This window comes from Miniopterus schreibersii (assembly GCF_964146895.1).
Source record: "Miniopterus schreibersii genome assembly, chromosome: 2".
In the NCBI taxonomy this organism is placed as follows: Eukaryota; Metazoa; Chordata; class Mammalia; order Chiroptera; family Miniopteridae; genus Miniopterus; species Miniopterus schreibersii.
This window is the reverse complement of record NC_138102.1, coordinates 154,166,492-154,454,849: the sequence shown is the minus strand read 5'-3', so window position 1 is coordinate 154,454,849 and position 288,358 is coordinate 154,166,492. Positions and strand designations below refer to the sequence as shown.

At 35.1% G+C, this 288,358-nt stretch overlaps 1 protein-coding gene across 3 annotated transcripts; it reads left to right on the top strand.

Moving 5' to 3' along the window:
• The first annotated feature begins 46,074 nt into the window (after positions 1–46,074).
• On the top strand, positions 46,075–278,808 carry CCDC91 (coiled-coil domain containing 91). Of its 3 annotated transcripts, none has more exons than XM_081127169.1 (13): positions 46,075–46,281; positions 95,509–95,551; positions 97,680–97,758; positions 121,402–121,562; positions 122,485–122,688; positions 123,425–123,529; positions 163,284–163,361; positions 182,778–182,885; positions 212,359–212,451; positions 212,539–212,607; positions 216,419–216,595; positions 231,094–231,207; positions 277,746–278,808. In XM_081127169.1, exons 2-13 carry the CDS (start codon positions 95,522–95,524, stop codon positions 277,854–277,856), a joined length of 1,329 nt encoding a protein of 442 aa, XP_080983295.1. In that variant the 5' UTR covers positions 46,075–46,281; positions 95,509–95,521; the 3' UTR covers positions 277,857–278,808. The 3 variants fall into 3 exon arrangements, with proteins under 3 accessions (XP_080983295.1, XP_080983297.1, XP_080983296.1); XM_081127170.1 differs by lacking the exon at positions 46,075–46,281 and adding an exon at positions 46,603–46,822; XM_081127171.1 differs by lacking the exon at positions 163,284–163,361 and having other exon boundaries at positions 46,192–46,281.
• The last annotated feature ends 9,550 nt before the right edge of the window (positions 278,809–288,358 follow it).

Here is a 288,358-nt window from a genome sequence, read left to right as displayed (position 1 = left end):
TATTTTTTAAATTTTATTTACAGTTTACATTCAATATTATTTTGTATTAGTTTTCAACCTTCTTATTTTTAATGTCTCTCTCTGTAAAAATAGAATTTCACACCTCTCAGGGATAGAAAACTTTTTTAGTTTATTTCTTGGATAATTTCTTCTCCTCTCTCTATCTATTTTAATTCTTCAAAGACTAAATTTCTACTCTTTCTCCAAACTTGAAGAGAGCTAACCGCCTGGTTTTATGAAGTTAGAGAGGATACTAGGGATCTAATTTCTCCTATGGGAATTTCAACTGATCCTCACCATTTCATTTTTCAAATCTACCGTCTACCCGCTTCTTCTGAGGTATCTGGTGGCTCCAGTTTCTGAGACATTTAGATTCTGCAATACGACTTGTTTGACATTCTACTTGCAGATCCTTAGGTTACAGCTTTCTGTTCACTATGAAGTCAGTTACCTCTCATGTACGTGTTTTCCATTTCTTGAAAAAAAATTACTGACATTTCTTGATCTATTGATTGACAGTTGACTGACAGTTAATTGACAGCATCTTGCCCCTCCCTTTTAAATCATATGTTCTAGGGGAGGAGACAGATAAACAAAAATATGAAATATGTCTAATGGCAATAAATGCCATGAAGAAAAATATACTAAGGTGAGAAAGATAAGAGTGACAGGAGTGCTATTTTACATGGCATGTCCAGAGAAAGTCTGTTCCATAAGGTAGCATTTGAACTGAAGCCTGAAGAAAGTTAGGGAAGGAGGTATGCAGACTTTCTAGGGAGAGTGTGCTCCAAGCACATTCAAATGCAAAGAACCTGAAGTAGGAGCACTAGTTTGGTTTGCATAAGAAACAGCAAAAAGGCTGGAAAGGAGGTGTTATCAGAGAATGGAGGTGGGGACTATTTGTGCAGAGTTCTGTAGCCTTGGCAAGCACCTTAGACTTGGCTCTAAGTGAGGAAGGAAGACATTAATGGGTTTTGTATAGGTAGTGATAGGATGAGGCTTACACTTTACATCCAATGTTGTCTCCTCTCCTGTTTTCTTGGTCCTCGTGAGCTTTTAATCCTCTTATTGTGATTTTTGTGAGGTCTGGTTATGGTGTGTAAGAGTTCAATCTACAGTTGAAATTGTCTTAAAAGTGAAATGGCCTGCCTTGAAAGCCAGAAGCATGGGGAATCACAACCACTCTTCACCAAATGGAATTTTGCTTTATGTGACTCCCTTGGATCTTCACAGCTAAAATGAGCTGAATCAAAGTACATTCATGGAATATCCCACAGTCCAGTGGTTCTAACCTGGGGAAGGACCACCCACAAGGGAGCATTTGGAAATGTATTCACTCGGCCCAAAGGGGCCAAGGGAAAAGTGCGGGGACTCTACAGTTTTCATACTAACTGAGGGTTCCCTCCTCACTCTGCCACTGTTGTGTTGCAAATAATTATACTACCCCAAGACACATTAGCACATCTATTAAAAATAGCTTTAAACCTTCCCTCAAGAGGGAATCCAGGATGCCCAAGCTCCTCCATCATTTGAGGATGTGAGTGAGTCCAGGTGCCTAATTTTGGTTTTAAGCAACTGGTTCCTTATGTGCATTGATTTACACACGGAGGTAGCTACAACCCTGAGGTTTCCTGGCCCATTAAATTATATCTATTCTGAATTTCTTCACCCTCTCTAAGTCAGACTGTGAGCTCACGGAAACACAAGAAGCTCTTGCATTCATTCACCACAGTTATAGATGCATAGTCGTTTCTAAATAAATACATGTGGATAAACCCGAGTTCTGATACTGATTTTGTCATTGAGGCAGTACTCATGAGCACATACACTTAACTTTGCCAAGTCATATTTCTGAAAATTAACTTTCCTAATGACGAATTAATATGGCACATATTACCATAAGTCACATATAGTAATGAGCTTCATGTTCTTCCCCCAGACACTGTAAGGAATAATTGCCATGTGAGTACCAAGCACCAGGGGAGTGTGAAATATTATGTAAGAAGGTGAGGTAGGTCATTATTACATAATGCAGTGCTTCCTATCATGGCTTGGCTGTAATGTGGAGCCTTGGAGACGAGCTGCAGAGTGCAGGCTGTGTCATCAACACACATCAGCTCTGAAAAATGAGTACTCACCGTGTATAATCACAGGCACAGCCGAGCCCACAGGAAATGCCTGTCCTGCAGTCGCTCTCCTCCTCCCTGTGGTCTGGCAGGGCAGGTGATACCTGTCTTCATGAATTTTTGTGTGGGAAATTCATTTTTACTTCTGAATCAAAATCACAAGGCTTCATTGACCAGTTGGAAACATGTCGATGGTCGGTCTATCACGCTTTTATTTGTTTTTATAACAGCAACAGACCATCCACGGCCACTGCTACTTGTTTATATGACAGTGTTTTTCATGTAAAAAGTGATTTCCTTTCAAAGTACTTTCAGAACTTGTATCTTGTTCATTGTTGAACAGCCTTGTGAAGAGGCTAGTAAAAATAACTAGACACCTATGACGAATGGAGGTTGCAAAGCCTGGGATGTTAAATCACGTGCTTTCCAATATTGTGGGAAAGTGAATAAATGGATGGTTAACAAACCTGGGCTGAAACATCAGTAAAAAATCACATTATGTATGAGATTATAGTGCCGCTTCTTTGCTATACTATAAATACTTCATTTGGCCTGTCAGTCTAGCCATTGCAAAAATCTTTATCAAGGGCCTGCAATGTGTCAGGCACTATGGAAATCCAGGATGTGGAATTTAAATTACTCTTGAAATAACCAGACAATCCCTACAGTGATATATATATAAAAACAGAATAAGTTAATACTGCCATATTTTTAAAAAATATATATATCATATTTATAATTAATAGAACTTGCTCATGACTGAAACAAAAAGGAAAGAGTGTGAGAAGGAATGAGGTTTTAAAAAACTGTATTTTAATAGCATTGAACAAATAAAAATAATAAATGCAAAATGCTTATTTTAGTATTAATGTAATAACCATTTGGACTTTGATGAATATTCAGAAACTAAGGCCAGAATAATGTTTGCTTAAAATGGAAACAAGAATACCTAAATAAATTCCACATGGTTTAAAGATTTAAATGCATATAAGAAACAATACTATTTTTTGTGGGTTTTTTTATTTGTTTTTAAAAAATATATCTTTACTGATTTCAGAGAGAGAGGAAAGGAGAGGGAGAGAGAGAGAGAAAAACATCAATAATGAGAGAGTCACTGATCATCTGCCTCCTGCACGGCCTCGACTGGGGATGCAGCCTGCAACCCGGGCATGTGCCCTGACCAGGAACCGAACCAGGATCTCCTGGATCCTAGGTCGATGCTCAACTGCTGAGCCATGCTGGGCAGGGCAAAACAATACTATTAACAGAGGTAATTTATTTTATAATTTTGAGTTATTTTAGTTTTCAATTATAATTTTAGTTTAATTTTTGAGTTATAATTTTGAGGGAAGCCAACAATCATAAGGAAACGACAAACAGATAAGCATCATAAATCTCTATAATCAAAAGAAAACCTATACAAACTAACGGCAAACTGCACACAGTATTAAGTAGCCATTAGAATGATTTTCTATATCTATATTCATTTTTTCCAAAATATAATCTTTTTCGTTGCAAAAAATTCTGTGTTCTCTAACAATACAAAAGTGAAAATGCCCTCAACATTCCAGTCCTCAAAAGATCTAGAGATGTTATTTTAATAGATAGACATATGTCCTTTCAAAAGGTTTTATGTATATATAAGTAACTATGAACTTAAATGACAATGTATTGAACACACTGTTCTGTAATTTTTTTCACTTAAAATATGATGTAGTCATGTTTACTTGGTTGAATAGTTGATACATGCCATTGGCACAGAAAAATGTTTAAAACGTAAAGTGAATGAAAAAAGGGAAAAAAAGCAGATTACAAAATGGCCTTATAGCAGGGATTCTCAAATGGAGGGGTTGGGAAGAGTGAGAGAAGTGAGTACACCATTCACTGTTCTCTCTCCCCCTTGAAAATGTGAATTGTCTTTGTAGGAATCATGTTTGAGTAAAGCAGGGAACCATGTGTACTTTGAGAAAGATCCCCAGTGGTTTGAATCACCAACCACACCCCTCTTTTCCTCCCAGACTTTTCCCAGGTTGAGAATCATGGCCATGTTTTATTTTCCTTTTAGGGACATAATCTGTGTGAATATAGGCACAGAAAAAATGTCCACAAATATGTGGACTAGAGTTATCTTTGAAGGAAGATATCCAGGTGATTTTTATTTTCTTTTTATGTGTTTTGGATTTTTTTATTTGTTGAATTTTTTAATTAATAAAAGACTTATTGTTATTTTAAAAAACAAAATAAACAAGAAACTTGAAGTCCTTGGAAAAATGCTGCTGGAGAAATCAAGTGACAGCAGCCCAATACACAGCCACAGTCAAAACAAGCTAAAAAGGTTCATAACAATGAATATCTTTGGTACTGAAACATAATTACATGTTTCACCCAAGAAGCTAGATAAAGTGCATGGCATAAATGATCTAGAGGAGCTGAAAAAGTTTAAGAATCAACAGCTGGGAAGTGACGGTGAAGTGTCAAAAATTTAAGTTTCTAAAATCTTGATGTACACTAATAATCCTATTGAAATAGGACATTCCCATAAAAAATTTTAAACAGAAATTTAGAAGAAAAACATATTTCATACGATGGAAAGAAAACTTGAAATTCATTACCTCCCGAAGAGAAGGGAGACTATACATACGAATGGGTTGAAGAAAGAATTGTTGCATAAAATAAAATTAACACTAGATTCTTTTTTTAAAAATGGAGAATTTGAGAGTATAATTCTAAACACTTGAGTTTGACATTAGTAAACTCAACTACACATTTCCCCATAAACACTCCTTATTACTCCTGCCAGGGGCAGCTAGCTGAGTTGTATGAATCTGGGTCTGACCAAAGGCTTTTTTTCCCATTATAAATTCAAAGGAAGGGAAAACAAATTAATGATAGCTTACCATTTATTATTTGCATTCAAAACTGGTACTTTAAGGATTTAAGTGGAAACATTGACGAAACAGATTTCTATAGCTTTGCTCAGAAGATTCAGAAGTAACACAAAGGTCATACTACTCTTTTTGTTTTCTACGCACTTGTTTGTTCAAGCCTGACTTGTGGTTCAGTGGAATTGGGCTATGCTTGTGCCTGGTGCTTCTGGCTTCTGCAATTGTTAGAGTTACCCCTCCCCCCAAATAAAGAGAGAGAAATGATTAGGGAAGATAGGAACACCTTCTACAGATAGAAAGTGGAAAGACATGGGATTAAAAGTGAGGAACGAGGGGTGGGGAGGAGGGAACAGTTTAAAGAGTCTTTAAGAGGGAAAGATTCTGGCCAGGCCTGTGCTCATGGAAGTGCCTTTGTTTCTGTTTTCTGTTCGGAGAAATATTCTTCCAGCTTATCACTGTTTTTTTAACCTGACACCACATATTGTCCAAAGAATGAATTTTCTAAATTTAAATGGAAATCTCTTTTGCAAACTGATCTTAATCTGCACTTTCGACTGTTAGTCTTCACCCGGTTCTCATCCAAGAATTAGCAGAAAGCTTCTTCCTGAAAAGCTATATCCGTCATTACAAGTATCCAGGTATTGGATTAAGTTCATATTTCTCTGTTCCAATAGTTCCCAGAAGTATGACAAGTCATTCTTTTGTTAACATACTTCTTTCCTTGTTCCCTTTTCGCGTGAAAACACACATGCCTTTTCTATTTAGAAGTTCACCCGATCTAGGCTCTGTTCCCCCACAATCTCCACCCCTGTTGAAGTCATAAGTTTCTGAATATGACCTCGTAGTCTAGACACACTGTTGATGTGTTTATTGTCACGTACAGGATCTTATAAAATCAGAGACGTGCATGTAGATGCAAGCCTGCTAGAGAATTTTGCAAGGTAGATGGTGACGCACACGTCCGTGCTTTGTTCGCTGGGCAGAATTGACCCCACAGGCTGTAAGACTGGATACTGTTTTCCAAATATTTCTAGGGGAAGAATTAACAGTGAGAAAGCCAGACCTAATTGCTCTTGTATCATCACTTGGTAACAGCAGGCAAAACTTTTGTCCTCTAACTTAGTTCAGATACATGTCTTAAGTTCAGATACCACTTCTTTTGTTAATAAAGAAGCTTGGTTTTCAAACTTTTGCTTTACTATGCAGTTCTCTGTAACTTAGCTTTAAAGAAATTTAAGAAAATTGTTGCATAGTGTTATGTATAGTCCAATGGCCCAGGAAACTATTACCACTTTCAACCAGCTCCCCTCTCTCTCTCATCATTTTAATTAATTAATTAATTAATTTTTTAAAGTATATGTATTGATTTCAGAGAGAGAAGGGAGAGGGAGAGAGAGACAGAAACATCAATGATGAGTCATTGATCGGCTGCCTCCTGCACGCCCCCTGCTGGGGATCAATCCCACATCCCGGTTATGTGCCCTGACCGGGAATTGAACAGCAATCTCCTGGATCCTAGGCTGATGCTCAACCACTGAGCCATGCCAGCTGGGCTAGTCCCTTTTTTTTTTTTTTTAATTTATCTTGTTCAAAGTATTACAGATGTCCTTCTTTTTCCCCCTTGACCTCCTCTACCCCACTTTCGTCATTTTTTGTATGTATTTATTTGTCACTCATTCAATCAAGATTCATTGAGCCCATATCATATGAGAAGCATAGTTTAAAACACTGAAATAAATATTAATAAGACATCATTTCTTAGGGTCCTTAAGGGCTTATGGAGGCCCCCTTATGGTATAAACTACCACACGGGAAGAAAAATGCTAATGGAGACATATACCTCTGTGCTCATGGGTGAGAATGGTCATAGAAAGATGCATATGGGGATGTTTATGAAATTTTTAAATACTGAGCAGTAATTTTCTAGGTGCATAGGAGGGAAAAATGTGCAAGGTGCACATTCCAGGCAAAGGCATCAGCCTGTCCCAGGCCTTGGAGTGTGAAACAGATTAGCATATTTGGGAAACTGCCCGGAGACAGTTAAAGCAGAACCACAGGGAGTATGCAAAGGAAAGCGAGGAGACAAAATCAACAGGGGAGGAAGGAGACAGGTCATGGAGACTTTTTATGTTCATCAAAGAGAGGGGCTGATTTTTGTTCTTGTTAGATGATGAAAGGTCATTAAAAGGTGTTAAGCTGAGAAGTGCCCTTACTAGTTTTGTATTTTAGATGTCAGAGGCAACAATGTAGAATACAGATTCAAGAGGAAGGAAAGGTGGGGCAGCCCGAATACAGGGAGATCTGGTCAGAGGCTACTGCAATAGAAATATCAAGAAATGATGAGAGCCTGAAGTAAGACACAAATGATGGTCACGGAGTGGATTCCAGAGATCTCCGTAGGCTCCACCAGATTAAATGATTAGACAAGCGAGTAACAAAGAGGAAGTGACTCTGAAGTTTCTGACTTGGATACTAGATCTAATGAAATGAAGCGGAGCAGAATTGGAAGGAAGATAAAAGAAAATTTAATTTGGGATATATTAAGTTTAAGGTGTTTGGGATATATCTACTAGAGTCTAGAAATGCAAATCTGAAGTTCAAGAAAAAGGTCTGTTCTACAGATAAAAAGTCAAGAGTCCTAAGTGCATGGTACCTGATATTCTAGGCGTGGCTAAGACTGCCGTGGAAGAGCAGGGAGAGAGGGTAAGCGGGTGCAAGGAGGGCGTGTTGGAGGAAAACAGAGTGCACGAGGCCCAGTGCAGGAAAAGGAAGCCAGAGAAGGCGAAGGAGATAGAGCACACGGAGGCAGAAGACGAAGCGATTGCCACAGAAAGGAAGTAAAGGCAAGCATTTCAAGTAGAATTCAGTAAATATTTTGAATTCTGTTAAAAATCTGTTGCAATAATCATTGTTAAGCGCTCATCAACTTTTGCAGCTGCAGGGTCTTTGGAGACTGTCAGGAGAACAATTTTCTGGGAGTGAAGGAGGGAGGTGCCAAATTGTAATGGATTCAAAAGAGAAAAGGGCCCGGCCGGGCGTGGCTCAGCGGTTGAGCATTGACCTAGGATCCAGGCGACCAGGGTTGGATTCCCGGTCAGGGCACATGTCCCAGCTGCGGCTCAATCAGTGACTCTCTCATCATTGATGTTTCTATCTCTCTTGGTCTCCTTTCCTGTCTCTGAAATCAATAAAGACATAGTTAAAAAGAAAAAAAAAAGACAGAAAAGGAAGGGAGGGAGTGAGAACACCAGGGTAGAGTACTCTTTCAAAAAGTTTGAATATGAATAGGGGTAGACATAAACAAGCTTTCTTCCTCCCTTTTCTCCTCCCTTCCTCCCTCTCTCTCTCAGAAACAAAAAAAATTTAGGATAAATTAAAGGACAGAGGCGCTATCCCAAAGAGATGCTCTGATTTGGGAGGCTACTACAAACATCTGCTTTTGGAGACAGTACTTTCATATTAGGTTTTTATCTACAGTTACGTTTCCAGGAGCACAATCTGATGTGTAGTAGACCAGCCTCTATGTTAATAGCCCTTTGTCCTGCAGGAAGATTCTACTGCACTCACACAGAAGAGTATGCGAAGCCACAGCTAGAAATTCCAAGAACACAGAAACTGAAAAGCAGTAAAATCCAGTCGCCTGAGCTGTGTTGTTTCAGGGTGTTACACCTACCATAGTATTTTGAATAAGTTTCTCTTTCTAAAGTTCATTCGATAGATAAAACATCAATTTAAAAAGCTACCCAGAAAGCATTTATTCTGTACAAAGTTGAAAGTGTTATGGGTAATTTTATGACAATTAAGCACTAACATGCTTGAGTCTCTCTCCTCAGGTTCCTTACATATGTAAAAAGAAATGAAATGCATAAAATGCTTTGAATCCATATGGTTCTTATATTTGGGAAACGTAAAACCTCTTTCAGATATTACCTTAGTAATCCTCACAGCTTCTTAGGTTTTTTAATTTTTTTTTTATTTTCTGAACTCTATATCATCACCTCAGGTGGAAAGTAAGATATGTGTCATTATGACAAATTCTGCCTTCTATCCCAGGAAATATAACTTTTCAGACAGTTTTGGCTCACTACGTGGTTTTGGGAGCCCCACTAAAATGCACTGCTCTGTTAACTGCTTTTCCACTCACAGCCTCTTTTTCACAGAGAACAAAACTTAAATGTATATCTTCATAGAATTTTAGGACAGAGGGAATCTTGGCTATTAGGACCGATTGTTGCTAATAACTGAAAGCAGAATGACTGGAACCGGTAGCAGGAAGTGCATTTTGAGCTCAGATTAGATTCTATCACTTGTCTCTTGTCCCCGCTTCATTCTCTGTGTTTTTTCAATGCTGCTTCCTCTGTATCCTGGGCAGTAAGGTAGACTATAGCCCAGATTTATATGCTACGACATTAAATATGCCCAACAACATTAAATCCTGAATCTCTTTCTCTCCACCATCGTTCAAAAGCCCCGAGAGGGAGAGAAAGAGAGAGACATTGATTGATGCCCACTAATCCTCCAATTAACTTTGGTCCAGAAATGAGGATCACATTGTCTGAACATGGATTCCCAAAATATATCCTTGTAGTTTGGGATGTAGTGGGGGATAGTTAATGGGATCATTGTGGACTAAGCAGATATTCCTAAATATGTCTATGAGAAAAGCTACTTACACCTTGCCCACACCCCATGCACCAAGCATGCTATTTTATATGTAGGAAAACACTGCCAAAAATATTAAATTATTTGGCTAAGCTCTAAAATGAGAACTCTCAGTCCAATGTTCTACTGGTATGTGATTGAACTTTCTTGACAATACACTGAGTGACATTAAGTAAGCTATATCAAAACACCACTTTGCTTCCTTTTATATCACTCTGAACCCCATAAGTCCCCTTCCCTGTGTTTTCCTATTTATTGGTCTCTAAGAATTAGAGAAAGTGCTAGGTGTAAGTTAAAGAGACAATTTTGCATATCTTACCCTGGCAATATATTGACTTCAATACATTTTATGCTACATAAGCATATTTTTATATGTACAAGGAGAGGGGCGTTATAACACGAGGAGAAAGGAATCAAAACACATGACCTCTGCTTTCTCCAAATAAGTAGAGAAAAGAATGTATCAACCGATGGGTGAAATAGACGGCAAAAGCAAATATATAGCAATGGAAGGGAAACTACAAAGAAATTACTGAAGGCATAGAAAGTGAGGACAAAGGAGATAAATCTTCAGGGAGATTTTCTGAAGGCACATTTTTAACAGATTTTAAAGAAGCTAATGGTGTTTAAACTTTAGCAGTTGCAAATTGATGGCTCACAGGCCAAAGCAGTTCTACGTATGTTTTGTTGGGCCAGCGTGCTCGATGCTCTAGAAAAACAACTTACATTTGAGTGCCTTCACATGGGACCTGCTCTTTCAGTTTAGCCACACTCTGTACTGCTTCTCAGCATTTTATTCCATCGTTTACTCTACTTTGAGGATATCACCTGCCTTACCCCTGAAGGCATTTGAGCTTGCGGCACCTGGATATAGATTGTCATGGTGAAAGCGTGGACACCCACCCATTCGTGGGAGACCAGTATGTACGAAGGCGAATAGACGTGAGCTGTGAAAGTCTGTATGAAACTAGGATAGAACAGAAACTGGCCTGTATGAAGCTAAGAGACTATTGGTGAAATGATAAAAATGGATCGTTTCAGTAGGACCTGTAAGTACTGGGTCAAAGAATTTAGATTCTTTTTAAGGCAGTTGTCTGTCATTCTAAGTACTTGCTTTTGAGAGTTATTTGAGAAAGGGTACTTGACTACTCTATAGTCACATGCCACATATGGACCACATACATGATGGTGGTAGAGCATATAGTCTAGGTGTGTAGTACACTACGCTATCCGGTTGGTGTAAGTGCACACACGCAGAACAAAATTGCCTAACCACACATTTCTCAGAACTACCCTCGTCGTTAAATGGCTCATGGCTGTATACTGGTTACACTTTGAGTAAAGAGAAAGATAGAAGCACAAAGCCTTTTCAGTAATCTAGGTACAAAATACCAGTTTGGATAAAAGTGGTAGTTCTGACATTGAAAGAGAACTGGCGGGTAAGAGAAAATGGGATTATACAATAACGATAAAGGAAAAAGAAGTTATGAGACTGCTGTTTCTACTGAGAGTAAAAAAAAAAAAAATTGGAGAGACATGGCAGAATCTTACATTGTTACAAAGGTGATGAAATAAATAAAAGCTGGTTTTCATATTAGCACACGGCAGCTCTCAATCCTGTCCATGGGTTTATTTCCTGCCAGCACAGCTACTCAAGGCTCGAGCCACTTCACCACGCTGCTTGTCAAGAAAATAACAGGCAGCTGCATGGGGTCTTCTGTATTTTATTCATTACAGCTTCTTTTATTTGTTGTTTTAATGTATTTAATTTACTAAATTATTACAGATGTTTTATATTACAATGCTAATAAGAAAAATATGAAAAGATGCCCAACTTCTTTTAAGTCTGGTAGAAGTGGAAACATTTTTCCTTCTGCCTGTTCAAGTTTCAGTTGATCTTTTTTGAAAATGCTGACTTAAAATGGATGGTCCACACTCATTTCAAGTAGAGGGAAAGGGGAACAAATCTTAAGTGACATCTAGAAGAAATCATTATATATTCTGCTGTGGGAAGGTTGGAGACATTGAGAGTTTGGAAGCCTCACGAAGATTATTGCAGAGTGCATTACTGCTATTCTTGTCTAGTATCTTTATTACTACTCGAGAACATTAACTGTAAAGGAAATGCGTAGAGCATGCCAGCATTATTTAGTGTTAGCATTTATTGGAGTGTGTGAAAATCTCAGACCAGCTTTTGTGGATGGCTTTTGTCGGAAGTACACTTCATGTTGAACAAAGGGAAAATAGTCTCCTAAGAACTGTATTTATGTGTGATTCATATATGTGGATTAGAACACTTAGGAAAAAACTCAACAAAGAAAAGAAACTTCCCCTCCAGGCTTCATGATTTATATGAATTAAATTTGTCATTGTTAAGACAGATACAGAAGGCTCACTTAAGATTGTCCAAACCCTGCACTGCATTAAAGCTTATGATATAGCCACAGGTAACTATGTTAGAGTTTCTTTGAACTCATTCTCTAATTGGAGCCCTGTCACTGCACAAAGCAGTTGAAATTTAATTAAGGGGCAGGAAACTCCCAAGTCTAATTTTGTCCCTGAGCTGCTTGCTCTGTGGGTTGTCTCTCAGGACTTCACCGGCTGTTGAGTGAAGGTTTTGGCGCAGATGCTAAAGCCTACCCTGGCGAGGCACCTCACAATCCCGATACAGCATAATGGCTTCTTTCTAAGTAGACCAACCCTCCATCTACATAGACACATTGTGTTACACTGTTAGACTTCTTGCTTTGATGTCCTATTTAAGGGCACCTTCAAATGAGGGCCACATTTAATCATGATAAAAGTAAGTGCTTTAACAAAGAATTCAATTTTTCTATCTTCTATTCCAGTTGTAAATTTCCTAGTTGTTTTTGGTACTGAACACTTCTAAAATAATCAGCTCATCTTAACCTAGTAGGGAAAACTGAAATGCAATTAAGTGAGAAAATGTATGTAAAAAAAATTCTGTGCAAAGAGTTAGGAAAATGAAAGATATTATCAAAATACTGTTTCAACAAAAACAAACTTCTCAAAGACACATTTATAAATTTCTGTGAGATTCATGCCAAGAGGATAGCAGAACTCTACATTTTCCATGAGCTCCTTGGAGTAGACCCAATGTGCTATTGTAGACAAGAGCCTGTCTTCCCACTGTAGCTGATTTCTTCAACCACTCTCCCATGCATGAGGAGGATCCTTAACTATCTGATTGGCTTACATTATGTAGAACCTACCTGATTTTTTTTTTTTTTGCAATCCCATATACTAAACTGCAGAGTAATGCACTGTATAAATACCATACCTACTGTGCAATGCCTCCAGGTAACAATAAAAATGTTTGTTCATCTTTTTATAATGTCAAAAATTAATTGCTGATGAGTAATTTCTACTTTTTCATATGATCTAATTTGTATATGACTACTTGCAAGTTGAACTGGACTGCACTTTTGGAATGGCTAAAGTCCTGAAGTTCAATTTGAGATGATGGAGTCATGCAGTGGGCAAAGCCTGGGTCTCAGGCTGAGCAACATCAGGATTACCCTTCAGGTAGAAAGCCAAGATCCAGAGCGCTGCTCTTGTTTGCTTGCCTTCATGTATATGTGCTTATGCTCAGCAGATGGAGCAGGGGATAAATGTGACATATTACCTGGAATGTAATAATAAGTCAGACCACTGAAAGGCATTTTGAGTGCCAGTGTGGAACTCCTTTAATTGCTCCATTCTTTGGGAAATATAAGGCTGGGGGGAGCTGGAATAGGAATTATTTTGACCAGATTGCCTGTGGGAGCTAGAACTTCACAGCATGCTCGCATGGCTGACTTGCAATGCCAATGAATACTCAGCTTTCCTTCAGTGGAAATTATATTTGCATGTGGAGTAGATATAATTAGTAGAAATCCCCAAATCACCAATTCTGACCTTCCCAACAGTACAGATGCTTCTACGAAACTGGAAAATGAATCAACATTGGGATAAGTCAGTGGACCTTTCACTCTTCTTCCAAATATGTAGCTTTGAGTAAGTGCAGCTTAAGAATCTGCCTGACGTATTGTTGCCATATTTCCGTGCGCAGTAAATGCAGTGGGTGGGTGAAAGACAAAGTCCTAACCACAATCATGTACTTCCTTTGTTTTATATATTTAGGTCAGACTCTAAACATGGTTTTAACATATTTTCTTTGTGGTTTAATTTCCTTTGTGATTATTTCTTTTATTTAATGGGAGTGTAAAAATGTCCCAAGGACTAAAAACCAACTGCCACTCATTTTCAACATAGGCATTAAGAGGTACTCTGTTAGTTTGCCTTTGGGTCAAGATTAAACTTTCAGGATCATTTCAGGTTCAAAATGCAACAGTGAGACATTTACAGGTTCTTAACAAAACATAGGGGACTATATTAACGTGACATTCTTTCCTACCCCTTTGGGCCCAAGTCTTATAACAAACAAGGAATGAGAAAATGTAGGCTCCACAGTGACTCTCAGTGTGTCTCTGGTCCTGCGCCTCCCTAGAGTGCCCATGAGGCGCCTGCACGCGGCCCTACCCCGCGGCTCATAATGACTCCCTGGAGATGTGGAGCGATTCCTGGACATATAAGAAGGAAAGGCAAACTAAGTCATCAGGGCAGCACCCCAGGACCACCATGAACTTCACAGCAGTGCAAAGAGTGATGTGTATCCATCTTCTAAGCATTAAAACTGCAAAGAGGTTTTTCATTTTAAATTTACTAGCCAGACTATTAATGTGCATTTACTTCTAGCACTTCATTCAGTTTATACCCTGATAGCGCACAAGTGTGTTTTAATGGGATATGTAATCATCATTTCTCAGAATAGGTGTTGAAATGTTTGCTTCTTAAAGAAGACAGGAGTTCTTTTGTTTATTTGTTTTTTAGTTTTGTTGTTGTTTTGTTATGTTTTAGCACTCACATACCTGTTCATTTAGTGAGTAGCAGAAATACATTTTTTTATACTCTGGCCTTTATGAACATAATGTATTCATCAAATTCTAAAATGTATCCCTAATAGAATTTCCTTTGATTTTATCCAGGACTTAATATACTTAACACCTGGATAAATTCAGACTCCTTTTGAACTAAATGAAATCACTGAGAATCTAAGAGTTACCAGACAGCTGTTAATAGTTATAACAACTTCTTGCAGTTGCCCAGAGGGAGACAAATGTGGTCCATTATATAAAATACAGTGAATTACAATGGAAACAATAGTTTAATAAAGGAGAGCCTTGTTTATTTTAATAGGACTAGCATTTCAGTTAGCTAAAATATTAAGACATTACTTTCCTTGAACTAAAAACAAAAATGCCCTAAGAAATAGACCCATCAAAAATAAATTAGTAGTGGTTTTCTTCCTAGTCATATTCTCATTATGGATGAAGACTATATTTTGCAATGACATAGAAAAGAGTTTTTCTAAAAATATTGTTTAATTACAAAGTATAGTTTTTCTAAAATGTACTGAAAGTCAATATTATATTAAATTAATGGCAAAAATAAACACAGGCAATTTTAAATAGTCTCTATCTTTTTCTAGGAAGACATAGGATATTTAAGAAAAGGCAGACAAAATTATTAAACAAAATCAGACACTTAAGTAGCTGATTTTTAATTTTAACATTAATAAAATTTTTATAAGTGCTTATTTGCTTCACCCAGGAAAGGCATAATCACTGTACCACTTAGTTGTAAAGATGTGTTTTATTATATAAACAAATAATTGCCTATAAACATGAGTATGCAAATTCAAGTCACAATGTTTAAGACTAACCATGCTAATTTTTATAAAAATGTTTCCCTAATGTATTCTTATTAGCTTTTCTTTCATAAAACATGTGTTTCTACTACTTCCAAAGATCTAGCAATCGTTCATGCAAATGAAAAAAAAAAAAATGTATGTTTTCCATATATGTGTAAGTTGTTCCACAAACATCTGGTAATGAAACTTTGAAAGCTGCTAGATTTCAAGCCAGCCCAGGTGTTCACTACAACATCTCTAGAACTCAGCAATTGCCTGCAGTAATTTGTTGCAACTCGTATTGGCATTTTTACGGTATGATGAAGCAAAGGGTGATGACATCATGTACTAATGTTACGAAGGTGCTGTGAATTCAGTGTGAAAATTCCATCAATGAGTGATTGTTGCTGAAACTGACTACATTGGTGGCCATCACGTTTTGCCAACTGAAACATCTGGGCACAAGTTAGTAGTGGCACACCTTGTAAATAACTTAATTGAAATTAATTGCCAGAAGTTTGCAGCACCGTAGGTAGTTTATAAGTACCTTTTTTTTTTTTTTATTCTACTGCAATGTTTTGGTCTTAAGAATTCTGTATTCTCAGATTCTCTTGTAGCAGCTTGTGAGGAAAGTGAAAAGTATAGAAAATATATGATGATACAGTAAGACACAAGGAAATAAAAAAATCATTATATAAGGAAGAAAATATTGCTGTTTCCTATACTCACATTCACGGATAAAATATTTTTTTCACAGAAATAATTTTAAAGTTAATGTATAAAGTAGTTTAGAAAAAAGAGGACAGTTGAGTAATTAGACATAGGTCTCTATTTTTCCAGAAAAATATATCTAGTATTTTGTTGTAAATATCAAATGCTTATTGTGTTGATTGAAAACATTTGAAATTATTGTATACTGAAAACCCACGTGTTTGAAGAGACCAAGGAAGAACTGGGAGACTGATTAGAAAATATAGGTCCTATTATTTCTATATAGGTTCTAAAGCACTTAGAATAATTTTCTAAATTATTCATACCTTCATGCCTCATAAGTTTAGGGAAAGGGTAACCAAAAAATTACTACAAGGATGCGGTAGTCAGCAAAGAGAAATGTCTTCCAGTGTCCATTCCTTGCTTCTTCCTTTCCTAAATCCTATTTCCTTTGAATTTGTGCATTTTAAGAACATTTTTGCAGCTGTAAAGATGTCTAAAGCTATAAAATTTTGATATTTTATAATTCATATGAAAACCCAATTAATAAAGTTTATATCTGCCTTGAAAGTACCACAGTTATTTTTAATACTGCAATCTAAACTACCAGAATGCCCTGGATATTTCAGGAACTTTTGTATAATCTCTATTTTTAAAAATAGCTATTATTTTGTTCTGTATCTGAATTTGAAAATCCATATCACTAACATTTTTAGAGTTTAATGCTGGGAAGAATTTTTTATAATTAGTATGATTCTTTTTATTATATAAAGAAAACACACACACACACACACATATATATATGTATATATATGTATATATATATATATAGTTTTTTGGTTTTTTTTTTTGCTAGTAACAAGTAGATTAAAGCTATCTTTTAAAAAAAAATCAGTAGTTATCATGAGCCTAGGCTTTCTGGTACAAGCAAATTAGTCCTTTTTCTGCCTCTCCTCCCTTTATTTCTTGGATTTTGTGCTTTTATACATGTTTTAATAGTGACTTACATCTGTTTCCTATGTAAATTAAAGTTGATAGGGTTTAAAAGAAAAATACTCTAGGCCCTAGCCAGGGAGCTCAGTTGGTTGGAGCATCATCAAGGTATGCTAAGGTTGTGGGTTTGACCTCTGACCTCTGGTCAGGGCACATGCAAGAAGCAACCAATGAATGCATAAATAAGTGGAACAACAAATCAGTGTTTCTCTCTCTCAAAAATCAATATATAAAATTTAAAAATAAATAAATACTCTAGGATATCTAGGACTACCAGTTTGTATACCTTCCTATAAAATATTTACAGCTCAAAAAGTCTATTCTTCCTCAAGTTATAGGATATTTCATATCTGAACTCTTTCCTCCTTGTAGCTCACCATAGCAAAAATAGCACTTTATAACAATGTTTTGCTTTGTTTTTGATAACAGAGACCCTTATGTTCGCAAATGAGCCTTTGATATAACAATACAACCTAGCTGCTACAAAAAAGGATTTGAATTCTTTTCCTGAACAGGGAAAAAATATTGTATCTCTATACTTATTCATAAGAGTGATCTTGGTGCTTTCTCATAATGGACATATTGTTCAGGAAAAGTCTGTTAAATGAGCTATCCAAATGTAAGAAAGGATTCTATTTAATCTTTGCTTTTGTTAGAAACAACCATGGAGAGTATGGGCAAAGAAGCAGCTTTAACTTGTGGTTTTAATCTTCAACATTTGAATCCCTGTACGTTTCCTTGAGGTTAATATTTTAATAGTATCAGATCAAATTAAATAGAGAATATGGGGAAGGAATGGCAGGCAATTAACAGAGCCAGATGAAATCAATGACAGTTGCTTTTTAATCAAATTTCCACTCAGCTGTTTTTCACTACAAATGAATGCATTTTACAATAAAAATGTAGAAATATTTGGAGTTGTAGAGAGAGCTGCATGATTTTAGGGTACATATTTATGATTTAAAGAATAAAAGAAGTCTTAATTTTTAAGGATCTTGCTATTAATAACAGCAGCTACATTTATCAAAGCTATAAAAGAGCCTGACGTAGAAAATGAGTCAGGGAATTTGCTCGTGAGTTGCAGGACTGACTGATTTGGAGAAGGCTGTTAGGAGGCAGTGTTGAACAGTGCTGAGAGCAGCGAACGGGATGTGACACAAACACTGAAGGAGGAGGCAAGCTAAAAGACAGCTCTCAACTATGAATAACTGACTAGTTTTAGTTCTTTAATCATTTTTCTTGTCATATTCCTCCATTGGGTTACCATCCCCCCCCCACGCCCCACCCCCGGTCCATACATTGTAGTGAGAGAAATGATTTCAATCCAAAGCAGTTGTAATGGCTTTGAGAAGGTCATAGGAGTTAGGGGAGTAAGAAGTTCAGTAGCATGGCAACTGATTATGAAGATCTATTCTTTCACTCAATTTATCAGCACCTGCGATGCTGCAGGCCCTCCACCAGGCTCTAGGGATATGGAGGCCAATAATGCTGCTGCTACCTTATCCTGTAATTTATTCTTATAATTAACTATCCTGAGTTACTGGAAAAAAAAAATTAAAATAGATTAATTACAATTTTTTTTAAAAGACAGAGAAGTTCAGAGACAACAAAGCTGATCTATGGTGTTAGATGTCAAGATAACGGTCAAGCTTGGAGGGTATGGGGGATGGGTAGAGAAAAGAAGGGAACACAAAACAGGCTTTTGACATTCTGGTCGTTTGTTCCTTGATCTGTGTGTTGGTTACATGAGTATATTAACTTTGTGAAAATTCAATGCGCTGCACACTTATGATTTGTGCATGTCCCTGAATTTATATTTTAGTAAACATTTCATAAAATTGAAGAGAAAAAAAAGACAGGGAACTATTTAGTACATATACAAAAGATATGTCTTGCTTTCCTTTTCAACCAAGGTCCCTCAGCTTTTTGTTATTACTCTTTTAACTACAGCCTTCTAGTAAACTCCATGCAACAGCCCAGTGATCCAGCTCTCTGTAAGACTGCTAATGACAGATTCACCACCTCTCATGGCCACTCTTTGGTCTTAACCTCTTGGGATGGCTCTTCTCTTTGACTCTTTGACCATTTTTTTTCCTTTTAAATTTTTCCCCAAATTAGGATAGTTCAAAAAATTTATTTTCTCCTAATTTGGCTTTTGTGATACCATACTTTCTTGATTCTAATTTTAATTATTAAATTATTCCCTCTCAGCCCCCTTCACAAGATTTTCTTCTAACCATTTCTTAAATATTGATGTTCTTCTGTTTTCTATTCTCAACCTTTCCTTCTTGCTATAACTTCTTCCTGGGAATTTGATTCAGAGGTGTGTTTTTTGTTTTATTTTGTTTTCCAACCATAGTCCACTGATAAAGCTCAAATCCTCATATCGCCACCTCCAAAAACTTGAGATTCAGTTCCATATTTAACTTGTCTAGTTGGCATTTCCACCTGTTTTTCATATAAATATCCAAACTCAGTAAATTCCAAACTGAAATTATTGTCTAAACTCCAGAAGTCTGATTTTTCTCCTTTATTTCCCGTCTCAATAAACAATCCATCCTTAACCTAGTCATCCAAGCTAGGTATTCTGAATAATTCTCTATTCCGGCCTTCCTTTCAACTCCCACATGAATAAACCACCATGTTTGTTATTACTACCAATTAAATATCTCTCAAATTGGCCCTCTCTCCTCAATTCCATTGAAATTAGTATAGTTTAGGCCCTTATCTCCCCCCATAATATATTTATATCCTCATTTATATCCTGCTTAAGACATGAACATCCTTCTCACTTGTTTTTTTGTATTGCTGCTGGAGTCATCATTGGTATCGCTGCTTTGTAAAGCACCATTCAAAAAGTACTTTATGCTGGCCTGGCAACATGGCCACAGCTATCTAACTCCCCTGTTAACATCTTCTTCTTTTTTTTTTTTTTAAATTTTATTTTTGTTTAAAATATTACAGATGTCCCTTTTTCTCCCCAATGACCTGTTCCACCCCATCCCTCCCCCATCCCCAGTCCCTCTCCCCACAGATATCACATGATCTCGCTTATACGTGGAATCTAAAGAACTTAATAAACACCTTCTTTTTGAGATGCAAATATGGTTATTCCTAGCAGGGTACCATTCACCTGTCATAATGTTCAAAGGATTTTTATCAAGTGGAGCCATATTGAAGAAAAATGTCAACTCATATGTATTCTAATTAAAATTCAAAGACCTATATATCTGTATAAAATAGCAGAGAAAAGATCAGAGAGCAAGTCTATATATTAAGACAAAGGGAAGAAATCTAAAAGAAAAAAAAAGAGAACAGTATTTCAAAGTAGCTGAATTAGAAATGAGATTTAATAAATTGAAAAATGCAATGGGATTTTTTAAAGTCTCAATAAGAAAAGAAGCAACATTGCAAAAAATAAAATTAGTATTTAGATAAAAAGGAGAGACAAAGGGCGTGGGAGAGGAGATGATAGACCTATATGTTTTGCTATTATAAACAAGAGTGTAAAGACCATTTTCATATATAAACCTTTGCATGTTATCTGCGGATTTCTTAGAACAAATTTCTAATTGTGGAAATAAATAATGACTCATAAGGTAGACATTTAGAAAATTTTCAGAATATGTTATCAATTACCTTATACAATTATTATATAGATTTACTCTTTTACCAACAGTGACTTAAAAAAAGATGTTCTCATTTTCAATCTCATGACTGTTATAAATATTTTTAAACTTTTTGTTGCAATATTGTTTTAAATTCTATTAACGCTTACCTTTACTTTAAAAATATTTTATATTAGACATCCCTTTAGAGTGTTTTGACACTTGAATTAATTTTGCATCAGTAATTACAACAAATATTTAAATTTAATTTGGTGTTGAACTGACCTTGATGCTTATCTCAATTCTTTTTACTATCAATTTCTCCTCTCTCCTATTATTTCCTTTATCTCTTTTATTGTTTATTTTGAGGCATTTTACATTGGACAGGGACATATACTTGAAATTTTTTCATTAAGGATATTCGGGGACTTACTCTATAAGTCCCTGCATATATGAGAATATCTTTATGTTGACTTAATATGTAAAGAATAACTTAGTTAAGTTTAAAACTTTTGGGTAACAAACTTTCTCTCAAAAGGATACATAATTTTCTTTCTTTTAATGTTATTGTTATGTCAAGGCCAATCTGATTTTTACTTCTTTATAGACAATCTGTGTTAATTGGCTGCCATGCTGTAGAATATTTTCTTTTGTCTTTGATATTTAAGATTTTTATTGTAATTTATCTAGGTATTAGTATTTTTGCTTTAATTTATCCTGATTCAGTTATTTAACTATTTTCATTATGAATAAACATGTTTCTTTAACTTTGGAAAGTTTTTTTCCCTATTATAATATTGGTTAAATTGAGAAGAGCACAGATCAATATTTACTTATCAAATAGAGAAGTGTAAAAAATGTATTAAATCCAGAAGCTTTTGTAAGTTATTTCTAACTATTAAGCAATAGGTCATTCCTATGTGATAAATTTAAATTTTTCTCCGGTACCGAAAAAGATGGAAAGTTTCCCAATTCATCTTATAAAGCAAGTATAAATCTTGGTAGCAAAATCAGACAGATAACACAATACAAATGCAGAACTATCTCATAAATATAATACTAAAAACCAACTATATAAAATAGTTTTTGTTTGTTTTTTATCCTCACCTCAGGATATTTTTTCCATTGCTTTTCAGAGACAGGGGGAGAGAGAGAGAAACATCGATGTGAGAGAGACACCAATTGGTTGCCTCCCACATGCACCCCGGCCTAGGCTGGGGATCAAGCCTGCAACCAGGGTATGTGCCCTTGGCTGGAATCAAACCCAGGACCCTTCAGTCCTCTGGCCGATACTCTAACCACTGAGCAAAAGTGGCTAGGGCTAAAAAAGTAGTTTTAAATTAAATCTGATAGTATATTTTAAAAAATACACCAAGATAAGATAAGGTTATTTCAAATATGGCTTGATATTAGGAAACCCAGTAATATAATTCATCACATTAAAAATAATCTATATGCTCATTGCAATAATACTCATCTTCAGAAACTGGGCTGGATAATTGTTCACTTGGCATAAATTCTGTTCTGCTTTATTGCAGAGGAGAAGCCACAGGCTATTACTCCTGGTCAGAACTTGCCGGTAAGATGCACTGACATGAAATTTATAGAGCGCAAGAAGAGAGGCCATTATTATCTGGAGGCATTGCAAACTGACAAATGAGCAAACATGAGATTCACAGTGGCATTCGAAAGAGTTCCTGAGAACTACCTAATGTGGTGTTTCAGGCTGACATGTTCAAGTTTTGATTTCCCTGACCTTTGTTTCTCTAATTCTTCCAAGAGTTGTATAAACCCCAAATTCCTATTAAATTCTTTGTACCTGAATTACATGGAGTGCCCTTTGTTTTCCTAGTTAATCCCTGATTGATACAATACAGAAATTATATTTGATAAAATTCGAAGTCTAATCCTTAAAAAATAACAACCTGATACTTTTAAAACATGATACTATCTCATTCCACTGGCTTTGATTGTGTTTATTAGTGAAACATTAGAGCCATTCCAGCAAAAGTTAGAAACAGTACACGAAGACTGCTATTTACTGACGTATTTCTGTAATCTTTAGTCTTTAGTCTATGAACAACAAGGTGTAATAACAGATTTTTTTTTTTTTTACTCTGTAAAATTCAAATGAATTACAGTTAAAATCAGTAGAATTTGTGGATTTTTTTTCATGTCAGCAATAACAATCAACATGCAGTTAGAAAAGATGGTAGAAAAATTTACTATATAAATAAAACTTAGCAAAAATATGGAGGAAGTACATAAATAAATCAATAAAACATTTCTTAGAGGGAAAGGTCTTGAATAAATGAAGAGGCATACATCATTCTTGGATGTTGAAGATTGAATATTATGAAGATAGCAAGTCCCTTCAAATTATACATTTAATATGGTTTAATGAAAATTCAATGAGCATGTTTTTAAACTTAAAATTATCCTAACACTCTCTTTAAAACATCATGACCAAGATTAGTTAAATTATTTCTGAAAAAAAGAACAATGTATATAGATAATTCATTTACCAAATGTTAAAGCAAATTATAAAATTACAATAATTAAAAATATGATATGGTGCCATATCACCATAAATATAGATCAATGAGAATAAAATATTAAAATGCATAAACAAAACATAATATAAATAGAAATTTAATAAAAACAAAGCTATTTTTTAAAATTTATTTTTATTTTTTCTGTCTCCACCACACTAGTCAATTCCACTGGCTATATTTCATTTTTTTTAGAATAGACAAACAACTTCATACCTCACTCCCTCATCAATTGCTTGGAATTTAACACCATAATTGCCTAGAATAAAATGTTCACAGTACCTTTCATCTAATAAATGGGCTTTAAAGAAATGGCCCTTGTTTTAGCCTTAAAGATATACAGTATTGGAGATTAGAAGATTTAATATTGTTAAGATGCCAATACTACTAAAAGTGACACATAGGTCTGATTCAATCAAAATTCTATCAAAATCCAAATGATTTTTTTTATTAGAATAATCCATCATAAAATTTATATGGAATCTCAAAGGACCCTGAGCAGCCAAAGCAATCTTGAAAAGGGAGAGGAATGTTGGATGTCTTATACTTTCTGATTTAAAAACTTACTAAAAAGCTACAGCAATTAAAACAGTGTGGTCCTGGTATAAAGACACATATATACACCAATGGAATAGACAAAAGAGCCTAGAAATAAACCCTCACACATACGGTCAAATGATTTTCCACAAGTGTGCCAAGACCATTCAATGGAAAAGAACACTCTTTTCAACAAATGGTATTGAGCTAACTGGAAAGACACATACAAAAAGAGTTGAGTTGGACCCTTATCTTACATCATAAACAAAAATGAACTAAAAATGTATCAAAAACCAAAATGTTAAGAGTTAAAACTATAAAACTGTTAGAAGAAATCAAAGGAGGAAGTCTTCATGACGTTGGATGTAGCAATGACTTTGTGGATATGAACTAAAAGCACAGGCAATAAAAGAAAATAATACATAAATTGGACTACATAAAAATTAAAAACTGTGCACTGAGGGACATGACCAACAGAGTGAAAAGGTAATTCACAGATGGGAGAAATATTTTCAAATCATATATCTCATAAGGGGTTAATTTTTTAGAATGTATAAAGAACTACAACTCAACAACAAAAAACAAGCAACCCAACTAAAATATGGGCAAAATCTTGAATAGATACTTCTCTAAAGAAGATATACAAATAAGCATCGCTAGTCGTTAGGGAAATACCAATCCAAACCACATGAGATACCACCTCACACCCATTAGGGTAGCTACTATAAAAAACAAACAAGGGAACAGGAAGAACAAGAACAAATGTTAGTAAAGAAAGACATTGAGAATTTGGAACCCTTGTGCATTTGTAAGAATGTAAAGTGGTGCAGTCAGCATGGAAAACAGTGTAGCACTTCCTCAAAAAATTAAAAAATTAAATAACCATATGATATGATCAAGCATTTATACTTCTGGGTTTATACCCCCCCAAATAGAAAGCAGCATCTTGAAGAGATATTTGTACACTCATGTTCATAGCAGCATTATTCACAGTAGCCAAACAGTGGAAGCAGCTCTAGTGTCCACTGTCAGATGAATGGATAAACAAGATTTAGTACATAACATGCAACAGAGTGTTATCCAGCCTTAAAAACAAGGGAAGGTAATTCTCACATGTGCTAAAACAGGGATAAACCTTGAGGACATTCTGCTAAGTGAATAAGCCGGTCACAAAGAAACAGATACTTTGATTCCACTTAATATGAGTTGCTTATAACAGTCAAATTCACGTAGAAAGTAGAATGGGGGGTCTACATGCTGAGGTGGGTGGAGATACTTACTGTTCAACGGGTACAGGATTTCAGTTCTGGCAGCTGGAAAGATTTCTGGAGATGAGTGACAGTGATAGTTGCACAACAATGTGAATGTATTAATGTCATTGAACTGTATACTTAAAAATGGTTAAGACGGTAAATTTTATGTGTATTTTTCCACAATTAATTAGTTATATACATACAAAATAAAGCTATAGTGGAGCGATATCTATGAAAAGGAAGACTGTAAATTTCTAATTCTCTATGCTTTCTGATTCTCGGATAGTAACTGTAGTCTCATTTCATGGGAACCTCCCTTTTCTCCCTGTAGCAGAATACCAGCCAATATTGTGACCTTTCCCACTGCCAGAAATCTTGGCACTAGCTGACACTTTCATTCCTTGCTTGTTTTCTAAGAAGTTGGTGCTCTCAGAGCGCTTCTTAAACAAGACACCATCCTTCCTCTTAGGTGGCTTACTTTCCAGTAAGGGCATATAAACAAGAGAAGGGGCAATCACAATACAATGTGGTGGTGTCAATTTCTGGAAAATTCACTTGAAGTCCTGATGGTGTTGAATTAAAGAGGGCTTCCTAGTGTGTCTTAGCACATCTAAACGACTAGGAAAGTGGTGTTAAAAGCTGCATCAAGTTTTAATTTGACAAGATATACACTAAGAAATACCATGTACAGTAGTCCATTAAGATGAAAGGCTTATTTTTATTCTAAATAATTATATAGGTATGTGGTCAGGATGGAGAGGACATGATTAACATGTCCTTTGTGGTTTATGCAGAAAAAAATGTCAAGCTATAGGGTCCACAAGTATGGATAAGAGCTATCTGATTAGCAGGTGTTCTAAGGGTCAAGAGTAAAAGATAGTATAATAGAACTCAATGTAGTTGGAAAATTTACTACTAGATTTTTTTTTTTTTTTTTTTTTTTTAGTGGCCAAGAAATAATTCCATGCCACTTATGAAGTCATTATTTAACTTGAGCTGAAAAATTAACAGATGAACTCAAGGCAACTCCAAAACTTCCCATATGATTGATTGAAATATTTGCCACAAAAGCAGACGTTTCAACTGGAAAAGTTTCTTTCACAGCTTGGTCTCTGGGTTTTATAACTGTCAACCAATTTGAGGAAAAATATTACAATGTGTTTGAGCAAATGAGACTCCATTACAGTTGTTTTCAGTTAATTCCTAAAAGATGTTTAAAAATATTAAAGAAAGTTATATGTGTTTCTTCACCAAGATTATTATGGATTCCTTTAAATGTTCTATCATATTTTTCTATTAGAAAGAAAAAATACATAGAACACAGTTGTATCAGCGAAAAGTTTCAAATTCTTTCTTTTTTACTAATCAGAAATTCACCATTTGTGAAATTAGGATATTCTTAAATTTTTAACATCAATAAACTTGCAGTTCCATTTAACATGCTGATGTAATTCAAGTCTGTTAACTTTGAGTACATAATAAACTCCTCTTAGATTTTTCACCTTTAAAGATTTCAAAACATTTTAATAAACAAAAATTTGTTGTTTTAGTAGACTTTTGGGAGTATCAAGACTAATGAGTCTCCTAAATACATCTGAACCAATTTGGAAAAAAAGAGGAGGGTCTAACTTCATAAAGATTTTCACTAGGTTTTTCTATTTGTTTTTTGGTAAACATATCCATTTCTTTCCCAAACCTGCTTCTCCTGGGTCTTATATTTCAATGAGTGAACTTGACATCCTGCCAATTCAGCTAAAAACCTCAAACTATGTTTTGACTTCTTTCTCTCTTTACCCCACCCACATTTAGTTTTTACTCATACCAATTCTGCTTTTACAGAACTTCTTGCTTGCCTTTCCCCCCCCCCCCTCAGTCTGAAAGCCTACAGAATTATTGAAATAGCCTTTTAACTCAGCTCCCTACCTTCGGATTCTTATTTATACAGTGTTGCCAGATTAATTTTCCGCCAGTGCACAATGCTAATGCTGATCTTTAGCTCCTACAACTTCCTATTGTCAGTTCAGTTTTTGAAGCATGTAATAATCTCAAGGACCTATTCACGATATAGCTCTCTAGAATATTTTCCGCTACTACCTTTTATACCCTCCAAGCTCCTAGGTCCTTTAACTTTCTATATCCATTATGTTTTCCTAATCTAGGATTTACTTATATCATTCTCAATATGTCTAAATGAATTTGCCTCACCTATAAGACTCAGCTTAGATTCTGAACACTTCCCCAAAGCCTTCATTGCTTCCATCCTCTTAATTCTCACAGTACCGTACTGTGCACGTATCTCCCACTTTGTATAATTTTCATCATGTATTTAATTTTTCATTTACACTTTAATCCCTTGATAGATTTCAAGCTACTTTTGAACAGGACTTATAGGTGCTTTATCTTGTTATATCCCACACTTCAAATGTTCAATAAATATTCACTGAATTATTTAATCTGGTTGTAAGAGTGAAAACCTTGAGAATTGAGGTGTGAGGTATGTGAAGGAAGGCAGTTTACCCACCTTTGGATAATATTATGACTCTTGTAAATCTGAAGAGGAGAATTGAATTCAGTAACCCCAAAAATACCGTCATAAAGTTGAAAGTGTAACCGAATTTACTAAAAACTCATTACATCTTATGTAGTAATTGTTTAATTTCTCAATATTATGAGTTCCATGTAGGGGGTACCTTGCCTGTTGTCTGCCTCTGATGATTTGACCTTGGCTTTTCCATAGGAAACATCCAATGCAGAAAGCACTAGAGACGATTACTGCACACTGCCCTCTGGTGAGCCACAAAGGTAATCTAGAGGGGAAAATTCAGGGTTGAGAGTATAACTCACTCTCCATGCCCAGGATGCCAGCTGGTGCCAAAGAATGATGTCATATTTTGAGATGTGATCACTTCTCTCAATTGTGCTCTCCTAAGTGTTCCAGTTCTTTCCATGCAGGTCATCAAACGGCCATCAGCTGGTAAAACTTTCCTCTTCGTTTAGCCAAAAATGGATACAGAATAGTTGTAATGAGTCTTACTAACCCAACCTTTAAAAAAATATATTACTATTACTTCCACTATGACATTTGCCTGCATCTTCAAATATCCCCCAAGCTTGCATGAAAACAATGGTAAAAAATATTCTCTTCAGTTTACAACTCTTAGTAATTGACATGCTAAACTCTCCTACATCCTCATTAACAAGTCCTATTTCATATATAAAATTATAGACCTTTCTCATTCTTAAAGAGAATGCCAAAAACAAAATAACCAACCTAATGACATTAGAAGTACTGTTTGACTTGGAAGAGCCACAAGTATATCTGGCTTTTGACAATATTAAAAGTGCCATATTGCTGGGTGATATTATTCATTTACTCATTGGCATATGACCAAATACCATCCATTACTAAATCAGTAATTAAAAGTTTCAGAATAGACATGGAACTGCTCAAAACTAATATTCTAAGAGGAATACAAATAACTCAGTGTCCAATGAGGTGTTTCATTGGCTTCTGTAATCAATTCTATTTAATCTTTGTACACAGAACATTTGTTATTTTCCTATTCGATTCCTAACTTTAGGAAACTCATTTTGTAGGAGTGATACCAGTAATAAATGATCTTCAAATAAATATAAATTTTACTTCTGAAGAAAAAAATGACTCGTAAAAACATGGAATAAGTGGCTTGTTGTTGTTTAGTGGAGTACTAATGTAAAAGAAAAGATGTCTGCTTTAATCAAAATTGTGACTATCTTAAAACTCCAAGCATCTGATCTTGCTTTAGAAGGGTCTAATCTTCTAAAATAGAAATGTAATTTTTCTTTGTTATTTATTATGTATTGAAAGTTTAAATTATACTAGAACTAAAATCCTTCCTTTATTCTCAATCTTTTCTTTGTCTGAGGCTGTTTACATGCAAACTCAGTAAACTGTCACTTATTGTTAATTTATTTTACTTTTAAATAAGAAAACCTGCCCAGCTGGGCGTGGCTCAGTGGTTGAGCATTGACCTAGGATCCAGGAGATTGCAGTTCAATTCCTGGTCAGGGCCCATGCCCGAGTTGCTCGCTTGATCCCCAGTTGGGGGTGTGCAAGAGGCAGCCAATCAATGACTCTCTCATCATTGATGTTTCTATCTCTCTCTCTCCCTTCTTCTGTCTGAAATCAATAAAGACATATTAAAAAAAGAAGGAAGGAAGGAAGGAAGGAAGGAAGGAAGGAAGGAAGGAAGGAAGGAAGGAAGGAAGGAAGGGAGAAAGGGAGAAAGGGAGAAAGGGAGAAAGGGAGAAAGGGAGAAAGGGAGAAAGGGAGAAAGGGAGAAAGGGAGAAAGGGAGAAAGGGAGAAAGGGAGAAGAAAGAAAAGAAAGAAAAGAAAGAAAGAAAGAAAATCTTATTGGGAAGTTTAACATTGGTTTCTGCTGAGTTGCTGCTTAAATGTGGGTACATAGATCCTGAATTCAGAGAGCTTATGTAAGATAACATCTAAAGTCCTTTAACCTCCAAAATTCTGTTTCCAATTATATTTTAATTTGTAATTTCCTAATGGCATAGAATGTTGAATATCTTTTCATTAGCTTACTTATTAACTATTTGCACATTTTCTTTGGTGAGGTGTAGGTTAGGTTTTTGGCCCACTTTTCCAGTTGTTCATTTTATTATTGTTGGGTTTTAAGAGATTTTGTGTATTTTGGCTAAAAGTCATTTATCAGAAGTGTCTTTTGCAAATATTTTGTCCCAGACTGTGGCATGTCTTCTCATTTTCTTGACATTATCTTTTGCAGAGCAGAAGTTTTTAATTTTTATAAAGTCCAGCTTCTCAATTATTTTTCATGAATTGTGCCTTTGCTATTTTATCTAAAAAGTCAGCAAACCGGAGGTCACTTATATTATCTTCTAGAAGTTTTACAGTTTTGCATTTTATATTTAGATCTGTAATCCATTTTGAGGTGTGTGTGTGTGTGTGTGTGTGTGTGTGTGTGTGTGAGAGAGAGAGAGAGAGAGAGAGAGAGAGAGAGAGAGAGAGAGAGAGAGAGAGAGAATGGTGTAAGGTCTGTGTCTTGATTCATTTTTGGCATGCAGATATCCAATTGTTCCAGCACCATTTGTTGTAAAGACTATCTTCGCTCCATTGTATTGCCTTTCCTCCTGTCAAAGATGAGTTGACTATGTTGATATGAATCTATTTTTGGGCTCTCTTATTCTGTTATATTGGCCTATTTGTCTCTTCTTTCACCAATACTACACTGTCTTTATTATGGCTTTATAGTGAGTCTTGAAATTAGGAAATAGGTTAGTCCTCTGACTTTGTTCTCCTTCAGTACTGAGCAGGTTATTCTGGGTCCTTTGCCTCTCCATATAAATTTTAGAATTATTTTGTCTATATCCACAAAATAACTATCTGTCATTTTATTGGAATTGCATTGAATCTATAGATCAAGTTGGGAAGAACTGACATCTTGACAATATTGAGACTTTCCACCCATGAATATGTAATATTGCTTCATTTATTTAGTTTTTATTTGATATCTTTTGTAAGAGTTTCATAGTTTTCTGGAAACATATTTTTTTACATATTTTGTACAAGATCTTGTACATATTTTTATTAGATTTATACCCGGGTATTTCATATTTGAGGGTGCTAATGTAAATGGAAATGTACTTTTTAATCTCAAATTCCATTTTTCATTGCTGGTATATAGGAAAGCAATTAGCTTTTGTATATTGACCTATCTTGTAACCTTGCTGTAATCACTTATGATTCCAGGAATTTTTTGATTGATTCATTCAGATTTTCATAGACAATCATTTCATTTGCAAAGAAAGACAGTTTTATTTCTTTCTTCCAAATCTGCATACCTTTCTTTCTTTTTCTTGTCTTATTACATTAGCCAAAACTTCCAATGTGATTTTATAACGCAGTGGTGAGAGGAGACATCCTTACCTTATTTCTGATCTTAGCAAGAAAACTTTGAGTCTCTCACCATTTAGTATAATGTTATTTGGGGAAATGTTGAAGCATGGATTTTAAGGAATTAAAACTGAAGATAGGGAAATCACTTAAGAATTCATCCAGAAAATTGGAGAAGTGCCTGAATTGGCCATAAATATTAGGAGAAAAAGAAGACATAGCTAAAATTATTTGCAAAGTTAAGTGATCAGGATTTGGTAAACATGGACAATGAAGGAAAAAGTTTAGGAAGGTTCTCAGGTTTCTAGTTGGGTGATTAGGTAGCACTGTCAAGGAGACAGGGAATATAGAAGAAAGAACAAGCTTGAGGATAGAAAATCATGTGTGTCCTTTGAAATATGTTCATATGTTGAGCCTGAGATATCTTTGGACAGTCAGAAGAAAATGTCCAGCAGGCAATAAATATATAAATGCAAGGATGGGAAAGTAGTCTGAACTGAGTATATAGATTCTAATGTTACTATTTCATCTGTCATTAATTTAAAATTATATATAAATACAATGAGAGAAATAAAAGAGTAATTTAGAAATCTTTTGGGGGTCTAGTTTTTATACAGGGATAGGGTAAGAAGAAACATCTCATTTATTTAGGAAATACTTATTTAATGTTTCTTATATTAAAGACATTGTTTTAGATGTTGTGGATACAAAAATGAAACAAATAATCCATGTCTTCAAAAAGTTTACAATATATTGGGCAAAAAGAGCAAGTAAATTATTGCAATATAGTTTAAGAGCGACTATAATAATGACATAAATAGTTTGTAATTAGGCTTCAGAGAATGGACAGCTATATAGCTTGGAAATTTCAGAGTTTTCCCAGTGGGAAGAATATGCCTCGAAGAGGAGACAGCATGTTCAAATGTGCAAAGATGAGAATGTTTCAGCCATTGGGAAAAGTTGCCAGTGGTTTAAGGTGCTAAATATAGAGTTGTACCATCAGATTCTCCTTCAAGGAGGACTTCAGACCCAGCCGCAGGAAGTGTAGTCATCAATCTACAGCTGTCTGCTCTTTTAAAATCTGCACAGGTACAAAAAGCTGCCTATCCAAAGGCTGTGTCCTTTGCAGGGTAATCTGCTTCTGGTGACTGAGAGAAGTGGTAATACAAAGGTCTGGTCATTTTGACCCGGTGCAGGACTCTGAAAGTTATATTTGTTCCAGAGCTGTCTTCTGGGTTGGCTGAAACTCTGTTCTGCCTACATTACTGTTTAACCTATCCCTGTGCCCAATCCTTTTTCCCTTTTCCTTCCTCTCAAAGGTTTGATCTTTAATAAGCATCCTGCATGCCAATTCTGTCTCAGCTTCTGCTTCCTGGAGTAGGTGATAAGATAGGATTTTGGCCTGAGTCACTCATGGCCTGCTGGCAAGAAAAACCTTATCACTGGTGATACATGGGGCACAGACATCCCCTGGTCACAGGTAGTAGTTTAATTGTTAAAATGTTTATTGTTGATGAGCTGGCCAAATGGATCAGACATTTGACATGTATGGAGATACGGTAGCTATAAAGTTGATGAGATTAAATGGCTATTGCTAAGCAGCATTGATGCTCTACAGAAGGATAATGAAAAATTAAGAGTGAACAACAAGCCATGAAAAGCCCACTGGAAAGTCAAGGGGACACCTTTGATACAAACAACAAAACCTTTATTTTCTGTCAGAGGAGACTGGAGAAAGCTGAGGACCATGACCAAGACTTTGTAGTTAGAGTGGTTGAATTTCAAAGATGATAAAAAGACAGCCATGACAGATAGACCATGCTAAGTGAAGTTGAAATGCTAGGACTGCCATGACAGAAGGATGGAGAAGGGAGCAGCTCAGGAAAATAGGCATGCTGGAATGGATACACACATATGGCTGGAAGATGGTGAGATGAACATGTTCCATGGGAAGGCCCAGAGGACAAACAATTTCTTAAGGCCATGAGGGACCAGCTGGTAAGAGAGACACCACTATCACTAAACAATAGAGTGGTGGTGCTCTGTAGGCCAGAGATGACAGTAAAAGACTTGACTCAGTGACAGCAAAGGAGATGATAGAACCCTGAAACAGTAGAGGCCAGGTGGTGGCACTTAACTGCCAGAAGTCAGGGGTTTCAATGACTGCAATCACCAATAAGGTGAGAATGGTAGTCAAGACTCACAAAATTATGGAAGAAGTTAATAGAATGTGGCCAAATAGATGGGCAGTGAAAATGAAATCATTCAGCATGTACCAGCAGAAGAAATCAAGGATGGATAACTAGGAGGTTGAGTGGCCACAATAAAAGTGTCATAATTCCTTGCCCAGTTTATGGAGCCAGTTTTCAGGGCCAGAATCCATTGATTAAAGGGTCTACGTCTCCATGGGGATGAACCCTGTGATGCCATGGCAAGGGTACCTACTTATGATTCCTACTGCCCTTCCCAAAAGACCAGAGGACATTTACTCAAGTAATATGCACCCAAACATTTCAAAAATAGTTGGGACACTGAGCCATGGTTGATACTGTTACCAGGAAACCTAGCGCATCATCAGGATCCCTAGTTGAAGTGGGAGCATAGAAAAGGCAGCTAGAAAATGGAGTTCTGTTCAAGGGTTAGCTAAAAGTGGATCCACTGGTTGCAGCAGACACAACGTAGACTGCAGGACCTAAAATATTAACCGTCTGGTCCCTAACAGAAAACGTTTGCTGACACCAGATCGAAAGGATGCAGGGTTGGTGTCCCCATCATATCTCCACTGGATTAACTTGCTGGCCTCTGCAGACACTGCATGGATTCTGCACGATGACTATAAACTATCCCAAGCTCAGCCAAATCGTATTCCTCATCACAGCTATTAATGATGCCAGATGTGGTATTTTTGTTAGAGGTAAACCATTATATTAGAATAAATTAATACATTAGATACATGGTATGTAGCCATTGGTTTGGTGAATATATTCTTTTCCATTCCACTCGGATTATGGATCAGAAATCACCCAGGGTTCATTTACATGGAAAGAATCAATCTACCTTAGCAAAGCAGTAGCAGTAGCGAAGTAGAGGAAAGAGGGGCAAGGAGTTGCTTGTGGAACGAGTATGAGAGGGATCTCTGGTGGTTCCCCAGAATATGCTAACCTCTTGCTCTTCCATGAGAGTTTCTGAGTGTTACTAGGCCACACAGTTGCCCAGCTGAAGAGGACATTTCCCAGCTTCCCTGGGCACCGCTATGTGGCAAAGTTCTGAGCATTGGGATATGAATTCAAGTGAAATGTGTGTCTTCTGCATTGTGTACTTAAAAAGAAGAGGTGTCACTGTCACTTACCCCTTTGTCTTTTTCTCTCACTTAGAATGCAGATGGCATGAGCCAGAGCGTGTATATTAGACTGTGCAAAGGAAGCCACGTGTTAACAATGGAGAGCAACAAGATGTAAGGATGGGTTGGGGATCCATGGAGCCCCATGTCAGCCCTGGACTGTCCATGCAAGACAGAAATCAAGACTTACCTTGTTTAAGCTGCCATTATATTTGAGCCTTTATTAAAAGAGGTGAATCTGGCGTCCTAACTAATGCAGATGCTCACAAAAGCAACTTAAGTGAGGTTGCATAGGTAGGTTTTGTGGAGGCCGGATACGAGTTTGTTCTGGAATATGTAAGTTGCCTGTGGACATCTAGGTGTATATCTAGTAGGCAGCTGTAAAATCTATTCTGAGCTCAAGAGAGAATTTGGGGCTGGAGAGTTAAAAACAAAAACTTCCATGGGATAAAGTCTGTGGTGAGGAAAAAAATTTACCCAGAGCAAATAGCTAACTCCGAGTGAGAACAGAACAAAGGATGGAAAGTTGCAGAACAGCTACACTGAATTGGATAAAAAATAGTCTGAAAAGCCAGAGAATCATTTTACTTAGTTTGATGGGGGCTAAATTTCTATAAAGAGACAGCGACTGACTGATAGTCTCAATTATGTGTATCTTGGTGAATATATGTAATTGGGTGATATATCTACTGTGTGTGTAGTGATTGTAAAGCACATTCATGTCACTACAGATTGTTAACAATAAATCTTTATGCTGCTATTATAAACTTGGGGGAAATATTGCCTGTGAAAGGGGTAATCACATAGTGATCAAGGATTCATATCATTTTACTATAAAGCAAAATCAGCATTTTTCATTCTCCTTGTAACAGGACTCATATAATCCGTATTTTATTCAGGAGCCTGATTATAAATAGTTCCATAAAAACCCAAGAGTGGGGTATCTCATAAACCTAATTTTACTTAAAAAATAACTTCATTAATGTAAAAGCTAATTTTATTGTCACAGTCTCTAGGCATTGTAATTTAAATGCGTTATTAATATTTGTTGCATTATAAATTTTGGTAGAAAAATTAGACAAATTATTTTATGATACTGGGGTTTAAGATACACATCTTGAGCAAAGAGTCTTGTAAAGTATTCAGTATTACAAAACCTTATTATATGAATTACAGGCAAAACAATGCCTTCGCCGTTAGGGAATCCCCTACCCCCAAAAGCAGCAGGTTTGTGGCTTATTGCCAGAAACAGATTTAGACCCTAAAGGTTTGATAAACTGTGCCTTCTTTATAAGCTTATAACTATGCTTTCATACTTAGAAAATTGTTATAAAAATTGACTATTCTTTTATGTATTTATGATTCAAATTGTAAACCAGTTTCTCCTGAATTGACAATATAACACATATGCCGGCAGAGTTGGCCTCCAATTGGGATAACTTTCAGATATTTGGATGATTTTTTTTCTATGTTAGGTTAAAGTTAGCCATAAAGATACAAAATTTTCTTTATCATTGGAGTCATTTAATATCCAAAACTTAAAGAAAGAGAAATAAATAGAAGGGGCTCTCACTGTTCATATGTAATTCTTTGTTTTTTCTGGTCAACTTAAAACAGTGATTGGACTTTCAGGAGAATGTTGCTTGGGGTTTGACTATATTTTTTCAAACTCCATTTTTCAATTTCAGAGTTTTCTCATGATGTGTTAATTTTGTGGTGCACCAAAAATTTTGAGAAAGTTTAATTCAAACTCAATTTATCTTAATTGTAGAAGCTCTTGCATGGCTTTCTGCCCAGAGTACTGTTTGTTCCATCTGCAAAAGTGGTAGAGTAAGTTTTAAGAAAGCAATATCATAATTTAATATAGATGCTGTATTGCTAAAATCTAGCTCACTTTTAAATTTTTCAATATGCACTATAAAAAGTGGTGCTTAGCAGCCACAGATATGATATTCAATTAAGCATTGAGAATTATGTGAGTAATGTAGGTGTTAGAATTAACCCAGAATATAAAAAAAATCAGCATTAATTTTTAATGTTTTTAGAAAGCATAATTCCACAGATACAAGTTAATTTTTTTAGAGTATAACAAAGGGTAAAGGAAATAGAGTAGACACGTGCTTTCTATGTATAGCCACCACATTTCTGAGTTATTATTTGGAGATCATAGTTAAAGGCAGCTAATCATGGAAATTTATTTTATGAATTTATTGTAATGATTAAGTAGATGACATGATGGCTTGTCTTGTTTCTCTTTCTGGCTTAGGCCCTCTTTTGTGTATTAGCTCCTTAGGTAAGAATAGAAGCAGTTCATATTTTCAAACATTAAAGGAGGATTCTTGACCAGCTATGAATCAAGCTAAACTAGGCAAACCAAACAGTGGTCAATGACAATTTACCAAAGAGTGAGGAGTTAGGGATTGTGTATCTTCTAATGGAGATTTTATAAATAAATGGGTACATGTTGCACATAACTCAAAGGAGACCTAACTGGAAGAGTGGCTAGAAGGTATTTATTTATAACTTTTACAGTTTACTATTTACATACTTTATATATAATGTTATCAATATTTGAAATAGTTTTCTGTTGGTTTAATGTGAAGGCTAAGTTTCATATGAACCTGAAAGAATTGCTCTCAGGGACAGCAGCTTATTTTCAGTCTCTCTCTATCATGAGCATGGACCAAAGGAAGAAGGTAGATAAGGCTCTTTTCCATTTTAAGAAATAACAATTCACTTTCTGACATTTAATATGAAGCTAGAGATAAAGAATTCTTCTAATAGTTAAAGATTTGGGGATTAAAAGTAACAGAAAACTGAATTCAGACTGGATTAAGTAATAAATGGAAACTGTTTAAATAATGCAAAGTCCCACAATGGTGAAGAAAGATTTAAAACTAATTTGACCAAAACTTCATTTCCATTTCTCTGAATTATGTCAGCTTGGTTGTCCTAGCAGTGTCTGCTTTGTCTCAGGCAGGTTTCTTTCATGGTCATGAGGTGATTCTTAAAAGCAGTAGCAATTACATGCTTATCACTTTATCCTCAGGAAGGGAGAAAGTTCCTTCCAACAATCATTGAACAATTGTCCTGAGCACTGTGCTTGTTGGATAATCCCTGAGACAATTCATAAAGAGTTGTAGTCAATATTAGTCAATATACTTGAATGCTATACAAAGGGAGAAATGTCTGCTTTGATAATAACTAATTAGAAAATATCTTCTATCTCCAAAATGGGGTTAGCTTCATCTAGAGTTCCTTATGGTCTGGCAACCAATGACAAATTATCTACTCCCAACAAATGCAAAATGCAATAAAAGAGAAAAGACAAAGTAATTGTGATAAAAACTGCCAATTAAAAATAGAATATTTGGGAACATTACACAGTGGTCTATGATCCTTGTCATATTCTGTAGACAGGAATAGTGAAGACTTCTGGCTGGCAGTGGTGTGTGTTCTTTGGGCAGCTACTGTTTTGCTCTGTGTGTCCTTTAGGGTCCCATCTGATATGGCCATTGGGGAAGATGCTCTTTTCAGAAGGTTACACTATTTTGGTAACTTACTTCTTATTGAGTATAGAAATCTAAGGATTGTCCTAAGATTAAAAAGTCACAGGGTATTATCAATCAGGCTTGGAGTTTATATACCAATCTATTTCCTCTCTAATAATAGGTTTCTAAACCATTTGCTTCTTGTTATTCCTGTAGGCAAGTAACCATGGCTAGAGACCATGGATAGTCCAAGGTTTTACCTCTTGGAATGTCTATTTCCTTCATGCCCTTCCAGTATGAATTTAGTTAAGAATTCAGTTAATTCTTACTGAATCCAGTAAGAATTCAGCCCATCCTGAAATCTCTCTCTTTTTAAAAAAATATATCTTTATTGATTTCAGAGAGAGGAAAGGAGAGGGAGAGAAAGAGATAGAAACATCAATGATGAGGGAGTCATTAATCGAGCCTGCAACCCGGGCATGTGCCCTGACCGGGCATCGAACCCCGATCGCCTAGATCCCAGGTCGACGCTCAACAGCTGAGCCACGCCTGGTCGGGCCTGAAATCTCATTTTAACAGCAAGTACAGTGGGGATATTCCAAAAATAAACATAGAGGGAGGAAAGGTACTGGTGATATATTCTTTGTCTTCATAATAAACATGATGTCTGCAGTCATCTCCATAATAAGCATGATTTTTCTTTTAGTTAAGCAACCATTAAACTGATCCACCTTTGACTTGTTTAGGATTATTAGGATTTTAGACATTTAGGTTTCAGAATTGAAAGGGGGATGTTCCTAGAAGTGTAGACTACAGAGCTTGTTAGGTTCTTATAACCTTGGTCATGCAAGGTAGGGACTGTCTCTGAAGTATTTTATCCAATCTGTGTATCATGAACATCACTGTTTCATCAATGAGAGTCAGTGTATAACATCTATTATTCTAATCAACAATTCCCTAATTTTACCTATAAAACCTTATCTATAATATTAATTTTATTGATTAGCAAAGTCTCAGGTGTTAACGAAAGATGATGATAGCTGAAGTACTTTTGATGATGATGGCTATGTTTGGAATGCAGACTTTCTGAGGAAGTAAGAGGTGAATTCTAGATTATAGCAACTGAGGATCTTTAGAGAATGAAGCAAATTAAATAACATGCCTCTGCACATTTATGTCACAGTAAGTACACTGAAGTATTTTGAGGTAAAGTATAATAATAACACATTCAAACTGACTTTAAAAATATTCAATACCAGTGAGGTTCAGTAGCAGAAAAATCAGACTCTATGTTGACCTGGTTTGAAGGCTCCCATAACTGAACCATCCAGTATAGGAAAAGGGTCTAGGAAGGTGCTTATTCAAAACTTTCAGTTTGTTCTTTACATCCTTTTGCCTGTATACACTGTTATTAATCTTTGTTTATTGAGCAGGGTTCCAGCTCCATGTCTCTTTCATTTGCTCACAAAGTGGTGCCTTCAGCAACAAGGACAATGTGTTTTCTCATTCACAACCAGGGGTAGGAAGGGAGCTAATTTTGGTGCAAAAGCCCTATAACTGGTGCCATTTCTTGTGATCAGGGGAACAACATAAATTAAGGATTCAATTTTCTTGATAGGATTAATTTTGGGATAAGTGTGAGTTAATGCCACCCAGACTTTTCAGGTGTGTGTTGTACAATGTGGGAAGAGTGCAATAAATTTGGAAAAGGCAAGTGTCCACTGTAGTTATTTCAAAGCATATAAATATACAACAGCTATATTGTTTTGCTTGTTGGAGTTGTGTAAAACACAACTAACTTCTAGCATATATAATAAGGACCCTGACTCCATTTTTCTACTTTAATTTTTTTACATTCAACATTATATTAGTTTCAGGTGTTCCACACAGTGGTCAGACAATTAAATAATTTACAAAGTGATTCCTTGATAATTATAGTACCCATCTGGCACCATATAGTTATTACACTATTATTGACTATATTCCCTATGGTGTATTTTACATGCCCATGACTACTTTGTAGCTACCAATTTGTACTTCTTAATCCCTTCACCTTTTTCACCCAGCTCCCAACACCCCTCCCATGTGGTCACCCTGTTTTTTTTCTGTATCTACAAGTCTATGTTCTGTTTTGTTTGTTACTTTATTTTGTTCTTCAGATTCCACAGAGAAGTGAAATCAAATGGTATTTGTCTTTCTCTCACTGACTTATTCAACTCAGCATAATATCCTCTAGATCCATCCATACTGTCACAAATGGTAAGATTCTGTAATATCCCATTGTATACATGTCCATCTTCTTTATCCACTCATCTACTCATGGGCACACTTGGGTTGCTTCCATATGTTGTCTATTGTAAACAATAGGGGTGCTTATATATTTTTTGAATTCATGTTTTGGATATGTTTGAATATATACCCAGAAGTGGCATTGCTGGATCATAAGATAGTTCTATTTTTAATTTTTTGAGGTAACTTCATACTGTTTTCCACCAATGTGCATTCCCACCACCAGTGCAGGAGGGTTCCCATTTCTCCACATCCTCACCAACACTTGTTTCTTGATCTATTGATGACAACCATTCTGACAGGTGTGAGGTGATACCTCACTGTGGTTTTATTTGCCTTTCTCTGATGATTAGTGACATTGAGCATGTTTTCAGATGTCTATCGGCCATCTGTATGTCTGACTCCATTTTTGATGTTCAGCTGTTGACAACTTTCAAGCCCTAACCTTCTCTCATTCTCTCTTGTTCCACATCTGGGCTGGACAATAAGAAAGCCTGGGTGCTCTTTTCTTTGGTGCTGGTGGAAAACTCAACCACACAAGCCCTGGCCACTGTGTAAAAATTTTCACTCCTAGCTCCATAGGCGTAACTACCATAAAACCCAAAGGCCAGTGTCTCCCTCCCACCATACCCCCATTCCACACTTCTCAAGCCATTTTAGATCTGTTTAAAAAGTCTGCCCTGCTCTACCTGGAAAACTTAATCATGTGAGCAATGAATCTTATACCCTCTTGGTGCATGTGTGACATCAGGAGTCTTGATCTGAATCACAATTTGGATGGGTCTACCTCATTTCTGTGGGTGATGGCAACAGCAAATAAACTACACAGTAAGTCTAGTTAACATCCATTACCACACACAGTTTCTTTCCTTGTGATGAGAACTCTTTCCCTCAATTTTGAGAAATATTTGACATATATTACTCTGTAAGTTTAAGGCATACAGCATGATGGTTTGACATATATATTGTAAAATCGCAATAGGTTCAGCTAATATCCATCTTCTTATATAGGTACATAAAGAAAAGAAAAAAAAATTCTCCTTATGATAAAAACTGTTAAGAGTTTACTCTTACCAACTTTCATATATATCATACAGCAGTGTTAGCTATAGTCATCATGTTGTATATTGTACCCCTAGTACTTATTTATCCTAAAACTGAAATTTGTACCTTTTGACTGCCTTTCTCTAATTCCCACTCCCCTCAGACTCTACCTCCAGTCTGGTAACCACAAGTCTGATCTCTTTTTTCTTTAAAATTTTTTTGATTCCACCTATAGGTAAGATCATACAATATTTGTCTTTCTCCGTCTGGCTTATTTCACTTAGCATAATGCCGTCAAGGTCCATCCATGCACTTAAAATGGTATGATACCCTCTTTTTTATGGCTGAATAATATTCCATTGTATGTATATACACAGCTGCCTTATCCATTCATCAGAGGGACACTTAGTTTGTTTCCATGTCTTGTCTATTGTACATAATGTTGTTACGAACATGGGGGTGCAAATATCTTTTCAAGTTATGGTTTTGTCTCCTTTGGATATATCCCCAGATGTGGAATTGCTGGATCACATGGTAGTTCTATTTTTAATTTTTTAAGGATGCTTTATACTGTTTTTCATAGTACCTATATCAATTTCCAATCCCACCCACAGTGCACAAGGGTTCCCTTTTCCCCATATCCATGCAAGCATTTGTATCTTGTCTTTTTGATGATGGTCATTGTAACAGGTTTGTGATGACATCTCATTTTAGTTTTAATTTGCATTTCCCTAATGACTATTGATGTTGAACATCTTTTCATGTACCCGTTGACATTTTATATATCTTCTTTGGAGAAATGTCTATTCGGGTCCTGTTTCCATTTATAAATTGGGTTTTTTTTTTTCTTTTTTCTATTGAGTTGTGTGAGTTCTTTATATATTTTGGACATTAACCCCTTATCAGATACATGGTTTGCAAATATTTCTTTCCCATTGTGTGGGTTCCTTTTCCACTTTGTTGATGGTTTCTTTTGCTGTGCAGCTTTTCAGTTTGATGTAGTCTTATTCTTTTTTGTTGCTTGTGCTACAGTGTTACATTAAAAAAATCATTACTAAAACCCATGTCAAGACCCTTTATTCTTATGTTTTCACCATAAAGTATAATGTTAGTTGTGGTTTTGTCATATACAGCCTTTATTATCTTGAGATATGTTCCTTTGATGCTTGATTTAAGAGTTTTTGTTGTAAAAGGAAGTTGGTATTTGTCAAAAGCTTTTTTGTGTGTCTATTGAGGTGATCATATAATTCTTTTCTTTCATTCTATTAATGTTGCATGTAACACTGACTGATTTTCAAGTGTTGAACCATCCTTGGATCTCAAGAATAATTTTGTTGATTTGGGTCCTTTCTCTTTTTTTCTTGGTTAGTCTAGGTAAGAATTAACTTTAGTTTGGTTAATCTTTTCTATTGTTTTTCTGTTCTTTTTTATTTATTTCTGTTGTAATCTTTATTATTTCCTTTTTTTCTGCTTACTTTGGGTTCAGTTTGTTCTAACTTTTGAGATCTACTCTCTTAGAAACTTTCAAATATGCAATAGAGTATTATTAACTATAGCCACCATACTGTACATTACACCCCCACTTTTTCATCCCCAGGAATTTTATAACTGAAAGTTTATTACATCTTTTTAGTGTTTCATTATTCTTATCAGCGAATGAGCCGTCTTCCTTCTAAATCCCCTACCTCTTTGAAGAGTACCAGAAATCTGGGATACAGCTTCAGTTCTTTCTGATAGCATTGCTGCTTGCATGCCTTTCAAGTCCTCTTTTCCAGCTTCACAGCTACCACCTCAACTGAGGCCTTTGTAGTTCCTCATTTTGTTATTTATTAGTCTTCTAACTGGTTTCTCTGTGTTATCAGTGTTGGCTACCTCTCCCCACCTAATAATTCATCTTCCATACTGCTGCTGAAGTAATTCTTCCCCAGCCTTGCTTAAATAACCCATTAGTTTTCCATTACTTTCAGGATATTCAAACTTGTAAGCAGTTTACAAAACTCTCCATCATCTTGCCCCATATACATTTCGTGTTTCTCCCACCACATTCCCACACACCATCACCTTGCTTCCAGCACACTACCTACACACTATACTTACCTCTACATGTACATGCAAGGCAATACATACAAAGGTACGTTTCTTTTTCTGGAAGATACTTTTGTTTCTTCTTAGCCTGGCCAATTCCTACTGATTCTTCAAGACTCATCTTGAGCTTTACATTTTATGAGAAATATTTCCTGTTTAACGTGGTTGAATGAGGACGTTTTCCTCCACATTTTAAGAATAATCTTGATTTTGCTGCTTATTACCATTCTAATATCTCATTTGATTGTCTGTATCTTTCTCAAAACTTGATCCTCTTGAGGGGAGGAAACATGTTTTTCATCTTAGACGGTGAAAACCTATTAGCGTAATAGACCTGCAGATACAAACACAAAAAAGGTAAATAATAAAACAAGATGACTTATGGAAAAATACCATGAAAAGTAATAGAGCCATAAGTTTTAGAGGAGATAAGAAGAGCCACTGTGGAGAAATTAGGACCCTTATTCATTGTTGGTGAGAATGTAAAATTGTATAGTCACTTTGGAAATAGTCTGGCAGTTTCTCAAAAAGTTAAACATAGAGTAACCATATGACCCTGCAATTCCATTCCCAAGTGTATACCCAAGGGAAATGAAAACATATGTTGACGCAAAACTTGTATATTAATGTCCATGGAAGCGTTATTCATAATAGCCCAAAGGGCAAAAAACTAAAAGGCCCATCAACTGATGAATATATAAATGAACTTTAAAAACATGATGCAAAGTGAAAGAAGCTGTTTATAAAAGAATACAGATTGCATAATTCCCTTCACATGAAATGTCCAGAACAGGCAAATCTACCTTGACATAAAGTGGATTAGTGGTTGCCTAGGAATGAAGTGGAGGATGGGAGGAATGGGGGTGACTGACAAAGTATACAAGGTTTCTTTTTGGGGTGAGGAAAAATGCTCTAAAATTGATCGCTGTGATGGTTGCACAACTCTATGACTGTTAAAACCACTGAAATGTACATTTAATAAAAAAGAAAAGGCACAGATTATTGTGTGGAGTGGAGAAAGATTTCATGGAGATGGCAGGATTTGAATTCACTGATAAGCAACACGTGATGTGAAAGCAGAGGCCGTGTGTTATAGGGAATAAACATGTCTGTCAGGCAGAACTGGCTTTGATCCTGCTTGCTGTCTGGTCAAGTTCCTCTCCGTTTGGTCAAGTTGCACCCTCATCTAAAAAGTGAACATATTAATATACTTACTTAGAGGATTATGGTGCTGACAAATTAGATAATGGATTTATGTGCTAATGCCAGGCACATAGCAAGTGCTCAGTAAATATTAGCTTCTATTATTATTATTAATTTAATAATATTTAATGTTGGATTAGGTGGGACAAAGTAAGCATGTAGATATATTAGGTAAAAATACCCAGAAACTCATCTGCAGTTTCCAGCAGAAAGAGTTAGGAGACACAGAATGATATAAAGGTAACTGTATTCAGTTTAAGAAACATTTATTGTCTACCTTTTTTCTAATCACAAGACACTGTGCTAAATTGCTGGATATACAAAGACAAATGAGAGGTAGATTGCTGTATATACAAGTGAGAAGCGGTCTTTAACTTGGTAGTCTAGTAGATGGGGAAACATATACGTATGTGTAAGAAAGTGTATTTCCTGTAATAGAAATCTGTTTGCTGTGTACACAAAGTAGGAGGTGGGAAGGAAACGGGGTGTAGAAGAGGTGACATTTGTGCTCAACACTGAAGCTGTGCGCTAACCACTTGAGCCTTCATTTACCGGAGGGTTGCAGGATTCTTTTTTGACATTTGCCATCTCTAGTACAGAACAGAGGCTATTACAGGTTTGAGCCAGTTTTGTTCTACGTAAAGATGAGAAAATAATGTTCCCCCAAATGTTAAAGAATACCCGTTATACAATGAATGTGAATATTCCGGAGACTTATGTTCAGAGTTCCCAGGTTACTTGTCTTTCTTTCTCAATAGACTTTAAACTACAGAAGGCAGAGATCTTGAGTGGATCCTGTTCCCTCAGGGACTGCCCCAGCTTGGCCCGGTACCGGCATATGGTATGGACGCAATAAAAAAAGTGGCTCAATTAATCTTCTCCAGGTTCTTCCCATGTCAAAATGGAAGACTCTTTCACACGTGGCTTGCTAGTTGACTGTTTCTAACAGCTATTGACAATGGACCAAAAAAAATCCATATATCCGTGCTTTCTTTCAAATAAAACGCTTATCAGTTATGCCATTCTCTTTCTCCTGGAGACACTATTTGCCTGGAGGTTTAGAAAAAAGCGGGTAGCTTGGCAGCTGAAGATGTACTGTTTCTGAAACAGAGGTGGCATGTATACATTGCTGTGCTCTGGGGCGGAGGCCAAGAAGTAACTGCAGGACAGACTTCTCTGAAGTCCTATAGCTTTGGTCCGGAGAGGCTCTTGGCTCGGGTGCATCCCCTAGGCTGAGAGTTCAGATATGCAAAGATGAGATGGAGCAGCTGTGTAGTCAATTGTGTCTTGAGCACTTGACACATCGCGCACTTACCCCAGCTCCAGTTCTTGTTGAACTCTGCTTTGGGTTGGTGCAGAGATGAGGCTCAACTCTTCTCCAGCACGATCCTAGAGTCCCAGATGGACGGGTCGTTTTGGGGATGATCTGACTTGCGTGGATCAGGCATGGAAACAGGGCGGCCCCTGAGGCTGCGGCGGGAGGTAGCTCGGGAACCACCCCGCGGTTAAGAGCAACCCCCCGCGGACCACTCCAGCCAGGGCCGTGCGCCCTCGGAGCGTCGCGCCCTCGGCCGCGGCCTCAGCGGGGGCCCCGTGACTCTCTCGTTGGCGTTGAGTGACGCGCGGCGTTGGGCGGGCCTTGGAGGAAATCAACTTCCGGGGGCAGAGGTGTTCGACGCCGGGCGGCGTGCGCGGAGCGGTGGTCCCACCTGCGGGGCTGGGGTCGCGCCCGTGTGCGCGCGCGGGCCTGTGGGCCGGGGGTGGCTCCCCTCACGGCGTGGCGGGCGGCGCGGCGGGCGGCGCGGCGGCGGCGGCGAGCGGGAGCAGGGAGCCGGGAGCAGGTAAACGGACGCTCGCCTTCTGGGCCTGGGTCTGGGTCCCCGGGCCGCGCGCGGCGGGCGGTGCGCCCGGAGGCAGCCAGGGCGCGAACCCGCAGCGCCCCTCGCGGGCTGGGAGCTCGGCTGGGCTTCCCCAGCCCGCCTGCTGCGGCCTCGCTGCCCGGAGGTCTCGGTGACGGGAGTCGGGGGCGTGACCCGCCCGGGGCCGGAGCTCGGCGTCGCTCGGCGGCCGGGAGCGCCCCCCTGCACTTGCTGCCGCCGGCAGGTTCCGGCCGCTGCACCTTCCAGAATCCAGTGTTTTCCAAAGTCTACGCTCAAGTACACGTGATCATTGTGTCACGGAAACTCCCACCGAACCGGGACGGATCCTGGTCGAGTTTTCACCCGTCGCTCCCGGTTTAGGTTTCCCTTTCTGCTTTGCCAAGTCCGCGGGGGCAGAAGGTCTGCTCTGTCCGTCCCCGACACGTTGCAGTAAAAGTGGCATTTCGGCGCTGAGGCAGGAGGCAGCAGGTTTCCAAGTGGTGAGGCAGCCTTCATTCCATAGGTGCGCCCCCTTCCCCACAAGAAAGATGTGTCTTCCATCCGCCCCTGTTGTGTACTGCGGGGGAAACCTTTGGCCATGAAACCTATTCTGGGCTTCGCTTTAAGGAGTGGCAACTCTATTAAAAGCTCACTGAGTGTTTTTTTGGTAGGATGATGTTGCTGCTGCTGCTGCTCTCACTCGCTCCCCTGACGAGAGTTGGGGCAGAGCCCGATTTCCTGGAGGGTGAAGTTATGGCTACGGCGCCAGGTGACTCAGCGGTCCCTTAAGAATTCCGACTCTTTTACTTTCCTCCCCCTCTGGACTGCGCAGATACTGATGCCACCTTCCTCTTTAAATTATCAAGTTGGATGATGGCTTTTGGCAATAGTCTGCATGTTCCGTGGTGGAGTGATTGGGGTGGGCTGACATTTCATCTTGTCACCTCATTTCATCTTGGCACTAGGATGAGCTAACATTTCACCCAACAATTTAAGGCAAAATACTCAGAATATTTAGTTCCGCGGGGGTTGACCATAAATTATCTTTGTTCTGTGCCATAGGAGAGCTCTACACTAATAATCATCCCATTTGCCCTCTGCTACAATTTATGTTGCATTAAGGGTTAGGGTTAGGGCTTTCCTGTACCTGTTCGATAAAAAGAGGAGTTATGGGGGATTGTGTGTGTGGGGAGGGGGGTGGGGGGGTGATGCCAGGGAGAGTGCACCTGTGTGGTGCTGGCTAGCCAGTAATTTGTGTGGTAGAGAATTGCCCTGGTTACAGTGTTCGGTATCCTGATTCAGGCAGGCTAGGAAGCAGTTCTGTGGGCAGGGTAATCATTATGAACTGGTTTCTTAGCAGCAGTATAAGCCAAATGGAATAAACATAAAGAAAACAAAAGTGATGAGAGTTATAACTTACCTCTTAACTAACTTTTATTAAATGGAAAAATGTATCTTCCTGGCATGATGAGCTCAAAACTTGAGAGCTTCTTGTTTATGTTAATCATTTTAATATACTTAATACCCGATAAAAAGAGTGCAGAAAGTCATCACAAAGGGGACAACACCTTATTGCGGGGACAGTAAAAGAAGAAGAAAGATGGTTACAGTTTAGCTGGTTGACCGTTAAATGTACAAGTAGGAATTTGCCTGATAGACATTTTATCTTGTACCTTTAGCTGTAGGTGTAAGATTTGTAATGTATATAGGATAGTTATAAATAAAGAAAGCTATTTGAAGTTTTACCGTCTTTCTCTTGATAGCAGAAGTTTGGGGTGGGAATGCATTGGGGTGGATGAGACCTTTCCCATTAGTACTTTGGAAGGATAGTGTTTAGGTAAGTTGTTTCTAAATTCTTACTCATAATCACAGTGCTCCTTTATCAACATATTCTTTGTGACTTTTGGCCATTCTTGAAAGTTCATCAGATTTTGTTATTTTTCTGTCCAAATAATGAGAACTTAAATAAGGCATCTCTCTTTAGATTAACTCTTTGTATCAATATTTTTTTTCTTATTTACTAATGGTAAATCACTTTTTTTTATTTGCCTTATTTCTAAGGATTTTCGGTTTCCTCACTGTCTCTCCCCCAGACCCAGACCCAGACCCAGACCCAGACCCAGACCCAGACCCACACCCACACCCACACCCACACCCACACCCAGTAAATTGATTTAGCTCATTTAACTTGATGAGTATTTTTCAAAAGCATATGCCCTGCTTCTTTCAAATTTTAGGTTTACTGAGGTATAATTTATAAATTAAAAATCACTTTTAGTATCTCATTCTATAAACTCTTATAAATGCATATAGTCATGTAATCACCACCACAATCCAGACGAAGAACTTTTCCATTATTCCAAAAAGTTCCCTCAGGCCCCTTTTTGGTCTTTTCCCGCCCCTTACCCAGAGCTCCTGGCAACCTCTTATCTGTTCCCTTTCTCTATAGCTCTGTCTTTTCTGGAATGCCATATAAATGGAATCCTGCATGAGAATTTTTAAAAAAAATATATCTTTATTGATTTCAGAGAGAGGAAAGGAGAGAGAGAGAGAGAGGAGAGAGAAACAATGATGAGAGAGAGAGAGAGAGATGGAAACATCAATGAGGAGAGAGTCATTGATCAGCTGCCTTCTGCACGCCCCCGACTGGGGCTCAAGCCCGCAACCCGGGCATGTGCCCTGACTGGGAATCGTACCCCGATCACCTGGATCCTAGGTCACCGCTCAACCGCTGAGCCATGCCCGGTTGGGCTGTTTCGGTTTTCTTACTGCTTTTTTGATTCATCCATGTTGATGCATGTATCAGTGCTTCTTTCTCTTTTTTATTGCTGTGCACTATTTCACTGTATGAATATATCACAGCTTGTTTTATCTATTCAACATTTGATGGACATTTAGGTTGTTTCCAGTTTTTGGCATTTAGAAATACAGCTGGTACAGACATTCATGTGCAGTTTTTGTACATTCCTGTGCAGGTCTTTGTGTGGAAAATATGTTTTCACTTCTTTTGGTTAAATGTCTAGAAGTTATAAATGTGGATCATGTGACAAATGTTTGTTTAACTTTATAAGAATTTACCAAACTGTTTTCCAAGATACCTGTTTTATTTTGTATTCCCTACCAGAGATGTTTGATGGTTCCAAATGCTCCACATCCTGGTCAGCATTTGTCATTTAAAATTTTTTAATTTTAGGTATTCTAAAAGGTATTTAGTGCTATTTCATTAATTTTTTTTTTAATGTTTTTTTTTAATCCTCATTGGAGGATATTTTTCCCATTGCTTTTTGGATAGAGTGGAAGGGAGATAGAGAGAAACATCGATGTGAGAGAGACACATTGATTGGTTGCCTTTTGCACACGCCCCGACCAGGGTCAGGGATTGAGCCTGCAACCGAGGTACATGCCCTTGACTGGAATCGAACCTGAGACACTTCAGTCCTGGGGCTGACACTCTAACCATTGAGCCAAACCGGCTAGGGCCTTAAATACACTTTTTTAAAACTCAGATTTAAGAAGTCTTCTTTAGCTTCTAGTTTGCTAAGAGTTTTTTAAAAATCATGTGTGCATATTGTATTGCTTTTTTTTTATTTTGGAAATTACAGTTGATTACAGTAGAAAATTGGGAAATAAAGAATCTTATAAGGAAAATAGTTAATCCATTTCCAATATGTGATAACTCCTCCTAATATTTTGATGGCTTTTCTTTTAATTTTTTTTCTTTTACAAACATTTAAAAAACAAAATGATAAATATTGTTTTATATTTTTCCCTTTTCACTTAGCATCACATTGTGAATGCTTACTATATTATGAATTTTTTGAGAACTTGATTTGCAAGTTCTTGATTTCTAGTTAAGATAGTTAAGTTTTCCCCATTGAAATTAACATTAATCTTTGTGCATAACTGATAATATTTTTAAATTGATTCTTTAAAATGTGGTTATTACTTAGTGTATGAAATGTTCTTCACATTCTTAATAAACACTGCTTCCTTGTTTCATTTGATATCCTTGGAGTCTGTCCTCCAGGCAACGTATCGTGATAGGTTTTGGAGAAAAATGTGATAGTCAGTATCATTGACCTTTTTGGCATCACGTTAAAGTAGAATCCTAGAATTTCAGAAAGTCAGAGTTCCTTAGATTTTATCTAGTTCAAATCATTTATTTTACAGGTTTAGAGTCTGGCATAATTAAATGACTTTTTTCCCATTAAGCAAAATTTTATCATTAAGCAAATTAATAAATCAATATGACACAGTATCAGGTATTTCTAAAATGTTTACTCAGGTTTATGTCCTTATATTTGTAATTTTAAATTAGTGTAGACCTTTCTTGACCTGTACCTTCCCTCTCTGTCAAATCCCTAATAAGTGGTAAAAAGACTCTTGTTGGCTATATCCCATAGAATCCTACTTTAAAGATTTATGGATACATTTACTGTCACTAGCAGAGGATACAACAATTTTTTAAAATTTTGAAAGAGGAATTTTTAAAATTACAGGTTTAATTCACAAAGATCAGAGATAGTATTAGCTGTTTTAAAATGTAACATGTTATAATCCTAGTAAAACTGTTTTCCTTAGACAGGCATGTCTATTTTAGTATTTACATAATCCAATGTAACACATAAGAGTTATATAGACTGACTGTATGAATGAAATAACTGCTCTCATACAAAGCGTGAAATCACTTTTTTCTGCTATTCAGAGAAGATTTACTTTCTTCTCCCTTTGCCAGCCTTGCAAACATTGACCATGCGCATCTCTTACCAAAATAGGCCTAGATAATGGAGAGGCCAACCAAATTGCCTTTTATTTTGTGTCCAACCTTGTGGTAAAAGAGGATCTACATGATCATTTCAGGATGCTTTGCTTTTATGAGAATTCAGAACTTCTGCACTTGTACTAAAGACAGTACTGCAGTACTGTGCAAGATCCATTAATCTATGAATATTCTTCAGTGATAGACGGGCTTACCTGAATATTACTAAAAAACTATATGCTTAGACATTGGTAAAAGATTGTGATTTAAGATGAGATTAAATATCATTTAAATTATGAATTTGATAAAGACAACTTAAAAAGAGGTTATACCTTTTATTCACAGTTTGCCTAAATTGGGTATGAAAAATGGAAAATAAGCCTGTAAAAGCTGAATGGCATTAAATGGGCCACCCTGACTCAGAAGACAAGTTGAAAGGAATACTTGTTTTCTGTTCTGCTGAATGCAAAACTGTTTAATAACTGGGTTTCATGAGGCATTAGATATTTTAAGTCTCTTGTTTGTTTTGATAAGAGATATTTTATTAATTTTTTTTTAGGACTAGCTTTGCTTAAAGTAAATAGTTTTTAAAGATGTCACTTGCACCTGGATGGCGTGTCTCAGTGGTTGAGCATCGACCTAGGATCCAGGAGATCGAGGTTTGATTCCCGGTCAGGGCACATGCCTGGGTTGTGTGCTTGATCCCCCATAGGGAGCATGCACGCGGCAGCCGGTCAATGACTCTCTCATCATTGACGTTTCTCTCTCTCTCTCCCTTTCCCTTCCTCTCTGTGAAATCAATAAAGATATATTTAAATATGTCACTTGCTTATTTAGTATATGTGATTTTTTTCCCCAGTTATTATGTTAAGAGTAGTTGTATAGTACCTTTGGTTGCAAGAACCTTTTGTAGGAGACTTTATCTTCATTGGCATACTGAGTTTGATTTTCTTTGTTTCCAAAGTTGGGTGTTATTGATCTTGCTTCTTTTGTTATCAGATAGGAGAAAAAAAGAAAGCCACAAGATTATTATTCTCAGTGTCACAGTGATAAACATAAAAACTGACACCCATATGATTGATGAGAAGTTGCTCTGACCACTCAAAGTCTGCTCAGACTGCAAAATGTTGTTTTATTGTATAATTCCAGTACACATCAATCTTATGAACATAGTGAAATAACATATACATGAAAATTTTGCATTATTTTTTTCTCGCACATAGAAAGTCCATGGATATTATCATTATAGTTACTTTCACCTGAGTAAAATAATTTAGCACATAGTTCATGGTGGTGAATTGGGAATCATAAGGCTGGATCTGATTCTCCTGTCAGCATATGCTTTTTTTCCCACTTTAAAAAACATATCAGAGTATATTTGTTGATGAAGTTGTGTGTGTGAGTGTGTATGTGTGTGTGCACATACTTTGGGAAGTACACATTGGGAAGTAAACTTTGGAAAGGTTTTGACCAATATTTCTTCAAGTATTCTTTTTGTCCCCTTCCTTCTCTCTTCTGGAATTCCCGTAGTGCACCTGTTGGCATGCTTGATGGTTTCCCACAGTTCTTTGAGGCTCTGTTCAGTTTTCTTAATTCCTTTTTCTTTTTGTGCCTCAGACTGGATAATCTAAAGTGAAGAAGACCAGACATTGGACTGTCTTCTTTCTTCCTTTCCTTCCTTCCCTACCTAACCCCCCCTTCTCTCTCTTTCTCTCCCTCCCTTTCTTTCTCTCTTTTTCTCTTTCTTTCTTTCTCTCTCTCTTTCTTTCTTTCTTTCTTTCTCTTTCTTTCTTTCTTTCTTTCTTTCTTTCTTTCTTTCTTTCTTTCTTTCTTTCTTTCTTTTCTTTCTTCTTTCTCTATCATCTATATCATCTATCATCTCTATCATCTATCTAATCTATGTATATATTGAGTTCATTGAGTGTATTTTTTGAGTGTTTAACACAACATATTAGACATGAAAAAGGAACAGGTATTTAGAAGGGCAACCAACAATCAAAAAAGAAACTAGAGTCATAAAAGCTTTAAGTAACAATATAGTAACAGAAAGTTGTGAGTTAGAAAGGAGGGGTTATTGATAGGCTGTGAGAATAAAGAGGGGTTGGGATACTAGAAATTTCAATAAGAGTGACTAGTTGGTTCAGTGGGAGTGATAGAATAGTGTAAATAGGATACAAAGTGGTAGTAAGAGTGAAATTTCAGAGTTTAAGATCCTCTATTTGAAGTAGTTATGTAGTATAACATAGCACAGTGGTTACTTGTGTTGATGGCCCAATTATTGCAATGATATTGTATATTGCAATTTATGTAACAATATATAATTGTGGCAATATAGTAGCCATTATTTTTAAGTATCTGTAATGTACTAGGGACTGCTCTGGCCACTTTCCAAACATTTAAAAATATGTTTCTTTTTTATAGACCACCAGAATAAAGTGAATATTGTAGTAAAGTGAGTCACACGAGGTTTTTGGTTTCCCAGGGCATATAAAGTTAATGTTTCTACACTATACTGTAGTTTATTAAGCTTGCAATAATAGCATTATGTCTAAAAAAAAATGTATACCTTAATGAAAAATAATTTATTGCTAAAAAATGCTAACCATCATCTGAACCAGTTGGAAAAATGGTACCAATAGACTTGCTCAATGCAGGGTTGCCACAAACCTCTAATTTGTAAAAAATGCAATGTCTGCAAAGTGCAATATGTTGGAAGTACGATAAAATGAGGTATGCCTGTACTGTGTTTTAAACTTACCTATGTAGTTATTCTTACAAGTGCTCTTTATTTCTTTATGTGGATTTAAGTATTGTGTATTGTCATTCTATTTAATAATGAAGGACTCACTTTAGTATCTCCCATAAATCAGATCTGCTGGTGACCAGTTCTCTGTTTCTGTTTATCTGGGGAAGTCTTAATTTCCTCTTCATTTTTCAAGATTAGTTTTGTTGGATATAGAATTCTTAGTTGAAAGTCTTTTTCTTTCAGCACTTTGATGTTTTATTTCACTGCCTTCTGGCCTTTGTGGTTGTTTATGAGAAATCAGATTAAAAATCTCATTGTGGGTGGGTTACTTGGAGGTGATGAGTTGCTTCTCTCTTGCTGTTGCAACATTGTTTCTTTGTCTTTGACATTAGAAAGTTTGGTTGTGACAGGCTGAAGTGTGGAGCTCTTTAAGTTTATCCTACTTGGAATTTGTTGAACTTCTTGGATACATAGATTAATATGTATTAATATGTATTAATATGTTCTAATGTCTTTCATCAAATTTTTATAGCATTATTTCTTCAAATATTCTTTCTGCCCCTTTCCTCTCTTTCTGCTACTCTCATTATTCATAATGTATATATTGGTAAGCCTGATAGTTTTCCATTGTTTTTTGATGCTCTGTTCATTTTTCTTTATTCTTTTTTTTTTCTTTTCTTCAGACTGGATAATCTCAATTGACCTATCTTGAAGTTCACTGATTCTTTCTTCTGTCTGCTCAAATGTGCTGTTGATGCCTTCTGGTGAATTTTTCATTTCAGTTAGTGCACTTTCTACTCCAGAATTTCTATTTGTTTCATTTTTATAATTCCTATCTTTTCATTAATATTCTTTATGTTGTGATACATTGTTTTCATACTTTCCTTTAGTTATTTAGGTATGGTTTCCTTTACTGACTTGAGACTGTATCTCTGACCAACTTAATGTAGTTAATTTTAATGCCTTTGTCTAATAAATCCAATATCTATGTTTCCTCAGGAGCAATTTCTATTGACTGTCTTTTTCCCTCCTCTATGTTTGGGCTATATTTTCTTGTTTATTGTATACCTCATAATTTTAGTTGAAAACTAGACATTTAAAAAATACCTATATTTTCAATTCTGGAAATCAGACTCTCTCTCTTCCTTATGGTTATTGTTGCTGTTTGTTGTTGCTAATGTTGCTGTTTACTTGTTTAATGACTTTGCAAACTCTTTATGTAAACTGTGGATTCTTTGTCTTGTGTAGCCATTGAGTATTATTAGCAGATATGCCATTTCATGTTATCTAATTGGATTAACTTAAATGGAGGAAATCTTCAGGTAGGGCTTGTGAGTTATGATTAAAAAGTTATTATAATTGTTGAAATGATTACCTTGTAAGGGGAAAGCAAAGAAACACTTGTCAAACACTCATGTGTTATGTCTAGATATATCACTTTGGTAAGTTGAATTTTATGGCTAATAGCTTTTTCTAGTAAAGAAGGACAATCAGAAGCCCAGGGTTTTCTTTTTTATTTGATTTGGTGAAAATCTCTAGACTTGTACTTGTGGATTTTAATGCATTAGTAATTGAAAGTAACTGAACTCTGCAGCCTCCCCCCTGCTCCCAGCATTTACCTTGACTCACTTAGCATCTTGTAGTATCTGAGGATAATTCAGAATATTATTTCCAATGCTGTAGGAGAAAATGGGATGATATTTGTCTTCAAACCATCCTGTGGTTATTTTTTTAGTTTTGGAGTGCATAATTAGAACATATATTTTCAGCGGCTGTCAGAGTCTCCATATTGGTTCTCTGACCAGTGGAACAAAGGCTTTGATGGTGATAAAGGGCCAAATGGAAGCCACTAGAACCACCTCTACCTAGTAAAACAGTGACTAAAAGCAATACCTTATCTCTGGAGGGATTGCAGAGACTAGTGCCACCCTCAAGGACTTCAAACACGCATGGATGGTGATTGCCACCACATCCCCATTCATCTGTTTGGCTTTTGCAGAAGACAGATGGATCTTGGGAAATGACAATTAATTATCTTAACCAATAGATTACTACAATTGCAGTTGCTATACCAGATATGGCTTCATTGCTTGATTAAGTTAACGTATCCCCAGGTACGTTATTGCTATTGATCTAGCAAATGTTTTTTTCTCCATTCTTGTGAATAAAGTCCAACAGAAATGTAGTAGTTTCTCAGTGTCTGTGGGGGATTGTTTCAGGCCCTCCATGGATACCAAAATCCATGGATGCTTAAGTTCCTTATATAAAAAGGTATTGGGTTTGAATATAACCTCTTATTGCATATAGGTTGCAACAGGTTATGGCTACACATCACTTAATTCCTGTAACTTCAGTGTAGTGCTCGACACATATCAAATTTAAGTTTTGCGTTTTGGAACTTTATGGGTGTTTTTTCCCCCCAAATAATTTTGATCCATGGTTGGTTGAATCCATGTATGCGAAACCCATGAATATGGAGGTTTCACTGTAGTTTTCTTTCAGCTGGCAAGGTCAGCAGTACACCTTCACTGTCTTACCTCGGTGGGATATCAACTCTCCAGTCCTGTGTCATAATTTAATTTTCATGGATCTATATCGCCTTTCTCTTTCAGAAGATAATACACTAGTTCATTACATTGATGCCTTTTAAAAAATTTGAACTAGTGAGCAAGAAGCAGCAACACTCTTGACTTAGTAAAATATTTGAGTGTTAGAGAGTAGAAAAGAAATATGTCAAAATTTCAGTAGCATTCTAACCTCATGAAATATCTAGTGGTCCAGTGGGGTATGTCAAGATATCCCTTCTAGGGTGAAGGATAAATTGTTGCATCTGGTCCCTCCTACAACCAAAAGAGGGGCACAGTGCCTACCTAGTGTCCCTTCTTGGATTTTGGGCAACCTAGTCTTCATTTGGGTGTGTCACTATGACCCCTTTCCGGGTATCCTGAGAACAGTGGTGAAAGTATATCCTCCCAGTGGGCAAAACTTTAGGCTGTGCGCCTGGTTGTTCACTTTGCTTAGAAGTGGGCAGATGGGTGACTGTATATTGATTCATGGTCTATGACCAGTAGTTTGGCTGGATGATCAGGAACTTGGGAGGAACATAATCGAAAAATTAGTGACAAGGAAATTTGGGTAAGAGATATGTAGATAGCCCTCTCTGAATGGGCAAAAAAGTGAAGACATTGGTGTTCCATGTGGATGCTTACCAAAGGGTAACCTCATCAGAGTAGGATTTTAATAATCAATTAGATAGGATAACCTGTTTTATGGATACCAGACAGACTCTTTGCTCATCCATCCCTGTCAATTGCGCAATGGGCTCATGAACAAGGTGGCCCTGCTGTAAGGGATGGAGGTTACAGAATGGCTCAGGAACATAGACTTCAACACGTCAAGACCTGCTTGGCTATGACCACTGCTGAGTGCCCAATCTGCCAGCAGCAGTGGCTAACACCTAATCCCTGGTAATGGCACCATTCCCTCAGGTGATCAGCCAGCTACCTGGAGGGAGGTTGATTACATTGGACTGCTACCATTATGGAAGTGGCAGCTATTTGTCCTTACTGAAATAGTCACATTGCCTTCCCTACATGCAGTGCTTCTGCCAAAACTACCATCTGTGGGCTTACAGTATGCCTTATCCGCTGCCATGGTATTACACAAAGCATTGCTCCTGATCAAGGAACTCACTTCACAGCAAAAGAAATGAGCAGTGGGGACATACTCATGGAATTCACTAATCTTATCATATTTCCTACCACCCTGAAGCAGCTGGCTTGATAGAATGGTGGGATGGCCTTTCGAAGACTTAAGTTATAGTGCCAGTTAGGTGTTAACACGTTGCAGGACTGGGGCAAGGTTCTTCAGAAGATTGTATATGTTCTTAGTTAGTATTCAGTGCATGGTGCTGTTTCTCTCATAGCCAGGATTCACAGGTTTAGGAATCAAGGGATAGAAATGGAAATGGCATTCACTAGTACCCCTAGTGACTCACTAGCAAAATTTTTGGTTCCTGTTTCCATGATCTTATGCTCCATTGGGCTAGAGATCTTAGTTCCAAAAGGAGTAATGCTTCTACAGGAGACACAACAATGATTCCATTGAGTTGGAAGTTAAGACATCTGCCCAGCCACTTTGGATTTCTCATGCCTCTGAATCAACATGCAAAGAAGGAAGTTACTATGTTGGCTGGAATGATTGATCCTGACTACCAGGGGGAAATTGGACTGCTGTTCCACAATGGAGGTAAGGAAGAATATTTCTGAAATATAGGAGACCCTTAGAGCATCTTGTAGTATTACCATGCCCTTTGATTAAGGTCAATGGAAAACTATAATACTATTCAGGGGGACTAATGGTGACCCAGATCCTTCAAGAATGAAGTTTGGGTCACCTCACCGGGTAAAGAATCATGACCTGCTGAAGTGCTTGCTGAAGACAAAAGGAATACATAATGGGTAGTGGGAGAAGGTAGCTATAAATACCAGCTATAATCATGTTACCAGTTATAGAAATAAGGATTCTGTTGTCATGAGTATTTCCTCATTTTGTTACAAATATATTTGTGTGTTTGTGTGTGTACATACACCACATAACTATATATGTAAAGTAATATTTTTTTCTCTCTTATGTCCTTACCATGAAACATAAGACATACTAAGTGTATATCATACACTCAATTTTAAATATTAGTAATTTTACATCACAGTATTTAAATTTTGGATGTCAGCCTGGCCGGGCGTGACTCAGCGGTTGAGCGTCAACCTGGGATCCAGGCGATCAGGGTTCGATTCCTGGTCAGGGCACATGCCCGGTTGTGGGCTTGATTAATGACTCACTCATCATTGATGTTTCTGTCTCTCTCTCTCCCTCTCCTTTCCTCTCTCTGAAATCAATAAAGATATATTTAAAAAAAAAAAAAATTTTGGATATCAAATAGAAAACATCATTCAAGGACTTCACCTCCTCTTCTGGGGAAGGGTTTAGTGTGTTTTCAGCTGTACACAGGATAGTTGTATCATGTTAGGCAGGATTCTGATCTTGTTGTCCTTATTTGGAGATTAAACCTTCTTATTTGGTTTAAGAAGAGGAGTATGGGTGCCTCGTTGGTGAGGGTTGGACTTGTGGTAATTTTATATGACAATTTGATTGGGCCATGAGGTGCCCAGATATTTGATCAGACTGTTCCGAGTGTGTCTGTGAGGTTGTTTCCTGATGAGATTAAAATTTAAATTAGTAGACTGAGAAAAGCAGATTGCTCTCTTTAATGTGGTCCTCATCCAATCAATTAAATACCTGAATAGAAGAAAAAGGCTGAGTAGGAGGGAACTTCTGCCTGATTGCTTGAGCCTGGACATAGCTCTTCTGCTGAACTTGGACTGGAACTTCAACTGTCAGCTTTCCTGGTTCTCAGGCTTTCAGACACAGCTTGAAACTACACCATTTATTCTCCTGGGTTTCTAGCTTTCTAACTGCAGGTCTTGGGACTTCTCAGCCTTAAAAGAATGTATAGTCATCTTAGCATTGTATCTGTTAAGAAGGGTTGCCTTGTAGCTTGCTTTATAAATTGGTTTAATTCCTGACAGTATGCTAAAGCCAACTTGGTAAAGAAATAACTATACTATATAAAAGAGGGATAAAAAATAAAGTGCTTAAGATTCTGAGTCCTAATATAAGTGGAATTTATAGTAAAAATGCTTAGAAATCAAGGCTAAGGCCTCAGAATTAGCTTAGTCATATATGCATTCAAAAGGCATACCTATATTACCAAGAATCTTGACATTTAGCAGCAGTCTATAATGATTAATGATAAATATAAGCTTTTGGCTTAAATGTATTTGGTAAGACTCAGGTACTGGTATAGATGTTGTTCTTCGACCTTTAATTTTTGCCACAATCTCAGATTATGGAAAATAGTCATGTCCCTCTTCTCCCTGTTGAAAGCTAAGATGTTAATCAGATACACTGGGGAGAGATTTAATGAATCTGAAAAATGAAATCCTATCTGCATAGGTACTGCTTAAATAAGTTACTGCTTAAATAAAAAGAGAGTAGAGAAACCTGTGATAGCACAACTCAGTACTTAGTTTGTTTTAATTTTTTTAAAAGTAAAGTAAACTGAAGGAGTAATCATGAAGACTATAGGATTTCCCCTTTTATAAAAAGTTTCTAGGGAAAAAGAATGATTGGATATTTTCAGCATTTAAAGCCGGTTAATTACCACACATTCTTTCCATTGTGATTGTGTGGCAGTGCTGAGGTCTGGAATCATGCGAATCATTTCTGAGCTTTTTTCCCTCCCTCAACTTTCAGTAGACTTTTTACTTTGTGTCTCTTATGTTGGATTATATAGCATGTTTTTCTTGGTTCTGAGGCCTAGAAAATGTATAGTGATTTTCTAAGCAGAGCAAATCCTCATTCCTCCTGCAATTCAGTTACTTTAACATGGCTTCCGTAATTAAAGGAGAAAATATATTTTTTGCTTCAGAAATAGCACAGAACTAAGTTATTTTAATCAAGGAAGGTGTGCCGTTTTGGGGAAGATTATGTGTAATGAATTGTCGCCAATTTTCAACTTTCTAGGAGAAAGGCAATCATAACAATTGTATAAAACACCGCTAGCTGGTTATATATGTGGAGAAACTGGGGCATGTGTTTGTGTGTGTAGGAACTGTAGCATTCTTTTATGTAGTTAAATATCCATATCCATTCTTAAAATAAGAAAATGAGCAATTGGTCAGAGCAATGCTATTATAATTACTGTTTATGAAACTAATACTGAAATTTATTGATGACTTCTAGTGTGTATTTATATGTTAAGAGAGAAAGTCATTGTAAGGGATGTAAATAGAATGCTACTTTTATTTTAAAAGATTCTTAGTTTTGGCCTTTCAGAATATCATGAAGCTAATATAAGCACCAGGGAATCTGTTGTAATGATGGTGAAGGAAGCAACACTTAGGACAGTTGCACTTTTGTTCATATCACTACCATAGTGCATATGGTTATCCATAGTGCATATACCTTTCTCTCATAAGAAAATTATGGCTGAGATTAAGTTTTTAACATATTACCAAGGAACATGCAGAAATGATCCAGGTGGTAGTATTGTGATACTGACAGCAGAGATCTTAGCACAGAATTGGACACATAAATTGAATATATGTATATATAAACACACAAACTTGTCCATATGTACAGGTGTCCCAGAAACATGTATACACACTTTAACAGCTGATAGCTCAATGGATGTTTCTTTCTTTTCCAGCCAGACTAAGCTTTGAACAAAGGAAATTCATCCTAAAATGCTACTAGAAGTTTGAAAACGCAGTTGAAGTACAAATACTGCCTTTATAATTATTCAAAGTGTGTCTACATTTTTTGGGGGGGCACCCTCTATATGTTTCAGAATAAGTTTCCTGGGAATATTAAAGTCCTCAATTCACTGTATCCTTTTAATATCCTAGTGTAGTAGTAGTTTGCACATCAACCAAGTTTGTGCATATTTGAATTGTATGTAGCTCTTGGAAATTTTTTATGAAATTTTCTGAAATAGCAATTTTGAACTGACTACCTAATCATATTCATAGTTACAGGTATGCTTCCTGTAACTTTTTTTCCATGTATTTGTGAAATTGAAGATAGTAAGTCAGTAAGAAATAAGTGTTTATTAATGAACTATTGTTCTGTGCAAAAAAAGGATGGCAAAATTTTCAGAATGGCTGGAAGAGACAGAATATGAGAGTGGAAATGCAAATTTGAGCCAGATCATTAAGGGACTCTAGGATCTCTAGGGATAGATTACCAATAGCATAGCGAGAAGTTAAGCATGGGCATGATGAAGTCAGCCCTGGGCAGGCTTGGTTAATGCCCTTGTTGATCAAAACAGTATGTAATCATTGTGTTGTGTAACAGTCTGAAAAAATAAGGCTGTTGGGGGGACAAAGGGTGGTGGCAAGACAGAAACTTTAAAAGAAGACAGACATTTACTATGCAGAAAGATTATATTTTGGGTGTGCCTGCCAACTTCCCCAGTTTCTGGCAACCTAGCTTACTGTAGAGAGCTTTAAAACCTGATGTAGTCATATACCCTATTTCACTTTAAAACCTGATGTAGCCATATACCCTATTTCACTTATCATCTAAGGCTATATTTTTGTTTTCCTATCACGTCTATACCCTCCTCCTCCAGTTTCTTTGGTTTTTTAGCTTGGTGACTATGCTCTGTTCTTACTTCTTTGTTCTTAAGTTTGATGTTTTGGACACCCTGTTTTAAGCTTAGCTACATTATACATCCTGAGGCTCTTTACATACTGCACATCTTTTTCCTCTAATTCTTAGACCCTCTTCCCTTTGATTTTGGTAGCAACTGTTGTTCTGCCTAAGAGGTATTCTTTTCTCTGGCCGCACTTTAAAAAAATGTCCATCATCTGGATTGTTTGCCTTAATGTCTCTTTTTATTCCATTCCCTGTTAGAGGAGGAGACTTAGCACTAGCTACAAGTGTTGAGGTTGTGATACAGGTCTCAAACAGACAGTTCCTTTCCATTACTTATTTCTATATACTGTGGTGATTTAAAAAATCAATTTTATTGAGATATATAACATTTTATAATTAAAATGACCAATAATTAATTCAATAATTTTAAAAATAAATTAAAATCAATAAAAAATTGATGACTTTTGACAAATATTTACATATGAGAACCCACTACTACATTTATGATATAGAACATTTCCATCACCTTGTTGTAGTCCCTGTGCCTTTTTACAGTTGATCTCATCTCACCACTCCCAGTTCCTGGCAACCACTGATTTGCTTTTAATCACTGAAGTTTTGTCTTACTAAGAATTTCATATAAAAGGTACATTATAGATGCTGTTTTTTTGTGTTTGGCTTCCTTCACTTGGTGTAATGAAGACTCATTTATGTTGTTGCATATAGAAGTAGGTGGTTCATTTTTATTATTGATGAGTATTCCTTTGTATGGATGTACCATAAGTCATTTATCCATTTACTAGTTGGTAGACATTTGAGTTTTTTCATGTATTTTACTATTATGAATAAGGCTGCAGTAAACATTCTTCGATAGGTTTTTATGTGGACATATATCTTCATTACTCTTGGGTAAATAGCTAGGAGTGGGATTCCTTGATTATGTGTAGCAAGTTGCATGTTTATTTTATATACTACTGCCAAACTGTTTTCCAAAGTGACTGTACCATTTTGCATTCTCACTAGCAGTATATGAAAGTTCCAGATGCTCCATATCTTTGCCAACACTTGACATTTTATATCTTTTTAATATTAGCCATTTTAGGACATAGATGACAGTATGGTGCTTACCAGAGGGAAGGGAGGTGGGAGGGAGATAGAAGAAGATAAAGAGGGGATAAATGGTGTTGGAAGGAGACTTGACCTGGGGGTGGTAAACACACAATACAGTATACAGATGATGTGTTGTAGAATTGTATACCTGAAACCTGTATACTTTTATTAACCAATGTCACCCCAATAAGTTTAATAAAAAATTTAACCATTTTAGTAGATATGTACTGGCATAAAAAATAACTTGTTATATATGCAGATTTCTGAATTTCAGCCCTGTACTTATTCAGGTTCTCTGGAAGTGAGAACAGGAAAACATGTTTTCGAACAGAGGTGTTAATTTTAATGACATCTTTTTTTTTCTTTTATGGTCTGTATATATTTTTTGTTCTATTTAAGAAATCTTTGCTTAACCCATGGTCTCAATGATTTTTCCAGTGTTTCCTTCTAGAAGTTTTATAGTTTTAGGTTTTAGGGTTATTTCAAGTTATGTTTTTTGTATGATGCAATGTAAGTGTCAAGGTTTATAATTTTGCAAGTGCTCATAAAAACTCTTCTTTCCCGATTGTATTATCTTGGGAGCTTTGTGGCATATATGTATGTCTATTTCTGGACTCTGTTCTTACTACATTGTCTTGATCTTTTCTAGCTTTATAGTAACATTCATAATCATGTAGCACGAATCAACTTTGTTCTTGATTTTCAAAATTGTTTGGCTATTAAGGTTTTTTTCTTTTTCATGCATATTTTAGAACTAGTTTGACAATGTCTATAATAAAGCCTGCTGGAATTTTGATTAGGATTATATTAAATCTTTACATCAGTTTGCAGAGAATTAGCAGAATATTTCATTGTGTGACTCATTTACCTTGCACATATTTTGTTAAATTTGTTCCAAAGTATTTCACATTTTTGATGTTACTGTAATTGGTATTGTGTATTTTAATTTTCAGTTATTAGCTTGTAGTATATAAAATGCATTTTATTTTTCAATATTGACCTTATATTCTTCAAGTAATTTTTTAGTAGATTCCTTGGTATTTTTCACATGAACAGTCACATTGCTTGTGACTAAAGTTAGTTTTAATTCTTTTTCAATCTGTATGATTTTTATTTCTATTTCTTGTCTTATTACACTAGTTAGGCCCTTTGTTGAGAGCGCAGATCTTTGACTTCTTCAGGATGTTTGAGTGAAGGGAAGGAATTTAGTCTTTGACCATTAAATATGATGTTAGCTATGAATTTCTCTTTTTTTTTTTCCTTTTCCTTTTCCTTTTCCCTTTCCTTTTCCCTTTCTGTTCCTTTTCTTTCCTTTCCCTTTTCCCTTCCCTTCCCCCTTCCCTCTTCCCTTTCCTTTCCGTCTTCAGCCTTTATTTCTTCTATTCTTTGCTTGCTAAGAATTTTTATTATGAATGGGTTTTGAGTTTTGTCAAATTTTTTTCTGCATTTGTTAAAATGATCATGTGGCTTTTTAAAGGGTGAATTATGTTGATTTATTTTCAGATATTCAACCAAGCTTGCATTTCTGAATAAAACTTACTTTTCATGGTATATTATCCTCCTTATATATTGTATTTGATTTGTTAAAACTTTGTTAAGAGTTTTTGCATCTGTATTAATATGGGATATTATTATTATTATTTTTAATTCTTACCTGAGGATATGTTTTTATTGATTTTAGAAAGAGAGGAAGGGGAGAGAGAGAGAACAATGCACAGAACAATGCTCCAACCAACTGAGCCACCAGGCTGGGGCAGTAATATGGGTTATTATTTTCTATTTTATTTTCTCGTAATGTCTTTGTCTGGTTTTCGTATCAGGATAACCAAATACCAGTCACTTCTCTATTTTCTGAATTTGTGAAAAATTCATATTTCTTTCTTGAATCTCAAAATGCTTCAGTAATGCCTTCTGCACTAAAAGTATTTGTGTGTGTGGGGGGGTGGGTGGGTGGAAGGTTTTTAACTAAGAAATCAAATTCTTTATAGATCTAAGTCTAGTCAGTTTATCTATTTTTCTAGAGTGACTTTTGGAAGTTTTTTATCTTTCAAGGAATTTGTTCATTTCATATAAATATTTAAAATTACTTCCAAAATGTTTTTCATGTTCCCTAATTAGCCTTTTAAAGTTTGTATGATTTCTAGAAATGCACTGATGCTGGAACTCTTCCATTCCTGATATTGATAATTTTTGTCATTTTTCTGTTTTGCTACCATTCAGGGTAGAGGTTTATTAATTTCACTGATATTTGGGAAGAATCACGTTTTATTTTCTTTAATTTTGTCTGTTTTTATATTTCCTACTTTAATGATTTCTGTTTGTTATTTCCTTCCTTCTCTTAGCTTTGGGTTTAATATGCTCTACATTTTCAGGTTCCTTAAGAAGAAAACTTAAGTCACTTATTTGCATCCTTTCTTGTTTTCTAAATATAAGCATATAATGTTTATAAATTTCCCTCAAAGCACAGTTTTAGCTCAATCTCACAAATTTTGATACGCTGTATTTTCTTTTTTATTATTATTATTTTCTTTTATCCCTCTCTGTATGTTCTGCTTTCATTTAGTGGAACATAAAGAGTTACTTTGTATTAAGGGGGAAATGAAAACATTTAAAAAATTATATATATATCTTTATTGATTTCAGAGAAAGGAAGGGAGAGGGAGAGAGAGAGAAACATCAATGATGAGAGTCATCATTGATTGGCTGCCTCCTGCACGCCCCCTACTGGGGATAGAGCCTGCAACCCGGGCATGTGTCCTGATCGGGAATCGAACCATGATCTCCTGGATCCTAGGCTGATGCTCAACCACTGAGCCACACCCAGCTGGGTGAAAAAACAGTTTCTTAAAATTGTTGACAATATTATAGATGTGTTTCTCATTTTCCCCCTCTTTGCCCACCACTACCCAGTCCCGAGCTCCCCCCCCACCTCTCCTGTTCGTCACTACACTGTTGTATGTGTCCATGGACTATGCATATATGTTTTTTGGCTAATCTCTTTACCTTCTTTTATCTAGACCATCACGCTCCTCTCCCCTCTGACATCCATCAATCTTTTCCATGCATCCATGCTTCTGGTTCTATTTTGTTTGTTAGTCTCTTTTGTTCATTGGATTCCACGTATAAGTGAGATCATGTGGTATTTGTCTTTCTTTGACTGGCTTATTTCGTTTAGCACAATAATCACCAGGTCCATCCATGCTGTTTTTCATTTGGGCCTTCTTTGTCTCCCCAGTTTAGCTGTCTCTTTCTGTTTGTTTCTATGTATTAGGTAGAACTTCTATGATTCCCAGTCTTTGTGGGATGGGCTTATATAGTAGGTTTCCTGTGGGACTCAGTGGTATGGTCTCCTTGATCTCCTGAGCTGGATGCTCTAGGAATGTCCCTTATGTGGGTTATGTGGGCCTTCCTGTTGTAATTGGATTTTGATTGCTGTTGGCCTGTTTATGGGTGGGACCGACCCTCACGCTGGCTGTCTTGAGGCTAAACACCAACCACATCGTGCAAGCTGTTGTACAGGTGCTGCAAAAACAAAACTAAACAAAATCCAACAAGAACAACAAAAACAATAACAACGAAAAGAGTAAGCAAATAAAAATGAAAGAATAATAAAAGAAAAAAGAAAAAGAATATGAAAGATAATAAGAAAAAAATACAAAACAGGAAAAGAAAAATGGAAAATAAAGAATAAGAAGAAAAATAAAAAAGAATGAGAAAATGAAAGAGAAAAATAAGGAATATAGAAGAAAATAGAGAAGAAATAAAAACAAAAAGAATAAAGAAGAAAAAAGTGGTGTTTGCCTCAGCAGTGTTTAGTTCCTGCTGCGATCTTCCTTTGGATATGCTGTTTGTGAAGCTTGTTGGATTCTGCTCCGATGTTGTCTGAAGCTGGTCACTTAGTGTTGGTTCTGGGCCTTTTTGGAAGTTCTCTGGTGTAAGCCAACGTCAGACACTTTCTGTCCCTGGCCCTTGGCAATCTGTTTGAAGCTACAAGTGATCCACAGTTTGTGGCTGCCTCTGCTGCGCCTGGCCATACATGGGAGGGACCTGATATGTTGTATTTTCAATGACATTTATTTCAAAATACCCATCAGCTTTCTTTGATTTATAATGAAAGAAAGTGATTTACCCATCAGTGATTTATAATGGTTTTTTTGGAAGTGTGTTGCTTAATTTTTAGGTTTTGAAGAAATTTCCAGATTTCTTTGTTTAATTTATTTAATGTATTTCTTCTGTGCTTTGAGAAGGTAAATGAATTGGAGGCAAACAATTTATCAGATATAAAGTTCAATGTAATGGTTATAAGGATGCTCAAATAAGCTAGTGGGAATTAAAACAGCATGGAAAAGGACATAGAAGCCATGAATAAGAACCAGTTGGAAATGAAGAATGCCATTATCTCACATCAGGAATACACTGGAAGGAATAAACAGTAGGATGGATGAAGCAGAGGGTCGAATCAGCGATTTGGAAGACAAGGTAGGAAAAAACACCCAATCAGAGCAGTAGAAAAGTAAAAAGAATTAGAGGATGAGGATAATTTCAGGGAATTTTGGGAAAACATGAAACGTAACATCATCCACATCATAGGGGTAACAGAAGGAGAAGAGAGTGAGCAGGAATAGAGAACCCCTTTGAAGACAGAGTGACAGAAATGCTCCTAACCTAGTGAAGGAAAAAGTCACACAAGTTCAGGAAACACAGAGTCTCAAGCAAAATGAACCCAAAGAGACCCACACCAGGACATCATAATTAAAATGGCAAAGGTTAAAGACAATGAGAGAATCTTAAGGCAGCAAGAGAAAGACTGTTAGTTACCTACTTATTTTATCCGTTACTTCGAGAGGAGTGCTGATATCTCTAGCTCTGATTATAGATGCATACACATTTAGGATTGTTATGTCTGCTTGATAAATTGGCGTCTTTATCATTATGAAATCTTTCTCTTCATCCCAGTAATATTCTTTGATTTCAAGTCTAATTTTTTTGATACAATATAGCCACTTCATCTTTCTTTTGATTAGTGTTTACATGGTATATCTTTTTTAGCTCTTTATTTTTATCTTCTGTTTTTATAGTCAGAAGGAATATTTTTTATATCTTTGACATCTCTCATCATCATGATTATTTTTCTTCCTACATTCTTATTCAATCAGACTATTTCTGATTTTTAATTCAGTTGTTCGAATAATCTATATTTAATGTTATCAAGATAATTGAGTTTAAATATATCATTTTCTTATTTGTTTTCCATTTTTCCCTCCTGCTGTTTTTTTCTTCTTTTCCTACCTGATGTTGGGTTTGAGGATTTTTGTTTGTTTCCTTTAAATGATTTCATTTTATGCCCATAATGGGCATCTCTGGTGTATATTTTTGCTAATTAATTAATCAGCTAATTGCTCTCAGGTCTACTATATATATCTTTAACTTATAATAGTGTCCTATTTCACATACAGTATAACAATTTTACAGCATTATACTTTTATTTCCTCTCATCATTTATGGTATTAATATTAATTTACTTCTATATATCCTATAGATCAACAATATTTGTTAAGTACTTTTGCTTTATGTAGTCAGTTATCTTTAAAATTTTTATATTTATTCATATATTACATTTCTGGCGCTCCTGATTCCTTTTGTGCAGATCCAAATTTCAGTCTGGTTTTATTTCTCTTCTCCCTGAAGAACTTTCTTTAATATTTCTTTTAGTGCAGGTTTCCTGGCAGAGAATTCTCTCAATTTTTGTTTGTCTGGAAAAATATTTTTATTTCCCATTCAGGTTAAAAGTATTTTCTCTGGGCAAAGAATTGTATGCTGCCATATTTTCTTGACCTTTCAGTACTTTGAAGATATCTCTCCATTGTTTTCTGGCTTACATGGTTTTTGACAAGAATTCTGCTTTTATTGTTATTTTATTTCTTTTGCATGTAATGTTTCCTTTTTTCTGGCTTATTTAAAAACATTTCTATTAGTTTTCCACAATAGCAGATGATATGCATTGGTATAATTTCCTTATGCTTATGTTACTTGGCTGTTTAGATCTTTGGATTTCTGGGCTTACGTTATTCATGAAATTTAGAAAATTTTCAATTATATTTTTTCAAATATTTTTCCACACCCCTCCCTTTTTTTTTCTGGGTCTCCAATTACACCCATTTTAGACTACTTCATCTTATTCCACTTTTTTTTCTTTCAGTATTTTTTATTCCTGTGCTTTATTTTGAATAATTACTAATGCAATTTTTTAACTTTATGATTTTATTTTCTGCAGTGTTTAATCTATTGTTAACCCCATCCTATGTATTTCTTTTTTCTTTTTTAGATGTTTTCTGGAAGTTCCATTTGAGGATTTTTTATACCTTTGGTGTCTCTCATCATTATGGTTATTTTTTCTACCTTGTTAAACATATGAAACATTTTTAAAAGAATTGTAATTATTTGCTGCTTGTTGTCCCATATCTGAAAACCATTGTTTCACATATTTTGTTCAGATTATTATTTGTATTATTTGTTTTAGTTGGGAGGTTAAATCTGATCCATGTATCTCCAATTTGATTGGAAGTGGAATGTTATCTGTATACTGTAGTTTAAAGTTTCCTCCAACCATTACCATACTTTCACTTTGAAGTAACCACAATACAGAAGACTATGTATGCTCCAGGAGTGAGTGGTAGTGAAGATGTCTATGATTAAACTAGTGGTAATATTTAGGAAGTGAGTGCTTCATTTCTTGCTTATTCGGTTTATATCTTATTCTACTTTAAACTTCATAAAGTATTCTTTAAAAGTTTCTCCTCTTGTCATTAAATCTTTGCATAAAATTTGCATACTTGGGATATGTGCTATCTTTTTTGGTATTTGTCTATATCTTGAGACATATAACTTCCTGCTCTTAGTAAACCTTAAGAAACCAAGCATTTCTCATTTCTTTATCCATAATAGATCATTGTACTCAGCAGCTATTTAGAAAACACAGTTAGTTTACCATAATATGAAGAATTTTGCTGTACAAATTTTATGCTGTTTAGTTAATTTGATATTCTCATTATGGTATAGGGTTTCCTTGTTCATTTTCTGAAATGAGTCTAATCTGATATTTCTTCAGATCTGTATTCTTTCTGGCTACGTGACAATCCCAGGGTGCTCCATCCTTGATATTATTATCTTTTTCACTGTATTAAAACTGTATAACTGATTTTCAACCGGTGTGCTGCCAAGAATATTTTAAAACATGCAATACCTGACTATTTAGTCAGGGGCACTGACCTCTTTTCCCTTAGATTGTTAAATAAAATATAGCAACAGCCAACACAATAGCTGTCTGGTGTTAATGAATCAAAATTATACCTATTTTTGTCAGATTATCAAAAAATATAATTTTTTTTGGTGTGCTGCAGAATTTTAGTAATTAGTTTATATGTGCCATGAGATGAAAAAAAGTTGAAAATCACTAGCTTATAAGGTATCTACAGTTGCACTTGGATGCCTCTGATGCTTTGGTCTTTTTTAGGTTCATGCATGTGGTAACAAATACCACCAGTAACATCATCTCTAAAGGACAAGGCCTATAGATATACACAATTTAAAATTGTTTCTCTTGGAAACTCATCTACTTTTCCATTTTTTTCTCTATTTCTTCTGGAAACTATATATGTTCTTAAAGGTTGTGCAAGCTTCACAGGTGGAGCTTTGCCAGCCTATCGAAGGAAAAGTTGCACCTTACATAGAGCCAAAGTGGAGGGGAGAAATCCCCAATTTTTTATGGTATTGTGTCAGGAAATGAAAGCATGGTGAAGAGTATGTGTACAGATACATGTAAATGTGTAGCTCTTGCAGGCTGCTGGGTTTTTATTGTATTGTTTTTATGTGTTGTAGAGATAGTATAACATAGGCCATGGCAAAAAATACATTTTTCCACTCATTTAAAGGAGTGTGTGAGTGTGTGTGTGTGTGAGATGCTGATGGTCAAGATAAGTTTTCTGTTTTCTGTTAATATATGTAGTACCTATCTGATGTTTCTGTACACAAGTGAAATTTTTATGTAGTCTTTGCATTTTTCCCTAGGAAATGCTGTGTGCTAGACTGTGTTTGACTCTGGTTTCATTTGGCTTCCTTTTTCTATGCCTCTCTTTGATTTACCCAGCCCAGTTTCTAGTGTTCCAGTACAGCTATATGCACCCATCTCCTGTCTTCTCCTTTTGCCTGTCTCCTGAATAATAGTCCTTCCTCTGTAATTATTACTTCCTCTTTTGAAGCTTACCTAGTGAAATAATACCATTTCAGTAGGGTATCATTATATAACTTGATAAATTTAGTATCCTTATATATTGATGCTGCTACTGATAGTAGGGAGTTTTGGATTTTAAATTGACAATTCCAGGAAGTTTTAACTTATATGTCATTAATATTATAATTTTAAGTACTTTGAGTGAAATTTATTTTATTTTGAGAGTTTTTAAGCTTTATTTAGAGTCTTATTGTGAGGAAAAGAAACGTCGTCTTAAAACAAATTAGTCTCAAATTCGTAAGCCTCTACTTGGGGAAAATTATTTCTCTTGAAACTCACGCCAGTGGATGTATGTTTGCACTGTTTTTTTTGGTAGCTCCAAGTCAGGTATTTTCATAGATGTTCTGCTTGTCCCAGAAATAGAGCCTAAAGCTGAGTCTTTCACTTGGGGAGCGCTTAAATGCTCCACAGATCAGTGACCAGAATCGTTTCATTTTGTGCCCATGTGGTTTCTGCGGGTGGTTTGTTGTTTTAAAAACGTTTCAAAGAAGTACATTTTTTTCCTGGCAATCATGTGTATCCTGTGTAAGTATTTTTCATTATTAATAATTTTGAGAAGAACCAACTCCAGATCATAATGCAGTTGGCTAAAGTGATGGGGTTTTATCCAGAGTCATCCCATATGATTTGTCTCTGGTTTGCCAAAATCCATTAATTTGAGGTTCCCAAAGGGCATGGTAATGGTTTCCTCTCCTGTTTCTTACTGTCACCAACCTGATTTTGGAAATTATTGCTATCAGTTTTGCATAAATCAACAATCTTTAATGTAAATTCATGAGACATTTAGATTTAATTTCTTTTAGGCCTATCTACTGTTTTTACTTTGGAGGATATTTTCCCCCACCACTATTTTTCACTCTGTTTAGAAATTTCCATGTCTGATTATGACTTGAATTCCAGCTTTTTCATTGGGCTTTGATTTTCATCTTCTTCCTCATTTAGGCTTAGTGGTTAGAAATCTTGTCTTTAATTGCATTTCAAAGTGGTTAGTTTCTGTCATTTTCCGCTTCCCTGTCCAACAGTAAGGGTTTACTTCTGTAGGTACACTGTAACCTTTTAATAATGAATTTGGGTTTAAAAAGAAATTGAATTAAATTCTTGAGTTATTTCAGAAGTCATAACATTATGCTATTTACATTTCTGGCCAAAGTGAAGGTTTTGTAAAGTTAAGTTTTGTAGAAAAACATTTCCTGTCATCAGTTTGTAGCCTTGGAGAAGGTATCTTTAGGATTTGGCTAGTCCAGAATTACAACTTTAAGTAGTCTGCATAAATTTTCTAATTAATAAATGAATACTATTTATAATTAGGAATTAACCAGAAAGAAGACTTGAAGATTACGTCTCCAAACTTTCTAATTTAACAGAAGAGGCAACTGAAACCTAGGTAGGTTAGGTGTCGAGCTACAATTTAGGGGAAGAGTTAGTATCAGAGCCCAGTGACCTGACTCCAAATCCAGTGTTCTTTCTGCCATGTTGGCATCTCTTGTGATCTTATCCCCAACAAAATAACAAGTTGGAGCAGCAATTTTCAACCTTTTTCATCTCATGGCACACATAAACTAATTACTAAAATTCTGTGGCACACCAAAAAATATGTCGTATTTTTTGCTGATCTGACAAAAACTATAGGTATGACTTCAATTCATTCACACCGGACGGCTATTGAGTTGCCTGTTGTCATTTTTTTATTTGACAGTCTAAAGGAAAAGAGGTCAGTGCCCTTGACTAAATGGTCAGATATTGCATGTTTTGAAAATTCTTGTGGCACACCAGTGTGCCTCTTTCAGAGCACTGGTTGAAAATTGGTGTAATAGGGTTCTGGTTTTAAAATTCCAAATACATTTGATTTGTGTGATATAAATTTGAGGGATAACCTTACAAATGCATACCACAGTCCTCTCTCTTGGCCTGTAAAACAACACTGATCATCTCTGAGGTTGTCACTTCGTTATTTGAGGAAGGAAATTGTTTGGCACTTATTTTATGTAAGCCTATTCTTCATTGTATTAAAGTAACTTTAAAAACTTCCCCAGAGCTAGGAAAACATGCAAATAAGGACCTCCTGTGTTGGCTACTATTGGTTGCCTATTAGCATTACTCTTCTCCTGTCTACCTTTCTAACAGCACCTGTTTTGCCCAGGCATCTAATTCTCCTTCAGGTGACTCAGAGGAAGGTGTCCTTATTCCTGGTTTCAGGATTGATTCTGATAGGTCTGAGTGAAACATGGCAGTTTCCTTTCTTTGCTAGTGACAGATTCAGAGATGGGCAGATCACCATAGGCACCTTATCATTCAAGTTACCCCTTATTTGTTATATTTTAGGTCTGCCATATTATTTGCTTTCCATTCCTGTCCCTGCTCACTGGTTCCTTTGCCATAAATGTCCTTATCTTTCTTGCCTAACAGGATAACTGGCTTTTACTTCTCTCTCAATATTCAACTTAAATATATTCTCACCCACACAGAGTTAATCACCACCTCTCTCTGTTGCCACTGTACCACATGTCAGATGCATCCTGTGCACTAACTGTGTATATGTCTGCAAGCCTGTCTTTTTTACCTGTTCAGTGTGGACTGCAAGGGGACAGGGACTAAACTCACCGTTATGTTGCAGTGTTTAGTGTTGCCGTTAGCTTTGTTCCATTCACTGCCTCCAAGTGTGCGATCATTCTGATTATCCGTTCTTAACGTTGGTCATCAGATTTCTACCTGAACTTGTCCAGGAGTGGGAAATTTGTAGTTGGAGAGGTAGTGATTACTTTTGGACAGGTCTAAATTTTAGAAAGTTAGTTTTATATAGATTTGAAATCTCTCTACCTTTAGCTTTCCTTTGGCTGTTCTTGGGAGCCGTAAAATATTAGTCTGCGTTCAGCATTTTATTTGAGCAGCAAATATGTGTTAAATACATTTCAACAGTCTCTTGGTTAGAAATGAAAGAAACCTAAAACACTAGCTTAAGAAAAAGAAATGTGCTTATTAACATTGACAGTCTCCATACTTTTTCAACTGTTCACCTCTATCAGGTGTCAGGTATTCATCCAGTATGTGTAAAGTTATCTGTACATTGTGTATATATATATGACTCTACTATATTATATACATTATAAAACAGACACATATATAGGATTTTGCGAAGGATAATACAAAAGACATGTATTTTATGTGTAGTATTTCTTCTCACATTCTAACGGATCATCTTACATATCCCTCTTCCCCCTTTGGTGGTATGTGCATGCCACTTTAAAGACCTCTGATATGTATATATAATCAAACTGAAGTATGGGCAGGGTTGGAACTGGGCTTTGGGATGACTGAAGACATTTAGTGTCTCTAGGAGTCCTACTATGTTTTTCCTTTTTCTTTTTCCCTAATGGCTTCACTTTTCCAGACCTGCTTGTTCTTGGGCCTATGACCGTGGTTGCTGGCTTTGGGCTCATTTTTCACAGCTTTCACTTATTTATTCAACAAAGTATGAAGTATATAGTCTATGCCAGGCACTATTCTAGGTGTTGAGGATATAGCAGTGAGTATTAAAAAGAAGTATATTAAAGTTATAAGTGCTATGCAGAGAATTAAAATAAGGCTAAGTGACAGTGATTAAAGTGACTGCTTAAGAAAGGCTTTGTCCAGAGGGGACATTAAAGCTGAGATCTGAATCACAAGTAGCCAGCCATGCAAATATCGGGAGGAAGAGCATTCCAGGGAATAGTTCAGGCAAATTCAGTTCGGAAGTCAGACTGAACTTGTGTGCTTAGGAAGTTAAGATAAGGCAGTTGGATTCAGAACTTACTAGATGAGGAAAGTTTTGTGATCAGAGAGAAAAGGGGCTTTTGGATATACATCACAAAGAAAGATTGATTGATACAGTTGTAGTCAGGTTCCTAACCTTAGGTCTAATTATTATGTTATTTAGCTCAGCTTGGATTAATTGCCTACTCTAATGTCTAAAAGAAGCTTGGAAAGAAGGGTATTGGCTGGCACAATGTAGAGATGCCACTCAGTATAGGCCTGTAGGCCAAGAACTTTTCATTTTGTTAGCTAAGAGTTTTGTCTTAACATATTTGAAGATGCTTATAGTTCCTTATCTTTGTTGACTTTTTAATCCAGTCTACATTTTTGTAGTTTTTTCAGGTTCTCTTCATTCTTCTCTGAAATGAATCTTTAACAACATGTGTTACTTTAACATTGCATGGTGAGGGTGAAAGGTAGAAAGAGAAGATGGAAGTCTCAGTGCATCCTATGAATATATCCATTTCATTCTCAGAATAGCCATTGATGTGTAAAGAATTTATGTAATTTGGGGGCTCTCTGAACTTTATTTCCTAAAGCAGGGAAATTGACCAGTGTGTTTTAGAAAGCATTTCTTAAGTTGAAAACAAAAGGGGCTTCCGTATGTCTCTGAATAACTGAGAAAGCTTTGTTAATCCATATCGTTTCATCTTCTAGATATTCCGAGTAAGCATTTTTGCTGTTTTTGCCCATTGGTTTTTGGTAGTATTAAAAACTTTGTTCTTATATACTAGTGAGGTTGCATGTTTGAATTCTGTATAGCAGTGGATGGGCATAATATTTACTCATAGTGGTATTCACTGTTATGGACAAAACTAGGTACTAGATTTTGATGTTTCTGAAATAGTGCATTTGTAGCATATCAGTAATACGTAATGCTGTGTGACAGTCTTAATTCTTGAAGTCACATGGAATAGGTGCCTATAAAGAAGCATGAGGCTAATTTACATAAAGAATTGAATATGAGGTATGCTGTTAATAAACTGCAATAATTGTAGTATTTGATATAGTGTTTCTTTTAAGAAATCGTGCCATTATTTAGTCAGTTACAGTGTTTGAGCTAGGTTAGGTTTGATTCCTAGCCGAGAAAGAACTTTTACATTAGCTTTCCAAGGTGAGCCTTGCATGTTTGAGTACTTAATTTAGATGTTGAAATGTTGTATATTATGAATACTAGAGGCTTTAAAAAATTCCCAAGAAATAGAGGTGAACTACTTTGCTTTACTGTTATTACAGAATTTTAACAACACTTTTCTATGTTGTAATTTAGGTTTTGTGCATGTGGGTTGTGAGAAATAAACTGGAAATCCTGTCTCTGTGGGTTGGATTTTGGTGTGGCTTCAAACGGCAAACAAAATATTTTAGCTTGTGTGTGCCAGGTAAATTTTAAATGGACTTTCCATAGGGTACAATCTTCTGAAGCCAAATAACGTAAAGTGATTTTATAGTTGCAGACAGACTCCTGTTGACTTACATTTGGTTTTGTTAACTTAGTGGGAAATCAGTAGCTGATTAAGCAAACAGCTAAAGAAATATCCTTGTACATCCTTAGTACAGCTTGTTCCTGTTCACTTTGTGACAGTTGTTTGGGGAATAGTTTGAGATGACATGCCAAGACCTGATATCCTAACAGTTCTGTTGATTTTTTTCCTTTATGCTTTTTAAATAACAGGTGTATTTCAAGATCTAGAATATCTTGATTTGTTTAAAGGACTTTTCCCAGAAGAATTCAAATGAGTGATTTTAGATTTTTTAATTATGCTTAAATGAAGATGTGTTTGTTTTCTTCCTTTCTTCTAATTTATTTGAAAATTTTAGGAAAGGAACATTGTAGTGCTATTAGGGTGGCCAAATTTAGAAAGGTCTAGGTGAATTTATTGTCCTTAAGCTTGCATTATTATTTATATGACTGGCTGGAGATGTCACATGTAATTTGAAGTCTACATTTGGTTTTATGTTAAGCAAGTCTGATCCAGACTCAACTATCTTCAATGGTGATTTTCCCAACTGTAAATTCAGAACTTGGCATTGAAAACCATGTGGTTTTGTGTAAGTAGAATTCAGATTGTGATGTTTTCTGTCACTTCATAATTCTAATTTTAGAGTTTCAGATTTTAAAGCGGAATTCAGAAAAGTCCGAAATCTGTGATTTTCCACACTTTGCCAGGAACATTGATGGTCAATGGTTTGAATCATACTGAATATCTTTTATTAGAAATATGGTAAAGCCTTTTATTCACCCACTCATAGAATTGTAAACATGAATTTTCTATCTTTTATTTATGAAACTACAGGAAACCCTTTGTATCTGCATTCTTAAATTTCTTGGAAACACATAGATATTTATGGAATTTTCCTGCACTGGTAATAAAAAGGGAAGAGGGGAATAAGCCTAGAGCATGAGCCACTTACTGCTTTTTTGTCTTACTTAAAAAATTTCACCTTTCAAAATATTGGTCTGAATTGCACAGGGTTTCAATTTGAATATTGCAGTTCCTGCTGAGTCTTGTAGCTACTTGTATAATGCCATCTATCAGATTATAAATGGCTGGAGGGTAGAGGTTACTGTACATTATCTTTGTATTTTGTTATACTTAGTTCCTCATATAATAATGTACAGAGTAAGTATAATGGGTTTGTTGAATTAAATTGACTTGAATTAGAGGGGAGGAGTTAGGTAGATGGAAAAGCAGGGTGAACTGGAGGAAAGCTATGTCTTGTAGTCTTTTTATTTTTTATTTATTCATTTTTTAAATATATCTTTATTGATTTCAGAGAGAAGAGGGGAGAGGGAAAGAGAGAGAGAAACATCAATGATGAGAGTATTTGATCGGCTGCCTCCTGCACGCCCCCTACTGGGTACCGAGCCCACAACCTGGGCATGTGCCCTGACCTGGAATAGAACCTCAATCTCCTGAATCCTAGATCGATGCTCAACCGCTGAGCTACGCCTGGCCGGGCTCTTGTAGTTTTTTTAGATATGTTGTTTTAGTTTAAGTGATCAAAAATGGTGATATTTTATTCACCTTTAAAACCCTTTTGACGGACTAGTGAGAAATTGTAACATGCCCTTGTTCTGTTATCAGCTAGCAATTTACTTTTCAATAAGCTGCTCTGTGAAGTAATTCTGGTTGTTAAAAAATACCACTTTTGTTTTAGGGGATAACACTCATGAATTAATGTCTAGAGCAATTTCTTTAGTCCTTTCCCCTTCACCTCCCCATTATAAATTAATGTGGAATTTATAAATATTGTGAAATGTATAGATTGGAGGTATATAGTTTGTTGAGTTCTGACAAATATATAACTGTAACTATACTCTAATCCAGATATAAAACATTTCAATTTTCCCAGAAAGTTCTTTAATTCCTCTTGCAGTTAATCTCTCTCTGTATCACTCTACCCTGTCCCCTGGCCCACTCTTCTGACTTCTGTTACCTAGATTAGTTTTACCTGTTCTTGAGCTTCATAGAATTGGAATTATACAATAAATATGTACTCTTTGTGACTGACTGACTTTATTCAACGTAATGTTTTTTAGTTTTTTATTATAAAGTATTTATTCAGTCTTTTTGAGACATTACATAAAATTTACCACCTTTGCCATTTTAAAGTGTATACAATTCAGTGACATTAAGTTCACTCACATTGTTGTGCTACCATCACCACCTTCTACCCACAGAACTCTTTTCATCTTGCAAAACTGAAACTTCATTGTTATTCCTTAATTTATAAACCATTTTCAAGAAGAGCTTATAGTATAATCTCTCTTATCCAACTCTATTGGGCCTGGTAATTGTTAAGTTTATAAAACATTTTTGGCTAGGAGGGGGTAGTACATAAAAATGATATGTACGTAACTTAAAACACGGTATTTTAGTCCAGTTTTTTTTTATATTGATTCCACATCTTTTCTGTGAGCATAGGTCTCCTGATTGGTTTCATCATGGTCTTTCTTAAATCACACCTTTAACCATTATCTTCAGTTTCTAGTTGTAATTGCCTTTTAAGAGTACTGAGATAGTTGAACATTGTTACAGTGGTTTTTGCACTAAATTTTTATAATTTTGCCTCTTGATGATATATTTTTTAAAGCAGTTAACCTTTTTCAAGTTGTTCTGAAGTATTCAACCTCTTCATGGAAACAACTGCTACTTCTTACAGATTTTAAATAATATTGAATCATTATATAACTATTTACAGATAAAACTGTTTAGAACAACAATGACTGATTCTTGATAGTGTACAATTCTGTGGATGGAAGTACAAGTGCAGTGTCATATTTTAGTAGCCATGGCACTTTTCTTCACACTGTGAGAATCAAAAATAATGGGAAACATTGGTTTATCTCATGATTTACTCATGGGAGACAATTAAAAGAATTTCTACTATAGATAGTAAATTGATAATTTAAAATTTTTTTAAAGTTTCATTACCTTACAGTTACAAATTGACAGTCTGCTTTTTTTCCTGTTGTCATAGTGAGTTTATTCATGCTATAAAATAAAATTTTATCTGTTGTGCAGCAAACAATCCTAAAACTTAGTAGTTTAACCAACTATTTTATTTTGCTCACAATTTTGTAGGTCAGGAATTTAGGAATGTTTTTACTGGTCTTATGCTGTTGTAGCCAGGTGGTAGCTAAGGGCTGGATTCATCAAAAAGCCTTTTTAATCATATATTTAGCACCAAGGCCATGATTTCTTAAAGAGTGGGAGATTCATTAGGTGTTTTTCTCGTTATGTGGTCTCTTCACATGCTTTTTTCTTTTTTTTTTCTTTTAAGAGAGAGAGGAAGGGAGAGGGATAGAGAGATGGAAACATCGATGAGAAACATCATTGATTTGGCTGCCTCCTTCCTGCATTGAGCCCGAAATCAGGCATGTGCCCTGACTGGGAATCGAACAGAGACGTCTTGGTTCCTGGGTCAATGTTCAACCACTGAGCACACTGGCCGGGCTTCTCGGGCTGTTTTGACTTACATTACATTACAGTACAGTGGTCCCCAATAGTCACGTTTCTTCTATGGAGGGTAGCTTCCTCCAGAACAAGTATTCTAAGTCAGGAAGTGGAAGCCGTCAGTTTCCTAACCTCCAGTCCCAGAAAATGTTACGGTATCATTTCTGCCCCATGCTGCAGGTCAAAGCAATCACAGAGCCCATCCACATTCAAGGGGAGGAGACATAGGCTCTGCTTCTTTATAGGAGGCATGCCAGAGAATTTGTGGCCTTTTCAAATATGTCACAGGTTTAAATGCTGAATATGATTAATAATACTTTTATTTTAAAAAGCTTGAGAATATTTCTGGTAGGTGTCAATATTGAAGTCTGTGGAAGAACACACAAGTCTATATTCAATTGATTTGAATTATAAATAAATATGAAGCATCTGGAGAGAGTGAAACTGATGAAGAATAGAATGCTGGTGGCAACTTCATTATAATAATGGCTACTGTGAAGTTATTATTTATCAGTCCAGTTCCCATTTCATCATTAGGTTTGAGTTATAGTGCTTCATAGTATTAAAAAAAAAGATGAGGAAAACAGAGCTCAGTAATATATATAGATGAATTTGAGTTTTAATATTTTGGCAGCCTGCAAACCCCATTTGGTATCATGGTAACAGACATTTTAGACAACAGTGTGAGTTGGTTTTAGGTGGATTGGGTCTGAGTTTCATGTTTTGAAAGGCAGCATTTTAAAATAAATGTATCATTTATAAGTAACTTTTTTCTTTATTACTTAAACTGGATGTAGATTCATTATATATATAAGTTGGTAAAATGTACTTTTGTTTTTAAATGTAGTGTCTTTTATCATCTATAACAATAAAGGACAATCAGATCTTCTGAGGTACATTATTTTTTTTTCAGTGACACGCTTACTATGATCTTTTTTGATGACCAATAAAGAAACAGTGAAGAACTTCTAAAATGGTCATTAGAAAAAATTTATTTCACCAGGTTTTGCTATTGGAAGTAATATCACTTTTATTATTAGCTAACATTTGCATGTGTGTTCTGTTTTATTATATGTTGAGAATATATAGATGTATATATTCTTAATCTATATCAAATGAATATAATTGAATCACTTTTTGAAAAAAGCAAGAAAGAAAATGTTCTTTTTTTCCTTGTGATTTTTTAGTACTGACGCCTGCTTTCCTGATGGTGCCAAGATGAATTACTTTTAGATGTTAATTTCACTATAATTTTAAGTGATTCTTTAGGCAAAGGCTCGTTATTTCCAGTGACTTGTAAAACATTGTTATTGAAAATGACTCATTAAATTTCTTACGTACTTTTACTGTTACATAATTCGTTGAAATAAATTACTAATTTTCTGTAGTCATTAACTTTGTTCCCTTATTCCATATAAATATTATGTATTAGAAGGCAGAGGTAATTTCCTGTTGAAGAGTGTTTCTGTTTGGTTTTGTGTTATTTTATATATAATATATAAAATAATATATAATATTTTATATATAATATATAATTCTGAATAGGAGTATAATTACATTGTTAAATTTAATACCACTGTTGTATTATAACGTTTGTTCTCTTTCATTCAGTCTTGTTTGGCTTGAATTATTTTATTCCAATAAATTACTTTAATATGTTATTTTTATGTTCAAGTATCATTTCTTCATATGAAGCAAAAAAACTTTATCCAAAACACTAAATATGTCAGTTTATATATTACATTAAAATATGGCTCAGATCATAAAGTGATGTATTACCTTAAAATTACCCACTTTGTTAAGCCCTGGTTCATGTGACTCATTTGGATGGGCATTGTCCCTTGCACTGAAAGGTTGCCAGTTTGATTCCTGATCAGGGCACATGCCTGGAATTTGGGCTCAATCCCTGGTAGAGGGCATGCAGGAGGAAGCTGATTGATGTTTCACTCTCACATCACTGTTTCTTTCTCCCTCTCCCTCTCCCTGTCTCTAAAAACCAATAAAAAAGAATATTTTAAAAATTAAAAAAATACTAGCCACTTGGTGAAATGTGAAAGCCTTTCTTTAGTAATTAGGGTTTCTTTAAAAACTAAAATATAGGTAAGGTACAATTTAGGAACACATAAATTGTGAAAATCTGACTTATGGAAACAGATTAGAACTTATTTTAATTACAGAATTTTTTTCTCAAAGGTTGTTGAAAAAATATGCTTTCATGTATAATATAGGTGCATAAGATGTATAATGTTTGTGCAGTTATGTAATTTTTACTACTTAAGGGTACTTTTTACTTCTCTGTAAATTATAATAATAAATTTTAAATAAAAAAATGTTCACAGTTCCGTCTCTCTTACAAAGCCGAAATCCCTGTTTAGTCTCTTTCATATGAATATAGTAGGTGTAGTTTTTAGAGACTTTGTTTCATAGAAAAGCAATAGGTAGGAGTATATGTAACTATTACATGTTAATAGAAATTGAAGATAGTAAAATTTGGTTAGTATATTTTGTATTGTATCATGATTAAATTATTTTTTTTAATTTACAGTAATGCTAAACACATGTCAGTAAGAGTTATGTGAGACCCTTCCACCCAGTTATGTTAATATATTTTTAAAAATCACAGTGTGGCCTGGCCAGGCGTGGCTCAGAGGTTGAGTGTTGGCCTAGGATCCAGGAGATTGTGGTTCGATTCCCGGTCAGGGCACATGCCCAGGTTGTGGGCTCGATCTCCAGTAAGGGGCTTGCAGGAGGCAGCCAATCAGTGACGACTCTCTCATCATTAATGTTTCTATCTCTCTCTCCCTCTCCCTTCCTCTCTCTCTGAAATCAATAAAGATATATTTTTTAAAAAAATCACAATGTGGTAGGTTTATAATGTTCTTCAGAAAAAAAAAAGGAAAAAATAGGTCCTAATCCCTCGAACCTGTAAATGTTACCTTATTTGGAAAAGGTTTTTACAGACATGATCGAATTAAGGGTCTTACAATGAGATTATCCTAGAGTCTCTAGGTTGGCCCTAAATGCTATCACAAGTGTCCTAGAAGAGAGAAAGCAATATTTCACAGACCACAGACGAGCAGACCACAGACCGCCTTGTTAAGGAGGAGCAGAGAGATTTGAATATGTTGGCCTTGATGATTAGAGTGATGTGGTTGCAAGTCAAGGCATACCAACAGCCACCAGAAGCTGGAGTCAAGGATGGATTCTCCCTTATATCCTGCTGAGGGAAACAACCTTGCCAACTCCTTGATTTCAGCCATTGTTACCAATTTTAGACTTCTGGCATCCTGAATTGTGAGAAAATAAATTTATGTTGTTTTTAAACACCAAAGTTTTGATGATTTGTTATGGCAGCTGCGGGAAACATATGTGAATATATGTTTCTGTAATCACTGAAGGAGTTAGTCATGGAATAGGAAGAGATCTAAAACTTAAACAGCCCTTTTCTTTTCCTGTCACCTGGACATATTCACAAATGAACTTCCTTCCTACTGTTAGCCTCTTCTTACCTTTTGGGTTACAGTTTAAATATCAGCCCATTAGATGAGCTTTCTGCTACCACCCAGTCCTTTATTTTTTCCCCTGTGTCAGTCTCTTTGTTTTCTGTATCATTCATCAAAATTGATCATTAATATGTTTACCTGTACTTTACTAAATATCACATTAGAAAGTAGACTTCCTGCAGGCAGAGAGGATGGTTGTCTTATTTTCTACTCATATTGCAGTTCCTAGTGTTCTCAATAAGTAAAAATTCTTGTAGAAAATTTCTAGTTTTTTAAAAAATTTTCATTCCGGTACCTAACAGTCTCATTGTGCAATATTCTTTTTTTTTTTTTTTTTTTTAATCTCCAGTGTGATGGTATGTTCTGATGTTGCTTTTAACTTTTAATATCATATGTCCAATTCAGGAGACTAATCACAGTGGATCCCATTGATGTCTGCCTAACTCTATCACTGATCTACTACTCACTCTTAGTGTATTTTGCTTTTAGGCGATAAGTGACTCTTGCCTTTATCAGTTCTTACTGTTTCTTGTTATTTATTTTGCTGACTAGATTTCTTCACATTTCTCTGCATCATTATATAGGCTTCAAATATGAGAACTTTTGGAATAAGATAGCCCAAGGTTTATCAACTCATTTATTTTTAAACCCTTAGGTATGTGTAGGTCATTTTACTTTTAAGTATTTCTAGTGTTCAGTACAAAGGACGAGTCATGCAGCGTATTGTCTAGTTCCTGGCTACTGCTTGCAAGCAGTTTATTGGGTTATATGGGAACATATAAGACAAGGTGGAAAGATGTATTCTAGACTAATGGGAGCTGTATAGTTCATTAGGGAAAATTAGATAACTATAATACAAATTTTAAGGCAGGCATTACTGTGTCATTGGGAAACCCTGGTAGCTGTGCTTGTTTTTGACTAAAGGAGAGGGTAAGAAGGAAAACAAATATTATAGGAGGTCACAGACTTAATGATAGCATAGACATGATTATTTGAATATTAAGCTATATTTGGTCACATTTCTTTTGATCAGTTTAGGTTTTTTTAAATTTTAGAGATCTGCCTTATACTGTCTTGCTTATTAAGGTTGATAAAATAAAGAGGGCTTTTTTAGTGGGCAGATAGTTTCAGCTTTTTCCTTTTAGATATGTAGCATGAGACACGTGTGTGACATAAGATATATGTGTGAATAAAGAGGAATGTTTAAGATTTGGTAAAGTATTCAGCCCACCAAATCATTTGGCAAGGCAACCTCAGGCGGGTCTTGAAATTCAGTAAATCTAGGAGCTTTTTTCATAGCTAATTTTTAAGTTGGCCCGCTAGCTAATTTTTAATGATGTTATAAATATCCAAATGGCCCTTGGCAGAGAAAAGGTTCCCCACCCCTGCGATTAAAGTGAAGATTAAAACGTGCATTCTGAATGGATTAAAGAATGAGAATACTATTATCTGAAAATAACAAATTCAGAATAGGAAGTATTTAGAAACTTCTTTGTGAAGAAGAAAGGAATTTGATTTTAGTCCTAGAATAGTATATTGAAAGGATTTTATCATGTAATATCTTAAAAGTCATCTAATCAACTTATTCACTTTATATATGAGGACATTGCGGTTAAGGGAGGTGTGGTGCTTTTGCCAGAATCAGATTATTTAGATACAAATTCTTATATGATTGCCATATATGGATGTACTAGAAATGAGGATGGTAGCAACAGTTATGTCACAAAGGTCTAAAAATTCCTGGTAAGAATTTTGGCTTAATCCATAAGATGACAAGGAGCCATTGAAAGGTTTTAAATAGATGAATATTTACAAAGATCACTTGGGTAGCACAGTGGAGAGTGGAATAGAAGGAGCAGACTGGAAACAACTATTTTGGAGGCTGATGCTGCGAATAAACCAGATGAAAGATAACGGTGGCCTTAACTAGGGTGAAAGTATTGGGTACTGAGTGGAGTAGATGGTATCTAGAAGTATTTAAGACCTAGGGTTTGGTGATTGAATACATGGAGTGAGAGAGAGAAGGAGTAGGCAGAGATGACTCTAGATTTTGTCTTTGCCAAACTGTGTTGTAGATGGTAGTACCAGTGGCTGGGCAGAGGAATCCTGGAGGAAGAGTAAATTTGATGTTCATGGGAGATAATCTTGAGTTAGTTCTGGTTGTATTGAAATTGAGGTGCCTGTTAGATTTAAATAGAAACTATTTAATTCTCTGTTGGGTATATGGATCTGAAGCTCAGAGGTTCCTTAGTATATATTTATAAATGAATCCAAAGGAGTTAATGAGGTAGTTCAGTGAGTGTATTCGAAGTGAGATAGAAAGAAGGGCTAGGTTGAAGTGCTTAGGAATGCCAGTGTTTAAAGAGTAGGTAGAAGAACCTGCAAGAGAGATTGGGAAGAAGCAGTCAGAAAAACTAGGAAGAAAGAGGAAAAAGCATGGTTGCCTTGCAGACCACAGGGTGAGAGTGTTTTGAGAAGGAAAGACTGGTCAGATGCTGTTAGTGTTCAAATAAGACAAGGAATTGAAATTGTCTTTTTGCATTTATTGAAAAGGAGGTAATTGGTTGCAGGCATTGGGTATAAGAATAGAACATTTATGATGTTGAGTTGTGAAAAGGAGAGGGTTGTGGTTGGAGAAGAATGTGTAGTGGAGGATAGTTTTGCTTTTGTTTTTGTTTTGTTTCATTTTTAAAGATGTAGGACCTGGAGCCTGTTTCAGTGTTAATAGGCGGGAACCAAACAAGAGGGGGAAGTTGAATATTTACGAGAGGGAACACTTTAGAGAGCCAAGTCTCTGAGAGTACAGATGGAGGAATTAGCCTTAAGTAGGTGGAAGAATCCCTCTTTCTTTGTGAGTGGAATAAAGTGGAATAGATGGGTACAGATGCTGGTAACTATAGTTTTGTTAGAAATAAGTTAAGGGTCTTCTCTTAAATGCCTTCTATTTTCTTGGTTTAGCAAGATGCTTGGTAATAATATGCTTTGATTATGGAAAGGAATAGAAAGGTTGGCAGTCTGGGGAGAGTTGAGAATCCTTGAAAATTTCTGTAGAATGAGAGAAAGAGACTTAGGTAGAGGAAAAAATGGAATATGGTAGGCGGCACTGTTAATCCAGCTGAAAATGGGAAACATGAATTTTATAGTGAATTCTCTGATGGGTCTCAGCAGAAGACAGGTAATTGGATAAGGTTGGTGATCCTTGTGGGGAGCTATTATCAGTTGCTTTGTTACCACTCCAGATTCTGAATCAGTTGAGAAATAGAACCAACAGTCATAGAAATCAGAGAACTGGACTATTGTTAAAAGTTTAATATAAATGTGGCTTGGATTGAGGCTGAAAAGAGGTCTCCCACAAGTTCTCTTCTGAATTAAATTTACCCATCCAGTCACAGGCTAAAAAACATGTCTCCATACTAAAAAAAATGAAGTTTTTCTTTAGTGAGCTTCTCTTATGGGAGCTTTACTAGCAGAATAATACACTGTTTGTGGGGACAAAGTTTCCTGTGAGGAACCCAAAGAGCTTGTACTATGCATTCATACTGACCTTTATATATTAATCTCACCCAACAGAGAACCTGTGGATGTCTTGCTCTTGCCATTATTCTTATGGTTTTTCTCTTGGGAAAAAGGGAAGTAAAGAAGATAGAGAAAGGGACTGTAGTATTTCTTCAGTCTTACTTCTACCTAGAGAAGGCCTGTGTTCTCTTTTAAAATGTGAGAAAAGGTGATGTATCAACCCCATCTTATTCATTAAGGGTTGAAACTTGGCCAGATAGGTGGAGAATAATTCATATGGTGAGACTTTAGTTGACAGCATGATAAACATAAAATCACTGATTATTTTGTTGAGAATATATGACTGGTCCCAGTGAGGTCATTAATTCTGGAAAATTTGGGTATAGCATTAAGATTATGAGAGTGAGTATAATTCTCTGAAGGAGAGGGTAATGAAATAAGATCAGAGCCACATCAGCGGAGACAAATATTTCTATTAAGGATGTAGAGGTGGTAAAAGAATTAACCACAGTGGTTGGAAGGTAGATAAAGATTTTGGAGAGTCTAAGTGCTTTGTTTTTTTAGTTTACTCATTACCTGCTGGAAAGTGTTAAGTTTTCTGAATGAAGACTGGTAAAGACAAAAACTTAATTGATAACACAGATGAAACTTATATAAGGGAAAATGTTTAGTTATTAGAATCATTGATTGGGATGTTTTCCTATATGATCATTTGTGAATAGAGTATTTTTCTGTTTGTGAATATGTATATCAATTATTGTTTTATTAAATTTATTGGGGTGACATTGGTTAATAAGATTATGTAGGCTTCAAGTGTACATTTCTATGATACACGATCTGCATATTGCATTATGTGCCCACCACCCAAGTCAAATCATCTTCCATAACCATATATTTGATCCCCTTTACCGTGTAACACCCCCTCCCCCCGCTTTCCCTCTGGTAACCACCATACTGTTGTCTGTCTCTGTGAGTTTTTGTTTGTTTTTCTTGTTTGTTCATTTGTTCTTTCAGTTTTATATCCCACATCTGAGTGAAATCATGTGGTTCTTAACTTTTTCTGTTTGTCTGACTTATTTTACTTAGTATATTCTCAAGGTCCATCCATGTTTTCCACAAGTATTTCATCTTTGCCATTGGCAGTAGTATAGCAATAGTTCTTTAATTCAGCTTCATATAGGAAGTTTCAAAATTATCCTTAGCCTCAATAATAATGGGATAGTTAAGAGAATAGAGTGTAGTGCTGTAATTTCTTTTAAGATGTAGGCCTCTCAGCTCATGCCCTAATGTGGACAGAGTTGGTTTAGTGCTAGCAACTTAATCTTCTACTGCTCAAGCTCCATTGTGTTTTTCCTGGACAAATAAGAGGAAAAGGAAGTCATGTGAGAACTATCAGCAACTCATTTGCTTTCATTCAGTCATTTATTCTAAAAGTGTTGATTCAACAATATTATTTGAGCCCCTACTATGTGCTAGGAAGTGCTCAATTTAAGGTGCTAGGGAGCAGGAAAAAAGATTAGGAAGTGGTCCCTACTCTACCTCAGAAGAGCTTATAGAGATTTAGTTAAACAATGACTTGAACAGATAAGGCTGAAATACTGATTTTAAATGAGTAGACTCTTCTAATTAGTTAAGTCTTAGTGGCTGTTCATTTTTAACTTTGACTAAGGGGGTGTGTGTGTGTGTGTGTGTGTGTGTGTGTGTGTGTGTGTGTGTGTGTGATTCTGTATTTCCTTTGTTCTATTTCTTCTTACCAACAGTCAGGAAAAAAATCAGTTGTCTATTGCTTCTTGGAAACATGGCATGAAACATGATCAAATGGAAAGATATTGTGATTATGAAGATGCTGGCTAGCCATTAGTTTTCCAAATGGGCTAGAAATGGAGTCAAATGCTAAGTGGACAGTGTTAACGAGTAGGGCACTTTGGGATGATTGAATAATCTGGATGATTTCTGGAAATTCTGTTTTTTGAAGTCAGTTACCTAAATGTCTTTTTCTGTTAGGCGTTTTGTTTTGAGGAACTTGCATTTTGTATAAATACATGTTATATGGAAAAAGGTTAGAAAGAATACTAACACAAAAATTTTTAATTCATTCACTGGTTAAATGCTAATTTAAAGCACTTAACCCTTTTTTTCTAGTTGGTTTTAAAAAAACAAAACTTTCCTTGAGTTTATTTTCACTCTATCTTGATGGAAATAATAGTTGGCTCATTGTGCCGTGATGCTTTTTTATACAATCATCTAAAAAAAAATCAGTTATGTATGCCCACAGTTTGAAGTTGTAAAAGGCTTGATGTGACACACAGACATCTCCTATGCCCTCCCTTCTTTTCAGCCTCTCTGTTTCTTGCTTTCTAAAGGCAAGATGTTTAGAACATATGGCTGATTCTTTTAGTGTTTACCATTGACTCTCTAAATAACATGTTTACTGTGCTACTTCTTGATGTTTCTCTTTCATACCTGTCAGCTTCCCAATATGGAAGATTAAAATTTAGCTGTCTTTTACCACCTCCTCTACCCCACACCACATACTTCATCTGTCTTTTACCTTTCCAACAGTTGTAATTTTGGTGCAATTAGTTATTCATTATTTACATTATTATGACTAGTTAAATTCTATTCACAGCTGAGAAATATAGTACATAATGTTTACTTTTTCTGTCCATCATAGTATTTTCTCTCTGTTTGCATTTGGTTAATTTTCTAATCACTAATTCAACCCTAAATTGTTTAAATTTACTTTCATGATGGTAAAACACATGAGAGTCTATTATTTTCATGTGCTCGAGTATATCTCCCAGGACCTTCCTGGTATGTTCCAATGCAGTCTGGTTGCTCTCTATTCTTGTTACATAGGTATCTTGGGAATTCACTTCATCATTATTCTGGAAAAATCCCCCCTTTTTTTCCACTTAAGTTGGATCTGTTGTTTTCTAATCCCATGTCTTCCTGTGTCTTACTCCCTTGGGTTACTCCATAGCTTTTTAAGAAAGAGTGTTTGGAAAATAATTTTTTGAGACTTGGAAAATGTGAATATGGCTTTATTTCCCCCTCAAATTAGTTATTTGTTGGTTTAGCTGATTATATAATTCTGTGTTGTAAATCATTTCCCCTTACAATTTTAAAAGCATTTCTCCATTGCTTTTCACCTTCCAGTGGTGCTGTTGTGAAGTCTGTTGTCATTGTATACTTTATCCTTTGAATGAAACCTATTTTATCTCCCTGGAAGCTTGTAGGATCTTTCTTTTGTTCCTAGTGTGCCTTAGTGTGTGTGTGTGTGCGCGTGCGTGTGTTTTCCTTTTGTCTTCTTTGACACTTGGGGACCATTACATCTGAAAATCACATCCTTTGGTGTTAGAACATTTTCTTGAATTATTTTGTTGATGATTTCTTTCCTTTTGTTTTCTCTGTTCTGTCTTTCTAGAATTCCTAATAGATATTGCATATTCTGGACTGGCTCTTTTCATTTTGTTAGGCTTTTACTCTGATTTTCTATTCTCTTTCTTTTATACTTCTTTTTAAAGGAGGTTTTCTCACTTTATTTTTCACCCCACAGTTTTTCATTTCTGTAATTATCTTTATTTTTAAGCCTTTATTCTTGTTGTATATTGCTCCTTCACATCCCCCCTCTCCCCATACACAAATTAGGCCTTCCTATTCTTATTTCAGTGGTAAACTATCTACTGTTAACTCTCTGCAGGTATTAGTTATAGTTTTAATTTTTATTTATTTTAAAAATATTTTCTCTCCTATGTAGTCTTTGTTTCTTCCATTGTTTTATTTATTTATTTTTGTTCTTTTGCTTGGTCTCTATTTTTCATATTTGATACTTTATTCATGTCTTTGATTGTTCTTGGCAATCTGCTCTTATATAGAGTGAAGCATTAATATTAAAGTAGCAAGCACATACACACACACGCATAAGCTTAGAATGTGTCAGACACTTCAGACACTGTTCTGAGTGCTTCATCTGTTTTTACTTATTTAATCCTCACAATGACTTTAGGAGTTAGTTTCCATTGTTATTAATTACTATTATTATTATTAACCCTATTTGACAGATGAGGAACTGAGGTGCAAAATGTTTAGTAACTTGCCCAGTGTAATAAAGTTGGTAGGTGGCAGAGCTGGAGTTTGAATTCAAGCAGCCTGACTCCGTTGTCTCTTCTTTGAACCTTTATACTATTCTGCCTCTTGCTGAAATCAGGAGCACATTGGAAATTCTGTGCGTGTGGGTAGGGCTTGTGAGTGAGCTATTTCTTTGTGGAACCTCTGATGAGGTCCTTTTTCTTTTTCTTTCTTTTTTTTAAATATATCTTTATTGATTTCAGAGAGAGGAAAGGAGAGGGAGAGAGGGAGATAGAAACATCAATGATGAGAGAGTCATTGATCTGCTGCAGCCCACAACAGGAGCATATGCCCTGACCGGGAATCGAACCCCGATCGCCTGGATCCTAGGTCAACGCTCAACCGCTGAGCCACGCCCGGCCGGGCAAGGTCCTTTTTCATGGGTTAATTAGATTCACCAGAGAAGAATCTTCTAGACTGCTGATAGAGGTTGGATTGAAGCCCAGCCACTGGCAGTTTGGTTGCTGAGTGGTGAAAGAGGACCTGGGGAATGGGTCTCAACATTTGATACAACTTGGACTTAGTTCTTTTGTCTCATTGTCTTCCAGTCCAGAGACCCTTTGCTTTACCCTGTCCAGGGAGTAAACCTTTAGTCTTCTGCAGTGATGAGGAACTGTTAGTTCCTCAGTTGTGCAGATTCTGAAAGGGAATCTTGGATATATTTGCGACTCTTACTTTGAGTCTCACCTTTACCTCGCATTCAGTACCCCCCACTTCTGAGCCTTTAGTGGATTCTATGATGTAAACGTGATTCTCATTTTCTCACTGTTTTAAGATACATCTTCCTTGTATATACTTTCAGATTTTGTACAGTTTTCTCATTTCACATTCTCTTTGACCATGTATGAGGAAGCAAACAATCAAAATAGATCTTTGCTATCTTTTAAGAAAAGACTTTTGGGAAAAGACTTGAACAAATTGCATTTATTTATTTATTTATTTATTTATTTATTTATTTATTTATTTATTTATTTATTTATAGGAAGGGAGAGGGAGTGATAGAAACAATGGTAGGCTGCCTCCTGCACACCCCTACTGGGGATCAAGCCACAACCTGGGCATGTGCCCTGACAGGGAATCGAACCGGTGACCTCTTGGTGTATAGATTGACACTCAACCACTGAGCCACTCCTGCCGGCTAAATTGCATGTTCTTAATGTGCCATTTAAAATTTTTTCTTAAAAAAAATAATAAAAAAATTTTTTTCTTAGGTCTGTTGAAATAGATATCAAATGTCTCCTACCTGAAGCATTTCATAATGCCTCAAATAGATATATCACCATATAAAAATCTATCCTTCCACCTTGGACATATTTTCTTCTTTTTTATGGCTCTTGTATAACTCATATTATTTGTATTTGCATGCTTTTCTTACACTCTGCCCTTCTCTCCACACCTGACTGTAACTCCTTGAGTGATCTTCTGCAGAGTTGCTCAATAAAAATTTGTTACAGTAAGTGTTGTATTTATGTTGTTCTTATAAAATATTAGCAATATATTAAATGCTGAGAATAGTAAAATAAGAAATTAATAGAATAGTTTAACAAAAGAGATTAAATTCAGATATAAAGAAGTATGAGAAGTGTTAAACCTGGATATAATGAAATCTTTCATTGTAGATACATAATCATAGCAAAGTATACATCTCTCTTTTTCCAGGACAGAAAAGGAAAAGTACATACTCTATCAATGTTTTGGCCAGGCTCATGATCTATAACTTAGATGACGGATATATTTGGTGTTGCTATATTATATTTGTAGTGTGATGAGATATAATGCTAAGTGCTTAGAAATATTCTAAAAAGTTTATAAATGCACTTTAGATAAAATAATGTTTTAATGTTTTATGGAGAGGCTAAATCCATAAAGAAATCCATACTTGTAATTTACAAAAAATACTGATTTTGTAAAATGGATTTTTACAAATCAGTGCTATAATTTTCTTTCCTCCTGATCTTTCAAATGTTCTGAAGGAAACAAACCGTTTCAGGATTTGAAACTAAATTATTCAGAGAAAGGTTACTGCTTTAAAATAATGTTTATTTTTCTAGTACTATATTTTTAAGAAACTCATGACACATTTGTTTTTTAAAATGTATTAATATTTATTTGAAAATAAAGTAGAGGAATACTGTCATCTGCATTTTAATATGTAGAAGTTGCTGAGGTATGGAAAACATCAGTTATCACTACTATGCTTTTTTGTAGAGCTAAATCAGTACTTAGGAAACTGATGGTATTTGATTCATTACCACAGGCAAACAAAGCTGAAATGATTGTTAGGCACGGGTATTTGTTTTTGTTTTTAAATTTTCTGGCACCTTACAAATAATTTATTGGGATATGAGTTATGAAAACACATAGAAGCATTACTCTAAAAATTTCATCATTTGAAACCATATTATTTGGGTACAGTGTTCATAGATGCTAAAAATATTTTTTAATTGTCTCCTGAGATTTGTGGGATACATGTGGAAAAGACAAACTTGGTGTTTATAGTTTGACTTGGTTAATTCTCTGTATCCATATCACTCCTCTTTCATAATTTCTTCATGAAAAAATGTAATCACATACAGATTTCTATTTGCTTGCAACACAAAATTAATGTGAATTCCATTTCAAACTAACCACCATCAAAAGTTTTTGAAAGTCTGGTTTATATTTTTTAAGTGCAGTATGTGGATGACTTGCTTAGTTTTGATTTTTGGAAAAATATATCTTTAAAAATATTTTCATCAGGTTGTTAAGATGTGAGTAATGGTGACAATACTGGTATCATATTTTGGTTAATTTAATGTCCTTTTTATAATGTATTTTTGTCTACATATATTTCTTTCAGTGCCATTACCTACTGAGTTTCTGTGAAAATAATTTTTTTTTGCTTATTAAAGCAAAACAATCCATGAGATTGTTTTTTACTGTTTATTTTTCTTTGACTATTTTTGTTTTGTTTTGAAGGCATTAGTATTAATTTCAGTGAGAAGGGAAAGCATGGCCATAGATAACCATTTTTATATAGATAACTGCCTCATTACTTAGAGCAAAATGCCTTAGAAAATGCCTTTAAAATTATTGCTTAACATATGGCTTAATTTGTTTTAACTTTTTGTGTTTTGTGAAATTGGAGAGTATTGTTTTCTGTAATCAAGTCAATCTTATATTATTGACTCAAGGAAACTATTATTAATATATGGATATATTCACTTTTGAAATATAGAAAAAGAATCCAGTTATCATTGACTAGAGTACCGCTTGCAGCTACTTATTCACAGTTTATTGTGAATTTATTTTTATGTTAATGTATACCACCTATTACTTGTTTCACCTTTCCAGATCTTTTAATTCTTTCATAGTTTGTTGGATAAAAGCTTCTTTTTCTTCTTTTTTTTTAAAGCCCATGTACTCATGGTTTTCTCCTTTTATTTTTATGATACATATTTAACACAAAATAAAACATGTGTTGTCCTATTGATTGTCTTTCTTACATACTTTAAGGGTAAAGAAGAGAAGAATTCTAGATATTCGTTTGTGTTTTTCTGTCCCCTGGTCTCCCATGAATACATGACTTGATTTATCTCGATCAGCCTAGTAACTTGCTCCACATTTTTCCAAAAGTGCAAAGCAGTTTCAGCTAAAAATACACATATCAAAATGCTCCAGAAGTTGTGGCCACAGCTCAAAAATGCTGATCAATTTTGAAAATCTAAATCAACCTCGGCCATGAAACCAAGGGAAGAACCTTTGTGGTGGGGGACAGATTTCCAAAAATTCACCACAGTCCTGTTCTTAGCTGGAGTTTGTGCTGATGTTGCCAGACAACTGAGGAATAGATGCAAAAAGCAGGAAGCATTATTGAATTGAACTCTAGCGCCAATTTGGGAAAAGCAAATTAAAATGTAAAAGAATATTTTTCCACTCCTGGCATCTCAATGTAAAATGGCAAAATACATGGTTGCTGAAAAAGTCACAGAAATTACTAATTTTGCCAGAAATGCTAATTTTGCCAAAAAAGTCTAGTCTTTTTGAATTAAAAATGCATGAACGCATAGTTAAAAATATATATTTTTTAAAAACCCAAATAAAAGTTTTCATTTACAAATCAAACTGTATATACCTTTAAGTCAGAGAATGTTTTGACATAACTGACTGTGTGTGGGCTTGTTTCAGTGTCTTCTGTTATTTTTCAGGTGCACTTGAAGAATGGATGATGATGATTTTGGTGGTTTTGAGGTATGTACTATTATTTACCTTAAATTTATGTAATTGTTTTAACTTTGTGAGATTATAATGGAGTATATACTATTTTGACAATGTATTATTTATCATTGGCATTCATGGTCTTTTTCTTAATCATTTTGAATGTAACTTTGGAATGAAAAAAATGAAATCAAGGCAAATTAAAATATATCCCCTCTGAAAGTTAAACTGATTTTTTATTATTCAACATTTGGTCATGCCCATAAGAATGGTTTAAATTAAAGTAATTAAATGCTGCTAGTGGAAGCACTAAAGAGGTTTTAAAAATTGTCAGCAGATGATTTTGTTGGGATACGTGTCAATTAGGAAATACTTGTGAGATGAGAGATGAGTATTGAAGATTTGTCCCATATTTTCATGTTTACACCTGTAATGAGTTGATTTAGACTATTAACTACATAGCCCTTTGGTGACTTATACAGCTAATTAGTATGTTTATGTTAGAGATTCTCTCAGGCTTGAGTTGGTATTTTATAAGTGGAAATTGTTAGCTGAAGAAGCACTACCTTTTCCTTAATCCTTTTCAGTGAGTGTTCATTTTATTGAAATATTTTGTAACCCAGTTATTTTTATGGAGCCAGTATAGCCTTGCAGGAAAATCTCTGGATTAGGAGCCAGGATGCCTGAACTCAAGTCCTGGAACTACCATCAAGTGAGCTCTGTGATTTTTTCTTTTTTTAAGTAAGACTTTCACCTAGTTTGGAATTTGGTAAAAGGAGATTGTTAAAAATAGAGAATGTAGTTAATGACATCAAGAGGAAATATAAGATATTAAGTCTATATTCAGTGTCCTGAATATCATGAGAGAATGGTATGAATTCTTTAGATTAGGGTCATTTTCCCTTCTGTAGATCTTTAATAATATGTTAATATGGAGATATTTAGAATGTGAACATTCCTATTTTCTGCATTTCATCTAAAACTGTTTTTTGTTTAGCACATTTATATGTTTTCTATAATATTTGGGGTTTTGTTGGGTGATTGAATCTTATTTATGTTACTGAAATGTAACATTTAAAAATTTGTTAAAATTTCTATTTTGAGGAAAATGTATGTTTCAGATATAATACTAGTTGTTTAGAATTTGAAGGTTAAAACTTAGTATAGTTTTCTTTATTTAAACCATGTTTGATTTATTATATTGGGAAAAAATTGAGTGGGTAGTGCTACTCCTTAGAGTAAAAATTACACTTCAATGTTTATAGTCAGTGGATCTATTACTTTTAATATTATGTAGGTACAATTTTAACCAACAACTCCAATTTAATTGTGGTTATTAGGGTTTTTTCTTACCACATCCTGTTGTAGAAATATGGAAGGTCTCTATCCTTGGTCATATAAACCATGGTCATTTTTTGTAGTTTGTAGAGAGTAGCAGTAGCTACAGTATATTCTACATCATGTATCTCCTATGGCAGATTTCTAGTCAACTTTTCCTTGGCTGACATGTCAATGAAGAATCTGAATTGAAATTATGGTTCTTTTTTCAATAATAATTGTGACCTGGACACTTAGAGACAGAAAAATCTGCACTCTTACCCACATCTCAGCATTTCAGGAATTGTCTCAAAGTTTTAAAACTTTAATAGGAGGGCTTGTTAATTTAAAATATCAGCTTTAGGAATTCTCTGAATGTTGAATAAGTAGATTATTAAAAAATACAGATGAATCCCATTTCTTTAGATTGATCTCTAATTAGGTATTGTGTTAATTAATAAAAAAGATTTGGTCTCTAGACTTTTAAAGAAAAATGATTTATTTTACTTATGTACATGGGTAAATGTGGAGGGTAATTTAAAGTATTTAGATCTGAAGTTCACAAGTGAAAATGTGATTAAGGATATATAAAATAAAAATTTCATTGGCAGGAGATATATTCTGAATAAGTAAGGGAAAAAAGATAATAGAACATAAGTACTGGGGTGGTGTGTATGGTGGGTGTGGTAGCAATGAAGACTGAAAAGTAATTGAGTGTTCAGGGGGAATTTGAAAATATGTGGTACATTGCTGAGAATATGCTTATATAACTGGGAAGCTTGATTGCTTAAGTAGCATTTCTATTTTCTCCATCTTCAAAAATAGTTTTGCCTTTGTTTTCTAGGCTGCAGAGATATTTGATGGTGGAAGTGGTGAAACCCAAACTACGTCTCCTGCTATTCCTTGGGCTGCTTTTCCTACAGGTACTAGTATACAGTAACTAGGAATTTTTTTCTTGCTTAACGTTTTTGCCTTTTCTTTGGAAGCCTCTTTCTGCCTTTGCACTTGGCCTTCTATGATACGAAAAATGGAATGACCCAGATTTAATTTAGGTTATTTCCATAACAAATTATTAATTGCATAACAAATTCCAATTTATATTTCCTAATTTGTCCTAATTTTAGGAAGGCGAGGTACAAATAATTTTTTTAGGTGCTTCAGTTTATTAAGACTCTTTCTTCTTATATTCTAAATATATTCTAAAAATAATTTATCTTCTCCACCAGTTTTTAAAGTTAGAAGTTTTTTTTCAGGAATGTCATTCAAAAGTATTAAAAATTAAAAAATGAGCCATCCAAGAAATTAATAAATACAAAAATAAATTCTATTATTGAGAGATATTTTGTGGAAGACCTGATGTTCAATATTAATATAATTCATGTCTAAATAGTATTTTGAGTTATCTAGACTTTTTGTTCTGACAAGTCACTGTGAGGTTAGGAGAGGATGAAAATGTCATTTTTTAACAGCTCTGGTTAGTCTTAGATTATTAGAGGTACTCATGCTACAAATATTTTTTTAGTGCTTATTATGCATTTGGCACTATGGCGTTATGTCCTTTATTTCAAGGGGCAGGCACATGCATATCTGATTTGGGAAGAATGGTGATTTGGTCATCCATCCAGTTAACAAATGTTATTTATGCCGGGTATGAGCCAATTACTATCTTTGAAGATTGTTGACCTGAGCTTTGAAGGATGTATATGATTTTATTCAGCATAGATAGGAAATTGGGGAAATATTTTGAGGGGAGAAAAGTAAATGGAACAAAAGTGTAAATGTGGGAAAGAGGATGGCATAGTTTGGAGGCTCGTTCTTGTTTGAGGTATTATATATGTGGTTTCCTTTGCCTGGAATTTTCTACCTTTCTACTCTTTCTCACTCCCTTATCATTGCTAATTCCTTTTTGTTTTATGTGGTGTTCCTTGCTTTCACATTTCTTTTTCTGGGAAGCCTTCCCAGAGGACCCTCCCACATCTATGTGCATCTGTTTTCTGGTTCTTGTTAGACTGTCAGTTTTGTGGGATTAGGTACCTTGTCTGTCTTACTGTTAACATCTTAAATGCCAAAAGTAGTGCCTAGCTTCTAGTTGGCCCTTAATAAATATGTGTAGAAAGAATAATTAAAGAAAAAAAATGAATGAATAAATAAGTAATCGAAGGAATTACTAGACTAGGGTGGGAGTGGAAATTGATAGGAAGATGTGGTATAATGATATTTATATAATGATTTAATATTTACAGTAGTGGTTACACACACACACACACGTAGGTCTAGTCCTCAAAGCCTAATGAAATTAGAATTAAAGAACAACACCTCTAGTGTACACACACACACAAACACACAGAGTCTCTCCCTCACCCCCTTAAAAAATTAGACCTGAAGAAAGTACTCTTTCTGAATTTCTGAATTTTCTAAATGACTTATAGGAACAGAGGAAACCAAACCTGGCCAAGAGCTGAAGTTAAAGGCAGGTTACATGATTGCTTAGCCCAGGCAATCTTTGTCCTTTGCTGAAGGTACTTGTCTTCCTCTGGCTGCTGGAGAATTCAGCTTCTTATTCAGGTATCTGGAAGCTGTTTAGACAAATGATGTGCACAATCTAATTAGCATAGCAATTTAATCATTTCCACACTAAAGACCAGAGAAGAAAGGAAGCTTTAAGAGATCTAAAGCAGATTATTTTTAGTTTAAGAAAAGCCTAGTATTCTCCTTTTGTCTATTTTCCTACCTATACCATAGCTGTCTGTAATCTATATGAAAACTGCTTTTTAAAAGAAATAAATATTAACCAAATTTTACCACAGCTAAAAATCTTAAGAAGATTATTCAAAAACATTTGGTTTTAAGTTATTAAAGTACTTGGGAGAGAATAGAAATTTTTATTCTTGGGGTAAGGATAAAAGGTTTAATTAGGTAAAGAGTATAGTGGGCTTAGTGGGCCTAGTGATTATCCTGCTTCATTGCTGACAGTAGGTTGGAGAATAATTTCATAATAGCAACCAGAATAATGAATCTGTCCCTCAAAGTGTCTCTTTATAGTCTGCAATACTGTTAATGGAACGTATTACCTCAGGACATGCATATCACTGTCAAATTAGTATATTTACATAGTGGGACCTTTTAAAATGCTAGCTTATATGCAATACTAATGATGAAATTAATAAATTGCCAATCAGAATAAATGAAATGTGCATGTTGGTTCTTTACACAAACAATTATCTCTAGGCCCATATCTCATTAAGATATGGCATCTAACTTATAAAATGTGTTTCTCCACTTCCATTATCTCAGAGTTGATGACTGTAAATAAGAGGTGAATTATGAAATGGCCAAACTCCTCTTTTGCTTTTAACTTTACTCTAAGTAAAAGTATGGTGATTATTACTTTATTTCAGTGAAAGCTGCTCAGTGAGAATTGCTTTTATTCAGGCATTTTTATCCTATTTCATAGCCTTATCCACTAGCTTGTCTTCCATGGTTAGTGTGTGTGAAGTTTATGAGCCAGTCAGTGTGATCTACGTTGTTATGCTGGATGATGTCTGTTCCTCTCTCTTTGCCATTGATTCTGATTGTAATACCTTCCCTCATCTCCCATCTGCTTACTTTCAAGAAAAGGTATAGAGCAGGGGTGGGGAACCTTTTTTCTGCCAAGGGTCATTTGGATATTTATAACATCATTCACAGGCCACACAAAATTATCAACTTAAAAATTAGCTATGAAAAAAGCTCCTAGATTTATTGAATTTCCAGCCCTGCCTGTGGTTGCCTTGGCAGGGCCAGACCAAATGATATACGAACCATGGGCCGGATGTTTCCCATCCCTCGTATAGAGTTTTCAGTGAATTTGTTCCGTATCTCATAACTGCTTTCTTTTTAACTATATCATTTTTTTTTTTTTCTGCATCACTTACTTTAGCACTTAGTTTATGCCAATTTGTATTTTTTTTATTGTAGTGAAATACATGTCATGTAAAGTTTACTATATTAATTTTTAAGTGTACAGTTCACTATTGTTAACATACATTGTTGGTTAACTTTTTTATCTTGGAAAACTGAAACTGTAGTCACAGAACAATAACTACTTATTTTCTCCTTCCCTCAGCCCCTGGCAGCTACCATTCTACTTTCTATCTCAATGAATATGAGTATTCTAGATATCATATATAAATAGAATCATAAGTATTTATCTTTTTGTGGCTAATTTATGTCACGTAGCATAATGTCCTCAAGGTTCATCAGTATTGTAGCATGTGTCAGAATTCCCTTCCTTTTTAAGCCTAACTAACATTACAGTATATGTATGGACCACATTTTGCTTATCCATTCATCTTGTTGATGGACTCTTGCTTCCTTTGACTATTGTAAATAATGCTGCTATGAACATGGGTGGGCTGCTTGGTGTTTTTAAAATATCATTTTATTGCATCCAAGGCGGTGATGGAGTAATTGAAAATTACACTCACCTCCTCCCAGGATCAAATTGAAATTACAACTAAATTATAGAATAATCAATCTGAATAACCAACTGAAGATTAGCTGAGTCTTATAACTGGTAACATATAGAAGAAACCACATTGAGACTCATAGGAAGGGCGGAGACACAAAAAGGGCTGGTTTTTGATATTCTTTTTTTTCCTATTTTTTTGGTTCTATGTGTACTTTATAAATTACTGGTTAATTAGTTATTTCTTTTTTTAAAAACTATGGCTTTATTGATTTCAGAGAGAGGGAAAGAGAGGGAGAGGAACATCAATGATGAGAGTCATTGATGGGCTGCCTCCTGTACACCCCCACTGGGGATCGAGTCCGCAACCTGGGCATGTGCCCTGACTGGGAATTGAACCTTGATCTCCTGGATCATAAGTTGATGCTCAGCCGCTGAGCTACGCTGGCTGGGCTTTGATATCATTCTTAAACAATTCACTGTCTTTTATAAATTTTATAAGACTGGTAATGCTCTACTTTTTAGGAAACTGACTTTTCAAAATTAATGTCTATCTTCTGATACACACACATGTATATATAAATGCAAAGATATAAGGAATACAGACATATATAGATAGATAACTATTATGATTTCTTCCTTTTTCTCCACTTTTACCTTCCAGTGCAAGTTCTATTTCATACCGTACTCTCCTGAAGGAAGGAGTTTATCTTTACTTGACCTTTTAAGTTCTAAGAACATTACACAGTTAGCTTAGTTTGGATTCAGTATGGTTTTGATTCTTTTCTGGTTGCAGCAGACCCAAAGTTTCTGAATTCATGGGATTTATTTAAATTAATTTTTTAGAGTGTTTGTTCATTTTCTCACAAATTTATTATCTGGTTTTTAAAGTATACTATTTATCACACACTAAATGCCTCATAATGTGGACCTCATTCCGTTTTTAGTGATGCCTTATGAAAATTGTCATCACGAATGACAGAATGGTTCACAAAATGTATTGTTAATATTGGCAAGCCCTTTTATCAATAACTTTAGCTTCAAATCTTTCCATGAAAAAAATATGAGGTCAGAAAGTATTGCCCTGTTACCATTGTGTACGATGTGGGTGGTGCTGTTTTAGAGGCAAATGACTGTTCACTTTTTACTTTTAACAGTATAAATATAAATTGTCTAGAAAGCGAGGTGGGAGGCAAAACCTTGAATACTGTCCTTTCCAATATGTTTCTAAGTTCCTTGTAGCACTACACAGACCACATTAGAATGCATTGACCATCAAAGGGAAAAAGAAGTGGTCCAGATAGATACTTTAATCCAAATTAGCTTCTTCAAAACAGCTTATATAGAAGGCAAACTAAACTGTCTGTCACAAGCCGACCCTTTAGAAGGAATAATGGGAATTAGACCAGCAGATGTTGAACCAAATAACTTAGATGTGGTTCACTTTGCATCTGGAGCTATTTGCATACAAAGCCAACAGGAAAGTTCAAACATTTTTCTCAAGACATTGGCAGAGAGAAACCTGGAAGACAGATGCCTTTTTGATTTCATGGTTCAGTTTTTCCATTCTCCATCCTCCTGGCCAGGAAAACCTAGGACAACAAATCGGTCATTTTATTAATATCCCATTACTCTCCTTGCTAACCCTGTTTTTCCAGTCCAATCTATGTTACACATCTACAAGAGTTCAGAACCTGAGTCCGTATTTTTTGTTTGAGAAAAAATTGTTGTGATTTTTTTTTTTTTTTCAGATTAATCTGAAAAATAAGAGTAGTAAACATTAACTGAATTTTACTTTGATCTATATTTGAGGTAAAATTTTCAGGTGACTTACTATATTTTCAAATACCTGTATTATAATCAGCAGCATGTACCATACTGTTTAAAATTTTTCCATCCCTTCTACTTTGTATCTATATTAGACATTTTTGCCAGGACATAAAGTAGACTTCCATTGTAGTGTAATAATTTTGTATTGTACATGTAAGTATTGGTATTTATGTGGATTTTCAGTAATTTATGTCAGTTCCTGTCTTCATTAATGCATATAATAGTCAGTGATATTTGTTGTGACTTTGAAGATTAAGTTTATAGTGTGTTTCAAAATCAAGTATCTCTGACTGTAGAATGAAGAGGCCTGCCTTTGCCTTGAACTTACTGTATAACTTCATTGAAACTCAGTTATTTAATCTATAATGGTATCTGTGCGTTCTTCCAGATTTTGAGTTCTAAGTTTAATTTTTTTTTCTGGTTGCAGCTCACCTAGTAGGTTCCTAGGTGAATCATGGTACCTGATTTTAACTGCGTGGTCCAACTGTCATTATACTAATCTAATATATTACATTTGCTCTAAAAACATAACTATAAACAAAACACAGATATTAATGTGAAGAACTATAATACTGAAGAGAAACTTGGTCCTTTTAAAAATATTGTAATTATTATCAGTTACTGTTTAAACTGATTTTTCTTACAGCGTTTTATGGTACAGTCTTTTATCTGTTCTATCTGATTCTGAACTTGCTTTTTAAAAAGATAGTGGTTTGATTTTAGGATATTATAGAATACATTAAAAAAAATTTGAAAATAGAGTTGTAGGAATTTTCACATATTACTAAAAAATTGAAGTCTTGGCAGCAAATTATTTTTCTATAAGATGAAGATAGTGCTCTATTATGATAATCCTGAATTAGCCAAAAACCCCCACAAAAACCTTAGGTTCTATTTGGGTCAGTAGCAGTAGGAATCATTCCCTAGTGTTCTTATACCAGTATATAAATTTCTTTATAGCTATCCTTCTGAGTTATGTTTCTTTGGCCTCAGAAAATAAATTTTTTCTTATTTTTGACAGATAGGCAGACACATAACACACATTAGTACAAAAGGCCTGAAAGAGGGAAACACCAGTGGTATCCAGGGAATTGTTTTTCTTCTAGTCCCCCTTCTCTGATATAACTTACTTTGTTTTACATTTCCCGTTTCAACCCTCCAGATATCTTCCAGACACATTAAAATGTGGCTGTACCCTCCTCTTGGCTCTGCCCAGGTGTCTGTACTGTGTATACACACTAGTGCTGCTTCCTTCCCCTGCCTGCGGTAGGGGTTCCTGCAGGAGCGCGTGGAGGCCTTTCAGGTGCATTTCAGCGGCGCACAGCCCGCAGCACTCTTGTGGGCGCTGCGGAGTCTGGATGTGCGCTGCTCCTTTCTGCCCCGACCTTTCCCCCAGCAGCCCCCCATCTTAGTTGCTGGCATTCTCATCCTTGCACTCACTTAGTGAGAACACTGAGTCATCCTTGGTTCTCCCCTTTCCTCTTACACCCTAGGTCCAGTCCACCAGGAAATCCTGTCACCTATCCTTTCAGAATATATACAGTATTTTGTCACTTCATAACCACACCTCTTACCATCCTGGTTTGAGTCACCATCATTTCTTGGCTGGATTACTAAAAAACAATCCTAAGCGTATCTCATATATTCTGCTCTTCCCTAAAGCAATCTATTCTCAGCACAGCTACCACAGTGATGCTTTTAATAGGTAGGTTGTCTCTGTTCATAATTCTAAATTGGCTAACAGATGTTTCTCAAACCTTTTTGTTTTGTAGCAGAAAATTCATTTGTGTAACAGGCATTTCTCTCAAATTTTAGGGTATGTTCTAGGCACATATTTGTTGTAATACCAATAAACTTTGTTTTCTTGATTAAAAAAATTAGTGTACACAGATAGCTTTTGAGGATATTCTGATACAAATTAGGTTTTCTGGACTTTCTAACACTCCCACCTTTTACCTTTTGTGATTATTATACCTTTTGGTATTTAATGTCTATCTGTAGTAATATTAATTGTCAGCCTGTCCTTTTTCATCTCCATAAACATGGCCAGGCTTTACATAGTTTTTGTGAATTGTGTATACTGGGATTAAAGTAGCACTATTTTATTAATGGTCAGCAATAAAGATTAAATAAAGTAGATTATTTACTCTGAAATGATGTGTTGCTTTTTTTTTTTTTTTTGGCCTGGTCTTTGCACTACTCCCTGTGAAAATAGCATATACTATCGCCTCCTATAAATAGCCTTTTAAAAAGGTAAGATTGTTAATCTCTGTTTTCATGAACTTGAAAGTTTATAAAATATTCCCCCAAATGGTATTATATTATAGAGAGTGGGTGGAAAGAACTGCTATTAGGAGTCAGGAAAGGTCCATTTAGTCTTAATCTGTAACTGTTTATCAGGAAAATGCAGGCAACACACTTGAATTTTTTTAGACCTCATTAACTATAAAATGTAAAATTTCTTCTATATGATGCTTTGGGTGCAGACACTGGGCTGTTGTAACCAGGTGAGAAATTTGGCACACTTTCTCCAAAGAGGCCTTAGAGATGGACAGTTATTTTCTTGTTAAATTTGCCTCTGTTCAACTTTGGGAACTGGTGCTTGCAGACTCAATAATCTGTGTCAATATATTGAGAATAGGTTAATCTCTCAGAGACAAACTCAATTTATGAATTATGACACACAATGTTAATTTATTAACTTACAATGAGAAATTTCTCTGCCAGAGAATGGAATGCTCAAGAGGCCATTTCATCCTTATAGGCAGAACAAATGGTAAACCACATTATGAACAAAAGGTGTGTGGTGAACATGGAATTAGAATAAAGAGAGTTAAGTAAATTGAGTTTAACGGCATTACAGTGAGAATGCATGTTGCTTTCACGTTATAGAGTAGGTTTTGCCAAGAGGACTGGAATAATTTAAAATGTTGGCTTAAGTGTCCTTTTCCCTGGATAATACTTAGATGACCTCTGCCAATATTTGTCTAACTTTCCTTTTAAGTTTCTGGGGTCGCTGATTAACCAATCTTCTTTCTGATTGTATTATTTCATTAAGTATGTTAACTAGGTAAATTAATAGTTTACATTTCAGGTTTTCTAGCTTTGGAATAGTTTTCTCTTATGTAAGAGACTGTGTATCTATACGTTTTGATCACTTAATGTTGATGATTCTTCTGATAGTTTTTGTTTTTAAAGCAGTTCCCCCGTCATTATATTATTTGATTACCATAAAAATTTTTTGAGGAAAATAGTGTTATTTTTGTGCATTTTCTAAATGAGGAAATCAAGGCCCACTGACTATACTGGAATATTGAGTTCTACATGTAGAACTGGGATGTGACTCTGGTTATTAGAGTTCAATTTTTCCTTGCTATTCTCTGCTTCCTTGTGAGGAATGGCTTGAGTTCCCTTAAAGGGTGCACTGAGAAAAATAAATATGCATTTAAGGTATTGATGCACCTCTGATCACAAAGGTTTTTCTTTTTCTTTTCTAAATTATACCTTTATAGACAATAAAATAAGCATTAATCAAGGCAAAATTGTAGATGTAGGATCATACTGCAGTTAACTATCACTCTTTTTTGTTGAGTTAAATACTGAATATTTTAAACCTTAGATTGTTATTCCCTTAAGAGAAAAGTTTGTAAAGCTTCACACCTATTCATGAGGCTGTTTTGTTTTTTTAAAGTGTAAGGTTTTTCATCATTGGTATTATTTATTAAAATTTTTGTTATTTTTGTTTTGGTTTTTTATACTTTAAAGAGATGTAAGTTTGGTATTTCACTGCACTCTTTTGTGACAAGCATTCCTTAGATGAAGGCATATCCCCTTGTTTTATTTTTATTTTGAGAACTGCAAGTTGTACACTATTTTCAATTTACTTCAGCCACACGGTTCATTAATTTTAATAAATATTATGGTAATAGAACTTTATTTAAACTGCATCCTTCTTCTGGGTTTTGGCATATAAAATTTCTGGGAGGTAATTCTAAGAGTTTAGTTGTCTAACAGCTGCTGTTAGCTATTAGGTACCTAATAACTCTTTTAAATTGTTGGAAAAGAGGATACAGTGACATCCAGCAGAATTTAGAATTTTATGATATGTAGTTTGTTCAAATTTTGCTTTTGAGTCCCCATTTTGGGTTGTTGGTATATAGTTATAGATATCTAACTTTAAGAATATGATGGTATGCTAAGTTCCCCCCCCCCCCATCATATTGAAAAGAAAGGCTGGTTTGCTGGTGTTGAAAACTGTTATGATTATAAAGTTTATAAAAGCCACATAGATGTATTATATATATAGTCACGTAGATGCTGGTTAACTTTGATAGGAATACTTAAATATAGCACTCTATTTGTATAGTATAGATGCTTCAAACATAAATGTGGGCAAAATACCCCAAAGGTTCTAAAGTGAACAGTACCATTTGTATACAGTGATACTTGTGTAAAGTCTAAAAATTATTATGGGGCCATTTAGTTCATCTTGGGAGGCTGAGTCAGCTTATGGCAAGTGGGACTTACGTTGTAATCTACCAATACCTGTCAATATGTTGCTATAAATCTTTTTTGATATTTCTATTTTATGATTTAGATAACAGAAAAAAAATATATTTTAAGTTCAAGAAACAGTAATTAAGTAAAAAGTTTTAATATAAATTATAAAATTATATAGCAAGAGTGGCATGGACATATATAGAAAGAAAATAATAAGAGTAGAATAAGAGAAGAAAACTGCAATTGAAGAAAGAATAGTACACATAGAAGAGAGACTAGAAAATAACCTCCATAGCTTAAAGAGAATGGAAATTGTGTGGCAAGCTTTATATTGAAGGTTTAAAAAATGAGAGGAAAGAAGTAACTGTGACTTGCACTTTGCTAATATTCATGTATTATAATTAGATTTCCTTTGCTACTTGATTAACTGGAAGGGCGGAAATGGACTTTCAACTAGATTTGTTTTACTTTATTAGTTTTGCTTTTCATGGGCACTGGGATATAGTTAAGTGTATTTGAGGACTGCTGGCTTTACTTTATTCTTTTCGTTGGCATTGTTAAACTACTGTATATATGCTAGCTAGGCATGCTCTTGTTTCTTTTTCAGATTTAGTAACCAGTAATTTTAGTTGTTGGTACCATGCAAGTGTACAGGTGATTGATAAATTTACTTTTATTCTTTCTAAGTTTTTATCCTCCTTTTCCTACTTTGTGCTTCTACAGTTAAATGGTCTATATTTTGTTTCCTTGTTTTGTATTTTTAATGGTTTGTTTACATACTAGAAAACAAACACACACAGGCAAAACCCAAAACCCTACATGATTTTAACTTGCATTCTTAATTACTGTGGAGCAGAGGGTGTGAGCTTTGAAGTCAGACAGACATGAATTCTGATCACGACTTGATGATGTTCTAGCTGTGAAATTATGGACGTCATAGTTAAACCTGAATTATTAGGTTCTTTTTTATAAAATGGTTGTCATTCTAAGCATCAAATCAGTTGGCACACAACATATTTTGCATAATGCCTGATACAAAGTATATACTCAGTCAATGACACTTCTTTCCCCTATTTTATTTAGCTTAATAAATTTGAGTTGCCCAGCCGGCATGGCGCAGCGGTTGAGCATCGACGTAGGATCCAGGAGATCGGGGTTTGATTCCCGGTCAGGGCACATGCCCAGATTGTGGGCTCGATCCCCAGCAGGGGACATACAGGAGGCAGCCGATCAATGACTCTCATCATTGATGTTTTTCTCTCTCTCTGTCTCCCCCCCTTCCTTCCTCTCTCTGAAATCAATAAAGATATTTATATTTTTAAAAATAAATTAAATTAGAGCTGTTCTTAGCTCAAATAGTTTTCTAAGAAAAACTATAAATTGTCTCCATTCAGCACCAGTTTCAGGGGTAGCTGATTCTGGCTCTGTTCATTGTCTCTGAGCTATTTTGTATTTTACAGCTCTTTGTATGTTGTAGGTTACTGGTAGACATATAACTTGTGTGGTGTCTAGTAGAGTTTTGATTAACTTCCTTTCCCCTTTGGAAATTCCATTTACAATTTATTTCAACATTGCTTTACTCCCCATAAATTAGTTCTATTTTCACATTTCCTTTGAACTGGTTATAACTTTTGCCTGGTTCCCTCATTGTATGAATAGAATAAGAAATGTTTCCCATGTATTCATTTTATGTATCTCTATGAGTCAAATTTTACCTTTTTTTGGGGTGGAAAATTATCTTCTTATACTTCAGATATTTAATTTTTAAAATAATTTCCAAGAAATGTTTAAGTAAATCCTCAAGAGTAGGTTGATTTATTAAATGCTTATTACCTACAAATCACTTGTATTTTATTTTAATCATTTGATATTTGGGATGTTCCAACAGTGATATCAACTCTACCAGCAATGACAAATCTTTTCATAATATCTAACTATTAAATACTGTAGATAAGGATTTATTTATTTATTATTTCTTTAAATACCAATATGATATTATTAGGGCAAAATTCCTAATGATAAGGCTTGGGTTGTATCATTCATTGCCTGGTGGCTCGGATATAGTGTTACTCTGCAATTGCATTTTGAATGAATGAACAAAGGAGTCCTGAAAGAGCACAAGCACTTTTTTCCTTTAAGTATTACATTATGTTGTAATGAGTTTTAAAAGAATCCTTTTTCTTTTAAATTGAGGTATAAGGACATGTATGTAACATACTGGTTTTAGGTCTACAACAGAATGGCCCAATATTTGTAAATATTGTACAGTAATCACAACTAGTCTAGTTAATATCCATCACCATATGTAGTTACAGTTGTATATCTTGTGATGAGAACATTAAAGATTTACTCACTTAGCTAGTTTCGGATGTGAAATACAGTATTATTATATCCCCATGATTTATTTATTTTGTAACTGGACATTTGTACCTTTTGACCCCACTTGCCCATTTTATCCACACTCCACTCTACGCCTCTGACTAACAACAATCTGTTTTCTGTATCTATGAGCTAGTTTTTTGTTTGCTTGTTTTTATTTTTGTTTTGTTTTGTTTTGAGTCATATGAGGTCATATGGTATTTGTTTTCTTCTGTCTGACTTACTTCACTTACGATAATGCCCTGAAGACCCATCCATGTTGTCACAGATGGCAAGATTTTCTTTTTGTGTGTGGCTGAATAATATTCCATTGTACGTGTGTGCGTGTGTGTGTGTGTGTGTGTGTGTGTGTGGTGTATAACCAATTTTCTTTATCCATTCATCCACTGATGTACACTTAGGTTGTTTTCATATCTTGGCCATTGTAAATAGTGCTGCAGTGATCATAGGAGTACATATATCTTTTTGAGTTTGTGTTTTTGTTTTTTTGGGTAAATACCCAGAAGTAGAATTGCTGGTTCATAAGACAGTTCTATTTATAATTTTTTGAGGGACCTCAAAACTGTTTTCTATAGTGGCTGCTCCAATTTACCTTCCTACCAACAGTTTATAGGGTTCCTTTTTCTCCGTATCCTAACCAACACTTCATTTTTTGTCTTTTTGATAGTAACCATTCTAAAAGCTTGAGCTATCTCCTTGTGGTTTGGATTTGCATTTCTCTGATTATTAGTGATGATGAGCACCTTTTCATGTACCTTCTGGCCATATGTATGTCTTCTTTGGGGAAAGGTTTATTCAGATTCTCTGAAAATTTTTTAATTGGATTTTTTTCTGTTGAGTTCTATGATGTGTGTGCATGTGTGTATATGTATATATTTATATATAATATATATATATTTTTTGTGCACGAGTGTTGCAGTAACAAACCTAAGATACCAGCTGACTTTTCTGTCCGTCTCTGAATTGAGTAAATTGCCATTTATCTGTGACCTAAATCAAAAGAATATATAAAAATGGGGTATTTCTGACACAATCTACTTTTATAAGAGAACAGCTAATAAGCCAACTGAATGATATTTATTCAATAAACAACATTTAATGTCACTAATCAAATTCTCTCTAGTCCTCTCCTATATCCACATACATAGAAATCCAATTTATATTTATTTTATTAAATTTATTGGGGTGACATTGACTAATAAGATCACATACATTTCCAGTGTACATTTCTATGATACATGATCTCTATATTGCATTGTGTGCTCACCACCAAATCAGATCATCTTCCATCACCATATATTTGGCCCCTTTGCCCTTTACCATCCTCCTACCCCCTTCCCTCTCGTAACCACCATACTGTTGTCTATGTCTTTGAGTTTCAGTTTTATATCCTACATATGAGTGAAATCATATGGTTCTTAGCTTTTTCTGACTGACTTATTTCACTAGACATAATATTCTCAAGGTCCATCTATGTTGTCGCAAATGGCAGTACAGTAGCTTGTTTTTATTTTTCTGTTCAAAAACTTACTTTAATATGATATTTTGTGTTGACCATGCTAGCAGTGGATTATGAGGACTCCACCTCTGCATGTCTCTGTTAGAAATTAAAGACTTTTTAGTCATTTACATAATTCTAAAAATTGCTCATTACAATTTGATATAAGTGGTATTGCCTACACAGTCCTTATGAACACTCTGTTATCCCTCAAAGAAACAAGAAGTCGTGGGGCTTTTATTTATAGAATGCTCTGGAGAATAATTAAAAATAACTAAAATGGTAGAAATTTCATCAATTATATAATCCCTCTTTTATTAAGAAAGTGACTTTTCCTGTTTCTTCCCCTTAGCTTTTTTGAGCTCTGATATATTTCTTAAATCTTTAACGTAGATATATCATAGATATATCTGGAAAATCATTAAATTATATGATCTATTCAATTATTAAAAGGCTTCCATGTCCTCTATGTAACCCTCCTTGGATAGAGGTAATATTTTTTATAAACACTGACTTTTACACTGTTTTCTGTCAATTAAAAACAAGTGTGGCTTGGCCGGTGTGACTAAGCAGTTGAGTATTGACCGGTGATCCAGAAGACCGCAGATTGATTCCCGGTCAGGCACATGCCTGAGTTGTGGGCTTGATCCCCAGTGGGGGGCATGCAGGAGGCAGACAATCAATGGCTCTCTCATCATTGATGTTTCTATCTCTCTCTCCCTCTCCCTTCGTCTCTCTGAAATCAATAAATATATATTTTTAAAAAAAGAAGTCTGTTTATTTATTCTATATTTACTAACAAATCTTCATATTTAAATATGCTGTTTGGCTCTTCCTCAATTCTTGCATATTATTTGTTTTCCATAAATGATTAATTTCAGTAAATAATTGATTTTCAAAAATGTGAATGAGCATTGAACAGTAAAAGTGGGTTCATACATAGACCTGAAAATAAACCAGGGTACCAGGGGGTTTGAGTGAGATGGCAGTTTGTGAAAGATAATCACCACTGTCTAATATACTTATGAAATGAAATAATGGTGAAAAAGAGGGGCCTGGATTGGGTAAGAAAGTGTTTGAATGAAAATTAAAGACCAAAAATATTATTGGTGTTCTCTTGAATTATTGAACTGTTAACAGAGATAAGCAGATTTCTTTGTGTATAGTTGAGTGCATGGGTGTTTACACCTGTTTCTAGTTTAGACTTTATAAAAATTATCCTTATCCTTATGGAAACAAAACAGAGTTGACCCCAGGCAGAATTACTGGAAGAAAATTGAATACTATTTGGAAACTTGGTGTCCTTTGCTTTTCTAGTGTTCTGACATAGTGGGCTTTTTTGTGTTTTAGGAGAGGTCCATCAGTGAAGAATGATATACCCAATGAATTTGAATTACCATTACAGTGTTAAAGATGAAGAACTGCCATTAATTGCACTTTTCATTAGCATTATAGCTGTAAAGGAGCGTATGTGACCTTGTATCCCCTAAGTCTTAGGAAATCAAGGAGTTTTTGTTTGATATGAAGCAAATTGTCTCTGTACTCTTGCTTAAGACTTAAAATCCAGCAAACAAACAAGACATCCAAAGAAACTAATTTTGTAAACTTCTACTTCTTAAAAAATTTGGGCTGAATTTGTTGCTGTTGGGTACATTTGATCTTAATTTAAAGATTTTGGGCATGAAAACTGACACCAGTCATCCTTTAATAGACCAAAGAATATTGTAACAGTTTGAAACTTTAAAAATTGTATCTTCTTGGCTAGATGAGAAGATAATTATATTTTACATATTTGAATTTGTAATCTTCTATTATTAAGCCTAAAATTTCCCATATATTAAGAAAACATATATAAAACATGTATATAATTGCTTGGCTGGAGTGACTCAGTCAGTTGTGCTTCATCCTGGGCACTGAAAGTTTGCTGGTTTGATTTCTGGTCAGTGCAGATACCTGGCCTGTAGGTTCAGTTTCCAGTCTGGACTATCAATGTTTCTCTCTCACATTGATGTTTTTCTGTCTCTCTCTCTCCCTTTCCTCTCTCTAAGCATGTCCTCAGGTAAGGATTTAAAAAGACCACTAACATATATACAATCAAAATTATAAATATTTTGGGTCTACATGTGTGGACAATATTTGCAATGTGGTTTTTTGGAGGGTGGGTAGTTGTTATTGGGTAGTCGTCTAAAATTCAGTGACGATGTGTATATTCCGGCATAGTTTAAAATGTATAGAGTTAACTGAGAAAAATCTTGTTTCCATTTAGGGGGTGATACGTTTTTATGTTCTCTTTTCTTTCATAGCATTACTCATTGTTTTTTCATTTTATTTTTAAAATAGAATGTGGATTATGATATATTTAGTAAATATTTATATTATCAAGTTAAACAAATTTCTGAAAATCCTAATTTCTTATAAGATGAAAGCATATGCAAATTATAGTCATTTTAGGTTCAACTTTCCTTTTGTCTGGAATAAGTATTGGTGTGATTAGCAGGATGTCAGAAAGGCTTGCAACTCCAAATCTTGTTTACTGGCCTAGTGCTGATTCTTTTTTTTTCTTTTCTTTTTTAAAATTTGTCGTTACTGTTGAGAATATTACAGATGTCCCCCTTTTCCCCCCCATTGACCCCCTCTAACCCGCTCCTGCCCCCTCCTGCACTACTGTCTAGACAGACGTCCATGGGTTATGTATATATCTCTTCCCGCCCCTCCAACCTCTCTTCCCTCTGAAATTTGTCAGTCTATCACATGTCTCTGGATCTGTTTTGTTGGTCAGTTTATCTTGTTCATCAGAGATCCTGTGGTACTTGTCTTTCCCTGACTGGCTTATTTCACTTAGCATAATACTCTCCAGGTCACTCCATTGCTGTCTCAAAGGGTAAGAGATCCTCTTTTTTACAGCTGCTGATTCTTGACACCTTTTCTCAAAAGCATCATTTCTTTGAGTAAACTTATTGGTCCCTATTAGTCTTTAGGGTTTTTTCCTAACTTATTTATCCAGAACAAGTTTTGATCTGTGAGACAGCATAGCCCAATGAAGTTGAGTACTATAACCAGTAAGGGCAATGAAACAAGCAGTCTTCAGCATTACATTTTTAAGCATGTGTAATTATTTTTCTTTGTTATGTTTAAAAATTGCACTTGTGAACCTACCATTTAACTTAAGAAATACAACATAATTTCTTTGCTTTTGTAAAAATCAATTTTTTGTACATGTATATTTATCTCTAAAGAGTTTTGCTTGTTTGTCTGCCTTATAAAAATGGGTTAATACTGTGATTTACTTGTTTTTGCTCAAATTTATGTTTCTAAGATTCATTCATATTCCATATACCTGTAGTTCCTGATTAAAAAATATTCTAATGTATGATTATGCCACTGCTCATTTAACTGTTCTACTGTCAGTGCATATTTATGCTGTTGTCACTTATTTGCTATTTGAAGAGTACTTTTAGGAGTATTCTTACACAGGATTTTAGTGATGTCAAGTGTTTCTTTAGCAGTTTGCTTAGGGAAGAATTTTGTTGAGACCAGTTTTTTCCACCTTATGAGTAATTCTTTGAGTCTCTTGTTTCTTGCCTATTATATACTTTCCCTTTTTGCTCTTTCCTGTGATTTTTTAATTTGGACTTAGAGAAAAGCTTCAAGAAGTGGAAATAATTTCCATATACCCTTTATTTATCTTCAAATGTTAACATTTTACCACATTGCTTTATCCTTCTGTTGTTGTTTTGTGTGTGTGTTTTTTTGTTTTTGTTGTTGTTAATTCTCACCAGAGGGCTTTTTAGAGAGATTGGAAGGGAGGGAGGGGGACAGAGAGAGAGAGAAAGAGGGAGGAGAGAGAGAAACATTGATGTGAGAGACTCATCAACTGATTGCCTCCTGCACACATCTCGTGGGGGTAGAGAATGAACTTGCAACCCAGGTACGTGCCCTTGACTGGGAATCAAACCCATGACCCTTCAGTGTGAGGGCTGATGCTCCAACCACTGAGCCATACCAGCCAAGGTGCACATTTGCTTTATCTTTATTCTTTTCCTTCTTCCTTAGTTTCTTCTTTTTTCTTCCTTTTTCTCTTCTCGATATTTATTTAGCATTCTTTTTTTTCTTATGCTGAGGCCATATAGTCAAAATATTGTGTCCCAAAGTAACTTAGGTTAGTTCTTGCCCTGCACACATCCTTCCCCCCAAACCCCAACTTGTAATGGTGATTAGGTTATTCATTTGAAATACGGTTTAATTCATTTGTTGCCTTTTGTATTTTATTTTAGAATTTAACCTTCCTGTTTCACTGCTGGTTTACTTTATTTTTATTTTATTGAGTTTGTGAAGCATTGGCATGGTTATAAAACTAAGAACTATGTTAAAAAAAAGCTACTCAGTGAAAAGTTATTTCTCAGTATTCATTTCTTCTGTCCATTTCATTCCACCAACCTATCTCATTAATTTTATCCTTACTGTGTTTCCTTTATGAAAAATGAGTAGATGCATGTATCTGCATCTTTTTATATGTAAGGCCTATTTGTATATTTTCTTTTCAGTGAATTATCTGTTTACATTTTTTCCCCATTATTCTATAGACTGTTATTTTTCAAAATTTCCCCCCAAAGTTTTAAATGTTCTGTATGTAGTTTAAGAATATAATCCTTTATCTGTAACACATATTACACATATTTTTTTAAATTTGTCAGTTGTTTCTTGATTCTATTTAAGATAATTTTTTACAGAAAAACATTGTTATATATGCCATAGTCAAATTTGTAAATCTCTTATTGTATTTGGAATCAAGTCATAGTTAAAAATCCCTTTTATTTTATTTACACCCAAGGTAAAGAGGAACTTACTCATATTTTCTTTTAGTACTTACCTGTTCTCATTTAGAAATCTTGATCTCTGACTGATTTGGAGTTTATTTTTTTATCTATAGTGTGAGGTATTAGTTTAATTTTATCTTTTTCTAATGGCTAATCAGTTGCTCTGGCACTTTTTATGAACAAGCCCATCTTTGTCTCAGTGATTTGAAATGCCACCTGTATCATATACTTAAGTTTCACACTGACATGGGTCTATTTCTGGAATTTTAGGTCTATTTATTGCTGCACCCCCCAAAAATACACTGTTTAAATTATAAAAGGTGTGTCTTATGTTTTAATGTAATTTAATACAGTATATATTAATAAGGTTGGTAGTATGTTTTATATAGTTGAAATTAGTATATTTTAGTAAGGGGGACTAGTATCCTCCTTATACTTTGTTTTTTTAGTGTTTTCCTATCTCTGCATTTTTACTTCTTCCATGTGATGTTTAATGACAATTTGTCTAGCTCCATTATCAAAAAGCTTATTGATACTTTTATTGGAATTATATTAGTTCTATAAAACAACTAAGGGAGGATTGGCAACTTTATGATATTTAGTTCCTTATATAATTGGCATCTTTATGATATTTAGTTACCTATCTTTGCCTTTGTTCAGGTATACCTTTGAGTCTTTTAGAACTGTCTTAAAGTTTTCCTCATGTTTCTTGCTAAGTTTATTCCTCAGTATCTTATCTTTTTTGTGGCTATGGAAAGTAGTATTTTCTTTAACATTACATCCCCTAAATAGTGAATGTGTTTTTTTACATATGGACTGGTATTCATTTCTATTCGTTAAGTTTATATCTTGCTACTTCACTGAATGTGTTTATTGTTCAACTTAGTAGGAACAAGAGATAGTTTTTCTTCTTTTCCTGTTTTTATACTTTTATTTAATTTCTCTTGTCTAATTGCATTGGCTCATGCCTTTAGTGCAATGTTAAATGGTATGGATATAGCAGACATCCTTTTCTTGTTTCTGACTGTAGAGGTATTAGTCTAATTTGATCTTTTTTTCCCCTCCATTAATTGACATACTGACTTTAGGACTAAGGTCTGTATTTATTGTGCAAAGAAAGTATCCATCAATTCCTATTTTCTTAAGTGTTCATTTTTACTAAAAGCATTCTCAGTCTTGGAGATAAACATATCATTTTCTCTTCAAGTCTATCAGTATGAAGTATTATATTAATAAATTCCTTAATAGTGAACTAGTCTTATATTCCTGGACCAAATCTTACTTGTTCATTGCATAGCATATTCTCAATATGGTATAGGATTCTGCTTACTAATATTTTATTTAGAACTTTTACCTCGTTATTTTTATGCAGTGCTCTAATAATCTCTAATTATTCTGTTTCTGTACTATCTTTATCGGGCTTAGCTCTTAATGTTATGTTATTGTTACGTAAGCTAATGAAGTTTTTCTTTATTTTTAATGCTTTGGACCAATTTGAGAGCATTGGTATTATCCATTTTTAAAATTTTTGGTAGAAATCCTCTTGTGAAATGCTTTATCTGTGGGGTAGTTACCTGAGAACTTTATATTTTCCCCAAGAAAATAGATCTATTTTTAAAAGGTTTGTTTGTTTGTTTGTTTTCAGCTCTAGTGAGAGCAACTTTTATAAACTGTATTTCTGTTGTATATTACCCATTTTTTCTAGATTTTAACATTTATTTACTGAGAATTCTATAGAGGAGTTTTATGATTAAAAAAAGTCTCTTCTGTTTTAATTATTATGTTCCCTTTGTCATTTAATTTGTATATTTGTACTTTTGCTCTTTTGTTGTTAATGTTAACTACTATTTTGTTTACTTTTTTAGAAATACAGAGTTTTAATTAATTAGATCTATTTTTTTAAATTTACTTTGATATCTGTGTTATCTTTATTATTTTTATTGGGCTTTCTTTTCTTTTTTGTTTCTATTTAGTTTATAACCTGGGAATTTAATTCACTTAATTTTTTAATTGAAATTTTCAAGGCTATAGATGTCTTTTAAACACTGCTATAAATGTATTCATAGATAAATAATATTTTAATACAATTTCTTTAAAAATTTTTAATATGTTGATGGGGAAATTAAAATTATATTGCGGTTGGGTGGGGAATGGAGTAGGTGAAAAGAGTCCTTAAAAAGCCTTGTTTTGAATGTTGTCAAATGATAAAAAAATATTCATTGACAGTTTCCTTTTATTGAGTGTTCACCATGTACCTATCTGGTACTGCCAAGCAGTTTATTTACATTATCTAATTTAAGCTGTATAACATCATTTTGAGGTACATATTTCCCCATTTGCAGAAGAGGAATCAGTAGTTTAGATCTTTTTGTGTAGTTTTCCCTAGGCTACATAACAAGTAAGTTGTTTTTATTGAAATTTGAATCCATTTCTGACTCTATAGCTATGGCTTTTACTTAAGCAGTAATATTGTGAGGTCACAGAGGTATTTAATGGTATGGCATAATCAGTAACTGTTAGTAGCACAGTGTGACTGGAATAAAGTTAGCCCTTAGTTGTATAATTTCTGGCTTGGACAAATAGTTCATTGAGATACTGTTAACTAAAATGGAAAACGTGAAGCACAACAGGTTTATATAAGATGATGGGTAAGTTTGATGTACCAACTAGACAGCTAAGTGGGAATGTCTGGTATTTAGGTGAATATAAGGATCTGAAGGTCTACAGAGTAGTTAGTGCTAGATACATGAATTTAGTGTCATTAGCTTCTAGGTGATAATTTAAATAATGGGTTTTGAAAGTGGTAAGAATAATGTGAGTAGTGATATCAGAGCATGATGAAAACAGTGAATCTTAAGATTGAGAAGAAACAAGAAAAAAATATAATAGGAGAACTTCTAGGATAAAGTGGTTTGCAGGTGCCAAGGGAAGTTTCAAGGTAAAGGGAGGGTCATTAGTGTCAGTGCTCTGGAGAACTAAAGAAAGATAAAATAAGTGGTGTTCATTTGATTTAATGGTAACTGAAAGGGAAATTAATATCTTAATTGATGTGTTCAGTGGAATGATGAGGGTTGGGTGAAGAAGAAAATTGAGACAGGAGTCATTTGGAGATAAAACGTTTGGATATGAAGGGAAAGTGTGATAGGTGGTTGTACCTAGTGGAAGTGTGAGGCTGAGAATGCCTCTCTTGCCCTCTTCCTGCTTCCCTCCCTCAACCTCTCCCTTTCCCTTCCCTTTATCTCTTTTCTTTACTTCCTCTCTCTCCCTTCCTTTCTTTCTTTTACCACTTTCCCTCCTCCTTTTCCTCATAAGATGTACTTTTGAATATTTAATGTTACAGATTGGAATTTAACTTGGGTCAGCATGACATCTTGTCTTAGATTTTGGCTATAAATATGAAAACATAAAGAGATGTTAAAATGTTCAGGTGTTAGATCAGAATGATATTTTTTAAGAGTTTCTTGAATCCAGGATCATAGTCTTTTTTTATGCCCAGAATTAACCGTACTTGTCTGACAAATTTTAATCTTTGAAATAATAATGAAAATAATATTAGCACAGTGCTAAAAGCTTTACATATTTTAGTCAATTTATACCTCATCGGCAAATCTGTGCCAATTTTAGATGAGGAAACTGAAGGAAATGAAGTAAACTTGCTTATTGCTCTATAGCTGGTATGGCAGTTAGGTTCCAGAGTTTATGATCTTAATGCCAGGGCTGTATTAACTCTTATTATACTTTAGTACTTATTTCATACCTTTAAAATTAATTAGTAATAGTTTTGTTATAAATTATAATTTAGAATTAGAAGTTAGAATATTTTGACATTTTAGAGAAATCTGTTAGCACATGGAATAGTGAAGATTAGAAAAAAGTAAGTTCTAAAACATATATCAAGTACAAATGTGAGTTGAAATTCTAGTTTTCTGTATTTTAAGTTAAAGTAGTGAAATGCTTATGGAAGAAGCTAGAATGCCTTATTGAGCATGCACATACTATTTAAAAAACATAGTATTGCTATAAAATAAGTGTCTATAAGGTAACTAAATGATCCTGTAGGATAACAATCAGAAATTGATGTATTCTTTAGTTTATTAATACCTAATGACCATATAAATATTTTTCTTCAGGCAAAAATGCAATTTCCATTGTGAGGTGCCTTCCAGAATTTATGGTAAAACTTCGCTGACGTTGCCACTGATGCCAATGTGGAATAAAGGTCTTTAAAATTTAGAAAAACAGACATGTAAATGGATTACTGCCAAAAAGAATTTACTCTTCTTAAACTTTAAAACGCATAATACAAATAAATGTGCTTGAATTTTTAGAAAGAATATTTGAAAATAAAGTAATATAAATGTAATCTATTTAGTTTGCCCTCACCAGTATTTTTGTTTTATTTCATGCTTGGCAATTGGCTTTCCTCTTGTGACCTTTGTATTTGAACCCTAATCACAATCTAATAATGTTTTGTTGCAAAACTAATTACAGAATTGTATTTCAAAATTGTTTTTCTATAAAAACAATTCAGTAAACATTGATTTTAGTATGAAAAATCTTTTGTTGAAAAAGAACACAGAGACAGTTGTATTAATTATTTTAAAGTAATTACTCTTTGCCTTAGATCATTTTACTGTAATAATGGATTTGCCCTGAATATTGGGTCCTAACGCCATTGAGTACATGGGATGCTTAACTTGTCGTGCTCACTGCTGTCTTCTCAGTGCCTGTGCCTGGCACTAGTAGGTGTACTAGTGCTCTTTCTGAACTACCTTGATAGATAGGTAATATGTTTGAGTACTTTCTGAGTTGGAAATGCACTTCTTATGGTAATATGTTATATGTAAACACTAAGATATTATTAAATTTTTTGTTTGCCTGAGTCTCATGTAGAAATGTCATGTTAGATTTAGAAACACTAGTTTTAGATTTCAGGTGATGGTCCCTCAGGAATAGTCATAGAATCCTCAATTTCAGTCATTTTGCTTTTACTTCCTTTACTCTTTTCCTTTTCTCTTCTTTACTCTCTTTCTTCCCTTCAACCTGCTCTTTATTTTCTCTTTAATCATCTTTTTGTTTGTGTGTTTTCCTTCAGTATCTGGAGTCCATCTTTCTCCAGCTTCTCCTGCAATTGTACTGGACCATGACCACTCTTCTCCTTCCATTGGCTGCCTCTCTCCTGAGCCCATCATTTCATCACCAGAGATTACACATGCAGACAGCAGCATCGTCAGTCAGAATGTTCCAAAAACACAGGTAAAGACAAGCATATATTTAGAAGAAATTTGCATGCTTAAAAAATTGCATACTGATTGAACTGAAGGTTTGAAGATTTTCTGATCCTTTTTTTAACTTTCTGAAAAATATTTCTTTAGATACTCTTAACTTTGAGCCTAATATTTAGAATTCAAAAAACTGAAAATATTGTTCTGTGGAACAATTGCAAGGTATTTAAGTAGCCTTAGTTACCAAAAAATGGTTTGAGTGTCTCATTTATTAAAATTGACTTAGTTTTCCATTTCAAATCTTATACTTCAAAAGGGAAAATAATTACCAAAAAAAATTATTTCTCTTTTCAGGTACACTTATGTGTTTTCAGGTGTTAGGGTGTTCTTTTCAATTTTAGAGTGAAATTTAAAAAGATAGCAGCCTAAGGGTTTATTCATGCAAATATTTATCAATCCAGGCAGTGTGCTAGATGCTGAATTTAGTCCAGATTTCCCAAGTGCTATACACAACCTTGAATCACCTGTTTTCTTTACTAGAAAGTGATGATTAATTAGAGGTTATTGATAAATTTCAAATTCTGATTTACAGTTTAAAATGTAAGCAAATTCTGGTGTGTGTGTAAATTCAAGAACTGGTGAGTATCAGATATGTCTATATTTAATTATACACTTCAAGCAGAAGAAAAAGTCTTAAGTTTTTACTGCTTTGTTTGCAAAATAATAAATGCTTTAAACTCTAAAGTTTAGAGGAAATTTTGTGTCTTACTGCAAAGATCAGGTTGTTGTAATAGTTTGAGGTCTCCTGTTGATTTACTTAAAGGGAGAAATAATTTCGGAACCCTTGCTACAACTTAATTTCCAAATGTGGTTTCTGGTGCCCTTTGGATGTTTTCATTATTGGTTCAGTGTAAACTTTTCCCTCTTGTATATTTTTTTTTAATGTGGTTTAGATTCAGCAATCAACACACACTGATCTGGATATCTCACTTTTTCCATTGGGTTTAACTGATGAGAAAAGTAATGGAACAATTGCTCTTGTGGATGATTCTGAGGATCCTGTAGCCAATGTATCAAACATACAGCTTCAGCAGAAAATTTCAAGACTGGAGATTAAACTCAAAGTTTCTGAGGAAGAAAAACAGAGAATTAAAAAGGTATATTTACATTTTCCTAAAAAAAAAAAAAGTTTGAATTGTGCATTCTAGAAGTTTGATAAAACCCCAATCTCTGATTAAAAACTCATCAGTGGAAGAAGATACTGTCTTCTCTTGGCTATAGGTTTAAATCAGTCATTAGAGTTTATCACTTAGAAGTCTTTGACAAGAAATGTGTGGTCTTCAATGTGTACTTTTAAAGATACGAACATCTTTTACTAGATTTTTTTTCCTCTAACACTTTTTTTCTGGTTTATTTTTATTTTCCTTAAAAGCAGGTAGTACTATATTTCTTATATAGTTTAGAAGATTTGTAACATTGTCTTGTTCCTATGTGAAGTCAGGCATCTTGGGATATTTGACAAGAGTATTAGATATGCAGCTATTTTAGTAAATTATTTATGTTCTCATTTCTCTTTCCTACAAATACAGTATATCTATAAAAAGACCTTAGGAAATTTATAGAAAGTATATGTAGAGATAGATTGTATTGATTGCAATTAGCTTAGATACTTTTATTCATTTATTAGCATGAATAATTTTAGTATTTTATCAATGCTTAATATTAGTCTGGAAATAAGAGTGAAGCATACAATCTATAATGTTGTTGAACTTTAGATCATGCTGCTTGTGGCTTTTTTCTTACCAAACACTTTCTGGTATGTTCATTGAAAAAAAAGAAATATATTTCATGCCATTACATATTATATAATTTGTGCTTGGATTTCTTCTTTAGGATGTGGAATCATTGATAGAAAAGCATAGTGTCTTGGAAAAAGATTTCCTTAAAGAAAAAGAGCAAGAGGCCATTTCTTTTCAAGATAGATACAAAGAACTTCAGGTAAGCCAAGTGTGCTTACAATTTAATATGTAAGCCTTTTATGAAGCATGTAATATAATTTCAAAAAGTGCTCAATACTTTATGAATGAATAATCAGTATGTAAAATATTGACCAACATGGATGAAATTAATGATAGATGTGATTTTGAAAAGTATGAATCTGAAAAGCTATGAGGGTTAGTTGTTTGCGACTCAGTTTGGTGAAAAATATTCCGTTTCTGATGGATAAAATTTGGAATTTGGACATTCTAATTTTTCTTCTTTGTGATTATATTTGAAAAGAGTTTAAAATCCTCTATCCCCCCAAATTGAGATATTTAACCTTTTTCATATATTGTAACGTCTCCTCTTCTTTATTTCATCAAGTTTCCTTAATAAACTTGTTTTTTTTCTGTTCTTCCATATCTCAGTAAATGGCAACTCTATCTTTCCATTTGCTAAGACTGAAAACCACATTTATCCTTGTTTGTACTTACTCCATGCCTGTTCCTTCCGGGAAACCTGTTGGCTCGACCTTCAAAATATCCAGGTTTCAACTGTTTATCATTATGGCCATTGCTACCAACCTAGTCCAGGCCATCCTTATTTCTCCCTTGGGATACTCAAGTGTCTTCTATCCAATCTTTATCAAAACTCTGTAATTGCCTCCTTATAGACCATTCTCTACCTTGCAGCCACTGTGATCTGTTTAATACTTAGTTATTTCTCTCCTCTGAAACCTTTAGTGGCTTCTTATCTCACCTAAACTAAGTCAAGTGAGTCCTTAAGATGATTTGTAAGGCCCTATATTTTCCTTTATCCCTTCTCCCTATCCTTTCCCTGCCTCTTTCTCCTCAGTTTGCTTTATCCCTGTATCTGGAATACGCCTCTCAATTTTCAGCATGGTTTCTTTTTTATATCATTCAGGTCTCCATGCAGATAGCACCTTATCAGAGACCTTTCCAGACAACACTGGCATCCACTACCAGCCCTCCCATATGATGCCTTTTTCCCTCCATAGCACTTTTCCATCTGACCAGCTTGTTTATTTGCCTAGATCATTCTAATTGTCTCCTAAGTGGTTTCTAGCTCCTGCTCTTGGTCTTCTCCTAATGAGCCTGTTTTTCAGCAGATAGAGGAGTGTTTTTAAAAATGTAAATCAGATCATTTCCCAGCCTCAATCTCATTCTCCTTCCAGTGTAAATCTTCTGGCTCTCCAACTTTGCCAGTTTACCCTCAGCGATTTACTTACCCCAGACTTTGTAATATGGTCCAGGTGAATGTGTGAGTCTGTCTGGCAGGGCATTCCTCAGCTGTTGGAGTGGTGAGTGGAGGGAAATGGTTTATGATTTAGTCACAGTCTCTCTGCCTGGAATGCCCTACCTCCAGGTATCTACACGACTCTATTAAAAATCATGCAAAACATGAAAATAAGAAAAAGTCCGAGCAGTATGTTCTTTCAGTGTCTATGGGGACATCATTTAATAGACCCGCCCAAGGATTATTTAGGAGAATGTACTTTATTTGACTCATGGTTTATTGATATTACATGCTAATTATGTTTTCCCCCCAAAGGCAATGCAAATAATTTCTGTCTGTTAGAAAAGAAAACCCTAGAGGAGGACAATCACCAGTTTGTCTCTAACCTGGTGCCTTTTCTTGTCTAACAATTCGTTATTTAAATTATATAAATATACATATAAATTATATGTGACCATATATATCTTCAGATGCACTTTGAACCAGTCTTAACTTCTGATTTATTGAGTCTTAACATAAATGGTTTATTACTAAATGAGGACAATACATCTTTGATGTATGTTCAATCTGTATTTATATGAGTCACATTGTAACTGTTTTTTATAATTTATATTTATTGTTGAAAGTATTAAGATATCCCCTCCCCCCCCATTGATCCCCTCCTCCGCACATCCACCCCACCCCCAGGCTTTCCCATACCAATGTCTGTGTCCATAGGTTATGCTTATAAACATATAAGATCTTTGATTAATCTCTCCCCACCCACTCCCCCACCCCTGCCTTCCCTCTGAGGTCCCTCAGTCTGTTTCATGCTTCTATATCTCTGGATCCATTTTGTTCATCAGTTTATTTTGTTCATTACATTCCACATATGAGTGAGATCATATGGTACTTGTCTTTCTCTGACTGTCTTATTTCACTTAGCATAATACTTTCTAGTTCCCTCCATGTTGTCCCAAAGGGTAAGAGATCCTTCTTTTTTATAGGTGCATAGTATTACATGGTGTAAATGTGCCACAGCTTTTTAATCCACTCACCTACTGATGGGCACTTGAGCTGTAAAATTGTATTTTAATAAGTCTCTGAACCTTCAGATACCTTCTCTTGTGCGGGCTTTCTTTAACCATGCTATATAAAATGAGAACTGTGTACATGCTCTGCATTCCCTAGCCCCTTTTCTTTGCTTTTTTGCCCCTCCTCATAGCACTTATCTCCACCTGTTATTTTATTTTGATTTGTTTTTTTTTGTTTTGTTTTCCCCCACCAGAGTAGAGTGTAAGCTCCATGAGATTAGGAACTTTCCTGTGTAGTACCTAAAGCAATATCTGGCATGTAGTGTGGGCTCAATTAATATTCTTGAATGAGTGTGAACTAGTATTATGCGCCCTGTTCACCAAGGGCTAATCACATTTTGTAGAGCCACATTTACCAGCCCCATACAAAAGATAGTACTGATGAGACTATATTAGCTTAGAAGCCTTTCTCGTTAAATAATGTTTGTATCCTTATGTATTTATAAAAATATGTTTATTGTGTAAAGTGTGGACAGTAAAGGAAAACAAAACTTACACCTATTCACCACCATGAAAAATCTGTTTTCATGTGACCTCAAGATATAGGGCTTAAATTTTTAATTTTACAAATTAATCTACCTTTAATTAGGCTAGTGTTGGGTGTGCCTTTGTCAAGATTTAGTCTGACCATTATTAATTAATAAATGGAATTTTGGTAAAACCTTTAAACAAAGTTTTTCTTAAAACAACATTAACTGTTACAAGGAATTCTAACAGTGTTGTTTTATGATATGGTCTAATTAGCAGGATAGGTGGAGGTTTGTCAATGTGCCCATAGCAGAAGGAAATAACGAATATGTGAACTGTGCAGTACAATGGGGGTGTGCACACCTCTCCTTTCCTGTTCTGTCCAGGGTGTGGGGCTAACCCGAGGAAGAAATGTGAGTCATGTGTATTTGTTAGAGGTAGCTATTTAAAGGACTTTTCATAAAGCTTGAATAGAGAACTCATCTTAGTACAACTTGTATCCTAATCTCTTTTGTCTTCTTTGTATCCCATAGCAAGTCTGTCTCACCTGTGATGAGCTCTGAAGAAACTTGGTAGCTTATTAAAATGCACATCTCAAAATATTACCACATTTTAAAAAATTCAGTTAACAAACACAGCTGATTATTAAATTATCTCTGCTAGTTGTCAGTATGGGTACCTGTGGCTAGCTTTGAGAATTTTCTGTATGAATATTTTGAAGACTGGGCCAATTCTTCCAAATGCTATTTCCTATTTAAATGCCTCCTGGTTATAGTTCATTTTCTGTTTGAGAATTTTATTTTTAAAAGTTATGTGAAAATACAATGTTTTAGAGGGTCTTAAATTGACTTCACAAATGGAATTGTGCTGCTTCAGATTACTGCCTGTGTTCTGTTGTTGATTTCACAGGTTACATTCCTTAAATATGAATAGATACTATTCCCAATATTTTTGTATATTATTTCAAAGTGAATGCCAGTTAATCGTTGCACAGTTGTCCCTCAACCAGAGGCTGCTGGTTAGTGAGGAATTAACCAGTTCTGCATGGGTAGCTCCAGATGTAGTTGCAATCTTACTTAGAGGTAGAGAATGCTGAAGGAAATACAGTTAAGCATAGCTTGAAGACATCCTGTTAGTTTATTCAGCTATCTTTAAGAATGATTAACAACATTCTGAAGAGGAGAAAAAAAAGAAAGTAAAATAAAGATCTTATGTTTTGGTTTATCTCATATGCCTTTCATTTAATTATATATTTTAGATTTTGTTAGATAAATTGGGAATGAACTGTTAGGATACCCATCTCTACAACCCCTGTTAGAGGAGAGTCATGATGGAAGGAGTTTGGTGAGATATAAGCAAATACTTTCTTTCTTATTCCAAAATGAATTGAATTATCAAATCCAGTTTAAATACTAATATTTGGAAGACCTCTTTTTTAAACTGTCTTAGAACAATAAACATTGAAACAGCAGTTTTATATATTCTAAAGTTTATTCAAAACAGACTGGTAGAATTCTTCATATAAAAAGCAGTATTTTAAGGGTATTTTACTTAATATGTCAGTTGTACATTTCTTAAATAAGACTTCAGGACAAAGTAATAGATTTTAAAATTTTGTAGTAGTTTTCACTGATTTCTTCATTTTATCTGTTTGCATCAATAATTTGACTTACTTTAAATTTTAAAGCAGTAGTCCTCAGTCTGGCTCACATTAGAATCTCCAGGGAAAGCTTTAAAAATGTGTTTAAAAATGCTCAAGTACTCCCCCACACCAGTTAAGTAGTGTGTTCAAGTGGTTCAGACATCACAAGCACATACTGTAGTGAAAACGGTGTGATGAAAAGCCGACTCCTCATCTTATGCTGTAACCCATCTAGTCCCTGATGATTTATGTTTATCCTTCCAGTCTTTCATAATCCATACAAAAACCAGCTATCACTAAATAACTCACTCACTCACTCCCCTTTCCTCTTTTCTATACAGATGGTAGTGTATTAAATAAATACACTTTTATTATTTATGTTTTAAAAAATTCTCCCTCCTCCTTATTTAAGAATATTTCTTAGAGGCCTTTTCATAGTGGTTCAGTGAAAGATTCCTTATTCTTTTCTCTTTTCTTGGTATCAGAATATATTCATTTTCTTCTTTCATAAAGTATTGCTCTCAAAGAGTAAGTTTAATCTAATTCTTCTAATTGCTTGTTCTTATTATTAATTTTCTTATTCTATATTTTATTTCTTATTTCTTATTCTATAATTTTATTAGAATATGTTCTGGTATTGGTCATTCAGTGTTGATTTCCCTAGATTTACAATGTCGTCCTTAATATATATAGTTTGAATTCCTTTTTTTAAAAATTTCAAGGGGTGTTTATTGAATCATAATCTTAATACTTGTTTTATTTCCTTACTATGATTTTTTTCCCTTCTGTTGTCTCTTAGTTGATGTATGTTAGTCTTTGTATTCTGCATATGCCTTTACTCGTGAATCCTTCTCATCTCTTCATTTCTTTTTTATCTAAAACATGTTTCTCCATTTTATTTTATTTCTCTTAGAGATTTTCTATTTAGTTTATCTGATCTCATGTTCTTTTTAGTTTAGTCATCATTTGTGAAATGATTTATTCTGTTATAATTCTTCTCTGAAACTTCTCACATCTGAGTTTTTCTAATTCTGATTTATATTGTTCTTGAATCTACTTTATCACTTTCCTAATATCTTTTCGCCTACTTTACAATGTAAGTGTAGAGTTTAAAATTTCTTTTTTGTGATGTATATTGAGTGAGTAGTTGGTTCTACTTTTGTAGGTGCTCTGTATGTTTTTGATGAGGGAATTTTGAGAGATCAGAAAACTATTCCACCACCACTGCCGTATCCCTAGTATCCTCTCACTGGTAATTATTATTAAAGGGAATTATCTGTGCCAGTAAGTGTTAAATATATGCTTTCCCTGAGGATATTGCCTCTTTATGAATTAGTACTACATTGTAGGGAGTTGGAGGTCTTAATCTTGATTAATAAATTTGAGGGGGGAAACATATTTATCATTTTTGTATACTGTTGTTTGGTACTTGTAGATAGATGACTATGAGAATTGTCAAAATGAAGAAAGTGTCTGGAGAGTAAAAAAACCACTTGGGACAAATACTGCTTTATTTTTTGTTTTCATCTTCAATTTTATAGAGTGTCAATTATGTTACATTTACCTGAGAGTCACTGAATTTCACATACTTTATTCTATTTTCTTAAGTGAAGATGAAAAAAATTTTTAAAACTAATTTGAGGAGGGAGGGTATTGTAAGCATATCCATAGGGCTACTACTCATTTGATTATTTGTTTTACAACATAAAGCTTTTATTTGTACATTTTTACCTTTATCTGCAGATGTATATCACACCAAGATTGATGTTCCTAATAAGGACCTAGGTCGCCCCACCCCCAAAATTATCTTGAGAAGAAACTTTTCAGTCTTACATTATTTCTTTTTATTCACCATCTTTACTCCCTAAATAATGTTTAGCAACATTTCCCTAACTTAGTGGTTAGGAACATTTTTTTTTAAAGGGGGATTATTTTTAGAAAATAAAAATTTATATATTTTACAAAAGGAAAACAGCTTAACCTGTTGTTTATAAAAATATCAGCTTGTTGGATACAGTTTAAACAATGACAAAATTAGAAACATTTTAAGAAAACACTCCTCCAGTTTTACCATTCAAATAGGCAGTTTTTAAAAGAAACAAGCAATTTCTTCAGTACTTTTTCTAACCAACAGGGAGAATGTATACTTTAAAAATTGGGTAGTTTGTTATTAAATAACATTAGTAATGAGAAAATTGACATTTAGTCTCAAAAAATGCCAAGTATTGGGGATATTTTTGAGAACTGAAAATATAGGTATAGTTTTTTGCATTTCATACTGGTTCATGTTTTAAAGACATTTTGTGATTTTTTAAAATTTCTGTTTTAATAATTGAGAAAAGCAAGTTGTTTCATTTGCTAAAACTAACCAGAACTATTTTGAAGTCATTAGAAGGATACCATTTTCAATTCTATAGGCTAATTAGCCATTGTGAGAATGTTTTTTCACTTATACAGTAATTGAAATTCGAGGTGTTTGCTAGTACCTTCTCAAATCTAAGATGACAGATTTATTTTAAGACACACCATAAATTTAATAATAGATTTTGAGGGGGACAGAAAAGGCAACATTAAATGTATATTTCAAGACATCATTTCAGAAATCTTAATGTGATAAAATATATATCTTGTATTTGATTCAACAAATTTAGAGTTTGTAAGTAGTTTAGTTAGAAACGTGAAATGTTTAAAAACAAACCAAGTGAGCCCTGGCCGGATAGCTTAGTTGGTTAGAGCATTGTCCCCATATGCCAAAGATGCGGGTTTGATCCCCAATCACATACTACAATCACTCAGTGAATGCATAAATAAGTGGAACAGCACTTAGTCTTAAAATTTTTACTTATTTTAAGTTGTGAATGATTCAAGGCTAATTTCATATCCATAATATCTTTAAAAGTTAGATAGTACACGATCACTTGTGTTGATGCTAATGAAAAGGTTTATATGAACACATTTCAGGAATGTTATAGAAATGTCATTATGATACTTTTACTGTGACATTGAGTTTGATCTTGCACTTTACTTATGAATTTAAATAACTTTAAAATTGTTTTTTCAGAAGCATATAATTTGGTAAAATATAATTTAAATTGTATTTACAGTCATTCTGTGTGCTATTAGGATGTTTGTAAGTACATTTATCACTTTAGGGGTGGGCGTTTTATCTTCTTTACAAAATTGTAAATTACCCTAGGAGAATTCTTAGAGTGCACACATATTATTTTGTACCCAGTAAATGTTTTGAGAAGTGCTTATTGATAGATTTGTGTGTGTGCACGTAATGATATTGCCAAAAAATAGGAAAACAGGGACTTACAATGTGGCTAAGCCTCATTCTCATACAGTGGTGAGGAAACCTGTTATTTTTGAATAGTCTAGTTTACAATCTCAAGGGATGTATTTACTGTATTTCCCTACTTATCTGAGGTCAAACTCTGACCTCAACCATTCTAGAACAAAGCCACAGACCTCAGCAGTAAATGAAATGACTGGTTTGAAGCAAATTCTTCTAAAATTCATGTACTTTATTTGGTAGGTAAGTCATGGAACCTCTGTCTCAAGCAGACAGTTGAGCATAAAGTGAAGGAGAAAGGCTGTATTTGTACTCACAGTTGCCAGAAATGAATGTTGAAGGAGAAGACACGCCCAAGGCCTCAAAATATGAGAAATTTCTGGTCAGGGTTTTATGTTTTCTATATATTTGATGGATTTTTATATTGGACTTTTCTCGGGTAGAAACATTTAATGTCGAAAGAGGTGACATAAGGGATACTTACTATGTGTAGATAGATAGTAGTTGCTTTAAAGAGCTCAGTTCTTAGCCTTGTTTTAGTATAGTTATTTTATAATTTGATTTTACAATTAACTTTAGATCCATCTGGAATTCCGGTTGATGAAATGAGGATTTAAGTATTATTTTCCCCAAATGTCTAGCTTGTTGCCCTGATAATATAGAATATTTCCTCTTTCCCCTCTTCATTTGAAATGTACCTTTGCCATATACTTAATTTTCATGTATACTTAAATATATTCTAGACTTCATTTTTATTTCTGTTGATATGTGTCTGTCTATTGCTATAGAAGTAGCAACTACATTGTTATAATTACTGTTATTTTATTGAGCATTTAGATTTATAATAGGACTATACTTCCTTTTTTGGCTAATCTTGCCTGTTAATCTTCCAGTTAAAATTTAAATTCATTAAACAAGTTAAATTTAAAAAGAAAACCCTATTGGGATTTTGATAGAAATTTTGTTAAATTATTAGATTTATATATAGAAAATGGACACTATTCCTCATATTTAATCTTTCTGTTTGGTAGGTGTTTTTCTCCATTTATTCCACATTCTTTCAGTAGTCCTCAGTTGAGTTTTATTGTTTTCCTTTCATAGCTTTTGGACATTTATTGTTAACTTGTTCCTAAACATTTTAAGAGTTTTTGTTTGTTTCAGATATAGTTATATATACCTTATTGAGAATCAGATTTCCTGTAATCATTCCCTGGCTTTTAGCCTAGAGGGTGAAAAACCCTTTAGCACCTAAACTTGCTATCAATTTTGTGCCTAAATTTAGGGCAACAAACTAGAATACATGTACTCTCCTAGAAACTATGTAACACAATGAAGATAGAAACATGTAATTTTATTGGGGGAATGAATGAAAGAATAAATGTAAGCAATTGCCATATAGTCTGATGAAGTTTAGAATGAGGATAGTGTATAAGGTATGGAAGATCACAGAGGAGGAAAAGTCATTAGAATTTAGAATCAGAAGATGAACAGGTTTTTCTGAGGTAGGCAACTAGGGAAAAGAGGTCTTGTAGAGGGATTAATATGTGCAAAATCCTGCCATTATGAAATAGCATGACCTGTTTGGAAAATTGCTAGTACTGGAGTTTCAATAGGGAAGATATCTGGTTTGGTATATTAGCATAGGGTGTGAGGAGGAGGCATTTTAGTAGCTGAATCTTACTGAAAAGGTTATTGGAAGCTGTCAAAAAGTGTTTTGTAATGAAGTAACACTGAACATACTTGCATTTTGGAAAGATATTTCATGCAGTTGATAAGTATGAGTTGGAGGGAGATAAGGGAGTTAGACCCAGATGCATTAATTAGTCCAAGACAAACGTGATAGTGATCTTCATGAAGTTAGAAAATATAAATAAAGATGGAAAGGAATTAGAGATATTGAAAGATATTTAGGCAGAAACGTAGAGAATCTAAGTGTTGCAAGTGAGGGAGAGTAAGGAATCTAAGAGGGCTTGGCTTTCAACTTTGAGAAATTCTTTAGGTTTAATTCATAAATAAAATATTGATTGTTTTATTTACCTTAGAGCAAATTAATAACAGCAATGGGATATGGGGTAAGGGACTGTCAGAGGTGAACACATAATCTCTACTTGCATTTAATCATTAAATCTTTTTTCAGTCTCTCAAATCCGTAGCGCTTTTTTCCTCAGCGTTGCCATTACCCTAGTGAACAGTCATCTTTCACTTGGATCACTCCATGTCATTTTGCTTTGCTCCAATTCAAATATCCATGCTGACCCAGAATAATTCTTCAGATCTGATCATTTCATCTTAAAATCTTCCAGTGGCTGCCTGTTTTCCTTAGGATTAAGGCCAGCCTTTCAAAATGTCTTACAAAGTTTCATTTTCCTTACTTGTAAAACAGGAGTAGTAATTATGATACTTCCTCTTTGGGTTATTGTGAAGATTAAATGAGTTCATGTTCTGAAGTATTTAAGGACAATGTCTGGCACACAACACTATATAAATGTTTGTTCATGTTATTTTTATTACTTGTTTAGTTTAGTCTCTTTTTATCAAACTGTAAGAACCATGAGGTTTGAGATGATGTGTCCTTTTTTGGTATTATGTTCTTTGTTTAGCACAGGATATAGTAATATTAAGTGCATGATTCATAGTCATGTTATATAAGAATGAATGAATGGTCATCTGGAAACATGATAATGGAGCATTCAAAAACTTTAGAGCACACATAGAATTGTACTACTTGGTACAGTGTAATAGAAGAATGAATGTTCATAGTAATCCTGCATTGCTTAGAAAAGAACCAGTTGCACTTAGTTGCTTCAGTTGTAACATAGCAGTTCTGAAATGCTTTTTATTGTTTGAAAAAATATATGAGATAAGTAGGGAGTAAAATAAAGTAATTGATTATGTGCAAACAGAAAAGTAGAACAGAGGCAACATTATTAAAATTAATAGATATCTTAATGTGATTTTTTTAAAAAAAATTGTCTTTATTGATTTCAGAGAGAGGAAGGGAGAGGGAGAAAGAGAGAAACATCAGTGGTGAGAGAGTCATTGATCGGTTGCCTCCTGCATGCCCCCCACTGGGGATCGAGCCTGCAACCCGGACATGTGCCCTGACTGGGAATCGAACCGCGATCCCCTGGATCCTAGGCTGACTCTCAAACACTGAGCCATGCTGGCCGGGCAACATGTGATTTTTTTTTATGTAAGAAAAAGTTGACCTACAATGGGATTTAAATGTACATTTCTTTCCTAAGTTGGCTGAGAAATAAGTTTGTTCATGTGTTTATTCATCCATAAGATATTTATTAGGTACTTTCAGTATGTCAAGTACTATTTTGGATGCTTGAGTGTTTGAGATATATGAATGGAAAAACGACAACAGCAACCAGTTGTCTGCTCACAGAGCTTAGATTTTAGTGTATGGAGACAGTATTTAATAAACATAAAGTAGGTTAATTATTATGGAGATAGTGAGTAGATAGTGATGAAACAATTGAGTAGAGTAAGTGATGAAACAACTGAGTAGAATAAGGGGAATTGAGAGGACTGGGGGTGGGAAAAGAGGTAGATCACAATTTTAAATGCAGTGATCAGGGTTTCATTTAAAAGGTGACCTTTGAGCAGAGACTTGAAGATGGGGAGAGGGAGAAGATTTGGGGCCTAGAGAATAGTCAATGAAAATGCTCTGACGTAGGAACCTACAAGAAGACTAGTGTGGCTGTAGCAGAATGAATGAGGGGGAAATGTAAGAGGAGATGAAGTCACCTAAAATAGAGGTGGGGCAGGGAATTGGGAGGGCTTAATAACTTTGACTTTTATGTAGGAAAGTTGCTTTATAAAAGTATGCTTAATTTTACTTTTGGAAAATGTATAGATACAGTCAAATTGTGTTTAAAGAGTATGCCACAGTAAGAAGTACTGTAAGAAATAACAGACTTTATGTTCTACAAGGCAGGATATGTATTGTCATTTCATAGCATGTATATTCTTCTTTGCAAATAAAACCTGGGCAGCAGTAGTTAGTCTTTTAGGGTGACTCCAACATAACCATACTCTTCCTTTAAGCTCTTTTTATATAAAATATTTTTGTGGTAATCTGTATTTTTCGCTCCTTTGTCTCATGTTTTTTCTCTGTGCCATTACAAGCATGATGCTTACATGTGCTTAGAAGTAAAACTCGGGTCCATCTTTATTCCTTTACAGTTGTGAGGTGTGGTTGTGACTCAAACTAGGATTCATTTTTTAAGCAAGATTAGATTTGATATAGACAATTTCAGATATTTCTAATGTACATGTTTTATAGACCTTTAGCAGATTTAATGTTTTAATGATCTTTAAAGCCATTTTCTAAGACAGTTTTAAATTTCCATGTATTTATAGAAAATTTCACAGCTAGTTCTTTTAAAAAAAATGAAAACTGATAAGTGAAATAGATTTTATTGTGTGTAGAATTCACTGGATGCCCTTGTATCACATCTCTTTGATAACAGAGAAACTCTCCTAATTTGAACACTGTAATTTTCTTTTAAATTTTTATGCCTTTCAAAGACATCACTAATTTAATTGATGTTTCTGTTGCTATGAACCTTTCAAGGAATACAGAAAACAGTGAATCTTAGAGATGTTTCCATCTACCTTACAGTCTGATCTAGAGGAAGACTACATTTCGACTCAGATTTCCATTTCAGCTATTTGTAGTTTTGGTTGTTGTTTGTCTTCTGTGAGCAAAAATTTTTTACTGTAGTTTTTGTGTTTACTTATTTGCAACTCATCTTTTTTTTTTTTTTTTACAAAAGTTTTGAGTGTCTCTTTTCATTTTAAACATATAAAATTATAAGTAGAAAACAATTTGAAAAAAAATCAGAATCAGGGAATATCCAGATGATGAAATATTAGGCCAAGAGAAAAATCAGGATATATGTATTTCTAAACATTTATTAAAATTGAGCTATAGGTTTTTTTCCTCAATTTACTAATGATACTAGACAGAAAGGGCAACACCATAATTTGTAAAGGAAGCGTACTACTTCCTTAGTGAGGTTGCACAGAAGTTGAGTAGAATTTGTACTATGAGGCCTTAGACTTTGGGTGAAGGGCTCATGCTTGAAGGAGCGTGGTTCTAGTGAGAGGGTGAAGTTTCTTCCGCTACCCTTGCTGGGGCTGCGTTGCTCACCTCATGGCAGAGGCATCACAGTGACTGATCACAGTTGTTGTTTTTGTGTGCGGAGGTCTTAAATGTGAAGTAAACAAACATTAAATTGTTGGGGTTTTACTTCCCCTTTTTGTTTGTAAATGAGGTAGTGGAATTCCAGATCTGGGGCTCCATAAGAAGTATACTCTTTATCTTTCTTTTTAGGCCACTCAGCTATAGGATAATTTTACTGAAAATAGATGCTTAAATTAGATAATTCTCTTTCAGCTTGTGGCTTGAAGGTAGAATCAAATGATAAGCTTCAGACAGTGGAAAAGAAATGATAAATGATGGTGTCTGGGAAAAAATTGTATCCATTTACTTTCTACTAACCTCATAAAATTGGTCTTTTTAAAAATAAAAATGCATTTTTCATACCTGGACTCTGCATATGTTATTGAATGGAAAATAAAGAATTCTTCCTGAAATAATACTGAAGAAAGCAAGTTAAATTGTGAATCAGTTCCCTGTTATGCAAATAATGATTCAGTTTAGTGTTGGACTTCAAGGACCAATAATTTTTATGAAAGTATTACTAAAGCAAGGTGTTTGGGTTGGATTTTGTAGTCTCTGTCCTTTGGTTGACTTTCTTTCATTTTATTCGTTTTAGAGTACTTGTTTATAGTATCGCATTTATTTCATTCTCACTGAATTCTTCCTTTGTCATCCCTGGCACAGATGTGGACATGCGGGATCTAAAACCCTAAGATACAGTCCATAAGCGAAACTGTTTTTCTATGTTCTGTAAACCTCATTGCACACACCTAAATGTATTACATTTTATTTTGTATCATTGAATCCACATATGCTTGGTGCACTTTTTTTACTGTTGATACTATTAAAGATGTTCTCCATTCCCCCCCCCCTTTTCCCCCCTCCACCTAGCCCCCGCTTTCCCCGCAAGCCATCACTACATTATTGTCTGTGTCCATGGGCTCTGCATATATGCATAAATATTCTTTGGTTAATCTCTTCTAGTTCTGCTCCCCCCCCCCCCACCGCCCGCCCACTCCCTTCCCCTCTGAGATCTGTCAGTCTTTTCCATGTTTCCATGCCTCTGGTCCTGTTTTGTTCATCAGTTTATTTTGTTTGTTAGATTCCACATATAAGTGAGATGGTGCACTTTTTAATTGCATAGGAGCCGAATCAGTAATTAGTGGTGAAATGACAGTTACAGAAAGTGTATATAGATAATATAAATTGTCAGACATTATTAAGAACATTAGCCTGACACTGAGTCACTTGCTAAAAATGTTTAATAGAGGGCCTTGATGGGCACACTGCTGGCTGTTGCAGCTACACTGGGGAATAAGATGGCCAAGGTTATTGCTTTTGTGGAGCTTATTACATTCTGATGGGCTATAGATATTTAGCTACTACCACTTCCTGTGCTTCAAAGTTTTGCCTTATAAAATAAAAACAAAAACAACTTAGTCATGGGAGTCTTGAAAAGAGAATATTAGTCATCACTACTAAGGATAATAAAATAGATTTTCGTCCATTCTTTTTAATTTTTTTTATTTCAGCACAAAAAGCTTATGTTCCTAGATTAGAATTTATTTTTTGTGCTTTGAATTAGGTATCCAGCTCAAAGTCATCTGTCAAAGCTGTGATCTGATGGTTTTTTAATTTATTTTAAAAGATCAGGAAGTATTCTAAATCAAAGACAGTCATTCATAGATTTCTCCTTATATTTATTTCACCTTGGTCATGTAAAAACTGATGAACTACAGACAAATAATTCTTTCAAAACCCAAAGGCATGCTTAAATACTATCTTAACTCCATGCTTGTGGTTTTTGAATTGTCAGTAATCTCCAGGATGAATATTGTGGACTGTTTATTTGTAGCCAACAGAGTGTCCTCCTGAGAGAGGTTCATGTGAGGGGGAAAAAAGTCAGACTGGGCTAAAATTATAGGACAAAAGAGAAGCAGAAGTGTTGTATTCTACGAAAATGGTGATGGTCTTCTAGTTTTTGTTGTAATCCTTTTTGAAAATCCATTTTTAAAACAGTGCAAATGCAACAGATCTTGAAATATATTTTTACCCTTGTTTTGAAACCTAGAACTTTATGAGGATGATAGTCATAACAAATTAGTCTATTTTTGGAAAGATTACTTTGTGTGCCACAGTTCTTTACCCTGAGCTAGGAAAGAGGTCACTGTTTTTGTGCAATTATATTTGCCCTGATATACTTATTTAGTAAGCATAAGAGAGGTAAAAAATAGAACCAAATGTTTATTCTATTAAATCAAAAGTTAAAAATTTTTATCAGTATAATGCCTTTAAGGATCATTATTATAAACTCTGCCCTTTGAAGTATGTCTCTTTGGGAGCATACTTCTTAGGGCTTGAAAAGAAATGAATTCTTAACAACTGAGTTCCTATTTTGTTCTAGGAATGAGTTGTGAAGGATATAAAAATGTGTAAGAAATGGTACCTATTATTAAAATCTAAAATTGGAGATAAAATAATGTACATAAGATAAGCCAATATGTGATAACTTTTATAAGGTAGCGATAGAGTTTAATAATTATTTTAGGTGGGGGCTATATTTTAAGCCCCAATCTTTCCTTAAAGGAATTGTATATTTCTTTCATAATGAGAAAACACTTAATGTAATTGAATGTTTTATTAAAGTTTGTAAAAATTGTTATATAAACTTATATCCTTTATTCAGGAAAGATTCATTGTGGTTAGTTTATGGTTATTAGGAAGTTACAAATACAAGATGTATAATTAAACTGTACAGATATTGTAAATAAAATATTGACAGAGATATAGTACCAGATGAAACTTATTCCTCCAGGAGTGACAGAAATAATCAGTAAATAAAAATTCCAAATTATAAGATGATAATACATTAGCTTGAGTTAAGATATATTTAACATCTCTAGAGCATTTGAAAAATGACTTTTCTAGTTTTTACAGTTTATATTATAAGAAAGACATTAAAAATGTGGAAGGGGGCCCAGCTGGGCTGTCTCAGTGGTTGAGCATCGACCTATGATCCAGGAAATCGCCGTTTGATTCCCTGTCAGGGCACATGCCCAGGTTGGGGGCTTGATCCTCAGTAGGAGGTGTGCAGGAGGCAGCCCATCAATGACTCTCTCATCATTGATGTTTTTCTCTCTCTCTCTCTCCCTCTCCCTTCCTCTCTCTGAAGTCAATAAAAAATATATATGTAAAAAACAAAACAAAAAAAGTGGAAGGGAATCAGAAGAGAACCTCTTAAATAATTAAAGGGAAAATATCTAAAAGTATGATAAATTTTATCTTGAATTTTTTAGAATACTTCTTTTTAATAATGATTTAAAAATACTACTTTTGTATACATGTATATTTCCTTCTTTAGGAATAAGTTAACAAATGAAGAAAAATATCCTTGTTCAGATTGTTTTGATTTCTCATTCAGAAAATGTGCTCCATAAAATGTGTTCTGTTAACTTGTGAAAGTGAATAAAGATTGGGGGTATTAATGTTTGAAAATATTAGTGAGAATTCTCAGGAATTCCTCAATGGCGTTTAGGTGAATAGTGGTGAGAGCAGTACCATGATACGCTTCTTTGTGTTGCTCCAAAGTTTCTGTTTTCCTAATTCTCTAAATTACTATTTGAAAACAAATCTCATTAGATATTGAGAGAGGAAGATAATATGATACAGTTTATTTGCCTTAACTTGTTATTAATTTTATTTATAGATGTGTAAATTTGGCCTTTCGAATAATGTTACCTCAAAGCTAGTAGGTTAAAACAGTAAACATTTATCTCTGTTCATGAGCATATGGCTCAGCTGGTTCCGCTAATCTAGGCCAGATTTAGCTGATTTCACTGGGCTCTCTCACGCATCTGCAGTCAGTTGATTGGGTAGGCTGGGGGCAGGCATGTCTAGATTGGCCTCATTTACATGTGTGTTGGTTGGCTGGCCGTTGGCTAGGGTGACAGGGTAAGTAGGCCACATGTCTCTCATTATCTAGTAGGCTAGCTTGAATGTGTTCTTGTGGTGGCTGGGAAGGGTTCCAAGAACATCAAAAGGGCAAGCTCTAGTGTGCAAGCACTTCTTGAGCTTCTGCCTGCATCATGTTTGCTCACAACCCATTGACCCAAGTAAATCTCATGACCATGTCCAGAGCCAGCACTAAAAGGCATTACCAAAAGAGCATGGATCCTGGAAGATATGAAAAATTGAGACTATGACTGCAACCGCTCTTAATTTAAAATTTTTGTATTGTCAGACTTGTTTTCCTCTTGTTTCTTTAATGTTGGAACAGGGACCTCCCTTTGGTGGCCCCTTTTAAGCTGAGGTTTTCAGATCAGGAAAGTTCTCAAAGTTCTTCATGTTCTCTCTCTCTCTTTCTCTTTTTGTTCTGGAATTTTTATTCGAATACAGTTGATTTCCATTGTTCACAGTAATTATGTTCTATAAAATTACTGCAAATGCTGAATTAGTGAATACTGAATCATGGCTCTAGGGGAAGTATGGGTTAGGTTCTTGAGAGCCTCTGGTCAATATATAACTGATCAATATATAACCCTGTTTTATGTGTGTTTCTATTATAGTTACCCTATTTAATACATGTCAGTTGATTACGATTGACCTTACAGCCTTCAGCACTGTAACTCATGCTTGAACAAAGCTTATCTAATGCAAGTATTTTCTCCATAATCATTACACAACATTCTGGTACTTAGGAATACTAGACAGCACTTTAGCCCTATGCTTGGGGACCATTTTAAACAATGAAATCACCAACAATAAGAACAAAAATACCAAAAAAAATATGGCTGTTAATTCACACTGGAAAGAAGAGCTGAAACAAGAAGGTATAGAGTATCACCTTGTTTGACCTTACCTGGGAATGTGTGTTGGGGAATTCAAAATTTTTACCACTTTGCATATGTCCACAAATGACAGTGAAAGTGCCTAAAGTATTGATTTGGAGGTTGCAAGTAAATTTTAGTTAGTAGGCAAATTTGCATATGTTGCATCTGCAAATAGTGTGATTAACTGTATTTGGGAACAAATGGCTGTATTGATGTCTCATCATTTGCTTTCCACTTTCAACTCTTTTTTTGTATTTCTGGTGATATTCTTCAAGGAATTTCATATTTCATTTTATTTCTTGCATTTTAAAATCTGTTTCTTATTCTGTCTGTTGCAGCTTTAAATTTAGGAATCACTGGGATCATATTTTGTACAGCTTTTTCTTACCTCAGAGCATACAGACTTTATGACTATCTGGTCTACTTTCTTTTTTTCCCTTTTATCTTTATTGTTGAAAATATTGCAGATGTCCCTTTTTTATCCCCCTTGATCCCCTCCACCCCACATCCACCCACCCCCAGGCCCTCCCCAGACCAATGTCTGTGTCCATGGCTTATGCCTAGAAACATATAAGTTCTGGTCTACTTTCATATGTGTAGTTTCCCTTTTAAGTTTTAATGTGACTTACACATTTTCCAAAATGTTTTCCTGTTTTTTTGTAGTAACATTTCTGTAGAACACCTTTTCTGTAATTACTTAGTTATTATCATTTAACAGATATAACTGATGATTATTTTGGATTGTTTCTGTACTTATTTTTAATATGGACTTCTATGCTTGTCCTTTATTGGACTTGAAATAACTTCTGGCAGAATGTGTGTGTGTGTCTCTCTCTGTGTGCGTGTCTTTGTATTAAAGTCTCAAATGGGCAGAAGTGTTTACTAGTTTTATTTTGTCAAAACTCTAATAGCCTAAGGAATGTGAGGTGCTGAAAGTATCTTGGAAGTTTTCTTCTGTATGGAATACTTGCTTTTCCATGTTCAGTGTGGGTGTCCGTTTATTGATGTATTTCTATTGCTCTTTACCTACTTGATTGCCTCAAACAATTTAAAATAATGCTATTTGAAAAGGAAAACAGGTTTAATTTAAAGCACTTTTTTAAAGCACCTGATATGAGCTCATTATTTCCTTGATTGTGTAAATAGTTTCTTTTCTCTAAAGAAATCAAGTTGGCTTAAAACATCAATTTTTATTTCTTCTCTTCCTGCATATAGTATTCTCTTTCCCTTGCCCCTTCTAATCTGCTTAAGACTTAGAAACAAGACAACTAGTTTTGGTAGACTAGCTTGAAGAAAGGTAATGGCTTTTGTGTTAGGATTTGAGGACTTTTTTTTTTATGTAAAGAACATAAATTCTGGAGTACAAATTTGTGTCACCTGTATTTTCTCCTTAGCATGTATTTATTTTATTTTTCCTTTTGCTTTAAAAAATGTTTTTCTAGTTTGCCTAATAAGGTAAGGAAATCAATGGTGTGGCATCATTTATATTCATCTTATAGGAAATTTAACTCTATGTACTGGCAAAAGCAAAAACATGTCAACCCTAAAGTAAACAAGCAAATATAATAACAGCCCTCTTTCTAAACAGACAGACAAAATTAACGTTAAGTCCTACAATGTGAAATGGCAGGGGTAGCTGTGCTGTGCCCTCAGCCTAGGCTATCCCAAATGTCTCTTTTATACTGGTTAGCATTACACTGTAACATGTGTGCTTCTAATGTTTTCTCCCATAAAGCATGACACCTTAATACAAGTCAATTAGTTCATCTGGTAATTAGCCAGAGATAGAGTGATTTATTTTTAGTGTTAGAGAAGCTAGCAATATTAGGTAAAGAGAGAAGATACAATATGTTGGGCTCTGATATGTAACTTTCCAGTGAATTGTCAGGAGTAACTATGATATGCAGTTTCTCCATGTGTTCTGACTACAACCCAATTTTTATGTAAGGTACCTCTTCACTTCAATATTTGGTTGTCTACCAAACACTAAATACCACACTAATCACGTGACATACTTCCATCTAGTTCCCACTGCAAGACAGTCTGTTGGTATTATTAATCCCATTTTATAGGTGAAGAAAGTGATAGAAATAGTAAATTGTTTCTCCTGGGGCATATAGCTAGTAACTTACAGTCCCCAGACTTAAAATTGGATTGACCTGACCATAAGTGCTCTTTTTACTATATTGGGATTGAAGGTGAATTTTTACTGTAATTATTTACTTAGAGGAGGTCTCAAATATTAGTTACTATTTTGTTTAAAAGTATTTTATTTAAATGGTTTAAGCATTTGAAATAAAACCCTAACATATGGCAAACATCTTCCCATCCCTGTTTTTTCCTTTTTGTTTTTACTTGTTTTTAGAGATTATATTAAATATCTGTCACTGTGTGTTCTTTGGTGGCGGCACAACTACGTGAGCCCCCGTTTTTATCCTGACATATAAACAATATTGCTGTCATGGTCTGTAGAGTAGTTAGGACCATTCTTCCCTACAAGAAAACCAGGAAAAAAATGTGACAGTTTTTTTCTTCATCTCATCTATAGCAAATATATTTGCATATATTTTAATTTTTTCAGAAATGATCATTGGTTTATTATTAGAGTAATGTTTGAGCTACCTTGAATGGTAACTTTGAAAAAGAAACAGCTCCTCTTGCTTTTTTTCTTACCCCAGTCTTCTCAAAGAAATACAAGTAGATCATTTTATCTAATTTCTTAGTAATAAATGGAAAAACTAAACAGGCAACTCCCAGTCACTAGGGCCCTAATTCAGAAGAACGGATACTCCCAGAGTGGAATTGGTTGGAATATTTTATTCTCGTCTAGCCTGGTTAGCTATGAGCAGAATATAATTAGTAATTGATGTCAGGGCAGGAAGAGAATCTGATTCATAGATATACTAATCAGAATAATAATTATTGGAAAATTGGGACATATCCATATTATACTGCTAAATGTGATTTTTGAAAGTGTTTCTTAAGTCCTATTGGAACAAACAGGATTTATACTGTATATTATTACACACATTGGATATTTTACCAGTGGTTACAATGCGGTGATTTTTGTAGTTGTGGTTACATTATCTCTTTAAAAAAACTTGTAAAGGGCTTAATAATTCAACTTTAAAATTTTGTTTTAGGCTAATATTTGGCAGGGTTAGGCTTAGTCCATTGGTGACTAATGTATTTTTCAAAAGTTTGAAGAGTTTTGTTCAAATACCAATAAATTGTTTTTCTAGTATGCATGATATTTTTTATTCTTCGAAAATTGAACAGGCATTTTGGGAATGATTACAAATATAAAGGTAGACAAGACAACAGGAAGGTCTGTCATTGCTTATACTTTTATGACCATAGGTAAGTAATTTGTTGTTTTATCACCTTAAATAATAAGAAAAAAAATAGTTCTTGCCAGAATACCCTGTGGGAAAATTATTTAAGAACAAAAATTTGATAACTATTCTAAATTTTATATTTCTATGGATCATGGCATGTAATTTTCCATTTTTAAAAAGAGTTGCCTCTAACTGAAGAAGAAATTTTCCATTTTCAATGTATTTATTTAAATTCCTTCTGTAAGAAAACTTTTGTTTTAATGGTGCAGTGTTTTATCTGGATGATATGCAAAATACTTTTCCAGAATCATAGTTGGTTCAAGTAACTGAGTGTTTATTAAAGCCTCAGTATCAAGTAGCTTTTCCAGGCCAATTGTCCCCAATTTGAAATGATTAATTTTACTATAGTTCTTTCAATTTATGGCATAATTTTGAAGTTAATCACTGTTTCTTGGAGATAAGTATCTTTTATGCCAAGAATTACAAAATTATCCATAATATTTCCACCAAACAACAACATGCATTTGATATGTTTTTTTAATGAATATTTTGAGTGTGGTCAGATTCATAATATTTGTGTGCTATTATCCATCTAACATAACTTAGACATTTCCCATATTCTAATAAATTATTTACAAATATAACTCCATAATACTCTATTATAGGAATACATCTAGATTAGTTATGTACTATTTTAAAATCATGTTATCTCTAAATATAGATATATTTATGTGGAAAAGACTGTCTTGATTTATGTTTTTCTTCTTAGTGTTAATTATTAGAAGAGGGATTATTGGATCAAAGAATGAAAATATAAACATAAAGTTAAATTGTATTCATGAAAGTTTGGGCCAAGTTACATTGTTAGTGCTTGTCTTATACTTGCCTTCTTGGTCAACATAAGTTAGATTTAAAGAGTCTTATTATTTGAAATTTATAAAATATCACCTTTAAATTTGAATTTTTAAAAATTATACATTGTGTTGGACTTGAACATATTTTCATCAGGTACTTGTTTTGTTGTTTTTACTAATTACCTATTTCCATTCTTTGAATAATTTCCTTTTAAGATTGTAGTATTTTTTATGAACTTCTATAGATAACATTTTATTTTATGGGCATTACTGTTATTTTTATTGTGAATATTTTTTTTTAGATTAATCACTGAATGAGTGATTAATAAATAGTGAGTGCCAACTCACCAGACATTGGTAGGGGAGAAAGCTCTGGACCCAAGAGACAAAGTCCTGAATTTATAGTGTCCATTTTTTAGTGGGGGTATAGACATGGAACAAAAAGATATATTTGTACTTTTTCAGGCCATGATAAGTGCTAAAGTACAATGATTCAGGGTAAGGAGCTGGAAAATGATAGGATATGATAGGGCGATAGTGGGAAGCCTCTCTGACAAGACACCTTTTAGAAAGAAAGGTATAGGCCTAACGGACCTTGTATGTGTTGGGGAGAGAGAGAATAGGCAGAGAAAACAGTGAAAAGAAGTAAGGTTGTATTTGATGTGTTCTTAGAGCAGGAGGAGATAACCATAGCAAATAAATTAGAAAGATACCATGGAGCCAGATTATATAAGGCCTTCTAGGTTAAGGTAAGGATTTTGGATTTTACTCTGATTGACATGGGAAGCTATTTTGAGCAAAAGAGTGGTCCTTGTTTTTTTTAAAAAAATCACTTTCACTGCCATGGTGAAAATATATTATATAGGTAGAGGAAGACCAATAGGAGGCTAGTAATGTATTCCAAAGAGCCTTGTGTTAGGGTAGTAGCAAATGAGGTGGTAAGTGGTTGGATTCTGGTATATTTCTAAGGCATATCTCACTGGGATTCCTGATATACTTATTGTAAAGCATGAAAAAAAGAGGGCCCTGCAGATCTTTGATCTGAGAAACTTGAACAATTCCCATTTACTGACATGGGAAATCTGAGGTGAGAAAATGTTTGAGGAGGAGAAGGAACCAGTTCAGTTTGGGGAAGACTTTTGAGATGAATTTTAGTCATCAGTTAGGTTCATTGAATAGGCAATAGGCATATTAAGAGTCTGGAGTTAGAGGCTTGGGGCTGGAACATTTAAACATGCAACTAGTTGAGATCACCTTCAGAGTAAGTGTCTATTGAGAAGTGTTAACCCTGGAAGACCATGTTCAACCACTGACCGCTGAGGTTTGAATTCTGCCTCAGCTATTTTGTGTGACTTTGGGCATGTTGCTTACTGCTAATGAACTTGAATTTTCTTATGTGTAAAACAAGGATAAACATAGTACTTATCTGTTAGGATTATTGTGAAGATTCACTTACTGTGTTAATATAGATATACTACTTAGAGCTATGTTTGGCACATATGAAGCTCTGTATCAGTAGTTCTTAAACATTTTTGTATTTAGGAACATTTTATACTTGTAATAATTATTGTGGATCTCATATTATATTATATGGTAAGTATGATATTTACCATATTAGAATATAAAACAGAAACTTAAAAAATATTAACTCATTTAAGAAATAATAGGAAACCTATTACATGTTAAATAACATTTTGCCCAACCAGTGTGGCTCAGTGATTGAATGCCAACCCATAAACCAAGAGGCCACTGGTTCAATTCCAAGTCAGGGCATATGCCCAGCTTTCAGGCTTGATTCCCCACCCAGTAGGGGGCCTACAGGAGGCAGCAGATCGATGTTTCTGTCTCTCTCCTTTCCTCTCTCTCAAAAATCAATAAAAACATTTTAAAAAAATAAAACACTTTTAATGAAAACGTAACTATATTTTCCAAAATAGAAACAAACTTAGTGAGAATAGTGTTTTGTATTATTTCAAATCTCTATTCTGGCTTCATGGAAGACAGCTAGATTCTCATGTCTCCTTGTTTATTTAATTTTTGGTGATATCATAGGTCCTGCCACTTCTGAGAAAACCCACTGTATATTCATGAGAGAATGAGAGTGAGAAAAACAAATAACATCTTAGTATTTTTATGAAAATGTTTTTGAGAGTATGAATTTTTGAAAGGGTTGTAGGAACACTCGGTGAATTAGATTTCTATTGCTATTGTAATAGCCCACATTCCTTGACTCGTGGCCCTCTTCCATCTTCAGAGCAAGAAGTGCCTGGTTGTGGCTTTCTCCTATTACATCACTTTAACACAGACTCTTCTGCTTCCCTCTTCCATTTTTTTTTTTTTTTTAATATATCTTTATTGATTTCAGAGAGAGGAAGGGAGAGGGAGAGAGAGAAACATCAATGATGAGAGAGTCATTGATCGACTGTCTCCTGCAAGCCCCACACTGGGGATCGAGTCCACAACCTGGGAATGTGCCCTGACTGGGAATCAAACCAAGATCTCCTGGATCGTAGCTCGATGCTCAACCCCTGAGCCACACCTGGCTGGGCCCTCTTCCATCTTCAAGGACTTTTGTGATGACATTGGACTCACCCAGGATAATCTTCCTATTTTAAAGCCAGATAATTAGCAGTGTCAATTGCATTTGCTATATTAATTCCCCTTTGTCATGTGACTTGGTGCATTTGCAGGTTCCAGGAATTAAGATGTATTTATTTTTGGGAGGCCATTATTCTGCTTATTGCACTTAGGATTCCTTGACCACACTTTGGAAACTGCAGTTCTATGTAGATATTTCTTCTTGTTATTTCATCATCCTTATTATCATTACTTTTGAAATTTGAGGCACTCCAGTATTTAGAGAGAAAATGAAGAGGGACCAGTAAAAGGAAGGTTGAGAATAAATGGCAAGTGGAGTCAGAAGAGAACTGAGAGTTCTCTTTGAAAGTGGAGAACCTTTCCTGGCTGTGGTGTGTGTACACGTGTATGTGTACGTGTATGTGTGGGAGAGACACACAGAAGCATGGGCAGAATTTGATGTTCTGTTACTGATTCTGAGATATAGGAACTGTGTGTAAGGAACTGAATTCTGCGGAAAAGGGTCTCCTCTAGAGCCTCCAGAAAGGAATGTAGTCCTGCCAGCACCTTGATTTTAATGCAGTGAAACCTATGTTGACTTCTGATTTATGGAAGTGTGAGATAAATTTCTGTTTGTTTGTTTTTTCCACCCACAATTTGCACGCAGTACCATTCTGCACCAGTTTTAGATGCACAGCAAAGTGGCCATAAAACCATGTGCTCTACAGAGTGGTACCCCACTGCTCCAAACACCAATGTGACCCCATACCCATTTATCTCAACATTATTGACTAATTCCTATATTTATGACTATTCTGCAACTACCAATTTGTACTGCTTAATCCTGTCACCTTTTTCACCCAGCTCTCTAACACCCGTCCCATCTGACAGCTGTCTGTCCTCTGTATCTGAGTCTGTTCCTGTTATGTTTGTTTATTTTGTTCATTAGATTCCACACATAAGTGAAATCATATGGTATTTGTCTTTCTCTGATTGAGTTATTTCATTTAGTATAATACCCTCTAGGTCCATCCATGCTGCTCTAAAAGGTAAGGTTTCCTTCTTTTTTAAGCTGAGTAGTATTTCATTGTATATATATATATATCACAACTTTTTTAAACCACTCATCTACTGGCACTTGGGTTGCTTTCAAATCTTGGCTATTGTAAATAATGCTGCAATGAACAAAGAGGTGCGTATATTCTTTCAAATTAGTGTTTTTGGGTTTCTTTGGATATATTCCCAGAAGTAGAATCTCTGGGTCATAAGGCAATTCCATTTTTAATTTTTTGAGGAACCTCCACAGTTTTCCATAACTGTTGAACCAGTCTGCATTAATCAATTAAGTTTGTAGTAGTTTGTAGTAATTTGTATAGAAAACCAACATGGTGGGCCATTTGTTATCCTGCTACCTAGTTAGAGCATAGTAGTTGAAATGAAGACCTATTGGAATGGATTTAAGACAATGGAAGGAGAGGAAGTGGAGGCGTAATGAGAAGAGATAATTCTTTAGTGGGTGTAGGGCAAGGAAGGTTTTATTTGATGGAAAATATTAAAGCATGGTTATACCATTATAGAACTGATTCAGTTAAGTGGAGTTGATAATCAAGATCAAGTGAGAGAGGTGCCTGGAAAGATCAAAGTCCCTGAGAAGATGAAGGGGGTTGGGGTGTTGGACCTAGTAGATGGGTAAGAAGTGTTGTCTTCAGATAAAACTGTTATCCTCAGTGCTTTTATAATGACATTAGGGAAGAACATGCATGGATACAGATGCAGATAGATTGGTAGGTGTAATAGTCGGAACATGTGAAAAGTCCTTCTTGTTAGCTTCCACTTTATGAGAATGGAGTAAGGAGGGTTGTGGAGGTCCTGGGGTTTGAGAGTAAAGAGAAGGTGTGAGGTAATAGGCTTAGGTTTGTGGAAAGACAGGATTATTAATATTACATGTCTGAATTTGACAGACTTACTTGTTTTTTTATTTTCTGTGGCTGGACTACCTTAGGTATTCTGCTTAGGAGCCGGGCCCTGCAAGTTGAAGGCATTGAAGAGTAGAAAATGCATGTTTCCTATAGTCAGTTTAGAGAGAGAGAGATTGAGATTGAAATTGAGACTGGCAGAAGGGGAAACACACATACACAGACATACATCATAAATAACGTCATATGTGTGTGTGTGTGTATAAATTTATAAAATACATTTATATCCCCTCCATGAATATCCCTATCAATTTCTCATATATAGTATATAACATATATGACACACATGCATTTGTGGGTGCCTATACCCATATACATAAACATACCATATATGCATACATACAGATATGTCTGTATATGGAAGTGAAAAGGGAAAGATTGAAGGAAAGAGAAGGAGGGAGAGAGTAAGGATGATGAGCCACATATGTTCCACATTTTCTTACCAATGAAAGGATGATGCAAATCCCCTCACTTTCTTTGTGTAAGAAAGGAGGGAGGAAGTGAATGGGTGGGGCAAGAGGCTAAAAGTGTTACTGAGTTTTCTATTACCTAGAACAATGAGCTTACCACCTATTTTCCAACAGTACAATTTCTTTACCTATAGTTTCATCATTTATAAAATAGAGAGTAGGGAAAAGGAGTATGTCTTTTTCATCATTATGGTGTTTTTTAGGTCTTTAATTATGAAACTAAATAATTCACTACTAGGGCACTTTCTATAATTTGTTGAATATTTTTTTCTCATTTTATCAGACAACTTCTCTGAAGTATGTGTTATTTCACGGTTGTGTGAGTTGAGGATTTTATAACCCTGTCAAGGCTGGTGTCTCTATTCCTTGACAAGTAGTATGCATTATTCTAACATTAATATCAGAAAAATTGACATGACTTTTCTCAAAGTGAGGCTGTTGGCGGCTACTTTTGCCAACCATGAATAATTTAGCATCTGAAAAATGTAATTCATATTTTGTAAGTCACAATTTCTTCCAATATTTTAAATTTATATCTAAAATAATTATTGTTCTTAAACTTTAGAAACAATAGCTATTTTGACAAACGGAATATAGTGCAGTGTGAAATTTTAGGAGCATAATGGCAGGAAGAAGTCAACATTATAGTAACACTTATGGAGAAATTAAGTCTAGGAACTTCTGCAAATCTTAAAAAAGGTATCTAATTTGGAGTTAATAAACTCTCACACATTAATCATTATGTGACTATTTTTATTTAAAAAATAGTGAATTTTGATAGTGGTTGTACCAGCAGATGTATTTGCCTATTTCTCTTTGTTTCCTTTAGGCATTATTGAACTCCAATATATGAATTTGTATTAGGAAAGATATCTTTGCAGTCACGTATAGAGAGCAGAAGATTAATCCTTCTAGTATGGGCTTTCTCCTCATTTCTATGAATATTTTCTTCCTTCATTTGAAAAAAGATAGATTTCTTTCATATGTGTAGTATGCTTATTTGTATTTAATGTCAAACCTTATCAATGTATATAGTCTTCACTGTGAGACAGGAACTTTAAAATAAAATCTTTTTGATTTATCTTCCTCCCACTTTTTATCAAAAGTGAAGGGATGATGAGAGGAGGAGGAAAACTGATACTTGCTTACTGGCTCCTCTGTGCAAGTCACTATGCTATGTACTTTACGTGCATATTTATTTAATTCTCACAATAACCCTGTGAGGTTTTCAACTCTTTTTCACATATGAGAAAATGCAAGGTTAGCTCTTGGTATTTGAATGAGGCCTTTCTTCTAGGCTCACTGTTCTCTCCCTCAATAAATATTTAGTAAACATTTGCTTGTGTTTTTGCTTTGCCATGCCAGCCAGATGCCAATAGACAGAGAAGGCACCTGCCTGCATAGAGTTGCAGGGAAGCTAGAATTATTGTTTCCTCCCTCAAAATCTCAACTCTGAATCCTCAGCTTTGGCATCAGACATCATATCATTAGTAATTTATTTGTTGAGTTAGATTTCTAAGATACTTTGCATTTTATCATCTTAAAGGCTTATTTATTTTTTGAAATGGCAATATATATACATAGTTCAACATTTTAAAAAGTACAAAAGGGTATATAGTAAAAAGTGTCCTTTCACAATATCTGCAGCCCAGTTTTCCTCCCTGGTGTCAGCCAATATGAGTAGTTTCTTGTATATTCTAAAGATCTTTTGGGTATATACACAGATATAGTGTGTGTATATTTGTGTATATGTGTGCACATATATATTCACACGTAAAAGTATAAACACACACATGTATACAGACACATATATTTATTTTTTCCTTTTTTTAAAGACAAAACATATTGTGTGCTTTCACTTCAAAACATAACTTAGATTATTCCATATCAATATAGTAAGAGTTTGTTAATAATCTATTAAATTGATGTATTACCATTTATTTAACAAGTATGCCATGATGAAGATTTAAGTCTGTTTTATGGTTATTTATTTATTCACTTACCATCGACAGTTATTGCAGAGTATAAGTTCTAAGCTACAGGCACTGTTTCCATTAAAAATTTTTATTAAAATTATATATAAACATAGTTTAGAGTCATAAAGCTCTAAATGCTAAAAGACTTGTTATGAGAAACAGCATTCACTGATCCTTTCGCTGCTCCTGCCATTTTTTGCCCCACCGAAAGCAATATTTTTCAACTTCTTAAATTAATATCTGTGCCCACATTTTTAAATGACATATTTAAAATATTGCTACTTCTTGATTTTTTAGATTTTTTTAGATTTTTAAAATTCTTACCTCGAGTCCACACTTAGAGTTCCTTTATTCTCCCAGTAGAGTTACATAATAGATTTGATCAGATCAGTATTTAGTGTTTACATTATAATGATTATGTTAAATGCTACTGACACACGAATCGTAATATAATTCATTTTGCCTTCTTGAAAACTTTTCATTTGTCTTGAAGTGAATATTATGCATATTCTTACTCATTGTGATTTTTTTTTCATGCAGGTTTTTTGTTTTGTTAATATTTATTGTGAACTCATATATGTTTGATCTTAATTAATTTAATTTTGGGGCCTTAATTGAGAATTTTGTCTCCCACAGGTGTTTTGTGCTTGCTTTTATTGGGAACTGGGGTATCAACCATCCTTGCACTATAGTGGTACACTTTCAAGATTTCTATTGTATAGTTGTCTTAACTAGCTGTTTTTATTTGGTGCCATCCCAGGACCAAATAATACTTGCTTTTCTGATTGAAAAGCCTATATAATGACCTTTACTCTGATACTTTTATGAGTGCTTCCCATTTAAAAATTAGGTTTAAGTTCAGTTTCTCTTTTTCTTTTTTGGGGGGGAGGGGCTTCAGTAATTGTCCTTACTTCCTGTACTGTAAACATCAAACTATGTGTATGATCTAGTTGTATTTTCACTGGAAGCCCTTTTAAGTGTGCAGTAGTGCTAAAAATAAAGTCCTAGGGTCTACGTTTGACCGATGTGTTGGAACACTAAGCATCCCTTCAGTGTATAATGTTTAGATGTGGAGAATTTCTTGAGTTATTTTTGATGAATTTCTTTCCTATTATTTGGATAATAATACCACTTATTATCTACCATCTGTCACACTGGTTATTTGTGTCCTGGATCCACTGAATTGTCTTATTGTATCTATTTCTTGTTCCTTCATTTTCCCTCCCCTTTCTGGTTGATATTGTTAACTTTGTTTTCCAGCTCTTCTATTGATTGATTGTTTGCATATGTATTTATTGTGTTTTGAATTCCCAAGAGCTTTTATTTCTTTGAGTATGTTCATATTATTATTATTTTTTATCCTTATTTAACCTGCTTATTCCAAAAAGCTTTTTTCCTTTCTACTGTTGTATTCTAGCCTTTGTTTTCTGTTTAGAGGCTCGTTTAAATGGCTGGTGATCCATAGCTATCTTTTTTTTAGGATATCAGAAAAGGTGGATTGGAAACTCTTCTGGTGAATGGGGCAAGGTATGGGGTAGGCTTTATTGTAGGGTTTTCTGACAAGGCTGTTGATTGTCAACCCTTTCTCATTACCTGTGTCTTTAAGCAGACCTGGCTTCAAGAGCACACAACTTGTGCATTTACACAGGACCCTGTGATTATAAGGACTTGATGCTTGGTGTAATGATCTGCTATTGCCATCTTGAAATTGTTAATTTTTGAGCAAGAGCCCCACGTTTTTGTTTCATACTGAGGCCCACAAATTTTGTAGCTGGTCCTATCTTCTTTCCTAGATTTTATTACATTCCCTATAAACAACCCATTTAGGCTTCTGCCTGGTGAGGATAATCCAGACTAAATAGGGAAAGATTTATGGGACTTAAAGATTCCTTCTGTATTGCCCGCTTCAGAGAATAGACCTTCATTCTTCTGTTGTTTAGGGACAGTCTCACAGCTCTGCAGAGATGTAGAAGGGATCTGGAGGTTACTGCTTTATAGGTAGATGTTCTGTCATTCCCTCTGTTTTTAGCATTCCCTTAACCTTCATTTCCAGAGTTCTTGCTGTTGCTGAATGCAGAATATTGGAGTTTCTGAAGTATTATTAACTTCTTAGCTTTTCACACCTCTTCTTTGACATTCAGCTTTCTTGGTTTTGCTGTTTCAGTTAGCACATATTCTGCTTTCCATGTTTTGGTTTCTGAACTCTTCAACTTTTTGCCCTTAGAGCTTTGTGTGATTACAAACAAAACAAAAAACAAAATCAAAGAAAAACCAGAAAACCAAAACTCTTTTTAGGTATTTTAGTTACATTTTGGGTGGCAGCAATAGTAAATATCTGTATGATTTGCCATCTCTTGTAAAGATCTGTTATTGCTACTATGATGATGGAGATCTATATTAAATTACCAATATTCTTTGTAGGAGGGAAAGGCTTCCTTATGATATCATTAGGAAAAATACCTAATTGTTTCAGCATACTGGGTGGCTTGGGATCAAATAAATGTTGAAGGACTCTGTTGGTGTGTAAAGAAAGAAACTCTTTCAAAGACGGACGTTGGAGAAGTACTGTCATAGAATCTTAGGGCTGCTATGAACTACTTAGGCAAACTTGTTGGGTTAAAACAACAGAAATTTATTCTCTCAGTGTTTTGCAGGTCAGAAGACTTGTTCCCTCTGAAGGTTCTAGGGCTTCTTTCCTTGCCTCTTTCACTTTCTGATGCTGCCTGACATTCCTTGCTTCTAGCAGCATAACTCCATTTTCTTCTTCTACCTTCACATGGCCTTTTCTCTTTGTTTTAAAGCTCCTTCTCCCTTCTGTTATAAGGAAACCAGTCAGTACTTAATGGTGAACAGTAAAAGCTTTTTCTCTAAGTTCAGGAACACGGGATGTTCACTCTCATCCTTTTTATTCAATGTAATATTGGATGTTTTAGCCAGAGCAATTAGGCAAGAAAAAGAAACAAAAGGCATACAAATTGGAAAGGAAATAGTAAAATTGTCACTGTTTTCATCTGACTCCACCAAAAAAACTATAGAGCTAATAAATGAATTCAGGCAAGTTTCAGGATACACAATTAATATACAAAAATCTGTTTTATTTCTGTACATTAGTAATGCTTTATAAGAAGGAGAAATTAAGAAAACAGTCTCATTTACAATTGCATCAAAAAGAATAAAATTCCTAAGAATAAATTTATCCAAAGAGGTGAAAGACCTGTATACTGAAAACTATAAGACATTAGTGAAAGAAATTGAAGAAGACACAGATAAATGGAAAGATATTCCGTGCTCATGGATTGGAAGAATTAATATTGTTAAAATGTCCATGTAGTCAACACAATCTACAGATAAAATCAATGTAATCCCTATCAAAATACTAATGGTATTCTTTTCAGAACTAGAACAAATAATCCTAAAATTTATATGGGGACCACAAAAGACCCCAAGTAGCCAAAACAACCTTGAGAAAGAAAAAAAGTTGGAAGTATCATGGTTTCTGATTTCAAACTGTACTACAAAGCTATAATAATCAAAGCAGCATGGTATGGGCACAAAAACAGATACATAGATTAATGGAACAGAATAGAGAGCACAGAGATAAAACCCACGCATATATGGTCAATTAATTTACAACAGAGGAGTTCAGAATATACAATGGAGAAAGGACTTCTTCAATAAATTGTGTTGGGGAAACTGGATAGTCACATTCAGAAGATTAAAACTGGACCAGTCTCTTAAACAATAAGCAAAAGTTAACTTAAAGACTTGAATGTAAGACCTGAAAACATAAAACACTTAAAAGAAAACATAGGCAGTAAGCTTTTTTACATCAGCCTTGGCTATGGTGTTTTGGATTTGACATCCAAAGCACAGGCAACAAAAGTAAGAATAAACAAGTAGGACTACATCAAACTAAAATGTTTTACAGCAAAGGAAACCATCAACAAGATAAAAAAGGTAATCTCCTGAACAGAAGAAGATATTTGCAATTGATATACATCTTAGGGGATATCCAAAATATAGAAATAATTCAAACGACTCAATAACAAAAAAACAAATAGTTCAATTCAAATTCAGGCAGACGACCTGACTAGACATTTATCTAAAGAAGACATATAGATGATGAACAGGCACATGAAAAGATGCTCAACATCACTAATCATCAGGGAAATGCAAATCAAAACCATAATGAAATATTTCACACCTGTCAGAACGGCTATTATCAAAAAGGCAACAAAAAACTGGTATTGGCAAGGATGTGGAGAAAAAGTGAACCCTTTTGCCCTGGTAGGATTATAAATTAGTGCAGCCACTATAGGAAACAGTATGGAGATTTCTCAAAAAATTAAAAATAGAACTACCATACCACCCATCAGTTCCACTTCTGGGTATTTATCCAAAGAAAACAAAAACAATAATTCCCAAAGATATTTGCACTGTAAACAAAAGATCTCCTATCTCCTAATTTCCAATAACATGTTCCTCATTTCTTTCTGAGACCTCTCCAAAAGCACCTGTAGTGTTCATATTTTTACCATTATTTTGTTTATGATGATATATCTGCTCCCTAAAATGATAGTTTTCTCTACCATGCTCTGTACTTCCTTTGACCTCTTACCAGAATCACCTTCAGCATCTGTATTTCTACCAATGATTTCGTCAAAGCAATCTAGGCCTTTTTTGTCTTGCACCTTGAAATTCTTCCAGCTTCTACCCACCATACAATTCCCAAGTTATTTCCAAATTTTTAGGTATTTATTACAGCAGCACTCCTGTTCTAGGCACCAAAATCTATATTAGTTTCCTAAGGCTGCTATAACAGTGTTTTACAAATTTGGTGGTTCATAATAGCAAAAATTTATTCTCATAGTTATGGAAGTCAGAATTCTAAAATTAATATTTTGGTAGTGCCATGCTTTTTCCAAAAACTCTAGTGGAGGAGAATCTTCCCTTGCTTCTTCCTGCTTCTGCTGGCATCTGATGTTCTTGGCCTTGTGCCAGCATATCTTCATTTCTGCCTTCACCTTCACATGGCACCTTCTCGCTGATAGCTCTGTCTCAAGTCTTACGCTCCCTTTTTTATAAGGAAACTAATCTTAGGACATAGGGCCACCCTAAATCCAAGATTACTTTATCTTGCAATACTTAATTACATATGCAAAGATCCTATTTTCAAGTAAGATTACATTTATAACCTTATTATACCAGGGATTAGGATTAGGGATTAGATACCTGGGATTAGGATTTGAACCTATCTTTTTTGGGGGCATCACAATTCAACCCATTACAAGCACCAAAGATGAATTTCAGTATATTTTAAAATATGAAGGTAAATTATAATACTGTGGGCAGAAACTCTCAGAATATAAAGACAAGTAACCAAAACATTAAAAAGTGATTTTTACTATTAAGACATTTTTGGTTTTTCAGTCAAAGTATTAAATATTTTGAGAAGCTGTGCTATTAGAAAGTCCCTTTCTGTTATCAGAGTTAAAATACAATCAAACTTTGGAGAGTAGGTTTAAATTAGGAAAAGTCATAGAAATTGGAATAATTTTTGAGAGGTATAAATCTTTATTGATTGAGATAGGTTTGTACATTTATTGGATTTATAGGGCATCATTCTGTTCTTTAACATTAGCAGGCTGGAAATTGTTCCTTGATACTCTCAAAGTAGGGAACCTGAAAGTAGGGATGGTTTTTGTAATTATCCTGATACAAGTAGCTACAGGCCCTTTTTATGATTGCAAACTCTCTGCTCCTCCCTGATCCCCAGTTCTCCTTTCCTCCTCCTTCCGTGTTTTCCTTTTTTTTTTTTTTTCCTTTCCTCCTTTCCATTTCCTTTTATTTCCCCCCTGCTTGGCTTGAGTTAGTTTTGAGCATCTACCTCTCAAGGCACTTGGCCTTTGAAGACTTCAACAAGGCTGAAGATAAATAGTAATTTCTTTTAAATCTAGCATAGAGTGAAGTTTCTGCCTTTTCTTTTGGAGCAAATAATAAGGTGACATTGAAGTGGCAGTTGGAACAGATCCATGAAAATCAAATTAGCCAGGAATTTAGCCTGGGTTACACAAGAGGACATATTCTCAGGCTGTGTAGGATTCGGCTTTTATTCTTTAACAGACTGTAGTTGGTAGAGGAGATATTGTGCTGATAGGAACAATAATTACAGCAAAAATGGCACTGTTCTAAACGTATCCTCTTCTCTTGTGAATTTTACTTGAATAGTTTTCAGAGTGATGAATTACCTGTGACCTGCTTCCTCATTTCTCATTTGTTAACTAATTCCTTTCCTTAAGGTTTTAGCTTAGACGTAGCTGTGACATTGTCATATCTGAGTTTCGTTAGTTCATGTATAGAATAATCAGTTACTGTACTTCTTTGCCAGTGTGAACAAATTATGGGGTTCTCTCCATGTCTTCATCATTGTATCTGTTAGGAAATGTCCAGAAGGAGTTTGTTTTGTTATATTGTTTTTGATTAAGAAGATTCAGTAAAGCTGATGGTTTTGGAGTCTGTGTGCTGATGAAATTCATGCAGTGTATTAAGGCAGCCATTTAATGGGTTAGGGCCAGAGATGAAAATTAATTCTTTGAAAGATTGCGGAATTACTAAGCTGAAAGGGCAGACTTATTTAGGGTATCTGTTTCGGTATTGGGCACAGTTTACTATGGCAGTATTACTCTTGAAATATGCCATATGAAATATACATTTAGACTGATTCTCACATGCTTATGTCATTTTTCTCTCTCATTTTATATTTGGCTAACTATTGAATTTGCCTGAAACTGACTTGAAGATTATGAAGGATTCTGTCATGTGTTGTTACTTGTTACTGATTGTATGGAGAGACTAAGAAATGACATAGCATGAGGAGACAGAGATTAAACATTTACTCAGTGGGAAAGACTTGTTGCGTAATTGTCATGACAGTGAAAGTTACTTTCTTTTATAAACCAGCTAGGTTTGTAGCAGCTGTCAAATGTGGGGTCAGTAAGTGATGGAGAGGCCGTGTTCTGTTTTGTTCTGTTTTGCAAAGTGGGTACATACAGGATAATCTAATCTTCTTTCTGCTTCTCTAACATTTACAATTAGGCCATTTTGGTGCATTGGATTCTTCAGATTTTGGTGGGAGGATATGACACCATTTCTCAGTTAGAACCTTTCAGTGTATTGGTTGGATGTTATCCCACTATCTTTATTTTGATTTCTTGCCCTGCAAATTTCCTTTTGGAGTATCTGGAGGTGTTTATGGCTGTCTTATCCAATATAGTTGATTAGTTGTTGTGAAAGGGATATAATCTTGTGTCTTCGGAGAGCGGTGGTGAAGCCTGTATTGGAAAACTTTCTTAATCAGACAGTAGTAACTAATTATGTTCTGCTTATTATGTTCAGTCTAATTATAGACTTTTCTTGGCCAAAGAATGTAGAAAATGAGAAGCAACTGCTTTCTAATAGGTAGAATATAATGGTTGATTGGTGTTTGGAGTTCCCTCCCTCTTTCCTTTCTTCTCTCTTTTCTCTTTTTAAGTACTGTAGTAATTTATCCCAAATACCTAAATCAAATGTTGGCTTTTAACCATCTGTGTGACAGAGGATCCTGTTACTATGCATGGATTAATTTGTTAGCAGTGATTAGTATGGGTTCTGTTGTTAGCAATAGCCAACAGTAATATAATATGAATTGAGACATGTTTACCAGTTTGTGCTATAAACTTGGTTTTTAAATTTTTTTGGATAAATCTTGATTTAAATATCTGAATTGAGTTTCCTCATCAATATACTAATGAAGCCTACTTTAAAAATTTTGCTAATTTCTAATTTTTTTTCTGTGAAGGGCCCTATTACATATCTATTTAACAAATTTTTTTATACCAATTATGTTAGGCATATTAAAGGTATTAGACCTGAGTATATTTAATAATTTGGGCAAGGAGTTGGTATTGGAGTGGTTATGGGTGGTGGAGAATTGTTTGGAATGTGCTTCTAGTAACATTTGAAAAGCGCCTTACTTTATTTTTATCACAACGAAAATTTCTGGTTGGCAGTAATAAATTGATGGATAACTTTTTCAAGTTTTATCAATAGTGACCAATTTGTATCTTACTTTCACCAGAAGACTCAGGACATGTGATTCCATGTATTAATGAATTTTATATAGAAAACAGGTCTGTTGATGAGGAGTTGGGAGTATGCTCAAATAGTTCAGTCTTTGACTGGATATTTCTTAAAAAACATTGGGCTGGCTATAAGGATATGTGATTCAGGCTTCAGCCTGCCCTATTGAACTCAGTGACCTTGAACAATCTTCTTGACCTCTCTAGGCCTCAGTTTCCTCATTTATAAAATGAATATGTTGGAATAGCTTACCTTTAAAGTCTCTTCTTATTTAAAATGTAGTTAGTTTTATTTAAGATGAGGGCATTTTCCTGAATCTTCCCTTTCTAATGATGGTTTTGGGTTTGACATTTTGAAAAAAGGCTATCATTGTGGTCAAATTTGGTTTTGACTACTTTGAAGATAGGTTGAAAATTTTGGACTCTATATTCTTGAAATAAAAATTTCAGGCTATGTATGATTATTTGGTTATACCTGTGGAGTTTTGGGGGGGGAGAAAGGGTAACTGAGCAGCCTGGTGTATTACAATGCAGTTACATGATTGCCGTCAGTAACTTTGAAGTAAGCAAAAGGGGGTTGATTGATCTAGTTTTAGCATACTATGTAATAGAATAGCATTAGAAACATTCAGAGGGTTTTTAAGAAATGATTTAATCTCACTCCCTCGTTTAACAAATAAAAAGCATATCCAATTTCCCACTGTTAATTATTTAAAATTTCATTCTCTTCTGGTCAAAGAGCATAGCTTGTATGATTTCAGTATTTTAATATTGATTGACCATTGTTCTGTGGCCTAACATATAATCTATCTTGGAGAGCATTTCATATCCACTTGAGAACAATATGTACCCTTCTGTAGTTGGGTGGAGTATTTTATAGTTGTTTATTTCTCCTAGTTGGTTTTATATTATTCAGTCCTTTTTCCCCCCCGATCTTTTGTCTAGGGTTTCTGTTCATTATTGAAAAGTACCAGTAACAAATGTGATACTAGTAGTAGTAGTAGTAGTAAAAATGCCTTACATTTATCTTCATTACAATCATTTCATACACATTATCACATTAAAGGTACTATATACAGGTAACTCAACCTTCTATATTACCAGACTGAAGATAACTATTATGTTTTTGCCATCATTTTATCCCCAGAGCATGGTAGAATCTGGCACATAGTAATTGTTTAAATTAAACATAATGCTTACTGAGAAAATTTGGTATAAAATAATAGCATCTGGGAAAACTTTAGGTGATCAATAACAGTAAATTTTATGGTACTTGGAGAGTCTACATTTTTTTCTTCTTTGAATTATGATGAATATTACTGAACATTTATACATCATTTGAAAATTTTATGAAGTATATGTTGAGTATGATAGTCAAATTTTTAGTTCTGATATCTAACATGATTATGGAAATTTGTTGTATCAATAATAACAATTACAGCATAATCCAACAAACAATTGTTGGTAGCTCCTATGTTCTAAGGCACTATGTAAAGCACTGAATTGCTGTACCTTTTAGATGAGAAGATACAGGAGTTGATAAAGTGTTCATTTTCAATTATAGTAAAATATAATGTCATAGAACATTTTGATGTATAATATAATGCCATAGAACATTTATAAAATTTCTCTAAGAAAAGAGATTTTAGCCTAGGTGGGTGTGGCTCAGCAGTTGAGCATCGACCTAGAATCCAGGAGATCACAGTTTGATTCCTGACCAGAGCACATGCCCAGGTTGCAGGCTTGATCCCCAGTTGGGGATGTGCAGGAGGCAGCCAATCAATGACTTTCCCATCATTGATGTTCTGTCTCTCTCTCCCTCTCCCTTCCTCTCTCTGAAATCAGTAAAGATATATTTAAAAAAAGAAAAGAGATTTTATAAGAATTGCCTAATACATTTTACTCTATGTACTCTCTTAATACTTCTAATGTACCAATACATGTCATTATTGAGGACCATAGTTGTTGAATGATCAAACTTTATAACTGAATGGTGCATATTCATCTTCAATTTGTAATTAATCAGGTAAAAGTAGAATACATTCTCTGTTTCATTTTGTTGATCTGGGCCAGTTTGCTTTGCTTTAGCCTAATAACTACAAAGCTTTTGACCTTTTTGGTTCTCAGTTTCTTTAATTCTAAACTGAAGAGATCAGTAAGTAATAGGTATTGTCAAGAGTGGGACAAAAAAAAGTAAATTAATTACATTTGAAAAATGTTGATTTTAGTAAAGTGTATCAAATTTCTGTGTTTAGTAGAATTTTTCTGTGTTAATATATGTTGTTAATTTCCACAATTTGTTTGACCATAGTAGCCTAATTTATATGAACTTCTCAAATATCCCTTGTCCAGGGTGAAATATGTGTATGAATCTCAAGAACTGCCTGAGATGTTGATACAGAAAGAAAATGTCAGAATACCTATTTGTATTATTGTTTTTAATCTTGAAAAGTAAGGGGGGAAGAACCTATGTTAATATTTAGCACATGGATTGATGCTTTTGCCCTTCCTAGGTCCTTATATAAAATAGTCACATACCATCTGTGAAATAACCTGACATGAATGGGAGTTCCAAAGTGATAAGTTGTTAGGGGTGCCCTGATTTGTTTTTAAAAAATAGTTTTTTACTGTTTTCAGCTGCAACATTGATATTTCATGCAAAAGTCAATGATTTTATTATTTTGTAAACAAAAGAACAGATCATGGTTTACTTTTCCCCCCCAGGAAAAACATAAACAAGAATTGGAAGACATGAGGAAAGCTGGTCACGAAGCCCTCAGCATTATTGTGGATGAATATAAGGTAGAAGATTGAGAGTCTTTTTTCTTTATTCTTCTAAACTTTGGCAAACTTTAGTAAAATTTATACATAGGCATATGCAAACATACACAAATCGTAGAGTTCTAGTATAGTCTTATTTTGTATAGAATTCCTTTCAGTTGATCAGTAAGCCTTCACTGAAAGTGTACTTGGTAATACTAGATGTTGCTCTGCATTTGAGAAGTTATAGAATATTTGAGAATACAGGACTGGCAGCTGAAGGCTCAAAAACAAAGCTATAGAATTCATTGCTGGGTTACATTACAATTCCACTTCTTACAGAAAAAGAAAGATATGATATAAACCTGAAAAATATTGTTATACCTTTTTCTCATTCTCAAATTAAATAGATTTCAGTACATTTAAGTAATGACAAATTATGATAAATGTCAATATCAGTGATATACACAGTATTATTCTTTTGATTCTCTGGCTGTAGAAGCTTAATCATTTAAAGTAAATTGAGTGCTTAATGACAAAATCTCCCCCCCCCCCCAAATTACAAGTTAGATCTTTTTTCCTACAAGTAAAAGAGGAAAACATTCTTGATGACATCACATTCACACAGCTTTCTCAGAGGTAACGGCTGTTAGTTGCTTGATGGGTATACTTCAGAGGGTCTCTCTCTCTCTCTGTCTCTCTCTCTGTCTCTCTCTCTCTGTGTATGTGTATAGATATCTCCCCACATCATGCTATGTAATTTTGATTTGTTTTTAAAGAAATGTTTTTCTACTCAATGTATTCTTTTGTTTTTTGCTGTATTTACTCAATATTACTTAAAGATATTTTTCATGTCAGTTTGTGTACACTTATTTTTCGTCATTGTTCTACAGTATTCCCCATACATACATCACATAATTGGTTTAACTATGCCTGTATAAATAGGGATCTAGGTTTGTTTTTGATTGTTCATTATTACACTCAATGTTTTTTTAAAAATCCTTCACCACATGTGGAATATAGGAATATTTTGTTGATTAAATGTTATCCCTAGACTTGATAGATATTACAGTCATTTTAGTTAGTTGATAATTTGGTGTGGAAAAGATTACTGTAATAAGTCATTTGGGTAAAAGTAGAAAAAGGCGAAGGCCCTGGCCAGTGTGGCTCAGTGGTTTACCATCGCCCTGTGCAACAAGAGGTTGCCAGCCAGTTCAGTTCCCAGTCAAGGCACATGTCTGGGTTTTGGGCTCAATCCCCAGTAGAGGGTGTGCAGGAGGCAGCCAATAGATGTTTCTCTCACATTCACATTGATGATTCTCTCTCTCTCTCTCTCTTGCTCTTGTTCTCTCTCTGTCCCCCCTCCCTCTCCCTCTCATTTAAAAAAAAAAAGAACATCTAAAATTACTTTAAGTGAAAAGCTTTGCTCCTCTCCATAAAATAGTCTGTTAGATAGGTCTTGGGACATGAAAGGTCATTTTTGGGACTACGCCCAATATAGAAACTGGTGCCATTGTTGAGAAGGTCATTAAAAAATGTCTGGTTTTTACAGTGGTGATTATTGGCTCTTTCTGTAATGTGAACTTTTAGTTCTGCTAATATAAACCAGCTTTAGTTATTGAGTTGGGGAAAAGTATAGGATCTATTTTGAACCTTCTTTTTTTTCCCCCTAATTCTTCTCTGGTGGGAAGAATTAAAATACTGGAATTTACATAATTCTCCTTGGAGTATTCAGTGATATATTCTTGGATGAATCTATATTTTACTTTTTATTTATGAATTTTAAATGAAATGTTTTGAAAGGATTTACATTGTACATATGTGTATTTCTGAACAAGCTCAGTATTTCATATATTTAAATCCTTTTTGGTTCTAGCTTCATATATTTCCTTTGCTGGAAACATGTTTATTGTGTATTACTTTCAACACTGCCAACTAATGTGGTTAAAATCATATGTGAAAACTTTGTAAATATATTTTGCAAATTGTATTTTGAAGAAGTTTGGTTGTGAGCTACCATTTTATCTCCTCTTTGTCTAGTATCATTATTTGTGACTCATTTAAAAAGAGAGGATTTAAAAATAACAGGCATAAGGTATTATGATTTTCTGAAAAGGATTGGGAATCAAATCAGATAGTCTACAAAGTTATATTTTATTTGTCATATGTACTTACAGTCAATTAACATGCAAAATACATAAGTTCTTTTATAGCAGCGAACTTTGGTGGTATTACATTTTATATAGCTTTACATATATTGATTTAGTGATCAGCTTCACATTTGGTATGATATACAATATTCTGAGGAGGAATAACATCAAATATGTTAATTATCACATAAAATTTGATAAGCTGGGTGATCTGAAAACACACTGAGCATCAACTTCATAGTAGTATGGGGGAAAAAACAACTAATTCAGATAGGAAAAATAGGCAATGTTTTAAAACCCTGGTAGATTAGATGTCTATGATTTAAGTATGGATTTGTGTCTCATACTGCAACAAGAAAAAAACTAGTGTTTTTTCAATTCTAAAATTCAAGCTTGAGAAGTTCATGTGGTAATTATTTTGTTATACTTCTCTTTTTTTAAGACAGCAACTTTCATTAATATCTTTTAAAGTTTTATTTTGTTAAAATATATAAGCATTTTGACAGGTGAGTCATTAATCATTAGGTAACTCAAAAACAAACCAAAATACACCTTCTATGAGAACAGCAATAGTGTGAATATTCTCTTTGGGTTTCACTCCTTAATTCAAGAAATATTATTGACATTGTTTTTATGCCAGGGACTATTGTAGATATAACACTGAACAAAATTTACAAGTTCTTGGTCCAATGGAATATATATACCATACACACACACTCATGTATATGCACATACCAGAAGTGTGCATGCATATATAGGAAATAAGGAACCTAAAACCATATCTTTCCTGGCGGTTCAGTTTTTTAGGTCTTTACACTTTCACGTTTCGTACCTGTGCAGTTATTTATTCAAATGTGCAACTGGGCTACAGAATCTGCTACCTTCCTGCCACCATTTCTGGCTTCTAGGGATTTGACATACCCTGGATTAGATATGATCAGTCTTTTTATCCCCACCAAGTTGAGTTGAAACATTATTGAGGAGTTTGAAAACAGATTTCATTAGAAAAGATAGTAAAACATACCAAATAAAGTAAAACAAAAATGACAAAGCCTAAAAATAATGCACAAGAAGATGCATTATTTTTGCATTTACCTCTGCTTCCAGATACATGAATTAGACATTTTTTCTCCTTTCTACTAAATACAGCTAAAAAATAAACCCTGGACCTTAATGTATGAAAAAGACATAGTATCTTGAAAGTTTAACTAAGAAAGTCAGACTGGCTTGAGACCTTGGGATCCAAGTAACTACATTATGCTGAGTTCCCTGTTCCTGTGGGTGGGTGGGTGGGTGGGTGAATATGGGTTTTGTTTGTTTGTTTGTGCCTCATTTGCCCTAGACAGGGTGCTGGAGAAGTGAAAAACCCAACACACCAAATGAGCACAGACAGAAATCCTCAAGAAAAGCCTGTTTTCTCTACCCCAAAGACAAAAGACAAAAGACAAGGAAAGCCTCCATCTCAAGAGGCAGAAAACTATTAAATAATAAGTATTCTACTCCAGCCAAACATCATGGAATAAACTACAGCCCCACTCCCATCCCTGCCAACAAAGGCTAGTTAGGGAACCTAGACTTCCACCCTTACCAGACTATAATAATATACCCTCCCTCTTCCCTACTCGGGCAGTGTCAAAGAAGGCTGACTGGGGTACCAGGACTTTTGTTCCCACTGGCAGTAAGTCCCTCCCCTTTGAGTGTCAGTGTAGGCCATGTAAGAAACCTAAACTTCCACCCCACCCTGATGGTAATGAGACCCTTTTCCCTTTCCCTTTTGGTGAGGTATGAAGGGATATTTAATGGAGAGTCAGGACTTTACTGCTCAGTAGTAGTAACGTTCACCCCACATAGTGTCAGTAGAGGCCATTTGGGTAAAATAAGGTGGCATATTACTTCTCCTAGCCAGAGTGGTATCAGTGAAGTTCTGATAGAATACTTGAACTCCCAACCATGTCCAGCAATAGTGAAGAGATCTTTGTACCCCTTGCCCAGCCCTGCATGTCAGGCCATTTTCCTCTTTCCTTGTTGGAGTAATATATTATAGGAAATCTGCTAAAACACAATTTAAAATGTCCAGGTTTCAATATTACCCTTACGAAGAACCAAGAAAATCTCATCTTGGGTGAAAAAAGAGAATGAGCAGAAGCCAACACTGAGCTGACACCAATGTTAGAACTCTCTGACAAGGATTTTAAAGCATCCATCATAAAAGTGATTTAACAAGCAGTTATGAACACGAAAGAAATGAAAAAGTAAAAAATCTCAGCAAAGGAATAGAAAGTTTTAGCAAAGTAATAGATTATATAAAGAAGAACCAAATGAAAATTTTAGAACTAAAAAATGTAATAACCAAAATAAATACATACAGTGTGATCCCAAAAGCATCACAGAGAAGCATTGGAAAGAATCAGTGAATTTGAAAATAGAGCAAAAGAGATCATTACATTTGAACAATAGAGAGAAAATAGACTGAAAACAAACAGGGATTTAGGGATCTGTGGGATTATAACAAGAGATCTAAAATTCATGTCATCAGAGTCCTTGAAAGAAAAAATAGGATTTAGTTGAAAAATAGTCAAAAAAACAGTGGCTGAAAATTTCTCAAATTTGTCAGAAGAAATGAAAGTACATACATACTCAAGAGGTTGAGTGAACTCTAAACAAGGTAAACAAACAAACAAAATACCCCACACCAAGACCCATTGTTACGGTTAATTTTATGTGTCAGCTTGACTGGGCCATGGTGCCCAGATATTTGGTCAAACATTACTGTGGATGTTTCTGTTGAAGGTGTGTTTTGGATAAGATTAACATTTAAATCTATGGGCTTTGAATAAAGTGGATTGCCCTTCATGATTGAATGGGCCTTATCTAATTATTAGAAGATCTTACTGAACAAACACTGACCTACCCTATGCAAGAAGGTGTTCTGCTAGCATAGGTAGCCTTTATACTTGAACTGCAGTATTGGCTCTTCCTTGGGTCTCCAGTCTATCAGTCTACCCTACAGATGCTGAATATGCCAGCCTCCATAATTTTGTGAACCCATTTCTTAAAATGTCTGTCGACCTATATATATATATCTTATTAGTTCTGTTTTTCTAGAGACCCTGACTAATGCATATGTCATAGTCAAACTTTCTGAAAACTAAAGATAAAGAAAAAAAATCTTGAAAGCAGCCAGAAAAAGATGACATTTTACCTACAGGAAGAAAACAATTAGAATGACATTGGATATTTCACCAGAAACCATGGAGGGCAGAAGGAAATGGAACAAGTGCTGAAAGAAAACTTATCAATCCTGATTTCTATATCCAGTAAAAATATACTTCTAGAATGAAGGAAGGAAATCAATATGCTTTCGAAGGAAAACTAAGAAAATTTGTCATGAAAACTTACCCTAAAACAATGGCTAAGGAAATTATCTACATAAAAGGAATGGTAAAGAATTTTGGAACATTAGGAAAAAACAAAGGAAAGAGGAAAAATATGGATAAATGCAGTAGACTTTCTTTTTTTAAGTTATTTAAATTATATTCATCTGTTAAATAAAACATTATAGCATTGTCTGATGAGGTTTTGATGTATGTGAAGGGAAAATTTTTAAAAATTATGTTGTAAACAAAGGAAAATATAGGACTTAAAGGGGAGGAAGTAAGGCTTTCTACACTTAACTTGAACTGGTAAAATGCCAACGTCAGTGATGGTGTGATATTTTTATTATGATTATTCCAAATTTATTTACTACTTCTATATTTCCACCCCATTATAAGGTGTAGGGATTTCTTTATTAAACAATTTGATTACAGGACATTAAACTATTGAAACAGTTTGGAGCTAGTTAAGTACATATGTATTTCAAAAACTATAATCAGTCTAAAACATAATACAGAAAACTTTTCTCCACTTTTCACTGTGATTTCCAAGAACCTGAAGTAATAATCCAATAATGATTACTACAGAGGGAAGTTTATTAAATCATATATTTTGATTTAGAGTAGGCTGGTGATACTATTTTATTTTAATATATTATAATTTTTTGAACAGCTTTGTTGAGATATAATTCACATACTATAAAATTCACCTAAAGTTTATAATCCAGCAGTTTTTAGTATATTCACAGAATTGTACAACCATCATCACAGTCTAATTTTAGAGCATTTCATCATCCCTACATGAAACCTTTTACCTAATAGCAGTCACTCTTCACTCCCTTCCAACTACCCTGTCTCCTAGCTTCTGGTAACCACTAATCTACATGATGTCACTATAGATTTGCATTTTCTGGACACTTTATTATAAATAGAATCATTGCTTTGTGGTCTTTGTGACTGGCTTCTTTCACTTAGCATAATGTTTTCAATATTCATATTTTTACATGTTTTAGTACTTCATTTTTTTAAAAGTAGGACTGTTCGTTTGAATGGTATTGTTCCTCTTTTAAATTTTGGAATATGTTTGGGGGTTTTGTTTCAGCAGATTATCATGGCCTCAGATATTAATTTAAACCATAATAATCTAAATACCCATCCAGTTACTTACATCGGCATCAGAGTTTAAAAATACACCCTAAAGTTGTAGTATATTTTGGTTACCATATCTGTGTACCTAACGCCATTCAAATGAAATAGTACTTTTTAAAGCTCCCAAATGATGTGATCAGCAGTTTCTGATTTAAAAATAGAAATAAGATTTGTTATGATTAAAACTTTTCACAAAGAATTGAAGATTCTTACTCAACTTGAATTAGTCCTGTATTTAAGGGATTAGGTGACCTCATCAAACTGGAATTTAGTTCTTTTAGTAACTATTCATACAACTTCACATCATCTACTGCAGGAACTAGGTCAAAAAAATCTGCAACCTATTCATATTTAAACAACTTGAAACACCAAAGTATTTTGCACTATTATTATGTATTCTTATCTTTTTCTACATTTAATAATGATATATAATAACTTATAAATCTTTATTCTATGAAGTACTTCTATTAGGAGAGATGATTATTTTGAAGTCAGACAGACCTGTATCAAGTATTTGCTGACAGTGTGACCTTGCGCAGTTTCTTATGTATGAATTCTAGTTTCCTTATTTGTAAATTAGCAAATAAACCATACAACCTATTCATAGGAGTGTTGTGAAGATCCATGAGATAATGGATACGTTGCATGATTAATAATAATGCTGTTAATAAATATTAGCTGTAATAGTTATTGTTTTTATACTGAACATACCAATTTTCTAGCATTGTAATTTCAATACTTTGTCATTATCTTACAGCTGATTATTAATTGGCTTACTTACAGCTGATTATTAATTAGTTTACTACAATCATACAATGTGGATTCTTGTTTTAATCTTTGGAAATAACCAGTTAAGTGAAAGAGATTGTCGCCCTGCCCTTCTTAGCCATGGGTTCCCCTTAAAAAATCCAGCATTCTTTTGTTCTTTTAGAAAATAAATAGCTTGCTCCAGATTGATGAAAAGGACATGTGAAATTCTGTCAAAGTACAGAAGAAAACAAAGCTAACACTAACCTAATGCGCTACTTATGCCAACTTTTCCCATAATGTTTACTTAATTTTGTTTATTTTTTCTCTTTTATGCCATGATTTAAAAAATCTTTTATCCTGATAATTAACAACAGTAAAGTAAATGTAGATCTTGGAAGGCTTTCCACAGGAGCACGCCACATCTAAGATTGTTTATTACAAGTAATGTAAGAATTTTCCTTTACTTTAATTGGGCATTTTTTCCTTGAAAATGTCATTGTCTGGTATATATACTGGCTCAGACTTCACTATTCTTTCTGTAATTTTCACTGTCAAAGATTACTACCCATGATGTATTTTTTTAAAGCTTGTAACTAGTTGTATTAGTGTGATGCTTATTTGTTTAAGATGCCCTCAGCAGTTGTCATGGATAAGGGTATCTTAACCCCTTGGTTCTCACTTTGGCAGCATATAAGAAATTACTCCTGTTGTTTTTTAAAGATGCGTATACCAGGGCAGGTATCTTTTCTGAAAATTTAAATCAGTTGATGTAGGAGCAATCTAGCTGGTTGCACTTTCTTTAAAGTTCTAGAAGTCATTCTGTTACTCCTACGGGGTTGTTAATGATTATTGTAATTTCCCTTCATATTTATTTGTCTGTGAATATATTCTATCTATTTCAGCCTGTTGCCATATTTTCCCATTTGTATCATCTAATATCAAACATGTCAAGGTTTTGTGTGTGTGCACGTGTGGATTGATGGATGTATACATGCACGTGCAAGTTTCCCATTGAAATCACTGGGAAATTTTTCCATCTAAGAAAAATGAGAGATACTCTAACAGAACCAAATTCACTGTAGGATGGACTACTCTTTGTTTTTGGAAATTTAAAAAAATCAAAAGTTTTAGCTATAACTAAGAAAGTAGAATTTATCCTGTATTAAGATTTTTTAAATATAACTTATTGCTTTCCTAAATATAGGATAAGTGATCACAGTAAGAAAAATTTTCTTTATAATGGAGGATTGGTATAATAGCACAGAGAGACTATCAAAGAAATTCATACATGGAAAAAAATACAGGCATATTTGCTAAAACAGATGTGATATATTGCATCATATATAATATAGATGTACTGTATTGCTCCTTGTTTTTCTTTTCAGAATTATGTCTGTACACCTCTATTGGATTAATACAGGGGTGGGCAAAAGTAGGTTAACAATTATGAGTACACAAAACACAGAGTTTATTCTTGTATTATTTTTATTTATTATTGTATTATCTATTTGTATTATAACTGTAGAGCTACTTTTGCCCACCCCAGTATATTGTTTGTAAATGCTTGAGGTAAAGCCATATTAGATGCTGACACATTCTTAAAATTACTTTCTTTTTATCCTAATAATTTTGGGGAATTTTCCAAAAGAAGTACTAGTTTGACTGTGTTAAAGTTGAAAGCTGGAACTTTTGCTAATGTGCTTTATCAGTGAGTGAAAAGTGCTTAAGAAATTAAGTTCAACATCTTTTTATTTTATCTTACTTTGAGCCTAGTTCATTAAAAAATCCAATTTGACACAAATAAGATACGGACATATTTTTTGGTTATCATTTTTGTTTTGCTACTATATACAGACTGTTCAAGGCAGTGACAACAGACTCCTCTCCTTTTCTTCTTTTTTTTTTAATGTGGTGTTTGCTTTAAGGTAGGTCAGTTAGAAAAAGAGCTTTCCCTTTTGAAACTCTTCTTTCATACTGAAGTTACAGTTGCAAGTTATTTTCTGGGTTCTGGCTCAACTTATTTATTTTTAAAATTAAATTGCAGTCTCTTTTTAAATTAAATTTATTGGGGGTGACATTGGTTAATAAGATTATGTAGGTTTCAAGTGTACATTTCTGTGATACATGCTCTGCATATTTACATTGTGCGCCCACCACGAAAAGTCAAATGATCCTCCATTGACATATATTAGGCGCCCTTTACTACCCTTTCCTCTGATAAACACCATACCGTTGTATGTGAGTTTCAGTTTTATACCCTTCATATGAGTGAGAGCATATGGTTCTTAGCTTTTTCTGACTGACTCATTTCTCTCAGCATGATATTCTCAAGGTCCATCCATGTTGTCACAAATGGCAGTATTTTGTTATTTCTTATGACTATTATTCCATTTTGTACATGCACCACATCTCTATCTAATCATCTCTTGAAGAACACTTCCCTTGTCTCCATGTCTTGGCCACTGTGAATAATGCTGTAATGAACATAGGGGTGCATATATCTTTGCGAATAAATGTTTTCAAATTTTTGGGGTAGATGCCCAGAAGAGAGGTTGCTGGGTCATATGGTAACCCTATTATTAATTTTTTGAGCAACCTTTATGCTGTTTTCCGTAGTGGCTGTACCCGTTTACATTCCCACCAGCAGTGAATGAGGGTTCCTTTTTGTCCACAACCTCTCCAACACTTGTTATTGCTTGTCTTGTTGATAATAGCTGTTCTAACAGGTGTGAGGTGGTATCTCATAGTAGTTTTGATTTGCATTTCCCTAATAGCTAGTGAAATTGAGCATCTTTTCATATATCTGGTAGCCATTTGTATGTCTTCTTGGGAGAAGTCCTCTGCTTCTATTTTAATTGGATTGTTTGTTTGGTGTCGAATTGTATGAGTTCTGTATATATTTTGGATATTAACCCCTACTCAGAGCTGTTGTTTGCAGATATCTTCTCCTGTTTGGTTAGTTACCTTTTTGTTTTGTTGGCGGTTTCTTTTGCTGTCCAAAAGCTTTTTAGTTTTATATAGTCCCATTCATTTGTTTTTGCCTTTACTTCCCTTGCCTTTGGGGTAAAGTTCTAAGACCAAGTTCTGTAAGTTTTTGTTGTATAAACTTAAGAGATTAGACATTTTTCAAATCATAGCAGATAGGAGAAATATTTAAATGTTGAATTTTGACAGTTGATAGATTAGCAAAAATAGTGATCAGAAAACTAGCCTGAAAAAGGCAAAAAAAATGCAGTTTGGTTTAATATTTATATGTAAACACCAAATAATTTATATCTATTATGATCTAAGGTGTATACCCTCTTCTCAAACTCTAAGAGCTTTCTTTTCTCACCCTTTGTGTGCATGCTTTTGGCCAAATGGAGTATATTTACAAATGTCATCCTTTCATACAGATAATCTACACTTTTCAAGATATCTACTCTAAACTAGACACATAGACATACACACCTATTTCTCTTTTATATTCTTTGTTTCTGAAGCTTGACTGAGTTAATGTTCTTTAAATTCTGTGTATTGAAACCTAGATGCCAAAAGCCAATGAGTGCTAGTTATATGAATAGTGTTTATAAATGCTTGTTTGTTTTAATGAGAAAGCAAGGAATGGGCAGGTTTTTTTTTTTTTAAGTCTTAGAACATTTTATAAAGAGAATATTTAATATAAATATTTTATCATTTTGCATTAAGTTTCAGAATATCAAATCTGTTACATTAGAGTCTTTAGGCATACAAATTTTCTGCTGCCTCTAGTAAAAAATAATGCAAAATTTCTACATAAACTTAAGTTGTTCTGAAATTATCTTGATTGAAATTACTGATATATTCATTTCCAATGTTACCCAACCTTGATTTTACTGAGTGTGATGGTCCTCTGTGAATTTTCTGTAAAGGTTAAATATGCTGTAAGTACCTTTGGTAAGGATTCCTTTGAATTTTAGCAGTGTACCATATGTTAAATGCCAGCTTGGAGTATCACATGCCTGTTGTATTCCATTTTTCAAAAGCACCCACTTGCTAATGTTTTATTTGAACTCTTCAGTTGTTTGTACTAGTTTATAAGAGAGAACATATTACATTTAGGAGACCAATTTTTCCCAGGGTGTAGAATTACTTGTATTGTATAAAGTTCTGCTCCAAGGAGGGGGAAACAACTTTGTTTTCTCTTCTTTTGATATTTCCCTTTGATTAGAGATTGCTAACTTTTTGTGCAAAGGGGAAAGTAAAAATTAAGATATGTGAGACTTGTCATATATCTTTTAGTTTGAATTCCAGTATTTTGTTCATCCAAAAGAATGAAATAAATTTATAGTTTTAGTTATTTGATAGAAAAAGGATTCTCATAAATTCCAGCTTTTATCGTATGATCAGATTTTTCCTGGACAAATAAAGATGTTTGCTGTTGCCAATAGAGTTTGGCCTAACAGCATGCTAGATACTAGTGATTGGTTTGGAAATAAAGACTTGGCATGTCTGTTCTTATCCCTCCACCAAACTTAACCTCAGCAGAGGACTGAAAAAGGTTTGGTAGTTGAGAATAATTCTTGTGTGCTCTGAGTTTCCTGGGCTTAGCCAGACTTTTGCATGCAAGGCTATTCTTGTGGTTTTTCTAGCCGAGCCAAAACCAAAAGGCATTGGAAACCTTGCAAGAAAACTTGTTCTAATATAGATTTAAGACTTGCCTTTATATTGTGACTGGATCATCAGCCTGATAGTTAAAGGAATGAAGGGAAAATATTCTGTATTGAGGATATAAATTTCAAATTTCTGCTTCAGCACAGACCTTGAGAAATTTCTTCAGTGATTAAAAAATGTTAAGTGATTAGAGTTTATTTAGTTAGTAGTTTCTTAAGACATGTAAGACCTGCCTTTTCCCCATTAGTTATTTTTCGCTTGCCTTGTGAAGTGCTCTTTAAGTGTTATGGGTTCCAATGAATATCATGTCAGGTTAATATTTGTGACTGATGTTGATCAAACTTGGAAATTTAATCAATAGCAGTCCTTTCCCATCTAGGTATTAATTATAGATTTATTCTTATTATCATAAAAATTCAGGCTCTTCTATCATAAGTATATTTTATGCATAATACTGTCTTTCCATGTTGACCGCAGTGAAGCTTGATGTGTTCTGATGGGATTGAAAGTTTTTTCAAATCTTCCTTTTATCTAAGCTTATTCAACAGGTTTTTTACCTCTAGTAATAATGCTGGAGGAGTGATTATATAGTAGCATCTGTGAAGAATATCATTTCTGTAACTATTCCAGTTAATGTAATAGATCAGTTATGTGGATCTTAATCTTTCATTATTCTAATGAACTGAATTGTCATCAGGGTCTTTCTGGATTCAGGCATTTTCAGTTTTAGATATTGCCTGAAAAGAGTTTCATAATTAGGCTTTAGGAATAAGTTGAAGTGTGTGTTACAGATTTATTTTTATTCATGTTTTATTGGCCACTAATTTTCCAGTTAGTGAAGGGATACGTACCATAGTTCTTAAGGCAGAAAAGATAAACTGATGAAAGTTATTCTTACATTCATTTAATTTTCTAAGTCCAAATTGAAGATATGTATGCAAAAACCACTGTTAAATTTTTAAAATTTTCCCTGTTTGAAAGGATATGAGAGGAATGGTTAACTTTATTGTTTTCTCTTAACTATAAAACACAGACTCTGAGGAAGGAAAGCAGAGACATAAGAATCAGTGACATTTGGGAGAATAGCATTTTAAGGTGTAACATTTCTAATTAGTATACAACCCAGCGTCAAAATAGAAGGCTGGTTTTGATTTTATCCTTAAGTTCTAATTAATCAGCTCTGGGGAAATTTGACATATGAGAATATACATCTTATACCAAGGATAAATTATTAAAAGATAGAATGATTTTCCCTAATATATTCAAAAGACATGCAAGTATGAATTGTAAAAATTAAATTTTGCTCTTATTGTGGTCTGGGTATTAGTCCCCTTTACTCCCCAGGCTTTATCTTTTCCAGAGGTGAGATAATTTATTTAAAATTGTCATGTCTCCAATTTGCAGTGAATTGATTATCAGATTGCTTTATAGCAATGAGAAAGGAATTCCATGTGAGGAATAATCCATATAGATCCTGATTTTGTCCATGTAGTCAAAAGCACAAAGTTCAAAGGATATCCTTTTTTGGTGTTTAGCAGGATATTCACGTAACCAAATTTTTGGGGGTAATTAATCCACTCTGACAACCTAATGTTGGTGCTCACGTTCAGCCAGAAGCACCACTTTGTGCCATCTTAAAAGACTCAGATACTTCCATAGCAATTAATGTGTTAACAATTCCTCTGAGCCACTTAGATGACCTTGTCCCTTCTCCTTGGGCTTCTCCCTAACCCCACACAAACAGGAGCTGGCACTGGAGGGAGCCTCTGTCACCTGCTCCAGTCCTGGGATGGCACTTCTAATTGCTGCCCAATCAAAAAGATTTTAAGTATTTTACATATTACCCTGAGTACTATAACATCTGTAATATATGGTTAACTTTTATCTGGAAAAGAACCCAGTGGAAGTGTCTTACATTATCATCTAAGTTCATAATTTTATTTTCTTTATGATTAAAAAAAAGGAAAATTTAATCTTTGTCAATGTGTCTTCTATAAAATTGATTTAATTGAAACCTAATTTTTCTCAATGTTAATTGCTTTTTAGTGTGAAAATAAAAGTTCTTTCTAATCTTTGAGATCTTTATTTGATGAATGAATTTCGATTAATTTGGAGGAAAATTCTTCACTTTAATGGTCTTAAATCTAGTAATTAAAAGATAATATTGATCCTAACTTAAATCCACAGAGCATGAGTTTCATTTGTCATGAAAAAGTAGGGAATTTAGCTCTCAAAAAACAGCAAATGGTTAGAACAATACCACCTTTTCATATCATCAATATAAAAAATTAAATTAACTGTTATGATTTCAAAAAAGTCCTTTATTCCTTCATCATTGGCAATGAAGAAACTCTTTTATTCTTCCCATTGATTAGATAAGGAATGTAAGACAGAGAAACTATGCCTTGATCAAACACATATAAGCAGAGGAGGAGTTTTAAGTAAGAGCCAGTTCCCTCAAAGCTTGATGCAGGGCTCTATTCAACAAATTGTACTGCCTTCTTGGAATGTTAATGCATGTGTTTGTAGGCCAAATATTTCTGACATCCTGATGGGCTTCTTTTTTCCATGGTCTCTGATCTTTCAGAAAATGAGGTGCAAGGGTCTTTAGTGTTTAAAAACCAGGTTGTTTAAACACTGAAGTGTTTAAATCTTTCATTTAACCCTATGAAAGATTCTGAAAAGATTGTTTTAGAATTCTCTCTCTCTCTGTCTCTCTCTGTCTCTCTCTGTCTCTCAATGAAACTGCAGCTCTTACTCAAGTCACAAGGAACAATATTGTGGCATCTGAGGGAGAGGCATATCCATATGGCAGCTATTCAGAAGTTTAAAGTATCTGGAAGGCAGACATGCAGAGCCTCTGCGCTGTACTTAATTTTAGAAACTTCTTAATTTTAATGTGTTGTCCATGGCACAAAAGAAATTTTCACTGGGAGACTTTTGTGGTGTTTGAGGTAGCAACTCTTATGTTACTAGAATCCCTTAACAACAAGGCCAACAGGAATGATTCCCTCAGTTCTGAGGATTTTCTTTGGCTTTCAGAGACTCTAAAACACTTTATAGCATGGCTAGACTGTATTGAATTTCCATGTTTAGATCTACACCCATAATTTAACATTTTTCTTTTTGAATTGTATGGTACCTTCTGCACTGTAATTCAAATACGTAGAAAAATCTGAGAATCACTGCAATTTCAAATGCTTGAGATCTGTAACAGGGTAGATTTTCAGCAGCCTCAACATGACCTTGTTACTTCTCCTTTTTTAAATTAAGGAAAAAGGAAAGGAGAAATCTTTTTTGAAATCATTTTTCCATAATTTTCAGTCACAATTCCTTTGTTGCTTTCTAAAAAGAAATATGGCCAAATCCATTACTATCACTACTCAAGATATCTGGAATTTGCTCTTGAGAAACATGCACCTTCATTCTCCCCAAAGGTTGAATTTACAGGGTCTGAATATTGCCTAACTTTTGCCAGCCTGGGTAGCAGGAGACTAGGGACCTGAACTTGACTATGGAGACACTTTTGAGTAAATGAAAGCCTTAAGTCCAGATTGAAGTCTTTTCCCTAGAGCAATGATTTTCAACCTTTTTCATCTTGTGGCACATATAAGCTAATTACTAAAATTCTGGAGCACACCAAAAATATATTTTTTGCCGATCTGACAAAAGAACTTAGGTATAATGATTTATTCACACTGGATGGCTGTTATTGTATTAGCTGCTGTCATTTTTTTAATTTACCAATCTAAGGGAAAAGAGGTCAGAGCCCCTGACTAGTACTCAGGTATTGCATGGTAGTTGTTTTTTGTTTTTTGGGCTTTTTAAATTTTTTTTATTGTTGACACTATTATAGATTTCCCCCCTTTGCTCTCCTCCACCCAGCCCCCCACCTTCACGACATTGTTGTCTTTGTCCATGGGCTATTAATATATGCATGCATGTTCTTGGCTAATCTCTTCTAGCAGCCCTCCTTTCTGATAGCTGTCTGTCTCCTGTATTCATGCCTCTGGTTATATTTTGTTCATCAGTTTATTTTATTCATCAGAGTCTACATATAAGTGAGATCATACGGTATTTGTCTTTTTTTGACTGGCTTATCTTGCTTAGCATAATAATCTTCAGGTCTATCCATGCTGTTGCAAAGGGCAAGAATTCCTTCTTTTTTATAGCCATATAGCCAGAATGGCTACCATCAATAAAACACAACAAATGCGGGTGAGGATGTGGAGAAGAGAGAACCTTAGTGCACTGCTGGTGGGAATGCAGACTGGTGCAGCCACTTTGGAAAACAGTGTGGAGTTTCCTCAAAAAATTAAATATGGAGCTGCCTTTTGACCCAGTGATCCCACTTCTGGAAATATATCCTAAGAAATCCGAAACACCAATCAGAAAGAATATATGCACCTCTATGTTCATAGCAGCATTATTTACAGTAGCCAAGATCTGGAAGCAGCCCAGATGCCCATCAGTAGATGGGTGAATAAAAGCTGTGGTATTACATGTTTTAACAATTCTGAGGCACACTGGTTAAAAACTGCTCCCAGGTCCTTTTACACTATACTTTTACTTATTTTTTATTTACTTTTTATTGAATTTATTGGCGTCTCATTGATTAATAAATTACACAGTTTTCAGGTGTACAGTTCTGTAATACATCATCTATATATTGCATTGTGTGCTCACCACCCAAAGTTCAGTCTTCTTCAGTCACCATACATTTGACCCCTTTGCCCTCTTCATCTTCCCCCTACTCCCCTTCCACTCTGATAATCACCAGCCTGTCATCTGTGTCTGTGAGTTTGTTTTATTTGTTCATGTTGCTTTCTGCTTTGTATCCCACATACGAGTAAAACAATATGGTTCTTGCCCTTTTCCATCTCACTTATTTTGCTTAGCATGATGCTCTCAAGCTCAAGAACAGAACTGTATTTGTTGGGATAACAGAGTATAGTTTGGGTTGCAGTAGTCTGCTGTGGCTCTACTTCTCTACTCACTTAAATTCCAGCATATATTATATTGGTTTTGGGTGGTGTTTGACCTAATATCTGTGTTCTATGAGTCTAATAATTGTAGAATTTATTACATACTTTCCCTTCCAAGGATTTTGTAGTCCTTCCCACACTCTATTTTATTTACTCAAAATTTATCCTGTAGAGTAGAAAGAATGGACATTTCTAGTCTAAAATAATAACAAAAAGTTGAAATCCTTGGTAGGGATTAAATGTACTCAGCAACAAATTTGGTAACTGAAGTTGGCAGTTATAATTTGAAGCTTGGTGAACTTTTCAGTGAATATTGGTACCACTCATATTGTGACTTAAAAAAAATATTAATCTTAATACAAGGGTCATTAATTACCAAATAGCTATTGTATGTGTCTACTACTTGAAAGGAACTGTATAAGAAATTATGCGTGATAAAGATGAGTAATATATAGTTCCTGTACTAAAGGTACCCACAATCTTGTTCACACCTTTAAAATTATTGTTAAAGAAGTGTGGTAAGTAGTTTTCCTCAAGTTCAGTAAATTAAATTCCTTGAGATGAAACAGAAAGTCTCTGATAGAACTGTGGCTAAAACCTAAATATGTTGAAAATTAATAAAACATTCCCTGCCTTTGGTAGCATTTTTTTTTCATTATACCATGTTTGTATACATCTTTATTTTTCTGCTTCTACACATCGTGAGTCTTAATTCTTTATATGTGTTGAAATAGTTTAAAAAGGTCATATAAAGGAAATAATTCTTTGATATATCTTTTTGTATTTTTGTATAAGCCCATGGGAAGGCTTCCTTGTGTCTTTGATATCTGTAGAGGCAATTACAGAGAAAGAATAAATTGCAGGGAAATATTAAGATTAATGTTCACTTTTATATTTACAATATATGAGAAATTTAAAGGTGATTTTTATGGTGTATTACATTGGAAAATAAATATCCAATTATATAATAATAGATCAAGCCATAAAAGCAGGTAGCTAGTACCAATTGTGTATTTGTAAGAATGTCCATAATGGTTAATATTCTAGTTGTGAGGATAGTTTTTGGAAATTACCTCCTTTGTTTGTAGTAATTCCACTGTTGAGTTTATTTTGGTTAAAACTCAGTCAGAGTCCTGTTTTCCTTTACTAAGTTTACTAGTAATTCTGCAGCTTTAGAGTGATGATTGTTGAATTATGGGAATGGTAGCATCAGCAGACCGTCTAACATTTGCAAGAGAAAGTTAATTATCTGAAAATCTGAGGCTTATCCAGAGGTTTAAAAAATATTTTATCTTAGTGTTATCTAAATACATGTAGACTTATTTAGCTTCTTAATGCATGTTGCTTCCAACCAAGTAAATCTATTTTCATAACAGAGATTATTTAAGAGATTTGGCTTATTTTTTCATATTTTGGAGAATGTGCCAAACGTCTGTTTTCTATAAGACGTGTGTCTGTTTCAACTTACTATTTTGATTGAGTAGTTTATTATCCAGATAGACCTTCAAAAATAGAATATTTGCTTAAGAGTTCTTATATATATGGTTGAGTGCATATTTTAGAATAATTTGGGGTTTATAAATAGTATGTAAGATAATATTGGGGACATGTTAAGTATAACATATAATGCTTAAAAAAGAAGAGAAAAAAGATAATATTCTAAGCATCTCGTAAGGAAGTGAGTGGGTGGAACATCTTCAAATGCTGATTTGGCTTCCCTTAGAACAGCGTTAATGTCTTTGTATTTAACTGACTGAGTGAGGTTCCAACATTTACACTACCCACTTGGTTTTGTCCAGTCTCCCAAGTTTTATTACTTTTTACGAGTACTGCCTTGAGATTCTTACTGACTTCCCCACTTTGACTTACACCTTTTCACAGGGATGTGAAGTTCCTGGGGGGCAGTTCTTTTATGTTTGAAATTGCTCAGAGTTTCCATCTGCTTTTACTTGACTTGTGGTCTTGAAGATCACGCTTGGCCCATGGGTATTACAGTGCGCCGAGAGGATGTAGATTTTGTCAGCCAGTGAAATATGTCTGGGTTTTTTCCCTTCTTTTTTTTTTCAGCAGCTTTCATACGCTTCTCATCCTGTGTGGTCTTCACTAAACTGAATTTATATTTAACAGAACTGCTCACTCTCTTTATCATCTTCTATGACTTGGCCTTTTTAAAGGAGAGGTGTGTGGAAGGAACATCTGGCCAAAAAAGCTGTAGTCTTGGTAACGGGAAAACTTAAACCAGAAAGCTTAAAGTAGTGTTATATATGAATGTGCTTCAATATTCGCAAACGTGTGTTTTCTAATGCAGAAGAGGATCATATTTCAGATATGTACAACTGTCAAAAAAATTCTCATGCCAACCGTAGATTCTGAGTTTTGTCTGTGATCCAAATGGCTTTTTGTTTGTTTGTCTTTTAGGCACTACTACAGTCTTCAGTTAAGCAACAAGTAGAAGCTATTGAAAAACAGTACATTTCTGCAATTGAGAAACAAGCACATAAGTGTGAGGAGTTGTTAAATACTCAGGTAATAAAACTGCACATCCATTACATATTTATACTTTTCTTCTGACTCTCCTCCCCTGAGAGCTTTATAACTATTTATTCAGTTTCGTACCATTTACTTTCCATGGTATATTTTGGAGAAAAAAAATATACTTATGTAAACTCAATGTTAAAGTTTGGGAATTTTATGATAGACTAAAAATAGAGCTAAAGGGCTAAAATATATGGGACTTCCTCATATTAATAATAATTCTTATGTTAATGTCTGGGTTATAATATTATTTATCAAATAAGAGAAGCAAATAGCTGACTATAAATGTGTTATTGCATGTGTAGTGATTTTTAGTGGTATAAGATTTATAAAAATTTTTGAATTTTTAAAAGTATTTATGCTTGAGTTACTTTTCATTGCATAAAGGCATTGGTTTCTATTTGAATTTTTCCATAAGTTTTTTTTTTCCTCTTGATTTAATGTCCTAGAAGGCATTAAAGACTCAATTGGCCTATTTACATTAAACAGTTGACCATTTATGGATGTGTCATAAATAACAATGCAAGGAATTCTCAGCAACATTTGTTAATAACAAAACTTGGTAGGTGAAAATGAAATCAACTTTACTTAAAGGATCTATTTTATATCATGGGAAGAAACTATACTAAGAATTAGGAAAACAGAATTAGGTATAGAATTTAAATGGAGATTTCTAAGTATGCAACTGCATCCCCAAGATAAAGGTCACTTCTATTAAATATTTTTCAATGGCATTTTAATAAATGGCTTGGGAGAGGAAATACACAGGGAATTTTACAAATTTGATCTTAGCAATTATACTCTTTTGGGTGCTGAAATACTAGGTTGTCTCAGGTATGAAGCTATATGACTTCATAATATAACAAAAATCACAGAGAAAAACTAAGGTCATAGAACCGTGAAAACAGCATACGGTGTGTATTAGCCAGGACAGGCAGATTATACCCTCAAGTCTCTGGCTTCAGATAACAAGATTTATACTTTACTCATGCTACACATACACTGAGGATTATCTTGGGACTACGTCTCATGTTGTCCTAACCCTAGGAAATAGCTTGATAGTGTCATTCCTACGTAAAACATTACCCGTTATTGTTGCAGAGTGAAAACAAGCCCAGTCAGATTTACTACCAGTAATTCAATATTCTGGACTGGGAATGACACTTTTATTCCCCATTTATATTCACAATGTCCCCTCCCTTCCCCCAATCATAATGGGGCCAGGTAGTGTGATCCTACCATGAACCTGGAAGGGAGAGAGCAGGAAATAGATGATAAACAGCACAAATATACCACAGTCTGCTCTTTTGGTCACCAAATACTCAGTCTCCATCTCACAGGCAAATTTGGTTATCCTGTCCCTGCGGGTGAAAATCTGGAAGTTCTATCCAGCTAATGCCTCAAGCTCAAAAGTCGAGGATTTCTGGGTGATAGGTGGGTTATGATGTGCTGCAGTTTCCATATTATCTGGCCCAGATATGTAGTTCTTTTTGACCTGCAGAACTAGAAGCCAAAACATATGTTGTTTACCTACAACCAATCTAGTGTACAGTGATGAGACAAAGGTAGGGTATGTGCTCTAATCACTGTCAGTAGCAAATACTAAGAATCAGAGATGCACAGCTATCATTAGTATGTAGCAATTCTGAAGTTTCAGTGGACACATTAAATAAGAATCTCTGCCTTGGGGATAGGATTGCTCTTTGATGTGCCATGATTTTCTTTTCGGGGTTTAAGGGCAGGGTCTTTTGTCCATTGTGTTTTATGCTCCTGTAGGTTTTAAATTTTTTAGTATCTTTGTTGGTTATATCTAATGTAGTTTTGGAGATTATACTGGTTTTCAACCTGCTTTTTGCTTATAGAAAATTGGGAGACATGAGTCATTTTATACAGCTAATAGTCCCAGTTCAGGGCATTGGTTCTTATAGCTTCTTATCTGTTTGATTACAGTCAGCTTCATTTAGTGAAAGCAAAACAAACCCACAGTTATTTCAGAGATCTACTTCCTCGATTTAATGTGTTTATATACTTTCCACCCCTATGTTTGTCTTTCTGCGTCTCTCTCATTTTCTGATTAAAAATAACTTTATTTATCAAATCTGGTGTGAAGAAATCCCAGTGATCTCTTTTCCCCAAACCACGTGATACAAATGAAAGTACATATGCTATAGTCACAGCCTTATTGGGTCTTTGCTTAGCAACACCTTCATCAATTGAATTTTTAACAGTGAGTATGACTAACATACACTTGATTTTAATACTTGCTGCAAGTCTGAATTTAGTTCGTCTTTGTTCCTCAAAGCCTTCCAGTTTTTTCTTTTAGAAATTGAGGTTGTGAAGATGGTCATCTCTGCAAGTTCCCAATTTTATGAACTATTTCTATTACCTGTAATTCATTGCTTGTGAATTATCTTTTTCTTGTGAATTTCGTGTTGTCTTTTTTTATAATGCCTTATTAAACATAGCCAACAGCAGAGCTAATCAATGAATTGAGCAAAGTTGTAGGTTAAAAGATTAACACACAAAAATCAGTAGTGTTCCCATACACCTGCGATGAACCAGTCAAAAAGGAAATGAAGAAAGCAATTTAGATTACAGTAGCATCTTAAAGAATAAAATACCTAGAAATAAATTCCACTAAGGAGGTAAAAGACTGTACACTGAAAACTACAAAACACTGCTGAAAGAAATTAAATATAACCTAATAAGTAGAAAGACATCCTGTATCCATCAATTGGAAATATTTCGTGAAGAGCATTTAAGACTTCCGCAGGACACTTAGAAGATCATAGGCAGTTTGGTATGATGAAATGCTATTTAAAAAACCAAACACTAAAGGGATTTCATTAGTAGGTAAAACCATGTAAAATGTAGAAATGGTGATCCCACACTTTTTTCCAAATCATATTTCTTGAGATGTCATTTGAATTTTGAATAATAGCTGAATTGTTCCTTAGGAATAATTTAGTTCTGTGTGTGTGTGTGTGTCTTTCTTTTTCTCTCTTATTTTTAGTTCTCAAATTTGTACCAGTGGTTCTGTACTAAGGTTACTATTGTAGGAAACTCAGGTTATGGCCAATTTTTTCCCCAGTATACACCATGCTGCAATGACTAATTTAGCCCATGTATTACCTACCCCCCCCAAAAAAAATAAAAGATTTGCTTTTCAGTTCTAAAGCATTAATACATTAAACAAAGGAAAATTAGTTTTTCATTGTTTCTTCAGCAAAGATTTCTAGAAGTGAAATTAATTACATGGAAATAACCTTTGTTATTGTTAACAGTTTAAGGCTTTGTAATACATGTTTAAAAAATTCCACATGTATCAATTTATAGATAACAAGCAATACAAGAAGATACTCATTCACTAGGCTCTCACCAGCAAACTTTTAAACTTGTAATTTGATGAGTAAAACCTGTTAGGTTTTTATGATGGTTCATTTTATGTCTCAGCTTTGCTAAGCTTTTGGTGATTAATTGTTTGGTCAAACACTGGTCTAGATATTATTGTGAAGGGTTTTTGTAGCTTTTATGAGCATTCATTATAAGTTGACTTTAAGTAAAGTATAATACCCTAAATAATGTGGGTGGGCCTCATCCAATCAAAGGCCTTAAAAGCAAATACTGTGGTTTCCAGAAAAAGAAGAAATTCTTCCTCAGTATTATGATATAGAAATCTTGTCTGAGTTTCCAGCCTGCCCTAAGGAATTCCTACTTGATAGCCTCTACAATACCGTGAGCTACTTCCTTCAAATAAATAAATCTCAATTTTTCTCTCTCCCACCTTCCTCTTTCTCCCTCTCCCTCTTTCTCCCTCTCCACATATCCCATTGGTTCTGTTTCTGTGGAAAAGCCTGTTTAATGCAGTTTGTGACTTTGTATTTACTTGCTTATCTTTGAGATTACCATGACTTTTGAAGGATGCTTAAGAACTTTGTTATGCTTTTCTATACATACTCTGTGCTATTTATCTACAGAGTTTTGATTAGCTTTTCATACAGTCACTGAAAGTGTTAGCTGTGTTTGCATCTGTGACTGATCACTTCCGTTGCTTTAGGATATGCCAAATGCTCACTTTAAATCATATGATGTATTTATTAATTTGTATGTGTAGGTATTGAGGAATTCTGGCTATCTTTACTCTGTATATCCAAAAGTACGTACTATAATTACATCAAAGAGTCAGAGTTTTCTCACAGATTCAAATAGAATTCATCCAGTTATGTTAATTAATCAATGCTTTGGTAATTATTTTTTTATACTATTATAGGGATAATAGGTAAAAGGGTAAAGTAATTTTAAAATCCAAATTTTACAATAATTAGTGAAAGATATTACTTGCTCTATTTTCTTTTAACTTAATTTCATATATAATGGTTAGAAAACAATATCAACACTAATTTTATTACTTGTATAAGAATTTTAGTGTTATTATTCTAATCCATTCTTAACATACCATCAGGATCACTTGAGTCTCATTCTCATAAAATAGTAGAAAAAGTGTGCCTTGAGACCATTTATCTGAAGGAAAAACACCTTTTATTACCTGCTAATTGCTATCCCAAAGGTGTATAGTGATACGTTGGCAGATTGTGGTTAGCCGTAAAATTATTTTTCTCTCTTACCACATACTTCACTTTATTCTCCATATATAGTAAATTTAAGAGAGTGAATAAAGAAGTGACATTCTACATCAAAATCCACTACACAGAAAATAATGAGGTTCCTTGCTATTTCTCTTGAATATATTCTTTGAGAGAATAGACAGATTATTATCCTCATTTAAAATAATATGCGTGATATTTACATTAAGAAGAAAGCCATAGCTACCATCAACAAATCAACGAACTACAAGTGCTGGCGAGGGTGTGGAGAAAGGGGAGCCCTAGTACACTGCTGGTGGGAATGCAGACTGGGGCAGCCACTATGGAAAACAGTATGGAGTTTCCTCAAAAAATTAAAAAATGGAGCTGCCTTTTGACCCAGTGATCCCACTTCTAGGAATATATCCTAAGAAATCCGAAACACCAATCAGAGAGAACTTATGCACTCCGATGTTCATAGCAGCACAATTTACAATAGCTAAGATCTGGAAACAGCCCAAGTGCCCATCAGTAGGTGAGTGGATAAAAAAGTACACCATGGAATACTATGCAGCTGTAAAGAAGAAGGATCTTTTATCCTTTGGCATAGCATGGATGGAACTGGAGAGTATTATGCTAAGTGAAATAAGCCAGTCAGAGAAAGACAAGTACCACATGATCGCACTTATATGTGGAATATAATAAACAAAGTAAGCTGATGAACAAAATGGATCCAGAGACATAGAAGCATGGAACAGACTGAGGGATCTCAGAGGGAAGGCAGGGGTGGGGGAGTGGGTGGGGAGAGATTAATCAAAGAATTTATATGTTTATAAGCATAACTCATGGACACAGACGCTGGTCTGGGGAAGGCCTGGGGGTGGGGTGGATGTGTGGTGGAGGGGATCAATGGGGGAAAAAGGGGACATCTGTAATATTTTCAACAATAAAGATAAACTTAAAAATATATATATATATATTTACAATGAATTTAAAATAGCAAAATATAAGAGAATGTTTAAAGTACTGAAATACTTTATTGTTAAATAAAATAACCTTAAATAGTTTAAAGAAGAAGAAGAAAGCCACAGAAAGACCAGCCCTACTCATTGCTTGGGTAAAAATTTGTAATGATGATGAGAAATTAGAACTTCTTAATTCCCGTGTAATTTTGTGTTCTCTAATTCCTGTGTTTAGTTTTATTTTCCCTTTCTCTACTCTCCTTCAGTACAAAAATCACAAGTTTTTGAGAGAGGGCATGTGAAGAAGAACAGACACCCTAGAGTAGTGAAAAGATTGTTACTGTGCACCAACCTGCAGATAATATGCACATGATCACCTGTCCAGGTGCAGTGTGATCAAGGAACTTACAAATTAAAACAGTAAAACATGGCCTGTGATCTTTTGACGCATTTAAAAAAAATTGAGCTAAGTGCCCTAGACTGAAAATGGAAAAGTACTTAACTTTCAAAAACAATGTTGCACAAACTGGCGATTATAATGGTGGCTCCTGGAATGATTCCAGATGGATTGCTAAAGAAGATAGTAACTTCTGGAGCCAAGATTGATTTGCTAAGAAAATATTGTCCAACTAAACTTACACAAGGCTACCAGTCAGGTAAAGATTATCTAACCTTTAATAAATTAAGTCTTTTCACAAGATCATTGTGAACAAAAGCATGGACTATATGAGGGAAAAGGCATTAGATAAATAATTGGCTAAGTGGCCACACCAAATGGAGTAATATCTAGTTAAAGGAATGGCCTGTAGTGAAATGCCACAGAGTACTGTTTTCATCATCTCTGCTCAATAATGTTATTAATGATTTGGATGAAAATATTGAAAGCATTTTTTTCACATTTTTATATGACATGAAGTTATATTTAAAATGAGTTTTGAAGGCTGGAGTAGTTGGGCTATATGCAAAGTGAAATTCAAAAGGAATAAATGTTAGCATTTTATACTTAAAACTTAAGCATCAGCAGAGGGTTAGGAACCCAACTCAGCCATACAACATGTATTTAACATTTAAGGGTTTTATTTAGTAAGTTTTAAAAACTAATGTAATTTTACTTTGATATCAACTTTCCAAAGGTGGGGGGGGAGGGAGAAAGAGTGGAGTCCCACTGTTTTTAAACTTTTATCACATAGTTCCTTTTAGTACTAGGTGTCATACTTTTAAAAGATTATTTTAATATTGGAACATATTTAAAGGACAGTGAAAACAAGGTTAAGGGACATAGAAACATAAAGTATGAAGAACAATTAAAGGCACAACTTGAAATAAGTTACCAATTTTGAAGTTCGTTATATGGGAAAAAAAGATTAGACTTATTTTGGATCATTACAGAACTAGGGTCAGTGTATTGAAAGTAGAGAGAGACTTTTTAACTCAACACAAAACTACAGAGTTATATTAGGGTTCACCTAACTATGACATTACTATGAAATCAGCTGTATTAGACCATTTTTACCTAAAATAACAGCTATTTCATATGGTTTAACCTACTATGAAAGGATAGTGAGTAGTGTTTTCTCAGGTTAGCACATTACCTTTCTCTGGGGTAACCTTGTCATAACATGGACAATCATTAAAGGGTAATTTGTGAAGGGGTTTCAAGCATTGGATGAGTAGTCAAATTAAGTATTCTCTAAGTTCTGGCCCCAAGATTTTGTGGTTCTAGAAATTGTGTTTAATTTGCATTCACTGGGCATTTGCTGAATGGAAATCCAGATAGACATGAGCATGAGTATAGTTCACATTATCATTCTTGTCTTAGAATTCCCTCATTTGCCTAGATACACAAATACTTTTACTATACTTAAGGTCATGATAAGAAAGTATTTTATATAGCGTTAGGCTGTTTACTCAAATCCTTAAAGGGAATATTTTTAAAAACAATGTCTATCTTTACATGGACAACTTAAAACACACCCATGATTTTATATCTGTAAACCAGTATCTTAGATATTTTTCTTCAGAAAGATTAATATTTTCTTTAAAATATCTAGTCTGGATAAAATTAATGCCTTGGTTAGAAATAATTTCTTGTGAAATACTTTTTATTAACTTCTAGAAGATAAAGTATTAAAAGCAAATTGCAGAAATAATAGTAAAATAACTGCTTATTGTAGAAAAGTTACCTACCCACTCGATTTCTTTGCTTTGCTCCGAGATTTTTAAAGTAACCTATGTTCTGTTTTAAATTATAATAATTTTGATGAAAAGGAGGCATGAGAAAGATCTTTATACTTAATGGATTCTCTATCATATAAACAATTTAATAATTTAGATTGGACATCTATTTATTATTTTTCATGTCTTACAATTAAAGCTCATGAATCAGAAGTTTGGTGTTAAATGAAACATAGTTTTATTACTTGTATACTCAAAATACAGCATTGTTTCAGTGGCCACAGGATTATCTAAATCAAGCTCTGAAATATTCTGCATTTAAATTCTCCTCATTTGAAAAACAAATAAATTCTCATCATTTGCACTTTTTTTTAAGGTCTGTTTCAAGACCTTAAAAAATGTTTTTCATGGATACTTACTAGTTGTCCATTTATTCCTATCGTGACTTAACCATCATTATAAAGCCTGTAACACTGGATTGTATGAATCGTGGTGAAATAGGAAATAAGTAGATAAATGAAGTGAGGATAGAAGCTCAATTATGAAATCACCAGATTTGCCATAACTAGCATGTCTTAAAAAGCATCCTGTCACCTCTCTCAGAGTAAAAAAAAAGACCTGGAATGAGTGGAAGGCTTTATAGTAGCAGCAGCCTCCAGCTATTTCAGGTCAGCTTCTTCTGTTTACCCCACAGTGCTGCACTATTAAAGCCCATAAATCAAAGGCTGCCAGGAACCCACCTGTAGTCTAACAAAGTTTGGTTTATAAGGTTGCTGCACAAGGGATAATATATACCAGGGGAACTATGAATGTATTTAAAAGGGGGAGTAGGGAAGAATATTGTAGGATTTGGGGGAGCTGGGATTAGTCATAGAATGATCTGGCAAAGATTTGTAAGAATTTATTTTAAAAAGTGACTGGAACAATCTGAGATCTTTAGAACACATGAGTCTGTCTAGAGTTACTGTTAGATTAGTTTTTTCTGTGGTCTTATTTTAAAATAAAAGAGTCTGAATAAAGTATTGATAAAAGCTTTGACCTTAGATAGTCCGTTATGCACATAATGGGCAGGTCCAACACTATTTATTTTGTGACTCAGCAGTGTTTTGCAAATGTGGTTTTTGTTCCCACTCATAGTTCTCCCACTTGGGTTAGTTGTCAGTAATATTGTTTTTTACCTTATCAGGGTAATTGTCATATTTTTCTGATTTAACATCAAGTGAAGGGTGTTAATCATACTCCTCAGCTCACCAGTTCATGGCATGTTATTGACACTATTGGGTCTTGCAAAGCCCGTGTGTGTGTGTGTGTGTGTGTGTGTGTGTACATACGTGAAATTTTTGTCTTTATTCATCAGTTTTCATCCTGTGTTCCCTCTCATTGGGGGAACCATTTTAATATGTCCTATTTTGCAATCTGTATGTTGCTATTTTGTGTGCATGTATTTTTATTTTACAAAATTGGCATTTTTGTATAGAACTCATTCTGTTTCCTACCTTTTTCTACTAAGTTCTATGCCTCTAAAATCCACTAAACATTATGCTTTTAAAATTCAAAACTGTTGCTATTTGTATGTGATTTCCTATGTTTTAACATCTTTCTGTTACTATGTGTAAGTCTAACTCACTTTCTAAATTGTAGACGCCATAGAATGAACCCACCATATTTTCTCTATCCACTCTTTCATAATGGACTTCTAGGTTGTTTCTACTTCACCGAACCAATAGCTTTTACGTGTTCTTATAGTTCAGTGCAAGAAAAAAGAAAGCTTGTCCATCCATTTGTCCATCAGATGTTGATACTTCTCTCCATCTAGGAGCGTAAATGCTGTGTGATAGGCTATGCACATATTTAAATATTGCCAATTTGTTCTCTAGGATGGTAGTGACAGACTGTAGTCCTACCAGCAATACACAGATTCCTACATACCCCAAACCTGGCATTATCCAGTTTCTAATTTTTACTCTTTTTAATAATTGATACCTCTTTCTTAATTTGCATTTTAATCAGAAATTTGTTAATTTGGGGCATTACCTTTTCAATATATTGCCTACTCATTAGTCTTTTTTTTTTTTTAATTGAAGTGGATCTATATTATTTGTCAATTTGCAGGGGTTCTTTGTAAATTTAAATATTAATCTCTAAAGGGTTTTAGATAAAATGAATTTCTTCTGTCTGTAAATGGAATACTAGCTTTGTCCTGAGTGTCTATTCCTAAATAAAATCCCTAATTTTAATATAATCAATTCATCAGTTTTTTTCCTTGTGGCTTCCCTTACTATCCTTATAGCCAAAGGCTTACCTGTACACTTCTTTCCTACTAACTTGATAATTTTATATTTCACATTTTGGTATTTTATCCCCATAGAGTCTAACTTTGTATGTAATGTTAGATAAAGATCCAGTGTCCATTTGTATGTTCCTCCTTAAAATCAGCCACTTTTCCTTGTAGCATATGCTTCACTCCAGTTTCTGGTTGAAAACTTATGCTTGATTTTTCAGCCTGACCTTAGGCAATTACCAAGGCTTTACCTGGCAGCCTCAAGGGAAAACTACTCTCCCCTTACTAGACTTGGCACACAATCAATGAAATGTAGCTGTGAAGGGAGTTACGTTCAAGTACTCAGGCCCCAATGGCTGGCCATGCTCTTTGCATAGCTGCATTCCTAGCTCAGGGATCTTCATTCCTATTTCTCTTTATCTGAGACCTTGGGCATAGGTCTTGAGATGCTTCTGCTTAGGCTTCCTTATTGGGAGGAGGGGGGAGAAACCTTAAAGACCCTTTACTCTGACAGTGTTCAGTACTTTCCCACTCCTCCTCCTGACTGCCTTTTTCAATCCCCACCCTAGGGTCCATAAAACTGCCAGACTGTTGTTCAGGACTCCCACAGCAGGGAGATGACTCCCATTTCTGTGCTACTTCACATGACCTGCACCTGTGCTCTGTTCCATGGGGGTAAATGGAATAGGGGGCGTAAATGGAATAGGGAGGAATCAGTGCTGCTCAAGTTTTAGCCACTTGCTTATACACTAAGTGATTTAAGGCTTCTCTGTTACTTTCATTTTCCCTCATTGTTGCTTAATCAGCAACTCCCACATCTGAGAGCTTGCTATCTCCAGTTCAGCTGAGCTCCTGACAACACTAAGGTGGTGTTTTCAGAGTACAGATTTTACACCAGAAGCTTCAATTCCAGCATCACTTGGGAGCTTGTTTTTTGTTTTTTTTTAATATATCTTTATTGATTTCAGAGAGAGGAAAGGAGAGGGGGGGAGAGAGATAGAAACATCAATGATGAGAGAGTCATTGATTGAGCCCACAACCAGGGCATGTGCCCTGACCGGGAATCGAACCCCGATCGCCTGGATCCTAGGTCGATGCTCAACCGCTGAGCCACGCCCGGCCGGGCAAGGGAGCTTGTTAGAAATGCAAGTCTCTAGCACTAGCCCAGACTACTGAGTCAGAAACTCTGCTCTGAGTCCATCAGTCTCTTTTTAAGTACTCCGGGTAATTCTGTTACATGCAAAGGGTTGAGAATCACTGAACTAATAAACAAGTACCCTTTACACATTGTTTTGTGATGCCTCTTTATCCTATATTAAGTTTCCATATATTACATGTGTCTATCTCTAAGCGCTCTGTTCTGTTGCATTAATTTATCTGTTTATTCATATATAAATACCATACTATTTTTATTACTATGTTTATTACAGTGTGGTATATCTTATTATGTGGTATGGCAGATCTCTGCTCTTCTTGATTTTTTTTTCTTTCAACACTTTAAATATATATATATATTTTTGGCTTGAGATAATTTTATTGCCAAATATCTTTTTTTTTTTTAAATTTACCTTTATTGTTGAAAGTATTACAGATGTCCCTTTTTTCCTCATTGACCCCTTCTACCCCGCCCCAGACCTTCATCACACTATCCATGGGTTATGCATATGCATATAAGTTCTTTGGTTAATCTCTTCCCACCCACCCTTTCCTTCCCTCTGAGATCTGTAAGTCTTTTCCATGTTTCTGTGTCTCTGGATCTATTTTGTTCACATTTATTTTGTTCAGTAAATTCCACATACAAGTGAGATCATGTGATACTTATCTTTCTCTGACTGACTTATTTTGCTTAACATAATACTCTCCAGGTCGCTCCATGCTGTCTCAAAGGGTACGAGATCCTTCTTCTTTACAGCTGCATAGTATCCCACGGTGTAACTGTCCCACAGCTTTTTTATCCACTCGTCTACTGATGGGCACTTGGGCTGCTTCCAGATCTTACTGTTGTAAATTGTGCTGCTGTGACTCCGCTTCTTTTAGCTTGCGTAGTTTCTGAAAAGAAGTCTACTGTAATCATTATCCCTTTCCTCTCCTAAGTCAAGTTTTGTTTATAAGTTTTTGTTTTCTGTTCTGGCTTTTTCCGATTTCTTCTTTTTCTTAGATTTTCAGTTATTTGAATATGACACACATAGGTGTTGGTTTTTTAGTATTTATCTTGCTTGGTTTTCTGTATGTTTCCTGGATCTGTGGTTTGATGTCTGTTATTAATATTAGAAAATTCTTTGCTATTATTACTTCAAATATATCTTTTTAGTTATTACTATTCAAATATGCCTATTATTCAAATATTAGACAGATGTTTTGCCTTTTAAAATGATCTTGTTGTTCTGTTCTGTGGCTTTTTTTGTTTTCGTCTTTGTTTTTTTCTCTTTACTCTTCAGTTTAGGGAGTTTTTATTGGCCTATCTTCATGCTCATGATTTTTTCCCATGCTTAAGTTGACTATACTGATGAACCCATCAAAGGCATTCTTTCTTTCTCTTTTGATTTCTAGCATTTCCTTTTGATTCTTTCTTAGAGTTATCATGTGTATGTTAGCCATCTATTTGTTCATGTTATCTTCTTTTCCTATTAGATTCTTCAGCATATTAATCATTTTTATTTTAAATCTTTGTCATATCTGAAACGGGTTCTTGTTTTTTCTTTGATCCTTCAGACTTTTATAGCAGTTTAGCATACCTTATAACTGATGTTAAGAGATGATTTTGTAACTATGTATGATGATAGATATTAGATTTATTGTGATCATTTTTCAATATTTACAAATATTGATTCATTACATTCTGTACCTGAAACTAAATAATATATGTCAATTATACCTCAAAGAATATGAACATATTGTATCATGTAATATATATTATGGTAAATAGACTTTTAGTGAAAAGTTTTGTTGTTTTGACAGGAATGAGCAGCAGTGTTTAATGTTTTCAGCTGTAAGTTGCCAGAGGTTTCAGATGCCTAAAGTTCCTTGTTCTTGTCTCCCCTTTTGTCGTTGGCTTCCATAAGAACTCCTCCTTAAATAGAGTCTGCATCTTATAGCTCTTTCAGTGGTTATCCACTATTATACTAGTACCGTGTTGGTTTAGTCATAGGTTGGGGAAGGGAAACTTCCTATGATCTTATGATAAAATCTTTGTCGTTTAGTGGGTTCAGTCCTTACAAGTATTGGTTAGCTTCCCCCAACCCCTTTTTTATAAGATACAGATGGCTAGAGGGGGCTGGAATCTTGGTAATGGCTTTCTCCCAGGTGGAAGGTTTTATAAGGTTTTCTTAAAGTCTTTTTACTTAAAGAATAGGCCTTTGTTATGGAGAATGCCCTGAGCATAATTCACAGTGGTTATTTTGCTACTCCCTTTGCCAGAGCTATGAGGGGCAATTTCTTGGCTCTTTACATTGAGATCCTGATCTTATTTGGGGGGGCTCATAAGAGTGTGGGGACCCTATGACTTTAGCCCCTAAGAGTTCTTACTCTCATACTTATCCTCACCCAGCCTCCAGCAATTCCTCAAATTTATCATGTAAGTGTCCTACCCAGTTTATGTCTTCAGCAGCTTCTGTTCTAGGTAAGAAGATCTTGGTTGTTTCTCAATGGATTTTCCTCTCTGTAGATTTTGGGGTAGTAGTTAGCCCTGCTATAGTTCTCTGGTGGATCAAAGGCACATCATTAATCTTAGTTTGTTCAGCTTTTTACTTATTTTGAGAATTGGAGTAATACTCCAAACTCTTTACATGTCAAAGCTGAAAGCAAAAGTGTGAATATGTTTTAATTATCTACTTTACAAATGTATCCATCAAAACTTTCCTTAGATTAAAAGAGCCTATTGAAAACTTTCCTTACAAATAAGACCAATAAAGGCATAGTTACTCTAGTTGAAGTGAGGATGGGAAGGAATGTCTAGTTTTCTGCAGAACAGAATTTGAAAACTATTGGTCCCTTCTATAAACTAATCAGGACTAGAACTAAACCTTTACCCATATTCTATTGCTTTGCTTTTTATTGTCAAGCCTCTTGTCTTTTATTGATGTTAGTACTTAACATTTTATTTTGAACTACATAGTGTGCTCACTTATCATTTACAATGTTTCCTGTGTGCCCTCATACACTTCATAGAAATACAGTTTATTTCAGGGGGAAATGGAGTATGTTGTATTTTAAAATATGTATTTTATGTTACTGTAGAAAATAAAATGTTCTGTTTGAGGAAATTATTTTTCTCATCTAGGGGATATGTTAATCTTGCATAGGAAAGAGAAAGGCATTTTTTTTTGTACATTTTTTTCTCTAGATTAATGTATAGTCTTTGAAGAAAATATGTTAAAGGTGTTTGATGGGATTGCTTTATTTCCTATCTAAAAGGTACTAAAAATGTGATAATCTTTTCCAACGTGTTATTCACCAAATTTCTATTGCATGATAATTATAAGGTGTGTGTGAGAAAATTGTTATACTTTTTTTTTTTTTTAAGTCTTCCTACAACTTCAGTCTTAAAACTCTCAGCTAAATTTTGAGGAGGGGGACTGGGAATCTGATATATAATTCTTTTTATTGACTTTTCAATTTCTGTCATGTTATATATGCTTATGACCTGTTTTTCAACTGAACCAGTAATTTAGTCCATTACTGGTCTGTGTAAATCTTAGCCACAGCTATTTCCCAAGGTGGTTTTGGGTCTAACGAGTGGTTGGTGTTGATGTCCAGCAGGAAATCTTGCAAACCAGATGATTAGTGTGGTTCAAACTGTAACCTTGTTAAAGCATTGGTCAGGTTGCACTTAGAGTTATTTAATTAGTTTCCCATTAATGTTTGTGTACAGTTTTTAGGTGACCACTACTTTTTTTTCCCTTTTACCATAGTTCAGAGAAAGACAGTTGCTTGTTGTTATCAGAGTCAGATATTAATCCAATACTCTTTTTTTTTGAAAGATATCTTTAGGCAGTCATTTTAAAAACTGGTAGAACTTCTCTTGAACACAAGTATCTACAGTTTCATAAACTTAAATCAAGAACTTTCAATAATTTAGGCACTATACTCAAAAAGTTTTTTAAAAAATAAAAGAACATTCTAACCTATTAGACTTATTATGGGAGATATAAAATGAATTATAATACAATATAAAAAACTGTACACTAGTGATAGGAACAAAATACTATCGGATTATAGATAAGAGAGCAGGAAATGTTTCCTGAGTTTTTAGGAATGAATTCAAAAGAGGCAACATTTAATTGGGACTTGAAAGTTTGGCTTTTGACTTGGAGAGAAAGTGTATTGTAAGTACACAGAAATAGTCTTGAGTTCAAAAATAACATGTATAAAAGTATGTGTGTTTTTTCAAGTTTATTGAAGCATAAATCATATGGAGTAAAATTGACACATTTTAGGTGTTACCACTGTTTGAATATTGACACTTAGTTTTGCAATTGATTTAAAAAACATTTCATTACCCCCCAAAAACTCCCTCATGTCCTTTTGTAGTCAATCTGTACACATATTTTTAAGATATATCAAATAGAAATTTTGAGTAAAAATTTTGTTTTTGTTTTACTTTTCTGATATTGAATAGTTTCATCTTATATTATTTTGCCAGAAATTTTTTTTCTAGCTTTCCAAATTTGGAATATTTAAATGGGTGTCTTAGTAAGTTAATTTAAGAAAGAGTATTACAAAAGTTAATTGTTTAATAATTTACAGGCATGTATTATTTTAATATTAAATTACAATACCTATTTTTATTAGTAAGGGGAAATGGTGTGATTAAAAAACATAATGTTAAATGAACAGCTTTGTTTTGTTATTTTTATAAAGGTCAGGGCACAACAAAAGAACAAACTGATGAACTGATGGTTTTAAAAAGGAGAAAAGGGTGGAAATTGAACAAAGGGAGAAAATAGTAAAAGTGAATGTTTTGACATACTTAATGCAATTAATAAAAACAGTACCTAAATATCTAGGATACATTCTGTTTTATCAGTGTCATTCTCAGCATATTTGTGTATAATTTGTAAAAGCAGGTATATTTACTCCCCCTAAAGAAGCTCATAGCTAGAAATAGGAATAGGAATCTGATTTTTAGCATTATATTTATTTACACAAAACATTATTTAGAAAAAGTAGACATTTCACTGAATTTCCTATAAAGAAATTGTGTATCTATTGGAAAGAAACATAAAAAGTTGTATATAGATTTAATTAAAATGTTCTACATGCACTATCATTAAAGGGATAATAAACTCAATTATAGAATGGATATTCCATCTGTGGATTCCTCTGTAATGAAGTACATACTTACATATTGCGGTAAAACTTATTTCATACCCCCCTTTGTTTCTCTGTGAAGAGAGAAATGCTCTGTCCATGCCAGGGATGTCCTGTAGTTGCTCAGCCCTGTAGTTGACTGTGGCAAATAAATGTATCTAATTCAGTGCATATTTATATTTGGAATTTTTAAGATTCTAAGTATGACATTTTTCAATCTCTCTTAAATATTGATTCCTAATTATATTGTGGTCAGAGAATAATATTTAAATGACACTGGATCTTTAATTGTAAAAATGACCCACTAATTGGCAGAATTTCGTAAATGTTCCATATGTTGACAAAAGAAATGGGGTCAATGGGGAAAAAGGGGGACATCTGTAATATTTTCAACAATAAAGTTAAAAAAAAAACCTGTAGAGAATTCTTATGAGTTTATTTTAGCCAAACTAATGGTAATTGCTGGAAAGTAAAATCTCAACAGATTGAGAAAAGTATGCTCTGGAGAATGGCAGTTTTGCAGCTCATTTTATACATTAGAATAAAGGAGGAAACATAAGGAGGGTTACATGAAATCCATTGGTGATAGATTAAGGGGACAGGAGAAAGCAAAGCAAGGAAATGTCTGGGATTGGACAAAAGGTAAAATGGAGAGACACATACTTCTTTATCATTGGTGAGTACAGGATAGTTAATAATTAACATTTCCAGCACATAGAGATTATGTGTGGGAAACAATATAACAATGAGGAGGTTCTGTGGTCTGTTCTGATGGGGTGATTGTGCCCTTATGGGTCTGGAAAAGGAGATTGCTCTGACATTCCAAGGGTTTGTTATCTTAGCAGCAAAAAGACAGTAGACAAGCTCACTTAAGTAAAGATTGACCTTTATCAAGGAAGCTACAGGCCTAGGATGTGACTATCCATCATGACCTGCTTTTAGTTAGGAATTTTTATGTTCAGACCATCCTGTGTGGTTACTTTTGGTCTCTGAGTTTGTAAGGCCACCATGCTGGCCCCTCCCCTGAGTTTGTCAGTTTGGTAGGTGGCCCCTTTTTAGTGCACATATATGCTTGTAAACACTATGTAACACTATTGGTATAGTGTTACATAGATATCCATTAATCAAGCCTATGAGTTATGTTTGAATTTTAATTTACTGTACTGATTTTCCACTGCTTGATCTACTGATTATTGAGAGTAATGTGTTGAAATCTCCCACTCTAATAATGGAACTGTCAGTTTTCCTTTGTAGTTCTGTCAGTTTTTGCTTCATGTATTATGAGGTTATGTTATTATGTGCATACAAATTTATATTTGTTCTATCTTCCTGGTATCATTTTGCTATGATGTCTTTATTCTAAGAATGCCTTTTGCCTGAAGTCTGTTGTTGATTTAATTATGACTAAGTTTTATCTTGGTTAGAATTTACCTAAAGCTCTTTACCCTTGATTAATTATCAGTCTTTCTGGGTTTAGATATAATTACTATAAACAGTGTATAGTTGGATTTTTATTGTTAATTTGGCCTGATCTTTTTCTTTTTTCCTTAAACTTTATTATTTGGAGCAGCTTTAGATTCATGGCAAACTAAGCAGAAAGTGCAAGAGTTTCCATATAGTCCCTGCCCCACACATGTACAACTTCCCTCACCGTCAACATCCTATACCACAAAAGTACCTATATTGTTACATCGTTATCATCAGAAGTCTATTAGGATTTACTCTTGGTGTTGTTCATTCTATGGGTTTAGACTAATGTATAATGATGTATACCCACAATTGTAGTGTCATTCAGCATATTTTCACTGCCCTAAAAAGCCTCTGTGTTTCACCTATTCATACTTCCTTCCACCCTAGCAAACACTAGTTACTATACTGTCTCCATAGTTTTACCTTTTTCAGAATGTTATATAGTTGGAATCATACAGTATGTAACCTTTTTCAGATTGACTTTTTCCACATAGCTGTATGCATTTAGATTTCCTCCATGCCTTTTCATGGTTTGATAATGCATTTCTTTTTAGCATTCAAAAATACTGTCTGAATGTACCACAGTTTATTTATACATTTACTTACTGAAAGTATCACATTTTAACAATATTAATTCTCTCAATATATGAACACAGGATATCTTTCCATTTATTTGTGTCTTTCATCTTCTTGTTTAAATTTATTCCTAAATGCTTTATGTTCTTGATGCTGTTGTAGTTGGGATTATTTTCTTTATTTCTCTTTTAGATAGTTCCTTGTTAGAGTATAGAAGCACAACCGATTTTTGTATGTTCCATTTATATTCTGAAATTTTATTGAATTCATTTATTAGTTCTAACAGTTTTTGGATGGGTTCTTTAGTGTTTTCTATATTTAAGTTCATATCATCTGCAAACTAATAATTTTTCTTTTTCACTTCCATTTTGGGTAACTTTTGTTTCTTTTTCTTGCCTAATTGCTCTGGCTAGATCTTCTAGTCCTGTGTTAAATACAAGTGGTGAGAATGGGCATCTTTGTCTTGTTCCTGATCTTAGAGGAAAAGCTTTCAACATTTCGCCATTGAATATGATGTTAGCAGATGGCTTGTCAGATGTGGCCATTATTATGTTGATGTACATTCCTTTTATTGCCAAGTTACTGAGTTTTTATCATGAAAGGGTGTTAAATTGTGTCCAGTGCTTTTTCTGTATCTATTGAGGTAAAATTGAAAGTGCTATTAGATGGCACTGAATAGTTTTTTATTGAAGGTATGTTGTAGGTAAACTTTTGATTTTTGTTTTTATTGTAATAAATTTATTCCTCCCTTATTTTTATAAAGTAGTTTTACTACATATATAATTCTAGGCTAATACTAATTATCATTTTTATAGGTAATCAATCTTTTCTCTATCATTGATGATTTATAATATTGTCTCTTTTGGGTTTGAGTTCTGCTATTTCGCCATAATATTATTAGTTGTTTTTTTTTTTAATTCTTTATTATGTATTGGGCTTTAAATCTGAATGTATATGTGTTTCTTCATTCTGGAAAATTGCCTCTATCTCATTCTCTTTGTTATTTTCCTCCAGAACTCTAATTTAATTTAAACCTTCTTGATCTATCCTTAATGTCTCTCATACTTCTGTAGCATATTTTAAAATTCTTTGTGTTCTGCATTTTGTATAATCTCTTCAGATCTGTCTTTCTGTTCATAGTTTTTATTCTGCCTAAGCTGAAGTTTATGTCAAACATGGAGCTTCAGTTTTCGATTAATATATATTTTATTTCCACATAAAATGTCATACTTTATAAACTTGTTAAATGTACTTTTTACAAATATACTGTATGTAGTCATTTCTGCAATGTTTACATTTCTAGTCATTCTAGTGTCTGCTTTTTTAAAGGTCTGATTCTGTACACCTGCCTTTTTATATTCATAGTAACTTGTTTCCTCAGATATTTTGTGTTTTATGTTTTTGAAATCATTTTCATTGGAATTTAAGTTGTGACATTCTTTGATGCTTGGGTTTCGGGTCTATTCTTCCATGAAAAAAAATTGTTTTGCTTCTGGAGAGTCCTTCAGAGGCAAAAACTTTAGTTTGAGATTTTTGAATAAACATAGTTTGTGTGAATTTTGGCCCAAACCTGCAAAAGAGGTAGCATGTGATTATGAATTGTCAGGAAACCTCCTCCCTGCTCCTCCCCACCAAACTCAAAACAGAAAACCTAGTTTAACAAGCTCCCATTTAGTCTTTGCTGGGGAGGTATTTTTCTAGCCCACCCGCTTAGAGTGTTACCTTTCAGTCAGTTTAGCTAACCCAGGAGTCTCCTAACCAACTTCTTCCTTTTTGGCCCTACGGTTTGATTTCTGTGTGCAGGCCTGGTCCTTAAAACCCAAGCTCCAATATTTCAGCATTTTTCAGGTCTCCTAAGAAGCTGCTGGATTCAAAGCTTGCTTACCTCTATGAATTTGTGCTTTTTGTCATTTTTGTCTATTTACTTAGCTTTCTTGTCATCCCAGCAGTATTTAAAGAGCTGTTTTGTTTCCTCCATCCAACATTTTTGTACTGGGTTTCTCATGATATAATTTATGTCACATAATCAGAAGAGTATAGCATTCACTTTTCATTTATCCTCTATTTTATGTAAATGTAAACATTGTAGAAATGTTGTTAGTGACCTTATGTGCATTACATTCATAATTAATTTAAAATTGCTGAAATCACTTAATAAATAAATAGCCAAGTAAGATAATGATGGACTAAAGCACCACTTCGCCAATCACATTTCAGAGTGAAAAGCTAAACAGATGTTCTGTAGAAAAACATAATGAAACATATATTCAGTATTCCTGAAAAGAGGGGTGGAGGGCATAAATGGGGAGAAATGGGACATCTGTCATACTTTCAACAGTAAAGATGTATTTTAAAAAAAGTTTCTGTGTGAAAAATACACAGCTTTTATTCAGTCTTCTTGCATCCATGAAATCTTTTTGATAGGGAGAATCTATTAATTGTCTAGAGAAATGTAGACATTGTGATATAGCAAATAAATATAGAAGAAAATAAGTTAGTAAAAATATGTTGAAATGATTTCAAAGATAATTAGATTGTAAAAGGGTATGTCAGGGTTAGTTTATGGGAAGTCTTGAGTTCCAAATGGCTGATTTTATACTCTAGGCCCGGTAAGGTGAGATTTGAGAAATGACATTTATATTTTTCCCAGGAAAATACACATAATCCTGATTTTCCCCTGTGCCTATGTTTCCCTGCAGCTTATAAAATTTAACCAAAAAGAATAAATTGTTTATGGGACATTCTTAATTTGAACAGTTCTTTAATTTCTTTCTACAATGTAGAAAAAAAGTTTGATATTTCAATTATTATCAAGTATTTTAAGCTGATGTTTGTCCTGTTCACTTATTTTTCTACTGTAGATCAATCCTGATACTCTTAATGACATTTTCCTTGAAGTTCTATATTTTTTCTTTTGAATTTTTATTAAAAAAATATTAAAAGATAATATTCCATCCATCAGTGCCCCAGCAAAATTATCTTTTGTGATCCCTTTCAATATTTATTCAGATGTACATGATATTATATATGGTTATAATATACATAATTATACATATATGTATATATATATACATACATACCAGAATATACATAGCTACAGTAATGATGATGCCTTTAAATAATGTCATGTCTTAAGTAATTTTATTTTATAAACATAATTCTATATTGATGCATATTTTTATACTCATTTTAATGACAACATGATACTTCTTTTAGTCGACTCCCCATAGTTTATTTACTGTACCCCCTTGTTGGACATTTAAAATGTTTTGGGTTTTGCATTTTTATAGGGAATGTTGCTGTATACATCTTCATAATACTGTTCTTATTCTTTTGTATTGTATGCAGCCCCCTACCTTTGTACTTGATGCTTTTTTGAAAATATGCTAACACTAAATAAATTTACATAATACGTGTTTTCATTTCCTAGGCAGCTAAAAATTATGACAAATCTGCAATTACACCTTAACCTTTGTTGTTAGATCCTTCAGTTGTGTTATTTCAGTATTATAGACCTTGGATAGACTATCCTTGGTTCGGTGAGTATCCAGTTATTGTGATAATTCATTCCTTTCAACAAGTTTAATTATTTATTTCTTATTATAATTGCATTCATTTTATGACATCCATGTCTCCTATCACTTCAACACTTTTTCTTTTTCATATATATCTGTGGACAAAACTGTATTCCTGACATAGGAAACACAATACAAACAGTAAAAGTTATGCTTCTGAAGCTGATTTCTTATTTGGCAGATCCTCACCCTGCAATAAGTTAGAATACTTTTTTGTCGATTGAATTTAGAAAAAAGTTTTATTCTAACTGGCATAGGGATATTTACAAAATTTGAAAAGGAAGGTTATAAATAAGATCGACAAGCATGAAAAATTGAGAGCTAGCTACATAGTGTTTTCTGATGATAAATTCTTAGGAGTAGGAAGCACAGACCAGGAACATTTTTATAACAGTTAAGTATAGCATCAAATTGTTTCCTGAACAGTACTATACCAGTTATGTTACACTTTTTGTGAAGTATACATAAATCTTTTTCTTTTTTTCTTTCTTGCTAAAGAGATTTATCTTATATACATGGGTTCATTTATTTCAAATACCCGTTTGAAGGCTACTGTTGTATTGAAATACATTTACTGCATTGTGCTTAGGCAAACAGGCAATAACAGAATTGAGTTGCATTTTTAAAAGTTATTTCACTTGAAAATGATTGAAGTAGAAATATTCTTCTGCTTAAATTCAAGATTGTGACATGTCTTTGGCGTTTACTAAGAGTACACTATACAAATACGGAAATCTCATTATGGAAATATAAACCAACCCTGCCTTTTCAATAAAGCTGATGTTTCTCCCAATTTTTGCTTCATTCCTTTATATTACTGCCTTAAGTTAAAGGCCTTTTTAAAAAGGGTGAATAACTTATTTGCTTACATTTTCTCATGCCTATTAGAAATATATCTACTTGGGTGAAGTAAATCTAGTATAGCTTATGTTATAGTTTTATTTTATTCACTTTAAAAAGTTTATTGATATTATTGGGCTTGGGGTAATTGCTTCAAGTACATTTCATCTCATAGTTTATCTTTTTCAGGTTTTCTTTCCAAATATTCAGTACGTTGGCCCATGAATGGGTGAAATGTCTGTGATTTACTTTATATTAGGATGTTTATTAAATTTATGTAGCATCTTTCAAGTCGTATTAAATGGAGGCATGTATGAGCATGTGCTTTAAGACTGTCCTGCCAGATCGCTTGATCTTGTTCAATGTTTGTGGTTTATAGAAGGTAGGAGAAGATGCTTCTTGAGTTTGCATTACAGACTATATACTACATACACACATACAAACACACACACACATCCCACATATAAAATAATGTGAAGTTGTGACCTGTGATAAATGGATAACTGTGTACCTGAACATGAGCTTCCTTGACTGCTTAATCTAAAATTTAATATACAAAAAGCTGTGCATGTGTGATTGTGATTAAATCTGTTTACAGTATCTCTTGTGACTCACATTCCAGGAAAAAAGGGCTTTTTTATATTTCTTTTTTTTTACAGGAATCAGTGAAAACCACAGACCCTCTATATTTATATTTGAGTCTGCATCAAACATTTTTCACTTGGAAGAATTTCTTCCAAAGGGGGTGGGTGGGGAGTATAACCTATTTCTGAGTGCCTTTTGTTTTAGGCTAAATTTCAAAGGACTGTGCTTGACACCCCTGCATTAAGTACTCTGTAAAATTAATGGAACTCTATAGTTTGCATTTGTTTCTTCAATTAGCTAAAAAAAATTACTAAAATTACAACAATTTTTAGAAGCAATTAATAGAATATTTTAGATAAGTAAAATGTAGCAAATTTCTAACTGTTCTTGGATGAGATGTACTTGTAGAGATTTCAATTAATTTTCATAATGACTTTTAAAATGCTGTAAGTCTGTGTCTTGCAAATTTTGTTGAAAGTCTCTCTTTGTTTAGAAATTATAAATATTTGAAAAAGAGTCTTATGATTGAAAGTTGCCATTGGTTCAATTTCAGCTTCTGTGTAACAAAAGAAGATCAGAATATCCCTACCTTCGAATTATCAGTTAATAAGACACAAAAAATGTAGTGACCATTCCTCATACCATCAGAAATCATATGAACCATTCCCAGGTGCTGTACCTTTTGGACAATTAAGGAATTCTATATTGAGGCAGAAGGGAGAAGTATTACAGCCAATCTCCAGATATGCTTTATACTTTGTTTTAGATAGAATAAAGGGAGGCTGAAATTTGGGGGAACCAAGCTCTCTCTTGATACTTAATAATTCTAGTTTATTTGTGATACAATAACTAAAATAACCTCTACTGCAGAGAGGAAAGGGATCCCTACTTCTGGCAGTATCTCAGACAATATGCAAACTTCAAATCCAGTGCACTGTCTACTATAGTCCCTTATTAAGGCTGCAGAAAGAGCTCTAATTATTTTTCTTTTTGTGATGATAATACTAGTAATAGTTGAAAGGAGTAGTAGTAGTGTCAGAAGTAGAAGTAGCATTTGTAACGATGTTCAGTGTGCTTAGTCATTGGGGAAATGCAAATAAAAACCATAATGAAATACCATTTCACAACTACTAAGGTAACAATAATTTTTTAAAAAGACAAAAGGTAACATTGTAGAGGATATAGAGAGATTTGGAACTCTTTCACGTTGTTGGTGGGAATGTAGCCTGGTACAGCAGCTATAAAAAACAGTTTGGTGGTTTCTCAAAAAGTTAAACATAGAGTTATTATATGACACAGCAGTTCTAGTCCTAAGTATATACCCAAAGAATGGAAAACAGGGACTCAAATAGATATTTGTATGTGAATATTCATAGTGTTATTATTCACAATAGCTAAAAGGTGGAAACAAGCCAAATGTCTATCAGCAGATGAACAGATAAACAAATGTGGTATATACATACAGTGGAATATTATTCAAACATAAAAAGGAATGATCTTTAGATACATACAACATAGACAAACCTTAAAAACCTTATGCTAAGTGAAATAAGCCAGTTACAAAAGACAACTGCTGTTTCATTTTATGTATATGAAATATCTAGAATAGTCAAATTCAGAGAGACAAAATTGATTAGAGGTTATGAAGGTTGAAGGAAAATGGGTCGTTATTGCTTAATGTGCACAGAATTTCTGTTGGGGATTATGAAAATCTTTGGAAATAGTATTGATAGTTACAGAACTTTGTGAATATAATTAATGCCACTTGTCTAATTACAAATGGTTAAAGTAGAAATTTTTATGTTATATTTTACTCCAATAAAAAAGGAAGTAGAAGTAGTAGTAGTGTGATAATAGCATTTAACATTTAATTTCTTACTATTCAACAAGCACCATCCTAAGTTGTTTATATGTCTTAACTGTATCTATCACTATAGACATTTTATCCATAAAAAGTTAATATTAATAAGTGAAAGGCAAGAAAATTGTATTTTGATTCTTGGGGTCTTAATTTATGGCCCTTGTGTCTGATTGCCATTCATTCCTCTAAAACCCCTTATATTTTTTATAACTTTTTATTTAACATTTGTGTTGTATAATTTTTTGAAGTTCATTTCTAGTTATTGATTTCCAAATCATTTTTGGCTCTTTCTACTTAAAAGGATTTTTTGTGTGTGTGCTGAGGGGAAAATTAGTTGTTACTGTACTCATTGAAGAAAATATATTTGTTTTATAATTCTATAAGTTAAATGTAAGAAACTATATTTTTTTCATGAATTGTCAATTAGACATAATGTCCCTGAGGGCCGCATCCCTAGACACTAGTACAGTATCTGGTGTTGGTAGAGGCACCAAGTAAATATTTCTTGTATGTATGGTTAAAATGTGCATCAGTGAATTTATAAATTTAGGTAGAGAAATGTGTGATAATTTACAAATTAATATACGAGGTAAACTGTCATTTAGGACAAATTTAATATAAAAATAAAATTAACATATATAGTTGAATTTCTACCATGAAGACTTATAATTTAACAATTTTAAGAAAGAAAAGACTGTGAGAACTTTAATTTTGAATCACAACTAATATTTTCCCCTTAAGATGCAAAAAAGAGAAAATAATTATAAACCTGACATTTGGGAAACTCTGCCACAACCTTGAAAAAGCCAGCTTTCTGTGCCTATTATGAAGTTCACCCACATACACAGATTTTCCTACCAGCATTTTTGTGTCTGAGATTTTAATTATAAACATAGAAAAAGATTACCAAACACTGTAGAAACAGTTTCAAATGAAAAAGTTATTGACTTAAACAAATAAAAAGGAACTTTGAAGAAACAGGGATAATGAAGTAGAAGTACTCTTACCCCCCTCACACAAAAAAACCTATAATCAATAAATTCACAAAGAAAAGAGAAGGAACGAATACAGTTGACCCTTGAACAACCCATGTTTGAACTGTGTGGTTCCACTTATACATGTTTTTTTTTTCAATGAATATATAATACAGTTCCCCCTTTGTATCTCTGGTTTTCAAGACCGTGGATTCAGTCAACCAAGGATGGAAAACAGTATTTCTCTTTATGGTTGGGAATTCATGGATGCCAAGGGCAACTGCATGCACTGTTCTTCAGCATTTTTATAAGGGACTTGAGCATCCATGGATTTTGGTATCCTAGGGGGAATCCTGAAACAAAGTCCCTGTAGATACTAAGGGGCTCTAGTTCAGTTTTGGGGGAGTAAAAAGTTATATGTGGATTTTCAACTGCTCAGGGGCAGTGCTCCAACTCCTGCATTGTTCAAGGGTCAACTATAACTATAACAAAATTCCCATTTTGGAAAGGGGAGAATGATGAAATAAACAGCAGAGATTTGTCCAGATATTTTTGGGCAAGGATTCTGTGTTCCGACAGTGGAACAATTTCCTTGGTTAGCTGCTCTTCCAGTCCATGTGACTCTGTTCTTGAGGATAATTGCCATTGTCCTGCTGTTGTTAGTAAAGGGGTAATTTGGTATTTTCTTTCTGGAGTACTTTTGAGGGTATATATAAAAATATAAAGCATATTCAATCTTCAACTGGCTAAGACCACTCCTAGGAATTTTTCATAAGGTAACAATTCAACAAGTTTACAAAGATGCATGTACAAAAATCAAGATTTTTAAAAAGTAAAATATTGCAACAACCTAAGTGTGTATAGATAGGACAGTGGTAAAATATATAATTTATTTAATAAAAAGTAGTATAGTTATATTTATATAGAAATAAGTGAGTTGAACGCAGAAAGATTACAGAACGGTAGTTATAAACTTATGTAGAATATTTACATATATCTACATACTTAAATACACAAAGAGCTCTCCAGAAGGATGTTTAGCTAACTGCTATCAGTGATGTTCTTTGGGTAGTGGAACTCTAGATGATTTTCACTTCTTTACATTTTTCACAATGAGCATGTGACATTTATAAAAACAGTTCTTTATATGGTTCTTGATAAGCTACCTGTGGATTATTCACTTTACAAATTAACTGTTTGGTTTTAAGATGAACTTTTCCCATGCCATTCAGCATCATTTGAATCATCTCTCCTAATATTAGATGATATTTGTTCAGGAAATTATCTTACTTTAATTTTACTCTGAAAAGAACAAAATCAGAAGCATCAATTAATCAAATTCTTTAAAGCCAAATGAAACTGAGACCTTACCCAACATAAACCTTGTATTAAGTAGCTTTAGTTACTAGGTAATAACTAGGTAATACTGAGGCTGCTTTTAGCTATTAGGTAATTAATACAGGTGGTAATGTGTACAGATACAGATTTTATTGCTGAAATGCTTTATGAGAGACCTTTGCCTCACTAAGTCTCAAATCACTTCTCTGAAAATGAAGAAGAATATTGCCTGACTTAGCAATTTGTTGTGTGGGGTTTAATGTGCTACAACTACATGTAAAGCACTTAATTAATTTTTATTGATTTCAGAGAGAGGAAGGGAGAGGGAGAGATAGAAACATCAATGAATAGAGAGGATCATTGATGGGCTGCCTCCTGAATCCCCCCTACTGTGATCGAGCCCACACCCCAGGCGTGTGCCCTGACTGGGGTTTGAACTATGACCTTCTGGTTCATGGGCTGATGATCAACTGCCATGGAAAGCACTTCTAACAGTGCTTGGAACCTTTTAGAAGTGCTCAAAAAATATTAGCTATTACTTATCCGTATGTATAAGAAAAGCAGTAACCTAGTTATATTTTCTCAAGTAGAGTAATGGTTTTATGTAGGGTATATTTTATTCAGGGTGCTTCTTTCAGATGGTAAGTTTGGGTTTATTCTTGTACAAGAAAGCTCAAAAATTATAGTGTACTATCAGAATTAAGAAAAGACATATAGGAATGGATTTTCTAAACACTGCATTGTCATTTTAGCTGATATACCCCCCTGACGAGCTCTTGCTGGACCACTGGAGAAACTAGGCCTATAGTTATTAATAAAATCTATTAGTCTGATGTGTTTACATAACAGCTCTTTTTAATGAGAAATCATTTTCAAAATTATTAATGACTCCGAAAAGTATATTCTGTAGTTTTATTTTTATTTGTATTTCTTGTTTTTGTTATGTGTACCTCTTCCTCAAAGTCTAAATTGAATATTTTTGGCCTCATCTGAAAATTGTATTTATCATTTTTAAGTCTAATTATTTGCCTGGTACAGCATCTTTGCATTTTTTCATGTGTATTTTTAAAATAAGGTTGGGTATTTCTGTTTCTATGACATTCTGCGTACTTCTAGACTTATATAGAAAACAAAAACTTAGTTACTATTGAGCCTCACATGCTAAGTCTACTGATTTGTTAGTCAACTGCCTTTCACAAATTCATATGGTAGCAATAATTTCTCATAGTTTGTCATGATTTGCCTCACATTTTGGATTTATTTCTTAAGAAAAACTACATCTTTGTTATTTTTCTTATTTTCTTGAAAAAATAAAGATGAAAAAGTAACAATCAAAACCAGGAAGAATAGATTATCTTAACTAGGCATGACTAGTTACTCATTCTAAATGTACACTGCCTCCCTAAAAAAGTTTTAAATCAGAACTACTTTGAAAGACATAGATCTAGTTTTAAATATTGGATATCAGAATTAATTTATATTTAAAGGAGGCTACTTTATATCTGAGAAAATATCTTATTTGTCTTTTGTAACTGAAAGAGAAATCTGTAAAAATAGGAATATATATTTTCTTTTGGTTGTGTTTCTCCATAAGAAAACTGTTCCAGGACAAGTATGTGGCTCATCTATATTGAATATATTGAAGCTACAGAAGTGAAATTTTCTTAGAAAACTCCATTCAAAATCCAAGTACCTAGTTCATAACTGGCTGATGGTTCTGTGTGTGTTTTAACTTGTACATTGGAATAAAAGTAAATACATGAACTCTATGTACTTTAACATTAGCTATCTCATAATATTGATTGTTTCCATAGATTCATCTTTTGAATCTCTGGTAGAAATACAATATTTTGGGGCAAATGAATTCCACCAGGTGTTCTCCTTGTTGATATAGGTCTCAGAGTGTAATCATAATCCATTTATCTTTCCTTGTAGCATCAGAGGCTCCTTGAAATGCTAGATACAGAGAAGGACCTGTTAAAAGAAAAAATAAAGGAAGCTTTGATTCAGCAATCTCAAGAACAGAAGGTAATAGTTTAAGTTTGCTCAGAGTGTAGAAAGAATGTGTTCTGTTACTTCAGATAATACATTGAGTGTCTGTCTTATCATTTATAGGAAATATTGGAAAAATGTTTGGAGGAAGAAAGGCAAAGAAATAAAGATGCATTAGTATCTGCTGCAAAGGTATTTCCACCTGAAAAGTTGATTCTGTAGTTTAATTCCAATATTTGTCCTATTTGTTATTATGTTTACCTCCACCTCAAAACCTAAATTTAAAATTTTTATTCCGATATGAAAATTGTAATTATCACTTATTTGCCTAGTATAAACCCATCTGTAATAATGAGTTTCTTTGTAAATGGAATTAAAAGACTGAGTTCATTAATGGTACAACCAATCTACTTTGTAAAAATATATTATTCCAGACAAACAAAAAAGAATATTTTCCTTATTTTTTCTCTTAAAATTTAGGATATTACATTCCTATTCTTGTTAAATTCACATTATATAAGATTATGATGATGTTGAAATGCGTTACATTTAGATTAATAATTGGTAAAAGAATTTTTAAAAGAATATATATATATATATTTATATATAGACACTGGTGTACACTTGGTATTTGATTGGTATACAAGTAATATGTGTGAATGTTTATGCACATGTGGGTGTGTATTTATGTGTATATATGTATGTGTGTATATGTATATTTATTTATCAAGATACATGATTTTTTCAAATTTACCTTTATTGTTGAAAGTATTACAGATGTCCCCTTTTTTCCCCATTGACCCCTTCTATCCCTCACCCACGCCTGCCCCAGGCCTTCACCACACTATTGTCTGTGTCCATGGGTTATGCATACATGCATATAAATTCTTTGGTTAATCTCTCCTACCTACCCACCCCCACCTTCCATCTGAGATTTATCAGTCTGTTCCATGCTTCTATGTCACTGAATTTATTTTATTCATCAGTGTATTATGATCTTTAGATTCCACATATAAGTGAGATCATGTGATGTTTATCTTTCTCTGCCTGGCTTATTTCCCTGAGCATAATATTTTCCATGTCCTTCCATACTATTCCAAAGGATACGAGATCCTTCTTTTTTACAGCTGTATAGTATTCCATGGTGTAAATGTCCCACAGCTTTTTTATCCACTCATCTACTCATGGACACTTGGGCTGTTTCCAGATCTTAGCTATTGTAAATTGCACTGCTATGAACTTTACAATAGCTAAGTTACGTGATTTTTAAAGCTGACTTTGAAGTAGCTCATCTAAGTAATGATTCATAGATATTAAACATATATACCAACAAATTACATATATAGTCCTGACTTTTGAGGTTTGGATTTAAATTTAGTAAACAAATATTGCAAGTCTCTCATGTGTAAATAACTGCCACGGTGGAAGTTCAAGGGTGACTGTGATTTTTCTCTTTTTGTTAAAGAACTTACAGTCAGGTAAGAAAAAAAATTATTTATTTACCAATAAGTCAAGGAGCAATACATTAAATTTTTATGAGTGTATAGGTAGTATTTCCATGTTACAGGAGTTTTTAACAACCAATGGTGTTTGAAATAAGTCTTAAAGGATGGCTTGCATTCAGAAGTTTAAGTTTGAATTTTATTCCATAGAGAGAATAGACACATTGACATTTTGGGGGGTTTTTTTGTTTTGTTTTGTTTTTTAAATATATCTTTATTGATTTCAGAGAGAGGAAAGGAGAGGGAGAGAGAGAGACAGAAACATCAATGATGAGAGAGTCATTGATCGAGCCCGCAACCCGGGCATGTGCCCTGACCGGAAATTGAACCCCGATCGCCTGGATCCCAGGTCGACGCTCAACCGCTGAGCCACATTTTTGAATATTTGTGTGGCATAATGGCAATTGACATTAACTTTTGGGAGATGAGAGATAACAAAGGCTAGAGGCAGAGAAATAATTGAGTGCATCAGAAGTCTGGGTAAGATATAGTGAGTAGCAGAAATAGAGTAGTAGTAGTAGCTTGGAAAGGAAATAAATAGGCAAATTCTAGAAATAGAAGATGGAATCAATGTATATGTTTTGTCTGGGTGATAATAGGAGGTGACCAAGTTGTGAACTCTCTGAGTATTGGTTCAACAGCAACATGGAAAATAATGCTATTTCTTTGGTATGGAGTTTGAGGTGCCTGTAATATATACAGAAGACAAAGTCAAGTAGACACCTAAATCCACCTGACATTTATAAACCAGGAGAAAGGAATAACCTGAAGATACTAATAGTGGTTTTTGTTTTTCAGCAGATAGATGGTAATGGTAGCCATGGAAATTATTGTCATGTATAATCACCTCTCAGGGGAATGCAAAGTGACAGGTGGTCCAAGGTCTGAGCCCTGAAAGAACAACAAAATTTAAAATCCAGAGAAAGGAAGTTACAAAGAACTGAAAAAACTCAGCCAGATTAGTAAGAGAAACATAAACTGCATGCTGTCATGCAAACCAAGAAAAGAGAGGCTTCAAGAAAACAGAAATAGGAACTATGTAAAATGTTGCTTTGAGGTCAACAAAAATAAGGATTAAAACAACAAAAAATATCATTTGGATTAAACAACGTGGAAGGTGTTGGTGAGCATAGTAAGAGTAGTGTAAGAGAAGAATGGTGGAGTGAAATAGAAGTTCAGAAAATGGTAACTGTCAACTTCCATAACTTTTGTCAAATTAGTCGTGAGCTGGAAGCAATAGAAAAAGTGGTAACTTTCTAGGGATCAGGGTGGGAGGTCTGTGGACTTTACTGCATACCAAAGTAGGATGGCTTTCTTGAGGAAAATTCTTGTGCAGTTGTTTGAGTTGCAGCTGAAGTGTATGCATTTTTCTGTGGAACTTCATTTTACTGAATAACTAGGGTTACACAGACTTTAAATATTTGGCATTTACTCCTAAATAAGTGGAGTGAGCCCAGCACATTAAGAAGAAAAACTGACAGTTTTTGTTGCTAATGATAAAATTCGAGCTTTAAAGCAAAAATTATAATTTTGGAAAATTGTATCTGCTTTCTAATACTTAAAACTTTTCTGATGAAATTGATGGTGGTATTAACTAATGTGACTTTTGTTATGAAATTTATCAACATCTGTAGGAAATACATAACTCATTGATTCAGTGTTTCCCAAATAAAAAAATGTTTCTAAAATCATGCATAGATAAAGGATTCATTCAAAGTGCAAGAAAGGATTGTAATGTAAGAGTACAAAAATTTGACATGATTTGATTTTTCCTATTGCAACTTACTTTTAAGAAGTAGTTCTCATTAAGTTTTGGTGTGAAATTGTCAAGAATATCTACAGTGATCTCAACCTGGCTACTAAGTTCTACTTTCTCTACTACATATTTGTGTGGGACTGGGTTTTTCTTTTTAATATACTTTAACCAAATAATATCATTACAGATTAATACAGAGGACAGATATTAGAATCTAGATGTCTTCTATTAAGTCAGATGTTAATGAGATTTACAAACATTCTTTTCACTTCTTAATTTTAGAAAATGTAGTTATTTTTATGTTTGTTAATATACAATGCATTTAATGTTATTAGTTTTAAATGAATTAATTGGTAAATATTTTAATTTTGTCTTGGTTTAAATTTCTAATATGGTAAATCTTAAATTGTATAACCAACATAAACAAAAGCTCTTTGAAGTCTTTAATAATTTTTGTGAGTGTAAAGAGATCTTAAGACCAAATAGTTCAGCAACTGCTACTTTAAGCTAAGGCTTGGTTTCTTTGAAGTTTAGAAATGCCATGGAAATAAGTTGATTATTTGTACAAAAACAAATAATTGATTTTATTTTACAGCAGTTATTAAATATGCATAAAAACAATGTGAACCTAAGCCCTGTACAAAGTTTTGTGTTTTTTAGATTAACTCAAGTCTATCTTATTCAAAGAATTATTGTGCAGTCATCCTTTCTGTTCTTTTTGTTTTGGTTATTATTTGTTTTGAAGCTTGAGAAAGAAGAAATGAAGAATGCAGTCTTAAAAGCCATAGAAGAAGAAAGAAAAAGTTTGGAAAAAGTCCATGCCGAGGAAAGGGAATTATGGAAGACTGAGCATGCAAAAGATCAAGAAGAAGTATCTCAGGCCATTGAAAAAGCTATACAAGAGCAAAGAAAAATTAGTCAGGTTAGTAAAACTAATTCTTTGTGAGTAATTTTTTTCTGATTTTTCTCAAAATACAGTATCCTTACTATTATTTTATCTTACATAAAATCAACTTAGTGGATATATCAGTATTTAATCATTTTGCCTTTGGTATTAATATTGTAAACAAATAATTCTCAATGTATCTATTATTTTTACTTTCTCATAGTTATAATCTTACCTTTTTACTCTATTTTCACAATCCAAATTTATGTTTAGTCATTACAACTACATTAAACCTCCTGTTTAACAGATTTGTTTTTCTTTTTCACAAACAACACACATACACAATCAATACAAAATAATATACATATGTAGAAAACAATTTGATTCAATTAATTTGTCTAATTTGTGTGTCTATAAACCTGTAGTTCATAGTAATAATTAATAGAACCTCACAAGAAATTCTTGTCTCATAAAAGATATATACATATCAACAAATAGGTCTACATACACTATAACTTGATTACTTACATGAACAATTAAAAACTTTATTAGTTTTATTTTTTATAATTGAATTTGCATGATTTTACTTGTATTTAGTCTTTTCATTATGTAGGCAAAAAGATACCTGAATGAACCTTTCCTTAAACAAATATGAAAAGAAAGAAAAAAATAACATCATTCATAGAAGTATTTTCTTTTATATGATCAAAGTGCTACATTACTATAGTACATTGTTCATTCAGCCACGCATTATAAAAGTAGCTAAAATGACTCTTTTGAGAACAGCCAACTAAGATTATTTTTTTATGACTCATTAAGTTTACTAAAGCACTAAAAACTTCAGTGCTTCTAATATCCACGATAAATATTATTAACAATTGTATATTTGGGGAGAGAAAGGGAAAGAAGGAGAGAAGAGGAAAGGAAGGGAGAGAAAAAGAGAGAGAAAATGAGAGTGTGTTTGTTTTGTGGCTGACAGTTGAACAGAGAACATCTAGCAGAGATTTTTTTGTTAGTTCTAAATTTTAATAACAGTATTTCTTGGTGAAAATTGCACACGGTTTGGGGTTCAACTTTGGAAAGACAGCGCTAAGTTAAAGACTTACTTGAGCATGTCTTAATGAAATAGCTATGTGCAGCCATGGTCTTTAAAACACTAATACCTAGATTGTTTTTAGGTTTTGTTCTCACCCTGGGGTCCATGAGGGCTGGAACTTGGTATATCTTTCACATATCAGATTCTTTTAGGATCAACATTGATGATAAACCCTTACCTTACTCAGATTTGTTATTGTATGGTAGCTAAAATGTCATGCCCCCTGGTCTTGGAGTCTTCCACCAGTACTGAAATTTGCTGTGCTACCTTTCTCCTCCCACACATACCCCAGCTTTCCTGCCTGTGACCACTATGCCTAAACTAGGGTCAAGGCTCATGGGCGTATCGATATGTAACATTTAATAAAGCTTGTCTTCCTTCTTTGACTGAAGGCTTTTGCTAATAGTATTCAAAAGAAAAAAGAAAAACTGATCCTGAGCACAAAATTTTATGAATCTCCCATCTTTAAGAAACCACTAATTTTGTTTTCTTCACACTTAGAGAAAATGATCCTCAATCTTAGTGTTGGTAAATTTCTGCCTGATATAATGTCCATATGGGTTATCAGAAAAAATTAATATTATAATAAATAGGTAGGTAGGTGAGAAGTTAGGTAAGTTGATTATCATGAAAAGTATGCTTATTATAGAATAAATCACAATATGTATATTCTTAGATTTGGTCTATGTATGATTTTTTTCCTACAGAGACACTTTTAATAGGAAGGAAATTCATATCAACCCCCAAGTATGGGAAACACTGCATTAACATTTTATTATTAGCTTTTTAGGGAATCACCAATTCACAGACATTTATAGATATCACTTCATTCATTGATCACACTAATTCCCTAGAAAAGCAGATTAGAAAAAGCAATAAAGTATTACATATTGCTTTGTAAAAATCCTATAAAGTTAATTAAATGCTGCAAATTAACTAAATTACAGGACCAGAAATATAATTTGTAAATATATTTTACCCCTGGACTACTAGAGATGGGATTCTGAAATCCTGCCTCTTGAACTTATTCATACTCTTGAGGATTTTAACTGTGAGTCTCAGAATTATAATTAACATCCTTGTTACTCCTTTCAGGAAAAATACCTGGAATATTAAACATTACAAAAGTTGACAGAATGTTATCATCACTTATACCAATAAGGAAAATAATAATAGTTCTTCATGTTCAAGTTTCATTTACTTGGCTTTATTTTAAACAAATATTTTAGGCTGTTTGCTAAAAAGCTATTTTTATGGAATTTGTTCTTCAGTTTTGGCTCCAGAAAAATAGTAAGAAAATAGTAGTTGTGGTGATGGTGATGGTGGTGGTAGGATTGGCAATAATTATAGCAATATTGGCTAAAATTAATTTATTTCTAAGTACCAGGCACTTTCTAATTGTTTTACATGTTTGATCTCATTTAATCCCCACGACCACCTTATGAGACAGAAACTATTATTATCCCCATTTTTACAGGAGCGGAAATTAAAGCTTAGGAAGATTATGTAACTTGCTCAAGGCCATAATAACGTTTTGGAAAAGGCAACAGTCTGGATCGAAAACCAGGCAGCCTTACTCCAGAGGCCTTGCAACTCGCCACTACACTACTCTCCCTCCCAATGTTCTCATCGTAGAATAGAGTATGAATTCAGCTTATTGATTACTTAATATATAATAGGAAAAACTTGAAGGGGTTATTTTAATTTCTTTATTGATTTAGTAATATTTATTAAGCATGTACCATATGTTGACACCGTTGGGAGATTTTTGTATATAGCATCTAACAAGATAGACAAGGTCCCTAGGCACTCATAGAGCTTATATTCAAGTTAAAAAACCTTTAACAAATAAGGTAAATTCCATATAGTGATATAGGCTGTGAAGAAAAAAGTCAGGGTTATGTGTTTAGCTAAGAATGGGTGGTAGGGAACTTGTTTAGTTAAGAAAGTTAGGAAAAAAGCCAAACTCAAAAAATTTGCATGCTAAATGATTCTATTTATATTACATTCTAAAGAGGGCAAAATTAACTTGAGAGGAAAAAAATCAGTTGTTTCCTGGGAAGGGAGAGGGAGACTTTTTGAAGGTAAAGGAAATGTTTTAATTATAATTGTGGTGATGATCACATTTGATAAAACTTATCAAATTATTTCCATGGTGATGAATTTTAGTATATGCAAATAACATTTTCTTAAAGCTGCTTTTTAAAACAAATGTCTACCAGAATAAATTATTGAATAGGTGGTAATTTCAGATGGTGACTTCATTTACTCAGGTGATGAAGGGTTGAGTTTCATGGGCATAAAAAATTCAGTTTGTTCATATTAAATTAGAGGTGACTATTCTTGATCCTAGAGAGAGGAAATGTTGAGTAGGCAGCTAGAAATATGGTTCTGGAGTTCAGGTGATTTGTTGGGGCTGGAGATCAAAATTTGGGGTGGACAAGAATATAAAGGGTAATTTTCTGGACAGGACTGTACATGTCATTCTTTCATGGAATGTGGTCCTCTTTTGCCTAGAAAAAATATGGCCACTTCAGATTAACTGTGTAACAGTGGACACAGTCTCACACTAACAAGTGTATTTCAGATGAAATTGTGAAGGTGTTAAAGTTATTGGTGCTTTCTGTATCACACTGTCCAGGATTGAGAGGCCAGGACTTCGTCTGTCTTATCTAGGAAGCTCAGGGTCACCAGCATAAATAGTAGCTTCTGCCATCTTCTGCACATCTCCCACCTCCTGTCTAGTTTCAGAGGCCAGCATTCATTGTGGCCTCCAGTTCTTTGGCAGCTAGTTGGGATCCATACAGCCTGAAGAGCTACTACTGTCCAGGAAACTACAAGCTGCTTGTGTACTGACTGAAGGGACTGATTTAGAAAAGCACAGAAGCTGTTTTTTAATTTCAAGATTTAGGCCACTTCCCAGCACTCAAATGTTTCTTTAATAAAAAGAATTCTGGAATCAAAACTTGTAATTAACAGCAACCAGCATCTTTGGCCATTAAGTCACAGTAGAAATTAGGAAAGGATAGAACATGGCAAAGCAAAAAACAATCAGTGTAAACCTAAGCAACTAAAATTAGTACTGAGAAAGTAAGGAAAATAAAACAGCTTCTGCTGTACAATTTATCTCTAGATTTTCTCTGTGTTAATAGTGTCATTAAGTCAGGAGATAAATATTAAACTATGACAGAAAATGTGATACCTAAGGATGTGGCTCATGTAGCTTCGAACTTATTTGAGAGAGGATTTTGTTTGGCTTTGGTCATAAATTAAGACTAGGTCATAGAGTTCATTATAGATTTGTGCTTTTTTTCTGAGATATTAGGTAGAAAGTTTGATTCTGACTTATTTGACTTTCATATTGAATTAATTCTGTGTGCCTTGAAAATCTTTGTTAAAGAAAGGAAAGTACATTTGTTATTGACACCAACGTGGGCAAAAAGAAGAGTCATTAATTTTGCTGTTCTAGCAAAGTCCTGTAAAAGGACTCCAGTGCATACAGACACTTAAATTAGTTCTGACGTTGAAAGCTCTTCATAATAGTTTATAACCGCAACCACTGTAATTTGGGGTTATGTTTTCCCCAAAAGCCACAGATATTACAATCAGTGGTTAAATTTTCTTTAAGAAATTTTGTATTGCCACCTGACCCTTCCTTTTATAAAAGAAATAGCATTTCTATTTTAGCTTAGCAAGCCAGATAATTTTATAACACTGAAATAAATTTTTCTGTAGTGACTTACTTAGTTTTGATTCATGGGTTTGTTTTAAATTCATATTTATAAAATGTTGATAGTTACCTAATTATAGCTGAAATGTTAATTACATTTGAATTGCCAAAAGTATTGTATCTAAGGACAAGTGAACAAATAATACATCAACTTATCTTTTCATCTCTTGAGACTTTTTGTTCTGTCAGATTTGTTTCATTCAATGAGATAATCATCTGCCAAATTATCTAGTTCAGAAAAGTGGAATTTCTCCTAGACACTTCCCTCTCAAATCCCCATTTTCATACCTTTTTAATCATCAACACCTTCCCGTTTTACTTGTTAAATAATTCTTAGACATATGCACTTCCTTCCTACCAGCTATCATGTCTTCATTATGCTTATCTTGACCTCCTGTATTGACTTCTTTGCTTCCAGTTTTGGTGTCTTTCAATTTGTAATAAAAATGCATGTCATTCTCCTACTTTAAACTCTTCACTTTAGGATAGCCTATAGAATAAGAGTCAAGCTTCATAGCATGAACTACAAGTCTTTCAGAGCATGAAATGTAAATCTTTCAGTGACCTGGTCCCTGCCTCTCCGGCTTATCTTCCGCCACCCTGCTTTACATTCATGCTTTCAGTAGCAGACTGCAGGTATACATACCATGTTCTTTCAGGGTATCGGACCTTCAGTCATACTGTGCCTTAAGCCTAGGGTGCCACTGCTTTCCTAACTTGAAAACCCACTCTCATTTAATAATTTAACATTTTTTAATCCAGAAAATTTATATTCCACTTCTCAGATTAAAGCAAGTGTTCTTTCTTCTTTGTTATTCATTATATCACTGTACTAGTGCCCAGCCATATTGTATTGAAAGGATCTCTGTGTGTCTCCTCCACTAGATTATGAACACCTTGAAAGTCAGAACTGAGTCTTGAACAAACCACAAGAGATTATAAAATGTTTCAGGACCAGCACTGTTTTAATGAGACAGATTAATCTTTTTAAAATGGACCTGATTTTTAATAACACAGTTTAGCTCTTCTAGAGTTTTGGTTGCTTTGAAATGGAACATTTTAACAAAAGTTGGGTCATTCACCAAAAATATTGCTCTGTGTTATGATCCCTTTAAAAAATAGTCATTAAATTTTTTTGTTGGGTGCCAAACTGAGATTTTTTTTTTTTTTAATGAAATACCTAGAAGTAATCTGGAAGAAAAGGATAATTACTGTAATCTTCAGAAACATGCTAACTTTGAACAGCTAGGTTCACTCTGAGGTGTGAGTGGCTGGATGAGTCCCAGCAGAACTTTTAGGTCACAGTGAAGCAGCGCACTGCCTTTCCCTGGGCAGGTAGGAGAGCACTCTCACTTCCGCCACCATGCTTTGAGAGAGACATTTCTAAATCAGGACAGGACTATTTTAGACATTTATTGTGCCTCCCCAGCATCTATTCCTCTTTCCAAAGTGATACTTTTTATTTCTTAGCCATGTGGTTTTGAATAGCTGAAAAAGGGCAGATTAGAAAAAAATAGGGGGAAAATATTAACTCAGTACATTATGAAGCTATCAAATCACAAGTTCTCTAGCAAGAAGTGTATCATTTTCTATCCAGGATTGTGAAAATGGATTAGGTGGGAGATTGAAGAATGCATATATTGAGAATATAATTTCCGCTGTCATTATTTTGCTGAGATCTCTACTTCTCTTTCAGGAATAATTACTGTAAAATCACTTCAAAATACACTTAAAATATCGCCACTTTTTAAGCATAACATTAGATAAGTAGCTTAACGGCTTTAAACCTCAGACTATACCTGCCTCTCAAAATGGTTCTGAGGATTAAATAAAAATACAAATAACTATTTTGTTAACTTTAAACACCAAACATTATTGCTTATATATTTTTATTTTAATACTCTTTAAATTTTTCTTAACCTGTACCGTGTCTTTCACACAGATCTCTGTTAGTTGACAGAATCTTTAATTGTAAGTACCATTAACAAGCTTATAACCCAGGATAAATTTATTTAACTTATTTAGCATAGTGCCTGGAACCTAGTATGTGCTGTTGTTGCTGAGATGCCCACCACTGTTGTTAATACTCTTATCATTACTACCTTCTTAATCACTGTAATTTTTACACCTAGCACAGTGCCATGCATACTAAACAAAGAGTGAGCGGATGGTCACTGTGATTACCTGGGGTCTGGTTTCCAACCTGTGTCACGGTGCCCTGGGATGCTGCAGTGAACTCACAAGGCTGCTGCAGGGTATTTTAAATATTAGAGGGCGATACAGAGATACTTGAGATCACATGGAAACCAGGTGAACTACTAGCTTGTCCATACTAGTGTCTTATTTTTCTTTAGTGAATCTGGGTTTGGTTTAGGGATTGCTGTGATAAAAAGCAAGTACCATGCAAATGTCAGTGTGGAACAGGAAATGAGATTGTTGTTGTCCAGTTTTATACCAAGATTCAAGAAGCTACGCAGCGCCTGGTGCGCACAGAACCGTGAGTAGGTAATGGATGGGGATGAAATGAGCGTGTTTCCTTCCCTGTGTGTGTGTCTTACAGCTACTGAGTTATGGCCAGTTAATTAATAAGTGGGGCAGTTGGGTGTCTCTTTTGGCTTAGAAGGCGTAATGAAAAAAGTTACTCAGGCAGCAGTGGAGCCGTGAACTGAGAAAGCTTGGGACCCTAGTGTTGTACTCACTTTATCAGGTGCTCTGGGGGGCACAAGAAACATAAGATCTAGTCCCTACCTTAAGTAAATTTCCTTTAATTGGGGAAACAAATCACTCATTCACTGAAGATGAATTATGCATCTACACTCTGCGCTAGTCAGTGTTAGAGTTCTAGTCATGAAGAATTTGAACTGCGATAAAAATAATCCCTGGCTTCAAAGGGATCTCAGCTTAGTAAGGTGGACAAGTAAAGCAGTTATTAAATCTGAGGGATGGCGTGCTTTTAGAGATCACATGTAGGGTGCTGTTTGAGCAGATACAAATGGTGGTGGATCCACCCATGCTGTGAGGAGGTGTGGAAGAGCTGGAACATTTCAGGAAAGGCTTGTAGAGGTGACGCTGCTACAACTGAATGTGCAGGAGGAGGAGCAGGCTTGTTGTCAGAAGAGGAGGATAGGGGAAATCACTCCAGGCTGAGAGCTGGCGCGGCCAGGAACCGCAGATTGAATACTTACTGTGCTCCTACCGAGATTACAAACAGGAATGAGACTTCGCAGTTGTCTTCAGGATCTTACAGTGAACTGGGAAATATGCCAGTGTTCTGTAAATGTAAAATTATTTCAAAATAAAAAGTTTGATATATAATTTTTCTTAAACATACCTAGTTATAAAGAGCAGATAGAATACTCATTTTTATCTACTCCCTTCTAAAACCCCACTGAAATAAAAATCTACTGAAGCAGAACCCTAAGCTAAGCTAGAGCTAGAGACAACTGAGAATCCCAGAATACGTTGTAGAAACTCCAAAAGCTGACTAGTTCATGGCACCAGATACCTCTGGAAGTGGGAATGGAGATGAAACTTCAAATAGAAGGAAAGTTTAAATGTGTTTAATAAGCGGTTAGATCTCCAGTCATTTTTTCCCAATCCTGGAAGAATACTGAGATTCTCGGGGCGGGGGGGGGGGGGGGGATGCAGGGTCTCTGGACCAGGGATCACTAAGCACAGTTGAAGGTAAAGGTGCTATAATGAAATGGGGTTGGAAGGAGAGCAGGGTGAAAAGTTTTATGCTGCTTCTTGAGAACCTTAGCTGTTTTTCCCATCCCAGCTCTCAGAGTGCTGACAACCAGACAGGAAATTGGAAGATTCTTTTCTGACGAATCTAGACAGCTCAAGAAGAAAGACCTAAGTATATTGGTATCAAAAATTGCCCCAAGGAAACAGCCCAGCCAGATTACTCTGCTATTAAGGTCACAGTCCATAAACCACAACTGCAAGCACAGAGATGTTACTCAGCATTTTAGGGCTCTACTCTTTAACCAGGAGCAAGTAGTCAAGTAGAACAGTCACGTTCTCATGAAAAGCAGAGAATAAAACAGATGCTGTGAAGACATGAAAAGTTAAAAAAATTATCATTAATTTCCTCAGAGGTAAGAAAAGATTTTACATTTGCAGAACAGGAAGAGGATATTATTTTTTTTTAAGTCAAATGAAAATATTAGAAATTTAAAATATGGTAGAAAGTTAAAAACAAAAACAGAAGTCAGAAGATGAAATTATAGAAGTCTTCCCGAGAAAAGGGTGTAAAAATACAAAGAAACGGAAAACAACAGTGTAAAGATCAGAAAACTAGGCAGTCAACTCAGGAGGATCATTAGCTGAATCATAGGATTTGGGGAGATAAAAAACTAAATAGGATGCAGGAAATAATTTATTATTATTATTAAAGTAAAAAACTCCCAGAATTGAAGGACATGAGTTTCTAGATTGTAAGATGTGAATTTCTAGATAGGCCTATAACTAGGTTTGTCATGAATATTTTGAGAAACAAGGCTAAATGCATAAATGTTCTCATAGAGGAAAAAAATTATGCAAATGATGAGGAATCAGAATGTGATCAGACTCAACAACTTTTAAAACTGCAGAAATTTCCAAGCTAGAAATCCACAATTAGCGAAACTGTAAGTGTGAGGGTAGAATAAAGGCATTTTTCAGACAAAGGAGATATTAAAACTTTATTTTCCATGTGCCTTTTCTCAGAAATCTCCTGGAGAGAGGTGCTCTATTAAAACAAAGGAGTAGGCTAAAAAAGAAGAATTCCATGGTATTTAGAAAGCCAGAGAGACTATTCAAGAGAGATACAGTGAATCCCCAGCAGTATGCTTGAGGGAGATCCCAAAATAGACAGCTATGTAACAGAGCTAGAAAACAACCAATCCAGTTTGGAGGTATGTCTCCAAGAAGATAAACATAATAGAATATCTGATATCTTTGAAAATATCGAGTAATTTAGACAGTTAGAATTTGGAAATCAGTTGGTAATACACATTTGCTCAGGCCAGTAGAATATGGCTTTAGTAACATTGGATCATTTCTGAGCCCAAATCTTAAGCGACCTTACATTCCTTTGCAACTCTGTCCAGCAGCTATGTGAAAAATCCTGAGCTAGTCTCCTGGAGAATGGGACACCACAAGAAGGAGAAACAGGCTGTTCTAGCTGATTCCATTCTAGTAATAGCAGTCAAATCAGCCCCAGCAGTTGATTGCAGATACCTGGGAGAGCCCAGCCAAGACCTAGAGAAGCATCCAGCTGAGCCCTACCCAGGTTGCCAACGCAGAATCGTGACCTAAATCAGGAGTTGGCAAGCTTTTTCTATAAAGGACCAGATAGTAAATAGGATGAGTGAACTAAGAGGCTGAATTGAGAATATTATGTAAGTGCTTATGTAATGAGAAAAAAACAAATTTTTACAAGTTTTTTATAATATAGATCTACTAGTGAGAAGAAAAGAATTTTCTTTTTGAGGGGATAACATTTTGCTTAATTGTGGTTCAAAGTTAGGTAGCCCTGTTATCAAAATGGTTGGAAATAACTCAGTTATTAATGCTGATATGAATGAGATTCTACATATTTCATCTTTTAAAATAGCTTTCACATAGATAAGTACCACCGAATTTTGATATCAGTCAGCAAGCATGTAATTTTAATTGAGCATATTCATAATTTCACAAGCATTTTTAGAATTAGGTCCTATTAATATTTTTCATTTAACATGTAATTACAGTGCAGACTAATTATTCCTAATTAAAAGTTAGAGGAAAGTGTCTCAGTTGCACAGTAAACGGATTTTGAAATATGGAAATTTCATTTGTACTTGCATCAGTATCTGAAAAGCACTGATGGAACTGTATTTTGAGCTCAATTTGTGTAGGAATGGAAGTCTCACTTCTCTTTTTGACTGTTGATGCACAGGACGTGTATAAAGCAGTTTGCCTACTTGTGTTTAACATGCATTTTCTAAGGAGCATTTTCACAACCATGTGAAACTTTTAAAATAATATATAATTAGATAATATGTATACTGTGTATAGAAACAAAAAATAATTAAAGCACACAGATAACCCAGAACATTTTTGATACAATGTATTATAGCCTGTAGACCCAAATTGAGTTGATTGCTGAGATTTGCTCCATAAATAATTTGACTGTTTACAATCCTTAACTAAATTACACTGATAAAGAACAAACAACCACATACCATTTATTAGTTTGAGATCCTGTGATTACTGAAATGTACGGTACATTTAATGGATACTAAAGCATAACTATACTTTAAGCAATAGGGAGCAATTAAGAAATCTTGTACAGATGTGTCATATAAGCTTTTAGCCCTAAGTGACATTTATCATGTCTTATTTAATTGTAACAGTATAGAAACTGATTCCAGTCATTCACTTTTTAAAAAATTATTATGGCCCTAGCCAGTGTGGTTGAGCTGGTTGGGCATCATCCCTTACACCAAGAGGTCGTTGGTTCGATTCCCAGTCAGGGCACATGCCAGGGTTTTGGGCTCAATCCCCAGTTGGGGGAGTATAGGAGGCAGCCAATTGATGTTGATTTCTCTCCCTCCTCTCCCTCTTGCTTCCTCTCCCTCTCTAAAAAGCAGTAAAAACATTTTTTAAAAGAATTAGTATGTACAATTCTTTCTTCTTAAAAACTTGCTATATAATCATTTGGATATGATTTCTTGCATATATTTTACATAAAAATATTTAATATATGATGAGAAATATAACTGAATATTTTAACAAACAAACCATAGCATATATGCAAATGGGTGTTTTTCTCTCCAAACTGTTTTAGAGCAGTGTTTCTCAACTGGAGGTGATCTAGTGAGTAGATGCAAATATGCTGTTTATTATCACAAGACATCCCACCCTTGGCCCCAGCAAAGATTTGTCAGTAGTGCTGAGGTTGAGAAACCTTTCCTTAGAGAGTATACCATGTTCCAGTGGTATAGCCATTACTAAAATATTCTGGAATATAGTCTTTCAGAATTGCCTATTTGAATATACTCATTGGGTCAAATCTTCATTCCTTATGAGGTGTATTTTATTTTGGACTAATTCTCATGACTTATAGTTCATTCATGGAATTCAATAAAACATGCAAGCAGATATTCACAGGCACTTGCATAACTGCATACAAAATTATTTAATTGTCTCCAACTAATTCAGAATTTCATTTGTTCAGAAAGTGGAAAGCTTAAACTTTCCTTTTGTATCATATTTAAAGGAACTTGTTTATTGACAAGTACTTTTTAAGGATGGATTTCAGAAACTTGACTGTCCTCTAATACCCATTTGAGAAAAAGAGAATCAAGAAAAACTTTCTTTGTAAACGGTTCTTTGTGAGCTCAAAAATTAGGAGAGGAAGATTCTCAAAAATGTGGCCTGAGCACATTATAGAAACTTTCAACCGCCCCCCCCCCCCAAAATGTCAGTTGAAATTAGGAGAGGAAGATTCTCAAAAATGTAGACTGAGCACATAATAGAAACTTTCAAGCCCCCAAAAAATGTCAATTGAAGAACAAATTAGTAAATCCTTCATGTTTTTCCTGGATGTATTCTTTTTATTTAAATTGAGTTTTGCTTTCAAACAGTTCTGGTCAAATTTACCAATATGACCCTTACTAGAGAGAAATTCTGATTGATATTTAGTAAAAGACAGATTTATCTTTTACATTCAAATAATTCAGGTCTAAAATTCTGAAAGCTGTGAAAACTAGGGATTTTGTAATTCAACTATTGGCAAAAACCTGACCTGAACTGATGTTGAAGCTATTTATACTTTTACCCACATAGTGTGAATATTCATTCTCTTCATTACAGATGTATTTCAGGGGACTTATTAATGCATGTAATATTTCTTAACCTGGAAAATCAATTTTTTTTTCAAATTCCAAAGTTAAGTGTGAAACCAACAGGAATTTTAATTGTAGATGCTTTTATTTTAAATAATCTTATTTGTCCTTATTTTTTCCTTTTAAAAATTACTATAGTTTTTCAACTTTATAGAAATAATTATGGAAGCAACTTAGTATCTTATCATTTTATCAATGGAAATAAAGCGTATTGAAAAGAAAAATAGTAAAAATTTTCAGTCACCATTATAGGGATTTTCAGATTTTTTGACTTAATTTTATTTATTAGGAAAGAAATCCAAAACATTAAGAGTATACCGTATTTAAGTGGGAAGAGCATATGGTCAAGAAAGTGATAAGATAATGTGTGTATTGCTATGAAAAATGTTGATATCACATAATAATCTTTTTAAATGCAGAATGAAATTAGATGTCATTCTTCCTCAAAAAACTGACAAGATTAATATAATCAAGGATATAAGAAAAGAGCCATTTTCATGGACTGCTTTTGCAAAATTTTGAACAAAATGTGAAAATCTATACGAGAGTTCAAATATTATATCCATTAGCCAAAATGATTCTACTTGTTGAATTTATCCTAAGAAAATATATATCACAAAGATACATATATGAATGCTCATCAGTGCTTTATTCTATTAAAAACAACCAAAATACCCATGAGTAACAATTGGTGAAATAAGTTATTGTATAGCCCTGTAATAGAATATAAATCATATTATAAAAGAATATATACTGGCTTAAAAATATTCAAAATATATTTTAACTGAAGAATGCCAGAGTTAGAAAATAGTATATACAGTTTGAGTCCCATTGTCTTTTTCCCAAGTATAATGTGTACATGTGCATTGTTTTGTGTTCATATTTTTCTGTACTTTCAAATTTTCTACAGTAAATATATCCAGAATAGGAAATTACTACTATTTTATATTTTCTGGGTTATATATAATATCTAAAATGAATTGGAAAAGCTAAATAAAAACTACAAAATGAAGGAAGTACTCCTGAGAAATTTCAAAACATTTTGTAATTGATTGCCTGTCAAAAATAAGGATGCTACCTATGTAGATAAATAGAAGTTAAAGAAGTTGGTTTTGTGGCATTTATCCAATCATGAAATGCTATTTAGCAGAAAATATTACTACTTTCTGAGAAGTGTTACATATTTCTTTTTAAAAATTTAGCCTTCTTTCTCCTTGTCTGAAATTCTGAAATCTGTTAGGTAACTGATTATTATTTCAGTAAAATGGGGAGTACCATTTTCTCCCTAGATTTCTCATTTCAAATATTAGCACAGAGGGTGGAATTTTTACCTCTTATTCATGATGTTCAGCTCTCAACATCCTAACCTGGCAGGAGGACCAAACGAGCTGTAAATCTTACCACCCAGACCACACTTGATTATTGTATGATGGGAAAATTAAACGTGAATGAAACAGCGAGAGCATTAGGGTGTTCTTGGAAGAATAAACACAAGTTGGAAGTCTTATGTGGATAGTGCAAAGTACAGGAAGGCAATCAATCATGTAAACATCAAATGAAAGGGTGGTAAGGAAGCCATTGGAGTCTGTCGGGCGCTCCCTGCAATAAATGGCTTATTCCATTTCTTTTCCCTTTCACTCGGTTTAGAAAAGTGCATTCTGTGGAATCTCTAACAGATCTCAAAAGATTCTGTAAGTTCTTAGTCCTGTTTAAAGACACGTTTTGAACAGAATGAGCTCAAACCATTGAAGAGGATTTTTACTTAATATAAAATAGACACAAATTTTGTCATAGTTCATACTTCCATGACTTTTTTTCCTCCTCCCACAAACAGGAAACCGTTAAGGCAGCAATAATAGAGGAGCAAAAGCGAAGTGAAAAGGCTGTGGAAGAGGCAGTGAAAAGAACAAGAGACGAATTGATAGAGTACGTGAAAGAACAGAAAAGGGTAAGTATCTCCTGAAGGGTTTTGATTGGCACTTCCATAAACAGAAGCATTAGCTTCCATATTATTGTATATGAAATTTTAAAATATTTAAGATGTCCTTTATCATGTGATTTAGGAATTTCTATCTAAGATTATTTTCTGATACAATTATATATTCTAATAGTTATATTTATAGTCCTAAATCCATCTGTCAACAAAAAAGCAGCATTGAATAATTTCTTGCCACACTCCTAGAAATGGTCTATGCCATTTTTAATTTAACTTTACAATCATGAAAAAAGGAAACGGTTCTAGATTATTTTTTGATGTAACATTGGTTCATAACATTATTTAAGTTATAGGTAAAAATTTATAATTCGACGTGTATATACTACGTGCTCACCACCAAAAGTCTAACTTCTATCCATCATCAGAGTTGACCCCTTTACTCATTTCGCCCTCCCTCCACCCTCTTTTCCTCTAATTACCACCAATCCGTTGTCTACCTCTGACTTTGTTTTTCTTTTGTTTTGTTTTGCTTTTTTCATTCCACATAAGTGAAATCATATGGTATTTGTCTTTATCTGATTTATCTGATAGATCTTTATCAAGATCTATCCATGTTGATCCAAACGGCAAGATTTCATCTTTATTCAGTCGACCTTTGAACAGCGTGGGAGTCAGGGCCACTAACATTCTGCACAGTCAAAAATTTGTGTAAAACTTCTGACTCCCTAAAGCTTAACTACTAATAGTCTACCTGTTGATTGGAAGAATTACTGATTATAAAAACAGTTGATCGGCACACATTGTGTATGTTTTATGCATTATATACTGTATTCTTAGTGTAAGCTAGAGGAAAGAAAATGTTATTAGGAAAATCATAAGGAAGAGAAAATTGATTTATAATATTACTGAAAAAAATTTGTGTATAAGTGGACACACAGTTCAAACCTGTGTTATTCTTAACAATCAGCTATGAATATCACATCTTCTTTATCCATTAATTCATCAGTGGACACTTAGGTTGTTTCTAAGTCTTGCTTATTATAAATAATGCTTCAGTGAACATAGGATGCATACATCTTTGCTTCTTAGTTTGATATAGTCCCATTTGTTTATTTTTTATTATGCTTCCTTTGCTGTTGGATTCAAATCCACAAATAGCATCATTAAGAGTAATATCAAGGAGCTTACCACCCATGTTTTCTTATATGTATTTTTATGGGTTCAGGTCTTACATTGAAGACTTTAATATATTTTGATTGCTTATGTTATGATAGTGATTTAATTTCATTCTTTAGCACGTGGCTGTTCAGTTTTCCCAGCCCCATTCTGTGAAAGGACTTTTCTTTCTTCATTGTATGTTATTGGCTCCATTGCCATAAATTAGCTGTCTATATTTGTATATTTGTGGGTCTATTATTGTATTCCTTATTTATGTTACAACGGTAAACCTACTTTTGCCCGCCCCATATGTTCATCAAAAATATTGTCTTGTAATTTTTCTTGTGTTTTGTCTTTTTCTGCTTTTGGCGTCAGGGTAATGTTGGCCACATAAAATGAATTAGGAAGCATTACCTTCTCTTCAACTTTTTTGGAAGAGTTGAGAAAGATTGGCATTAAATCTTTTTGATTGCTTAGTAGAATTTACCAGTGAAGCAGTCTGGCCCTGGACTTTTGTTTTCTGGAAGGTTTTTGATTACTGTTTTAATCTACTTACTAATGATTGCTGTATTCATATTTTCTATTTCTTCATGATTCAGTCTAGGAAGGTTGTATGATTCTAAGAATTTATCTCTTTTCCCTAAATTTTCTAATGGGAAGGCTTATAGCTGTTTATAGAAATCAGCTGTGATCCTTTATATTTCTGTAGTATCTATTGTAACTACTCTTTTGTTTCTGATTTTATTTATTTTACCTTCTCCCTTTTTTTCTTAGTGAGTCTAGCAAAAGGGTTTTCAATTTTGTTTATCTTTTCAATACACCAGCTCTTAATTTTATTGATTTTTTTCTATCAATTTTTAGCCTCCATTTTATTGATTTTTTTTCTTCCTTGAGCCAGTTTTTCAGTAGCATATTGTTAATCTCCATCTATTTGTGATTTTTCTAGTTTTCTTTCTGTAGTTGATTTGTATTTTCATCCTGTTGTCATTGGAAGAGATAATTGATATGATTTTAGTCTTCTTAAATTTATTGAAACTTGTTTTTGTTTTTGTTTTTAAATATGGTTCCCATAAGGTTTGTATAAAACATAGATAAAATAGTCTTTTTTCTGCTGATGGAGTCTTATCTTCATTTGTCTATACAGATTTTGTTCTTTTCTTTCTCCCCTTTTATATTTTTGTTTCCACAAATTATTCCTTTTAATATTGTAAAATTATTGGCGAATTGAATTAGCTATAATTATTTTTAATGCTGTTTTTTCTTTAACCTTTATGCTGTAATTTAATGTTTAACGCTATATTTTGAGATAGCTTTGCAATTGTCTGATTCTGTTTATTTGTCATCTTACTCCTATTGGTTTACTTTCACCTTTTTGTTTCTGGTGGAAGAGCTCCTTTCAACATTTCTTGTAAGGCAGGTCTAGTGATTGTGAACTCCCTCAACTTTTGTTTGTTTAGGAAAGCCTTTATTTATCATTCATATCTGAAAAATATCTTAGCTAGGTACAGTATTCTTGGCTGTCATTTTCTTTAAGTATGTCATTTTACTCTCTCCTCACCTGTAGAGTTTCTGCTGAGAAATTTGCTCATAGCCTAATGCGGATTCTTTTGTAGGTTACTGCCTTTTCCCCCCGCAATTTCTTTAAAATTCTTTATCATTGACAATGGCAGTTTTACTACAGTTTGCCTTGAGAAGATCTGTTTGCATTGAGATAATGCTTTATTCACTTGTATATTCAGTTTCTCCCCCAGATTTGCATTGAGATAATGCTTTATTCACTTGTATATTCAGTTTCTCCCCCAGATTATTACTTTTTTAAATAATCTCTCTGTTCCCTTCTCCCTCTCTTCTCCTTATGGGATACCCACTATCCTTGTGTTATCTTTTCTAATAGAGTTGTATAGTTCTGGTAGAGCTTCCTCATTTTTTAAAGCCTTAGTTCTGTCTTCTTTTCCACTTGAATAATTTTTAGGTTTCTATCTTCAGGATCACTAATTTGCTCTTCCATATGGCCTGCACTATTCCCAATGCTTTCTAATGCTGTCTTCATGTAATTTATTGATTTCTTCTGCTGAACAATTTCTATTTGGTTCTTTTTCAGAATTCCAATCTCTATTATAAACTACTCCCGTTAATTTTATTTCTGAGCTCATTGAACTATGAGGGGGTTTTTTCTGTTACTGATTTTGTAGCTCATTGAGTTTATTCATGACAGCATCTCACCTGGTAGGTGCCTGGCTTTCTAAAGAGAAAATTCTGAGCCAAAAGTAGTCAATTGAGTTTTCAGGAAGTGATATAGTCTCAGAAAACTCTTCTTTCCATATATAATCCCCAAACAGTTTATTTGGGATCAAGATGTATTCTCTTATCATTTTTTATAATAACTTGTGGCCAGTCCTTATTTGAGTTGTACATTTAGACAAAAGATTATATAACAAAGCACATCCATTCATATAATTTTTAGTAATATTTCTTTGATTAAAATGGAAGATTTTTCTTAAAAAAACTTTTAATATATTTTTTTTCCATCAAAAGGAGTAATGTGGCTTCCATGTGAAATGTTTTAAATGAGAGCAAGAAATGCATGTTAGGAGTTAAATGGTTCCTGTGTAAGATGAATTTACCCTTGAAGGGAACTGACAATGAACTCTGCCATTTAATCTCTGTGTTCTTTCATATCATATCAAAGGATTAGTATTCATTTTTGTTAAGTAAACCAGCTATCACATGTAGAAATGCACACTAAATAACAATATCAAAATCAGGATATTAAATTCTACTTGCACCTAAGTTTCACTAATTTATGCTTGTTTCTTTATATGTTAAGGAAAATAAATCGATAACACCTACCTTATAGGAACATGTAATAAAATCAAACAGCAAGAGTCAGGACTCATTTGTGCTATGATTATTATTATTACCGCATGATTTTTTTAAAAACTCAGAAACTCCTAGTAGCATTATTTTTGCTAATTTAAAATGTGCTTTTCAAATTGTTTGGCATTTAGTTTCCTCTGAAGTTTACAGTGTGGGTTTCAAAATTTATTCTACTCCGGTTACTAGATTGACAGAAGATTAAAACTGATTTAATCAGTATACTAGTGGAAAGTTTATTACTTCCACTCTGGGATTTGAGTTTTTTTTAATAATATATATTGTGGAATACTTTTAATGTTTGAATGCTTCTAGCTCTCCAAACATAAAAGCTATAAAAAAGGAAACTGGATACAATATCTAGCTTATAATTACTATAATATGAATCTGTGTGTGTGTGTGTATGTCATTGAGATCTATATATTCTTCTTTCCAAAAAAGAATTGATTTCAACATTAATTTGAAATGTTGCAAATTAATTTTTACGAATACCTTTGGGGTTGGAAATTTTTCACAAAAAAATAAGACATCTCAAAACTTATAAAGTACTATTTAGAAGAAACAAGTGTTTTTTAGCAAATTCATAATCTCCTTGTCTCTTTCCAAAATACTAAGCTAGGGCAACTCATCTCTGTTTCTTCCTTTGTAAGATGGATTTCTATTTGCATCAGAGAAGAACAGTTTTTCAGAACAAAAATTTTCCTTTCCAGCTTTTTTTAACTAGAGAGTCAACTTGAGATTTTCAACATTAGACACCTCAAAAGCCCTATAGACCTTGGTTCCAACTAGGCTTACATTCCAGTCTGTGAAGTAATCTTCTCCTCTTTAAGTTTTCAAAAATCTTTGAAGAAAGAAGTCTAATGTTGTGTTAGTTCCTGTCTTTATATGTCTTTTGTCCTTAACATTCTTTCCTTTGACATCACCTTACTCTTAACAAAGTCACTAAATGACTGAAATTAAGACTCTTTTTTCTCTGCAGTTTTCCTTCAGTCTTTTACTTTTAAAAGATAAGCAGAATGAAAAACCAAAAATGCCTAACTTTTCAAATAAATTACATCTTATCCTTCCATATAAAATGCAATAGGACAATAGATAATCATAGAGGATAACATACCTTTTTCTGTTTATTAGTAATCAACAAGTTTTTAATCAGTTATCCAATCCATTTGAATATTAGAATTATACTTAGAATTAAGATTATACTAGAATTGAAATTAGAATTATACTGAAAAAATGTTTTCTTTTAAATGCCTCTTACCAGTTTTTCCTGTCAAATCAATAGGGATGGCACCAATCTTTACAAATACACGCTATTCATCTGGTCTAAATATCTTGGACAGGTCAAAGTAGCTACCTTTACATGAACTAATTAATTGAATTATAATTTACACTCAAATTGCTTCCTAAGTTTTTTATTAAGTTGAATCATAGTACTTAATACTGTTAGTCTAAGTCATAATAATAACCAAAAATTTGTACCTAATCAAAATATAAAACAAGGAGAACTTTTTAAATGATCAACTAGAAAAATAATTCAAATTAATAATGGATCAGTTCCAGTGATAAAAATGCCTTTCTTATAAATATTCTAAATGACAGTTTTTTAAAAAATTTCTCTGTAAAATCTTGTGAAGCCCGGGGGGGAAATTGTATTAAAATCACAAATTTAGTATGGAATTAAAAAGCTAATGTTTTTAAAAAAAGAAAAGAAAAAGAGAAATTGGTCATTCTTTAATGAATTTAGAATTCACCAATATAATTTGTACAGAAGAAAAGAAAAGGTAAAGAGGAAAATCTAAAAAATGTTTTAAAGTATATTTAATTTGTCTGAGAATTACCTAGGTACCCACAAGTGTAGTTATTTTGGTTTAAAACTCCCTTGAATATTATAAATTCTAGATAAGGAAGGAGTTGCAAACTACAGCCCATGGGTCAAATCTGGCTTGTTGCTTATTTTTGTACACAAAGTTTGATTGAAACACAGCCACATCCATTCATTTATACATTGTTCTTTGGCTGGTTTCATGCTGTGACAGCGGAGTTGAGTAGTTGAGAGAGACCATCGAGCCTGCATAACCTAAATTATTTACCATCTGGCCCTGTACAGAAAAAAAGTGTGTCATCCCCTGTTCTAAGTCACCAAAATGATTTTGTGGTGATACTCTTTTACTGTCAGCCCTTTAAAATCTTTTTTTATTATGCCTCATTACAAGTAGACAATTGAAATTCCTTAGAATTGGAAAAGATTTCTCTCTTGATACTAATTGCCAGATAAGGGATTATAATATATTAGATCTGGTCATTAGTGCCATAAACTTTATTTTAGACTGAAGGAGATTGTAGGGGGAAAAAACTATATGGGTTAAGACCACATCCCTTGACACTTCCCTGGGGAGGAAGAATTTGTAATTTATTATGACCTATGGCCCCTGGATTAGAATGAAGTGTTCCAACCCATCCCACAAGTTTAGACTGTTACACATGAGCTTCCTATGAGGGAGGAAGTGTGAATAACACTCAGCAAGCAACAACTGCTCACAGCCAAGCAGTGATTCCTAAAAAATAAAGTCTCATCCAAATGTAATAAAAGATGATTATTTTTCCTCTTAAAAACCTGAATGATGGCCTGTGTTTTCTAAATCACCTCCAGGAAAATAATCTTCACTTTAGAGGATCCTTTTAATTTAGATCTTTAGAAAGGAGTAAGTTGTAGTTATCTGTACTTGAAAGGTCTTGTGGCCACATTATCAGAATTTCTTAATTATAAGAAGACTCATTTAATCCAGTTTTGCTGCAATATTCTTGAGTGTTTACATATCAAACTACTTATTAAAAGGCAATATTTTGCCAAAGTGAACTCTTAATTTTAGATCGGTTCTATAGTTACTTGAATTAATCATAATTTCAAGACAAGTTATTTAATATCTTGTGGTGCCTTACTTTTCTCATCTTGATATGGATGTTGGACTAGCTGATATCTTATGTCTCTTACAGTTTTAAAAATCTAAGATTCTGAGTGACATTTTTGTTGACAACTGATGAGTTTCTTGAAAGGCTTTAATTCTTGATATAAATCAGTTTTATCATTGTGGTTATACAATATTTATATGCTCACACAGAGAACTAGCACTTTTCTGACATCCCCCAGCCTCCTACCCCATTCTTACCATAATTAATTAGCCTTGCTTGTACTCATCCTGAGGAAAGCGTGTATAGTTGCCTCTGCGAGAAGCATCTCAGCAGCAATTCAGCATCTACCCTGGTGACACATGATTTGGGTCTCTTTTAGAAAATGCCGTTATCTGATCAAGGCACATGGAAAGGAATAATACACCCTGACGTTCAGTTTTCTGCGCTTTCAGTTGTACCACATTTTTCAGTGCCAAAGGAAATTTAACCTACTCCACACAAGCTATATTTTAATTCAAACCAAAAATTTACCATACAAATTTGTAAAATTTCACCCATTTTAAGTGGCACAATAACAAATAAATGGAAAGATATTTGGATTTAGAAACAGTCAGTACAAATAATTTTATCAAGTAATATTCAGCTTACCCTCCTCTCCAAATTCAAAGAGGAAATTCGATTCCGAAGGGAGGTTAGTGAAGCAGTGAGGTGAATAGGTTTTAAAAAGTTCAGAGTTTTTAAAAGTTAATATAGGTGATCTAAAAAATTATTTACTCTTTTTCTATCTTACACTTTTGTTTGAAATCTTATTTCATATAATACACTAAAATCAAGTTTGTTGCTGCCCTCCACTTTAATTTTAACAATCTTCTTAAGCTTCTTATTTTGTTGAACTCACTTGCATAAAGAATAACTTTGAAAGAACTTTCTGACATGTGAACAGTTGTGGACTTTGGTGAGACAAATCTATTGATCATTTCCATTTCAGCAGCAGGGTCATTGAGAAGATGCTGTAGACATATAGCTTAATGCTTAGATTAAATCCCATTATTTCTGTTTCAGAAAATACAGCTTATATTCCAAATTAAAATTAAAATTTATGCATGTACACATAAAAAGTAGTTTGGTACAGCGTTTACTATATTATTCTCTAGCTGATTTTTGGGATAGTATTTTTGTTAGAACTAAAACAAAATTTCTCAATCATAGTATGGTAAGTGTCAGTACTTAGTTGGTACCGTTTCATATCTAGAAACGTTTATCCATTTCTGTGTAACGATTTGGAATGCTCGTCTGAGTGATTAGTCAGTCACTTCTTGGATTATAACACACAGTTTGCTTTATTCTTTGGTGAAGAGCTTTAACTTTTTCTTAGTCAGATGCCTTTTCTCCATTTTCACATTATACTAAAGTTCTTAAAATTTAGATAGTGATAAGAATTGATTCAAATCAAAGACAAATCAACAAAGTCTAAGTGACAACTTTGAGTCAGAGGCCATGGCTGTTAGAAATTGACATACCTGATGGGCTAGATATAGCTTATTGAGATGGGCCAAACCAAGTGACGTTTATATGCAACTCAGGCTGGCTAGATACATCATAGTAAATGGTAAGCAACTGGTCAGGAAAGAAAACCAGAGGTGAGACCTAGAGAAATAAATACTTATTAAAAGCCCCGAAATTGAAACAATGATGGCAACGATGATGATGAAAGCTAATATTTATAGAGCATTTATGACCTAGGCATTGTCTAATGATATTATTTGTGTGTGTGTATTTATTACTCACAGTGTTATTAGCCACCAAATCACAAAGCTAGAAAGTGAGTCTTGCTCTGGAGCCTGGACTGTTAGGTGTACCACTTCCGTGGGCAAGATGCAGCAGTAAAGAATAAGGACAAAAGTTCATGAATAGGTCAGAAATGTAAGTTTCAGGTTAGAAGCCAAGAAGAACAAGTGGATATGTTTATGTTTTGTTAGCTGTATGGCCCTGTGTGGCATCTACCAGATCAAAGCAGCTATGGAGGATCAGGAGCACCATGTCTTTAAAACGCTTAAAGTCTTGTTTTGGAAGGAAAATATAGAGCATATTACCTTAACTAACTAAGTAAGATAAAAATGCTTGAAGCCATACTAGACATCATAACACATGGCAGTGCTTGAATAAAGGTCAAAAGCATTATGCTGACAATAAGTGACTGTAGAATTCCAGAAGATTAGTTAAGATTATGGTGATCAGGGTGGGTTTTTTTATTTTATGTCAGTCAAATGGAAACTAAAACCACCCCAAAATATTGTCTGCACTTTATACATAAGGAAAATTGAGACTCAGATAGTAGATAACTGCCCAAGATCAGTAAAAGAGTCAAAACTTAGTTCTATCTGACTATAAACCACATAGGGAGATTTCTGACCAACTCTTTAAGTCTGGTTAGATAATTTACTTGACACATTATTTTTCACCTTATTCTATGATTGTCAGTTTCTCCACTAATAAGCTTTTAATACATCTTTCTACTTTGCAGTCTTCATTTGGATAAATTAGATAAATTTTACAGGCTTTATGAAGACAAATTAGATAAATTAGCTCCATCTAGATAAGTTAGGAAGAAAAGTAGAAAGACATGGGTTGTGTGCATACACACCCCTCACTTGGGAAACTGTTGAAATTATGTATTAAAAACAATGTATAAATTATTTTTAAATAGCTTTTTCTCCTTTGTGAACTTTTTAGTATCCTAGCAAAAACTATTATTTTAGATACTTTGAATATTATTTCATTCCTGCAGGGTTTTATTTATTTTATTTTTTTTATTTTTTAAATATATCTTTATTGATTTCAGAGAGAGGAAAGGAGAGCGAGAGAGAGATAGAAACATCAATGATGAGAGGGTCATTGATCAAGCCCACAACCGGGCATGTGCCCTTACCGGGAATCGAACCCCAATTGCCTGGATCCTAGGTCGACGCTCAACCACTGAGCCACGCCTGGCCGGGCTCCTGCAGGGTTTTAATGTTTTGATTTATATAAAAAACAGGCCTGGTATTTTCCTAATTACCATGACCATATTAGGTGGTGATAAAAGACTGACAAAGTCTTTAAGGGTTTTATAAAGTACACAACATACATTGGGCTGTGAAGTTAAAAACACCAAAAAGCTTATGTAGCGGTGATAAGTGAAAAATAGTTTTGCTTTTTTAAACTCAGTCTAGCTCCACTATTCTGTTGTATTATCTGTACCTTTTGCCCAATCTAGCACATTAACCATTAGTTCTCATATTTCTACTGACATATAGGCTAATGCCAAAATCCCTTAAAAGTATACTTTCTCTAGGACTTTAAAAAAAAAAAATAACATATCTAAATTATTTAACCCTTTAAAATATATCTAAATACACAAGTCATTATTGTAAACAAGTATTTTACATTGCAAATTAAGAAAACTGAATCATAAGCCCAACATTTGTTATTGAAAACCACTCATTTTAAGTTTGAAGTGATGCTTGCTTGCAGAAGTATTTTTTAAATTAATTTTATTCTGTTTTAGCATGGAACTAAATAGTACAACCCTAGTATTTACTGCAGTCTAACACTTGTCTTTAGTGGTTCTCAGTTCTAAATACTCTCTGCTGGGTAGAAACAAGAAATTATTGTCATTTGTAAGAAAGATACAATGATTGAACAATAACAGTTCAGTCTTTGCACTAATATCTACAAAAGTTTCTTGTAAAACATTTAGAAATATAATGTTATCTTATGTACTTTAAATAATTGGACTATAGAAATTATGTCTGTAGGACTGATTATGTCTGTTACTGCATAATAGGTTAATATTCTTTTAAACTATCCTGAATACTTATATCTGTTGCTTTCCCATTATATGACTTATTTTTCAAGTATATAAAGTTAAGAAATTAGTTATTTGTCATGTGTGCTTTTTAAATAAAACTCTTGAAATGACTATTTTCTTATTTCCTTCTATCAAAATCTCATTTGAAAGGAGGTGCTATTATTACTCAATGACAGTTGGTAGTTTTAAAATTTGATCTATTTGATTTATTGTATAGTTGTTTTCCACCATATATATCTCCTCAGCCATCAGTTCTTTCCTTTGAAAAAATAGAAAAAAATAACAATTTGGTTTGTAACTAATAGTGTCTTGGAAACAGCATGAAAAAAAATCATTTTCTAAGAGATGCGGTATTTTTCTTCTCTTATGAAAACAGAAAACCTTGCTGACATTCAGTTCGGTGCTGATTCATATGCGCCTACATGACCTCTCTGTGCTCCTGTCTTGCTCTAGAAGCTTTGTGCTCACTCTTTAAGGAAGGCCAGTTAGTTAATATATGTGAACTCTAGCCTATAACACCGGAAGAAGATATCATTTATCATCACTATTTTTTAATGAAATCCATTAGATTATGGGTGAATCACATGTCTAATTTAGTCTTTGATGAAACTGTCAGACTGACTAAAGTGTCAGACTGTTTTTGTTTTGTTTTTTAAACAAGGGATACTAAATGGATAATCAGGACTGATTTCAAAGCATTTCTTTTCCTTCTCTGGGATTGATGTACCAGTGCACATCTCTTCTTGTTCTTTCTCTTTTCAAAGGTATTTAATATCCTATATTCATTTCCTAGCAATTTTTCATTCATTGGTTTCATCATTGATTGCTTCAGTTGAGATTTCATGTTTGAGATTCCAGGATCCTCAGTTTTATCCCTAAATTTCCAACATTCACATTGGTTTGCCCCCCAAGAATTTTTATCATTGCATCCCTTTATCAGAGAATTTCATATTAACCTCATATTAACATCCTATAAATATTTGACAGACTGTTGGTCTTTGAAAACTATAGATTTTTTAAAAAATTCAGATTCAATTTCTAATTTTAGGCAACAGAAGCTGACTGGTTAAGCAGAAAGAGGGTTATATATTAAGAATTAGTTAGATGGGAAAAATAGGCTTTGAAGCTCAGCTTCCAGTAGTAAAGCCCAAACCATGACACAGAATAAACCTAATGAGGAATTTTTGCTTCTGCTGCTTCCCCACCAATCACTAAAGAAAACTATGGTTACTTCCCCACTTACGTCACTCATCTCACAACTTCTTCTCCCAAAAGCCGCATCACTGCCACCACCCTCACCAGTAAAGAAGGTCCTGCATGAGTTTCACTCTTCCAGTTTGGGGTAACCTGGTTGGTAGAACTTTGGTCACGTGCCTGTGTACTAGGTACAAAAGACGCTAAGAAAACCCTTGCATTCTGTCTTGCTATGAATAACCCCCCTGATGTGTTTAGAGTTTTCAAAAAGTCCCAAAACAAGAAGATATGACAAACGTACACTACCATACATTACTTAGCTAGTCAACATCAATATACACCCTTTTCTAATACTTAAGCTTAACCTTCAAAATATATCCTTCTTCCATTCTTAAGCACAATAGCAGTAACATCAACTAAAATAGTAACAAAACACTGCAACTGTCCTCTATAAAGCAAAATGTGCTTACAGCGAGAATGGCCTAAAATCTCTTGTGGCATCCAACCACAAGGCAAGTATTGCTGAGTGTGTAAGTGATCTGATCATGCAGCATCTGCTGTCAGAACCTTCTCACGTCCCACTCCATAATTGTCACAATCACTTAGGAAGTTTGCTACTGAGCATGCCTGATCTAAAAGTTGGTTGAATCAACTAAACCCAGTTTATTTTAGACAGATCAGGTCATGTTTGTTGTTTTACAGTCAAATATACAAACTCCAATAACAGTGAGATAAATGCTGCTTTTCAGAGGGACCAGAGTTTCCTGTCTGATGACTTTGTTCCAAAACCTTAGAGATGTCTGCTACAGTTCCTCTATTAGAACTGCCACAGACACCATAGAGCATCCTCACAAGCTATTGATAGTTCTAACACCCATTGAATCTGTTGGTCGCTAGGACCAGGTAGATGAACTATAGCCTGGACCTACGAGGAAGCCTCCTTTTTTACTCTAGGGGTCACTCACAGCTAGAGGCTTAATGGGCACTTCATAAGTAGATCAAAGCAAAATTGCAAGGCTGTATCACCTTCAAAGCGATCCACTGAGCACTATGCCTCTTTCTCAGCTGCAGGAGGTACAAGGTGCAGGACGTTATCTTTAACTTTGCAGAGGCCATCCCAATATACTCATGATTACTGGACCCTCAGAAACTGCACTAAGGAGTAGCTCCTACATAGTTGTGTGATGTATCTCACACCTTACTGCACTCATACTGGACTCAAATATGTTTACATACCTTTTCTTTACAAAAAACCTTGAGTATGTATTTTTTTATTGATCTTTTAAATTTTTAAAAAATTTATCTTTATTGAAAGTATTACAGATATCCCCTTTTTCCCCATTGACCCCTTCTGCCCTGCACCCACCCCCTGTCCCAGGCCTTCACCACACTATTGTCTGTGTCCATGGATTATGCATATATGCATATAAATTCTTTGGTTAATCTCTCCTCACCCACACCTTCCCCTCTGAGATTCATCAGTCTGTTCCATGCTTCTATGTCACTGAATGTATTTTGTTCATCAGTTTATTATGTTCTTTAGATTCCACATATAAGTGAGATCATGTGATATTTGTCTTTCTCTGCCTGGCTTATTTCGCTCAGCATAATATTCTCAGGCCCATCCATACTGTCCCAAAGGGTATGAGATCCTTCTTCTTTATAGCTGCATTGTATTCTGTGGCATAAATGTACTAGGCTTTTTTATCCACTCATCTACTGATGGGCACTTGGCCTGTTTCCAGATCTTAGCTATTGTAAATTGTGCTGCTATGAACATAGGGGTGCATATATTGAGTACATACTACTTCCTGCTTTCCAGGCCCTGGAGACATATGTCATCAATGTAGTTGTCCTGTGTGATAGTGAGACTGTAATGGTCTTTATGAAATATACGCTGGTTCAGAGCCAAGTAATTTATATAACCCTGGGATAAAATGGTTTATTGTTCTACCTGTCATGAAAACTGCTGTTATAAGTGTTCTCCATCTTTGGTACAGAGGGGAAAAAAGCTTTGACAGATTAATAGTCATACACCTGGTGCTAAGAGCTCTAGTAAAGAATGTACAGCTGCAACTGCAGCTGCAATTGAGATATCTATCTGATTAATTCTCTAGTAATCTACTCTCCTTCTCCAGTGCCAGCTATGTATTTAGGGCCCTACTGGGCTGGATATGAGGCAGATTCAGGTTAAACTGCATTTATCATTTGATTCCCACACACATCTTTTCTGATCACTAGTCCACAGTGGGATTCTAGGTCCTCAGTTTTAGTGTCAGTTCAGAGCTGTTACACAACAGTACCCAAAAGACCTGGTATTTCTCTTCCTAGCACAGTTATCTTGATGAGAAAGACCAAGCTGGCAGTTTACAGTTGACACCTATGATGTCATCACAATATACATCTTCAAGGACTTGCATTCTCTCCTTCACTCATAAAACTCTGGGGCTGCCCGGCCGGGCGTGGCTCAGTGGTTGAGCGTCGACCTGGGATCCAGGCGATCAGGGTTCGATTCCCGGTCAGGGCACATGCCCGGGTTGTGGGCTCGATCAATGACTCTCTCATCATTGATGTTTCTATCTCTCTCTCTCCCTCTCCCTCTTCCTTCCTCTCTCTGAAATCAATAAAGCTATATTTAAAAAATATATATTTAAAAACAAAAAAACTCTGGGCCTCTGAATTGACTTAGGACTAGAAATTGGAAAAGGCATTTTGTTGCAATTGCTTAAATCAGGCCTCTGGTTACCAAACCTGGATATCTTATAATTGTACTACGTTGAAGCATATGCATGCCTGTTTGATCCATATAGGTCATCTGATCATGTAGCAAAGCCAGTGGTCACTGCCGGTCAAATAATTCTGATTACGGCTCAGCTCTGCTTGAAATAGCAGTAATCATTTCCTCCTGCCTTTTACATAAGTGCTTCTACCTGATATCTGCCGCCTCAGCATCCCATTATCTACATTGAAAACAGCGTTACCCATTAGCACTCCTGGCCTATGGAAGATAGACAGTGTTTTCATTGATGCTGGCTTTTCCCTCCCAGGGCACATGTTAGTGAATAGCTCTTGACTATGTGGTTCTTGCCTTGAGGTGAGAATTTAGGATTGTGAGCATTTCATTATCTTTTTGAAAGCTATCCTGTGCAATTAGAAGCAACTAATTTTGTCTTTGAATTTTTTATACTCTTCATATTGTTGTCCATGTTGCTAGCCACTGCCTTCTTTGGTCCTTCATTTCAGACGACTAGAGTTAGTAATCTTTACTTTGCTACTGCAGGTAATGGGCTGCCAGATTTTACTTTTCTTTTTTTAGAAAACCAGCTGGATTTTTTAGCCATCAGCCCTTACGAGCCTGATAACTAATCAGAGATCTCTCTGATTTTTTGAGGTTATATTGCTTTCAGCAACTTCTGGTAGCCATTTACTATCAACCAGGGTTCTTCTCTTAAGCAACAAAGCTGCCTCTCGCCAGTTGTGCCACAGAAAAGTTTATTAAAAAGAATGGAATAGTTGACCGAATTGCTGAGACCTGGAGAACCATGATCAAGGATAATAAGCTTCCAGAAACAATACCAAAACTACAGCTCAAAACTTGCTTAAAACTACATCTCCCTTTGCTGCAACATTCCCATCAAGCGGTATGAGAACCTGTTGCTTAACTCAACCACTATGATGCCCAACAGTTGAATGCTTCTTATCCTTACGAGCAAAACGGATTCTGTCCAGAGCCTCCTTCTCATTCACTGACTGATTGTAGATCCGTGGGAGGAGAGCAGGCTCAGTAACTGAGTTTTCTGGGTTTTACCTAGGGAAGTCATACGTCATAAGGCTAGGCATTCATGAAACCTAGGAAGAGCATCAGAAATCAGAGAACATGACAAGTGGCCACTGCATACTGTGGGAATTTTTCCAAGTTGCTATGGTTACTGTAGAAATATTTTTCAAGCTTTTTAGTCCCTTAGCTAATTCTAAAACTAATCCTTTGAAGTTAAACTAGGTGAGCTGCATTCTTACTAACTCAGGGTTTTAGCAACCACCAGGTTCATCTGTCATCTTGTAGCAAGTTTGCCACTTGGCCACCACAGTTTCATTCTTTTGCCTGAATTATGTGACACTGTTCAAAGGATATGCAATATTTTGGGTAGATAAGGTTTTGTTTCCATGTACGTGTGCTGAAAATAGGTAATTTTAGAAGGTACATAAAAATTGATTTTTTTAAAGCATTTGTGTTTTAGTTATTAAATTGTCCTTGAGTCAACCAACAGTTTCCCTCCTAATAATTCAGGGACATCCTATGCGCATTGGATATAGCACTAGTTTTCATAGAGTGATGGCCACAAAGGTTACGAAAGCAGAAAGAGCTTCACTAACCTGTCTTCCTACGGCATTTGCCTAAATGAAATTTTAGTTGTCTTTTGTGTCCTTGGCACCCTCTTTGTTCTCTATATTTCACACTCTTATCAGTGGGTCTGTTTCTTCTACCCACCTCTCCATTTTCTTGCTGTCAAACCTGTTATCCATAGCCTCTGCTGTTTTTTCAACTCTGATTCTAAGCGTAAAACTGAATACAACAATGAGAAACTGGATAGCAAGGTCACATATAATCTGAGCCTGAAAAAGAAGAGGCTTCGGTCCTTAACAATTTAATAAGTATATAGCCTTTTTACTTCTATAGTCCTTTGAGATTCTGGGTTGTTACAGAATATTGTGGCTGCTCAAAACCTGGCTGCCAATCCAGAACAAATATACCAGTAAGTTTCAACATTAATTTCTCTAATCCATCTGAGTCTTTTCCAGATGAAGTCTTCTTATGTAGATCACTTTCTGAACATGTGATTTGAAGTACAATATTTTAGGATAAATCTTGTATCTAGCATTCAGTGTACATTGGAATTGATTCACTAAGTAATTCCACTTTCTTGTCACCATGGTTTTTCATATTTTCATATTTTTTGCATGTGTAATGTGATTATTACCTGGTACCAGGAACATATTAATCATAGTTTCTTTGCCATTTTACAAGAATTTTCACGTCTGCTCTTTATGCATCTGTGAGGATGTTTGGCATATAAAATACCTTTGTAGCTTAGTTTTTCCTTTATAGTTTAGTGTGCTTATCCATTTAAGATTTAGTGTGACTATAATATACTCAGCACTTTGCTTTTGTCCTCACTATTTATTCCATTCCTGTGGTTCACATTTTTCTTTTCTTATGTATCATGTGTTGAAAATGAAAATACCTTGTCTGGGATGGAGTTTAGGCACTAGACTATAAAAACATGCTCTCCTTCTGCCCTTGGTTGATTTTAGTGGTTAAATTACTAAAAAATCCTGTTAATAAAAAAAAAGTTTTCATCTACCTTTTTTATTGTGTACTTTCATAGTAAAAATATCTTCCTTTCACTTCTCCTACCAAATGCAACTTGTTCACTCATATTTCTTTTATATTTAAAACTCCCACATCAGTAGTCATGAGATAGTGAAAGTAAGCATGACATTCAAGAACCAGAGTCCTTGAATATATAGTGAAAGAAATGAAGCCACTTGAGCAGAGTTTCTAAAACTCAGAAAGAATCTATGGTAGGCTACCCAGGGCATGTTCTTCTCAGGTCAGTGGTAGAAGTATGAGAGAGAAAACCCAAGCATATATAACACTACAAGTTTCTGATTGTGTCATATCTCTGGCATCCGTTAGCCAAAGCATATCATGTTGCCAAACCCAAGGTCAAAAGGCAGAGAGGTACATTCCACCCACCATGAGGCCAAGCATGTTGCAAGGTCAAATTTAATATCGATAGAGTAGAAAGTCTATCCCTTCCTTGGAGATGGGGAGAAAGAATGGATGAATATCTGCTGAACAGTAATTGACCACACCACCCACTCTAAGTTTGCTACCCTCTCTCCTACTATCCTTACTTTATTTACTACTCTATTTTTTTCTTAGCCACATATTATCTGAAGCTATATTAATAGTTTATGTTACATTTTCAGTCAATCAACAAGTATTATCAAAAACCTAATATGTGTCAGGCAATACTCAAATACTAGGGATTCATCAGTAAGTGAAAAAGACAAAAATCCATGTTGTCTGTCTCCTTCACTGAAATATAAGCTCTGCGAGAGAAAGGACCTTTTTTGCCTTGTACACTACTCTGTTTTCAGTGTCTGGAATAAGCCTGGCACATAGCACAGGTTCAATAAAATTTGTTTCATGAATGAAGGAATGCCATTAAACATTTATGTAATCTAACTGCATTTGCTTAGATCCCATGCTCCTTAGGCTACTTTCTGATTGTGACTTGTTTACAAAGCATCAAGTCACAAGTGAGATCAACAACATGAGTACACAATTCAGAATCAGAAGTGGATGTTACTTTTCTGAGTAGAATGTAGAGACTAAGCCTCTGGAGGGAAGTTTGTATTGACTCAACTACTTGTAAATATAGAAACTGCCTTAGTTATATTAGGAAAGTGTTTTTAATTGTTTTGTTACCTATAAAATACCTGAAAGCAGATGTTATTCTTCTCTCCAGTTTTCTTAATGAAGGCAGAATTCCATAGGTCCCTACATTTAAAAGTATTCAGTGGTTCATCTTTCAATTGTAGACTTCACACTTCTCCTTTATTTAAAGATCTTAGTCTGTCATCAGGGATAAGCCACTATGGTAATTTTGCATTTCTTTCCAACAAGTCTACACTACAGAAACGGTATATTGAGAGAGGGATTAGTCACACCGATCTAGATGGAGTTAGCAGCATTGTTTTGGAGGGCAATCTGTATAAAAACTGACACCCAGCATTATTTCCAAGGATCATATTTTTTAAGTATGATGCCATCAGATAGTTTTCTTAAGTATAGTACAATAACCTCTGATTTAAACTAAGGAAAAAGAAAATTCTCAAAAGTAATAAAATATTTAAGGCAGTGAGTATGTATGTTAGCTTAATTGTATTTGAACTGAAAATTTTCAATTTTATAAAATGAGAGCTTAAAATCCTATACTTTAATAAAAGCAGTTAGCACTCAGCTTGTCTTGGGTGAGAAAGGGCTAGTAGAGTTTCATGTAGGGAATCGTGGAAATCCCTGAAATACCACATTCTTCTGTGCCCCACGGGGAGTGAATGAATGAACAAGTGCAGCTCCACACAGAGGAGCATTTACTCTGCTTTCAGGGTTCACAGTAGTGTGTCCTAAACTTCATAGCATGCTTTGAACTAGATTGTAAATTGCAAAGTTAGATTGTGGTTTAAACAATACCTACTGAAATAATTTATGACACTTAAAATTTTTATTATGAATAAAGTTTTATCATAAGACGTTGAAAATATCACTTTGGGAATTAAAAAGATCTTTTGTGAGTTCTGTTATGTGTTCGGTACAGCATAGTCCATAATAGGATGAAATCTTTTGCCAGGGTCCTATATTTCTCACAAAATGTAGAATTGCTAACTGGTAGGTTGAAAAGAGAGGGCACAGGACTAAGAAGAAAGAGTAGTCAAAAGACCACCCCGAATCAATTGCTTTCTTACCACCAGAGGGTAAAATATTTCCTAAGAAAAGGGATAAATTATATAATAACTAAGTATTTCCATGATCTCTATTTTTTTTTTCAGGAAAGTTTTGAACCAATTATTAAATTATACACATGGAAATGCTTATGCTATTTAAAAGATTCCTATGCATATATTTCTCTCATATACAGATCAAGAAAAAAATTCCCTGTCTGGCAGGTAACTGACTTAAGTGAAGTTTAGCAGAAGAACAATTTCTCTGTAGCTATAAATTAATCTGTAAGGTCCTTTTGGAATTGCCATTTCAGTTTTAGAAACTTACTATAAAATGACAGATGGGTAATGGTGCTGTAGAGCAACCTGAACTATATGCATTATAACTGGTAAAAGCTGCTTCAGTCATACTGAATACCCATAGTAGTATCTGCTAATGGATTTCTTTTCTCCTTATATTTTTTAACAAAAATCTGGTGTTTAGCATAATTATTCAACAAGAACCAAGGGAGTCTCTGACCTTCTTAAGCATGTATTTAGTTTTCCCAGATCTCCCTGCTGAAATAATTGTTACAGTTTGCCTTTAGAATCCTTTAATCTGGAATGTGGGAAAACTAATGGAGCACTGAATTTTGTATTCTAAGTGATGGGAAAGAACTTACTTCTATACCCTGCACTGAAATACCACCTTACTGGCCTCAACTTGCAACCCAGTTGGAAGAGGCGAAATATTCCATGGCCTTCAAAGAGTTATTCTAGGAAGTGAGTACTAAAGTAACTCCGAAAATTCCCATTCCGTCTTCCCACAGTGAAAAGTAAAGTGGATCAAAACATCTGTAAAGCAAAACCCAATGTGATTATTCATTTTTTTCCTTGTTTAAGAAACAAGCAGTTATACTACTGCTCCACTCCTCCCCTTTGACTCTGATGCCAGTACTGGCAGATTCAGATTTACCACAGAGTCTGACCCATAGCTATACCCAAAGAGAACCACATCCAAGCACAGAAGCAAAGCCAAAAATAATGAAAGCCTCTGTATCTGAAAAGATTCTTATTTAAGATCTCAGGTGAGCCTATAGAATTGTGGGTCCAGGCAATCAGACTTCAATCAGACATTCAGTTTCTTTTTATTTGCCTTGTGTTTCTTGAAGTTCTACCAAGAACTGCTCCAACAGAGAGCAAACAGAGATGACTGCTTAAGCAGCACCTTTGCTCCACAGGAAAATTCTCTTCTGGGTAAACAATCTTCAATTCCTATGTAGATTTCACTATGTGAGGATATGCATTAGGCTAAAACTAAAACGCAAATCAGTGATTAAAGATATTTCTGAAAGCAGAGAGAAGCCACTAAATCTTATTTGCATGTAATTTAATAAAATATTGATTAGATTAATTGATTGCTGCTGGTGTGAGATATAGCTCATGTATATCTGTAGGGTTCCTTGGTTACAAGTAATAGAAACTGGGTCAGGCTAAGTTTAGGAAAAGGGATTTTGTTGAAAGGATACTAGAAGCATGCAGAATTGTGGGAGGCTGTACACCAGACTTGGAAATGGGCAAAAGAAGCAAGAAGAAATTCAGAGACAGTAGTATTAGCAGTGGTATCATAATGAAAAGAAAAAGTAAAAAAGTGGTCAGGACATCATTGCTAGGAGTGGACAAAACTAACCATTTTCTGTCTCTTTGTTTCTTCACAAGATAGATAAATTCTGGGGAGGGAGCATCTGATTGTATTTGTTGAGGTTGCATGCCTGCCTTTATAACTAGAGGAGGGCAAGACTCTTAATTACAGTCGACCAGACTGTATCTGATGGGGAAGAATTCATTCCTCAGATGGAATTCAAATTGCCTTTAAAGAGGAGAAATAGATGCTGGAAGCCAAAAAGCACCCAATATCTAGTACAGCTACCCTTTATTCCAGGTGTATGGTTTATCGGTCACTGTATTTCATGTGCTTTACCTTTTTCAATCCCTATAACAGGCCTCATAATTAGTTATTGTTTTACAGGTAAGAAAACTTGAGCTTTGAGAAAGGTTCAGAAACTTGTCCAAGTCATACTACTAGAAATAGCAGAATTGGTATAGAGGAACACTCCCAAGGACAGATTCCATGCTGCCTCTTGACAAATCTGTGTATTATCAGTGGCAATAGTACTTAACTGAGCCTACCTCTCAGGGGTAAAAACACAAAACAAAAAAGATTTTTTAAAAATGCTACACATAGCTCAGCTGGTGTGACTCAGCGGTTAAGCATCAACCTATGATCCAGGAGATCTTGATTCCATTCCCGGTCAGGACACATGCCTGGGTTGGGGGCTCGATCCCCAGTCGGGGGCGTACAGGAGGCAGCCGATCCATGACTCTCATCATTGATGTTTCTACCTCTCTCTCTCCCTCTCCCTTCCTCTCTCTGAAATCAGTGAAGATATATATGTATATATATATATTTTAAATATTACACATAAAATACTCCAGTAGTATTGTACAATGTAAAAGTGCTTCCTTAGGATCAAGCTTTGGGGATAAATGTTATGTAAATACAGAATGCATAAATTTGCAAATGATTTTATTTCCCTGATGCAAATTAAGCATTTAGTTTCTTAATATAATGAAGAGTTTGAATTTATCAGTGAATGACAGTCTTGAAGCTGTAGATAAAGGTTTATTAATAGACTTGCTGCCTCTTGTATTGTAAGAAGGAGATTAAGGGGTTGTGTGTAAGGGGGAGTAAAAGGTTTCCATAGTTTACATAGGAACTGCCATCCAGGCCAGGAAAAAAAAAAATGCATAAAATAGAATGAACGACTGGACCCATTTTTACTGGTAGCATTTCTTTTGACCTTTGACAAATTAGTTTCCTTTGCTGAGCTCAATTTCCCCATCTGTAATGAAGAGGTGCTAATAATCCCCATAATCCCATGAATAAAATGAGATGATGAGCATAATGTACTTGCTGACCTCTAAACCAGGGTTTCTCAACATTAGCACTATTGATATTTGGCCCAGATAATTCTTTGTTGTGAGGGCTGTGTAGTTATTGTTGGATGTTTAACAGTATCCCTGACCTCTGCTTAGTAGATGCCAGTTATGACCACTGAGACAACTGACTCCAAAAGCACTACCAGATTTTCTCAATAATATTCTTCTAAGTATACTCAATTATAAAGATAATTTTTAAAGAGATTTATAAAAACAATTTGGAATGTTTTTACATTGTCTTTCTACCTTCTCACCACTTTTCTGAATTTATCTTTTAAGGGGGGGGGGGGTGCTTACCACTCAGCGTGTTTTTCCTGGTATATGCCACCTGTAGGAATCAATGTCTTCATGCCTCATTCAGATCTACTAATCGGTTGATACTACCACAGCCTCACCAGTGTGTCTTAAGTCAGAGGCCCCCAAAAAGAGACTGAAATGGAGATTTATGTGTAGGACATTGATTAGGAAATGCCCTGAGGATGAACATCTCCCTGGTGGGTGAGGAAGGGCAAGGGAAGAGTTACAATACTCTTGCACAAGGGCTTCAGCTAGTCTGATAGAGCCTTGGAGCTGGGATGGCCCTTCAGAACTGAATCACCTTCAGGCAGGTGCCTGGGCCTTTATACCCCTGCAGTGACCAGTCATTGAATGTGGGAGGCTCTCAGGGAGAGGGCATGGCCTTGACCAAGGTAGAGTTCCTAGAGAGGGACTCAGCTGAGTCCCACCAGCCACCAACACTCCCAGCAGCTAGGGGAATTATTACATTAGTCCTGAAGGTTGGCTCTGGGTGGTGCACTACAGCCTGCCCTTTGCACCACTCAAATCCTTTATGTAAGTTGTTGTAACAGTTCCTCCAGAAATTCTGCTTTGGTCTTCTGGTCTTTTATGGGGAAATTTTAGAAAGGAAAGTTGGTGGAATGAGCTGTAACTCCTACAGCTTTAGCTGGTCTCAGTCACAACTGATTCTCATATCTGTCCTCTGCTCCTTTTCTGGTTTCCTCTTATTCTTGGCTGAACTCTGCCTGCTGTTGTAGGGGCTTACCTGATGAGATACCCAGACCTGCATACATGATCCAGAAACTCTTCTCCTATTTCTGGACTGATCAGAGTTTCGCAAGCTTTAGCAATGCATCAGTTCTCATCCTTGTGCTCTTCTCTCTTGAGAATATGGTTATAGAAGAGGGGTACCAGTATAGAAGGGCATATGGCCACCAAGGGTTAAATCTTGAAATTGGAAAGGGTGGAGAAGCTGGTTTTTAGATAAGAAATGGAAAGAAGAAATGGTTCTCCTGAAAGCCTTTCACACTCCGTATCCAATTTTCTAATTCTTTTCACATAATTAGACTTTGAAAAACAGTTAGAGCCCTAGCCGGTTTGGCTCAGTGATTAGAGCATCGGTCTTCCTACTGAAGGGTCTCGGGATTGAAGGGTCGAGGGTACGTGCCTCAGTTGCAGGCTTAATCCTGGTTCTGGTCGGGGCACATGCGGGAGGCAACCAGTCGATGTGTCTATCTCACATTGATGTTTCTCACTCTCCCTTCCACTGTCTCTGAAAAGCAATTGAAAAAAATATCCTTGGGTGAGTATTTAAAAAAAGAAGAAAAAAGAAAAACAGTTAGAAAATGACTTGTTTTATAAATTCATTTATCATGTATTTATTGAACTTATAATATATGCTTTATCCATTGGATAATATAAAGAAATAAGAGATAAGCATTTTTTTCTACAGGAACACAACACCCAGATTTCCTCTCTGGTGAAGTGTACCTTATGGGGGCTGAGAAGAAAGACTTAATATGTCTAAGGCAGAATTCTTGATTTCCACCACCCATCTTCTGCCAGATTTTCTCTTTTAGAAGTCTTTCCTATCACAATAAATAGCACCAGTTCCTCAAACCAAAATCCTAGAAGTTATTCTTTTTCCATATTACACATAGTCTTTCAACAAGAATAACAATTGTACTGTAAAATAATACTGAATTCATCAACTTATGATCTCTCCATTGCATCCTCTCTAGCCCAAGTCACCGTTGTCTTTCATCAGGTTAAATATGCCTTCAGAATGTCTCATTACTATGTCACAAGATGAAGCCACCATCATCCTTATCAGGGCTGCTTGCTTCCACTCTTGTGCCCCCTTCCCCAACTAAAGTACATTTACATACAGCAGCCAGTGATCCATCTTCTCAAAGCATAAATCAGATCATCACATTATCATAATTGAAATTTTGAAGGTTCCCAAAAATTACCTCTTCATCTTAGCTAAAATCACTCTTTACTTTTCTCTCTGCACCTGCCTACTTTAGTACCAATGCCTTATTTTTTTTCTTAGCACTTACCTTTAACTAAAATTATTTTATTTACTGTTTTAAGTAGTTGTTGTCTGTTTCTTCCCAAGAAAAATGACATGCCTTAATAGATACAAAGCTGTGTATTCCCAATACATACACTTGTGCCTGGTACTGTGTAGGCATTCAGTAGATATTTGCTGAATAAATGAGAGTGCAGGTCACAGCAAGGACTGAGCCTGGGGCAATTCCTCTTACTGAAATAGTTCTTCTATTGAGTAGAATCTGAGAAAAATCTGTACTTCTTTTGTTCTGTTGTTTTATGAAGGACCCCCTACACTGTGTCTGCATCTCACATGTCAGTTTTATATTGGGAAAAAAATGTGTTGGTGTGATCTCTTGCTGTCACCTTATGCTATCAGGCTTCTGTCTCCACCATAACCATGGGCATAGCTTGTCACTGGCAGATGAATATGATTTTCAGCCATGAGAAAATAATAAAAGGTTCTTAGTTCTAGGGCACTCGAGGATTTTTCATGTTTGCGATGAAATAAAACAACCTCTGTTCTTTCATTTTATGGAAATGGCTCTGAATGTCATTAAAAACACACATGTTTGTGACTAGATGGATTTTAGTACTTAACATCTTGTGTTAATCTTATTTTTTAAATCCCACTGCCAACCACTTTTGCCTAGTTGGACCACCCATATTTGGGTTTCTATGTATTCTTTTACAAATAGGTTCTTTTTTCCAGTGGATTTTTCTACCTTATCCACAAATGTCTGTTTTCTACCTGCAAGAGAAAAGACACCACACTGGGCACCAGGTTTATGCTTCATAGTGTGCCACCTTAGAATGGTGCTTCTCAGCAGGAAAAAATCTGGCTCTTTAAAGATTAAATGGTAGTGGGCCTGTAACCCACTTAGCAAGTGCCTGACACATGGCACATTGTAAGCGCTTAATAAATCTTCACTTCCATTATTTAGAGGAAATTGTATATTTTCTTTCACACATAGTACTAACTATGCTGATATGCATGAAAGTAAGACCAGCACATAAGTTGACTCTTGATTGCATTACTTTCTCAAGTATTAAGAAAATATTTGTATTTAGGAAATACATAACAGAGTGATTTCACAAAAATGTAAACTAGCTGTCACTTCATCAGTGTTGAAACATTTTTTTTATTTCTAAGTGCTGATTATCAATAATATCCCATTAATATCTTTTAAAAATCAAGAGAAATTAATTGTATATGAGGCTCTTTAATAAGCTGCTTCCTTTTATTAAAGTTTTTATTTTAGTTTAACATAAATTCTAAGAATACCACTCAATGAATTTTCACAAAGGAAGCACACCTGTGTGACCAGCACTGAGGTCAAGGAGAATATTCTCAACATCTGAGACCACCCCTCCCCAGGCCTCCTTGCAGTCACTGCTGTTGCCCCAAAGGGAACCACTCTCCTGCCGTAGGAACATACATTGTAAAGACTAATCGAGGAGATGTTAGCGTGTTCTTTTAATAAGTCCACAGACTCCTTTAAACCTTTGAGAACAATCTGGCATTTTAAGAAGAGAATAGTCTTCTAACACTGAAGTATTTCATGCTAAACATGCTAAAGTGCTTTTTACATCATCATTAACGTGCTTTGACATGTTTAATATGAAAGCCTTCAGGGACAGGTCATTATTTTATTCTTAAAATAGAGTGAAGCAGGGTTTAACTACATGAAAAAGTTCATGATTAAAAACAACAACAGCAATCAATCTGTTGAGGTTTCACTAGAATGCCCATTAGTCAGTCATGCAACCTAGCTAGGCATGGAGATGTGGAAAGTGAATTTGAATGAATCTTTGTTCTGCCATTACCCATGCATTCAGGTAATTTTATTTTGGGGGATTTTTCACTAATATGAAATATTTTGTATCTCCCCTTCTCTGCTCCAATGGCCATGCTAATCTACACTGACAGTTTCTTACCTACCCTGAAAAATGTATGAAGATCCGGGAAAAAAAAAAAAAAAGTGCTTTGAAAGATGTTTTCTATTTATTAAGAGGTATTTTCTAAATTTTCTTTGTTTTACTTCATGTCATATGTTTTTAAATTACTTAAACAAACAAAAAGGAGGCCATTTCATTGTTCCCAAACGTTTAGTTTGGCCTTTGATGGAAGGCCTCAGTTGCAGGCTGAAGTGAAAACAGGAATGTGGTATATAGTCTTGAGATCTGGATTTAGGAAGAATGCTTACATTTTCCCTAGGGTCTCAAGAGTCCAAGCCCTAAATGTCACTACCAACACATTTTAACTGATTTTTCTGTTTTAGAGTATCATCTTATATGTGTACATCCTTAAACAACCTTTACTTCCCTTTCAACTGCCCTTTTTTTTTTTTTTTTTTTTTTTTTAAATATATCTTTATTGATTTCAGAGAGAGGAAAGGAGAGGGAGAGAGACAGAAACGTCAATGATGAGAATCATTGATCGAGCCCACAACCCGGGCATGTGCCCTGACCGGGAACCAAACCCCGATAGCCTGGATCCTAGGTCGACTCTCAACCGCTGAGCCACGCCCGGCCGGGCTCAACTACCCTTTAAGCAACTACAGAAAGTAGAACAGAAAATCCTTATCAAATTTGAAGTTGTTTTTGTTTGGTATTCCATGGCACATGTTCATACATGAGAGTTTTATTTTCTGATATTTTCAAAATTAGAAACAACTCTAATGTCCATCAGTAGGGGACTGGTTAAATGAACTATGTTAGAATAGAATACTGTACATCCATTAAAAAAAATGATATTTACCTCCATTTGTTGATATGGTTGAAGAACCTTCTAAATTTTATGATCTTGTGTATTTAAGTACATTTTGTTATATATCTCTTTGTGTGTGTTGTATTACAAAATATGTATAACTAGCAAAAGACAAAGGCGATTGTCTTTGGGAGGTGGGATGGGAGAAATTTTGCTTCCTGCTTTATACTTCTTTTTAAAAATATGATATAGCCCGGCCAGGCATGGCTCAGCAGTTGAGCGTCGACCTAGGATCCAGGCGATTGGGGTTCGATTCCCGGTCAGGGTACATGCCCAGGTTGGGGGCTCGATCCCCAGTCGGGGGCATGCAGGAGGCAGCCAATCCATGACTCTCATCATTGATGTATCTCTCTCTCTCTCCCTCTCCTTTCCTCTCTCTGAAATCAATAAAGATATAGTTTTAAAAAAATAAAAATATAAAAATATGATATATATACCTTAGCTTTAAAAAGAGAAAATCAGGAGAGACAACAAGATGGCAGCATAGGTAACCATGGTACCCACCACCTCCCACAACTACATCAAAATGACAACTAAAATACAGAACAACCATCACTCAGAACCTCCTGAAATCTAGCTGAATAGAAGTCTTACACCTAGGGAACTGAAGAAGCACATTCAGACTGGTAGGAAGGGCAGAGATGCAGGGCGGGATCTACGAAGAATCCCAGAGACTCAGTGCCAGTCCCATACCCAGGTGCCACAGTTTAAAACCAGGAGGGATATCATGGCTGTGGAGGTTTCCCGGAGGAGCGAGGGATCCCAGCCCCACATCAGGCCCCCTAGCCCAGAGTTCCAGTGCCAGGAAGAGAAGTACCCATGACTTCAGGCTGTAAAAACCAGAGGGGATTATAGCTAAGTGACACGGAGCTGCTGGAGTCCCAGGCAGCTCCTCTTAAAGGACCCATGCATGGACTTACTCAGACATGCTCCCTCTGAGCTCCAGCTCTGTGCAGCAGCTTGAAAGGAACGTGGGCCATTCAGGGAGGAACTAACTTGCCTGGAATCAGGGCCAGAGGTGGAGGGGCAACTTTCTCACAGATAGAAGAGCTGGCAGAGGCCATTGCTCCTTTGACAAGGCCTACCCCCACAGAGCCAGCAGGCAGGAGCCATATCTGAATCTCCATCAACCTCACATCTTTTGCCCCGCCCTGGTAATTCCCTGAGACCCTGCCCATCCTTGCTTGCAAGCCCATCCAAGCCATTTCCAGTGGCTTTTCTTTGCAAGTGGCATCTCTTGCCTAGGCTTAGGACTTTCCTAAAATCTCTCAAACAAGCAGCAGCTCGCCTCAGTGTGCCCCATACCTTTCCATAAGTGGCCCCAGGCACTGGACTAGCAGCAGCTCACCTTGGTTCATAGCTTGGCCTCTCCTGGACAACCCCAACCCCAACACAAGTAGCAGCCACCTACAGATTGCTGTGTAGCTCATGCTGTGTTGCCCTGGGGAGGTATAGGCAGAGGCTGACTTTGCACCTCCTAGGAGGCCCCAGAGACAGTGCACCCAGTGGTCAGCTCCGACCACACTGGACTACAACCCTACCACATCAACGAGTGACACACTCAAGGGGCAGACTCGGTGAACACCAAAGCCCACTGAAGTATATCCTGCTCCATAGGAGTGTCTCCAGCACAGAAGCTCTTCAGCTGTAGTAGTAGCTACTCCTCACAACCAGTTTGCCTGGGGGTCAGTTCATCCCAGTTATGCCAATAGCAACCAAGGCTCAACTGCAACAGAACAGTGCACACAGCCCACACAGGGGAGCACCTAGAAGGCCCAGCTCAGGTCACTGGGGAGACTGGGCCACTGGGCCCTTCAGGACACCTACTACACAAAGGCACTCTACCAATTCCAGGAGACATAGCAGCTCTACTTAATACATAGAAACAAACACCAGGAAGCAGCTATAATGTGAAGGCAAAGAAACATGTCACAAATGAAAGAACAGAAGAAATCTCCAGATAAAGAACTAATGAAATGGAGCTAAGCGAGCTACTAGATACAGAGTTCAAAACAGTGGTTGTAAGGATGCTCAAGGAACTTAATGAGAATGTCAAGGATCTTAGTAAGACTTTTAAGGAAACTAGTGAGATCATCAATGACATAATAAAGAACCAGTCAGAAATGAAGGCTACACGAACTGAAATAAAGAATAATTTCCAGGGAATCAACAGTTGAGTAGAGGACACCGAGATTCAAATCAGCAGTTTGGAATACAAGGAAGCAAAAAACACCCAATCAGAAGAGCAAAAAGAAAAAGGAATCTAGAAATATGAAGACAGTGTATGGAGCCTCTGTGACAACTTCAGATATACCAACATTCGAATATTGGGGGTGCCAGAAGGAGAAGAAAGAGAGCAATAAATTGAAAATCTATTTTAAAAAATAATGTCAGAAAACTTCCCCTACCTGGTGAAAGAAATAGACTTACAAATCCCGGAAGCACAGAGGGTCCCAAACAAGAGGAACCCAGAGGCCCGCACCAAGATACATCATAATTAAAATTCCAAAGAGAGATTCTTAAAAGCAGCAAGAGAAAAGCAGTTAGTTACCTATAAGGGAGCACCCACACGACTGTCAGCTGATTTCTCAACAGAAACTTTGCAGGCCAGAAGGGAGTGGCAAGAAATATTCAAAGTGATAAAAAGCAAGGACTTACAACCAAGATTACCCAGCAAAACTATTATTTAGAACTGAAGGTCACATAAAGAGCTTAAAGAGCTTCACAGACAAGAAAAAGCTACAGGAGTTCATCACCACCAAACAAGTATAACATGAAATGTTGAAGGGTCTTCTTTAAGAAGAAGATAATGGACAAAAGAAACTAATAGACAAAATAGACCCAGAGACACTGAAGCATGCAACAGACTGTCCTAGCTCAGAGGGAAGAGGGAAGGGGAGGGTAGGGGGTAGGAAGAGATTAACCAAAGAAGTTATGTGCATAACCCATGGACACAGACAATAATGGGGTGAAGGCCTGGGGAGGGGCTGGGATAGAGGTGGAGGGGGTCAATGGGTGGAAAAAATGGGACACCTGTAATACTTTCAACAATAAAGAAATTATTTAAAAAAGAGAAAAAATTTAATTAGACTGCTGTTATTTTATTTCTATTTTTCATATGTCCAGTATTTCAACCCTTATTCCTTAAATTTTATATTCAGAATCCTTTCCAGAGCTTTGAGTACAACAGCATCTAGGTTTGACTGGAGTGTAAGAGACAGGAGCAGGCTGGAGTGATGGGTTCCCAGTTGAGCCATGCCAGGCTTAGAGGGAAATGCTGACCCATGAAGTCATTGCCAAGACTGACAGTGGTATCAAGGTCAGGGAGAGTTCTTCAGCTCAGTTTCCTCCTCTTTCATCTGGGTCTGTTTTGTGGCTTTAATAGGATTAGAGAAACATTTAGGTTGAGGCTTTAGGAACATTTTTATACTGCTCGACTCTCAGAGCAATATAAACCTGCAGGATTAAGAATGGGATTTATGTAAAGCAAGTAGGTAAAATGAGTGCATGCTCCTGTTTCCCTCCCTGTTTTCTACTTGCCGGGGAAGGCTCCCTGAGGCAATGGGGACAATGTTATGTGTAGGCGAGGACATATTTTTCAGGGAGACACAGTATGATGCATTTTTAAGAAAGTTCTACCTTGCCCGGCCAGGCGTGGCTCAGCAGTTGAGCATCGACCTAGGATCCAGGAGATCGGGGTTCGATTCCCGGTCAGGGCACATGCGCGGGTTGCAGGCTGCAGCTGATCAGTGATTCTCTCATCATTGATGTTTCTGTCTCTCCCTCTCCCCCTCCTTTCCTCTCTCTGAAATCAATAAAGATATGTTTAAAAAAAAAAGAAAAAGAGAAAGTTCTACCTCTTTAAAAAGTAAAGCAAGTCCAAATACAAGTGATTTGTTAACGTAAGACTAATATGGAAAATAATTTGTACCTGAAATATATTATCTCCATCATTATTTGCTAACTCTTCCATATATGTTATTTCTCAGTCTTTTTCCTGTCTTTTGAGTCCCATAAAGACTGAAGTCATTCTTTCTGACTACAGGTCAGAAGCCCATTTGCCTCTTGTAATTTAGGTGAATTTGGAAGTACGGTCCTGACTTACTGTCACAGTTATCTGAACAGGAGATAGGGTTAACACCCTCAGGAAATTGAGATTGCTAAGAAGTAGTATCTAATTAGGACCTGTGGCAGGTTTTATTTTCCAAAAATTGCCACAGTAGTGTTCCCAGTTCAGCATTCTCTTGCATTCCCTGTCAACAAGCAGAGTTTGTTTCCCTTCCCTTTGAAACTTGGGCTAAACTTGGTGACTGCCTCAACAGATTGAGTGTGATGGCTATGACACTGCGACTTTGAAGCCAGGTTATAAAAGGAAATAAGGCTTCCTCCTATCTCTTTCTTTCTTGACACTCTCACTTGTGGAATCTCTCCACCATCCTGGGTTGAAATTCAAACTATCCTATGTGGAGGGACCCCATAGGGATGCCCACATGCAGTCAAGTGTTCATGATTAGAGTTTTAGTTTGGCATACTTACATTTCATACATTTTCAATGTACACGATTATATTCGGCATCGCTATCTCGGTATTTCTGAAGACTTTAAAGTCCATAGTGTTTTTATTAAGAGAAATCTAGATATACATCAACAAAAATATCTTAGTTTTCATTCAAGTGTAGAAATAGCTATAAAGTAAATGAAGTGGGAAGTCATTTGGATAGGTCATACCTATGGAATTTCTGTATGGTAATTAATAGTTTTCATCTGCTGAATTGAGCAAACTATCAAAGGAAAGTGGGACAGGCACTATTTAATGGGCTAAGACAAAACTCTATATGTACTTCAACAGCTTTGCATACTTCTGCTCCAGCGGGAAAACCTGGAGAGTGGTTAGAGGTTTTTATTATAATTATTTTATTGGTAATCACAGGCAAAAATAGCCAGGTCCTGTGCCATTTTCTGTAGGAGGCCCTGGGGACTCAGTCCAGTCTAGCTCCTGGGCTACAGGGACTGGGCCTGGGTGGCCTCCTCTGCAGGGACCTACACCAGGTGGAGGGACTGCTCCCCACAACCTGTCACCAAAGGTGCAATAAAATACCTCAACCAAAAAAAATACATAGTTTACACTTGATTTACCAAACATCACTTAGATTACTTGATCCTTCCATTCCGTTGTATAATGTCATTTGTTTACATTGAAACACAAGAAAAAAAGTGTTCGTTACTGGCTGCATTCACTACCTTGATGAATTGGGTCCTCAGGTGCTCTGCATCAGAGAAAGAGCGATGTCTTGGGCCTGTGTTGCTACTATATATGGTATTTCAGGGACATCTCAATTGCACTGTGCATTTATGGATAATTTTTTTTTTAATGTGTCTTTATTGATTTCAGAGAGAGGAAGGGAGAGAGAGAGAGAGAGAGGTAGAAACACATCAATGAGAGAGTCATTGATCGGCTGCCTCCTGCACGCCCCCTACTGGGGATTGAGCCCACATCCCGGGCATGTGCCCTGACCGGGAATGGAACCGTGACCTCCTGGTTCATAGGTCAGTGCTCAACCACTGAGCCATGCTGGCTGGGCAGGAGTGTGGGTTTTTGAATCAGATTTCCTGGATTAAAACTGTTATACTAGATATGTAAACAGGAAAGTACTTTAAACCTCTTTGGGCCACACTTTGTTCATTTGTAAAATAGAGATAAAAATAGTGCCTAAATAACCCTGGCTGAGTATCTCGGTTAGAGCGTTGCCCCGATACACCAAGGTTGTGGGTTCGATCTCTAGTCAGGGCACATACAAGAAGCAGTCAATGAATGCATAAATAAGTGGAACGGCAAATCGATGTTTGTTTTTCTCTCCCTCTCTAAAGTCAATAAATTAAAAAAATAGTAATAACGCCTACTTCACATATCATTGTTATGAGAGTTAAATGGGTTAGCACATGTAAAGTGCTCACAGTTCACTTTCAGTGTTAGCTTTCAGTGCTATTATTTTATTTTTGAGATGAGTTTTCCTATCTCGAGCAGAATGTTTTGGTTCTAACCTCTCTGCATTGCAGTATTTATTAGTTTAAATACGTCTTTTTTGAGAAGTGATTTGTGGCAACTTAAAGTATACGTGTTGTTAAAAATCATGGTGAGTGGAAAATTAGCATCATATTATGAGTGTGAGACTGGTGGAGATGCAATATAAATACAGGGTGTCCCAAAGAAATGTATATACACTTTCACAGCTAATAGCTGTTAAATGAAAATGAGATACATTTTAATAAGCTCTACCTTTATAATTATTCAAAGTGTGTGCATACATTTTTTTGGGACACCCTGTATATACATACCATAAAGTCCTGTCTGCTTATTAAAGTTAATCTGAAAGTCAGCTTGGAGTTTCCCGGGTATAAAAACTGCCATCGTATTTTATACATAATATTCATAATTTTTAATTGATCAAGAACTTTCTATTTCTTTCGAGACTCATAAGCTAACTTGTTTGGTTAGGCAAAATTCTTTGCTACAGTTTTTAATCCATCCCAATCATATGGAGTTTTTTAAGCATTTTTTTCGTTTTTAATTTTGCTAGTTTGTGAATGCAAATGCTCTATGTAGCAGAGAAAAGAAAAAAAAAGAAAGTACTTGCCAGCATACATACTCATATGTACTCATACATTCCTGTGATCAGCATAACTTGATCATTGTGATTATTTTATTTGTATCCTTTACCATTCTTATACTCTTAAGCTATTATAGGAAAATGTATTCCACTAGTTTTTGTTTTTCAGCCAAATTAAAATTTTCAACTCGCCTGAAATTTTTTTTGTCTCCTTCACTTAACATTTTGAGCTTTTTCTCATCTTTTTGAGCTTATACTTTAAAAAGTAAATTTTTGTACCTTTATCACTAGGATTTATATTTGCCTCCTAGTAACAGAAACTAGAAATAGCAATGGCATAAGCAAGTCCAAAGGTAAGCAGTTTAGGAGTGATGTCTGTCTGACTTTTAAGGAGCCTCTTGTAGATCCTACCCAATAATTTCCATTCACATCTCTTGAGCTGCCCCTAGCTGGAAGGGAGTCTTAGGAAAGGTGGCTTGAGGATGTTCACACTGTTCCTAGAACTAAGCTGGAATTCTATTGGTAAGAAAGAAATGAAGGATGGATATTGGGGAGAGAACTCTAGGGCTTTGCCATAATCCCTGACTTCTTATGTCCCTGTTTGGTAGGTGTTTAATGTTAATTATTTTTTAGCCTCTTCTGTTTGAGCAGGTGCTATTTCCATTTTTAGCTAATAATAGCCATAGTTAGCTTTCTTAATTGAAAGCACACCTCCTTTACTTGTTTACAAGGAGGAGGAGGGTTAGGATTTTCTTACATTCCTGATCCAGCTGGGAGGCAGCAATGGATTTTAAGAGGGCCGACAGGGTGTTTTCCCACTTGGTTCCCTCAGTAGGATAAATCTGTTTTAAAATGTGCCAGACAGATGGTATTTTTTATATATATATATATAAGGCTTCAATGATCAGGCACACACCATAAAATCCTGAATGGCGAGGAGGAGCAACCGGGAAATTTATTTATGAGAGGGAAAAGGGTAGTCACACTAACTTTCACTTGAGTAAATGGAGCGTTGTCGCATTGGTTCAGTTTTGGGCCCCGAGGATTTCCTACTGGGAATCAGGCGCAGCTCACACTGTGAACTAGTCAGTTCTAGCAGCAGTGGAGGTATGAAGAGCACACAAAGGTGTCTAAGCGTCAGGGGTACCGCAGGGTAAGATCCGCACCAAGCATTGCCTTTGTGAATATTTCCCCTTCTTCCATGTGAACCTTAGAGGAATTAGCCTATTGCTTTCATATACAACCACTGACAATGTATTTAACATGCCAGTTTTTCTTTAAATGCTTCTGTTGCATTTCAGGGAACCATTTGCATGTTAATATAACAGAAACTTTCCTGAACCTACTGTTTAGGAAGAGAAGATGTTTCAATGACTATATCTACGGTCCTTTTGGCATTTTGACAGGTTTTTGTACTAGTGTGTGCGATGCAAGAAACCCCTGCATATTTATGGCAAAACAGATGTGCCAAGGCCCCCAGGCAGAACTGACGTTCTTATCTAAGGAGGCAGTGTAGTAGTGTGGTTTGGTGAATAGGTTTGGAGTCATGCACACTGGGATTTGAATCCTGGCCCTGCCACTTGGGCAAGTTGTAACGTCTCCAAGTCTCAGTGGCATCATTCATAGAATTTCGAGAGAATAAAAATGAGATAACGCATAGTAAATGTTTCCCAATGATGCCCTGCCCTTATGTAATTTCCTCCCCTTGAGTTTGGGCTGGACTGAGTGACACTGGGTTACTAAAAGGTGGCTTCTGTGTTGGGTGCTCTCGTTTTCTTGGTGTGCTCGTGCTCACTCTCACTCTTGGATTGCTTGCTTTGGGTGAAGTCAGCTGCCATATTATTAGGCAGCCTTGTCGAGAGGCTCACATGAGCTCTGTTGGAAGTGGATGTCTTTTCTTTTTTTTTAATTTTATTTTTGTTTAAAATATTATAGATGTCCCTTTTTCTCCCCACTGACCCATTCCACCCCATGCCTTCCCCCTCCCCAGTCCCTCTCCTCACCATTGTCTGTGTCCTTGGGTTGTGCATATATGCATATAAATTCTTTGGTTACTCTCTCCCCCTCCACCCACCCGCCCTCCTCCATCCCTCTGACATTCGTCAGTCTCATCTATGCTTCCATGTCATTGAATCTATTCTGTTCATCAGTTTATTAAGTTCTTTAGATTCCACATGTAAGTGAGATCATGTGATGTTTGTCTTTCTCTGCCTGGCTTATTTCACTTAGCATAATTTTCTCCAGGTCCATCCATACTGTCCCAAAGGGTACGAGATCCTTCTTCTTTACAGCTGCATAGTATTCCATGGTGTGAATGTCCCACAGCTTTTTTATGGAAGTGGATGTCTTGAAGGCCTGTTGACAACCACTGAGTGAGCCTGGAAGCAGATTCTTTCCCAGCTGAACTTTGAGTTGACTACAGCCCAGCCAACACCTTAATTGCAACCCCTCAGGAAAGACCATGAGCCATAGGCACTCAATTAAACAGCACTGTTTCCTGACCCACAAACACTGAGATGATAAATATTTTTTGTTTTTTGTTTTAAACCACTAGGTTTGTTTCACAGTAATAGATAACTAATACAACACATAAGGAGGTTCGCCTATGCTTAGGAGGTAGCAAACATGATCAATCAAGAATTAGTAACATTATTCTCAAAACAAAAAACATCAGACTTAATCCAGCATGACGGGATTATTCAGCATGCTCTGTAAATCACTTTCAGTATATATGTGCAGAGCTCAAGAATAAGCCTTGTGGACAGTCCCTTGCCTGTTTTTGTAATTGAAACTTATATGGAAAAATATATTAGTCATTTGAGAATTTTAAGATAGCACAGGAAGACAAGAACCCAAGAGGTCATGCAATTCTTTCTTCTACTCCAAAATAAGATAGTATTTATATTGCTGAAGGTCAAAACCAAAGGTGAGATAGATAGTAATTTGTGTCCATTCCTTAGATGGACACAAAAGAATTGCTAAAATCTTTAAAAGTCAAATTGATAAAAATACAACAGCTTGTGTTTATTATTTGAACAGTCTGTTACTTAATGTTTGTTTGGGATCTTTATGTTCATTTAATTTGCAAAAGGCCATCCTACATATTGCAATATTTGCACTAAACAAGATCTTGAAAAATAACATACAAAAAGGTTGATCGTGGTTTGGGAGCATGTAACAAATTGTATTAAGAACTTTATATGTAATGTCATATTAAAATCAGTTAGTCCCCCTTGCCACAATCAGTGCATCTTATATTTGAGATAAATACTTTACTTGCGATTGAACTCTAGAAAGTAGGATGTGGAATGTACTAATAGGTACAGAGTACTAAAGTAGGATTTCTGTGCAACTGCTATACAATTTCATCTGCCTTTACTTTTTTTCTAAAAACTCCCTCAATCTAAAGCTTACTTTTTTTAAAGTGTTTTGGAAAGTTTTAGAGTTTGGGGGGAAATTGTCTGAATTAAGAGTAAAGCAGTTGTTACCAGAACTCTTTTCAAATTCATTAAACTTCACATATGGTAGCTTATACTAGAGAGACTAGTGCCTGCTATCAGGCAAGTAGAAGTAAAATCTTCACTCACTACTGCAGTGAATCTTTGCCTGGCCAACTGCTGTTGCTTAACTTGTAATATCGAGTAAGACTGTATTCCAAGGTGCTGTGCCTGCATTTTGGAGTCTGGAATACATATTGCTTTATTATGCCCAGATAATTTAGTTAAGAGCAAAAAATGCATGTACCCGTTTCCCAGTGGATTCTATGGTAGTTTGGAATAAAATGGCAGAACTGCCCAAATATGTAGAATATATTTTAGATGACTCAAAAGCAGAGAGTTTACTTACATCTTAAAACAAAAAACAAGACCAAAAAAACACGGTTTTTAAGTTGTGGCCAATAGGGCTTAAGACTATGCCCGTGTTTCATTTTCTCCAAGAGCATCTGTAATTCATCTTGTGCATGCTTCAAAGTTGCACAACTTCTTTATATGTTGACATTTTTAAACTATATAGTCAGATAGACTTGAAATATACTTTTAAGTTGAAAAATATTCTCAAAGAGAACAGAATATGTGAACTGTGGAATGAACGTCTTCATGGGATGTGAATGATGGCCTATAAATATTTCAATAAAGAGGTTAGGCCTGTATTTTCTGAAGTTCAAGGTTGAGGCAACTGGCATTACATTAGTTCAAACCACAGCCCTACCTATACTGAGTCTTTTAGTTGGAGTCATTCTAAACGTGTATTTCATGTAACACTATTATCCTGAAGTTGGTTCAAAGTCTCTTTCAGCATGATTTACAATTATGGCATATTTATATTCCCAGTGAGGGGATTTCATGTCTAAACTTCAGTTTTATATACAATGTATCCCTCTTGCAATCAAATTTACTTATCTGAAAATATAAAGAAAAGACTATTTTAAAAGAGAAACTCTTTATGATAGTATACCAATAATAAAATAGATACTCTAGAACCTCTGTTAATGCAGCCAGTAATGTTACAGAGAAGTCTAAATTTTCTGAGGCTGGAATGATGAGAAGCAGAATTTGAGGATACAGGAGAAAAGTAAAGATGATGGTATTTAGAGAGAAAATGTGTAAATATCACAATAAAAATAATCACCCCTCAAGAATGACTTGCTCTTCCTCATGTCCATCAGCCCTTAACATGGTGATTTCACACAGTGAACCAGGCAGTCACAATTATGTTTGTAGATTAAGTTTTAATATTGATCATAATCCACTTGCTTCGTCTACAGCAAGAGTAAGGGTAGTCATATATCATCTCACCCAGAATAATTTTAGCGCCTTTCTGGTCGTAGTGCTGGTACTCCAGGGATATCTTATCTTTTTCCATTGTCAAAAACTTAGTGAGGCCATAATACATAGTAGGGTTTCTTAAGCAAAGATGAACTCAGGTTAATACATTTAAATACATTTTAAAGAAGTGTATATTTCTTCAATTAGGAGGATATACAGGGCTTGTGAAATTGGCCTCTTACCCACTCAGAGCATCCGCTGTCCACAACTGTAAAATGTAGGTGTTAGACTAAGCAGTTTCCAAATCCCTTACATTAAAATGTCATGCTTACTTACTTAAAGGGAAACCTAGTCAGTGTAGTCTCTCCCAATATTCACAGTTTGTTTTGAGCCTGGAGGAGGTCTCAAGAGAAGTTGATTTGCAGGGCATTTTCCAAAGTATGCTTTATACACATGCACACACATGATTCCCCGGTTTAAAATCTGACAGACATCACCTCTTCCATACAGCCATTTTGGCAAATTCACAGTGCTTCTTAGCACAAAAGCTCTGAGAAATTCTGTGGAAAAGAAACCTGGTAATCCTGCATTTCCCAAACTTACTTGACTAAAAAACCATTTATTCATTTATTTTAAACAAAACACTTTCTACATAGAAATGGTATTTTGTATATTGTGGGAAACACTAGCCTGGTATATAAGGACCTCAGCAATCTGGAAAAATCATTGTTAGTCATTTCCCAGGGTCGCTGTAACAAATACCACAAGCTGGATGGCTTAAAACAACAAAAAATTATTCTCTTACAGTTGTAGAGGTTAGAAGTCCAAAATCCAGGTGTTGGCAGGGCTGTGTTCTCTCTGAGGGCTCTAGGGCACATCTGTTCCATGCCTCTCTCCAGCTTCTGGTGTTGCTGGCAATTCTATTTGCATTCCTCAGTTTACAGACACATCACTCCAATCTCTGCCTCCTCCTTCACATGGTGGTCTTCCCTGTATCTATTTCTGGGTCTCTTTTTATGAGACCACCAGTGATTGGATTTAGAGGCCACCCTAATGCATATGATGAACTCATCTTAAATTACATCTTCATTATATCTACAAAGACCCCATTTCCAAATAAGGTCACATTTATAAGTTTGGAGGTTAGAACTTGAATATATCCTTATGGGGGACACAAGTCAAACATTACAATAATTACCTGTCAAACCTCATATCCTATGTTCCTTTGCCAGATCACGTGTTAGAGTTCCCCAGTGCTTAGTCTCCTGACCTTTTCTCTTTTATGTACATTCATTTCCTAGGTTATCTCAAAGATGCCTCCTATATGCAGATGATTTCCAAATTTGTATCTCTAACCCTGATTTCTTCCCTGAACTGCAGGCTCTTATAATCCAATATCTCTGACATATTTAATAGGATTAGGCTAACAAATCAGGTTCAGAACAAAGCTAATTTTCCTCTGACCAACTCTAGCTCCACTTCATCAAATCTCAGTAAGTGGCACCATCATTCTAAGAAGCACCTTCATTTCTCTTTTCATCCACACTTCTAATTCATCAGCAACTTAAGCTGGTCCTATCTCAAAATATGTCCCACATCTGACCTGCTGTTAGGCTCCACTGCCAGCAGTTTGGTTAACGTTAACATCTTTCCCAGACCAAAATTCTTCTCACTGGGTGTTCTTCCACTCTTATGCCCCTGCAATCTGCTGTTTCCAGTAACAAGTGTGATAGTTTTCAAACACACGGTCATACTCTTGCTGAAAATTCTTTCCATGACCTGTACGCTCTCATGCTCTGGCCACCATCTGCTTCTCTGATGCTTTCTCCTATCAGTTCCCTCCTTGCTCATTTTTATTGCCAGTGCTCAGCCAAACCAAGTGACCCACATTTTGGACTTTTCTCTTGCAGTTTCATGTGCCTTGAAATTCTCTTTCCTGATGTTTTTGCATGGTTCCTTTCCTCCTTCATTTCATTCAGGTCTCTGCGTTACCACCTTCTCCAGCGGTCTTTAATCCTCCTGTCCAACAGAGAGCCCCTTGGTCTCTGTCAAATCCTTCACCCTACTTTGTTATTTTAATTGTATCGATCTATATTAATTTGTCTCCTCAAACTAAAATATAAATTACAGAAAAGCAAAGAATTGTCTTATTCACCACTGCATTTCTAGTGCCTAAAGCAGTGCCTGGCACATAGGAGATACTAAATAAATACTGAGTAAATGGGTAAATGAAAGGATGTATGATCTTCTTAGCAGACGTCCTCCACTAGACTTAGCCTCCTTCCTCAAGGTCTCTGCCTTTGCTCTTGCTAATCTGCTTTCCTAGAATTTCTTCCACATGTTGCTCCTCTTTGTCTAAGGAAATGCTCTTGGTACTCTAAGAGCCTGTTCAGGTTTCACTTTCGTGAGGTTTCCTCTGCTGTCCTCTCCTACCACAATCTCCCCTCACTCTCTGATCCTCCATTGGACTCAGTCATTACTGTACACGTCAGCACCTAATTGTTCTTTAGTTATTGCATGTGTCTCTCCAAAAATATTGTAAACCTCTTAAGGACGTTATTATATACTTTTTTTTTTTTTTTTGCCCAGGCCTCAGAGCAATAATGCAGAAATAGTGGCAGTCTTAACTTTGTTACTATCAACTGATTCACTAATTGACTGTCTTAATCTCAAACGTGTAAATGAAACAATAGCTTGAGTGTATTTGTTTGTGGTAGGATGTATAATAAACTCATAAAAAGAGAGACATTCATATCCAGTAATATAAATAAGAGACTTAAGAGACTTAATAAGTAAGAGACTGAAGAACTATTTCATTTCTTATCAAAAAGTAAACACTCCTTACCCAATGGGATGATGCTCACTGGAAAATTTGCCGAAGTAATTACAGGTCCATATCATTACCTTGACCTTTCTTCAATGCCCATGAAAGAGCTTGTTAGTGCATCCATGAAACATAGTATTACTAAACTGATAACATTTGTTTATGAGTGACTTTCTATCAGTGGATTTGCGAATATTCATTCTAGCTTTTTTGAAAAATTAGATCACTTTTTAATCGTAAGTTTAAAATTTCAGGAGGGTAGGTTGTAAAAGTAACACTGATAAAGGTAAACCTAATATTTTCACATCTCTTGGTATACCTTGTTGGTAGAAGCCCAAAAGATACTGAAATCACATTTAGTACTATATATGTGCGTGTGTGTGTGTGTGTGTGTAGCTATATATATATGTATATATATAGCTATATATATAAGGTGTCCCCCCAAAAAATGTATACACACTTTAACAGCTGATAGCTCAATTTTGCAAATGAAATGTATTTTAGTACACACTGCCTTTATAATTATTCAAAGTGTTATATACATCTTTGGGGACACCTTATATATAACATATAAGATATAGATATATAACATATAAGATATGTGTTCTTAACAGTCCCATTAAAATAATTCATTTGTAATTGGTTTTGAATTTTGCTCTTTAGATCCATATAAATTCAACACCCATCATACTGTGTTTTGGTGACGAGAGAATAAAAGCAAAGATCTAGAGATGTTTTGTTTTTCCTGTTCTTTTGCTGTGTCATGAAATACTAGTGGAAAGGTAAACCTAATATTGGGAATTATTGGGAAGTCATGTGCTCTTTTTCCCTCCTAAGCTTATAAATATTAGCTTTGCACAAATAGTATGCGTCCAAACTTTTCAGCAGGATACCAGCCAACTGAACAGATGATAAAGCGGGGAAAGATTTATAAAGCTCCAGTGTCTGTTTGAGAGACTTCAGAATTCCCAGTTTTTTTCAGGTGTCTGAAAGAGCTGGACAGCACCTGAAGCAACAGGAAATAGAAGAGAAAACAAAGCAGTTAGAGCTACACTGTGAAGAAGAGGCTATAAACCCGTGCCCAGAAATGTTTGCCACCGCAGCTCTGGCTGTAATCCTGCCAGCGTGAAGTCACAGAATACAAATCTTTGACTCATTTTGAAATGAAGTGCAGAACTAAGCCCCACTTTCCAAGGGGCAAAAATAGTTGAATATTTTGCCAAAATTCTTCTTGCTTCAATAAAAGATAATAAGGTCATGCCTAATAAAACAGAAACTGCTGAAATTTAGTCATTCGCCAAGAGCATCAGTTTGATGTACTTGTTTCAGAGAGAGGAATTCACCATTTAAGAGAAAGGCCTCAAGTGTTCCCCTCACAGACATGATCTTCGGTACCATGTCCAGGAAGGACCCCACAAATTGGAAGCTCAGTACTGTGACGGCCCAATTTGTCTTACTCCTCAGAGTGTCAGTGTCACCTTACTGCTTCTTAAAGTGTTGAGTTCCTCTATTGTATGGATTCTTGCCGTCAGACATTTCTGGGGAGGCGTGGTGAAAGAAGTGAGGTGAGCCTTGCAGCTGCCAAAACCAGTATGTCCATCATCTTATAGTTACTAATTCCAGGGTGACTCCTAACACAGGCAAGAGAAAAGCGCTTGGTATGTTTCAGTAAAAATCTGTTAAACTTCTTGTGCTTATACATATCTTTGCTTTTTTAAATTACAGATTCATTCTGAATGCATAAATCCAGATGATTATTGCTACTTAGCAACAATCACAGTTGAATGCTAGGTGCACATAGTGAGTTTGGGCTCTATACTCTCTAAGGAGAAACTTTGCCTTTATGTGGCATCCATACATTCTAAGGTAGTAAGTCAGAATTGTTTTTAATGAAACTCCTGAGTTTTCTAGGGGCTTCTGAAAGACTTTGAATTATTACCTAACATACATGAGTCATGAAACGTAATAGTAAAACAGACACCCATGAAGCCACCTTCAAAATCAATCTGTGTATCTCATCCTGCCTGACCCCACCCCACAAATAAAACTCCAGGTACTGCTGTCCTCAGTTTTGATGGCTTAATTTCCCTGCCTTAGAAATGATAGGCTATTGATGTAACTCAAAGGAGTATGCTTTTGAACTTTGCTTGGTTTTTGTGCTTTTATTACAAGTATTCACTAATTTATATTCACCTGAAATAGGCAATAGTATGGTTGTTAATGTGATATACTAAGACTTATTAAAAAGTTATAGGAATTGAGACAGCATTATATTTCCATAGGAATAGGTGAGTTGTCTATGGGAACAGAATAGGGATCCCAAAGACAGATTCATGCATATATGGAAACCTGATTTACTATAGAGGCAACATTGCAGGCGACACATTCTTTGGCTCAAGCAATTTCTACAAGATATGCTAGCGCAAGTATACAGAGGTCTTTGTGGAAGGATGTTTTTTACAGCATTGACCATAATAGCAAAAGATTAGGAACAATCCAAAAGTCTATTAATAGAATAACTTAAAAATAAGTAATAAAATAGGCATTATATATTAAGTTATAAATTTATAATGAACAACCGTGCAACCATTTAAAAGAACAAAACAGGGCAAAGTGTTCCTCTTATACATCGTAGATGAGACTGATAAATTGGTGTCTTTCTCTGGAAAACCATTTGGTAATACCTATCGCAATTTAAAGTATGCAAATCTTATGACCTAGAAATCCCATGTATTAGAATCTGTTCAAGAGAAATGCTTGAACATCTTCTGAAGGGAGTGCTCTCAGGCTGTAAGTTTCTTTGGTGCTTTAAAAAAAAGACAAAATTGCAATAAACATGTATGTCGGTGGGAGTATGGCTAAAAATATCATGGAATACAGTCTAGCAATTTCTTAAAAATGAGATAGGGAAAATTTCCAGTAATGACAGAACTAACTGATTGTATGATCCTTCCATAGTTATGATTATAAGGTCTGGACCAAGTGTTTAAAAAAAAACAGTCTTTAAATGCATGGAAGCATTCAAAAGTAGACAGAACCCACTGGCATGGACTGCAAGTGGGTGTTGTTGGTACAGTCTTTTCTATTATTTGAATTTGGACCAAGTGCAAAATAATTTTTAAAACTGCAGATATTTAGATTTCAATCTGTTTTACATATATTAAAACTTTAAAAAATTCAACTTTAATCCCAACATATCTTTTAGATTAGGCTGAACATGTTTCACTTTAGGGATTAAAAGCTCATTTATCATTTTTTAGTAGCTCTATTAGGTTTAAATATTTGTTGACTGATTTAATCTCGGCAAACATTTTATGAGTGTCTAACATGTGCCAGGCCCTCTTCTGGATGCTGGAATACGCTAGTCAGCAAGACAGGCATCTGCTCACCTGGGGTTTATAATGCAGTGAACTGTTTTGTTTAATAGAGACTTATAAGCAGAAGGTACATATTCCCCAAATGGTATCATTCGAGAGGAGAAGAAAAAATGAGGAAAAGGGATAAGCAGAAATCATATTTCTGTACATATATTAAAATCCCAAACTATTAGAATTTAAAGGAATCTTAGTAGTGTTCAATGTTTTCACATGAGCATTTTGCTAAATATAATACTTTTTTATTATTAGGATACTTCAAAATTTTAATCTTCCAGTTTTTCAGTCATTTTGAGTATCAGTGGATTATAGAAGTATAATTTAATACAGAATTCTTGTTTGGATTTGTCTTTTTATCTTTTATGTTGGTGGGAATTTGTATGAAGAATAATGTCAGCTTTTACATAAATATCACAGGTATATATTGTGAAATGGAATTTATTTGGCTTTCTTTTGAGTCCCTTCATTGTTCTGTAACTATAGGCAGTGTTGTCACTCGTTATTTTTACACCATGGGCAAATTTTTTAGGGCAAAATTAGAAACTTTTCTTTTTTTCCCCAATATATATATCTTTATTGATTTCAAAGAGAGGAAGGGGGAGGGAGATAGAAACATCAACGATGAGAGAGTCGTCATTGATCAGCTGCCTCCTGCACGCCCCTGAATCAAGCCCGCAACCCGGGCATGTGCCGTGACAGGGAAATTGAACCCCTAGGTCGATGCTCAACCGCTGAGCCACCCCAGACCAGGCTAGAAACTTTTCTTGATGTATTTAATAATCCTTATCATTCTGAAAGTTTTTTATTATATATGACTCACTATTAAACTTCTTGTTTACTATATTAATTTGTTATTGAAACTTTTTTTAAATCTCTAACTCAGCAGGAAGACCAAGTCAAATAAGTTTCTACAATTTCAAATATTTCTTAAAGTACACCTTTTCCAAGAACTTTCTCTAATTCAGAAAATTGTTTATCTCCTCCCTTATCCTTTGTCCCACTAAACCCTATGCATGATGTAATTATGCTGTTTTTCTGTACTGTATAATTCTTTTGTTTTTTGCATCTGTTCTATCTATATGATCTTTGTGGATATTTGATCTGTATATTCATTAAGAACTGGCATTTCACACTATTTTATGTATTTTTAAATCACTGATCAAATTTATGATATTTCTCCAATAACTGAATAATAACATCAGTTATGAAATTGAAACGATTATCATCTCGTCTTAGATAGCCCAGAAATAGTGACTACCTTGTCTCTGAGTTTAAAGCACTATTTGCTTTTCTAAATCATCATCTGAAAAGGTTTTTCAAGTGGGCTTCAGTGACATAATATTCTTTATCCCTCAACTAAGTGTATTTTTTCTGTTTCTCTCTTTAAAAAACAAAAATCTACAGCTTGATCAAGTCATCCGCCAAAGAAGCCTGTCCAGTTTGGAACTGTTCCTCTCCTGCGCCCAGAAACAGTTAAGTGCTTTGATAGCTACGGAACCAGTTGACGTTGAATAAAGAGAACGTGACAAGCTAACCTACACTGGCAATGGATAAATCACTAGACCTCTCAAATACATGCTGTGAATTACAAAGATGCTTTTGTTTTCTTTCCAAACCTTGGATAACTGATTTCCACTTCAATGATAAACCAAAACAATATTTAGAACCATCAAGAAATCTAATTTATTTTCTTTTGTTTTCTCCTTTACGTTTACTATTATTTTAGTAGTAGTAGTAGCAGCAGCAGCAGCAACAAAGTATGTTGTGACTCAAAAACCATTGAAAATTGCCACATTACCAAAAGTTAATTAGGAAAACTGCATAGCCTCTGGTAGCCTGTCATATTGTATTTGGCAGAAGTAGTAAATATCTTTACTTATTGCTTGACAGTGACTCTTGATAAGATTCTAGAACGTAATCATGCTTTTATTTGATTTTGAGGATAAAAATGGTATGGATTTCAACATCTCCTTCTGATATTACCACACTTCTTTTCTGTAGTGGCATTTGTTTTCCTTGGTAACAATTGAAAACACTAAAGGTTATTATATTAATTCAACTTTGATCTGATATACCACTTAAAGGGGTATGTGTGTGCTATATGTTTATTTCCTGTTTCTGTTCTTCAGAGTCACTATGAATCAATAAAGTCATTTTTAAATGAATCATGCCATGAACTTAATCTCTAGAAAGGGAATGCAGCTTAACAACTTATATGAAGTCAGGTTCACATAAGAGATAAATTCTTTCCCAGAATTTCAGAATGTACTTAATTCATGATTAAGTACATTCAGAATGTACTTAATTGCAGTGTGCTTCAATGCAAAATCACGAGTTTTTTTAACATTAAAACTTAATGTCATTAAAATTATGCAAACATTTTGTCTTGTTTTTGAAATGCTTCTACTTTCATGGGCTTTGTACTTTTCTGGGGTTTATCAGTGTAATAAAAAGTTTCAAAAACTTATTTGGTTATTTTTTTAATCCTTTCTTTTTGAAGTTAATTCTTTCTTCCTTTATAAAAAAATTTTCTTTTTCAAACTTACATATTCATGGATGATAATGATGTTTTTAACATATGCCCTAAATGTTTACAATTTACTAAGAATCTTTAAATGTAAATAACTAATTTTCTCTTACAAATTGAAGTTAGAAATTAAGGCATGCAGGCCACTGACTTGAAGTGCAACACAGAAAAAAAAGGGAGGAGGGCTTTTAATTTTGGAAAAAGCCAGTAACCCAATGTTATGGTCATATTTAAAATCACTTGACTCTTTGTCATCAAATTTTAAAATGATAGGCTATTTTACAACTTAACTCAGATATGATTCATATGAAAAGGAAACATTGACGGTCACAAGTGAAGCTCTCCAGAGACTCAGATCCAGAGATAATGGAGACATCAAGAGAACATAATAGTCTACACCTCTCTTCCATCCCTTCCACCACAGAAAGATTGTTTAATTCTTCCATTTACGGTTCCAAGTTCGCTGTTGACATAGACTAATTGTTGTCTGAAGGAATTTGGAACAAATTAATACCAATCAGCCTCTGAGTATCTGCAGAACACCCACCATGCACAATAACAGACACTTGGATTGCTGTGGTGCTATTTTTCCCACAGAGCTGCCCTTAAAGATAACTGAGAATAATCATCTAGGCTTAGAATTGTTTGAATACATTAATCATTCCAAACCGAATTAGCTAATGTTTCGGTGATGTTCAACGTAGAGATTTCCACATTCAGAACTGAATTCTGTGTTTGCTCTGGTTATCCAGAGGACCTGGCCATCTCGGGTACTATTCACTGAGAGAAATAGGTGATAAGTGTATGCTCTGACCAGAGGTCAAAGTTTTGTCCTGAAATGTGAGCCCAAAGTCTCAAAGAGAAGCAGTCAAATGTTTTGTATCTAAAACTTATTTTGCGTATTGTATGATTTCCTTAACTCATTTTATGTAGCATTTCCTACTGCTATGTTTAGGTGAATAAGGTATCATCTTGAGAAGCTGAGAATAAGAGAGCCATTCAATTTTTTGAGTGTCAGCCACTATCAAATTATGACTTATTTTTAGTAGCATGCTAAAGGATTCATTAATAGAAAAGTTCTTTTCCCCACCAAAAAATGAGTATCTGCTTTGTACCAAGTATTTTCACATGTCTCAACAACCTGTGAAGTTAAAATAACCTTGTGGGGTAGATGATGTATCAGTGTTTGAGTGCAGAGGTTTAGATGTTTACTTACCCATGCTGACCAGTGGAGTTGTGATTCAACCCCAGAGCTTTCAACACTCAGCTTTACTCTTTCTAGTGCTCTGGAGATACCTAATATCCTCTCCATAAGAAAATATCTGGAAGTTTCTATCTCATATAGTCTTATCACATTAATCTTTTAAGAAGAAGACTGCCCCCCCACCTTATAAACATAGTTGGAATTCTAGGTCTGCCACATTCTAATTGTGGAATTTTGGACAAGTTGCCTAACCAATTTGAGTCTCAGTTTTCTCGTTTGTGAGGTGGAAATAGTGATTTTTATAGACTTTGTGCAAATTAAATTAAGCTCGTAAAATGCCACACATAGTAGACCTCACTGGTGTGGCCACCAGTACCCAGTAATACCCCCTTTCTCTCTGGGTACTGCCCACAAAATACAGGTGTGGTTGCCCACAAACAACCGGCTAAACAATATAATTCTGCCCCTCTGACCTTGATTTACTAATCCACAGATGAAGATCTGATCCCAGCAGGGCCTTCTGTCATATGGTAAGACACCAACTCCTTTCCCCTGGAGACAAACAGGAACTCCACTTCTGAGGTCAGAAGTCTCCTAATCCCTGTCTTTCCGGAGTCTTGGATTCTATGAGATAACTAAATATTCTTCTAATACGCCGGCACCACTCACTTTTTCCCCTTAAGCTAGCCCAGAGCCAGTTTCTATTACGTGCAACCAAAAAAATATTACCCAAGGCAATCCAGCACAGAGCCCAGCACGTAATCCCTGGATACTCGGCACCTCTAAGTTCTTCATTTCCGCCGCCATGCTAGTCCACATCCAAAAGGGGAATGCTCTGATTTATTTTAAGGAATGTTAAAAATATAACTGAACCAAAGCCCCTGTTGTCTAACAAAGCCAAGTAAGTCACAGATACCTTAAACTGTGAACAAACAGTGCCCTCGTTAGAAGTTCTCTGTCACTCAGAATCTGGAGCAGAGGTTTAAACTCAGCTTTGCTAAATGCTGACTCATGTTCCAATTCAAAGGAGTCTTGCTCAAGATGGCTTTGAAATCAAAACCAGAAGAATGTCTCTATGATTGGTGTTATCCTGCACTGAGTCAAGTATCTATAATTACCTTTTTTAAAAATCTGACAATGGAATCAGGAAATGCTATCTATGCTTTAAGTAACAAAAACAAAATAATTATTCATTCACTGAATTACAAAGTTGTTCTTTGCATAACAAGTCCTGAATTTTTTAAAAAGTCATGTAAGAACCTGGAAAACATAAAACTCCAAGAGAAACAGGAGAGTTGGATCAAAGCACTTAGCCCCAAGTCTCCTGTTTACACGCAGTGAAACACTCTGCCCTGTTTCCAAAGACTCTACTGAGGAAGCCGAAAGCCATCGGGTCCCGAACCCACATTTACTTGTAGGCATCACCACCAGCATCATAGTCCGTGGGCAAAAACATGAGAACTTCCAGCCTGACTGACCCAGAATTTCTTTAAATCCAGGCAAAACAAAAAGTGCTCCCTTTACTTAATTGAAAAACAAACATTTCATATACCCAAGCTGCCATAATGCAGGACTACTTGGGCCTAAGTCATTGGTATATATAAATAGAAGGAAAAGAGTTGGTAACATTTGCTTTGCTCTTGCCTGGTTTGGTGGGTTTCCCCAGAAGCATCCATTCTCAACAAGTTGATCGCCTTCATTTATATCCCACCTCCCCCCACGCCAGGCATTGCGTACTAGACTTTCCCTATGGAGTCTTTATAGAGTTAAACAAATTTTGTGTTGCCATTTATAACTAGTAATTTGTGTTCTTATTTGTTTATGTCTATCTCGTCCTGAAGGAAGAGCCCACATCTGTTTTGCATATTGTATCCTAAAGGCAGTTTATTGTCCCTAGCCTGTGGTGTGGACTTAGTATATAATTGTGATTTCATAAATAATCAAATCAATCATTGCACCTGTAATATAACTCAACTAATCTCTAGCTAATAGATTCTGACTACTAATTTAAAGAATTAGCTAAAACTGCTGTGTTTCTGAGGTCCTAGAAGAACTTGGTTAAATAGTATTCTTTTAAAAGAACTCTCATAAAACAGTAAGCAGCCATCTATGAATCAACAAAACATCTGAACACTGAAATGAATTCCACATTTCCGCAAGCTACTAGAATAACTAAATTACTAAATCATAGCTACTAGAATGCTACTAAATTGATAGAAATGTGCTGCCCAAATTTAGGAGATCCTCTAAGAGTGAACGTATAGAAGAACATATGGAAAATTATACATGAAATAATTTGTTAGGGTGTCCATAAAAGTAAGAAACAGCATCCCACTGAGTAGCCTGTAGGGCATGTGTTACATTCCTTGGTCCTGGTTCATCAGGTTGAGTTGCTATCAGGAAAGAAGAGGAGAATTTGGAGAAGAGATTGTATGCATAGGGTTTTGCAATCAAAAGTGGGTGATCCAGTGGGGCTTGTGGGTGAGGAGAGGTGCTTGGGAGTGGGTCGGATCAGGGAATGTCCAGGGCAATGTGATGTGAGTCTGGTGATAAAGGATGCCAAAGAGTATCTGATAGTCTCCCAATTGTGATATAAACTGGTCTTGTATCTTTTAAATACACACAGAAATCAAGAAACAGACTAATTCAAAAGGTAGGAAAATTTGACTCAGTCCTGGCAAACATTCAGTTCTCAGAAGTCTGGGAGCTGATTTCAAAAGGAAAAGCTGAAGCCACAGAATGTACAAATCACTGACCAACACAGCTCTGATACTGCAACGGATTATAGAAAATTCCTTGTGGCAAAAATGTATGTAATGAATGTTCGGCTCTTGTGTTTTGTGTAGGCACTTTTCTGAAAATGTTAATAACCTCTGTACACCATGGGAAGAATTACCTTTTAGCAAAAAAAAAAAATATATATATACACACACACACACACACACACACACATATATATATAATTATCTATCTTTTTGTCTGCTTTCCATAACTTCCAAAATGTAAATGTTTAAACTATAAAAAATTTTAAACAGCCACGGTGGGCAGTGTGGTTCAGTGGTTAGAGCATCAGCCTGCGCACCAAGGGGTCTCAGGTTTGATTCCCAGTCAAGAGCCTCTCTGGGTTGCAGGCTTGATCTCCAGCTCTGGTTGGGGCGTGTGCAGGAGGCGACCAATCGATGTGTCTCTCTCATAAGGATGTTTGTTTCTCTCTCCTCCTCCCTCTCTAAAAATCAATAAAAAAATATATCCTCTGGTGAAGATTAAAAAAATTTTTTTAAACGGTGATTCAGTTAGTAAAATGTTGGTGTCTTAGTGAGCTATTCTTTAAAATTCATTCTTTGTTACAATTTTACAGGGAAACCAATATGTTTTTATGTTCATGGCCTTTTGGATAAAGCAACACATAATTTATTTTTCTTACCATTTCCTTTGTTTTTCTCGTAAAGCATAGAGAAGGCTTTTATGCTTTGTATCAAATCAAAACTGGCATTTTGGTAACAGTTACATTAAGTGAGGTAAACTAGGTGGAAATATCAAATCAGATTGTTTAGAAAACATGGGTCTGTAGGTTCCAAGCAATTCAGGTAAATAACCAGTATAGTTATTGAAAAATAAGATGTGCTCACGTTTATAGATTTTTTTTTTCTTTTTCTTAATCTTCACCCAAGGACATGCTTAGAGAGAAGGAGGGAGGCAGGGAGGGGAGGAACGTTGATGTAAGAGAGAAACAGCCATCAGCTGCCCTCCCGCTCGCCCCACCCGGGCCCAGGCATGTGCCGCCCTGGACTCGAACTGGGCACCCTGGCGCACAGACACCCCAGCAGCCAAGCCGCCCAGCTGCAGCGCGCCCACTCCATGGGCGCAGCCCTTTCAAGCGTCGCAGTGACCGCACCCGACACGGAACCTTGCTCTGCTGGCAGCCGCACGAAGTCGCGTCCAGAAGTGTTTCAGCCCCATTCCTTAGAATCTGAGACGCACATTTTCTGCTGTACGTAGTAAACCCCTTGCCACCGGCCGCGAGTGTACACGTGTCCCCGTGTGCAGACGGGGCTGAGGGCTCACGGGGTACCTCGTGCCTGCGCTCACCTTGATTGGGGTCACTCTCAGCACCTGGCTGACCAAAGCAGCGGCGCTCGGGGGCTCTGGCCTGAACGAGCCGTGGGCAAGGGGCCGGGCGGTCCACCGGGAGCCTCGGAAGCCTGGGTGACCGGAAAGGCCGCGTGGTTCAGGCCTTCACCTTCAGTGTGAGCGCCGGGGCCCTCAGTTTGTTCTGTGCGATCTGCCCGAGCCCGTGGCTGTACCCATGGCTGCAGGCCGCCAGCTTGGGCCCCGGCGCAGCTCCGTCAGCGCAGGGGCTGTGCTCAGCTGCCCCCGCGGCGTCTCCTCCGAGGCGAGGTGCTCGTGCCCCGCAGCCTCTCCCTCACTGCCCTCTGCCGCCCCGGGCCGTCGCTGGCTTTCCATACCCCCTCTCAGTGAAGGCCAGGGTCGCCCCTCGTTTCTCTCTGTCCCCTCACCCCTGCTTGGAATCCAGTTGCCAGCTTTCCTCCGAGACCTGCGCTGACTCCATCTACTTCGCCCCCTCGCTACCCTCCCTGCCCGAAGCCCTGTCATCTTGCCTGGCTTTTGAAGCAGTGTCCCAAGTGAGCCCTGCTTCCCTTTTTCCAAATACTCACGTCCCCGTTACAGCGAGTGATCGCCTAAGGCCTAACTCTCCTGAACCAGCCAGCGTGTCTGTGGGGAAACGCGTCCAGCCGGGGGGCTGTTCCTGTCGCCGGGCGGGGACACTCGCGGGACCGCCTGCAGGGGCTACGGCTCCTCTGGGCTCAAAACGGAGAACTAGCTGGTCAAGAGCGGGGAGGAGGCCTGCGGACCCAGTGGGCGTGTGGATAACCCGCGGCCAGAGCTTCCTGTCCGCCCGCTTCCGCCAAGTGGCTTCAAGTGTGACCTGCCTGCCTCTCTTTCCTACTGCGGTGACAAGCCCTCGATTTTGCGGACCTCAGTTTAATGGACCGGATTTATCAAACTTCTGATCCCTATGTCATGTGAAAATTAACACCCTGTTCATTTTAAAATGTTTTTAACCAAGATTTGCTTATAATTAAATTAACAGGTTATTTTTTTGTTATTCACTGTTAGTTTTAGCAAATTTTAGCAAATAGGCCGTATGTTGGAAAAAACACTAGTAATTTTACCGACATAAATAAATATTACACATCTACAACTATAACCTAGGTCGTTAAATCCAGGAGTCACGGCTGGTAAACAATGTTGCGAATGATCAGCACCTGGTCACAGCATCCCCAGCGTGGTAAGGGGTGGTTGCCACGTGACAGGACCCGCAGCAGGTTTCCCGCCGGCTGACGGCCCCGCGCGCAGCCCCGCACGCCCTGCGCTCCGTTACCGCGGTGACTGGTGAGTGCGCGTTTACTAGACACACTCGGTGTCAATTTAAAATCGCTGTAATGTAGACAACTTTTCTTTGAAATTTAACTTTTCGTACATAATTTTAATTACACAAACGTGTCTACATAAGTTAAAACTCGCAAACTAACTAAACGGTCAATTTTTTAGCATCCGCCTCGGAACCCCTGCTGTATTATGTAAGGGACTGTCAGCCTCAGGGGACACCCCCTGGCCCAGGTTAGTCCGTCCTATGGAGGTTTTTCTGCACCTACTTTTCAAACCAGAGCGCCTCTTCTTCAGGGCTCACAGTGGAGCAGAATTCAACATTTTAAACCTCCACAGCCTCTCAGATAATCCTTGCAAGGTGGGCTAGGAATTTTACTTATGACCGTGGAAAAGTGGAAGTAAAAAGGTTCCCCACTTCCCCCAGCCACACAGCTAAGGGCGACTCTTTCTGTACAAACTGTATACACTGCAGGAGAAGGTGCCGCTCAGCTTCAACACACCCTGGCATTTCTGCCTGGGAGCAGAGTGCAGAGTTAGGTGCGGGGAGGGAGCGCAGGGACAGCTCCCTTGGGTGGGGGCACCCCCACCTCAGCCTCCGGCAGCCTCCGGGGAGGCGAGGCGGGAGGGGAGGCGGGGAGCCCCCAGCCCTGGGCCTCAGCTCCAGGCCCACCCGCAGCGGCCGGGTCATGCCGGGCTCGCCCCCACCCAGTGGTTCGCTGGAGCATCAGGGTTTGTGCTGATGGGACAGAGTTGAGGGAAAATCATTTCTCTCCCAACTCAAGTTCCATTTAATTGCTATTGTTTATCTGGTGGGAAAAGATTTATGTTTCACAGCTCAAGCGAATCAATACTACTTAGTCCTGCGGTTTAACCTGAAGTTATATTCGCTAAATGTCAAGAAGGCCTGGCTTGACTATAAAGTCAAGACATCAACTATTACATATTAGTTAACATCGTGTATCAAAAAAGCTTCTTCGGGAAGACTGACCTTCTCCCGGCTCGAATCAGTTCCTAAGGAGAAGCATCAGTCCGCATCAGTCACTCTGTGGTGTAATGACTATCATAACCTTACATTTTTAGAGAAGAAAATGGAAATGGCTGAAGAAAGTAATTTAATTATGTTCTAAATCTTAGAGAGCACAACATGGAGCCAAGAACCACCAGCTCCTTTCCCCAAATTTTACCTATTAATTGAAATTGATACAGCCCACCAGTAAGATTAACATCAGAAATTATGTCACATATTAAGTAATTTGGAAATACATGATATTGTCCCCATGGCAAAACTTCACTCAATGTCAATATGTGTTTTTCCCTTTCATAATTTATCACAGTTTATACAGGATGGAGCCAGACTGTCTGGGTTCAAGTCTCAGGTCACTTACCAGCTTACTATTTAACCTCTCCCCTGCCTCAGTTTCCTCAGTTTTAGAAACACAATAGAACTCACATAATAAGGTTGTTAGAAGGTTAAGCCAATAAAACAAGGCCTGGCCCATAAGAGTTTATGTTCTGGGCCATTTATAAAGAAAATAAATTGCTGTTTATATCATCTTTTAAATGTTTCATTATTTTTATTAATTTGTTTTATAAACCTTTATTTTTTGGCTTTTAGAAGTACTTTTGTTGTATTGATTCATTTGTTCTGATTCATAGTTTCTCTCTTCTGCTAAACCATGTCTTAATTTGTTAGAAAAGCATTTATGATCTGTCATCTTTCAGCCAGCTGTCCCATTAGTTTCTAAGTAAGAGGCTTGAAGTCTGTAAAACATCTTCAGAGGGGAGAATAACGCCTTACTGAATGACTGTTCCCGCCCGCCCCCATCGCAGCAACTATTTTGAGAATTCTAAAATGTTTTCCCCTTTAACTTTTGTCTAAAATGTTAAACAGCAAGCAGCCTCCATATTTCACTGTTCTGATTGTCTCAGGTATGTTTGCTTTGAACAGACTTGGCCCCTTCATCTCCCCCGCCCCACCCCGTCCTGTCCCCCACCCGCCTTCAGTCTGCCGCATTCCGACTGCTGTGAAGAGTGGTGACAAACACTAATCTGAACTAGACCACAGTCAAATGAAGGCAGATGAAGGACTTGGCCTTCCATCAAACCTAAAGCAGAGGGGAAGGGTGGAAACTGCTGTCTCGTAAATAGTGAGCCACCCAGGGTGTAAGCCCTGAAAACATGTAAATAGCACTATGTCCCATAGGCTTTATTTCTCTATTTTTTTCGTACTACCTTTGCCAGCTAGTTTAACTGAGTATGGTTTGCACTGTTATTTTACTGAACATTTTTTGACAATTTGAGTACAGTTCTGAACGTAATATTAAATCTTCTTCTGGCTCGGCTGGTTGCAAAATTGCACGCTCTGTCTACGCCTCAAATCCCAGGTCTGGAGGGGAGTCCAGGCTTTACCTAGTCCAGCACATCCAAAAATACTGTGAGCTCTGCCATAGCAGATGGTATTTCAAACCATCCTAAATGACATCCAAACAAGAAGGTTAATTATATGATTAAAGACCCTTTCACACAAAAATTAAAGTGAAGCTTGGCTTCCATTTCTTCTATATTCATACAGCTTTTTCATCTTGTTCAAGGCTCCCTGGCCAACTCCAGTGGCTGGACCAGTAAGTTCACTCACACCTCTGTGACTGGGGAGGAAACTAAATATCACAAACGATGTTAACAATTTAGTTCTTGGTGTCAGCTTTGTATGTCAGATTTGGGATTGGTCAATTTTTATCTATTTATTTTATTTTATTATTTTATTTTATTTTATTTTAAATCCTCACCCAAGGACATTTTTTCCGTTCTTTTCAGAGAGTGGAAAGGGGAGAGAGGGGGGGGGGGAGGGAGAGAGAGAGAGAGAGAGAAACATCG

Excerpts from the sequence above, each read along its gene's own strand:
- CCDC91 (XM_081127169.1), top strand. The coding sequence starts at position 95,522 with ATGGATGATGATGATTTTGGTGGTTTTGAG. Across the intron at positions 122,689-123,424 it reads AAAAACAGAGAATTAAAAAG|GATGTGGAATCATTGATAGA; the intron begins GTATATTTACAT and ends TTTCTTCTTTAG. Across the intron at positions 123,530-163,283 it reads ATAGATACAAAGAACTTCAG|GAAAAACATAAACAAGAATT; the intron begins GTAAGCCAAGTG and ends TTTCCCCCCCAG.